Here is a 231,407-nt window from a genome sequence, read left to right as displayed (position 1 = left end):
TACCTTCGTGTTATAATGCCAGGTGAATCAGCACAGTGAGCAAGAGAAGTATTTGGGGAAGCCATTCCTATATCAGATGGTTGATAGTTTAACTTTACCCAACAGTGGCTGAAAACTATACAAACATGTGCCATTCAATGCAAGTTAAATACCCTGATTCCATTTTCTCTTAGATGAGTCTCATAAATTCTTGGAATCACTTCAAAACTACCTGATACAGAGGAGGGAAAGATAGGGTAGAGGAATACAGTCTTAACTTGTTGAGATTGAAATTGTCTACTTTTCCAAATTTTCACACACACACACACACACACACACACACACACACACACACACAAAACTGTTAACCAAATGAATGAACCATCCTGGGTCCACACACAAAAAGTTGTTAACCAAATGAATGAAACATCCTGGGTCCAGAGACAGAGCAAAAGAAGTCTTCATGCTGGCATCCATGCCCTGTGTTGCCAAGATTCTCTGTGGCATCTGTACTTGGCCATGGAGAAAACAGCCACTGAAGCCACCCAGTGGTACAACCAGGGGCTTCATTTCTGTCTATGACTCCCCCAAGCCTGTGAAGTTGCAAATACCCTTAGTGTATGCCTTTTCTGCACAAACGACACTAGCTAGAAAAGGATTTGTTATTTCTATTTTTTTTTTCGTAATTTTTTTCTTTAAAACCTGACTGCTAAAATCAGTGAGTCTGTTCCCTTCAACTTGTGGGTTGTCCCAGTGACCAGATGGAAGGGAAACCTTTCCCAAACCCCAAGTCCAGTCAGGTTCTTTTGTCATGTGCCCTCCTAGAACTTCAGTCAAGGCACTATTTTAGCTTTTACTGTACCTTTTATGTGATTAATTCACTGACTTCTCTGCCCACCCCACCCACCCACTCCCACCAAAGACTAAGAATACTGACATCAGGGACTGTGTCTATTTTAGTTCACTAGTACTTATCACTTGACATTGAGTAAGTTCCCGATAAATGTTCACTGAAGAAAAATAAAAGCGCTTATCCAGTGAGTCAATTCTTTCTCTTTTATGTTTCTCCTGTACTTGCCGTTATTACCGTATTTAATAATTACCACATTCTATTGATATTAGCTATGAACATGTCTGCACACCCTACTTGAGCGTAAACTCCTAGAAATTTGACATTATTTCTCAATTGTTTAAAAGTACCCAGTAAGTAATAAATGTTTATTGAACCAATCTGTGCCCTGAACTGGGAATTAGTATATCTGCCATATATCTCAGATGCATTATGTAGCTTCTTTGAGATTCAATTTTTTTTTTATCTGTAGACTGAAGAAGTTATTCTAGAAATGATCTCCTAGGATCCCTTCCAGTTAAAAAAGCTAAAAGTTACGTGATTCTAAATGCCAAATACATTCTCCTATCTCAAACCACTAACAAGATCTTAAGTAATTTAAATGAGGGGGAAAAGGCCTTCAGGGTGTATTTAAAGATGTGGGGAGAATTTTCATTAAAATATATGGGATGGAAATTTGTTGATTCATTTTTACCCGGCGGAATTTATAAACAATAAAATGTTTATTTACAAAAGCCAAACTGGATAACCATAAAGAGTTTATGCTCTTTGGGGGCATGCAGAAAAATCTCTAAAATGTGTGTATATTTTAAAAACTTACCATTTTAGGAAAAACGGTAGTTTATACTTCTTGGGAATTTGAGAAATGTTGTATGCTTGCTGGATAATATTACCGTATACAAAGATTTGAAAGTTTCCTTTAGGAATCTACTGTCATACTCAAGAAAAATATATTAGATGTTTGGGCCATCAGACCATTTAGGATGATTCTCTTTTAACAAATTTGATTTCTAGTAAAGAAAAAAACTTACGTATATTTGAATTCAGTTTTAGCTTCACCCTGCTCTTACAAATGTAAATTTTATATCAACTCTACAAAAAAGCTGCTATCAGAAAATCCATTCAATACTCTATTCAACATGAAATAATGTTTCTCCCATGAAGACAATTTTCCCCATTTAGCTTTATTAAAATCTTCAAAATATATAATTAAAGAACACTAATTTACTTTAAAAATGCACAGTATTTAGTGTCATTTGCTTTGGAGTATGAGAATAATTTTCATAAATCAAATAGTTTATTAAGAGCTTTCAAAGAAACAGAAGAGAAAAGGAAGATAATTTGGAGAAAATAGGTAAATGAGAATAGATGCTTTATTTCTCATAGTCTCATGCAAAATACATCCCTTAGTCAATCATATTATTACCTCCTTTTAGAAAAATAGAATAAAGCATATTACCTCCAACTCCTTCCAATCTTTCCTTTCAGATAATCATGAGAGTCTTAAATATATGTATGTAGATGGTTTGCTAAAAGGTCTACACTTGAAAAACACTAATAAGGACCACTGGCCTCTAAAGATCACAGAGACTGTCACAGTGCAGCTATTTCACTACTTAGGATCCCATCAGGGATTTTCACAGCGTAAGCAGGTCTCTTTTTGGTGTCTAATTTTGGGGGGAGCATTAAATATATCAAACTTCTACTATTTAATCATGTTGCATCTGGAATTTAGAACGTAGTCTTAGCTCAATCTTGACAGTAAGTCACAAGCCAGAAGGAACATCAGATAACGCGGGAAGAGAGGGGACCTGACATATACCTGAGGACGGCGGGTTGGGGAACCAGATTGAAGCACTCCTGGCACTCACACGGTGGCTTATTGCCACCACTGGGGGGTAGGGAGAGGGAAGGAAGGAATGGAGAAGAGTACCATGCCAAAAGAGACAGCAAGATGACAGTAAAAATTAAATGTACAGTTTTGCCAGGACAGTTTATATTTCTTATGGTTTACTTACCACAGAAAAATTGGTCCTGAGAATCAAAAAGTGGCTTTAACTGACAACCTGTACCTTTTTTTTTTTTTGAGAGAGAGAGAAACCTGTACCTTTTTTCAGAGAGAGAGAGAGAGAGAGAGAGAGGCTGCTCAGAATTTCCAACAATAATTATTCAACAATTACAATTAAAACCACATGCTATATACTTGGTAAGTAAAATGCCCGTTGGTATTTTATCTAGAATACCAAATTTCATCATCTATAGAAACATAAAAAAACATACTCTGAACGCTCAAACACTTACCCTAACTTTGATATCACTAATGCCTGGAACCTGGCCCTATACTATGATGTGTGTATCTCATAAACTCAGGCTGCTCCATTAGCCTTTCTCTTGTCTAAAACAGGATGGCATACAGGAATTCATTTTGAAGTTCAACCACAGAGGAAGGCAGGGGTGTGACTATGCTGACTGCAAACCCCAAAAAGGAATGTATGTGCCTCAGAGGAAGACCAACGTTGCTGTAATTCAAGAAAACTTACACTCAGAATGTTTTCAGGCAGGGAAAGACACATTGCTTACAATGCTGCTCTCCAGAGACAAGGGAGGGGTGGGGGCGGGGGGGGGGGGGTAGTTCTTGGCATCAAATTTTTATATTACGTTTTAACATTTAGGTCCATTACAATTAAAAAGATTAAAAATTAAAAGAAAAAACTCCATGGTCAAGAAAAAACATGGTCAAATGAGTAAGTTGTACACCTGAAACTAATGTAGCATTGTGTGGCAATTATACTTAAATTAAAAAAAACAAAAAGGAAGAAGAAACAAAAAAAATCTTTCAAAGTCAGAAGAAATGACTCAAAAAGTGATACATCAAAGAATGGCACATTTAACATGCATGGTTAGGGAGTAATTCGGGAAAAAAACAAAACAAAACAAAACAAAACAAAACAAAAACGCAGGAAACTCACTGCACTTCGGATGTATTGATAAAGAAGCCCTGTATAATCCTACCTGTTCATCCTACAGCTTTTTATCCTATTCCAGGATACTTCTCGAACCACATGACTAGCTGTGGAAATTTACTTCTGCCAACTGATCATCCCTTTACCAACAGGCTAGATTCTTATTTAATTTCACTTCCAACAAAAAGAAAAAGAAGAAAATGAAAACCAAATTCAGAAGTAATTCCAGGAAATTTTGACTCCGGCTGAAAAGAAACCAACTGTTTACGGTTCTTGCCTCCCTATTCAGTTATTTCAGTGCCCTGCATGAACAGCTGTATGCAGCACACACGTATCATTTAATCTGACATATCTTAACTGCATAATTTATTTAATTTCTTAGACATCGTCATTTTTTTTCCCCGCTTGTATTTTGTACATATAGACAAAATAACCTCAACACCCTGGTGTAGATAAAAAATGTATGCTCTTAAAAGCATGTATTTACATTTTATATTAATTTTTAATACTTAAATATTTATATATTGCATTAAAATTTCATGTGGAAAACATTTCTAAATTACTAACCAGAATCTATTTGAGCTCTGCCAAGACATAAGTATTTGCTTTGTAATTTTTTGCTCAATATTTTAAATAATATTTTTCTATTTTAAAAACCATGAATATAGCTTGGATTGCCTTTAATATAGATTGAAAAATAAATCAGCTGTAAGGCAACATGGCATAGCGGTGAAGAGCAGGGTTTATGGTATCAGACAGCCTGATTTCATCTGCCTCTAACACTTACAAGCTGTGTGACCTTACAAAAGGTAGTAACCTCTCTGTACTTCAGTTTCCTCATCAGTAAATAAGAGTAATCATAGCACCTACATCACAGAATTGTCAGAAAACCCGATTCATTTTAAACCGTCACTGCTACAATCATGTCTAATACCAAAAGGATATTTTGCTATTGCTTTTATCCTCATCCCAAAGAATCAATTATATACATGTAACACATGATATTTTGCTAGACCCTTATTTACATGAATCCATTGATTGACTCCTCTTAAAATTTGCAAACTCACATGTGCACAAACAGCCTGTAACAAAGTGGCCAATATATAGCTCTATGATATCCAATTAAGAACATCACCTATGGATGTGCTGTGCTGATTATAAAAAAAAAAAATGTGGTGATTGCTGAGAAATTCATTGATGTCGCTGGAGATCCCGTATTCTACAACACAAAATGCAGTTCCCCTCTGGTTAATCTAGAAAGATTTCATGGAAGAGAAATGATAGTGACAGTTTCATGACAACAGAGACACAACTGGGTGGGTTTAAAAGAAGCCACTGCTCTAGGCTCATGAGGCTGTTTTCTTCAAGGTTCGGCATTTGGACTGGAATGACTGTATCATGGGAATTTGGTACAGGTTTGTCTAACATGAGTCAAGACCCACGAACCAAAGAATAGAAACTAAGGAAATGAAGTTCAAGGCTTGTTCCTGGCATGCTGTGATGTACAGTCTGTAGATCTTAGAATTCTGGACAACATAATTAGTGACAACACACTACAAGTCTTTGAGGGAAGACTGGAAGGGGTGTTTCTGGAAGAACGTTAGGAGGCTAAGAGATGGGAGAAAACAACAACGCCAACTGCAAGGAGGACAATGATACATGCACAACAGGTGCAGGCAGGGAGTCCAGAAGAGATTGAAACTGATCAAGATACAACATTTAAAAGTACCTGGGCCAGGTAAAAAATAATAATAATAATAACAATTAAAAAATAAAAGGAAAAAGTACCTGGGACAGGTGTTAGCCATCGGGAGTGAAAAACAGGTGAAACAGATATAAAGGGGGAAAGCATGAGATGAAATGAAATTTAATTTAGCAATAACGTGCGTGAACAGAATGAGGAAGGCAGAGGAAGTGAACGTGACACCAGTTTGTGCTTGGAAAGGGCTGACACAGCTGCTCTGATTGACAGCGAGGCAGAACAGAGGAGGGAGAGACACAACACTGTCCTTTAATCTTCAACTGACATGTGATCTCCATCCCAACTTGTCCAGTGGTCAGGGTAATATAAATCAAGGGAAAGAACAGGTTAAAGGAAAACCACATACGCACTTCAAAGCTCTTGCTTTCTTATGAGGTCAGCACTTACCATCATAACTCTCTGCTGCTTCTCTCGTATCCTTGATGTCTGTCACTCCCAGTGGCTGGACACTTGGCCTGTTGGACACTTGGCAGACCGTACCCAGGATTCGGAAAGAGTTTTACGTACACACATAGTAAGGCATGCACGCGCGCACACACACACACACACACACACACACACACACACACCTTCCAAAGCTAGAACAAGTATTAGGATTAAACTGCTTCATTAATGCGCTTTTCATGTAGTTTTCTTTCGTAAAGTGACTTTACTTTCTGCACTTACTCCTGTGAAAACTCTCTTTGCTAACCCCTTGCATTTGTTTTATGCGTATCCCTCATAAGCAGTTCAAGATCTTGCTAAATTAGAGAGGAAATGTTCATTTTACCCCCTTAGCTGGTCATCTCTTTTTCTCCAGAGGTACAAGAGAATATAAGAGCATAATCAACACATTTTTAAACAACAGACAGTACAAAAGAAGTACTTCTTTGAGGACTCATTTAAGGTTTGATGTATTTTCAGAGAGTCGTACACAGCTGAAGAAATAGACGAGTGGGGCGCCTGGGTGGCTCAGTCGGTTAAGCGTCCGACTTCAGCTCAGGTCACGATCTCGTGTCCGTGAGTTCGAGCCCCGCGTCGGGCTCTGGGCTGATGGCTCAGAGCCTGGAGCCTGCTTCCGATTCTGTGTCTCCCTCTCTCTCTGACCCTCCCCCGTTCATGCTCTGTCTCTCTCTGTCTCAAAAATAAGTAAACATTAAAAAAAAAATTAGAAATAGATACGAGTGTGCCACAGAGCAAACAGCAAAATAAAGAGTTACTCTTAGAATAAGCATCTAAGAGCCAGCTCACCTCATAAGTTAAGCACATCCACTTTGGGATAGACAACAAGCATCCAATTAACACAAATATCTAATTGCTTTAACCAAACAGGCAGCAAATTATGTCAAAGGGAAGGAATTAAACAGCAGGGAAAACAGGGAGAAAACAACTCAGGGGATTATTTATTTGAGAATATGATCACATTCACAAGTATCCTTCTCTTTAATGTACTTGGCTGAGACATCATCACAGCAAACAGCTCTTGTTTCACAAAACAGTAAAAGCAGTCAAGTTCTTCCATTGGGAGGGCAGGGATGGTATTTACCCAAAAGACTTGGTAACCAGTAAAATCCTGCCATGTCTAAATATACTTGCCTCAAGTAGTGCTCTGACACAATTAAATCTTTTTTAATTTTTTTTAACATTTTATTTATTTTTTGATAGAGAGAGACAGAGCACAAGCAGGGGAGGGGCAGAGAGAGAGGGAGACACAGAATCCTAAGAAGGCTCCAGGCTCTGAGCTGTCAGCACAGAGCCTGATGCGGGGCTCGAACCCATGAACCATGAGATCATGACCTGAGCCAAAGTCAGTCGCTTAACCGACTGAGCCACCCAGGCGCCCCATCTGAGTCAATTAATTTTATCTGACTCCATACTTGGCTCAAAGTTAAAATAATACATGGATAGGCAGGCAGGATTTGACCAATCCATATATCGAACCCAACACAGCCCAAGAACTGTCAGCCAATAAGCTAGAACTGGGTCCAAGAATGATCAAATATAAAACTGTTTTACTGACACTGGACCGAATTTTTGTCAGACATGTTTTAAAGTGAAATCTTCATGAAGAATTCTGAATAAAAATCTTACACAGAGGTACATGGAAATGATGACTGACACCCAATCAAGCCAGCTACGTGAACTCTACATGATTTCAGAGGCTGACTCCTGTAGCAAAGATTCTCTCTTGCAGACTCTGACCCTTTGTCCTTTAAAGTTCTTCTTTAGAAGAAGCTACCCTCAGCTCACTCCATTTGGCCCCACACAAGTTATTCCAGTATTCCCTACACACATAATGTGAAACCCTCTGCAGAGCTACAGAATGTTCTCACTTATTTAGGCTGTACATTTTCTTTACCCTGTTTACTCCAACATCACTTGGAAGTGGCAAGAGCCAATGAGTACTGTTTGCTCTTTGAGCATCGTAGAACATTTGTACTTTGCTCCCATGTCCTTTGGTTGCCTTGGTAAATGTTAATTTATAATGTCTAATGTTCAGGGGAAAAAAGGAAATTGAAAGTTGACATAAATCAATAATTTGAAGCATAGATTGTTAACTATGAAAAGGACCTCAGAAGTCATATGATCAAATCTTCCATCCAGTAATCAATCCTCTTTAAAATATTTTTGGAGGGAAAGGTTTCAACTTCTGGTTTAAACTAACATAGTGATGAGAAGCTCTTTACCTCACAAAGCAATCTATTTCTCATCTTCCAATTCTGCTTAGAAAGTCCTTTGCTAAAGGAAGCGAAAAGCTACCTCCCTATAACTCCTGACCGTGGAGCTTACTTCTGCTCTCTGGGGCAGCAAGCACAAGGTAATTGCTTTATTTATATACCAATCCTTCAAACATTTAAAGAATGTTATTTCTTTCCATGGTCTTCTTTTCTCCAAGTGAGTCTTCCTAAGCTCTTTTCCTTCTATTTTGATACTTACGTCCACTGGACAAAGTCACTGTGACAGCTAAGTGAGTGAAGTCCCACACAACACTTAGAAGATAGGAAACATTTGCATGATTGTTCAAAAGGTGAAAGTACTAATGCAAAAAGATCTCGGGGGCTTCTTTTCTTCATCTGTACTTCCGAAGACATCAGAAGTCCCTTTCGGAAAACTGTCTACTCTGTAAATGTCAATATCCTACTTCAAATATGCTGACAGTACTGAACATAATCCTTTAATTGATTAGTGACCAGAGCAAAATTTTTGTGTTTTGTGTGGTCAGGACCTTGATTGTACATTTTTGTGTATAATAAATCAGCCCATCATTTTGTTAGCCTTTTTAGCAGCAAAAACAAATGGCTGGCTCATTTAAATAACCTCGATTGTGTTTACTTGAACTACTACTAACCCAGGCTTCTCCCTTTTGTCTTTTTGCAAAGTATCTTATTGATAATATTTCTACCATGAGTTGTGGGAAGATGGACTCCTGACTAAAATGTGGATTTCGTTTATGTATCCTTTATTTCTGTCATTAAAAATGACAATCAAAAACGAAATAGGTCACAAAGTCCTTCTTTTTGATCTGAAAGAAAAGAGACCACTAAGAGGTAAGATACACTCTGTACTAACTACAAATATCTTTGTGAAAGTAATGCTTGGAGAAAGAAAATTGGCAAATTCTTCAAACTAAACTAGGACATTTGCTTGGGACATTTTAAAATCACCTTGCAAAACAAACATGTTTCATATCACTTGTTATTCCTTATGCACATCCAGAACAATTTTCTAAATAATAAAATAAATTTTCTTTGCACGCAACTCCAATCTTTGCTTGCCAGTGACTATATACAGGGTTTCTTTCTCAGTCTGGTTTGTATATGTAATGATTCAGGATCATCCAAAGAGTGTCACCTCCATTTTCTAATCATCAGCTTAATATATTAAAAATATACAAAACTTTTCTGTGTACATAAATCTTTTTTAAGTAACGAGTTAACAAATTTTGATTACCCTTGGAGCAAATAATATACTATGAATAGGAAAAAAATTACAACTTGGTGCTAACTTTAAAAGTGACTACTGACAATGCAATAACACTGACTATAAAGTCTGCAGTTTTCTCTGGAAGAGAGAATTCCACTACTCAGACATCTGAAATGTAGCGGGTCACCAGGTCTGCCTAATCTTTTAGTCATGAGTTTTATTTATGACTTTCTGAGGCCTGCAGCTGTTTCTATGCTCAACAGAATATATGGAGGAAGAACAGGTGGTCACAACAGATTATTTACTCCACTGATTAGAAGAGTAATTATAGATACTAGGCAAATTGTTGGGTTAGAAAACGAAAAGGAAAATGGAAACTGATAACAATGACATAAATTCTAGTTCATTCTAGCTTAATCGTGACAATGCATCTATCAATCAAATTAACACATAAGCATGGAGACCTTCTGTAGGTTTTAGACAATCCTCTGATGTTTGTGTCCATAAGGTGAAGGGTAAAGGACTATACTATTTTGAGAGTACCTTCATTTCCAAAAGTTAGAATTTTACCCTGAAACATGTATGACATTTCACTTTTTTTTGACATATATACCAATAGTATTCACGATGTCAGTCTGTATGTGGTGCAACCACTTCAACATGGCACTATTTTTCTATAAAATATGACTTTATATGTATATTGCAAAATACACACATATCCACACCCACAGATGGAAACAAAGGGTTAGACAGAATATGACAAAATGTTAATAGTGTTTCTCTCTTTGTTATTTCCTTTTGTTTCTTTTATTTTTTTAATTTTTTTTAATGTTTATTTATTTTTGACAGAGAGAGAGAGACAGAGCATAAGCAGGGGAGGGGCAGAGAGAGAGAGGGAGACACAGAATCTGAGGCAGGCTCCAGGCTCTGAGCTGTCAGCACAGAGCCCGATGTGGGGTTCGAACTTACAGACCGGGAGATCATGACCTGAGCCGAAGTCGGACGCTCAACCGACTGAGCCACCCCTCTGTTTCTTTGATTTTTTTAAATATTTATTATTGAAATATAGTTGACATACCATGTTATATTAGTTTCAGGTACACAACCTAGTGATTTGACAATTCCAAACATCACAGAGTACTCACCACGGAAGTGTAATTACTGTCACCATACAACATTATCACATTATTGACTATCTTAACTATGCTGTACTTTCCATTTTCATGACTTATTTTATGACTGTAAATTTGTAATCTTAATCTCCTTTACCTATTCTACCCTTCCCTTGTCCTCCTCCCTTCTTTTTTTTAATGATTTGTATTTAAGTTCCAGTTAATTAACATACAGTATAATATTAGTTTCAGAGATTCCCCCTCCTTATTGGCAACCATCAGCTTGTTCTCTGTATTTATGAGTCTGTTTCTGTTTCTTTGTTCGTTTTGTTTTGTAGATTCCACTTATAAGTGAAATCATATAGTATTTGTCTTTCTCTGACTTATTTCACTTAACATAATACCCCCTAGGCCCATCCATGCTGTCATAAATAGCAAGATCTCATTCTTTTTTGTTGTTCAATAATATTCCATTCTGTACATATATTACATCTTCTTTATCCATACATGTATCAATGGACACTTAGGTCACTTTTATATCTTGGCTATTGTAAATAATGCTACAATAAACACAGGGATGCATATATTTTTTTTAATTAGTGTTTTGGGGTTTTGGGGTAAATACACAGTAGTAACATTACACGATCATATGGTACTTCTATTTTTAGTTTTTGAGGAACCACCATACTGTTTTCCACAGTGGCTGCACCAATTTACATTCCCACCAACAGGGCACAAGGATTTCCTTTTCTCTACATCCCTGCTAATGCTTGTTGTTTCTTGTCACTTTGATTTAGCCATTCTGATCAGTGTGAGGTAATATCTCATTGTGGTTTTGATTTGCATTTCCCTGATGATTAGTGATGTTGAGTATCTTCTCACGTGACTATTGGCCACCTGTATTTCTTCTTTGGAAGAATGTCTCTTTAGGTCATCTGCCCATTTTTAAAATTGGATTATTTTGGAAGAATCAATATTGTTAAAATGTCAATACTACCCAAAGCTATCTACACATTCAATGCAATCCCAATCAAAATTACACCAGCATTCTTCTCGAAGCTAGAACAAGCAATCCTAAAATTTGTGTGGAACCACAAAAGACCCCGAATAGCCAAAGTAATATTGAAGAAGAAAACCAAAGCGGGAGGCATCACAATCCCAGACTTTAGCCTCGACTACAAAGCTGTAATCATCAAGACAGCATGGTATTGGCACAAAAAACAGACACATAGACCAATGGAATAGAATAGAGACTCCATAATTGGACCCACAAAAGTATGGCCAACTAATCTTTGACAAAGCAGGAAAGAATATCCAATGGAAAGAAGACAGTCTCTTTAACAAATGGTGCTGGGAGAACTGGACAGCAACATGCAGAAGAATGAAACTAGACCACTTTCTCACACCAGTCACAAAAATAAACTCAAAATGGATGAAGGACCTGAATGTGAGACAGGAAACCATCAAAACCCTAGAGGAGAAAGCAGGAAAAAACCTCTCTGACTTCAGCTGCAGCAATTTCCTACTTGACACATCTCCAAATGTAAGGGAATTAAAAGCAAAAATGAACTATTGGGACCTCATGAAGATAAAAAGCTTCTGCACTGCAAAGGAAACAATCAACAAAACTAAAAGGCAACCAACAGAATTGGAAAAGATATTTGCAAATGACATATCAGACAAAATAAAGAGCTCACCAAACTCCACACCCGAAGAACAAATAATCTGGTGAAGAAATGGGCAGAAGACATGAATAGACACTTCTCTAAAGAAGACATCCAGATGGCCAACAGGCACATGAAAAGATGCTCAATGTCACTCCTCATCAGGGAAACACAAATCAAAACCACACTCAGATACCACCTCACACCAGTCAGAGTGGCTAAAATAAATCAGGAGACTATAGATGCTGGCGAGGATGTGGAGAAACGGGAAACCTCTTGCACTGTTGGTGGGAATGCAAAGTGGTGCAGCTGCTCTGGAAAACAGCATCGAGGTTCCTCAAAAAATTAAAAATAGATCTACCCTATGACCCAGAAATAGCACTGCTAGGAACTTACCCAAGGGATACAGGAGTGCTGATGCATAGGGGCACTTGTACCCCAATGTTTATAGCAGCACCTTCAACAATAGCCAAATTATGGAAAGAGCTTAAATGTCCATCAATTGGTGAATGGATAAAGAAGTTGTGGTTTACATACACAATGGAATACTAGGTAGCAATGAGAAAAAATGAAATATAGCCTTTTGTAGCAACGTAGATGGAACTGGAGAGTGTTATGCTAAGTGAAATAAGTCATACAGAGAAAGACAGATACCATACGTTTTCACTATTATGTGGGTCCTGAGAAACTTAACAGAAGACCATGGGGGAAGGGAAGGGAAAAAAAAGTTAGAGAGGGAGGGAGCCAAACCATAAGAGACTCTTAAAAACTGAGAACAATCTGAGGGTTGATGGGGGGTGGGAGGGAGGGGACGGTTGGTGATGGGTATTGAGGAGGGCACCTGTTGGGATGAGCACTGGGTGTTGTATGGAAACCAATGTGACAATAAATTTCATATTAAAAAAATAAATAAAATAAATAAAATTGGATTATTTGGGGTTTTGGTATTGAGTTGGGTAAGTTGTATAGGTTGTATTTGGGGTATTAACCCCTTCTCAGATACATCATTTGCAAATATCTTCTCCCATTCAATAGGTTGTCTTTTCATTTTGTTGGCGGTTTCCTTTGCTGTGAAAAGCTTTTCATTTTGTTGTAGTTCCAACAGTTTATTTTTGCTTTTGTTTCTCTTGCCTGAGGAGATATCTAGAAAGATGTTGCCACAGCCAATGTCAAAGAAATTACTGCCTGTGCTTTCTTTTAGGAGTTTTATGGTTCAGGTCTCACATTTAGGTCTTCAACCCATTTTAAGTTTATTATAGTGTTAGAAAGTGGTTTGGTTTCTTCCTTTAACATAGATACCCAGTTTTCCCAGCACTATTTATTTGGAAAGACTGTTTTCCACCCTTCTATATTCTTGCCTCCTTTGTCATAGATTAGTTGACCATAAAAACATGGATTCATTTCTGGGGTCTCTATACTGTTCCATTAATCTATATGCCTATTTTTGTGCCAGTACCATACCGTTTTGATTACTACAGCTTTGCATATAATTTAATATCTGGGATTGTGATGCCTCCAGTTTTGTTGTTCCTTCTCAAGATTACTTTGGCTATTTAGAGTCTTTTGTGGTTCCATGCAAACTTTAGGATTATTTGTTCTAGCTCTGTGAAAAATACTATTGGTATTTTTTAAGTGGGATCTAAGTCCATTTAGATGTTCTACTTAGAGCATCACGGGGCTCTAACTCACAACACTGAGATCAAGACCTGAGCTGAGATCAAGAGTCAGACACTTAACCAACTGAGGCACCCAGGTGCCCCACTGTTGGTATTTTGATAGAGATTACATTGAATGTATCAATTGCAGGGCAACTATTTTACGTGTGTATTTATAGGTACCTCTCTTCCTTCAAAAGGAATTATTTAAATATGACATTTATAATGGATAAGGCAATGTGGTAAAAATGGGTGGAAATACAAAGCAGGCCAAGGAGTAAAGTTAATTCAAAAAAATATCCTACATAATCCTAATTGTTACTGAGAAGAGGAAAACATAATTATTAGTAAGCTTCACAGTTGCATAAAGTATTATTTTTTTATTGCTCAGGGAAATAACAACTGTGCTTAACTCCCTGGCCAGAAGAAAATTTCTTCCATGAGATCACTTACTGGGAGAATACTGTGCCATGTAATACAATCAAAAATATTCTTAGTGCACATAGCAGTGTGCTTCATAAGGCTATTCTTTTGGGAAGGTCATCAGTGTTAGCCCACGATGACAAACCATAAAGGAATTGAATACATGCAATTCTCAGCAAGAGACTGGGTTGAAAATGCAAAATAAGATTTTATAGGATCATGGCTTTCTGATGTTGGTATATGATACTTGTTATGATCTAATATTGTTAAATACTAGTAGCATATATAGAAATAGTTGTTAAAATGCTTAAGACAAAAAAAGAACAAAAGCAAACCTTTGATAGTATTTTCATTAAGTAAGTTACCCCAATCATTAACTTACATTTTAAAAAAGCTTTCATGAAATATCTTCCTCACATGTCTCTTAGATAAAATATAAATTAGATCTGGGCACAGGATTCAAAGAAGTATTTGGCTAACATAACATGGGAGTGCGCAAGAGCCTATGTTGTTAAGTGCTATTTTTAAGTCCTAGAGATGTTATAGTGCAGGGTGCTAAGTGCTTCAAGAGTAACAAACATGGGGTCTCATGAAAATGTCTGATAGGAGTAACCTTGAAGACTCATGAGAGTCTTGAAGATATCTCAAAGAGGGTCACTTTGGAGACCCAAAGGATGAGTTGATGTTGGCCACACATAGATGGGAGGAAAGAGGACGCCAGGCAGAGGAAAGAGCATGTGCAAAAACCAGAAGGCACAGAGGTCTTAGAACATTTAAGTAACTCACTGTCACTGAAGAGTACTCTTGGGGGACTTAGGAATAACAAGAGAAACTAGAGGCAAAGGCGTGGTCTAGATCATAAAGTGCCTTATATGTCACAATTGGAACCCTTTACTTTTTCCCAAGAACAATGGGGAGGTATTGGGAAACATTGAACGAGAAAGAGACAGTATCAGAGTTGAGTTTGAGAATGGTTTCTCTGGTAGCAATGTAAAGAATGGACCAGAAAGGAGTAAGAATGGCAGAAGAAAGATAAGTCAGGATCCTTTATTAAATTATGTCAGAGCTGATAGTTGGGAGTGGACATTGCTAAGAGATACGTGGCAGGTATAATTGAAAGAACTTGTTGAGTGGTTATAAGAGGGCTAAGTGGAAAGGAGATGACAAAAATGACATTCAGTTTTCTGACTTGAGCAACTGGAGAGAAGGTGTTGCCACAGTCTGCCCAACAACAACAACAACAACAAAATGGGAGACTTGGCAAAAGAAAGAAAACTTTGGTTTGTGGCATATTTACTGGAAGATGTCCAAGTAAAAATGTTTAGGAAAAATTTTTGATATAGAGCCCTAGACCCCAAGAAAGGGCTTTAGAGCCGAGATTGAGATTTGGGTGTCACTGGTACCGATAATGATCGAGAAAACTCTGATTTAAAGTGGCAAACATACTCTACCTCCTGACATCTGAATGGAAATTACAATGTAAAATTTGAAGGCAGAATTCCACCTGCCACAATGAAGAGAAAGGTAGGAAGGATTACCCAGCAGATAAGCTACTTCAGCATGAAACAACGCTTTTGGAAATGTGCCAGTGGATGAAGCAAAGGAAAGAAAGCTGTGGCGATGAGGAGATGGAGAACCTCAGGGGAGGTGGATAATAATATGTTCATCTTCCAGTAACTTGAGAGTCACTGGGCTTCATGTTCTCGATTTTAATGGAAGTTGAGAGAACATAAGAAAGTAAAAATGGGATGGTGTGGTAATTTTAAGTCTAGCATGTGCCCTCACAAATATTTTCTTTGCCATACCTAACAGATTTTTTTAAGCTAAGATAGAAAAGAGAAAGTATATCAAATACATCTTATAATTATAATAATTTCAACATGAAGGAAGGCAAAGACCAGTGGATATAAGTCAATGTCAAAGTTCTTTCCTTGTAAGGGAGAAGAAATCATTAAAGTCAAAAATAAAAACAAGACAGGAGAAAATAAAACAAAAAAAAAAGCAAAAACAATTTTTAAATAAAAGCTAAGCAAATAGAAATAAGCTCAAATACATCAGTAATCACTATATACAGAAATGGCTTACATCCCTGAACTTGTGAGGTACTGGGCAGATATAAGCTTTGTTTGAACACCATTCTGTAAGAAATAGAGGATGGTTACCTTGTTTGTTCACAATACAAAATCTTCACTGAAATTGTCTGGAACATAAATCCACTTTGGGATTTGTCATTTAACTTTAGAGGGCAAGAAGAGGATCTCTACTGAATGAAAATATATTTCATTTTACTAAACAACCATATAAAGCCAATTAAATTGCATTCCATGAATTCTGAGTTTTCTCTAAGAATTAATGGAAGCTTTGATAGGTGTGACAATGACAGTTATGTATTCTGTGCTGTTCTAGGTCCAGCTCTCTATTCTATCACTGTCTAGTTTCTTCCGAATTTCTCCTTTATAATCCATACCATTCTGATGCTATGCCAGATCATTTAAGACTAATTGGTTACAGTTCAGGTTTTAAATGACAGCCATCCCATTCACTGAATGCTAAGTATTATTTCCTTTAGTAATACTGGTATAGTGCCTGATACAATTATGGGACAGGAATTCATCCTTTTATTTGAATGACCCAACATTTGCTGACTTTTGGCTGTCTGGAATTTATTCGTGAGTTTCTGTCCTTTGGTCTAATGATAACTTTCAGATTGCATTAAGCTTAAAGGTTTTTCCCCATGGACAGATTCTTGGAAATCCTATCACACCCTCTAGTTACAGGAGCCCAATGCTTAACTTTTTAACTATTCCACTCCTACTAGACTGTATGTTAACCACATATTTTATGTCCACACTAAATTGATGCTAAGAAATCAAAGATAAACAAAAATGATTATGAGAACATCTTTAAAAAGTGATCAAAGAGCTTCTTGGTACAAGACCAATGATATGAAACATACAAATACATTTTTACCATACTCTCGATGACCTTACCTGAGGGAAAAAACGGCTCATTATTCAACCAAAGAATGTTTTGAATGTGAGTTGTACTAGATTTTTGAATATGTTTTATTAGATAAGAACTTGTTCTAAGTTTATAATGTAAGTGTATACCTGGAAACACTAAACACTGTCATGTGAATCGTCTAAAGTTTCTCTCATTTAAATTTCTACTTGAGAGTTCTACTTCTAAATGAGAAAACCCAATTCATATGTTCAGGGGCTAATGATTCCATTTGTAAAAAATCTCTTGTTTTTACTGCTTCTTCCTCTGCTTGCTTCTCCTCCTTCTCTTCCTCCTCCCCCTCGCTTTCTTCTTCTTCTTTCTTAACCTTTATACTCAGTATAATTTATGTCTACAGGTAGGAAGAAGAAGTCATAAACCTCAAGCCAGCTCCATCCATTTCACTTTTTTCTAGCTACTTGGGTAGATATTATGATTACCTGTTTCATATAAGGCTTGGAGACTATCTGAAGGTATAATTCTATGGAGCATATTTGTCTACTGTCCAAAAAATGGAGAACTTTCAATATCTTCCATTTGGAGTTGGCTTCCAGCTAGCTACATAAGAACCATTGCTTAAAGGACAAGAATCACAAATCCCAAATATATACATGTCCTGAAGTCTAATAAATCCACCTCAAGTGGCTTTTCTCCATCACAAAATTTCAAATTGCAGGTCATAATTCAAGAGTTTCCATCTTCCTTTTAAGAACTATCCTCTGAAACCCACTTTTGGGCACTGCCCCCAGGAGAAGCAAAATGTAAAACATAAGCTGTTCAAATTATATCAGGATCAAAATGTGTTTTCATGCTACAAGTTATGACAAAAATAACTACTACTTTAAAACTAGAATGCATGTATTGGTAGCGTACCAATTACAATGTCTTCTGCCATAAACAACAGAAAATACAACTCTAACTAACTCAAACACAAAGAAGAACACCACCATACACAACAGGAAGCCAAGGAGGTGGGTAGATTTCAAGGGTAACTTAGCAGGTACCTCCAGCTTCATCAGCCTCTCTCCTCTGTCCTTTTATGACGGCTCATTCCCGGGCTGGTAGGAACATAATTCTATTAGCTGGGATCACATATCCACACACCAAAGGAAGAAAGAGCGTCTCTTCTTGTAGTTCGTTCTTTCTCCAGGATGAGAGAACTTTATCCAGAAGCCCTCAGAAATTCTTCCAGTATCTCAGGGGCCCGTGGTAAAGCACGTTTTTTTCCAGTACTAATCTCTGTCACCTGGGAAAGGCTTATTATTATTATTATTTTTTTTTTTTGCTCAAGTCTGGATCCCTGAACCAAAAATGAGAAGGTTTTCTGTCAGTGTTTAGCTGTCTTAGCAATACTATAAATGTGGCCTGACATCAGGTTAATACCTATAAAAAGGAAAACTTGGCCGTTCGAGTCCCTCCTTCCAAATTGCCACTCTCCTCGAAACTACTTGGGGTTTTTTCACTTTCCAGAGACTTCAGGTAGCTGTTTACTGTAGTTTTATGGTTTGACTTATGTCCCTCCCCAAAAAAATTCATATGCTGAAGTCCTAACCTCCAATAGCTCAGAATGTGACATTATTTGGATATAACTAGTTAAGACAAGGTCATACTGGAGTTGGGGATGGGGGGGGGGGGGGGGGGACCACTATTCCAAAGTGACTTGTACCCTTATAAAAAGGGGAAATTTGAACACAGGCATATGCCCAGGGACAAGACCATGTGAAGATGAAGGCAGAGGCCAGGATGATGCTTTTACCAACCAAGGAACTGACAGCAAACTCAGAGACAGTCTGGGAACAGATCCTCCCTTACATCCCGCAGAAGGAACCAGCCCTGCTGATACCTTGTTCTCAGACCTGTAGCCTCCAAAATGGTGAAACAGTAAATGTCTGCTGTTTAAGCCACCCAATTTGTGGTACTTTTTAAAGGCCGCCCTAGCAAAGCAACACACATACTATGCCCAGTGTTTATACAGGGAGGTCATCAGATTACTCCCCCAGACCAGGGATGAAACTGTCTTACTTAGAACAAGTTAATGTTTTCTCTACGCTTCTAGTTTTCTCATCTGCAAAATAGGGGCTATGACAATATGTACCTCATAGCAGTGGTGGGAAACTGAAATAAGCTGATATGCATAAAGCATAGAGAACAGTACATGAAACATGGATGCTCTCAACAGTTACTAGCTATTCTTGGCCTGCATCCATTGGACTATAATCCAGGCTCTGACAGAGGCACTCTAGGTGAGTCACCAAACAAAACAATCTAAACTGTGGCCCTTCTGAGGCTGACATTGCAGCGAAAGGATGCAGACAATAAAACAAATAAGCAAGTTATGTAATGTATGGGCCAGTACTAAGTTCCATATGCAGAAAGGAAGCAGAGAATGAGGAGAGAGAGGGCTGGGGTTGGACATGGCAGCTGTTGATAGGCTGGCCCAGAGAGGCATCCCTGGAGGAGGTAAGAGCCTGAGCCAGCACACCAGGCAGACAGAGAAGCAAGTGCAATTGTCCTGTGGTAGGAGCCAGCCTGGAGTACTCAAAGAGCAAGAAGGCCTGTGCGGCTACAGCAGGATGAGCTGGGAGGCCATGGGAGAGGAGGTCACAGATGTAACAGAGGACCGGCGTACATGTCCCAGGAGGGCTTTTGCTTGCACCCTGAATAACATGGCAAGTCATTGGAGGTTTTGAGCATAGGAATGACATGATCTGACATACATTTTATAGGATCACCCTGGCCACTAGGTGAGAGTAGATTTGAGGAAGAAGAGAACAGAGAGACTAGTAAGGATGCTGTTTCCAGAGTCCAGTCTAGAGGTCACACTGGCTCTGACCAGAGTTGGTCAGTGGAGGAGGTAAAACGTAGTTAGTCTCTAGATGCTTTGACAAGAGAAGTGCCAAGTTATCCTGATGGATTGAATGTGATATTTGAATGAAAGAGAGGAGTGAAGAATGGTCTGAGGTTCAGTCCTGAGCAACATTAACCAAATAAGGAACAGACTTTGAAGCAATGGGTTGGGGAAGGAGAGAGTGAAGTTGTTATTACCATTGTCTTACCTCTTACCTTTAGCAATTTTGCCATTATTATTGTTAGAACGACCAAAGTAGTTGCTACTATTGTCCTTCCTCTTCCTGTTACTATTATTGCTGTTGTTATTGTTAGAATTTGTTACTTTTTTGCTGTTATCCTTCCTCTTCCTGTTACTCTTATTGCCATTTTTATTGTTAGAATGAATGAAGTTGTTACTGTGGTCCTTCCTCGTCCCCTTACTATTATTTCAGTTATTGTTATTAAAGTGAGAGGTGGCTTAACCCACGCTGTCCTGTTTAGTCTCAGTCCCGTCTCCAATGGCACCTTCTTTTTTCCTTATAGGTAACAAGCCACTTTGGGGTCAGCACATCACATCCAGCTGCCCCTTTTTCCTGCTGAAATCTGGTCCCAAAGGGAAGTCAGTGGACACAGAGTGTGCCCCCCTCTCCTGGGAACATGACCTCATCTCACCCCTGTTCCTCCCATCACACCTTCCCTCTCAATCTCCCAGGACAGTCTTTGTGAAAGGAAATCCCTGCCTTTTCTTCCTTTGGAAATTCCATTGCCCTTTGCTTTTTCTCATTTTAGCCATTTTTCTTCCGCTTGCTCCATTTTCCATTAATCCTTCCCCACGCATGGTCCTGGCTGTTCTTGCTCATGAATTCTGCTGTAACCCTTCAGTAAATCTGAATAAATTCTGCGATTCGTCTTCCCAGCTTTTCCCTTCCCTCTGGCTGTCAATTCAAGCTCTTGCCCCAGGAATTGTTGCTTGGTGTCTCTGAGTGATAGTTTGCTCCTGTGTCAAATAAAGGAATTAACTAGGTCATCTGTAAAGAGCCTCTCAGTTGTAACTTCTGAACACCCCGACTCGGTGTTTTTCCTGTGTGGCAAGTTCTCCTTTCTAACTCATCTTCACAGCCTGCCTTTCATACTCTGTTTCCAGGGTCCTAACCACATTTTTTTTTCATCGTTATTTCACCCACACCTTAAGTTGGTCAAAAAAGGTTTATTTTTCTAGATATTTCCTAATATTGCACACAAAATATTTGAGGGACAATGATTCAAGCTTAAAGACGCAAACTTATTTGGACATTTCTTAACCATGAGTGAGATTTTGCTTTTCTTTAAGAAATCTGTGACTGGAAAGTTTGGTTAATGCCAGTGACAAGCAGTTAATGGCACGGTTTCTGCTTTGATTTTCTGTGACACACTTTTGAGGTTTTCATCCTCACTTCTTTGTGGTGTCCTCACCTTTGTCTTCCTTTTGTCCTGTAACTGCCGATTTTCATCAACGACCGAAAAAATAAGAGTGACAAGGAAAAAATAATTTAGCTCAGCTGACTGTTTCTTCTACAAATAGGGAAACACAGTGTGTTTTCCTGGATTTCAGATTAAATTAATAAAAAAATTTAATCCTATAAACAGAGGTCAAAGCTTATTATTTTGAGAGAGAGAGAGACAGAAAGAGAGAGGGAGAGAGAGAATCCCAAGCAGGCTCTGCACTCTCAGCATGGAACCTGATGTGAGGGTCAAACTCATGAACCATGAGATCATGACCTGATCTGAACTCACGAACTGTGATATCATGACCTGAGCTGAAATCAAGAATCTGACGCTTAACCGACTGAGCCACCCCTGTGCCCCAATCAGAGGTCATTTTTAATGCTTTTATTTAGCAAAATTCCAGGTGATTTTGAAATACATCAGACATCCATTTATTGAGGACAAGAGAGGTTATTCTAAAACATTCTTTAATAGCACTAAACTGATTTTGCCTATCAGGAGAAAAAGGAGAAAATCCATCCATAGGGGTCTTTCTATAGTGGTGGTTACATAGCTAAACTTCTTAGGCATTAAAGAAATTCTCACACACATGTACACACACACATAATTAGAAATATTCCATTTTTAAGACTGAATTTTACACAACACATTATGATCATAAATGGGTTACTTGGATACAATAGTTATCTGTAGTTATTTTTAGCAAGGGAGCTAGATTTCATAATACTCAATCCTGCCTTATAAATTTAACTTTGTAAACTTGCAGGAGAAATGTGAGCTGTCTGGCCTTCTCTGACAAATCAAAAGTCATCCCGCGAGTCCCACAGTGAGGACACCCCTCCCTCCTCTGAACTCCAGGGAACTCACCCATGTGTCCCCCATACGTCCTAATTCACAGTCTCTCATATCTATCAATAAATAATTATGGAAGAAAAAAAGGAGCAGAAAAATAAACAGGCATTGTAACTTAATAGAAAAAGCACAGGCATTGAATCGGACAAACCAAGCTTTGTATTTCATTTCCTCTATTTATTCACCGTGTGATGCTGGGCAGTTGATTTAACTATCTGAGCCTTCACTTCCTCATCTATGTATCAGAAGTAACGAACCGCCCTCATAGGGTACTGTGAAGGTTAAATTAAAATTGTAAAGCACCTGGCACGCACGAGGCACCCAATAAAAGTTACTTCTCCTTTCCCCTATTCTGGCCTATCATTCGTGGTTCGACCCTGCAGTGTGGTTGACTGAACACACGGCTGTTTCTGTGCTGCGACCTTTTCGAAGGCAAAGTCTTGTTAATCTTTGTATTTCCTACAGAACCTAGGGTAGTGAGCTAGATATCCTGGAGGCACAGTTAACTACGTATTGTTTTAAACTGAGGGCTGAAACAGGATGGCTCCTAAACTGTGCAACAATTATTCATGGATTGGGGCTCTTTTGGTAGGACAGCTCCCCTCTTGAGCGATGGCTCCGGCCACTTGGGTGTTGAGACAGCCCATCATATTTCAAATTAGGTTGCCCAAAACATAGCCACTTTCCTAAATTCTCTGGCAACTAACCAGAATGATGTTCCATTTCTCACTGTAGACACTGCTGCAGAAAAACTGACCCTACTCTGTGAGAAACAGAATCCACTATACTGTGCCGAAAAGACAAGTTGTGTTGAAAGCACTGAGTCACCTCAACGTGGGTTTTAAACACCGGCTGGCCCCCGACTAGCCCTCAGACCTCGGGCAAGCCGCCAATGCTCCTTGAGCCTCAACTAAAACAAGGAGACAGACAATAACTCTCCTCTGGTTGTCACACAGGGTTGTGGGTAGAGAAGAAAGGTGATTCCCTAGAACCAACTTGAACAACTGTGAAGCAGGATGCCAACACGAAGTCTAGAAAGCCATCACTTTTCAGTCAATGTGAGCTCTTCCTTCGTCACAGCCCAGGCCTCTCCCCCTATTCCCTTCTCTGGCAACTGACCAGCTCTCATTTTATCATTTCAATTCAGCTGAGCAGGAAAGCAATGCACCTGTGTGTGTGTGTGTGTGTGTGTGTGTGTGTATCAACACACAAGTGATCAAATCTACACTCCTGCCTGTCACATCACAATGCAGCAAGAAGATGTGGTCATTAATTCGCGCAACAAATCCAGCAACTGTAAAGCAAAGGGCTGGTGTGCAGGCAGGCAGCAGGAACTTGATGCATTACTTTTCCGTCTGATGCTAGAACACTGCACAGCGCAATTGCTTGTGGCTTTTTCTCATGTGTCAGTCACAATTTCCACTGTAAAACATTTCAAAGAAAATACAGTCCAACCAAAGCATAATAGAAAGTCAGCCCCAGACTAGAGGGGGTGGGTTGTGGGAAAAGCCAAGTGACCAGTCTTGTTAGTTCTGATGGAATCTTCGTTTCTAGGTCTTTCCACTGACGTCACCTAAGGAAACTGGGTTCCTAAGGACATCAGGAGGGTGGGGAGGCAGATGGGCCATCTACACACTACACACGGAAGAACGAACCTTCCCAAATTTCTGAAAAAAATCTTCTTCTGCCCGGGCCAATGCGTCTTCATCAATGTACACAGCCGGCCTTTTGGCCATGAGGAAATACTGCACCTTCCTCAGATTCCAGCCCAGCACGTACTGGAGCCAGCCGCACACGGCCGCGGTGGACCGGCCGACCCCGGCGTTGCAGTGAACGTACACGGTGTGTCCATTCTCGAGCAGTGCGTGGAGGAGACAGACAGCCTGAGGCAGCATCTGTACTCGGCCTGGGATTGAGAAAGCACAGCACACACACATGAATAACGAACCCCAATATCGCCACTAATAATAAGTCCTGCAGCTCCTGGTGAAATCAGTGCCATGCAGAGAGAGGCGGGGACGTTAGAGCTGGCTCCATTCCTTTGTTTTGACGGAGAAGGTGAGATGATATCAAAGCCCGCTAACGATAAAGCAGAAAGAGCCCTCCAGAGGCAATGGATCAGCTCTGAACCTTCACTTGCTTTTGCTTTGAGTGACTTCTGCATCGGCGCAACTTTCCTTTCAAAGAACAGTTAACCACTGTCTATAGTCAGAAGAATGGATTTTTACATCTATCAGATTGGCTTGTACAGATTGGGCAGAGATTTAGAGGATTTCACCTGGACTTTCTTTAATCCAAATGGATCTTCGGGATAAATGCAAAACACAGAATTAATCCATGTTCGTCAAAGGAGTCAATCTTCTTCACTCAATATATGCTAATTTTCATTTGGCCAATGAGATGCTAACATTAATTGACACACATGTGATAAACGATCATTCATTTGTTCCCTCATGAACCAGTGAGTATTGAAATGATTCCATTTCTCCTTTGCTGTGCAACTGTGATTATAGTTATTATCACCTCATGACTATTATTTTGATTATCAGGTGATCAAATGTCTTCTCTTTTACACACTGAAAGGATAGGCAATGGTCTGCTCAGGCCTGCTTGGACTCTCTTATCTCATGAGAGGCAGGAGCCCCCTAAAGTCATCAAACTCCTAGATGCCTGGAGTTTCTTTTGCACACAGGTTCTCAGAGCAAAAACAGTAAATTTGTGGCGGGGGGGTGGGGGGGGTGGGGGTGGATGACGGTCACTATAAATTATTTCAAAGGGGAATGAAAGAAGGAAACTATACGGATTACCTAACCTGGATTATGTGCCTGTGACTTGACACGCTCTAGCTACTCTGTGTTCTCGAATTCACAGGGGCACAATGGCGCTTCACGTTGCTACCCCCCTGGATAACTGGAAAGGTGGGGAAACTCCCCCCTCAAATGATTTCAATGCAGATCCTCACGGAGGCCTGGAATTCCATGGTGGAGTGGAGCCGCGAGGTCATGAGAACCACTGAAGTAAGTTTAGACTTCCCTCTTTAGATGTCCTCTTTTAAAATGCAAGTGCCCCTTAAGAGGCCAACACAACACATGGGAATCAGGGGTCAGCATCTCAGAAGAACAGATAGATGTTACAAGACCCCATCATGGTTTGAAGGCCCTCTCACTTGCCCCTCCGTCTGGGGTGGGTCCACCTTAGCCTCAGGCTCACCTTGCTCTGAGACAGGAGCAGAAACATCTACATGGAAGCCAGTACAATATTCTACGTTTGTTGCTGGCATTCTATTCATCGCTTTCCAAGGCATCTAAAGCTACAGGTCCCACACAGCAGTTTAGGGCCATTTCTGACTGGAATGTCTTTAGTCAGGGCACCCTTCGCAGTTCCTCAGGTTCCATCTCCTCCTACTGCCTGTTGCCATACGTTCGTGCTCCCTGCCTGATCACCGAGGGCATCTGAGGTGGGGACACACCAGCTCCTCTGTGCCACTTGAGTTTGCAGGTCCAAACCCAGCCATCAAGTGTAACCGATTTGCACTTCCTCACTAGGCTGTGGGGTACTCTGAGGTTAGAGCTGGGGGGGGCATCCCATACAGGCAGCTGCTCATGGCACTTCCCCAGAGGCAGTCACATATCACTGGAGATGGAAAGATGCAAAATGTCATATGCACCAGAGAGCTGTCTCATTGCGTGCCTCAGGGAGAGTACTGTGTACTTGACTTACCATGTGAGCTGGGAGATCAGAAGAGGCAAAACTTCCAAAATATGCTTGAGCAGCCCTGCCAACAAGGGTGAGGCCTGCCCACGTGCAAGCCTTTTGTTCTGCGGAAGGGGTGTTAGAGGTGTAGCCCAAGTAATACTGGCTGGGAAGGGAATGACCATACAGCAAACTGTGAAGCCGGGCTCTTCCTGCTCCTGCCACAGCTGGCATCACGTGCCAAGCTCCCTGTTACAGCTGCCTCTCCAGCTACCGTGTACTTTGCCAGGAGATGAGCTGAAAACAAATTTATTTTCTTGAAATACAGCTGACATACGATGTTAGTTTCAGGGGTACAACCCAGTAATTGGACAATTCTATACTACATGCTATGCTCAGCACAATAGGTGTAGTTACCATCTGTCACCACAAATATTATAAGATTACTGACTAGGGGAGCCTGGGGTGGCTCAGTCGGTTAAGCATCTGACTTTGGCTCAGGTTCTGAACTCACAGTTTGTGAGTTCGAGCCCTGCATCGGGCTCTGTGCTGACAGCTCGGAGCCTGGAGCCTGCTTCAGATTCTGTGTCTCCCTCTCTCTCTGCCCCTCCCCTGCTCACACTATCTCTCTCTCTTTCTCTCTTTCTTTGTCTTTCTCTCTTTCTTTCTCTCTCTCTTTCCCTCTCAAAAATAGATAGATTTAAAAAAAATTAATAAAAAAATATAGCCTTGAGAATCATTATTAACATGGATTTTCATTAAGTGTTTAGTGTCCAAATAGTGACCATGTGCTGTAGGAGCTTCTGGAGTCAGAGCCCAGCCCCTGTGTTCAGCTTACACAGCATCGGTGCCACCAACCTGCCCAAGCCCAGGTTCACATGGACCCATCAGGATCCCTTCCCCCAGCGCACTCTCTGGCCAGAGATTCCCGGAGGAAGGGTCTGCATCAAATGGCCCAAATGAGGCAATATCTCTCCCTTTCCTTTTTATCTGTAAAAGGTTCTTCAAGAGGCATGCATACAGCTTAGAAGTTGAAAAGGGAAATGTGTGAGTTTGGAATTTTGTGACCTCGGACATGTAGTCCTGGAAAGTAAGTGGCAGCTGCCATCGGGAAGCTCCAGAAGGCCCCCCGTTTAATTGCCGGTTTCACCCTGCAGTGGTCTTCTCCTAGAATCACTTAGCCACCTCACTTAAGAACTGCCACACAAATATTTCAATAACATAACAAAAAACTAAATGAGAAGAAAGGACAGCAGACAAGGACCTGGTCCAGGATGTCGACCTGTCTCGGCCTGGCCTCCACTGGAGCGCTCACTTATTTTGATGTCTAGGGACTACAAATCAGTCTACTTTGATTAATGACAGCTAACATCTACCTGCCCCTTCTACCTGCCAAGTGCTGTTCTAAGCACTGTGCATGCAATAGTTCATTTACAATCACCTTTTAACAACTATGAGGTTGGTGCTATTATTATCCTCCGTTTATACCTGAGGGAACTGAGACGAGGAGATTTGCCCAAGGTGACCATTCAAACCCAGTCAGCACAACTCCAGAGCCTCTGGTCTTAACCACTATACTACTGCCCTTCCCTAACCTGCCTGGTCTGTGGTACTTGCTGGCCCCCATGCTGTCAGTCTGAATTCTCAGCCTCTGACCCCGACCTACCTGGTTACACTGTTGCTCCTAACCCAGGTGAGAGCAACATCCTCGCTGGGGGTTAGGCCTTCTGCCCTACAGGAGCTTTCTGTGCCCAATGGGCCATATCCCTCTATTACAAAACCCATTCTAGGGAGCCTGAGCTAATGCAAAACCCACCAAGGAATAAAAAGAGGGTGTCCATAATCAGACCTTGCACAATAAACCGGTGTCAACAAGAGCCTCTAATTTTTCATGTTTCATATACTTCGGTTCCATATAGAAGTTAATTAGATAAGAAGTTTCCATGCATACAAATGATAATACCTAAAGGCAAGAGAGAAATACAGATTTTTTATAGCAAGTATTCCAAATTTTAACTGTTGGCAACTAAGTTGAAAATTTTAAACCCTGTGCAGGTCTAACAAAACATTTAACTGTCTGTGGTTCTTACTTTGGAATTTAAAACAGGCCTTGGCTCTCCGTGGATGCTCAAGAAGCATTCATTAAGTGCATGAATAAAAAATAAAATGAAACAAAATCCAATAATACTAATTAGATCTGAGACACTACCAGACCCCTCTAATCTAACTTGTGGTCCACACCTCCTCTAGGCTAATCCGACTCTGTAATGATTAAAAGCTTCTTGAAAGCATGCAGTGAGCAAACAAAGATTGGGAGAGAGGGGACAAGGGCTTGAAATCAGGGAGAGGAGTGGAAAAGGCCCTGAAGATGCCCTTTACCTAAGGTTGACCTTGAAAGAAATTACTTCTGGAACATCTCTCAGCCTTTCCAACACATACACACACACACACACACACACACACACACACACACACACACACTCCCTCCCTCCCTCCCTTCCTTTTTTACTCCAGGCAGATTTATGGCAGGATATATGATTGTTTTATTTGAGCATATCTCCTTTTTCACCTTTGCAGTGTAATATAGATAAGGTCCATACTGTCTAGTACATCCTCTGGTAGAAAACTAAGAACTTGGGACTAAAAAATATAGTCCCAACTTTGTGATTTTCAAAGCACTTTCATACCAATCATCTTATTCTATTGTTATAAACCTATGAGGCAGAAATAATTACCCCATTTTCCAAATGCAGGAGCTAGCCTGCTTGATATCACAAAGCTCCGTGGTGGCAACAAGGCCCAAGCCCAAGGTGTTGTGGCCCCAAGGTCAGTGACCGCCTCATGGCAGGGCTGCACGCACAGGGTAGCGTTGGACAGAACTGTCCAAACAAAGGGGCAGCTGGGGACTCTGGGAAGCACATTAAGTCGTTTGGGAGGCAAGGGCAGACCATTTGTTATCACCAGCACTGCACTGATAGAGGTCAAAACACAATCGGAGTACTTCCTATGTGAAAGAAAACTGAATTTTAATGAACAGACTTGGGTTTTTTTTCAGGTGACTGCTAGATTTGGGAGCTTTTCATGTCTCAGGTGAAAGACACAAACCAATTTTTTTTTAAGAAAAGAAAAGAAAAATCCTAACTAACTCCTCTACATATGACAAAATGTACAAGAGTAAGGATCGATAGTACAATTGATTGTAACAGGCCTGTGACAACCAGTGGTGACAGTCAGGCCTAACACACTGTCTTCTTTCTCAGACTTTATCTGACAGCATTATGCTACAGCTCAAAACACTTCCAGATGGATTTTTCTCTAGAGTTCTAAAAATATTCAGCTAAATTAAACTATATGTTCATTGTGCTAATATTGTGAGCCACACAGATTAATCTACTGGTCCAAACCTCCCCTGCGACTCTGGAATGGTCATTAACCCTTTGATTACTCCCCCAGTTATGCTGAGCCAAAGAAAGCCTTCATTTAGCCTTCAGAGTTTGCCACGTGGGAGCTTTCATTCACTGTCATTGGTGTTGCCAAACTGCCTCAGTGTAGAAGGTGTTCCCCTGTTGTGGTGGGGATGGGGACCTGGTGACCCTGTGACCCCCCAAAAGAATTTAACACAACTACCGTGGGCCTTTGGGGGTGGAGTTTTCCCTCAGGCTTCTGCATACCCCGAACTATTGAGCAAACACCTATTAGTCACCAGGGCCCTCGGGTAATCAATGCCTGGAATGGAACGGGACGCGGCTACAGTTAGCAGCTCAGCTACTCCAAGCTTGTCTCACGTTACACTCCCAACGGGTAACGATGCTATGAAATCAGAATCAAAGCAGCAAGAATCAGAACGCTCTCTGGAAGCTACAGGCACGTGGTTCTTACAATCTTCTCTGTTTTGAAACCAGAAACACAAAGCACTTTCGTATCAATCATCTGGTTCTATTGTTATCATCTTGTAAGGCAGAAACTATTACCCTATTTTCCAAATGCAGGAACTAGTTTGCTCGATATCACACAGCTACTCAGGGGCTTTCATTCTGCTGTCACCGGTGTTTGTCAAACTGCCCCGGGTGGAAGGCGCTCCACTGTTGTGGCGGGTATGGGGGCCTGGTGACTGCGTGACCCCCGCAAAAGATTTTAACACAACTATAGTGGGCCTAGATTCAACCGATGGTCTTATGTGCAAGCGAAGTTATTTTGTTTCCTTGAAAAACAGCACAGCTCTAATGGCTCAATCAAGTTTCTTTGGGCCAGCATTACCACCAAGAGTAACCAAACAATCTCCTCTTCAGGAAGAAAAATTACACCTCATCCCGAGTGATGGTTCAGTCCAGCCCAGCCATGAGAACCACCTGAGATTCATAAAGAGCCAAGGCAGGCGACAGCCAGGTTCCCAAGGATCCTCAAGGTCTTCTGTCCCCACCTACATCCTGGACTGTTGACTCTGGGGAGACAAGCCATCTCCCTGGCAAATGGTCTTTGTCTAACTCCAGGTCATCATGAGCACAGGGGACTGAAAGTCCACATGAGCACGCAGGGAGTAGCGTCATAGCGCTGTGTCTGCAGCCATGATCCAAGTCTGATTGCCTGTGTTGAAATCCAGGCTGTGTGTCTTTCCCTATGACCTTGGCCACACTACTTAACACTTTCGTACCTGTCTCTTCCTCTGCAAAATGGAGATAACTACATGTGCCTGGAGTCTTGTCGGAATTATAGGAGTTGGGCACGAAACTGCTTAGGAGAGTGTCTGATACGTTATGTACTTTGGGGGGAAGAGGACTGAGGGTGGAGACATTTCCTGGCTAGGCATCCCTGCCTTCCTTCTTTCCCCCAGAATAGCAGTTCACCAAAGTCCCTTGCCAATGCCATTCCCACAGCCCTCTGCTGCCCCCTGCTGACAGCCGGTTGAACTAGTAGTGTAACTTGGTTCTCTCAGCTTCACTTCCCCTCATTCCTTTCCCAGAGAGAACCTTACTCTACCGCCATGCTGAAATACAGAGCATTCCTGTAAAATGCCATGCCTTAGGCCTTGACTTACACTGTTTCATCCACCTGGCATGCCCTTCCTCCCTCTCCATCAACCTGTCAAAGCCACGCCCACCTCAAATGCCATGACATTGATATAGCCTCCCTGTGCTTTTCTCCCCACCTCATAACCCATAAGGAACACGTGACTCGTTACTCACATCACATTCTTCTCTGCATTGTAATTAGTTTTGAGCTTGTCTTATCACCTCTTGCCATTAGATCAAAACTATGCCTTCTGTCTCTCTCATTTTCCCAGCAGCACACATGTCCTGACCCCTCTTCACAAAGACATGCTCAGCCAGTACTTGTGCAGTAGCTACAGCCTCACCATTGCCACCCTGCCCCCAACTGTGTCATCCCTCATTATCTCTCACTTCAACTATCGCAGTAACCTCCTAACTGGTGTCCCCAGATCCACTGAGAGCCCACCTCCATCTTTTGTCCACGGGGCAAACCGCACTTCTGAAGGGGAAAAAAAAAAAAAAAAAAAAAAGGTGATCTTGGCACTAGCCCAGTCTCCCACCCTTTCAACTGCTTCTTACTGCTTTTAGGAGACAGTCTAAAATCCTTATTGTGGCCCAAATCTGCAAGATCCTCTTCCTTCATTCCCTGACCTGCAGCCATACTGGGCTTCTTTTAGAACATTCTATGTTCTCCTGCAGCAGAGACTTCCTAAGCTGCCCCCTCTTGCTGGAAGCCTCTTTCCCACCTCACCCCCAGCAACCCCATCCTTTGATCTAGCTCAAACATACCTAGGAAAACCTTCCTTGACCCTCTTCCTACATCTGATTTGCCTGTGCATATGCTCTCACAGCAGTATCTTTCTAACACAAGTTTCATCGTATTTGTAAATTTCTGTTCGTAGTTATTTGATTAATGTGTGTCTTCCCTTTAGGACTATAAGGTCTATGGGGACAGGAGCTATGCCTGCTTTTCCTCACCACTGTGTTCCCAGCTGCCGGCATAATGCCACACATACATCAGGCACACAATAGACATATAGTTAATGAATAAACAAATCAAAGGAGCCATGTTAAACAGACTCTTGGCCAAATTATCAAAATATGTCAAATCTATTAAACCTAAAACCTTATAGTTATTCCATTTCTATCACTCATATTTAAGTCACTCAATTATAGACATAAAGGTAGGTGGGTAGGTAGATAGGTAGGTAGATAGATAGATAGATAGATAGATAAAGACAGACAGACAGACAGACAGACAGCGATGGCTTCTCTGAAACACTTCAACAAGAAGCCAGAAAGATTTTTCTGATGCTTACCTTCAGTGCTCATATCTGGGGTCGGCATCCAGATGTAGACCAAGCCTTCTTCCTTATATAGCTTAATCATGGTGTCTGGAGTCATGGGTTCTGGGTAGCGGTTACAGCCTGAGGAATTCTGTACAATATCCCATTCGGTCTGGAAATTCATTACAGCTGTAATCCCCAATTCGTGCTTCAGTTTGATGGTTACATGCTCCACTTGACGAGGGCAGCTACCCAGCCAGATATTTGGGAGAATTCTAATGAGAATACATAGAGGCAACTATTATTATTGTTACTGTTATGGTTTGAGGTCTGAGGAGCTACAGAAAATATGTGGTAATAAAATGCAATTAACCTTGAAATCTGACACAGGAAAAGGTGCATTAACAATATTAGATGTTGTAACAATATTATTGATATAATAATATTATTATTGAAAGAAAAAATACCGTAATGTTGTTTTTAAGGAAACAAACAATTCAATTAACTAAAATGCTAGGAAATAGGCAATAGCAAGCCAAATCCAGCAACATATTAAAATAAGTCCACCAAGTTGTATTTATTCCTTGATTGTATATGTGGTTCAACATTTGGAAACTCATCCACATATTTCAAACACTAATAAGCTAAAGGCAAAACTCCCATGATTATGGGAGTAAATCCTGTAAAACATTTACAAAAATCAGTCATCATTCCTGTTTAAAACTCTGCGTAAAAATTTCAAATAGTAAGAGAACTTTTAAACACCAGAAACTAACAAACAATAGTCTTCTTTTAAACAAAATCAAAGTCAAGATTATATCTATTAGTACCCAACGTTGTCTTACATGTTTCACCTAATGCTACAAGTTAAGAAGAAATATAACTATCTGTAAAAAATCAAAAAAGAAAAAGAAAATGCTGTCATTATTTTTCAACTATGTTTCCATATCTAAATATCCCAAAGTCTAGATTCTACCCTCAAAGTTTCTGAGTCAGTAGATCTGGGTTGAGAGTCCAAGAATTTGGACTTCTCTAACAAGTTCCCAAGCAATCCTGATGCTTCTAGTTCAGGGCAAAACTTTGAGAATCACTCCTTAAAAGACTCAATTACAAAGCTATACAAAATATTACAGGTATTAAGATATATGGATTAAGGAAAATGTACCAAAATCAAGGAAAATGTACCAAAATCAAACAGCTTTTCTGTGTGCCAGCAGTAGCCAGGTAGAAATGGGGAGGTGGAGGGGCGCCTGGATGGCTTTGGCTCAGTCGTCTGACTTCAGCTCAGGTCATGATCACTCAGTTTGAGAGTCTGAGCCCCATTTTGGACTGGCTGCTATCAGCACAAAGCCCACTTGGGATCCTCTATCCCATACTCTCTCTGTGCCTCAAAAATAAATAGACATTAAAAAAAAAACAGAGGGGTGCCCAGGTGGCTCAGTCGGTTAAGTGGCCGACTTCAGCTCAGGACATGACCTCACGTTTTGTGGGTTTCAGTCCCATACTGGGCTCTGTGCTGACAGCTCAAAGCCTGGAGCCTGCTTCGGATTCTGTGTCTTCCTGTCTCTCTGCCCTTCCCCCCACTCGCACTCTCTCTCTCTCTCTCTCTCTCTCTCTCTCTCTCAAAAAACAATTTTACGTTCATTTGTTAATAAACAATAAAAAAAAGAAATGGGGAGGTAGAGGTGAATCTCATTCAAAAATAAAAGCAAAATTATAAAACAACTAGGAAGACATTTAACCAGAAAGATTTATGAAACTTTATTGGACATTAAGAAAAAAAGACAATGAATAAAATAGATATACTGTCATTTTATAATAATATATATTTGGTCTTCATCGCAGTTTCTGGCACAGTTTCCTGAGTGATGAGAGCCATTAGGTGTCTTTTGCTGTGTTAATGAAGTAACTTCTGGATAGCACCTAAGGATGGCCTGGTTGACCAGGGGAACCAACTTTGTGATTAGAGGGACTGAACCTGAAGTCCCACCCCTTGGCTTCCAGGAAGAGAGAGGGCTGGAGATTGAGCCAATCATCAGTGGCCAATGATTTAATCAATTATCCCTAGATAATGAAGCTTCCATAAAACCCAGGATTCCAAGGTCAGGATTCCAAGAACTTCCAGGTTGGTGACACAGAAAGAGTGGGGCTCCCAGAGAAGGTCTGGAAGCTCCAAGCCGTCTCCCACATTCCTTGCCCTGTGCGTCTATTCCATCCGTCTGTTCCTGAATTATATCCTCTTAAAGTAAGCCAGTAACCTAGTGAAACATTTCCTGAGTCTGTGAACTGCTCTAGAAAATTAATCAAACCCAAAAAAAGGAAGGGGTCATAGTACCTGTGATTTATAACCAGTCAGAAAGAAGCACAGGTAACAACCTGGGCTTGCAACTGACATCTGAAGTGGAGAGTGGGGGACAGTCTTCTAGGACTGAAATCTTAACTTGGGAATCTGATGATACTTCCAGGTAGATAGTATCAGAGTCAGGTCGAATTGTAGGACCCCAAGTTGGTGCCCAGAAAATTGATGACTGTATGGGGAAATCTCCTCACCTCACACACATTGAAATTGGGTCCCAGAACCCAAAAGAAATGCCATGCAAATATCATAAAAATGCAAATATTTTCCAAATCAATATATAACTTTAATGAACACTATTATAATTTATTGTGTGTGGTATATATTGTCTTCCACACTGATTATTTCACACGTGTACATTCTCTCCTGAAATAATGGGTAAATACTCTATTTCAACTTTATTTGAATCACGTCACCTAGAACTTTACTAGGTTCAATATGAAGCATTCAGACAACAGTTTATAAATGATGATGGTAGATATCACTTGATGCTCACCAGTGCTCCCAGTTATCCTCTTTCAAGCATGGAGGACTAAATTTCTTCTCTGCCTGAAAGTTAGAGCCATCTGACTTGCTTTTGTCAATAATAAGTGAGCTGAAGTAACATGTGTACCTTCCAGAAGGACATATGTAGGACCTCATGCACAGGTCTCCATGCTCTATCTTTCCCTGCAGCAATGGTCATGAAAACATGTGTGGGTAGTGAACTGCTAGAAGACAGAAGTGGTCTAGAATGCTAACTAAGCTCAGGAGGCCAGCTGCCCTGGAGAGCCAGTGGCTTGTTGATTTAAGCCAATTTTGCCATTGTTTGTTACCACAGCATAACCTGACTTGTTCTAACTCGATGCCTAAATAACTAATCCCTTAAAGCCCCTGATGTGCAGGAAAGAAACAGAGCAGAGGGACTACACTTTTATTTAGCTACTTTCAGACTGAGCTTAAAGCAATCCTTCTCTGTTGGGGAAAATTTTGTTTCCCAAGGGATATTTGGCCACAATTATGGAGACATTTTAGATTATGACACTGGGTGGTGTTAATGGTATCTATTAGATTGAAAGTGGGGATGTTGCCAAACATCCTATAATGCATAGGGTAGCCCGCACAACAAAGAATTAGCAAATCCAAAACATCAATAATGCTGTGATTAAGAAGCCTTGGGCTGGGGGAATAAAAATGGAATAGACCTCCTTACTATGGGAGGGAAGAAAGGGAACCTGGGACAGGGAATAAGACCAACATATTTGACACAGAGTTTGTGGCTCATCAGTTATGCCATTCTGATAATACGATATTCCACGTCATATTTTAAAAACATATTTTAAAATATGTATGTAGGGGCGCCTGGGTGGCTCAGCCGGTTAAGCATCCAACTTCGGCTCAGGTCATGATCTCACGGTCCATGAGTTCGAGCCCCGCGTCGGGCTCTGTGCTGATGGCTCAGAGCCTGGAGCCTGTTTTGGAATCTGTGTCTCCCTCTCTCTCTGACCCTCCCCTGTTCATGCTCTGTCTCTCTCTGTCTCAAAAATAAAATATTTAAAAATAAATAAATAAATAAATAAATAAATAAATAAATAAAATATGTATGTATGTGCATAAAGAAAGAGAGTTAGAGAATGAGCAAAAGTCTAATAGTACAGAGTCGAACAGCACTAAACATTTTAAGTGTGGTGTAATGGAAAGGGCATGAAACATAAGCCAGAAACAATGCCAATCATAGCATGATATTTTTTTAATGTTATTTATTTTTGAGAGAAAGAGAGCAAGCAGAGGAGAGGTAGAGAGAGTGGGGGTGGACAGAAGATCCGAAGCAGGCTCTGTGCTGAAAGCAGCGAGCCCAGTGTGGGGCTCGAACTCGTGAACCGCGAGATCATGACCTGAACCAAAGTTGGATACTTAACCAACTGAGCCACCCAGGTGACCCCATAGCAAGATAACTTTAAAAGCACTTGGTAATAACTGTGTGACATCAGGGAAATTTATTTCTCATCTCTAAGCCTTTGGCTGATCATCTTTAAAATGGGTCTAAAAATAACTAATTCATGGGAAGAAAATTCAATGTAATAAGGTATTTGAACAGGACTGATACTAGTGTATGTGCATAAATGCAAGTGGCATTAATGTCTAGTTGTTATAATTTACTTATTTTAGTAATTTACTTTGTATTGTAATGACTATTCAGATAATTTCCCATTGTTCTGTGTATCCTTCATTTGAATGCTGCAGAGTTTGGAATATTCACTCTATTCTCTTAGATGAAATCCAGCTTGTTTTTGTGGGGTTTTTTCCTTATGGCTGTTGTTATTGTAATTGTTAATGTTAATGTAGGAAGCCAATTGACTAATCCTCAAATATGGGTATTATCCACCCTCACTGAAAATATCTCACAATATCTAGCATCATCTAAAACTTGAATCCTACTTACAATCCAGAAGATAAACCAATTTTTTATTGCTACTTGGGCTCTAACAGGATCTATTCGAGAGACAGTCATAAAGTGGCTGTGGAGTGAGGCCTAGGAGTCTGTGGAATTTTTTTTTCAAGAAATTGACTAGGGTATATATATTACATATACAGCCAGATTCCAAAACCACTAGCCTGGCAGATACCAATAAACATGCAGAAGTTTAGTACAGAGATCTCAATACCTTTTAATAGCAGCAAAAAATATGGCAATGAGAGGGAATGAAGTGCTCAGCCCTACACATGCATATGAAAATTAAGTCTGTGCCTTTCTCCAAAAATACTTTCAAGACTATGGGACGCCTGGGTGACTCAATCGGTTAAGCATCTGACTGTTGCTTTGGGCTCAGGTCATGATCTCAAAGTTCATGAGTCCAAGCCCCACACTGGGCTTCAAGCTGACAGAGCAGAGCCTGTTTGGGATTCTCTCCCTCTCTCTCTGCCCCTCTCTTGCTCATTCTCTCTGTCTCTCTCTCAAAATAAATAAAAACTTGAAAAATTAAAAAAAAATACTTCCAAGACTAAAAATGATTCCTAGACAGATTGAGGAAGGGGAAACTGTTAGGAGAGTGTAGCTACAAGGATATGTATCTATGTTTAATGTGTAGTATCTTCTAAAAAGTCAAAACTAAATCTTCTTCTGAGTCATGACAAGTATTTAATATAGTTATATTTCTAAGAATAAACTTTTGCAGAAAAAAAAGTTTTATTAATGGGAGTCTTGACTATTGCCACCCTTATTCAACCAAATTGTATTTAAATAAAATCCATCCCATTAATATTGCAACTTAACTAAAGACCAGAGGTGGGGGAACAGGGGATGGATGGATGGATGGCTGACATTCTGGAACCTTACTTTGTTGGACTGCAAATCAAAATCAATTTCATTCATTTGGGTGAATGTGGACCTGTGGTTCTAGGTAATCACATCACAAAACTACACCGTTCGCTTCACCTGTCAGGCTGGGGCCTGTGTTACAACAGCAACTGAAGCGTATGAATGAACCAGTGCCCGCTTGCTGTACCTCAGCTGTCAGTGAATGGAGGACTTGCTGGCAATGATGAGTGCATCAGACAGAATGAGCATCCAAGCACTTTGCAAAATAAATACCGCCGGGCATTGACAGGAGGAGGGGGCATGGGATAAACAGAAGATATCAGCAAAAAAAAAAAAAAAAAAGCCAGTTATATGGACACCACATCACAACTTCAATCACTAATGGGCTTGAAAAATGGCAGAATAACCTTTTCCTGAAGGTGAAAATTAGCATTATATTTTGTCCATAAGAAAAAAAAAAAGTTAGGAAACACAGAAATCATGCAATCAATGAATGAACATAGGATTTGTTTATCTCTTATCACACTAAGAGACCACCACTGTTGAAAACAGTGCCCAGTTCCTAGCCGTACAAACACAACACCATTTTAAAGAGGAAGAAAATGGATTTTGCTGAGTTTCTTTATAAAGCCCAGCTAAGGATTTAAAAGCAAAAAAAAAAAAAAAAAAAAAAGATTAGCACATTTCCTAAGTTGGATAATTTTGCTGCATTTACCTTATTTAATATTTTATGGGCAATTCAATGTTAAATTAAAATGTGATCTGGCTTTTAAATAATACTTGAGAAAAAAAAAAGTCTATCAGTCCTATCATTTAGATCTCATTAGTGGGAAAGCAAGAGAAACGTTAAAATCAACCTCCAGTAAGCTCCAAGCTTCATTAGCACATGTAACTCCTGCTGAAAATCTGTCCTCTGTGTCAACTGCTATGTTATTAATACCAAACTTCTACCCAAAAAAGGGTGCTTCTAATACACTCTAGTTAAGGCTAAATGACTGTGCAAAGACAAGTTTCAACTTAGAGAGTGATACTAATTAATTTCTTAATTAAAATAGTTTTATTATAGTTTGCTTACAGGTTATAGACTACAGTATGTAGATAGCACATTCTAATTTCTACAGGTAGTTAGTTTCTTAGATTTTTGGGGGGCAGGGATGTGCTTGAGTTTAAAGCCACATGAAGCAAATATTTTTGACATATGTTCTTTTTATTTTCTATATTAAAAATGACATATAATTAATTCTTAAGGTCTGTTATGGGTTGAATTGTATTTCCTCTAAATTTCTAACCCCAGCACCTCTTCTTCCTTGGAGATAGGATCTCTACAGGGCAATCAAGTTAAAATGAAGCCCTCAGGGTGGGCTCTAATCCAACATGACTGTTGTTCGTATAAGAAGGGGAGATTTGGACACAGACACGTACAGAGGGAAGATGATGTTAACATAAAAGAAGACAGTCATCTACAAGGCAAGGAGAGAGGCCTGGAACACAGCCTTCCCTTGCAGCCCTCAGAATGAGTCAACCCTGTAGATACCTTGATCCTGAACTCCTGGCCTCCAGAACTGAGATAGTGATTTTCTGTTGTTTAAAAGCCACCCAGTTTGTGGCACTTTGTCAGACCAGCCCCAGGAAACTAATACAAAGCCTGAACATTCCAATGTAAAATATATACGTTCAATCATCCAGATTCTTCAAATATCCATATATCAAGTATGCTTAAAGTAGAACATTTTAATAGATTTTTTTCAGCTTTCATCCTGATCTCTGAAAGTCTAAATTAACTTTTGATTGTGGCATTCCAATCGTCCTCTCATACACAATACTACTCATCCACATTCCTTAACTCATGTCCTTCAGTCCATCACTTGAGCACCTGCAGCATGGCAGACAAGATCACCAGGCCCCTGGTTGGGCTATTTTGGCTTACTTCTTTCACGAATTCATTCTGTTTGTTTGCTTGTTCTCATTTTCTGAGAGAGAGAGAAAGAGAGAGAGAGAGAGAGAGAGAGAGAGAGAGAGAACACACATGTACATGCAAGTGGGAAAGGGGCAGAGGGAGGAGAGAGAAAATCTTAAACAGGCTCTGCGAACCCAACGCGGGGCTCAGTCTCACAACCATGAGATCATAACCTGAGCCAAAATCAAGAGTCAGATGCCTGACCAACTGAGTCACCCTGGCGCCCTTGGGTTTCCTTCTTGATCTAATAACTCAGTTCTGAAGTTCTGAGATATCCAGTTTTGGTAACTACAATATAGTCTTGGGCCCCTTTGCTTGGCTTTCAGAAACTGGACCTCAATGGAGACTCACCTGAAATATGTAAGAGCACAGTCTTCAGACTCACAAATTCTTTTTTTTTTTTTTTTTTAATTTTTTTTTTAATGTTTATTTATTTTGGAGACAGAGAGAGACAGAGCATGAACGGGGGAGGGTCAGAGAGAGAGGGAGACACAGAATCCGAAACAGGCTCCGGGCTCTGAGCTGTCAGCACAGAGCCCGACGCGGGGCTCGAACTCACGGACCGTGAGATCATGACCTGAGCCGAAGTCAGCCGCTTAACCGACTGAGCCACCCAGGCGCCCCCAGACTCACAAATTCTTAACCCTGAGTCCAAGAGACTTTGGCTTTCTGAGTTTTGAGAATTTGTCGCCCTGAAATTTGGTTTATAGACCATATCAATAGATTACAGTGGTAAATAAGACAACTGGCATACTTCATTTTCTTAAAGTCAGTCACAGGGTAACACAAAGATTGAGACAAATAACTAGGCTAAGCAGCCTCAGTTGGTTACTGTGATACAAATCTCAACAAAATGTTCTATTAAAATATCCTCTTGGCATGTTAATTTTGTTTCCAATATTGAGCACTCCTTGAAAGAGTAAAGTGTCACATTTAATACTTTTTCACATAATGAACTTGAAGGGATTTGTTTAAAATTAATCACTTGCATAATGAACGAGGAACCACTGAAGATCAAAGAAGTAATTAAAAATTAAACATAAGATTTTTTTTAAGATTGTTCTAAAGTCATTCTATCTATTCAACAAATATGTAATGATGCTTGCTTTTTGCTGGGAACTTAATAAATCGTGAGCAAGACAGTACACCCTCATTTGAGCCTACATTCTTTGAGAAAGATAGGCAATTAGCAAATAAATATACAAAATGTATACAATTAATCTGTAATGCGCTACTGAGGACATAAACAGGGAGTTAAAATAGAGGATCATGGGAAAGTTAGACAGTCAGGAAGGCCCTCTCTGAAAAGGTGGCATTAAAACCGAGACCTGATGTGGAAAAAGGAGTGAGACATTTAATGGTCTTATGGTGAGAAGGAGGTAATACCTTAGGAACTGACAAGAATCTGGAGACATGGAGTGAGGTGAACAAGAAGGGACTAGGGCATGAGATACACTGAGAAGACCATGCCAGGCCTGACTGCTGTGCTAGGGAATTTGTATAACAAAACAAAAGCAATAGAAAAGCAGTGAAGGATTTTTAAGTAGAGGAGTTACATGGACTTATGTCAGCATTTTTAAAGGATGACTCCACCTGTTATGGAAAAAATGGATTGGGCAGAAGACAGAGCAGAAACTATAGAGGAAGAGGGAGGACTTTTGGGATAGTGATGGCTTGGAACACAGCGGTGCAGATAGAGAAAAGTGGATTAACTCAAAATGTACTTTAGCAGTGGAACCAGCAGAACTTGCACATTAACCAGATGAAATAGTTGAGGGGAAGGAAAAATTCAAAAATGACTCCAAATTTACTAATGTGATACCCTAAGCTACAGTTGCTTAACCAGGTCTGCCTTCAGTGAAGCCTACCGCTCTCAGTTTGTGTATTATGTATTTTTACAAGTTTCAGATTAACCAACATTTCACCAGGCATCATGCTAATGGCATCCACATGCCTAAAAGCTTGATGATATCAAACTATTCAAACTTCCTTTCAGTGTTCCACTCAAATCTTTATTCCCATTATAAAAGTGTTAATAACATAGGGTTTTTATTGATGTGAGAACTTTGTACACAGAATAAGTTAAATCAACTAGATTTAACTCACATGAAAGAAATATCCATGTACACAATGTGGTACACAGGAAACTGATGTATCTACTCAATCAATTCACTAAAGATATTTTTTAAATTTATTTTTTATACCTGTGGGTCTTTATTTCAGCTCTAGAACAAATAAAAATGAATTTAGGAAACATGACAATCAAAAAATGAAAAAAATCATGATTTTTCTTTTTTTATGGTAATTCTTCTTCATTGCCAACCAGTCATTTGAGTGATTAAAATAGGAGTTTCTAGTGAGAAAAACAATTCTGTTCAGTACTGTCAGCACAACAGATGTTTCCATTGTAAATTTCTTTTTTCTTTAAGATTTTATTTTTAAATATCCTCTACACCCTGTATGGAAACCAATTTGACAATAAATTTCATATTTAAAAAAATAATAATAAAATAAAATATAAATAAGTAAATATCCTCTACACCCAACATGGGGCTCAAACTTATAACCCCAAGATCAAGAGTTGCACACTCTACTGACTGAGCCAGCCAGGCGCCTCTCGTTATAAATCTCTTGACAAAAAAATAAAAAAATAAAAAGATGGGATTATTCATCTAGACCAGTGATTTTCAAATATTAATGTGGAGACAAATCACCTAGGGATCACCTTAAGAGGCAGATAATGATTCAGTCAAATCTGGGCTAGAGCCTAATATTCTGCACTTTCACAGACTCCCCTGTAGTACCAAGGCTGTTGGCCCTTGGAACACACTTTGAGTAGCCAGGAGTACTCTAACAATGGTGTTGACTCTGAAAGTATTATTTGATTAAACATCACAACAGTTCACTACATTTCAGTACTCAGTACTTCAGTACTTAGGAACTCTGTTAAGCAAATGAAGTAAGATCCTTGTGCTAGAGCAAACAGAAAGACAAGCATTTTGTCTCTATTACTGATGCTAATATTAGAGGCCTGATATCAACCATGCAGGGAGGCTGCTACTTTTAAAAAATTTCTCCTAATTACAGAACATTTTAAAATCTCTTTAGCCCCTGATTTTCCAGTGAAGAACCTGCAGGAAGCCAAATGACTATCTTACATAACAATCTTGCTTGGCTCTAAGACATTCCTCCTTTCTACAGCACTCATTGGCTTCTGGAGAGTGACCTAAAATTCCCTTTTGTGTTATCTTTTAAAAATGCAGTTGGAGATTTTTTGCATATAGATGCTGAAAACTGGGGAAATTTCACATAAGGCTTGAATATTACGGGGGAACTAAGGGATTTAAATGGTGGAAAACTCTAACGCAATTAGCAGTGTTGCAGCCAAGGGTGTCAGAAACTAGGTAAGGTTCCAGAAAGACAAACAATGAACACCTCCCCTTCCCTACTTGATGTGAGTTCTTACGATGGTAAGAACAGAGGAGAGATGTCAAACTATTAATATTCCAATATTGAGACCTACAAAATCCCTGAGAAGCTTTGCTTCTTTCTTTCAGCCTGGAGTCAGGGCACATGGTATATTTCCCAGTGTATAGAGAGAAGACATGATAGGCAATAAACCCTCCTAAGGATGAGCAGATCAAAAAGCCCTCTGTTTTTAGTTATCTGCGGATCCTGAGGCTCCACAGATATGGGAAAAGAGGCCAGGTATCAGTGATACTTCATCTCCTTATGTTATTCCTAAGAAAGGTCTTAAAGAGTCAGACATGCAGTCTAATACAATTCTCAAGGAGGAGAAGTACCACTTATACCCAAACCAAAATTGTCATATTTAAATTGGTCATCTTTAATAACTCTACTCGTTATGAGAGTGCATTCAGTTACGTGGTGCTCTTACTTGCAGCTAATTTGTTCTGGCAAGACCTTCACAATACAGTTTTATTTAAGACCATCCATTCCACTGAGCATTTTATTAATTGAAGTGCTTAATGGGTAGAAATTGGCCTTAATTTTCCATGTTTCATAGCCCAGGACATTGTCGTCTCCACCTTGTGCTACGCAAGCACTAAGGTTTCTTTCAAGACTTTTGAAGATATTTATTCTGCATTCACAACTGGACTTAAGCGTGTGGAGAAATGTTTGGATCTCCAACTTTTGAAATATATCTGATATCTAAAGCATATGTCCCTTAAACAATATGAACCCACAGACTCCTATTAATGATATTCAGTCTGGTGTCAAAGAGCCAATTCCTATCAAGTCCCATCTAGCACAACTGATATCCACAGAGAGAGTTTAGTGTGTTTCTATCTCAGTTCTATCGCTGTTCAAGATTACATCCCCAGGTGGTCCCATGTATCCTATTAATCACTTCCATTACCACACATACTCTCAGTGTATTCTTACTATGCTTCTGTCTCCTTCACAAACTCTGTATCCTCTACAAGCCTTTCAAGTGTAAATGTTTCTCAGAGTTTCAGAACGTAACTCATCTCCCTAATATACATTGCCATCTATAACTGACATCTACATGCTGGTAAATTCCAAAACCATTGCCTCCAGCTCAGACCTCAGTGCTCTGCTGGAATTCTCCAGTCAATGTCCCATAACTATCAACTGAACTCGTCTTCACTATCTTCCACTCTTTGCTCCCTACCCACAAACCTAATTTTCCACTGTCATTCTTCATCTCTGTAAATTATCCCACAGCTTCCCAGTCATCTAAGCCAGGTAACTTTACTTAATTCTTCTCTCTTCCCCTTCTTATAGTCATTAATCCATATAAGTCAATCTCTTAAACAGCTGTAGAATCTGTCCCCTATTCTACATTATTATTGCTTCCCTTCAGATCTTAACACTTAAGAAGTGAATTATACAAACAGCCACCCACGTGACCTCCCAGTCTCTTTCCTTCCACAATGTAGCTAGAGTCATCTTTATAAAACACAAATCTGATCATGTGACTCCCCTGCCTAAAATAGGGAAGTGACTACCCATCACTTTCATGCAGTCTATAAGTCTTTGGCCTGATCTTTGGAATCTGATCCCCACACATATCTCTGATTCCACATCCCCATGTGAACCCCACCCTCCAACTTAGGAGAGACATTTGCAATTTTCCTGACTGCTCAGTACTCTTCCCTGCTGCTTAACCTGCTACTCTTCCTCTGGAAATGCATTTTCACGGCTCATCTTAAGCCTATCCAGTCTTCTCTGATCTCCCGTGGTCTCACTTAGGTCTTCCTTCTTTGTGTCCCCAAAACATAAACAATCACACACCTTCATTTTGAGCTCTGTCCTCTCTCACTCTGAGATGTTGGTTTTACTGAGCATTTCCTCCTCTGTACTGTGAGCTCCTTGAGAACAAGAATGATCTTATTGATATCATATTCCCATAACTGAACAGTGTATCCAGTACATTGTTAGCACTTAAAGCAAATAGGTGACTGAACAAATAAATGAATAAGTGAATGAACAACTATAGAAATGTCTACCTTTTCATGATATTTGGTTCACTCAACTACATGAGGATTCATTCAACTATCATAAACTGAACATCATTTCTATGACTTGCAAAACTGTGGTGAAGACATTTTCAGCTGTATTATCCCAAAGATATATGTATTAAATTATTGGTTGAAATTAGTCCAAAAATAACAATTTTCTCTGCGAGTGTGGAAGCTGTTTTTACCCAGAATATAAAATTATGTCCTTAGCATGTTTTACTTTTTTGCCTTAACTGCCAGAAAACTTAAAGATAAATTTAATGTTTCACAGTAGTAATTCGACCATCTCAAATCCTGGGAATTTCAACCCCATCACTTTCATACTGTCTGTAAGTCTGAATTTTGATCTCCAGATGGTCCACTGCTATGCTAAATTCCTCTAATATACATGCTTTCTTTTCTGAAGTCTTCTATCATAAACAATTATAATATATTTAAGTTGCTGAAGAAGAGTGGTAAAACGTAATCCTCCAAAATACATGATTCTTCTACAATAAGTCCCAGGCATTAAACAAACACATAAAAGGTAGAGATCAGCCTCTATTTGAGCCATACTGACTTACAGCAACCTATCAGAGTCAGTCTATCCTGCAGCTATGCATGTCAAACCAAAGGCTCCATTCACATAAAACTGATTGAATATTATAGCTGCCAGCACAATCTATCTGCAATAATAAAGTTCCACTCATGCTTGCAATGTGGTCACATTTTTATTAATTATAACCCATGGCCCACATAAGTTTTATTTCATTCCATGTAGTATTTTAAATGTTAGCTGTTAATGTAGGTGTACAATTTATCAGACAATAACAAATGTGACTCTAGACCAGTGATTTGCAACCCTGGATACAGACATCTTTAGAAATACTTAAGCCAGATCCACAATCAAAACAGAATTTCTAAAGCAGTGGAGTGGGGCTCAGCATCATTTTTTCCAAGCAGCCCAAGTGATTCTGATGTGCACTGAATCTTGGGAACACTGATTTAGACCCTGAGAGAGAGATGTGAGTTGGAGATAAAGATCTGTCATCTTCCCCTTGATAGAGGATTGCCTATCCCATTTTTTTTTAAAGTGACAATAATTCTATCTTTTAAAAATCAAACTGTAAATTCACCCCACTGAAATGGGACTAGTTATAAAAACCTGAATTAGAAAAAGGAAATTAGAGATGATTACTCATTTTTAAAAGGATTTTTTTTATCTTTATAAAGGATTAATTTAAACATTTCTTCCAGTGAAGGGCAGTGATTTAACTGATCTGTAGACTTATCTCAGTTACTAATTATGCTTGTGACCCTTGCAAAGTCACTGAATCTCTCCAGACCTCACTGAGAGAACTGGATTAAAGAAGCATCTTCCCAGCTCACACGGTACCTCACACAGGTGTCTACATGTTATGTAGAGGCACAGGGTGGCCCAGGCCACAGACCCTGGAGCCAGGCTGCCTAACTTTGAATCCCAGCTCCACTAATTATGGCACCTTTGGCAGATTATTAACCTTCCAGTGCCTCAGTTTCATCGACTATAACATGACATTAATAGTAACTCTACATCTCACAGGGAGATTAAATGAAATAATATATGTAAGAGCACTGGTAAAGTATTAGTTATCATTCCTGTTACTAATGTTACACTCCTGAAAAAAGTCAGGACCTTTAGTATACTAATGCACTGGAGTCCTTCTAAGAAGGGAAAATATCATATAGCATTTCAAAAATACATTTGACCACTTAACCTTTGATTGTGGGGCTACAGCTCTCCATGGAGCACCTTTTCAGGAAAGCCATACTATGTGGTGATGGTTGTGACCTTTTCAAGGTGTGATTCATCTCTATGTCTTGGAGACCCAGAAAACTAGGGCCCATGAACCAAAGCCAGCTCACTATCTGTTTTTGTAAATAAAGTTTTAATGGAACACTGTCGTGTTTGATTACATATTATCTACATCTACTTTCACGTTATAACAAAAGAGTTAAGTAGCTACAACAAAAACCATAGAACCTAGCAAGCCTAAAATAGATACTGCCCAACCCTTTACAGAAAAGCTTGCCAATCCCTGCCTTACATATGTAATATATGGGGAAGCCTATAGCTCTACCCAGGGTAACTTAATCACCAAACAAATTATATTTTATGAATGGGCATTTCTAGTCCATCAATGTGCTTGGCTGATGGAACGAAAGAAACACTCATCAATGTGGGATGAAAAGAGATGACGGGAGGCTCTCAATAATTGGCTGGACAGGATAAACAGCGAGGACCACAGAGGAAGAGCTGCTGATGGGGAACAAACAGAAGGCAACTGGAAAAACAGAAAGTGACCTGAAGCCCTTGACCCTGGTTGAAGGTGCTAATGTATGATGGGCACTTTGTCCTATCATCTCCCCAAAAGTCTACACACCCTCCCCAAAATATTACATTTCATTTATAATTACTACTATTAATCAATTACAATCATAACAAAATGTTTTTGTTATTCTACTTGATTCTTATGTATTATTATCCTAATTTTATAATGAATAAACCAAGCCATGCAAAGTTAAAGCAACTTCTGCATATCTAATCAATGGTTGAGCTTGTAGTCACACTGGGATTTTTTTTTTTTTTTTTGGTCTCAGATTTTCCATCATGCCTCAATTGAAGATTTTCAATTCTAGAACTGCTCTTAAGTGCAGAGAAATGCTATCTAAAATTCTGATGACCAGGATTTCTTAGGCACGGTGCTAGATAGTTGTTTATCATTGGGCAAAGTTTTACTAGGTCTACCCATACTAACTATCTGTTGCTCTCCACAAGTTTGGCTCTTGGGTGAGGGTGAGGAATAATGGGAGATGAAGGGGCAAGGTGATATAAGGCATCTGCCTACATCCTGCATAGAGAGCAACCCTGATGAAATTTATCTTACCAAGAAATATAAAGAAGGGGATTCATTCAATATGAGTAAAAACACAGGAAGTTATTAAAGAACAGACAAAAAATGCAGTGTTTGAAATGGCAGCTGCAAACCTTATCTTTTATATTCCATTGCTACAAAAACTAGCCAGCTTTTCCTAGCCAAATGTGAATTAGAAGAAACATAATTTAGTGTTTAGAAAATATGCCTAATTTTCCACCAAAGCTATACAATTTGTCTTGAAGTAAGGAATTCAACATCAGCTTTTTAAAATGATGGTGATTAAGTAGACAACAATATACTTCCAATGTTCTGTTCTTTTCATTATTTGTGGCACCCTGATGGAAAGTAATTATGCTTGAGCGAATTTTCCTCTTAGATGTAATTTGGACCACTTATCTGAGATTCTCAGAAGGGAGCTGAGTTGACAACTAAAAGAGAACACCTGTTTCCATCAACGTAAAGGAAGCTTTCCTGAGAGACCTTACCGCTGCCTACCAATGCATAGCATGGCTGCAATGAGAAATAGTGAGTGATGTATTAATGAATTGCCTTCTCTATCCAACAAACAGAATCAGGAATTAAGTTGTGTATTTTTTATGTTTGCGTAAGGAAAGGAAGAGGAATGGTCATGAATATAAAATAACCAAAAGAGAAAAGGGAGTGTGGTGCTGATTGAGAGCCCTGAGTGATATTGATGCCCATGCTAGTGACCAACACACCTGCCATCGTATGTCCCTCAGCTACTCAGAGCATTTTTTTTAATTTTCATAATTTAGGATTCTGTTACTTTATTAAATAAGTCAAAGGGATCTGCAGAAAATGTTGGTAAATGTTTTATTGTTTCCAACACAAATTATGGATGTGAAAATTCTATCTATCCTCTTCTCGTTGATATAAAAAGTAGGCAGCTGGATGATACTTACGGTGCATAAAAGGAGGATGGTCCCATGGCTTTACTGAAACACTAAATAATTCCATTTTCTGACTAGGACCCATGAAGCTTCCAATATACTTTTAAGAGGCGTTGTTTCTTTTATGATCTATAAAAAGCTATCGTGCTATTATGTTGGCTTTTCCAATGTGTTTTAGCAAACAGCAGAAAGCACTTTCACAAATACAACCATTTGGCCTATCACATTCGTGAGATAAACATCAACAAATAAAATTAGTACAGTACAAAAGATCTAAAACACAATTTAAGTGGATCTATTGAAAATCAGTTAATGGATTTCAAAAAAAATTTTATTTTCCTCTACCCTCTATTTTACCATCCTTACTTGTTTGTTTTTAATGGGAACCTAATTTTCTAATGGAAACTACTGAAGAGAAATGTTACAACCAGTCATTTTGGTTGTTTATCTTTGTAATACATTAGGATTTTTTCACTCTGTCAATTTTTTTTAAGTATTTGCAAGACTGGGTACCTGAGTTTTAAAAACTTTCTATTAAAAGAATATACATTAAAAATACACATAAGTAGACTGCTCAATACATCTTTTTACAAACTGAACATAACTGTACAGCCAACACCCAAATCCAGAAACAATTGCTACAAACCCTAGAAGTCTCTCCTCCTATTCCTTTCTAATCATGACAAGGATAGCCACTATCTTATCATTCAGAATAGAAGGAGAAATCTAAGAGTTTCGCAGACAAACAAAGCTAAAGGAGTTCACAACCACTGAACCAGCCCTACCAGAAATGTTAAGGGGGGGTGGAGGGGACTCTTTGAGTGGAAAGAAAAAACTATAATAAGAGTAGGAATCAAAAAAGCAGACAAAAGGAATTCCTACTCAAAAAGTAGGAATCAAAAAAGCAACCAAAATAAGTATACATGTAAAAACCAGTCAAAGAACTCACAAAATAAAAGGAGGTAAATTATAACACCATGTACCTAAAATGTGGAGGGGGGAGGGGTAAAGAGTAGGCTCAAACTTAAGTGACCATCAATTTAATATGGACTGCTATATGCAGATGCCTACTAGCAACCACAAATAAAAAACCAATAATAGACACACACAAAATACAAAAAAAGGAATACAAGTATATCACTAAAGAAAGCCAGCAAATGATGCAAGAAGAAGAGAAGAAAGGATGACAGAAGAACTACAAAAATTACCACAAAACAAGTAACAAAATAGCAATAAATAAATGCCTACCAATAATTGCTTTGAAAGTAAATGAACTAAATTCTCTAATAAAAAGACATAGGGTGATGGAATGGATACAAAAAAAGACCCATCTAGGGGCACCTGATTGGCTCAGTTGGTTAAGCATCTGACTTTGGCTCTGGTCGTGATCACATGGTTCATGAGTTCAAGCCCTGAATCAGCTAGGCACTGATGGTTCAGAGCTTGCTTGGGATTCTCTCTCCCTCTCTCTCTGCCTCTCCTCCACTTGCTCTCTTTCTCACGCTCTCTCAAAATAAAGAAATAAACTTTTTTAAAAAAACAAAGACTCGGGGCACCTGGGTGGCTCGGTTGGTTAAGCATCTGACTTCGTCTCAGGTCATGATCTCACGGTCCGTGAGTTCGAGCCCCGTGTCGGGCTCTGTGCTGACAGCTCGGAGCCTGGAGCCTGTTTCGGATTCTGTGTCTCCCTCTCTCTCTGCCCCTCCCCTGTTCATGCTCTGCGTCTCTCTGTCTCAAAAATAAATAAACGTTAAAAAAAATTAAAAAAAAAAACAAAAAAAACAAAACAAAGCCAGAGTAGCAATACTTATATCAGACAAAATAGACTTTAAAACAAGACTATAACAAAGAAGGACACTATAAAATAATAAAACAGACAATCCAACAAGAAGATATAGCAATTGTAAATCTTTATCCACACAATATGAGAGCACCCAAATACATAAAACAGTTAATAACAAACATAAAGGAACTAATTGATAGTAATACAATAATAGTAAGGAACTTCAACACACATTTACATCAATGGACAGACCATCCAAACAGAAAATCAACAAGGAACCAGTAGCTTTTTATTTTTTCAATTTTTTTTAATGTTTTTATTTATTTTTGCGACAGAGAGAGACAGAACATGAACGGGGGAGGGCCAGAGAGAGAGGGAGACACAGAATCAGAAGCAGGCTCCAGGCTCTGAGCTGTCAGTACAGAGCTCGATGCGGGGCTCGAACCCACAGACTGTGAGATCATGACCTGAGCCGAAGTCGGACGCTTAACCGACAAGCCACCCAGGCACACCAGAACCAGTAGCTTTTAATGACACACTGGATCAGATGGATTTAGCAGATATATTCAGAGCATTCTACCATAAAACCGCAGAATACAAATTCTTTTTAAGTACACATAGAACATCCTTGAAAATATATCACATATTAGGTCACAAAACAAGTCTTCAAAAAGATCAATGTCATACCATGCATCTTTTCTGACCACAATGCTATGAAACTCAAAATCAACCACAATAAAAAATCTAGAAAGAACACAAAATACTTGGGGGGTAAATAACATCCTACTAGACAGTGAACGAGTCAACCAATAAATCAAAGAGGAAGTCAAAAACACATGGAAATAAATGAAAATGAAAACACAATGATCCAAAATATTTGGGATGCAGCCAATGCAGTTCTAAGAGGGAATTTTATAGCAGTTCAGGCTTACCTCAAGAAGCCAGAAAAAATGTCAAACAATCTAACCTTACACGTAAAGGAGCAAGAAAAGGAAAAACACACAGAACCCCAAACCAGCAGAAGAAAGAAAAAAATAAAAATTAGAGCAGAAATAAATGATATAGAAACTGAAAAAAAACAATAGAACATATCAATGAAACCAGGAGCTGGTGTTTGAAAAAAAATCAACAAAATTAATAAACTTCTAGCCACATGCATCAAAAAACATAAAAAAAAGAGAGAGGACTCAAATAAACAAAATCATATATGAAAGAGAAGAAATAACAACCAACACCATAGACATACAAATAATTGTAAAACATTATGAAAAATTATATGCCAACAGGTTGGACAACCTAAAAAAAACAGATAAATTCCTATAAACATATAACTTATCAAAACTAAATCAGTAAGAAATAGAAAATGTGAACAGACCAATTACCAACAATGAAACTGAATTAGTGATCAAAACACTTCTAGGACCAGATGGCTACACAGGTAAATTCTACCAAATTCTTCCAAAGAGTAGAAGAGGAAGGAAAACTTCCAAATTCATTCCATGAGGCCAGCATTACCCTGTTTCCAAAGTCAAACAAAAACACAACAAAAAAGTCAATATCTCTGATGAAGATAGACGCAAAATCCTCAAGAATACATTAGCAAACCAAATCCAACAATAAATTCAAAAAATTGTTCACCATGATCAAGTGGGTTTATTTGTGGGATGCAAGCGTAGTTCAACATTCACAAATCAATCAATGTGATACATCACATAAATAAGATAAAGGATAAAAACCATAAGATCATTTCAATAGATGCAGAGAAAGCATTTGACAACGTCCAACATCCATTTGTGATAAAAACCCTCAACACAGTAGATTTACAGGGACCATACCTCAACATAATAAAGGCCATATATGAAAAACCCACAGCTAACATCATATGCAATAGTAAAACACACACACACACACACACACACACACACACACACACACACAAGAGCTTTTTCCCTAAGGTCAAGAACAAAACAAGGATATCTACCCTCACCATTTTTATTCAACATAAAATTGGAAGTCCTATAGCCACAGCAATCAGGCAAGATAAAGGAATAAAAGGCATCCAAACTGGTAAGAAAGAAGTAAAACTTTCACTATTTACAGATGACACGATACTATATATAGAAAACACTAAAGAGGGGTGCCTGGGTGGCTCAGGTGGTTAAGCATCTGACTTAAGCTCACATCATGATCTCACGGTTCATGGGTTCAAGCCCTGCATCGGGCTCTGTGCTGACAGCTCAAAGCCTGGAGCCTGCTTCAGATTCTGTGTTTCCATCTCTCTCTGCCCCTCCCCTGCTCATGCTCTCTCTGTCTCTGTCTCTCAACAATAAATAAAAGTTAAAAAAAAAAAAAGAAAACACTAAAGACTCCACCCCAAAACTGCTAGAACTGATAAACAAATTCAGTAAAGTCACAGGATACAAAATCAATATATAAAAATCCATTGTATCTCTATACACCAATAATTAAGCAGCAAAAAGAAAAATTAAGAAATCAATCCCATTTACAATTGCACCAAAAATAATAAAATTCCTAGGAATAAACTTAACCTAAGAGGTGAAAGACCTATGCTCTGAAAACTGTAAAACACTGATGAAAGAAATTGAAGATGATACAAAGAAACAAAAAGGAATTCCATGCTTAAGTGTTGGAAGTATGAACACTGTTAAAAATGTCTATGCCAGCCAAAGCAATCTACACATTTAATGCAATCCCTACCAAAATACCAACAGCATTTTCACAGAACGAGAACAAACAACGCTAAAATTTGCATGGAGACACAAAAGACCCTGCATAGCCAAAGCAATCCTGAAAAACAAAAACAAAGCTGGAGGTATCACAACTCCAAACTTCAAGTTATATTACAAAGCTACAGTAATCAGAACAGTATGGTACTGTCACAGAAACAGACACATAGATCAATAGAACAGAACAGAAAGCCCAGAAATAAATCCATAATTGTATGGTCAATTAATCTTTGACAAAGGAGGCAAGAACATGCAATGGGAAAAAGATAGTCTCTTCAACAAACAGCACTAGGAAAACTGGGCAGCTCCATGCAAAAGAATGAAACTGGACCACTTTCTTTTATCACACACACAAAAAAATAAACTCAAAATGGACTAAGGACCTAAAAGACCTGAAACCATAAAAATCCTAGAAGAGAGCACAGGAAGTAATTTCTCTGATATCAGCCATAACACCTTTCTAGATATGTTTCCTGAGGCAAAGGAAATGAAAGCAAAAATAAACTATTGAGGCTACATCAAAATAAAAAGTTATTACACAGCAAAGGAAACAATCAACAAAACTAAAAAGACAACCTACTGGATGGGAGAAGATATTTGTAAATGACATATCCAATAAAGGGTTAATATCCAAACTATTTAAGAACTTATACAGCTCACTCAACACCAAGAAACCCCAAATAATTCAATTTAAAAATGGAGACATGAACAGACATTTCTCCAAGGAAGACAGGACAGATGGGCCAATAGATACATGAAAAGAGGCTCAACATCAGTCATCATCAGGGAAATGCAAATCAAAACCACAGTAAGGTATTACCTCACAACTGTCAGAATAGATAAAGTCAAAAATGCAAGAAACAACAAGTGCTGGCAAGGATCTGGAGAAAAAGGAACCCTCGTGCACTGTTAGTGGAAATGTAGACTGATGTAGCCACTGTGGAAGACAGTACAGAGTTTCCTCAAAAAGTTAAAAATAGAACTACCTTATGATCCAGTAAGTGCACTACTGGACATTTATGCTAAGAATATGAAAACACTAATTCAAGGGGTGCCTGGGAGGCTCAGTCAGTTAAGTGCCCAACTCTTGGTTTGGGCTCAGGTCATGATCCTATGGTTTCGTGAGTTCAAGGCCTGCATCAGGCTCTGTGCTGACTGCAGGGAGCCTGGTTGGGATTCTCTCTCCCTCTCTCTCTCTGTCCCTCCCCCACTCATGCTCTCAGTCTCTCTCAAATATAAATAAACTTTAAAAAAAACATTAATTCAAAGGCATATGAACTTCTATGTTTACTGCAGCCAAATTATAGAAGCAGCCCAAGTGTCCATCAATAGAGAAATGGATAAAAAAAAATGTGGTGTGTATACACACACACACACACAGATATGTAAAATGGAATATTATTTGGCCATAAAAAAGAATGGAATTTTGCCATTTGTAACACACAGATGGATCTAGAGAATATAATGCTAAGCAAAATAAGCCAGGGAAAGGCAAATACCATATGATTTGACTCATATATAGAATTTAAGAAACAAAACAAATGGACAAAGGGAAAGAGACACAAACCAAAAACCAAACTCTTAAAAATAGAGAACAGATAGTTACCAGAGGGGAGGGTGGGGGGGAATGGGTGAAATAGTTGAAGGGTATTAAGACATTTATCTTGATGAGCACTGACTAGTGTATAGAATTGTGAAATCACTATATTGTACACCATAAATTAATATAATACTGTATGTTAACTACACTGGAATTAAAGTTTTTTAAACAAAAATTTTGAGGGGTGCCTGGCTGGCCCAGTCAGTAGAGTGTGCAACTCTTGATGTCAGGTTGTAAGTTTGAGCCCCATTCTGGGAGAAGAGACTTAAAAATAAAATACTTACAAAAAAATTTTTTTGAAGACTAACCACTATTTTGACTTTTAACACAAAGATTACTTTTGCCTTTCCGGTGAGTTCATGAACTTCTATTATCTTGCTTAATCTACAGGCAGAAACAGAGGCAAGAACACCTAGGGCAGTTTGTATAACGCCATGCAGATCTTGAAGAGTGAAGTCGAGACTTCTCATCTAATGGTTTCCACAGGACTGCCTGTTCTCTAAAAGCCTCCTAACAACCAATGGAGAGTGAAATCCATATGAGAAGTGTAGCCTTTTTGTACACTAATTTCTGACTGCTTTAAATACAGGAATTAAAGGTCACTTTCTCGGCGTAATTTATCCCTACTAGCCCTTTGATCTTGTTTGCACTGATCTCTAGGAGCTCATCATCTAGGAAGAAAGATTAAGTATGGGAAAAGGAAGTAAGATATATATGGCACTCAGTCTTTCAGCTCAAGTGACAGTGCTCACCTTCCACTGGTACTGTTATTAGTTGCCACTCTACAGAGAAAGAGAACTAACTATATACATGCAGAGAGAGAAACAGATTTATTCTATGGAATTGGCACAAGCGACTAGAGACTGGCAAGTCCAAAATCGGCAGGGTAGACCAGCAGGCTGGAGACCCAGAGACCAGCCAATATTGCAGCCAAACTCCAAAGTCACCTGCTGGCAGAATTCCCTCTTCGGGGAAGGTCAGTCTTTTTCTATTAAGACCTTCAACTGATTAGAATAGGCCCACCCACATTATGGAAAGTAATATACTTTACTAAAGTCTACTTATTTAAATGTTAATCCCATCTAAGAAATACCTTCACAGAAACCTCGAGAATAACATTTGACCAGATATCTGCATAGTGTGGCCCAACCAAGCTGACACCTAAGATTAGCAATCACATGCTGCCTCTAGAAGCAAGTCTACTGTTCTTTAAACTTGTTTAATGTATACATCATTACTAATACGTTCATGCATTTAATGCTGTACCATTCCAAACGGACAGTGAGTTCTAAAAAGTCAGGGAGCTGATCCTGCATTTCTTTGATCCTCCACTGTCCTGATCTCAGAATTCATTATATTTGTTGATCAAATGGTGTGTTTTTAAAGTGTCAGTTTTACCATTTTCTGCATAGGCCATGCAATTCTAATATTGCATAAAAGCATAGACAAGCAGAAAATTATTTCAGGACCAGGAAGCAGAAACCAAAAAATAATTAACTTTCTATGTTACTGAAAATTTTGATTGCGGGAAATACAGAAAAGGTTTTGATATGCCATACTCAGAGTTCAACAAAAATTCCCAGTTGCCTTAAGCACTTTACAAAGTCTATCAAGCTTATTACCATCTGACCTAGATTCCAACTCACTTCTTTATTTCCCTAGCATGGGAAGGTATGAGTAGTAATCTGTTCTCACTGATATCACTTCCTGGTTACTCAAAGTTTAAAGTGAAGCAGAGGATTTAGCTTACAGTTTGATAACTAGCTCCTGGGTGGCTAATATTGAACCCAGTTTCTGCTTAGTTTGAGTCTCCTGTGCCAACAGAATGATTTTCTAAAGTTCCTGAAGTTTTGGGCAATCTTCCTGTTTCCAGAATCCCTTGCTTTACTCGTATAATGTTACACCTTTGCCACTAGTAATTGGATCTGTTTATAAGCCTATTTCCTGCTCTACACTGTCAGCTCCGTGAGGATAACATTTGTACTTACCTTTGTGAGTTGCTTTGTCTCGGCCCAAGATTGTACGGCTGGTCTGGTTTATTTGGTTTGGTTGTGTGTGTCTGTGTGTATGTGTGTGTGCATGCACACAAGCAAACACATACATGCCATGTTGACACTAAAGCAAATCTGGACTTTTGGAAGTTCCAAGAACCTGGTATTCCAAACAGCAATATTTTACCGTGAAATGAAAACAGGACTGGTCTTCCTAATGGTTTATTACCATTATATTCTATCATATGGTATGTATTTAAGGGCCTAAACATCTGTTATTATACATCTTAGAAACCATCCAAAGTTGTTACAGAACTGAAAAACCGCTATCAAGTAAAAGCTACTCGTGTATGGTTACAATGATCAAGGAAAAAACGGTCCGAGGAACTGTGTAGTGACTTTGGACTATGTAGTCAGCACCCAGTCACTGAAATAAGTTACAAGAATATAGACATAAATAAGATAAATTCCTTAACAACAAAAAAAACACTTCCAAAACAGAGATCCAAGTCCTCTAAAATAATAGTTGAGAGGTAGAAGACATCATTTATTTTCAAGTTTGCAAGCATAATTACTTTAAAAATAATAACTTAAAATCTGAAGGACACAAATTTGCAAGAAATGTGTTACTTGATGAAGATGTTGCTTGTTAGGCTTTAGAGCTTCCTAAATCTTTTTAAAAGAGAATTTCTTCAGAGATTGGCATACGTAAAAATTTTTTGGTTGGTATGTCTGTTGAAATAGTTCTGATGAGGGGCGCCTGGGTGGCTCAGTTGGTTGGGCGGCCGACTTCGGCTCAGGTCATGATCTCGCGGTCTGTGAGTTCGAGCCCCCGCGTTGGGCTCTGTGCTGACCTGCTCAGAGCCTGGAGCCTGTTTCAGATTCTGTGTTTCCCTCTCTCTCTGACCCTCCCCCGTTCATGCTCTGTCTCTCTCTGTCTCAAAAATAAATAAACGTTAAAAAAAATTTTTTTAATAAAAAAAAAGAAATGGTTCTGATGAAACAAAAAACTACTTTAAAAAAAAGGAAAAGAAAGGAAAATTGGCATTTACTAATTCAAAAATTGATTTTTAAGTTGCAAATATAAAAATTTATCTCATTAAAATGTACTACATCATAACACAGGAAACAAGCTTAGTCCTTAGTGTTGGGAAGATGTTTTTAAGAGTTGCTACTGCTGGATATCTTTAAGGTTTTAACCCAAAAACGCAGTCTGAGGGCATAGCTAAGACCTATTTTTCCTGCAATAATTGAAAAGGAAATGCTCAGAGCAAATCTAGAAATCTACTAATATGCAAAAAGGTAGGGAAGTTATCAGCTAAGATGTCAGATTTCAAAAGTCTATGATGATGATAAAAATGAAGCCACAGAGGGGTGCCTAGGTGGCTCAGTGGGTTAAGCGTCTGACTTTGGCTCAGGCCATGACGTCGTGGTCCATGGGTTTGAGCCCTGCATTGGGCTCTGTGCTGACAGGTCAGAGCCTGGAGCCTGCTTCGGATTCTGTGTCTCCCTCTCTCTCTGCCCTTCCCCTGCTCTCTCTCTCTCTCTCTCTCTCTCTCTCTCTCTCAAAAATAAATAAACATTTAAAAACTTTTTTAAAAACAAATCCATAGAAAACACAACAAATTCTGCCACAAAAAAATCTCAAAAAGTATGACTAATTTGGCCATGTTCACGTAGCTAAATACACTTTTAAAGAAGCATATACATAGTAAACATAGGAGTCTTCTTCCTCATCCCCTAATTTTCATTTCTGATAATGAGTATTTATTTTCACTACATTTTTTTATAACAGGACAGGATAATTCTTGGACAGTAGTCCTTAAAACCAAGAGTCCTGTGTTTGAATCCCAGTTCTGCAACTTAATGGCTACATTAAGGTGGTTAACAGATTTAACTTCTCTATGGTTTAGGGTCCTCATCATTAAAATGTGGATATTAACACCCATATTATAAAGGGTTGAAAGAATAAACTGAATTAGTGCAGGTAGTTACCCAACATAATACTCAGTAGGTAGGAAATGGCTCAGGAAATTTTTAATTACTTTCTTACTCTCAATGTTGATTTTTTCTACTGTTTTCAAGTGTTCTCCTGTTACTTGTGATTTATAAAAAAAAATACACAAGGAATAGAAGACTAATTAAATCTCAGCAAAAGGCAGCATTTACATAGACTTCCAAAATCTGCCTCCCAGAACACACCTAACCTGAAGTCAACATAGTGAAGAAGAATATATCACCAGGTCTGCAACAAATAGAAGAGACCAACCCTATACTACCAACCTCAAGAAATGGTCAAAATGTAAAACCATGGAACCAAGTCCAAAGAATCAGCACATTACTTTATTTAAGCCTGGAAACAGTCTATTAAAGTAAGTTGTACTGCTATCATTATCTTAAGATGATGCACAATAGTAAAGTAATGTACCCACAGTCCTAATGTTAGGGAGTGGCAAAGCTGGAATTCAAACCTTGGCAGCCCAACTCAGAGAATATGTTTGTTTTTTTGTTTTTTTCTTTTAAAATTTTTTATTTTAAGTAGGCTCCACACCCAGTGTGGGACTTGAACTCATGACCCTGAGATCAGGAGTCACCTACTTTACGGACTGAGCCAGCCAAGGACCCCTCAGAGCATATATGTTTAATGACCACATTACATGAGCAGAAATTAACTTTAGAATAAAATGAAAAAACCTGCCCACACATTATAGGCACATATGTACCTTGGATTCATACCAGCTGAACAGACACTGGTCTAAGAGAAAAAGGCTTCCTTCACCCCTACTGATTGGTGATGATGAGCCTTCTGATGGTCTGCAGTCCTGGCTAGGACTGACTCAAGATATTAGCTGGACTGAGTCCTATAGAGTGGATGTGCCATGCAAGACCATCCCAGTTCTATGATTTGCTTGAAGACCTCTTAGGAATAAGCATATAGATGTACTCATGGCTGAGATTTCTTACAATGAAAGGATAGAAAGCAAAATCAGCAAAGGGAAAAAGTGCATCGGAGAAGTTGGGATTTTAAACCAGTTGCAAGATTCAGAGTCCCCTCCCAGGATGTGCTGAATTCTTCAAGCAGCAAGTTGTGACAATAAATAAGAAGTGTTATCTACCAGAGTGGCTCATTAGAGACACTGTCAATGCTTTTCACTTGGGGCTACCTGAGTAGCATGCACCAAAATTCTGGACTCCCAGAAGGAAGGCGGATTTCTGAAGCATAAATACATTCTTTGCATATTTTAAGCACCGTGAGCCACCATTACTAGTTAGGGAAAGTTTTCAATTGGTACAGAGTACCATTTACTAGCCAAATTCCCAGACAACACCAGAAGGGCCAATCTTGCAAGCAGGCTTTTCTAAGAAGAGGCAATCTCAGGCTGCTCTACTTTGTGCTGCACAGGAGACATGATCTGAGTTTCCCTCTATGACCCTGTAACACTTCCCTTTTAACATTCTACAATTCTTTATTCATAATTTTCTTATAATTTTGAATTCTTCACCTTTCTCTATGCCCACCTGCACACTTGTCCACTGAAATTTTTACTCATCATAATTAGTTACTTCTGAAAAACATCCCCTCTGAATTGCCAATGACACACGAGCAGACTCTCTGGCACTCTAGAGGATCAAAGAGGGGAGAATGCATTGTGTCTGATGGTGGCCAAGCTATGACTTCGTAGCAATCCAGTTGTTTTCCCCTCTACCCCACCCTGTGGCACCACACAAGGCCTACCCATGAGTTCCCAAAGTTTTGGTAAGTTCTAGATGGCAAATACTAATGATCCATGAAAGTTTATGAAGTTCATCATTCAATCCACACATATAACCATCATTTATCTGCAAGGAATTATGTTCAAAGCAACCAATAAATGTGAAGCTAAATTCAGACATATCCTGCACTGAAAGAATATACTGTCTTCTTGTTAGGATGCATTATTAAATAACTTTCCCATAAAATAAGAAGTGATCAATAAGCATACATAAGCAAAGGGTAGGGAATACAAGCAAGGCTGGGAATTCAACAGTGGATGAAGTAGATACACTATTACACCACACTAACACTACACTCATTACCAGAGAACGATCCACAGGAAGTGGCATCAGAGAAGAGAACTGGTCAAGACCAGGATATGTCAGTACGATTACGTAATGTCAGTATGATGGAAAAATTAACATGGTTACAGTGCTGTTATCAAAGGAGCCACATGAAGCTGGATGGGATAATTTCCTGACCCACCATGACTATTTATTTTCTTATTCACAAAATGCCATGCACAGTATTTGATGTCTCAAAAAAAAAAAAAAGCTCCTGCTCTACAGGGCTCTTTATCATTCCTTTGATAGCCCGGCAGCATGAAATTTTCCCAGTCTTGTAAATAAAAATGAACACAATTCAATATTGCATGGATAGGAGTAAAAGATCTTCTTGGGTCTTACATTCATTACCTTATTTATTAGGAAATGCTAGAAATTTTTTCCATGTCTACTAATAAAGGCAGAATTCATTTTAATGTGAGTAACAGGTTTAGAATCAAGAATAAAATGAAAGAGTGATAAATTACAATAAACAAAAGAATATGCTCCATTTTTTTTTTATTTGAGAAATTGAATCCTTCTGATTCTAATTTTCCAGACATGTATAGTAGTTTTGTTTCTTGGGTTTTTTTTGCTTGGTTTTGTTGGTTTTGTTTTGCTGTTTTTTGTTTGTTTGTTTGTTTGCTTGTATGGAAGCTGTACTTCCTATCTGACAAGATGTAGTCTCATCATTAGGATATATTTAGTTTTTCTTTCTGACCTTTGCTTTTTCTCATTTACATTCTTCTCTGTTCCCTTTCTTCTGTTTGCCCCTTCTCCCCCCATGCTAGCTTCTTTAAAACACTTGATCCATAATCAGGAATCTGTTTCAACATCAGTGGCATTTTTGTAAGAACTTGTTTGGTCAGCTGGGTTCTGAGGCTGCTACAGAGCGGGTTTTTATTAGAAGTTTAGGAACATAAGGCAGCCTTTGTTGAGTTTTTCAAATTCATTTTAAAGACTACTTTCATGTTCTAATCAAAAGACTGTCATTTCACTCTTAAAACATCTGAAGATTTACAGTCTCTGTGCCCAGAGTCTGCTGAACTCAAGACATATGGGCACACAGGTAACGCATCTCACTGAACTGCGCTTTAACTTTCTCCAAAACTGATAATACCAAATTCCCACCTGCTTCCTATATCCTAAAACTGTGATTGTTTCCTCAACTGTCTGTTTCATTTCCTTTACTTTTCTCAGTACCCTAGCTGCCTTTATGTACACTCTGTATTTACTATTTTGATTTTCCAAACAAACAAAAAAATCTATTTGCATTAGCAAGAAAGCAGCCCAAGACAAACATCTTTAAATAAGTTGAAGAAATTAGTCAAGTCACCAAGATGAAATACTTTAAGCCAAAGCTGGATAGTAAATACTGTCTGCATCTGTCCAAGCATGCAGCCATATTTTACTCTTCTCTTTATTTTGCATTTTATTTATAGATATGTTCCATGAAATGACTGACCTGTTCTGCACTCCACAGCATTTTAAAATTTTACTGCCTTCTTATTTTTCATGAAGATCTGTAGTTTGGAGTCACCATTTACAACACAAGAGATGACTTTTGCTCCTAAACTCATTATTTCTCCTTATTACAATTACTAGAACTCTGAGACAGTTTCAATCAGATTTCGTTGTTTCTTACTTTTATTTCTAAAAGCAGAAATCCCAGTAGATGCCGTTCCTATTCTTTTCATTTAAAATACAACTGAAAGATCTTATTTCAGTCTCATTCTGTGATGGCACAGTTCACTGAATTCCAGATGACAGTTATGTTGTTTCCATTAAAAGTCAATTCTTATTTAAGAATAAAAAATTTGCTCTGGGATGACACACACATTATAAGGCTATTTCAAAAACCTAAATAGGTAGAAAAATCTATTTTGCCTTTTATAAGTTAAAGTAGTGAAAAGCTATAACTGCTTTCTAAATTCAAAACCCAGAAGTGGTTTTCATTCTTTTATGAAATTAACGCTAACTGTTAATCTTGCCAATAGATTGGGGTATTAATTTAATTTTTAATCCCCATGGTCCTACTGTATTTAGAAATATTTTCTAAATATTTTCTAGATGTTTCTAGGCTTAGATACTTTTCCCTATACAAGCTCCAGAAAGATCTTTCAGACTGCTGTAGTGGAAGAAAAATTATTTTTCCTACTACCCTTCTAGGTTCTCTGGCTGAGGCTCTGTAAATTAGGCTGACAAAAGGCAGATGCATAAGAAAAAAGCATACAAATTTATTTATATTAATATATAACTTTATATATTTAATATTATATAACATTTAATATGTTTTTCATGACATAGAAGGCTTCAAAAGGAAATGAGGACCTAAAGAAGAGGTTAAACCTGAGAATGTTTATACTAGGTTTGATGAAGAGTGGGAAGTTATGGGAAAACGTCATGGGGCAAAAGGATATGAGCTATGGGCAGTAAACTGGGAGAAACTTAGCAAGGCCTGTCCACTTGGAGCCTTCTCAGTCTTCAGGGATAAGGATGCTCCTTTCCTCCAGGCATAAGGAAGGTGCCTCTCACACAAGGGTCTCAATATCTGCTTTGGAGGGAGGTCAGAAAGTCCTTTATATACATGCTATTTCTCAAATTCTTTCAGCCTACTACATTCAATATCCCAAGGTGCCATATTTTGGGATAGTGTGCTCTAAACCCCATCAATGTGAAGCTGGATATGCTTGAAGATTAAATAACAGAAGAGGCCTAACTCAATCAGAGTCCCAAAACAGATGTGATGCAGTATCAATCATTTGACTTACAAACTAAAAAAACGATCAATAGAGGTAATTTCTTAGAACTCATAACATCTTGGACCACAAGTCTACTATAAAACTTTAAAGTATATATCAACCCAAAAAATTACAATGCCAACAACCAGATTTCTATGTGGTATCTAAAATTATTACCCAACCAAGCCCTCTACATACAGCAAAGTAGTCTTTGTACTGCACAGAGCAAGTGGGGGTGGGGAAAGGATGTCATATAAAATGCTGTAAGAATCATATGTTCTGGAGTTGTGCAAAGCCATGGTCCTCTACCCAACCCTCTATGAAGTTTTATTTTTAAACAATGGTAAGAATCTAAGCACAATTTTAAGACAGTGTGCTTTACCCAAAAGGCATTTGCTGTAACTCAACAGTGCAATTATTGAAAAGATTTTATTATGATGAGAAAATAAGAATATAAGGTAAATAAAACTTGTACTAATTTCCTTAATTCATAAAATGTTAAATACCATGGACTCTCCCTTTATTAAAAAATTTAAGTTTTTGTAAGCCAAGTCACATTTTATTTTCCTTAAGTTTACTTATTTATTTATTTATTTGAGAAAAAGAGAGAGAGGGCATGAGGAGGGGAGGGGCAGAGAGAGAAGACAAGAGAGAATCCCAAGAGGGCTTGGAACCAAGAACCATGAGATCATGGCCTGACCCAAAACCAAGAGTCGGACACTTAACCAACCGAGCCACCAGGCTCCCCAAGTCACATTTTGAATGCAGAGAGATTTTAACAGGAATTCAAGACCTTACTTCAGTCAGGGACACCTAAAGGAAATAAGTTGAAAAATCACAGAGAAGTAAAAGTAATTTAACTGGATTAATATCTTCATAGTAATATATTTAATTTGTCTCTACCATGGAACTATTTATATTTGAACGACAGACACAAGATCATGTTTAACATTATTCCCCCAGTGTCTAGCTTCTGGCAAAAAAAAAGGGGGGGTGCTTAAAAAATAGTTGAATGCATGAATGGAACAAAAACAGACCAAAGTTACCTGATTACCCATATGAAGAACAGGATACAGAAAGTGATTTAAATATGTGTTTACATATGGACTTCAACCCCATGTTGTGTGTGGCCAGTTAATAAGGTATCAAGAAGAAAATGAAAAAAACAGGAAGGATGATAAATAGGAGAAGACAGAGGAAGGATAAGAGAAAAACAGGGAAACAGAGGCACAGCAGAAGAGACAGTGGAAGACAAAGTGAGTGGGCAGCAGGAGAGAAGCAGACTGGAAATACAGAAGATGGAAGAGAAATAGAAAACATGGCAAAAAACAAGGGCAAAATCTGATCAAAAAGGCGCATTCGTACATTAAGTTTTATAAATGCCATCCCACAATCCGTTCACCCAAGCATGAATTTCAGTTTAAACTTCTCATTACTCATCTTTGAAATGTGAAATAGCTGGTTAATTACTGTTTACAGTTTTAAGAATTTTTTTTCTTTCTTAATTTGTCCCAGTCATAGTGACAGTGACCAGGACATAAACATTCCTTGGGGTATTATTAATTCAGGCCAGGGACTGATCATGCCTCTCAGCTCTAGCCTCAAAATGCTGATTCCTCTAAATGTAAGGACATCTCTTCACGAAGCGAAGAACGCTCTGTGATATAAGTAAATGCCATAGAACTTCATTATTATTCAAGTACAAAATTTTTAACATCACACAACACAATACAGGGTACATGGTATAGAATCAAAATGACACTTCTAAATTAAGCTTTTTAGGTTGTATTTTTTTCATGTAGGGAATGATGGTAAGCTCATGGAAAAGGTTTTGAAACTTGGGTGTTCTGATGTTCAAATCTAGTTCTATAATCAACCACAGGAATTTCTAACTTCTGTGATACCATTTTTATTGCCCTTTTTATTCTGTCCTGACTTAACAATATCTGATTTGAATATCCCCAATTAAAGAATAGCTCTCAAAACCCCAGCAACTGCAAATAGTGATTATTCTGGCTGAGGACCATTGACCAAAGCATCGAGAATGCTCCTTGCTCTTTCACTGCATCCCTAGGCTTTGCTTTCTTTGAAAAGATCTGAAGTAGTAAAAAGTCGTCGTCATGGCTGTAAGCAATGAGACCCGTGAAGCCCTACTCCCAAATCCCTGGTAACACCAGAAACAACAGATAACTCAGAGTGAACTTTCAAGGGACAGAGCATGCTTCAGAAGGAAATGGGATCGAAAAAAATAATCCATGTGACCACCTGCTATCCCAGAAAAACTGAATGACAAGTAGCCCACCACCCAAAAAACTCTATATTCCTTCCTCCTTCCCACTGTCTTCTCTGTCCTTCCTTCTTTTTTCTTCTTTTCTAATCTTTCTAGGCTATAGTAAACAGACAAGTAGCTTTCCAAATATAGACAAACTCCACTTTGCACAACAAAATGCTCCTCATGATGTGTGTAAACCTTTTATAACAATTTAACAATGCTTCTCATCGATTTGTTGTTTTTGAGATGCTTAAGTTTCACTCCTGATTGATCATTAATTTTAGCTTTAGGTTTCTCTTCCCTCCTAAAACTAGGCCCTCCCCCCCCAAAAAATGTCTGGAAATAAACCCTTAAATCCTTGGGGAGGTCACCATTTAAACAAATTTTCCAGTGACTTCCTATTGAACGCAAATATGTCTCTTTGAGCTTTGGGACTTTACATACTCAGCAACCATAAAACTAAGCATGAGGAATCAGACCTCAATAATTAAGCTGGAGTAGCAGTAGAAAACCAATGTGACATAGTTTATACTAAGAAGATCCTCTCATAAAATGCCTTCCTCTGGGGCGCCTGGGTGGCGCAGTCGGTTAAGCGTCCGACTTCAGCCAGGTCACGATCTCGCGGTCTGTGAGTTCGAGCCCCGCGTCAGGCTCTGGGCTGATGGCTCGGAGCCTGGAGCCTGTTTCCGATTCTGTGTCTCCCTCTCTCTCTGCCCCTCTCCCGTTCATGCTCTGTCTCTCTCTGTCCCAAAAATAAATAAAAAAAAAACGTTGAAAAAAAAAAAAAAATTTTTTAAAAAAAATGCCTTCCTCTAAAACCAATATGCCTATTCATAATGGCAAGTGCAAGAAACATTGTGAGGAAAGGGTGTAGCAATGGAAATGAAGATTAAAAGTAATTGTTGGAGAAAAACAAAACAGGCCTAACAAAGGGATCTTATGGAAGAAAGCATTGTTGGGATAAGATCTACAATCTAGGAAATGAGGAAATGAGACAAGCAACTGGCACAATAGTTCAAATTTATAAGGTGGGAAAGGATAAGTGAGTTAACTACAAGGCAAATAACTGAATAAGTAATGCTTTTCAAAAAAAATGGCATGAAGGTCTGGGAGAAAGGAAAAGGTTTCAGGTTCTTATAATTAATTGAACTTATCGAGATTTATGCAGATTATATAAACTTTAAAATTTGATTAGAAAACATAAGTTGGCTCTTTTTGGTCATTTGTTTGTATTCAGAAATGCATTTGGATCAGAAGTTGGCAGTAAAATACTCTGCTACAAGAAACAGCTCTCCTTGTCTTACGAGGAGAAAACAGGCACATGGAGGAGAATCTGGCAATGATGTCAGCTGTTATGTAGCTCTGGTTTTCACTGTGCCCTCTAGAACAGGAGAGGATACTTTGTAAGATTCCTTTTCTCCCACACTCAGAAGTAGCAAAGGATTATGGAGCATTATGTTGGTTTTACTAGCCCAGTACAATCTTGTTCAACATCTAAAATTTGCTCTCATTACCCTGGGTCCTGGAGTAGTCCTGCCCCAGCACTCCGTCAAACACAAGTGGCCTGCGGGTAGAAAACAACCCTTTCATTATAAATGGAGAGCCTTTACAAGTACATGGTTGTGTGTGTGTGTGTGTGTGTGTGTGTGTGTGTGTGTGTGTGTATTGATACACCATGTATTTTTTCAGAGTAATGTTTACACATGCTAATCAATTAAGTTAATATGTTTATTGCTACTGATTCACTTATCAAGAACAATAAATCTACATGACATTCAAAGAAAAAACTTCAAAGAACTTAGGAAAAAAAGGATGAGGAAGGTGTTTTATAATTTATCCAAGCATGAAAATGAAGATCTCATTTTTCAAAAAAAAAAGTCTGTGAACAGAAAAGTCACAATATACTTATGATATAAAAATAACCAATAGCAAAACTGATCTTCATATACAGTAACATATGCATTTTAACTACTGTTTCTGAATTGATCCCTCCTCATGGGTTTAATACTTCTATACTGTTCAGCAAAGATGAGGCTATGATCTGAGAAACTCATCAGTTATGGTCATAATCAATGATTGGCAACATGATCTAAATATTCCAACCCTCTGAAAACAAAACAGAATTCCCTGATGTATTCACTGATTCTAATATAAATACATTCACTGGTCTTCCTGAAGTGGACCTTCCATAATGGCTAAGAATAAGAAATTTAATTCTAGCTCTGAAAAACTTGTTATATAATCCCCACCCTACCAAGACTCTATTTTAATGTGCTACGTAGACTCCTTTCTGATCAGGCTAGAGTCACACAGAAAAACATGGAAAAAGGCTATCTCAGATTGTCAAAAATATTCTGTCTGTCTCCTGTACTCATTTATTATGAGAGAATAACTCTTCTTTGGTTGTCATGGCCACTACATATTGGAATTGAGAAAGTCTTGTAAAAATTAAAATTCATGAGTCAGTACATTTACATTCCATTAGTTACCCAGTCTATATATCCCACTCAAAGTCAAAATTCCTCTCTTGTTACTGTCATCTGATGACCTTGCTTCCTATTTCTCTAAGAAAATAGAAGCAATGAAAAACTGAACTTCCACACTTCTCACTATCACACTGACCTACCTGTAACCATGCCCAAATATTCTGCCTTCCTCCCATGACCTTGGATGAACTGTTTGTTCCGGATTCAGTTCACTCCTGCTTACACAAAGATTTTGCTCCTACAACTCTCTTTTTTCTTAATCATTAATTTTTCTCAACTCTATGTGATGTTCTTCAACATCAAAACATTCTATAGTAGCATCCATCTTACAAACTACCCTCCACTACCCTATAGATCCTTATTTCTCTGCTCTCTTTGGTAGTAAAAATCCATATTTATAGAATAATATTTTCACATTTTACCCACATGACGACTTAGGGATCCAATTTGCTTAATTTATATGATAGAATACCCCCTCTTTTATACTAAGATTTGGACATAACCTGAGATCTGATCATCAATTTTCCTCCTTCAATCAAGCTTCTCTCTCAATCAGCAGTGACCAAGACATTTCAATCATAATTTGAATAACATGCTGTTGATATTCAAAGCAGCACAGAATCTAGCTACTTTTTTTATACTTGTATGATTCCACAACAGCACGCAAGCAAACACTTATTTCTCCATGAATTTTAGCAGATATTTTAAAGGACTCTTAAGAAACAAGAATTAAGGGGCATGTCTGCATTAGTCCATACTACCATTAGAACGCTGTTATTTATCATTAATATTTTTGGATATGATATTGAAAATAAATCATCCCAAAATAATTACGTATATAATACATAATCTACTTAACATATTTAAATATGTTTCATATGAAATATATTTTAATCATATGCAAAAGAGGATATCCATCAATTAATCTGCCTTATAAAATATGAACAACTTTATTTATAGAAGAAAAAGGAATTCTTTGAGGAATCTCACACATTCAGTTAAAACTCAATAAAAATCACTGCCTAACCAAAAGAATTCAACAAGAAGGAGGATTATGCTGTTTTCCGCTACTAGGATGAACAATTATAATCTTGGCTTCGATGTTTAAAAAAGTCTCAAATCATTCAATCAGATGTGAATGCCAACTGAAATTAGATTCTTCCTTTAACCAATGATATCTTGAATGTGAGTTACTGAAGTGGGACAATGTGATTGATTCCTACTGCACACAAAATTTTGTAGCTATTCTTTATTTACTCCAAAAGACATTTCTTGTCAAAATTTGATTATAAATATGAGCAGTGTAAAAATATTATTATATAAACATATACATACTTACTAAGGCTTATTTGTATACTGGCTATAAAATATATGTATTTCCAAATATAGCTTCTGGAATTGGACTGAATGTATGTCCTTGGCTACAAAAATGAGAGAAAGTACCATCTAGAGGCAGCACTATGTGGAAGGCATTTAGTCCCTGGATCTGAAACCAGAGAAGCATATATAGAATGTAGTCATTATTCGGCCAATGTAACATGCCGGCAAAATGTTGCATAAGCCTTTGTTGTTTAAATTAATTTTAATGCTTCATTATTTCCAGAACTGCCTTTAATAGTCATCAAATTCAACCAGCTCACTTTTGCTAATCAGGAAACTGAAATCCAGAATTGTTGTTCTAAGGCTACCCAGCAATAAATGAAAGAGTTGGTTGGTACCCAAAGTCCTTACTCTCTCTCCAAAGTAATTAATTTCATTCATGTTAGAAAGTGTGCTAGATACAACAGGATTTATTAATGTGAAAAATTATTGTTCTACAGTCTTTAAAACAATTTTGAGTTTTGAAAATTATTGTATATTGTATTGAAAATACTGTTAATCTTTATAAGCCAAAGGGGCTACAAAGTAAAAGAATGCTTTCATAATACTTTCTATGAACTATAACTTTTTAAAAAGCATATAAAGTGTGATTTTCATGAAGTCTAATTTATGTCTTTTGAAATGTGTTTAGTTAGCAATAGGCCTTCTCAAGATACAGAAATTACAGGGGCACCTGGGTGGCTCAGTCGGTTAAGCGTCCAACTTCGGCTCAGGTCATGATCTCGCAGTTCGTGGGTTCAAGCCCAGCGTTGGGCTCTGTGCTGACAGCTCAGAGCCTGGAGTCTGTTTCAGATTCTGTGTCTCCCTCTTTCTCTGACCCTCCCCTGTCCATGCTCTCTCTCTGTCTCAAAAATAAATAAATGTTAAAAAAAAAATTAAAAAAAAGATACAGTAATTACAATCCCTTTCCACTAAAGCCTCATTAAATTAGTTATCAGTTTTTAGCAAACATTTATTCTTTTGCATTAAAAAGCAATCTATTAGGGCACTTGGGTGGCTCAGTTGGTTGAGCGTCAGACCCTTGATTGTGGCTCAGGTCATGATCCTAGGGTCATGGTTGGAATTGAGCCCTGTGTCAGGCTCCATGCTGAGTGTGCAACCTGCTTAAGATTCTCTCTCTCTCTCTCTCTCTCTCTCTCTCTCTCTCTATCTCTCTCCCTCTCCCTCTCTCTCTCTCTCTGCCCTTCTAGCCTACTAGCACTCTCTCTCTCTTTTTCTCTCTCTCTCTCTCAAAAAAAAGGGAGAGAGAGAGAAAAGAGTCTGTTCAAAAAATATATATTGAAGAGGGAGATGTAGCTTGGTTCCAAGTGTAGCCTGAATGTGGCTGATTTTTAAAATCTTATTCTAGCATGGTAGAATCTGATCTGGGTCAGAAGAATAGAATACAAGCTAAATGTGAGAAATAAAGAATGAATTGAATATTTACTGAGCTACTATTTACCAAGTTTTATGTTAGACAAATTGATTCCACATATTTAATATGAGACTTTCACTAAATCCCTTTTAAAAAACAACCTCAAGAGATTTTGTGAAAAACTAAACACACAAAGCCACAAGAAAGAAGAGAACAGGAGGAAAAATGACAAGATCAAAATTCTGGGAGCTGCAAAGCAAATGACTGATTCCTGAACAATTTAGCAGACCTGAAAAACCAAATCCTAAGGCTAGGAGTGGAAAACACTACAAACAGATGGGAATTACATTACAGAATCCCCACCAGGCTCAGACATTGGGTTCACCAGGCAGTAAGTGAAAGGAATAAGGGGAACTGTTTTCAAGTTGTTTAAGAAGCAGCCAGACCCTCAGATTCATTTTCCCACTTTCCTCAGCTGGAAAACCCTTCCCTCCCCAGTCCTGAATAAGGCTGGGAGTTTATTCTATGGAGAAAGTTAAACAAGTTTCTCTACTGGGGAATACTCCAATAATTAAATGAAGGGCTCCTAAAAAAAAAAAAATAAAGGATGATAACAGAAATAAAAACTAAATAGCAACTGGGGTGCGTAGCTGGCTCAGCATGTTAAGCATGCAACTTCGGTTCAGGTCATCATCTCACGGTCCATGAATTCGAGCCCTGCATCAGGCTCTGTGCTGACAGCTCAGAGCCTAAAGCCTACTTCAGATTCTGTGTCTCCTTTCTCTGCCCATCTCCCACTCATGCTCTGCCTCTCTCTCTCTTTCTCTCTCAAAAATAAACATTAAAAAACCCAGTAAAACTAAATAGCAGATGATAAAATGGGTTAAAAAATATGTTAGAGGGAAAAAAGCAAAGATGTCCAAAACAGAAGAGACTGCTAGGAGTTCCAGAAAGAAAGGAGAAAAAAATCATCAAAGAAATAATTCAAGAAATTTACGTTCAAAGAAGTATCTGGGTTTATAGAATTTAAAATTCTACTCACTGAGAGCCCAGAAAAATAGACAAAAATACACCCACATCAAGACATACCATCATGAAATTTCATAATATTAGAAATGAAAAGATTCTCCAGGCTTCTCTATAGGGGGGAAAAAAGCAGTTCAAATATAAAGGATCAAGAACCATAATGACTTTGACTTCTCAATAGCAACCCTGGAAACTTTACATTCTTCAAAGGAGATTTAGACATTTGTGAAGAGTTAGGGGTATTAAATAGCATTTACATAGGCATACAAATAAACATGAAAAATACTGATCTCATCAAATTTACTGTATAACTATGTCAAGAAGACTGAACAACAGAAAGGATATCACAGAATTGAAAGGATATCAATGAATTGAATATTTATTGAGCTACCATTTACCAAGTTATGTTAGACAAGTTGATTCCACATATTTAATGTGAGACTCTCACCAAATCCCTTTTGAAAAACAATTTAGGGGGGCCTGGGTGGCTCAGTCAGTTGAGCGTCCAACTTCGGCTCAGGTCATGATCTCGCGGTCTGTGAATTTGAGCCCCGCGTGAGGCTCTGTGCTGACAGCTTGGAGCCCGGAGCCTGCTTTGGATTCTGTGTCTCCCTCTCTCTCTGCCCCTCCCCTGCTCATGCTCTGTCCCTCTCTCTGTCAAAAATAAACAAACGTTAAAAAAAATAAAATACTGTTTCCGATTCTGTGTCTCCCTCTCTCTCTGCCCCTCCCCCGTTCATGCTCTGTCTCTCTCTGTCCCAAAAATAAATTAAAAAAAAAAAACAAAAAAAAAAACGTTGAAAAAAAAAATTTAAAAGGGGCGCCTGGGTGGCGCAGTCGGTTAAGCGTCCGACTTCAGCCAGGTCACGATCTCGCGGTCCGTGAGTTCGAGCCCCGCGTCAGGCTCTGGGCTGATGGCTCGGAGCCTGGAGCCTGTTTCCGATTCTGTGTCTCCCTCTCTCTCTGCCCCTCCCCCGTTCATGCTCTGTCTCTCTCTGTCCCAAAAATAAATTAAAAAAAAAAAAAAAAAAAAAAAAACGTTGAAAAAAATAAATAAATAAAATAAAATAAACAATTTAAAGAGATTTTGTGAAATCTCTTTCAGAAAAAAAGACCCAAAAAAAGAGCTAAATCTTCATACTTTGCAGTATGAGATCAATAGGTAATACCTAAAACTAAAACAAAGAAGCGGGAATATATTCACATTATTTATCATTGAAGGTAATTAGCAAATAATCTGCTTAAGATGTGAAAATGGTTGCCCGTGGAAAGACCAAATGAGGGGAGATGTAGGGATGTAGGTAGTCGTCTTCTTTTCATTACAAGCCTTGTAGATAAACTAAATGTGTTAAATATGTGTATAACTTGACTAAATTTTAAGACTAAAATATACCACACAAACTCTCTAAACACAGTTATATTACCTAATGGGTCTGAATTTCTATAAAAGAATATCCATAAGCCCAGAGTGTTTATCAGCATCTCTCTCTGGATCTGAATCTTAAGAGGGCACCAGAAGGTTCTCTTCTGGACATGGTCTCTAAGTTGCCCTATGTACTGTTGTGTTATTGTAATGTGTTGTGCAGGCTAATTATTAAAAGTATCTCTTTTCACTCTCAAAATTATCCTGATTGAACAAAATTATTTGCTCAGCTAAATGTTACTTTCCTACCTCTGTACATTCGCACTTGCTATCTTCCTTACTTGACGTCCCTCTCCCAAATGTCCTCCCTCACATTTCCATTCAAGTTCTATCCATAAAGATTTCCTTGAACTAAACACTTCTCCTCCCAACCCTCATCGCACTGCATATACAACTTGAGCATAACAATTTTCACACTGTGTTGCAGCTGCATATGTTTTCATACGAACATGAGTTTCTGAGAGCAGGGATCATTGGTCTCCATCTTCAACCATCTAGCACTAAAGATGGGGGCTACACGCAGCAACCCACATGACTGTCACTGAGTGACTGAATTTGCCACATTATATAAAATTTAATTGTTGGACATTTGTAGTCTTGAAAGACGTGTCATCATGAAAGATACTGACAGCTCAATTCTGGTAAGATTTATCCTAACCATAAAAAAAAGTGCAGGCACAATTCCACTCCCATATTCAAAGTTAAAGATGATAGTTTGACATTACAAATTATTGGGTGAGTTTGAAGATCTCTATTTTTACATACGTGCAAACATATATATGTATGCATCTATTTCAACAGCTACAGTAAATTCACAACTTATTTTAGCATTATACATAGTCAGATGAATATAGCAAGCAGATAATTAGATGTTTTCAAGTTAATAATGAAATATATGAATGTCTTTACAATTCTTTTCTTAGAAACTTAACTCGCATTTTTATCTGGTCCAGTTCACATGAGGATGAATTGTTGCTGGAATTAATTCATAAGGGGGGTTAGACTAAAATGGCTGAAAGCACATAAGACCTTCCTCTTCCAAATTCTAAGTTACTGTCTTTATTGGATGGAGTAAGCACACATATTCTCAAACTTGTATGACCAAAAGAATCATATGGAGAGGTTGGAAAACAAGATTCCCAGGAGGCAGTTTCAGGATGGCAGTGTAGGAAGACACTGAGGTCACTTCTTCCTGCAGACACATCAAATCTACAGCTACATATACAAAAACTCTCTCTGAAAAGGACCTGAACACTAGCTGAGCAGCTCTTCTACCACAAAGGATAAAAAAGCCAAACTGAAATGGGTAGGAGGGGCAGAGACACAGTCTCATGGGAACCACACCCCTGCACAGCAACCCACAAGCAGATGGGGTCTCACAAATGCCAAGCACATCCCTGAGAACTGAGGGGTTCAAGCCCCACCTCAGCCACCCCAGCCCTTGGGATCTTCACTAACATCTTCACCCCCAAACATCTGACTTTGAAACTGAGAGTTACATCCAGGAGACCCAAAAGGCTGTTGTAAAAAGAGACTCTTAAAGGGGTCATGCACACACTCACTCTGAGCCCCTAGTGCAAAAGCATCAGGTTGAAACACATCTAGACATATGCGAAGGAGATTCATTGGCTAATCTTAAAAGCATCTGCCAGAGGGGTGAGGGTCTAGTAGAGCTGTCTCTGGGGACAGAGGTGCTAGCAGGCACAATTTTTACACTCTCTACCTCGCTGGCACCACTTGGCAGACCCCTACACTCTCCTGTGACCCTGTCCCTGTGACCCTGGTGGGTTTGCCTTGGCCCAATGCTCCCCTACAACTCTGCCCTGCTAAACCTGGCAGGCGGGCAACCCCAACCCAGTGCTCTCCCATTGCCCTGCCAAAGCCAGCAGGTGCATGCAGTCCACACAGAGGACTCCCCCTGAATGCCTGGCACTGGTGGCAAGGGGGCTTGTGTCTCTGGACCCCAGAGAACTGAAACATCAGGGAGATAGTGCTTGGCAGATTGCCACCTATAGGTCACTGCACAGACAGCAGACTGAAGCACATCACCAGTCTTCCTGTGACCAATCCTTCAAGACTGAAAAAGATATTCGTTTTACCTACTACATAAAAATGAAACAGCTAAGCAAAATGAAGAAACACAGGAATATGTTCCAAACAAAAGAACAAGATAAAAACCCCAGAAAAAAAAAACACCTTCATGAAACAAAGATAAGTAAACTAACTGATAAAGAGGTCACAAAAATGCTCATCAGTCTTGGAAGAAGAATGGATAAACACAGACCTAGAACATAAGAAAGTACCAAACAAAAGTCACAGAGCTGCAGAATATAGTAAGTAAAGTGAAAAGTACATGAGCATGGTTCAACAGCAAACTAGATGAAACAAAAGAAAGGATTACCAACATGGAAAACAGGGCAGTGGAACTCACACAAACAGAGCAGCAAAAAGAAAAAAAGAATTTTAAAAAAGTAAAGACAGCTGAAGGTACCTATAGGACAACATCAAGAGGAAACAACACTCTTCTTACAGTGCTCCCAAAAGGAGAAGGGAGAAAGGGTCAAAAATTTATCTGAAAAAATTGTGGCTGAAAACTGCCTTAACCTGGGGAAGGAAACAAACATCCAGATCCAGGAAGTCCAGAAATTTCCAATTAAGAAGAACCAAAGAGATCCATACCAAGACACATTATGATTAAAATGTCAACATTTAAAGATAAAAATAGAATCTTAAAAGCAACGAGAGAAAAATAACCTGTGACATACAAGGGTACTGTCCTGACAACACACACACACACACACACACACACACACACGACTATCAGCAGATTTTTCAGCAGAAACTGAAGGCCAGAAGAAAGTGGAGTAACATATTTAAAATGCTAAAAGAAAAATACTTCCAACTAAGAATACCCTAGGCAAGATTATCATTCAGAATTAAAGGAAAGAGAAGTTTTTCAGACAAGCAAAAACTAAACCAGCCTTACAGTAAATGTTAAAGGGACTTCTGTAAGCTAAAAATAAAGGACACTGATTAATAATAAGAAAACATATGAAAGTAAAAATTTCACAGTTAAAAATAAGTATAGTAGTAAAAGAAGTGGACTAATCACTTAAAAGGTAGCATAAAGTTAAAAAGACAAAGATAATAATAGCGATAAAAAATTAGTTAAGGGTTACACAAAATAAAAAGATGTCAAATGTGACATCAAAAACATAAAATATGGTGAGGGTAGTAAAAATGTAGAGTTTTAGAATGCATTCAAACTTAACTTGCTATCAACTTAAAACAGACTGGTACAGATATAGATATAGAAATAGAGAAATATAGATTTGGACATGGATACATATGTAGATAGATTGATATATACAAGCTTCATGGTAACCACAAAGCAAAAACCAATAGCAAATACGGGAAAGATAATAAGACAGGTATCTAAACATAACACTACAGAAAGTCATCACACCACAAGGGAGGAGAGCAAGAAAAGAAAAGGATAGGAAGAAAAAAACTATCAAACAGCCAGAAAACAATTAAGAAAAGACAACAAATACATACTTATCTATAATTACTTTAAAGGAAATTCTCTAATTAAAAGATATAGCGTGGCTGAAGGAAAAAAGAAAAACAAGACCCATATATTTGCTGCCCACAAGTGACCCACCTCAGACATAAGGACACACAAACACTGAAACTGAAAGGTGGAAAAAGATATTTCACGCAAATGGAAACCACATGAAACCTGTGATAGCTCTCCTGATAGCAGATAAAATAAACTTTAAAGTAAATAGTTTATGGGGCGCCTGGGTGGCGCAGTCGGTTAAGCGTCCGACTTCAGCCAGGTCACGATCTCACAGTCCGTGAGTTCGAGCCCCGCGTCGGGCTCTGGGCTGATGGCTCGGAGCCTGGAGCCTGTTTCTGATTCTGTGTCTCCCTCTCTCTCTGCCCCTCCCCCGTTCATGCTCTGTCTCTCTCTGTCCCAAAAATAAATTAAAATAAATAAATAAATAAATAAATAAATAGTTTATTTATTAAATAAATCAAATAAATTTTATTAAATAAAAATAAAAGAAATAAACAAAAATGGGCATTACATAACGATAAAGGAACAAATCTGGCAAGCATATATAACACTCATAAATATGTATGCACTCAACACAGAAGCACCTAAATATGTAAAGCAAATATTAACAGACCTATGGAGAAATTGAAAGCAATACAATAATAATGAGGGGATTTAATATCCTACTATATACAGAATATTCTCTTCAAAAGCAGCAAAATACATATTCTTCTCAAGTGCACATGAAACATTCTCCAGGATAGATCATAATTCAGCCACAAAACAAGTCTCAATAAATTTAAGAAGACTGAAATCATACAAAACATTTTTTCAGACTACAGTGATATGAAAGTAGAAATCATAAAAAGAAACATGAAATAAGTCACAAATATATGAAGAACCAAACTGCTACTGAACAAATGAGTCAACAAAGAAATCAAAGGAGAAATAAAAGAATACCTTGAGACAAATGAAAAATTATAATACAACATACCAAAATCTATTAGATGTAGAAAAAGTAATACTAACAGGAAAATTCACAGTGAGATAGGCCAACCTCAAGAAATGAGAATAACAATCTAGGGGTGTCTGGCTGACTGAGTTGAAGAAGCATGCAACTCCTGACCTCAGGGTCGTGAGTTCAAACCCCACATGTGGTGTAAAAGAAATACTTAAATAAATTAACTAAATTTTTAAAAAAGAAACAAGAAAAATCTCAAGTAAGCAAACATTACACCTAAATGACTAGAAAAGGGAGGAAAAAATGAAGCCCCAAGTTAATAGAAGGAAGGAAATAATAAAGCTCAGAACAAAGATAAAGTGAAATAAAAACTGAAATGACAATAGAAAAAATAAAGACACTAAGAGCTGATTCTTTGAAAAGATAAAAAAATGGTAAACCTTTAGCTAGACTCACTTTAAAAGAGAGAATATTAACAAATATATAACATCAGAAATGGAAAAGGAGAAGTTACAACTGATACCAAAGAAATATAAAAAATCATAAAATACTATTATGATAAATTATATGCCAAGCACAACCTAGGAAAAATGGGTAATTTCCTAGAAACATAGAATCTTTTAAGACTTAATCATGAAGAAACAGAAAATCTGAATAGACTGATTATTGGCAAGGAGAGTGAATCAGTAATCAAAAACCTCCTAACAAATAAAATCCAGGACAAGAGACTTCACTGGTGAATTCTACCAAACATTCAAATAAAACTTGATATCTATCATTTTCAAACTCCTCTAAAATTTTGAATATGAATGAATGCCACCAAAAGCAATTTACAAGGCCAGTATGATTCTAATACCAAAACAAAATAAGAACAACAAAAAAGGAGAATTACGGGCCAATATTTCTGATGAACACACATGCAAAAATCCTCAACAAGGGGCGCCTGGGTAGCTCAGTTGGTTGAGCTTCCGACTCCAGCTGCTCAGGTCATGATCTCACAGTCTATGAGTTCAAGTCCCGCGTCGGGCTCTGTGCTGACAGCTCAGAGCCTGGAGCCTGCTTCAGATTCTGTGTCTCCCTCTCTGACCCTCCCCCATTCATGCTCTGTCTCTCTCTGTCTCAGAAATAAATAAACATTAAAAAAAATTTTTTAAAAATCCTCAACAAAATATTAACACACCAAACTCAACAATACATTAAAAAAGTCATATACCATGATCAATTGATATTTGTTCTAGGCATGAAAGGATGGTTCAATATCTGCAAATCAATCAATCTGATATTAACAAAATATTAACAAAAACCTGTTATTAACAAAAAATAAATACCATATGATCATCTCAATAGACGTATGAAAAGAATTTGACTAAGTTCAACATCTGTTTATGATAATAACTCTCACCAAAGTAGATAATAAAGGGAATGTACCTCAACCTTATAAAGTCCATATATTACAAGCTTGTAGCTAACATCATACTCAACAGTGAAAAGCTGAAAGCTTTTCCTCTAAGATCAAGAACAAGACAAGGGTTTCCAACTCTTGCCACCTTTATTAAACATCGTATTGAAAATCCTAACCAGGAAATTAGGCAAGAAAAAGAAATAAAAAGTATCCAAATTAGAAAGGACAAAGTAAAACTGTCACTAAAACTCTAAAGACTCTACTAAAAAAAAAGTTAGAACTAATAAACAAATTCAGTAAAGCTGCAGGATGCAAAATGAGCACACAAATATCCATTGTTTTTATACACTAACAACAAACTATCAGAAAGAAAAGTTAAGAAAACAATCTCATTTACAGTTGTGTCAAAAAGAATAAAATACCCAGGAATAAGTTTAACTAAGGAGGTGAAAGACCTGTACACTAAAAACTACATGACACTGATAAAAGAAATTGAAGAAGACACAAATAAATGGAAAAATATTCTGTGCTCATGGATTAAAAACTTAATATTATGAAAATCTCCATATTATCCAAAGCAATTCATGGATCCAATGTGATCTCTTAAAAATCCCAATAGCAATACAACAATCCTAAAATTTTTATGGAACCACAAAACATCCCAAATAGCCAAAGCAATCTTGAGAAAGAAGAACAAAGCAAAATCACACTCCTTGATTTCAAACTACATCACAAAGCTCTAGTAATCAAAACAGTAGGGTATTGGCATAAAGACAGACACATAGATCAATAGAAGAAAACACAGAGTTCAGAAATAAACTTTTGCATATATAGCCAATTAATTTATGATAAAGAAGTCAAGCATACACAACGGGGATAGCAGAGTCTTTTCAATAAATGATATTGGGAGAACTGGACAGTCTCATGCAAAATAATGAAACTGGAACACTATCTTACACCATACACAAAAATTAACACGAAATGGATTTAAGACTTGAATGTAAGACCTGGTACCATAAAACTCCTACAGGGAAATATAGGCAGTAAGCTCCTTGACCCTGCTCTTGGCAATATTTTTTTGGATCTGACTCCAAAGATAATGTTAACAAAAGCAAAAGTAAACAAATGTGATTACATCAAACTAAAAACCTCTGCACAACAAAGGAAATTATCAACAAAATAAAAAGGCAACTTACTGAATGGGAGAAGATGTTTGCAAATCATATTTTTGACAAGGAGTTAATATCCAAAATATATAAAGAACTCATACAATAAAATTCAAAAATGGGCAGAAGATCTGAATAGACATTTTTCCAAATAAGACATATAGATGACCAAAGGTACATGAAAAGATGCTCAGCATCACTAATCATTGGGGAAATGCAAATCAAAACCACAATGAGATATCATGCTAACGTGTGTCAGAACGGTTGCTATCAAAATGACAAGAAGTAACAAGTGTTGGTGAGAATGTGGAGAAAAGGGAATCCTCATTCACTGTTGGTGGGAATCCAAATTTATGTCACCACTCTGGAAAACAGTGGAAATTACTCAAAAAACTAAAAATAGGGGCACCTGGGTAGCTCAGTTGGTTGAGCATCTGACTCTCCATTTCAGCTTAGGTCATGATCCCAGGGTGGTAAGACTGAGCCCCACAGCAGGCTCCATGCTGAGTAAATTAAATTTTAAATATAAAATTAAAAAAAAAACTAAAAATAGAACCACCATGTGGTCCAGAAATTCCACTTCTGGTTATTTATCTGAAGAAAAATTAAAACATGAATTCAAAAACACAGATGTATCCCTATGTTCATTGCAGTATTATTCACAACAGCCAAGATATGGAAACAACCAGTGTCTGTTAATGGATGAATGGATAAAGATGTGATATCACACACACACAAATACACACACAATGGAATACCACTCAGCCATAAAAAAATAATCAAATATTCATTTGCAACAAGGACGGAACATAACAGTATGCTGAGTGAAATAAGTAAGACAGAGGAAAGGACAAACACCATACGATTTTACTTAGATGTGGAATCTAAAAAACAAAACAAACAAATAAAATATAACATAACACACAGATGAAGAGAATAGATTGATAGTTGCCAGATATGAGAGGGCTGGGAGGTGGGGTGAAATGGGAGAAAATTGTTAAAAGTGCAAACTTACAGTCATAAAATAAATAAGCCATAGGGACATCATGAACAGCATGGTGACTACAGTCAATAATATTGTATGTATGCTATGTAACTTTATATAGTGACAGGGGAAGCAAGATTTATTGTGGTGATCATTTCCCAGTGTATATAAATATTAAATCATTATGTTGTACACATGAAAGTCATGTAATGTCATATGTCAAATATGCCTCAATTTAAAATTTTTTTTTTAAATCATACCACTCAACTGATTTTCAAGTAGATGACTCTGGAACTGAAATGTGAGAAATCTTGGAAATTAAGAGGATGCTTGAAAAGTAAAGATATGGCTCCAGGTCCATTATAAACAATTGTTATTTATTCCCAAGTTTCCAGTTATCTATGTTATAGAGATAAATAAATAGAGGAACAAAGAATACCATTATTTAGTTCTAAACTATGATAATTCTGAAATTTTATCCCATTTATATATGTATCTAGCTATGTGTTTCTGTGTGTATTATATATTACATATATACCTCATGTATAAATATGCTCTATATTGTATGTGTTACTTATATATGTTTTATATTTTCGTATATATATATTATATGTTTTTCAACCTATTATTATCCTTCTCAGATGTAAATATATACAGTAAAATGCAGGAAAAGCATGATTAAATTCAATATCAATTTATGATAAACAACTCTCAACAGATGGGTATTATATATATATATATACACACACACACACATATATACACATACAAATATATATGTATATATCTGAACATATACATATATACACAAATATGTATATATATTATATACATATAAATTCTATGTAATATATATACATACATATATATATATATATACACACACACCTAAGAAGAATAATAACAAGTGGAATTATCTGAGAATTCAGTAGAATAGAGACTTCGATGTAAAACTAAGTTGCTTTAAAGAAATATTTTGGGGGGCAACTGGGTGGCTTGGTCAGTTAAGTGTCAGATTTCAGCTCAGGTCATGATCTCACAGTTCGTGGGTTCACGCTCCATACTGGGCTCTGTGCTAACAGCTCAGAGCCTGGAGCTTGTTTCGGATTCTGTGTCTCCCTCTCTCTCTGCCCCTCGCTCACCTTCTGTCTCTCTCACTCTCTAAAATAAATAAACATAAATAAAATTTAATAAAGAAAAATTTTTAGATGTTTACTTATTTTTGAGAAAGAGAAGCGCAGTGGGGCAGAGAGAAAGAGAGAGAGAGAGAGAGAGGATATGAAGCAAGCTTGTGCTGAGAGTGAGAGCCCAATGTGGAGCTCAAATCCACGAACCTGAGAACATGACCTGAGCCAAAGTCAAACAACTGAATGAACCAACCAGGCGCCCCTAAAGAAAATTTTTTAATTTACCCTTTTTTGTATGAACTGTGAATGAACTGTGAGAATATGATTCATACGCATCCCCCATACAGCTATGATACTATATGTGAAGAAATACCTTTTTTAAATGCTGAAACATCTGGGACTCCTGGGTGGCTCAGCTGGTTAAGCATCTGACTCTTGATTTCTGCTCAGGTCATGATCTCACAATTCATGAGATCACCCCTGCATCAGGCTCTGTGCTGACAGCAGTGAGACTCCTTGGGATTCTCTCTCTCCCTTTCTCTCTTCCTCTCTCCCACTCTCCCTCTTCCCCTCTCTCTCTCTCTCAAAAAAAAAAAAACCTGAAACATCTATATGGGGAGCAAAGACTCTCAGAGTGAGAGGTGTGTCCCACACAGGTCCTCCTCACCTTTTCATGCAGAGTAGGGTAGCCATAGTGCCCAAGCTGATTGTCTGCTTCTGTTCTACTCAGGGAGACATGATCTACCCACATGCACACAGCTTGTGCCAACACTGTTATAGGATTAGAAGCTAGTAATAGCAGAGGAAACTCATACCCATCAAATTGAATAATCAACCTACTCTTTCCATTAATAAATGTGAACAACTACAAATTTCCAGTTATATTTAAAACCAACAACAAAAGGGGCACCTGGGTGACTTAGGCAGTTAAGGGTCTGACTTCAGTTCAGGTCACGATCTTGTGGTTTGTGACTTCAAGCCCCACGTCAGGCTCTGTGCTGACATCTCAGAGCCTGGAGCGTGTTTCAGATTCTGTGCCTCCCTCTCTCTCTGTCTCTCTGAGGTTTGGGCTCTGTCTCTCTCTCAGGAAAAAAAACAACAACAAACAACCAAACAAACAAACAAAAAACAATGTTTTAAAACTAATGACAAAAAAGAGAAAGGTCAAACGAGAAGAGAACAACTGATTCTGAAGGAAACAAGATAATTCCAGTAAGATAGGAGGACTTCAAATCATTCTTAATAGTATTATAAGAAAAACTCAAGAAGATATCCATTCACAAACTAGAATAAACGAATATGCAATAAGGGAATAACAAAATAAGAGTCCATGAAAATTAAGAATACAATTATCAAAATTAAGGAAAAAAGTTAGTTGAGTTGGAAGAAATAAAATAAAGTCTCCAAAATTTAAATCAATAAAACCAAGAGGTGAAAATATATTTAAAAAGTCCAGATAAGATACAAATCCAAGATGCAGCAAAGGCAGTCCTAAGGGGAAAATACATTGCAATCCAGGCCTAGCTCAAGAAACAAGAAAAATCCCAAATACAAAACTTAACCGCACACCTAAAGGAACTAGAAGCAGAACAGCAAAGAAACCACAAAGCCAGTGAAGAAGAGAAATAATAAAGATTAGAGCAGAATAAACAATATAGAATCCAATAAAACAGTAGAACAGATCTATGAAACTAAGAGCTGGTTTTTTGAAAAAATAAACAAAATTGATAAACTCCTAGCCAGATGTCTCGAAAAGAAAAGAAAGAGAACCCAAATAGATAAAATCACAAATGAAAGAGGAGACATCACAACCAAAACCACAGATACACAAACAATAATTAGAGAATACTATGAAAAATTATACACCAACAAACTGGACAACCTGCAAGAAATGGACAAATTCCAAGATACTCACATACAACCAAAACTCAAACAGGAGGGGCGCCTGGGTGGCTCAGTCGGTTAAGCGTCCGACTTCGGCTCAGGTCACGATCTCGTGGTCCGTGAGTTCGAGCCGCGCGTCAGGCTCTGGGCTGATGGCTCAGAGCCTGGAGCCTGTTTCCGATTCTGTGTCTCCCTCTCTCTCTGCCCCTCCCCCACTCATACTCTGTCTCTCTCTGTCTCAAAAATAAATAAACGTTAAAAAAAAAAATTTTTTGGGGCGCCTGGGTGGCGCAGTCGGTTAAGCGTCCGACTTCAGCCAGGTCACGATCTCGCGGCCCGTGAGTTCGAGCCCCGCGTCGGGCTCTGGGCTGATGGCTCGGAGCCTGGAGCCTGTTTCCGATTCTGTGTCTCCCTCTCTCTCTGCCCCTCCCCCGTTCATGCTCTGTCTCTCTCTGTCCCAAAAATAAATAAAAAACGTTGAAAAAAAAAAAAAATTAAAAAAAAAAAAAAAAAAATTTTTTTAAATAAAAAAAATAAACTCAAACAGGAAGAAATAGAAAATTTGAACAGACCCATCACCAGCAAAGAAATTGAATCAGTTATCAAAAATCTCTGAATTAATAAGAGTCCTGGGCCAGATGGCTTCCCAGAGGAATTCTACCAGACATTTAAAACAGAGTTAATACCTATCCTTCTCAAGCTGTTCCAAAAAATAGAAATGGAAGGAAAGCTTCCAGACTCATTCTATGAAGCCAGCATTACCTTGATTCCCAAACCAGACAGAGACCCCACATAAAAAGAGAATTAGAGGCCAATATCCCTGATGAACACAGATGTAAAATTCTCAACAAGATACTAGCAAACTGAATTCAACAGTATATTAAAAGAATTACTCACCATGATCAAGTGGGATTCATTCCTGGAATGCAGGGCTGGTTCAATATTTGCAAATCAATCAACGTGATACATCACATTAATAGAAACATATGATCCTCTCAATAGATGCAGAAAAAAGCATTCGACAAAATACAGCATCCTTTCTTAATAAAAACCCTCAAGAAAGTCAGGATAGAAGGAATATACCTTAACATCATAAAAAACATACATGAAAACCCCACAGTTAATATCATGCTCAACTAAGAGCTTTCCTCCTAAGATCAGGAACACGACAGGGGTGTCTACTCTCACCACTGTTGTTTAACATAGTATTGGAAGTCCTAGCTTCAGCAAAGCAATCAGACAATGAAATGAAATAAAAGAAATCTGAATTGGCAAAGAAGAAATCAAACTTTCACTTTTTGCAGATGACATGATACTCTACATGGAAAACCCAAAAGACTCCCATGAGCTGCTAGAACTGATACATGGATTCAGCAGAGTTGCAGGATACAAAATCATGTACAGAAATCAGTTGCATTTCTTAACACCAATAATGAAGCAACAGAAAGAGAAATCAATAAATGGACTCCATTTACAATTGCACTGAGACCATAAAATACCTAGAAATAAACCTAACCAAAGATGTAAAAGATCTGAATGCTGAAAACTTATGAAAAAAAATTGAAGAAGACACAAAGAAATGGAAAAACATTCCATGCTCATGGATTGGAAAAACAAATATTGTTAAAATGTCAATACTAGGGGCGCCTAGGTGGCTCAGTCGGTTAGGCGTCCGACTTCGGCTCAGGTCACGATCTTGCGGTCCGTGAGTTCGAGCCCCGCGTCAGGCTCTGGGCTGATGGCTCAGAGCCTGGAGCCTGCTTCGATTCTGTATCTCCCTCTCTCTCTGCCCCTCCCCCGCTCATGCTCTGTCTCTCTCTGTCTCAAAAATAAATAAACGTTAAAAAAAAAAATTTTAAAAAAAAAAATGTCAATACTACCCAAAGCAATCTATACATTCAATGCAATCCCAATCAAAATTGCATGAGCATTCTTCTCAAAGCTAGAACAAACAATCCTAAAATTTATATGGAACCATCAAAGACTCCAAATAGCCAAAGTAATGTTGAAAAAGAAAAACAAATCAGGAGACATCACAATCCCGGACTTTAGCCTCTACTACAAAGCTGTAATCATCAAGACAGTGTGGTATCGGCACAAAAACAGACACATAGACGAATGGAATAGAATAGAGAACCCAGAATTGGACCCACAAATTGCATGGCTAACTAACTACTCTTTGGCAAAGCAGGAAAGAGCATCCAAGGGAAAAAGTCTCTTTAGTAAATGGTGCTGGGAGAACTGGACAGCAACATGCAGATGAATGAAACTGGACCACTTTCTTACACCATACACAAAAATAAACTCAAAACGGATGAGAGACCTAAACGTGAGACAGGAAACCATCAAAACCCTAGAGGAGAAAACAGACAACAACCGTTTGACCTCAGCCACAGCAACCTCTTACTCAAGGTGTCCCCAAAGGCAAGGGAAATAAAAGCAAAAATGAACTATTGGGACCTCATCAAGATAAAAAGCTTCTGCACTGCAAAGGAAACAATCAACAGAACTAAAAGGCAACTGACAGAATGGGAGAAGATATTTGCAAATGACATATCGGATACAGAGTTAGCATCCAAAACCTATAAAGAACTTACAAACTCAACACCCGAAAAACATATAATCCACTGAAGAAATGGGCAGAAGACATGAACAGACACTTTTCCAAAGATGACATCCAGACGGCCAACAGACATATGAAAAGATGCTCAACATCACTCATCATCAGGGAAATACAAATAAAAACCACCCTGAGACACTACCTTACACTGGTCAGAGTGGCTAAAATTAACAACTCAGGAAACAACAGATGTTGGCGAGGATGTAGAGAAACAGGAACCCTCTTGCACTGCTGGTAGGAATGCAAACTGGTGCAGCCACTCTGGAAAACAGTGTGGTGGTTCTTCAAAAAATTAAAAATAGAACTACCCTATGACCCAGCAATAGCACTACTAGGAATTTATCCAAAGGATACAGGAGTGCTGATTCATAGAGCCACATGTACCCCAATGTTTATAGCAGCACTTTCAACAATAGCCAAATTATGGAAAGAGCCTAAATGTCCATCAAATGATGAATGGATAAAGAAGATGTGGTTTAAATATACAATGGAATACTACTTGGCAATGAGAAAGAATGAAACCGTGCCATTTGCAGCAACATGGATGTAACTGGAGGGTATAATGCTAAGTGAAATAAGTCAATCAGAGAAAGACAGATGTGATACATTTTTACTCATATGTGGAACTTGAGAAACTTAACAGAAGATCATGGGGGAAGGGAAGGGAAAAATAGTTACAAACAGAAAGAAAGGGAGGCAAACCATAAGAGACTCTTAAACACAGAGAACAAACTGAGGGTTGATGGGGAGGGGGAAGGGGAAAATGGATGATGGGCATTGAGGGTTGCATGTAAGCAATGAATCACGGGAATCGGCTCCTGAAACCAAGAGCACAGTGTATACACTGTATGTTAGCTAACTTGACAATAATTGAAAAAAAATTTCCTATCTAGTTCTGAGATGTTAAATTTAAACAGAAAATGTGATATTCAACAAAAACAACAAAAGATATAAATCCAAGAGGTCCAAAATCCATCTAGGGAAGGTTTTTAATGATACAACAAAAACAATGAAGGAAGAGGAATAATCAAATAGTAGAAGAAAATCCCTAGAGCCTAAGACACGACTCTTCAGCAATTGTGGTCCAGGAAAAATGAAAAATAACTCATAAACACATCCTCATTAAAGGTCAGAACTTCTCAACAGATGCTTCTTTTCAGTTCTCTTCTCTGGATCCTCTTCTCTTTGATCTCCAAATTGTATGGATCCACGGGCTTATTATTTTCCCTTATTTTCTTTTTCTCTGCTATATTTCACTCATCCACTAAATGATTCCATCTAAACTCATTACTTAGACGTCACCCAGATAATGATAACCCCAATTTTATCTGTCTACTCCCAACCTCTCCATAAACATCCAGATATCAAATTGATTTCCTTTCTGCAATCTAACCTACATTTCAAATGTAATATGCCAACAACAGAATTGTTATCTCAATCCATACTCTAGTCTTCTCATCTCGTCTTCCTCATCTCAATACACAGCAATACCATTAATCCAGTTCTTCAGACCATAACGCCATAAGTCATGCTTAACTCCTCTCTTCCTCATGCTCTGCCTACAATCCATCAGCAAGGCCAACATCTAGCATGGATTTACAAGAATGGTGTGTCCAAGAAGAACATGAATTCCCTAATACCATGATGAAATGTTATACTCATATTACCACTCACAACCCTGTTTGTATTAATTATATCTCTCATTCAAAGCAATACAGTTTTTTTATGTTTTTTTATTAATTTTTCAGAGAGAGAGAAAGAGAGAAGAGAGTGAGCAGGGGAGGGGCACAGAGAGAGGAAGACACAGAATCTGAAGCAGGGTCCAGGCTCTCAGCTGTCAGCACAGAGCCCAATGTGGGGCTCAAACTCATGAACTGTGAGATCATGACCCAGCTGAAGTTGGACGCTTAACCCACTGAGCCACCCAGGAGCCCCAAAGCAATAGTTTTTAAGAAGATGAGAATGTCTCTCTTTGTCTATGATACAAACACTGCATGATCCACAATAAATAGTATTTACATGATATTTTAAATGTTGAATATTGGTTTCCATTTTTAAATCATCAAACTATAAAAGACTTACTTATATTTAGTAAATGAAGTGTAAATTCTATAAACCCCGAGAAGGTGAAAGTAATGCACAGTAGGAGTTAACAGGCGGAAGTAGATGTGGAGGAAAATATGGGGACAATAAATCCCTGACTTACCCAGTAGGAAATCAAGAGGCACTGTCAAAAATTTATGGGTCGAGAAACAGAATTTTTATGAAGTCAAATAACAAAGGAATTTTTTAATGAGCTGGTAGGGATTGGCAGTGGGGAAGAGAACAAATAGAAGTGAGCTAAATCTCTCTCATGCCACAGATAGGAAATAATAGCTATTTTTAAATTGATACATTATATGAATTGATAACACGATAGGAATATTATTTAAGACTTGGATTTAACCTCCAGAAAAACTAACCATAAAATCATTGGAAATAAGTACTTCTGATGAGTGGAAATGAAGGAAAGTGTACTGAACCTTACTTTTTAGTTAGCAGCCTCATTAGTGTTTCAATTTTTATTATGGCAAATATTGCTGACCTAACAATTACATACACAAAAAATAAATATATTATTAAATAGTATAGCAAATGATCACATCTGATCTAGTTTTATGTCTGTATTTACACATGTTTATCTGAATAAAACTTTATAAAGAGACACCAGTTTTTGTTTCACTGTTGGTCAGTAGCATAAAAGATATACATGCTGGTCTAGGATCCACTACGTAAGTACAAAGATTGGCCAACTACAGTCTGGTCCAAATACGTTGATGGCAGTTTATGTAATTAATAAAAGAATTCTATAAAAAGGATCCTTCACATCTAGAACCAGAAAAGCTCACACAATGATTCACTATAATTTATCTCCTTAAGGTACTGCAGGCCCACATGCCTCCCCAAAGGGAGACACTGCTGTTTTGAACACAGTAAACACTTCCATTGTCCTAATACTACCTCTCGTCCTACTTCTATGCTTATAAACATGGCACTATTTTTACCTTGAATAATGCATGGCTTGGTGGCCTGCAATATTAAAATAGAAGTCTGTTGTGTGCTTCATCTCATTGGTGTGCCCAGTGGCCTCAATCCAGTGTCCTATTGGGAGACAATAAACACCATCCACCAAGTTGTTTTCATTATAAGTACAGCAACGGTCGTGGTGAGGTCCATTGCCTGGAACAAGAAGAAATGACAAACAGAGAAATTAAATCAATGTTTTGCTTAAACAGCCACAAAGTAGCTGATGCAAAATTAATAGGAAGAAGAAAATAAATATAAAGCTGCTTAATCTACACATTTCAGTATCAACAAAAATAGGCTACAGTGAGGGGAGAAACAGAAAAAAAATTTGTAGAGTTACATATGAATTTCACAGAGTTCTGTGTTCCCTTTGAATAAATGCAGATTTCCAGAAGCATATTAACTCTCAGACTTTTATGGTTACCTCTCACTGCCCTAACTGCCCGTTGTGAGTCATTTTGCAGCCTTTTTATCTTTTGGTATGCAAATTCATAACTAAAATCAGCAATAAAGCATTTTAGTATCATCTCAAACAAATGAATTTTTTAATAAATACATTAATAAATAATAAAACAAATGATCTCATCCAATCTACTTTGCATGTAAATCAGTGGTTAGTACTATTTTCAGATGGGACACATAGTATCATAGAGATTAGCTACCTTGCCCAAGGTCATAAAACTAGTAAATGCAGCACCAGTAGCAAACTGATACTCCTAGTCCCCCATCTTTTAGGCCCCTGTTCAGGACCTTCATCCTGTTTTCTACCTACTTCACAAGCACCAGCACCGCCACCTTCCTTCCATTGAGTAAACCAAAAGAGACAGAGGTGGAAGAACATGTCTCTGAAAACATTATTTGTCTACATCACATTCTGCCCAGTATCTATTACACTAGTAAACAGATCCTTTATTTCTATGAAAATTACAATTCATACATTACTTCTATTCACCCTTCTTATGTGACCACCCTATTTCAAATCATGCCTTTCCTTAAACAACCTAGTTTCCATATATTGTCTTTAATAAGAAAAACATGTAAGCAAAATAAAAATAGGAATAAGTCACATTTGTTACAAATATGAAAATCTGACTCATTTGTTCTTTTCTCTCTCTTACAAAACATTTTACCTAAAGTTATTTGGCATAAAATGTCAAAAACAAAAAGTCCTTAAGTCATTGGGCAATTCTTTGGGATATAATTCCCCCCCCAATCCAATAGAAGGTACAAGACAGCTCCTTTAATAAATCATCACTGATCTTCTTAGATCAGACTTCTCTTTTTCTCTTGATGACTACAAGGCACTACACCAATTTCTCCTTTACCCCTGATATTTAATAGATGAGAAACAAACCATACTAGCAGCCCCATTTCTAAAAATATATCAAATAGAAATATAACAAGAGTAAAAAATGATATATAGAGATACATGTATTAACAATACTATTTTAATAGCAAACACTCTGAACTATGTAAGTTCATCTATTCATTTTTCCACAAATACTTACTGATTGTCAAGTACACAATCCACACTATGCTAAGTCATGTTAAGGATTTGGGTATTTACTGTAAAAGCAATAAAAAAATGAAACATTTTAAGTAGGCTGGTAACATGACCAAATTTTTATTTTGAAAGTATCTCTGTTGTTACAGAGTAAAAAATTAATTCAAACGCAATGAGATTAAAGCAGAAAAAGTCCATTTAGGAAAGGACTTCATTAGCCCAGGCAGGAGATGATGAAAGCCTGGAGGTAGAAAAGAGAAGGAGTGGGCAGATTCAGGAAGGAAAGGCCACAGGAATGGTGGATTAACTGGGTATGGGAGGTGAAGGAAAAAGGGAAGCAACAATGACTCTAGGCTTCTGGCAAATATAACTCAATATAGAGTTGTACCACTCATTAAGATGTGAAATCTGTAAGAGGTTGGAAGGGAAGATCACTAGTCTGGTTTTTGTATGGGGCTTGAAGTGCCATTTAGATACAAAAGGAGCTGTCACATGCAGAGTTGGCATAATTGGTTTGACAGACCAGAGATCTGAACTAGAAAAATAAGCTTATGAGTCATCGAAGTGGCAACTGAGGCAAGGAGATAGATGAGTGACAAAGAAAAAACAATATTGATGTAGAAGAAAAGGTTTCTAGAACAAAGTCTGAAAGCATCCCAACATTTAATAGCTAGATAGAGAAGGATAAGCTTACAAAGGATGTACTGAAATAAGTTGGAGAGGAAAGACCAGGAGTGAGTAAATGAGGTGGAAAAACAGAATAAAACTGTAAATAGAGACTAAAAACTGGGTGAAACAGGGTCTGACTGTTAAAGGTAGTTACATCTGGAGAATGGAGTTGGGATGGGGCGGACCATTTTACTCTAAATTATTGTGAATTCACTCGATTTGTCACAGAGCACAAGTATTACTTTTTGGTTTAATAAAGGAATAATACCTATGGCTCCCACTGTTCAGTACAATAGACTTACAACAATTTAAATATTACAAATTAAATAAATACAATTATTCAGGAGCTCAAATATACATAAATTAAAATATTCAAGAAAAATTATTTACATAACATCAACCACCTCATCCCTATAATTAATTTTTGGAAATACTCATTTTTACACACACATGTTTCAGGAGAAGTAACAAAACATTTCTATTTCTTTCACCAAGAAGGTATCAGTGGAGGCCACTAGAAAGCTGGGACTCCCTTGGGGCGCCTGGGTGGCTCAGTCGGTTAAGCGTCCGACTTCAGCTCAGGTCACGATCTCGCGGCCCGTGGGTTCGAGCCCCGCGTTAGGCTCTGGACTGATGGCTCAGAGCCTGGAGCCTGCTTCCCATTCTGTGTCTCCCTCTCTCTCTGCCCCTCCCCCGTTCATGCTCTGTCTCTCTCTGTCCCAAAAATAAATAAACGTTAAAAAAAAAAATTTAAGAAAGCTGGGACTCCCACCATACTCAGTAATAATAAGGTCAATCCCTTCAGTTGTCAATGGATGGGGAATCTGGGTAACAAGGCAGCACTCCCACCCTCCTAACGGAGAGTGTTAGAGGAATCCAGTTAAACCCAAAGATTTTAATAAAATCCAGAGTCACATTACATAATCCTCAAAATGGCCACATTTCAACAGAAAGTCATTCCTTACATCAAATATCACAAAGATCTCAAGCTAAATAAAAATTTTAAATGTTTTGAAAGATGCCAACATCAAAATGACAGAGATGTTAGAATTATCTGAAAAGGATTTTAAATTTCAACAACCCATTAGATCACATTTGAAACAAATGAAAATATTAGAAAGTCTCTGCGCGCACGCGCGCGCGCGCACACACACACACACACAAACACACACAAAATAGATGATGTAAAGAAGAACCAAATGGAAATTTTAGAACTGAAAAATATAACAATTGAAATAATAACCTCAGTGGATAAGCTCAAGAACACAGTGGAGCAGACAAAAGAAAGAATCAGCAAGCTGCAAGACAACAGAAATTAATCAATCAAAGCAACAGAGAGAAAATAGACCGAAAAAAAGAACAGATTTAGAGACCTGTGGGACAGCTGGGTTGTTTCTAGGTTTTGACTATAATACATAAAACTACTGTAAAATAAACAAAACTGCTGTATACATCTAACATTCATGCAGTTGAATCCTGAAAAGAGAAGAAAGTGTGTGGCTGAAAAATTCTTGAGAAAATAAGGTCTAAAATCTTTCCAAACTTGCCAATAAACATAAACTACAGATTCAAGAAGCTAAGCAAATTCCAAACAGGAAAAATAAAGAAATTCATGCCACTACATATCATAATTAAATTTCTGAAAACTAAAAACAAAGAAAAAATCTTGAAAGTAGCCAGAGAAACATAACAATTTAGGAGAACAATTCAAATGTGAGTAGGCTTCTCAAAAGAAGCCTATAAAGAAGATCTATAAACAGAAAGGAAATCACTGAACATCAGGAAGGATGAACAGAATAAGCAAATATAGGAGTAAAAACAATAGACTTCTCTTCTCCTCTTGAGTTTCTAACAAAAATTATAATGCTACCTGATATGTTTCTACATGTATAGAGAGGAAATATTTAAGACAATTCTATGAAGAAGGGGAAAAGGATAAAAAGGAAGGTAAGATTTCTCCACTTTATTCAAACTTGCAAAATAATGACACCATCAACTATAATAATAAGTTATGTATGTATGATGTATGTAAATAAAAATAAAATTCTAAAAAATGTTCAAATATGTACTATACATGGCATATAAAGGTAGGAAAAACACATGAGGAGAAAAAAAACAGAGAAAACTAAAATGAAAAAAATAAAATGACAAACTTAAGTCCTAACATAACCAATAATTACATTAAAGTTAAATAGGCTAAATACACCAATTAAAATAGAGTGGCAGAGTGAACTTTTAAAAAAAAGAACCAATTGTATGATATCTAGAAGAAACTCACTTCAAATTATATACAAGATGGAAAGTAAAAGTGTTGCAAAAGACATACCATGTAAACATTTATCAAAAGAAGGCAGAAGTGATTATGTTAATATCATATAAAGTAGAACCTTCACAGCAAAGAAAATTACTAGAGATAGAGAAGGAAATTATCTGATGTTAAAAAAAAAAACAATACTACACTGTTTAACTAACTTGAATTTAAATGGATAAAAACAAATCTTAAGTATCAACCTATCAAGAAGCTATAAGAATTCTAATGTGTATGTACCAAAAAATAGAGTTGCAAAATATGTGAAACAAAAACTAAGACCATTAAATGGAGAATAGACAAGTTGGGAATTATATTGGAAATTTCAACACTCTCTCTCAACAATTGATAGAAAAACTAGGAAGAACATCAGCAAGGAATAAAATAACTCAACGACACCATCAACCAATGGAATTTAATTGACATTTATAGAACACACCACACAATAATAGCAGAATGCACATTTTCAAGTGTGCACAGAACATATACCAGGCTAAATCATATCCTGGACCATAAGATAATCTCAAAACTTTAGAATTAAATCACACAAAGTGTTTTCTCTGACCTCAATAGAATCAAACTGGAAATCAATAATAGATGATGGGAAAAATATTCAAATACTTGAAAACTAATCAACATATTTCTAAATAATCTATGGGTCAAAAGGAAATCTCAAAGGAATTAAAAACACATTGCAATGAATGAAAATTAAAATAGTAATGTATCAAAATACTATGTGTGACATAGCTAAAGCAGTGCTGTGAGGAAAATTTATAGTCCGAAAATGCATACAGTAAAAATAGGAACAGTTTCAAATCAATTATCTAAGCTCCCCCTCAAGAAATTATGAAAAAAAGAGCAAAATAAATCCAAAGCAAATGGAAGTAAAGAAATAATAAAGATAAGAATGGAAATCAATGAAATTAAAAACAGAAAAAACATTAGAGAAAATCAATGAAACAAAGAGCTGGTTTGTTGAAAAGATCATTAAGACTGGCAAACCTCTAACAAGACTGGCAAAGAAAAGTGAGAAAAGGCACAAATTACAAAAGAAAGAAAAGGGAGAAAAAGAAAGAAAGAAAGAGAAAGAAAGAAAGAAAGAAAGAGAAGAAAGAAAGAAAGAAAGAAAGGAAAAGGGGACAGGAAGGAAAGGGAAGGGAAGGAAAGGGAAAGGAAAAGGGAGAGATGTCACTACAGACTTTGCAGGTGTCAAAAGTGTAAGAGAGTACTATAAAAAATAAAACACACATAAATTTGACAACTTAGATGAATTGGACCATCCTCAAAACACAAATTAACACAAATTACCACAACTCACTGAATATTAAATAGGTAATTTGAATATTCCTATAACTCTTAAGGATATTGGATGCATAATTTAAACCCCCCAAAAAGAAGTTTCAAAGCCCAAGTAAGTGGTTTCAATGAATAATTCTACCAAATGTTTAAAGAAGAATCAATACCAATTCTATGCAATCTCAACACAGGCATAGAAAGAAAGAAAGAAAGAAAAGAAAAGAAAGAAAGAAAGAAAGAAAGAAAGAAAGAAAGAAAGAAAGAAATAAAGAAACTGTCCTTATTTGCAGATGACATAACTGTCTAGAAGAAAACCCCAAGGAAACAATAATACTAATTAAAAAAAAAAAAAAACCTCCTAGAATAAGAGAGTTTAGCAAGGTCACATGATATAAGGTAATTATGCAAAATAAATTTTATTTCTATATAATAGCAATGAACATTTGACAATTAAAATTAAATACAATACCATGCACTTAGGTGTAAATCTAAGAAAAACATGTACACAATTTATATGCTTAAAACCACAAAATGTTAGAAAAGAAATCAAAGCAGATCTAATAAGTGGAGAAGCATACCATGTCCATGGATTGGATAACTCAACCTCTACCTCTGATACAAAAATTAATTCAAAATGGATCATGGACTTAAATGTAAACTTTCAGAAAAAATTAGGGGAAAATGCAATATTTAGGGCTGGACAGAGTTCTAAGAATTCACACTAAACACAATCCAAAAGGAAAAATTTATAAATTTGATTTCATCAAAATTATAAACTTTTGTTCTGCAAAAGACCTTGTTGAGAGAAAAATAAGACAAGTCCAGATTAGAATAAAATACTTGCAAACCATATACCCAACAAAGGACTAATCTAATTTTATTAGACTATATAATTTTATTAGAATCTAAATAGACTAATTAGACTAATATCTAATTAGAATATGAGGAAAAGACAAGAAATGGCAGTTCACCAAAAAAGATATACAGATGGCAAATAAGTACTTGAAAAGATGTTCAACATCACTAGCCTTAAGGAAAATTCAAATTAAAGCCACAATGAGATATCACTACACACCTATAAGAATTTTTTTTATTTTTATAAAAGAAAAAATAGGACATCAACTTCTATATACAAAGCTTGGAGAAATTGGATAACTCATACACTGCTAATGAGAATGTAAAATGGTACAATCACTCTGAGAAAATGTTGGCAATTTCTTTTAAAAATTAAACTTGCAAGTACTATACTACCCACCTGTACTCCTGGCATTTATCTCAGAGAAACTAAACTTTCCTTCACACAAAAACCTGTAGAAGAATTTTTACAGTAGTTTTATTTATTATGGTCAAAACCTAGAAATAACCCAGATGTTCTTTAGTGTGTGAATGCTTTAACAAATTTGTGATACATCTATACCATGATTAGCCATAAAAAGGAATGATCTATTGATATGTGCAACAACCTAGGCGAATTTCCAAAGAATTATGTTAAGTGGAAAAAATGCCAATCTCAAAAAGGTATACATACTCTAGGATTTCATGTATTTAACATTCCTGAAATGAAAACATTTATAGAGACAGAGAACAGATTAGTGGTTGCCAAGGATTGGGGAGGGTTGGAAGGTTGGGGGGGGAGGGGGAATGTTGTGGTAATGAAAATATTACCACTGAGGGAAACAATAAAAGTTACACGGGATCTTTCCCTATTACTTCTAACCATCGCATGTGAATATACAATTACCTCACAATAAAAGTGAATTATCTTTCCAGATTGGAGCTGGTCATTGCCAGTTATTCATTAGCATTAATTTAGTGTAAGTAAACATACAAATAGCTCACTAAAGTAAGATAAACTAATATGTTATGGGCAGAAAAGTGGGAAAGGATTGATTTAATGAACAATAAACACCTATTTCCTGGGACCAAATTTGGCTATCATGTTATTTGTTCATCAAGGCAAATTTGGTAAGTTAATATAAAGTGAATAAATGTGAAGGAGTAAGACGCCTGCTTTCTGACACTCCAGTAAAAACCAAAGAAGAAACCTCAGAATTTAAAATCATAACACATTACTTCAAATAGTTCTACCAGTTTGAAAGTTCAGGTTAAAAGAAGTTTGTTCTTTACAAAGTCAAAAGTTTTGAAGTTATATTAGATAAGCAAAAACTATTTGGACAGTGTAGTCTACTTAAAATTAAAATTATAATTATTATGCACATGTTATTTTATTTGAATCTATCCTCTTTGGAATTTGACTACTTTGAAGTTTTTATTTCTAGCACATGAAAATAAATTCTGAACCTAACACATTAATCTCTAATTTTAGCTAGTAATTCACCCAAATCAAATCTCTCTCATGCCCCATCTGTTACTACCTCAAAAGTTATTGGTGCATAAAGTTGTACAAACATGTTATAACCATTACCAACTCTTCAGCATTTTGATATTCTGTTCTTATGGCACAAGTAAAGCAAAATAAAACATAAAAAGTTTTTTTGTTCAGCGAATTGCCTCTTTAAGAGTGGATCCTGTTCCAGTTGAGCCCTTTGATAAATTGCAATATGCAATGGTAGAAAATAGCTGAGTTGGGGGCCAGTGGTGGGAGACAGCTGAACTGCCTCATAGACTAGAGGACTCAGAGGCAATTAAAGGAGAGTATGGGGGGGGGGGGGTGTAAAGGTTAAGAAGGAAAGGTAAAATGGAGAAAGAGGAAAGAGAAGAGACAGTTCAGGGGAAAGCTACGTAAGGTAAAGTGGATAGTCAAAACAAGCTGGTCATGAGAACACCAAAGGGCAGTTAAAGACAAGCATTTTAATATTATTTTGAAGTTGTTTGCCCTCCTGTAACATCCCTCTCTTCTCTTCTTCCTCAACCCTCAAAATTATCTACTACATTCACACATGAATTTCTTATGTGGACAGAAAGAAGACAGTCCACTAAGAAAAATTTACTTAAAAACTGGATTCCTTGCCTACATTGAGTTGATGTAAAACAGGGCAACATAAGCAAGGCCACAAGAAGGTGCATCTGCTAAGCAGAGCAGAAGCAGGAAAGCAAACTCAAGGATGACCACGAGGATATAAACCTTCCCTGCTTCCACAGGCATCTTAGAGAGGTTCCCAAATTCTCACAACAGGGACTGGATAGAATCTGTAGTGTATATGGGGGTGCCTGGGTGGCTCAGTCAGTTGAGTGCCCAACTCTTGATTTCAGCTCAGGTCATGATCCCAGGTCATGGGATCGAGCCCCATGTTGGGCTCCATGCTGAGCATAGAGCCTGCTTAAGATTCTCTCTCTCTCTCCCTCTGCCCCTCTCCCCGGCTCACGCTCTCTCTCTCTCTCTCTCAAATAGATTAAATAATTAAATAAATATCAGCACCCATACACACACACAACAGAATAAAGTGTTAAGATACAAAACAATAAGATCTAATAAGAAAATGATACATAATACAACACATAGAACATGTTTACTTACAAGATTTTTGTCTTAGTTCATTAAAGAAATGCACAAATCTTAAGTGAAAAATATAAGTAAACAACATTTCATGCTACTGGCAAAAATAATGTTATTTGGCTAATGAAAGCTAGGAAATCAATGACTACCTGAGGATATGAAGAAATTTCTATACTAACTCAGGCACACAGACAAAACCTCATTCCTGTAGAACAATATTGCATTAAAATAATAGGAAGTTCATACAGTTAAGAGTCCATACCTATAGTTAGAGCTGAAATAACATCTAAGAAAAATCCAGTAAAAAGCAATCCAACAAATTCGGGAAAGAGCTCCAAGGTTTTGATTAAAAATGATAGTAACTCCAAACACAAAAATGTGGCCCACTTAGCCATGATAAAAAACAGGAGTTAGACTTAGAGATATGAAAATGCTATTTGTTAAGGAGGCTAGAGTTTGGAGAACCAAGAAAGAAAATATCAAATGCGACAGGATGATTATGGTAATGAGTCAAACATCTGGCTCAGGTATGTGTGTGTGTGTGTGGTGTGTGTGTGTGTGTGTGTGTGTGTGTGCGCGCGCGCGCACGTGGGCACATGTGCATGTATGCACTTGTGTGTGTGACTGTCTTTCAAAGTAGAAAACAGGATTAATTATGATTCCTATTTTTATGGCAAATAGTAAGTTGAAATGTGGGGTACATCAATATCATCCTTTCTGTATATCTGGACATACAAACCTGCCCATTCCTTTTAGTCAAAAATGAGCCACTCACACTAAGACATTTACTTGATGGAACTACAAGTCAGCAGGCTCATCCCTAACCTCTGCACATAACAGATCTGCCTCACTAATAATCAGACTAAAGACCATTCATATATGCCTCCAATCCTATGAGGTCATCAACAAAAGTCCTTGAGACAGTTGTTTAGTAGGTGGGTATGATGTGTTGGTCCCTTCAAGGTGACCTTGAGGTATACAGAAAAGAGGAGCAGCAGGAGTGATTAATAAAGCTCAGCCTTGGGCCACTCTCTGCCAAGCCTCCGGGGGTGGGGGGGGGGGGGGGGTGGGGGGGGGGAGGGCCTTTTAGGTAAAACTCCCAGAACAGTCTTGACCAGTCCCAGCTAAGACTTTAAGGAAAAAAGTTAACACCTGCCAAGCCATAGAAAGCAGAAAACATTACAAGGGAAAACTTCCATGATTATAGAAAAATATAGGTGAAATGGAGGCTTACATCAAGCTAGGTTGAAGAAATATAACAGAAAAAAAAAAAAAAGAACTTACAGAAAAAGAAAAATTCAATAGTTATTTTCTTAAAATATTTACTAATAATTTAAGAGCTCCTTGTTATGAACTAAATTATGTTTCCCCCAAATTTATATGTGGAAGTTCTAAAACCCCAATGCGGGCTGTATCTAGATATAGAGCCTTTAAGGAGGTAATTAAGGTTAAATGAGATCATAAGGGTGAGATCCTAAACCAAAAGGACTCGTGTCTTTACAAAAAGGGGAAGAGACACCCGAGATCTCTCTCCATGCACATATAGAGGAAAGGCAGTGTGAGGATACAGTGAGAAGGCAGCCAACTGCAAGCCGGAAAAAGAGTTCTCACCAGAAATCGAATTTGATGGTTCTCTGATCTGGGACTTTCAGCTTCCAGAACCGTGAGAAAATAAACCTCTGTTGTTTAAGCCACCAATCTAGAATATTTTGCAATAGCGGCATGAGCAGACTAATGCATTCATACCCAAGAAATATCCTAAAGTTTAATACATATCCAAGTATTATTGAGAGCTTGTGTATCCAGCTCTGTGGTAAACTGAGGTTGAAAAATGAAATTTAAAACATGATTCCCAATGAACGGACCCTTGTTAGTTACACAAAAGTTACACAAAGCAATTAGTGAATGAAACAAAGCTACCTTAAATTATGAAAATAATTGTAAAACCATATGACAAAATACTAACACATAAACGAAATATTCAAGAATGGCAAATAGGCTTCCTTTCCAATGCGATTTTCAGTGTATGGTGACTGAAATGCAATGTTAAGATATATTTTAATGGGCAACTGGCCCACCGGAAAAGAAAACTATGATAGATTTATGATGTGTACATGGATGTGGAAGACTGAAAAGTGGAGACGGCTGTATCCGTGTGGGCCAGAATTACCAAGAAAGGATTTGCAATGGAGGGGATGGCTCTCAAGTTGTGACTGACAACAGGGTATGTTCTGGATACATAACAGAGAGGACAGCAATGTATGAATGAGTATGATTCAAAGCAGGAAGCAGATAACAGCAACAAATCTGTTTATTCCAGTGGGTAGAGTGACAACACAATATAGACTCAGGGGGTTGATCCTACTTACCAAATTCTAAAGTAAGCACAGTAAAACAACTGACTTGAAAAAGCAGAGAACAGAACTACCACTTGACTAGCCATTAGTTAAGAACTCAGATTTTTTTCTAATGCAGAAGATTTACACTAATTAGGGATTCATGATGATACACACATCTCAAAATGGGAAGCATCTCGAGGATTGAAGCCTCTCTTGAAAAGTATGCCAAACAATGGCATAACCAGGCAATTATACTTCCATTTAAATTTAAATATAATAACAGAGCTCTCCTTCTTATAAAATTTTTAGGGAAAATCTGAAACTAAGATTGTTATTAATAGGCTTGACTCAAAGCACCAAGACTGAATTATTAATAATTCATTCAATGTGATGATAGTCTAGAGCAAAGCCAAAAGATTTGACCATCTGATTTGAAGTGATCAAATCTTTTGGTAGCTAATTATGCCTTGACTCAAGGGATTAAACAAGCAGATCAGCATATTAAAATGCTCCATCTCTGCATAATTGGATATATTTTCTGGATATTGCATTTACTTTCTGTGTCACATGCAGAGATGCTTATTCATGTGTTTAATAAATTTTTTCTTAATTGCTCTAATAATTTTTAATGTTGATTTTCCCACTGTCATTTAAACAATTTTTATGGTAGTGTCTAGACTTTTGCTGTTTGTAAATTGGCAGGTCAATTTTTCTCACCATAGCACTCCCAGAATTGAGTAGAAATTTTATCGTGTTTCATCATCTGAACACAAATCCAAGTCACTCTAAAACAGAGGAAGCATCTATATTAGTGTTAGACTCCCTATATAGAAGAATATGCTTCCGACCAGATTTCACCCCTTTGTTTTTCATAGCTTCATGCCCACTACAAAAGCTCCTGGGTCACCTCGTGTACTTTCAGACAAATAATGTTGAGGCAGAAGGTGATAACCTTCCCTACAAGGCACATCTCAAGAGTGTGAACATTTAGATGCAAAGAACACAAAATAATCATATTCACCCCAGGACTCTGAAGAACACTGAGGATTATTTTACATTTAACCTCCTCCTAACCAAGCAGACATGCATTTTAGCGGTTCCATAGTAAGTAAATGTTTGGCATAAAAATCTCTCTTCAATTAAGATTTTCTAGAGTGTCAAGCAAATGGTTTAACAAAGTATTCCCTGATCTAGTTCTGAAGTGAGAACCATCTGTAGTGGCTTTGTGTTTTGCTTTCCTCCACAGAAAAAGTATTTTTTGATATTATAGAGTTGATGCAAACATCATGACTCTAGTTACTGGAAAGAAACTAGACATGTACAGCTAACTCAAATAGCAAATAGAATGGCCAAATGTAATTTTTAAAGACCAAATTGTTTCTGAAATTGATAAGCCACAGTGTATTCAATGTGATATTAGTGAGATATTACAGGCTGTAAAAAATAAAAGAGGGCCAATCAGAGACATTATCTTAGAAGTTACCATAGCTATAAACATAAACTACGTCTGTATAAGAAATAGTTGAAGAAGGGTTTTGCTGGTCTCCGGACTTTGTCTGATTCCAAGCAACAGAAAATCTGACCAACAGGGACTTCAACAAATACAGGTCTATCTCTCTCATAATAAGAGGCATAAAGCCAGGCAGCCCAGAACTGATGTAATACCAAGTGCTTTTTGACTGTCCGCTTTGCCACCCTTCACACATTGACCTTGTTGTCACACTTGTCACCTCATGTTCAAAGGCTGACCCCTAGGCATCACCGGATGGACACTCGACACTCCAGTCATAAAAAGGGGGAGGGACCTAGGTTCCTTTTCATGGGAAACGTGAGAGCTCTCCTGGGAACCACACCTAAAAAACTTCTTGCATCTCATTCACCAGAGCTAGATGACACAGCTCTCCTGAGACCAACTGCTAGCCCTGGGGGGATAAGAGAACCACACAGATTAAAGCACTAATGATTCATCCCAGTGCGGTCAAGACAAATCAGACAAAGCATGGGGGGACAAATGCTAATTAGGCCACTGATAGTGGCTGTGATGGGCTTGAGCATGTATGTCATCTTTTCCCAGCAAACCATTTTGGAAAAGGAACCACGTGTCTCTACCTGATTTTATTCAAACGTGCCCAATGCATTACATTTGAATTGCAAAGTATTTTTAAATAAATCAACGGTAAAACTGAAAGCATTTTAATGCACTTTACAAACTTGAAAATTGCCCAAAAGACAGAGAGAGAGAGGAACAGACTGTTTGTCCAGTTCTTGAGATGTTTGGTTCGTAGAACCTCTTTGCTGTAACACAAAATCTCCTCCTGCTTCTAGCCATACACCTTCCCCATCCCTCCTCTTCCAGCTTTCCTGTGGGCTGCCCTGCCATCATCTCTTATAACCTTCTCTTTCCCCTAACTAGCCCTGTCCTCACCAAATATACCCTTCTTCAATATTCAATCTCCAGGGCACAATTTGACATCTGCCCTCAACACTCCACTAAAAAGACTTGAAATGAAGTCATCTCCTGTCAGATTCATTTTTTATCTTTCTTTACCTGCCTATAGCACTTAAAGATAGTGACCACTCTCTGTTTAATCTTTCCCCTGTTGGCTCCATAATACTCCTCTTCTGGAAGGCAGTATATTAGAACAGTTAAATGCATGGGCTCATGATCCAGACGGGGACTCCATTCCAAGTTATATGAATTTACCATCTGTAAACAGAAATGGGAAATCCCTTTAAGCAATCTGTGCCTCCATTGTCTCATTTGTGAAAAAGGAATCCTGGTACCAGCTCCTTCACAGGGTTGTTATGAGAGAATTCCATTAGATAACCCATTCAAAGGATTTAACATAGGACCTACCACAGCTGGTGTTCAGTAAGAATTCTTAACTACTATTCCTCTCATATCCCTTCCAGTCCTTCTTGTCAGTTTGCAAACTGTAGGCTGACTTACAAAACAGATGTACCCCGAAAAGAAGCTCATATCGTTTTAACAACAGCTTTGTCCAGACCTATATGTTTCAAGACAAAACTATAGTAACAGTGACTCCACATGGGCTCATGTGTTCCAAAGACAGGACCACTGAGTTTTTCAACAACCCACCTAGTTTATAAATGCTGACCAATTTCTGCCCAAATCATGCCAGCTTCTCCCTAAAACTAAAACTAATCGAAACATCCAAATCTTTTCACTTTGAATTGTTCTCAAGGCAAATTTCTCTTAGTTCTCTCTGTTTAAAAATAGCTCATTGGTGCAAATATAAGACTTGACTTTTATTTTCTTCTTGTTGGTTTATTCCTACTTTGGGGACTTCAAATTTTGAATATTGCTTCTCTCAAACAAAATAGCTACTATCTCGTCCAGTTCATCTCTTACCAGGAAACTTGATAAGCATGCGTCCTAAATTACTGATAAAAAGATTTAGCAGGAAAGGATCTAGAATAAAGTGACTTGTAAAAAGCCACTTGCACTCACCCTCATGTTCTACTGGTTCATCAGTCAGCTGTTCAACTAGCGTGAATCCACCTAACTTGTCTATTAGCCAGCCAGTCATTTTCCAATTTGCGGACAAAAAATTGGGAAATTTTTCTAAAATTCTTTACTGAAACTAAGATGTAACGTTCCTCCATTTTTCCCCTTGTATAAATGAGGATTATTATTTGATGAGGTAAGACTTCTAAAGCAATTTTAAAGCTCCTTAAAAATATGTAATGATGGGGGCGCCTGGGTGGCGCAGTCGGTTGAGCGGCCGACTTCAGCCAGGTCACGATCTCGCGGTCCGTGAGTTCGAGCCCCGCGTCGGGCTCTGGGCTGATGGCTCGGAGCCTGGAGCCTGTTTCCGATTCTGTGTCTCCCTCTCTCACTGCCCCTCCCCCGTTCATGCTCTGTCTCTCTCTGTCCCAAAAATAAATAAAAAACGTTGAAAAAAAAAATTTAAAAAAAAAAATAAAAAAAAAAAATATGTAATGATGGCGAAATATCAAGGTGGGGTTTTTTTTATCTTTTTGTGAGTCATAAGTCCCTTTGAGAATCAGTGAAAAGCTATGAATAATCTTCCTCAAAATTAAAAAAAATTAATGTTTATTTATTTTTGAGAGAGAGACAGAGAGACAGAGAGAGACAGAGCATGAGCAGGGGAGAGGCACAGAATCGGAAGCAGGCTCCAGGCTCTGAGTTGTCAGCACAGATCCTGACGCGGGGCTCGAACTCATGAGCTGTGAGATCTGACCTAAGCCGAAGTCAGAGGCCTGACTGAGCTACCAGGTGCCTTCAAAAAATGTTTTTAAATGCTCATGCACACAGTGCATACAGCTTATCATTATTATGTATAGTGGAAAAAGGAATTGTGCTTTATAATTATGGCCATCAGAGAAAGAGATGAAATTTTCATTAACATATCAATTCAACTTTAGACATAAATATTTTTTTAACTTATTCTTTTTTTTTTTTTTTTCGTCCCTGAAAACAGCAAAGATCTATTTGGCACAAAATTTAAATTAAACATCAAGAATCACCATTTAAAAATGAAGATTTCTCTATCTACATCAAGTTTTATAAACAGCTTTTCAACAGCCTAATTTTTCCAAAGCACCTAGCTGCTTTCTCTTGTACATACAGAATGTAGTCTTTGCGGACGTATAAAAATCATATTGACGGTCTCTTTACAGGTGAAAACTAGCATTCCACCATGTTGCTAAAGAATTTTTACTTTTTCCATGCTACAGAACAAGACTACTCCAGGAGACCTAGCCTGCCACTTACATTGAAGCCTCAATATTAACAGAAGTCAGCAAGGAATCACTTACCAAGATTTATAAGGGTACTTGTCTTATTTAACTTATCTTGTAGAATTGATTCTCTAAGAAATTCTGACACAAAGTTAACTGATATGAAACCATGATAAAGTGTTTCTCAAACACGTCATAGACATCAAAGGAATCTGCACAACTTTATGATCTTATGATACACAGGATAAAATAAGCAAGCATCCATGATAATATCAGTCAAAAATGTCCAAATGAGTTTATTTTTCAAAAAAGTCATTGTTAAAGCATTCACAAAAAAGCCAGTGGCAAGATTTTTATAGGTGATTTTCAACTGGTTTTAATTACCTACATCAAAGTAATTTGCTTACATCTGAACAAAATTAAGCTATCTAACACTTCCTCCCAAATAAAGCAGAAGTTCTGGACAAACCTCTCTCTTACGGTGACTGTCCTCACATTTATGTCATTAAATCTTTTTTAAATGAATGGTGACTGTTTCTCAGAATTCTTTTGGGAGATAGGGAGTACACAGGAGAAGAAAGTGGAAAGATAAGTTGGGGAGATAATGAGATTGTGATTAAATTCTTTTCTTTTTTTTCTGAGATTATATACAAACTATAGAATTATAGTAGAGTACAAGTGAAATACTGCCACCCAGTGGAATTATAACATAAATAAAATCTTGAAATTTGAAAAGACTACAAAAATTCCCTATCAATTTTTAATTGGAATGATAAAGCTTAGTGATTTTCAAAGTACTTTCAAATATATTATTCCTCAAAAATAAAAGTCCAGTGGGACAGACAGCAACTGTGTAAGCACATCTTTTCCTGAGTCTGAGGTTCTAGTGGATTAAGCGACTTGACAGAGCCCTATGTTCACTGGAGCCCAAGGATGCGGCTCCCAGGTCAAGGCTGCTTACACCACGGAGCCCTCCTGAAAGACCCTCTGCCTACTCTTGTCCAAACAAGAGTTTTGTTTTCTTTTGTTTTGTTTTTTCTCTGTGTCCCAGTTTTTATGGTTTTGTAGGAGAATGCTGGACATGAAACATAATTGCAAACATTCAGCTGTGCAAAAGAGAACAGTGCTTAAGTACAAACGGAGACATGATTCTTAAATTAAGTGCTTAAACACAACTAAGGTCCCACAACCACCTGGACTCTAGGGTCAGTGTGGCGGAACTGCCTGTGGACTCACGAAGAGGTCCTAAATCCCCTTCCCACCCCCAGCCTCCACAACCAATACATGGAATCTGGTGCCAATGGTCCATCGCAAAGAGCTCCTTTTAGAACCTTCCCCAGTCCTCTATACGTGATCTGGCCGGGACAAGGACACTGGAATTTCTGGAATATCAGTGGTCCCTAACATAAGTATTCTACGTGATGGCCTTGGTCCCCGTGTCTGGGAAGCACACCGCTATGACTTTCTTCAGCTCGCGTACAGAACCAGCACAAAGGCGCACCCTGGCCCCCAGGACATTGGACCATGTGCCCTTGAATAAGGTTTTGCCCCCTTCGTCATGGAAGGTTTCCACCAGCAGTCGAGGGTCCCCTCGTATGTAACGTCAGCTCCTTTGTGCCCCCACCGCATCATCACCCGCAACTGCACGGTGTCGAAGGGGCAGGAGAGCCCGCCTGCCGCGGCTGTCACGGTCTGGGGGTGTTCCTGGGGCCCGGGAGCATGCCTTCGGCTGGGTCATACACGCCGAAGTAGGCCGCCGGGTGGACAATGGTGATGCCCTGCCCCAGACACTGAAGCCGTGGTCCAGGCCCCGGTGCCTGGTCATCTTTACCAGACAGTCCCCCAGGCCTTTGAACTCCTGCTCGGACTTCCCCATGTCGGCTGCCACTTGGGTTCTGGCGAAATCCCGCGGGGGGGGGGCATGAAGCAGAGGGAGGTGGCTCCAGGTGCCCCACCTGAGGCCAGATCACCGGCAAAATAACTCCAGAACTGCGTGCGCTTGTCCACGCCCCTCCCCCCTCCAGGAAGATCTGGTTGTACTTATCCTGGAAGGCCAGGTTGAGGGCGTGTGTGGGGAAGTAGCGGATGACGTTGGCCAGGTCAGGGCAGCACGCCCTGCTCCTGGGGGATGCGCACGATGCAGTCTGCGATGCCCTTGCTCCGCTGGTTGGCGGCAATCTGCTCGCACCTGCAGCAGCCACTGTGCCCGCTGATCAGGGTCACGGCCGTCTTAGAGATGGTGGCAGTGAGGTCTCCAGCCAGGAAGTATTTCAGAGAAGAGAAAACAGAGACTTGGCGATTATCAAAGCTTCTCAAACATCTCCAAGGGGTCTTGGGAACATAGCTTGAAGCAGTACCCCATACTGTCATGAAAATTCTTGGAAGACTTGTATTTTTCCCTTAAAAATTCCTGTGAGATTTGTGCTCTATTCTAGATCATATGCATGTCTCCTTCAACTTGAAATAATGTTTTTGTCCCCCTGAAATGTCTTTTAGACACTGTTGCTTTAAGACAATAGTGGATTTCTATTATTCACTAGTCCAGGACCACACTGAAGATGAGAAGACAGTTTTAGTATACCAGTTTGAGACACCTGGAAAGTACCTTGCTCAAGTTCATTCATTCATCAAGTATTTAATGAACACCCGCCAAATGCTAGGCATTGTTTTAGATCGTAGGACATGCTATGATAATAAACACCTAAGTTATCAGGTCTCCTAGAAGAGCAAAGGTTTATTTCTTGCCTGGGCTGGAGTTCACTGTGGATTGGCTAAGCAAGGGCCATTCTTCACATTTCATCATCTTCAGGCTGGGATCATCAGACAGAGCAGTCACTATTTGGAACATCAATAGTAATCTCTTGGCAGAGAGAAAGGAGTACGGCAAAGCAATAGGAAGTGACACACATCATTTCCTCTTATATTTTATTAACCAAAGCAAGCCATATGACAAAGATATTCTTCTTCAACAGAGCAAAGAAGAATAATTCACCCAGAGGGGGAGGATGTGAACACTGGCAAACAATTAACAGTATGCCTTACCCCACCTTTTCCAAGTATGCTGAGGAAAGGTGGTTCTGGGTAACATAAAGGACAGAGGTCAGATCTCTCAGTCTGCTAGATGGGAATTCAAGCAGTTAAAAGAAAGGGTTATCATAGAAGGCCAGAGGACTTGGAGTATGTAGATGTCAGACACATGAGATCTACACGAGTATGTATTAGACAAGTAGAAACGTATTTCGAATGTTTATAACTCTGATTTATGGTCCCAAGTCCCAGTACTGACACAGTACTTTATCAGCACAAAGTCCTACAAGCTGCCTGTTTCTACTGCAGGATACCACATCTGATCAGAAGCAATATGGCAGGGTTGCTCAATGTACCCATAAATAAAACCATAGCCATGGAGGTGGGAGTGGTACACAAATTATATCCCTGATCAACATGTCAGGGTTGCCTAACTCAAATGTATGCCAAACCCACAACCAGTTGAGTGGGGCAACAGAGCCAGTACAGGCACTAATCGTATACAGTAAAACCTTGGTTTTCGAGCATAATTCATTCCAGAAACATGCTTGTAATCCAAAACACTTCTACATCAAGGCAAATTTCCCCATAAGAAATAATGGAAACTCAGATGATTCATTCCACAACCCAAAAATATTCATATAAAAATGGTTACAATAGGGATACCTGGGTGGCTCAGTCAGTTGATCGTCCAATTTTGACTCAGGTCATGATCTCATAGTTCATGAGTTCAAGCCCCACATTGGGCTTGCTACTGTCAGCTTGTCAGCACCAGGTCTGCTTTGGATCTTCCGTCCCCCTCTCTCCCTGACACTCCCCACTCATGCTCTCTCAAAAAAGTAAGAAAAAAAACACTTAAAAATGATTACAATACTGTAATATAATACAAAATAATAAAAAATACAAAATATAAAGAAAAATAAACAAATTAACCTGCACTTAACTTTGAAAACCTTCGTGGCTGCTGTGAGGGAGACAAGAGAGAGGAAGGTTACTGTGTAGGACAACTTTCTCTATCACTCACAGAAATCACTGCTGTCTATTGGCCCAATGGAATCTTTTTCTTTTCTTGCAACGTTAACAAGGAATCTATCCAACGACATTTGTTTTTGCCTCCTTTCGAGGATTTTGTGAAAATGTGACATTGCGTTGTTGTTGAACAGATTCATTGCTCACACTACTACGGCCTTATTCAGGTGGTGCTTTCCTACAAAATTTGGCACTGTTTCCCACATTTTACATATCTCCCTAATCTCATTTGAAGTAAGGGATTTGTCCGCTTTTTTCTCCTCCTCCTCTGCAGACAAGATGCAGATGTGGATTTCTTATAATATCTTGCAATTTCAGCCACTCGCATACCTCATTCGTACTTCTCGATTTCTTTCTTTCTTAACTTCCACTGTAATCATCTCCTTCTTCTTACTGCCTTTCTTTTCAACCTTTTTCTGCATGAGGGCCATTGTACACGCTCTCATGGATGCTGACTACAGTACAGTATTAATAAACTCTTGTCATACTGTATTTAATGTAACTGGCAATAAGGCAGCAAAGGGTCTGTATCTGCAGGCAGCCTGACATAGAAGGAAGCAAAGCACTTCTAGCTGACTCTGGTATGGAAAAGCAAAGGACGGTCCATGGGCGCTTTTAAGTGACAGAAAATACACTAGTGCCAGTTGTGGGCACCTTCCAATGTTCTGAAAAATCACTTATTTCTGCCTAACACCACGGCCTGAGACCAAACATCTGAGCATGGGAGATGATCACTCACAATCCCAGAGAGAGAGAGAGAGAGAGAGAGAGAAGGAGAGAGGAAGAGAGAGAGAATGAGAACCAGTGGCTCAGTTGTGATCATGTGACATTCAGCATCACATACTACTCATATTGCAAGACATCGCTCATTTATCAAGTTAAAATTTATTAGAAATGTTTGCTTGTCTTGCAGAATACTCACAGGACAAATTACTTGCAATCCAAAGTTTTACTGTATATGACTAAAACTATATGAGTTCACTAAACTGTGTGCCATTTTCATAGCTCCATAAGATCTCCAGTTGGAAGAGTGCATAGTATTCCTTCCCGTTGCTAATGCTGGAAGGTTGAGCCTCTGACCAGAAGCTCTAATGAAAGCCTTCATACTGAATCCAACCAACACGGATAGCCTCGGCAGCTGCCAGAGAAAGAGAAAGCAATCTGTCCTACAATGCCACCAATGGACCATGGCAGACACCCCATAGAGATTAAGATACTAATCCCCTGTATCCCTAATTCAAGGAAATAAGTATATGCCTGTATGGGTGTTGTACCTTAACCAGAAGGTTTGGTTTAGATAGATTCAATAATTTTACATCATATAATCATTTGTATTTAAGAACTGTATCATAAGTATAAGTTATTTGAAGAAGCCGCCTCTGATTTTCATATTATTCCACCAAAGCCAATGGAATAACATAGCATGGTTCATTGCAGATCTAAGACTGCCACAACTGTGACAGAAATCCAAGAAAAGCAATAGCATTATCAAAGAGTTGCATGAAATGTTGGGGGGAAATAAAGAGTCTGGGTGGCTGGAACTCTTGATTGTTTTCAGCAAGCGGCAGGAGTGCAGACAAAAGTAGATAACTGACAGATTGTGAGGAGCCTCAAAGGTCATAGTAAGAAGTTTGGATTCATTTTGTAGGAAATAAGAAATCATCAAAGAATTTTTAATCATAGATGTGACACTATCCAATTTGTATTTTAGGAAGATAATCCTGGTAGCAGCGTGGAGGAAGGACTGAATAGAGAAGGGACACAAAGGAGTTAGATCTTGTAAAAGGCCACTGAAATGCCAAGATACCAAACCATAACAGAAGCAGTAGGATGAAAATAAAAAGAGGTGGCTGGGGGTGGGGTATGGGTTGAATGGAACTATTGCAACTTGCAGAATCCCTTACAGTGGTCTCCCAAACCACCTGGTTTTCAAAAGTACCTTGGGAAAGTGTAAAATTCTTAGTCCCTGGCCAGTCTCAGAACTATTAAATCAAAATCTCTTAAGGATGTAGACTAGGAAATGCTTGTCACACCCCAGGGGTTCATGATGTAATCAGCCCAGCCTTAGAAGTTATGCTCCTACAAACTTACTTAAGTGACTGAGCTAGTGTCTTTAAATCATGAAAGTACGAATGAAGAATGTATAATCAGTTACAAAGAGCCCCATATTGCATGGTTCCATTTATATGAAATATTCAGAATAGGCAAATGAACAGAGACAGAAAATATATTACTGCATTTGCCAGAGGATGGAGGAAGGAGAAATGGGGATTGATTTGTTGTGAAAATGTTGGAGAATTAATGTTGATTACACAACGTTGTAAATATACTAAAAACCACTGAATTTTACGCTTAAAGGGGTGAATTTTATGACATGTAACTTAGATCTCAATAAAACTCCTTTTAAATAAATGAATTTCTAGATCCCACCTTTGGAGATTCCATAAATCTGCAACTGACCCAAGAATCTGTATGTTTAAAAAGCTCACCAGGTTGGGGCACCTGGGTGGCTCAGGTCATGATCTCATGGTTCGTGGGTTCAAGCCCTGCATTGGGCTCGCTGCTATCAGCACAAAGCCCACTTCAGATCCTCTGTTCCCCTCTCTGTCTGCCCCTCCCCCGCTCACTCTCTTGCGCTCTCTCTCTCTCTCTCTCAAAAATAAATAAATAAATAAAAACATTTTTAAAATGTTTTTAACATTTTAAAAGCTCACTAGGTCAATGAAAACAATCAACAAAACTAAAAGGCAACCAACAAAATGGGAAAAGAAATTTGCATTAACATATATGATTTTAGTATCTAAAATCTATAATGAACTTATCAAACTCAACACCCAAAAAATGAACAACCCAGTTAAGAAATGGGCAGAAGATATGAAAGACATTTTTCCGAAGAAGGCATCCAGATGGCTAACAGACACATGAAAAGATGCTCAACACTACTCATCATCAGGGAAATACAAATCAAAACCATGATGAGATACCACCTCGCACCTGTCAGAATGGCTAAAATTAACAACACAAGAAAAATAGGTGTTGGCAAGGATGCAAAGAAAGGGAAACCCTCTTGCACTGTTGGTGGGAATGCAAACTGGTACAGCCACTCTGGAAAACGGAATGGAGGTTCCTCAAAAAACTAAAAGTAGGGGTGCCTGGGTGGCTCAGTTGGTTAAGCATCTGTCTTCTGCTCAAGTCATGATCTCCTGGTTCATGGGTTCGAGCCCTGTGTTGGCCCCTGTGCTGACAGCTCAAAGCCTGGAGCCTGCTTCGGATTCTGTGTTTCTCTCACTCTCTGCTCCTCTCCTGCTCATGCTCTGTCTCTGTGGCTCAAAAATGAATAAATGTTAAAAAAAAAAAAAATAGAACAATGCTACGATCCAGCAGTTGCACTATTAGGTATTCACCCAAAGGATACAAAAATACAGATTTGAAGGCATACATGCAGCCCAATGTTTATAGCAGCATTATCAACAATAGCCATACTATGGAGAGAGTACAGATGTCCATCGACTGCTGAATGGATAAAGAAGATGCATGTGTGTGTGTGTGTGTGTGTTTATATATATATGTACATATATATATACATATACATACTGGAAATTAGCCATCAAAAGGAATGAAATCTTGCCATTTGCAATGACATGGATGGAGCTAGAATGTATTAAGCTAAGTGAAATAAGTCAATCAGATAAAGACAAATATCATATGATTTCACTCATATGTGGAATTTATTTTTTAATGTTTATATTTGAGAGAGAGAGAGAGAGAGAGAAAATGTGAGCAGGGAGGGGTAAAGAGAGAGGGGGACAGAAGATCTGAAGTGGACTTTGTGCTGACAGCAGAGAGCCCAATGCAGGGCTCAAACTCAGGAACCATGAGATCATGACCTGAGCTGAAGTCAGACACTGACTGAGCCACCCAGGTATCCCTCCTCATATGGGGAATTTAAAAAACAAAACAGATGAACAGATGGGAAGCGTGGGGGCGGGGGAGGGGGGGAGAAGAGAGGGAAACAAACCACAAGAGACTCAATGATAGAAAACAAACTGAGGGTTGATGGAGGGAAGCAGGTGAGGAATGGGTTAGATGGGTGATGGGTATTAAAAAGGGCACCTGTTGTGATGAGCACTGGGTGTTGTATATAAATGAGGAATCACTGAATTCTACTTCTGAAATCAATATTGCTCTGTATATTAACTAATTAATGCACCAGGTGATCCTAATGCTCAGTCAGGTTAGGGAATCACTGATGCATCTAGAAAATTCACTACAGAGTTCCCTGAGTTACACTTGCAGAAAAAGAAAAGATGCCAACAGCAGTGGCTCAAAATGAACAAAGCAGAGAGAAAGGCTGTCCCTGCCTCAGTCCTCCAGGCCTCAGGAAAGAAGGCCCTACTCACCCCCGCACAGAGGATGCCCCCCTCCCTCCTGCAGTCCTCATTCCCACCTCCCTCACCAGCTGCCCCCAAAGCACTCTCCCCTGTACAGCTCAGCCACCCATCACAGGCCTTCCAGGGAGTCCTATCACAAAAGGCCTAAAAACTTAAATGCCTTTGAACCCCAGACTTCGGCTTTTCCCTTGTCACTCTAATAAAACCATGATTCTCACATCTGGCTGATTTCTAAAAATAATTCTGATGCTTTTACTTTCACAATTACAGAAAAAAATAATGAGGGAAGATCCCATCTTTCTTTAAATACCAGGTTTGTTTAAAACACTATCCCTTCTATAAAGACTTCCCTAACCCCTCTCCCATTCCTGAATTCTTACTGGGATGAACTTCCTCCGCATCACTGCATATAGATTTTCAGATTTCTGTCACGGTCCCTCCTTGATTATAAATCTTTGTCTTCTCAGCTAGAATATAAATCTCTTAAGTTCAAGAGCTGTGAATTTTTCACTGTTGTTTCCAAGCACCTATTACAATTCCAAGTGGATAACTGAGCCTCAAAATTGTGTTGAGTTGAATATGTGAATCAAACACCTATTCTGATTTGTTAGGATTTTTTTCTAATTGAGGAAGGGAAAGTTATATACATCCTTTCTCAATGGCTAATACCAAAGTAAGGTTTTAAACAAGACTAAAATGTGAAGTTTAGTGAAATTAATACATTTTTATTTTCATAGTATTTTTTTCATCTTTGTAATAGCAGAGTACCTAAAAGAGTTCCCTGTTTTAAGCCTGATTTGGATGATGTCTCTCTACATTCCTCACACCTAATTAGATCGATTCACTAATGAATTCTAAGTGCATCTCTCTGAAAAATAATAAAACCTCTTCAACTACAATCAAAAGACATCATCAAGTAAAAATTGCAGATTCAAATTTCCAAGCAGAGTAAGTAAAGACTGAAGCTTTTGCAAAAATGTATACACAGTTCGGGGGTAAAGTGCTTTTCTAAGAAAATTTTTATAGGATACTCCCTCATTGCAAACAAATGCGAAATATCACTAAAAAACGATAAATATAAATAAGCCAGTGATAAAATCCTGTCAATATTTTAATATAAAATAATTATTACTTCCATTTACAAAGCATATTCGTATGTATTAGCTCAAAACTTCTTCATAATTATTCTGAACTAGTGTTAAAGCGATGCTTTAAGCCAACATGTTTCTGTATTCAACATTCAGAATCTGCACCACCTCAGAACTTAATACACTATATTGAGATTAGCTCTGAATAGAAGATCATGGAAATAACAGTGTAACCTCCAAATACAATCTTCGGTGAATGGGAGTCCAAAATTTCTCCAGCTCTGGAATTGTTCTGGGTAACGGTCGTCACGCTCCTCAAATAGATTTTTTAGTGATTTCAGTCAATGATGAAGGTAATAAATTGGTACTTTATAGCAGAAGACATGAATCTAAATGCTATAGTAACTTTTTCCAAAGGCACAAATAGTTCATAAAATCTACAAATATAGCATCCAGAAATTTTGGCAATCATAAGTGAAATGTTGATAAAAATCTTCTTTGCTCATGGACATAATATAGAATTATGACAATACAATATAATATAATATATTACATCATTATAATATAATTATAACATAATAATATAATATAATAACTATAATATAAAATTATAGTTTACTAAACTGAAAAGAAAATGATTTCACAGTAACCGTTTATCTAATTCTCTATGGTTTAATTAGCTAAAATTCAGGATAAAGCTCTATGTTATGTTAACGTGACATTATGATTTAACAGTTAAAAACATGAAGGTCATAGAACTGAAAATGTTAAGCTTCTCACTCGGTGCATACTGGCTGTACTACAGACCTACGCTGGCTGGACGCAGCCCAGGATCCCACCATCGGAGCAAAAAACAGAGAACTGTCCAGATAACAATATTCAAGTTGAGGATCTCGGAATAACAGAACATTTTAATGAGCCTTCCTGTACAGAAGCCGATAGCGAGATCTAAGAGACGCCCAGCGAGGGGGACCTGACCTGCCAGCAGAGCTTGAGTCTTTTGCAGAAAGTTGAAATCTCCTCTGACGTTTCTCATCTCATTAAGTCCAACTGTAAATCTTTTCCTCATTCCCTCTCGCATCCCAAATACTCATGAGCATTATTTTTACACAAAGAAACACAGTGAAATATAAAATCTCCACTATATGCATTTTATTTTCCCAAATTAAACAACATAAAGTATGTTATACTTGTTTAAAATTTTTAAATTATTTTCTTAGTATTTTTTATTTTGAGACAGAGAGCAAGCAAGGGAAGGGCAGAGAGATAGGGAGAGAGAGAAAATCCCAAGCAGACTCCACACTGCCCACGCAGATCCCAACACGGGGCTCAAACTCACAAACCATGAGATGATGACCTGAGCCAAAATCGAGTCGGATGCTTAACCCTATACTTGTGCCCCTACACTTGTTTAAATTAATGCTTTATCCAACTAATTATTTTGTTTCTTTAGGAGCAGCAAAGAACATTTTTAAGATTGTAGTCGATGTACCACCTTTAAAAAGAAAAAGTTCATAACTTTTCTCCCTCCACACTGTGTGAGCATGCGACAATATTTTTTCTTTAACCTACCCTAAAACTAGAACCTCATTCTGCTTCTAGGGGACATGAACAAATCGTATAAAAGCAGCAAGAATTTTCATTTCAGCTCTCATTAACTCTCTGGCAAATGATAGAGGATCAGGTACTAGAGGAGACTGAATAAGAAACTGCAATAATATCTACTCCTGGATTATTTTCCTCCTGTCTAGTACAACTGGTTTGGATCCACAAGGCAAGGAAATGCTTGCCATTTTGGTTTGAAGATCCTTCTTGATGTTATTAAAAATTCGGGTCATTTTGGCTGATACAACACAAAAAAGAATGCTCTCAAGAAAAAGGAGTTGGGGAGCCACCAAGAGAATGTCAAGAGAAGGATCATTTGGAGTAAGTAGAGTATCAACTCACTTCCCCATTCTTTCTCATTCTCTGTCAATTCCCTTCTCGCCGATAATACAGAGATATCCCAGATCTTACACAGCCAGCACGAACTCTTTCTCATCTGTGAAGTCCCACAGTTAAGAGTTTGTAGATGGGATATTAAAATTCATTCACCAAATTCCCATGCCCTGCTTAGTGCTGAATCATGCCTAAAAGAAGCTGTTTCCCACAGCCAGCGTTTCCCATAGGTTAGCACCGTGTGAGCTTAGATTATCCACTAAACCTCTTTGGACCCCACTTTCTCCATCATAAAATGAAATCATCGTACAATAATTTCAGGTGACCAAGAAACAGTAAAGTTTCATTATAATTTTTAGGTGGAATTTTTCATTCAACAGTAATAAACTATTACCAAAATAAATCTTTCTTGACCATGTCATATGTCACTCTTCAAAGGTTTCCTTATCCTTGTCATTCCTATCTCATTACACTATTCTCCTGTAATGCTCTACCAGGCCCCTCTGTGTGTACTGCCTTTTTAATGATTCCTTAACTTTGATTCCTTCCTTTTTGATGGTTCCTTTGAGTGTAGTAAGCAAAACTATGTTCTTGAAAGACTCTCACCTCATAATGGATGAAACAAAGGACCAAGGTCATACTTCGGAGATTGTTCTTCTACTCAAAGTTTATCCAATTAAAATTGAGTGCACTGTATCCACAAAACTCAGCTGCAATGTGGATGATATCTCTTATTCAGTACATGTCCATCTATCCTCCACTCAAACCAAGTCTTCCCCAAGGTATAGCATAGCTGGAGTAGAAGCAGAAGTAGAAATGGGAAAGGCAAGTAATATTGGGAGATGTAGCATAATCTAGAATATAATCCATTGTATGGATTAGTCAAATATTACACAAAACTGCTGCTTCTATGAACATAAACTTTCTTCAAGATCAATGAATTTTGTATTGAAAATGAAAAGACCAAGGTAATTCAGCTGCTATAAATTGTTGGCTATTTCAAAGTGATAGCTACTACTTTCTTCTAGGCACTTTATGAACTAGTCCTCGTAACAACCCTAGTACAGTTTTTAATCATCCCTTTTTAGAAAGGAAGCAAACAAAGTTATGGGGTTAAGTAATTTATATAAGGTTATACAAGTCTGTGGCAGAATCTGATGTCTGATCAGAGTTTATCCTATTCCAAACACTTGTTCTTTCCACTGTGCTATGGTATCCCTTCATATTACCTTCTAAATACATGTCTTTTATCTAGAGTATAGAAAACAGTGAAGTAGGCATAGGGCAAGTTTTCCCACCCAAAGACAACTGATAACCTTCTTTAATAATTTAGAATGTTAATAATAACGAATTAGATATTAGAAAAAATTTACTACACATTGTGGGTTGAATTGTGTCCCCAAAAATTCATATGTTGAGATCCTACCCTTCAGTTCTTCTGAATATTATCTTATTTCGAAACAGTACCTTTACAGTAGTAGTCAACTTTAAAATGAAGTCACTGGGATAGGCATTAATGCAATGTGACTGGTGTCCTCATAAAGAGAGAAAATTTGGACAGAGAGATGCATAGAGAGAAGATCAAGTAAGGATTAGGGAAAAGGTGACCATCTACAAGCCACGGAGAAAGGCCTTGGACAGATCTTTCCCTCACACACCTCAGAAGAAACCAATCCTGCTGAAACTCTGATTTGGGACTTCTAGCCTCCAGAACTATGAGAAAATAAATCTGTTGTTTAAGTCATCCAGTCTGTGGTAATTTGTTATGGTACCCCTAGAAAACTAATACATTATCTTAAAATATAAAGTTATGCATGGTGATTTGTTTAATCTCCTTAAATTATAATAGATTATTTAAAAATTAGAAATGTTCATGTCATTTCTACTTTAACATAATCATTGTTGTGGCACAAAAAGTAATATGAAATGAAGATAAATTAATTTTTGAAAAGAAAAAAAGAGTGGAGTAAAAATAGTGATAATTTGAATGTTGAACTTACGGCCATTAACATCTAAAACCATAAACCGAGACAGAGTGTTACTGAGTAGGGACAAAATTTAATGCCAGGTTCTAAGTAAAGAGTTAAGGATCTTCAGCATTAAAGAAAACAAGGAGGGGTGCCTGGGTGGCTCAGTCGGTTGGGCGGCTGACTTCAGCTCAGGTCATGATCTTGCAGTCTGTGAGTTTGAGCCCCGCATTGGGCTCCATGCTGACAGCTTGCAGCCCGGAGCCTGCTTCGGATTCTGTGTCTCCCTCTCTCTCTGCCCCTTCCCCATTCGCACTCTGTCTCTCTCTGTCTTTCAAAGGTGAAGAAATGTTAAAAAAAAATTTTTTTTTGATTAAAAAAAAAAAGAAAACCAGGAAAACAACCTAATTTTAACAAGAAAAATACATATATTAGACTCTATGTGTGTGAATCCATGTACATATAAATACACACACACATAAATATATTAGAAATAAACCACAAAATCAAGAATTATTTTGTGGGGCATCTGGGTGGCTCAGTTGGTTAAGCATCTAATTCTTGATCTCAGCTCAGGTCATGATCTCACAGTTCGTGAGTTTGAGCCCCAAGCCGGGCTCTGTGCTGGCTCTTTCTCTCTCTTTCTCAAAAATAAATAAACATATTTTAAAAAAGAATTGTTCTGCAAAATTTTTAAAAATATGCTAGAAAAATATCTACCTGCAAACTTTTAAAAATCAGTCCAAGACTTCTTCTCTTTCCTGTTAACGTAACAACTAAAACAATGGCACAATATATGAAACAACTGCTTTCAAATGCTGAACAAAAGGCAGCACAGGACTATAATTTCTGAGAGAAGAGAAAGAAACAAGGCGAACAATATGAATGCCATGGATTTCTACTTATAGAGAATTTCTGAACCATGACACAGGGACAGGATTCCAAATAGAACTTAATGGTACCTATAATTGAGAAAACAGAAATACAAATATGGGGAGAACAGGGTGAGTAGAATTTGTAAGAACAAATTCCAGAAATGAGAAAGCAATGAAGAGAAAGAGTTTGATAAATCTTCACAAAAGTCTCCTAGATTCTTCAGCTTTGTGCCAATCTGTGGATGCATAAAATGAAATTTGATAGAGCCATACAAAGGACAAATGGCAAGCCATACAAAAAACAGAGTAAATTTCTGAATATTGTATGCTAAAGACTTGGCAGAGCTAATACAGAACGGAGAAACATGTGCATTTCCATCAGGGTGAGGAGATCTTATTTAATACATGGGGCATTCAAAAGAGAACATTAGAAGGGTCATTGTTTAGTAGTGGGGCTAATTTAGCCCTACACTAAAAACTACTATATACCTATATAAACCTTATAAAACTTCAAGATAAACTTCAAAGGTAACTAATTCACAAATAACTGCCAGAAAAAAAAATTTGAAATTCTAAAACAATGTAAAACCACAATGTCCAGCATCCAAACAAATATCAATAGATATGGAAGTCAATTTCCTTCTATGTATCAGCAATGAACAATTGAAATTTAAAATTGAAAAGTGTTTTGGGGCGCCTGGGTGGCTCAGTCGGTTGAGCGACCAACTTCAGCTCAGGTCATGATCTCATGGTTCATGGGTTCAAGCCCCACTTTGGGCTCTATGCTGACAGCTCAGAGCCTGGAGCTTGCTTCTGATTCTGTATCTCCCTCTCTCTCTGCCCCTCCTCCACTCATGCTCTGTCTCTCTCTGTCTCAGAAATAAATGAACATTAAAAAAATTTTTTTAATAAAAAAATAAAATAAAATGGAAAAGTTTTTTTTTTTTTTTTTTTTTTTCAATGTTTTTTATTTATTTTTTGGGACAGAGAGAGACAGAGCATGAACGGGGGAGGGGCAGAGAGAGAGGGAGACACAGAATCGGAAACAGGCTCCAGGCTCCGAGCCATCAGCCCAGAGCCTGACGCGGGGCTCGAACTCACGGACCGCAAGATCGTGACCTGGCTGAAGTCGGACGCTCAACCGACTGCGCCACCCAGGCGCCCCAAAATGGAAAAGTTTTTAAATACACCCTTTAAAATAACACCCCTCCCAAAAACAATGTATAAATCTAACAAAACACGTACAGGATCTGTATGTGAACAACTACAAAACACTAATGAAAGAAATCAAAGAAGACCTAATTAAATGGAGACATATTCCAGGTTCATAGATTAAAAGACTCAGTACTGTTAAGATGTCAATTTTTGTAAACTTGATATATAGTCAATGCAATCCCAACCAAATCACAGCAAGCTATTTTGTAATAACAACAAATTGATTCTAAAATGTAAGTGAAAAGGCAAAACATCAAAAAGACTCAACACAATACTGAAGAAAACAAAGATGGAGGGTCCATACTATTAATATTTCAAGATTAGCCTAAAACTACCGTAACCAACCCAGTGTGATGTGGGTGAAAGAATGGGCACATAGAGCAGTGCAAATACAGTCAACTGAGTTTTAAAAGGCACATCAAAAAAGGAAAGACAAAGTTTTCAACAAATAGGGCTGGAACAATTGGATGCCCACATGAAAACCAAAAAAGAACCTAGACACAGGCTTTGTATCATAAATAAAAATTAACACAAAATGGATTATACACCTACATGTAACATGCCAAACTATAGAAAGCTTCTAGAAGATAACACTGAAGGAAATCTAGGTAACCTGGACTTAGAAATGAGTTTTTTATTCAAAACCAAAAGCACAATCCATAAAAGAAAAAAAAAAAAGTTGGACTGCATTAAAGTTTAAAGGTTTACATTGTATATAATACTGTTAAGAAAATGAAAAGACAGGTGACAGGGAGGAAATATTTGCAAATCACCTATCACTTTAGAATTGTATCCAAATATTCAAAGAACTGTTAAAAGTCAGCAATAAGAAAACAAACAACCTACCTAAAAAGTGGAGAAGAGATCTGAGCAGACACCCAATTAAAGACATTACAGATGACAAATAAGCATATAAAAAGATGCTTCACATCATTTATTATTAGGGAATTGCTAATTTAAAAAATCAGAGGGGTGCCTGGGTGGCTCAATTGGTTAAGTGTCCGACTTCGGCTCAGGTCATGATCTCATGGTTCGTGAGTTTGAGCCCTGCATCAGACAGCACAGAGCCTGGAGCCTGCTTCAGATTCTATGTCTCCCTCTCTCTCTCTGCCCCTCTCCTGCTCATGCTCTGTCTCTCTCAAAAATAATAAATAAACATTTTTTAAAAATTTAAAAATCAGGGGAGCCTGGGTGGCTCAGTCGGTTAAGCCTCTGACTTCAGCTCAGGTCATATTCTCGCAATTTGTGAGTTCGAGCCCCGCATGGGGCTCTGTGCCGACGGCTCAGAGCCTGGAGCCTGCTTCAGACTCTGTGTCTCCCTCTTTCTCTCTATGCCCCTCCCCCACTCACACTCTCTCCCTTTCAAAAATAAACATTAAAAATTTAAAACTCAGAGACTACTGCATACCTGTAAGAATAGTTAAAATCCAAAAAATTAACAAAATCAATTGCCGATGAGGATGTGTAGCAATAGGAAGTCTCGTTCATTGCTGGTAGAAATGAAAAATGCTAGAATCACTCTGGAAGATGGTTTGGCAGTTTCTCCTGAAGCTCATTCTAGCTTTATATGATTGGCAAACCCATTCTTAAATATTTTTCAAAATCTTTATTATGTGTATATAAAAACTTGCACATCACCATTTACGGAGGCTTTACTCACAATCACCAAGTGAAAAGAAGTGTGTGTTTTGGACAGGAGAGGACTGAGCTGAAGTTACAGCTTTCTAGATAAAAGGGATATCATGGCTGACACTTCCACTCTTCTCTCTCCTCCCTTATTCCACTGGATGCAGAGGTGGTGATAAGAGCGGCAGCTGGTGTCCTGAGGAAAAAGCCAAGGAAATATGATGACCCCTCTCCTGACATCCATGAGCTGTGGACCATCACCACCTCCATCTATCTATGTACTTTCTGTAGTGGAAAATTTAACTCTTATTTGTTTAAGCAACTGTTGTGTTTTCCTGATAACCTCCCGTTAATCACCGTATATTCTAAACTGTCCCTGAAACACTACACACTTTTGGGGGGACGTGTTCCTCCTCAACTCCAAGAAGGGTTTGCTGTTGACAGTGCTCATTGTACTCCCACCTCCTTGGCAAGAAGGATTGGTTCAAGAAAGGTGAATTCCGGTTTTTTCCCCCCACAGTTTTCTTTTTTTTCTTTTTAACATTTATTCGTTTTTTGAGAGAGAGAGCTTGAGCCGGGGAGGGGCAGAGAAAGAAGGAGACCCAGAATCCAAAGCAGCTTCAGGCTCTGAGCTGTCAGCACAGAGCCCGACACCAGGCTCAAACTCACGAACTGTGAGATCTTGACCTGAGCCGAAGTCCGACATTTAACCCACTGAGCCACCCGGGCGCCCCTCCCACACATTTTACTAACTAGAGCTGTCAGGGAAGAACATTTTTTTCTTCTCTGGCTTTGAGTATGTAAGCCTGGAGCTCCCTGTGGGGAAGTCCAGCTTGGTAGAGTTTGCTTGAGAGAATGAAGTCCAAACCGGAGTAAAGCAAACCCAAGGGGGAAGAGAGAGAGCTGGAGAGCAAGTGAGGAGACCTCTGTCTGGTTAAATTCCATGCTTCTTTTAGTTTGGTTATATGTGTTAATAATGATTTCTTTTTTTTTTTTTTTTAGGCTCATTTACACTCAGTTTTCTATTACTTGCAATCAAAGAGTCTAGGCCAATATAACTAATGTGATTTTAAATTATAAGATGAAGTATGACGAAAGGAAGAGGTACTATGAGAAAGATTAAGAGAGGAGTTAGGGAAGATTTCTAAAATAAAGCAACAGGTAAGAAGAGATCTAACAAATAAACAGATGCAAACCTGGAGAAGACTGGAAGGAAAGAAGGTTTCCCACATGGCTCCTCCCAGCCCACCCTATCAGCAACATGAATTCAGTATGCCCTAAACATAGAAAGGAGAGGTTTTTCTGGAAAGATCTTGAGACATCTATGGATCCACCCAGTAGAGGTAAAGGTAAAAACAAAACAAAAACAAAAACAAAAAGCAATTCCATTTAGGAATAAATAAGCTAAAATATCTTTCCACATAGTAAAGTTTTGTTTGCTTGTTTGTCTGTTTTTACTCGCTAATTGTAAGGACCTGGAGCTGGCTGGCTCCCCAGCCTCACACCCTAAGGAAGGAAACCTCTCTGTGCAAAATCTGTCAAATTACACAGTATCTCATGCATGACCTCCCATGTAGAGGGGATCTGGGGTAAGCATAAGCAACTTCAAAACAAAACCAGCCCAACTACCTATACTAATCCACATAGCCTTTATTCATAAAAATGAATGGTCATCCAAGGATTACCAGATATTTGAGGAAAATCTGTAGTATAAAAAAACAATTGCCTATCGAGAAAAAGAAATAAATGCAAGACAGAAACAACTTTCAATCAATTCTATCTAATGTCATCATCGGAAAGATTCGGTTATTAATTGTATCCATATAGGAAGAAAAGCAGTTCCTAAAAAAGAAATCAGAGAATAACAGGGAAAATGTGGAAGATTAAAAATATGATTACCAAAAAAAAAAAAAAATTCCAGTGTAAGGACTAAATCATGGAATGGCTACTATTAAAAACCAAACACTGAGGGGCACCTGGGAGGCTCAGTGGGTTAAGCGTCTGACTTCAGCTCAGGTCATGATCTTGCAGTCCGTGAGTTCAAGCCCCACGTCGGGCTCTGTGCTGACTGCTCAGAGCCTGGAGCCTGTTTTGAATTCTGTGTCCCTCTCTCTGCCCCTCCCTCCCCTCTCAAAAATAAATAAACATTAAAAAAAAATTAAAAACCAGGGGCGCCTGGGTGGCTCAGTCAGTTAAGCGTCCGACTTCGGCTCAGGTCATGATCTCACAGTCCGTGAGTTCAAGCCCCACGTCGGGCTCTGTGCTGACTGCTCAGAGCCTGGAGCCTGTTTCAGATTCTGTGTCTCCCTCTCTCTCTGACCCTCCCCTGTTCATGCTCTGTCTCTCTCTGTCTCAAAAATAAATAAACGTTAAAAAAAAATTTTTTTTTTTAATTAAAAACCAAACAGTGATCTGAGAAACACTGTCAGGAAAATCCATCCAAACACAAAACATAGAAAATACAAGACAAAATTTAAGAGATACTTACATATATGCAGAAGGTACAATATATGGGTAACAGATATTTCAGAGGGAAGAACAAAGAAAACAGGGGAGGAAATGAAAAAATAAAAAATTTCCCTGAGTTCAAAGAAAGAATTCCTGAAATTGAAACAGCCAACCAATTAACTGTCAAGGAATATAAACAAAAGAGACTCCGATAAATCCTGGTAAAATAACTTAAGGAAAGCTTGTAAAGCTTCAAAAGGGGAGGAAAAAAATAAACAGACTGCCTACAAAGGAATGGGCTTAGTCTAGCATCACAATTGTCAATTACAATGGGTGCTAGAAGGCGCTGAGGCAACGGCTTCTAAGGCAAAATTAATTTGAGACTAGAAAACTCTACCAAATGATCAAATGTGAGGGCAAAATAAAGATATCCTCAGGCATTTAAGTATTCAGGTATGTAACCTCTCAGATAGGTTACCTCTCATTTACTGTTTCTTCAAAATTATTTTAGGATACAATCCAACAAAATGAGTAAGATATTTAAGAAAGAGGAAGACACGGAATCCCAAACAATGTAACTAACACAGGGGTTCAATTAAGAAAAAAAAAGAAAAAAGTCCCAGATAGCTGTGCTCAGAAAGCTATGTATCAGTGAAAATTAGAATAACCCCAATTTTTCAAGGAAAAATATTTTCAAAGAGTGAGATATCTGTATCCATCAAATACTTAATCAAGCTGGGAAATTCTGATGATCAGTGTGGGTCTTCTGCTAAAAAAATTTAACTAGAAATTTTAAAACAAGTTGTAGAAGAACATTACCACCCAAATACAAAGTTTAAGTAAACTCTAATCGTAATTTATAGCAGAAGAGCAGAGAATTTTTCCTTCCGGTGGCACAGGTTCCGTGTCACAAAATTATATTTCCTTTTTAATGAGACTAATTGCACTACTTGGTTCTGCAGTAATTATTTCCCAATCATAACAGTAAAGGTAATAATCACTAACACTTACTTAACACTTAATGTAAGTCCTATTCTAATTCCTTTAGATTTTAGTCAGTTTGGTTCTTTCAACAACAGAACAGTAAGGTTTAGTAACTTGCCCAAGGTCACACACAGGTCAGTGAACCCAGGCATTCTGGCTCCACAATCCTACAACACCTCTCACAATGCTGTTTGTTAATTTACCATTCTTAGAATCAAGTTACCAAATCTAAAACAAGAAGGAATAGTAACAATTATAAAACAAAATATAAATTATTACAAAACTTACCAATGTAGAGAAAATAATTAACCAAAGTAAGGAGAGAGAGAAGCATGTGTAAGTCAGTTATTTTTCTTATCCTCTTACACAGGAGTAACTTTCCATATAATAGAATTCTAACACAGAAATTTCTATGTAATAGAAAGACAACAATGATATAAATATATAATTTTTATATCAAAGAATAATATAAAAATCAGCAAAGATGAGAAAGATAACGAACTTAAATTCTTCATATTTCACAGTATGATGGCTAAATTTATGGGTATACAGTGGCTGTCGATTTCTAATTTTAAAATATTACATATGATTTACCTAGTAACTCAGAAAATCTAAGCTCGGAAAAGTTAAACTTAATACATTAAGAAATAGCAATAATAAGCAAATTATTTCGAACTCTGAAAGGAATATCAGAAAAGCTAAAAACAGAAAAGGAGAGGGACTAGGGAAGGGTAAGTCTTTAATTTTTAATAAAATGACCAGATATTTTACTGTGAAAAATTATTATATAATATCATTAATAAAAGTAGTATCCTACTAAAGTAGTATCCTACTGAAGTATCCTATAAAGAAGGGCATATAAACTGGTGAGGCTACCTTCCAATTCTGGCATGGTAATACAAAGTAACAATAAATACCACCGGGCCATAAAACCCAGTGGGACAAGGATAATATATAAACGTATTACAGAATACTCAAGCTCTTTACTGATTCTTTGTTTCCACACCATTATGACTAAATGGCCCATTTTTGTCATATAAACTTCTACAGAGACATTCATTTCATCATCGTTAGACAACTACTGAATCGCACATACTCCAATCCTGTACTTTGCACACCACACTTAAGAGAAATTGCCATCTGAATTCACACATCGCCGGCGGGAGTCTACATTGGTAGAACCTTTTCAGGTTATAATTTGGCAGTCCTTTTTGAAACGTAAAATATGGCCACACTTTGACCCAACAATTTCCCTTGGCAGAATCCACCCCACCGCAACACTCCCAAATACTCAAAGACAGCTGCACACATTAAGCTATTACTGTTTATAGCAAAGGAGAAAGAGACAACGTAAATGCACCCAAGTTAGATGCAGACTATCTTGTTGCCGTTTAAAAAACGAAATACATCTCTATGGAGTGACACTAAAAAGCATCCGCAACATATCGTTAGGCAAGAAAAGGCAAGGCGTAGAATCCTCTATTGCACGATCTGCGCGTGAGACAGATACATGATAGGTTGACAGACACATATACTGGCAGTTGGCAGTGGGCTTAAGGTGTGCCGAGGAAACAGTAAGTTTTTACCTTGAAAGTTGGCTGTTTTTACAACTACGTATACTGTGTGTATAGCCTAAGAAACCAGAGTCTGGCCGAAAAGAGAAACACTCAACGTGTTTGCAACTCGCTCACTCTCAGATCTAAGAGGGAAAGGAGGCGCGAGGATGAGCGAGCAGGCCAGCTCCACCGGTTGGGTGATTTCTCGGCGAACGAGGCGGGAAGACACAGAAACCACTAAGGCGGAGCTGACGAGCGAACCCGGCAGCGGCCGGGGCGCGGGGGGCGCGGAGGACACACACTGGGCACCGGGTGCAGGGTGTGCGGGGAAGAGGGCGGAGGGTCGGGGAGCAAAGGCGAAAGGGGCGCGCCGGGCCCCGCTCCGCCCGGCGGCCGCGAAGGGTCAGCCCGGGGCACCCGGGGAGATCGGGGCGGCTTTCGAAGGCCGGGAGGGGGCGCGCAGCGGGCCCCGGCCGAACGCCCCAGGCCGAGGCGGAGCCCCGAGCCCCCGGTCCGCGCCCGGGGACGGCCGCCGGCTTCCAGTACCTTCCCAGGAGAGCTCTCCTCCCGGCTCCCGCTTCAGGAACTTGTACCAGAACGTGTCCACGCGGCCCGGCTCCGCCCCGTCCTGCGCCGCCTCCTCGGGCGCCAGCTCCACCTCCCCGAGCCACAGGCCCGGCTCCTGCAGCGCCAGCGCCCCGGCGCCCGCAGCCGTGCCCGCCGGCCTCAGGCGCACGGCCCCGCGCGGCTCCCAGCCCCCCAGCTCGGGCCGCGAGCCCACGACCAGCAGCTCCGGCCCCCGCCCGGCCACCGCGGGCGGCACCACCACCCCGAACCGGAACCGCATGGCGGCGGGCGGCGCGGCTGCGGTCCCCGTGTCCCCGCGGCCGGCGGACGTGGCCCGAGCGCGAGGCGGCCGCGGCGATTGGGCGGCGGCGCGGGGGGCCTGGTCGCCAGGGGCCGGGGCGCCGGCGGGGACACGTGCGAGGATGCACCTTTTTTGGGCTGCATCACGCGGCCCAGGAGCCGGGGCCTGCTCCAGCCCGGCCTGTGGCGGCGGGAGAAGTGGGCCCCGCCGGGGAAGGACGCTTGCCCTGGCCGGCCGCCTGGTCCTGCAGCGCGGCTCCGCGGGGCGGCTGGGGACGCGGCGGAGGGAAGGAAGGGGAGGCCAACCCGGGTTAGGAAACGTATCAGAAGCCCCGCGAGTTTCCAGTCGTCTTTCCCCAGGCCACAAAATTATCTTTGTGCGGGTCGTAAAGAACAAAGGAGTGGCCGGTAGTGAAGTTAGAGGAAGATCCCGGACCAGGTATCTGGAGAGCTCTGGCCCTTAAACTCGCCCTGCGCCTCTGGTTATTTGTAAATCGAAGGTATAAAATAACTGATGTTGAAAGACGCTGCTACCTCTTGAAGGTTGATCTGATTGCTGGAAGAGGCGCCATTCGACCCATATAATAATACCCTCTAGTTCACTTTTTTACCAGCTTTTTATTTGAAAGCTTGTGAATGGGGGGGGGGGGGCAAAATTTCACGTGTTCATAATATCCTTAGTAAAACAAAAAAGTACAAAAATGTTAATCATACAAACTCGGTGTCTTAGTGGAACATCTAGTAAACGAATATGCTTTACTCTTCAATATTGATGTATTCCACTGAGTGGTTGGTTGGTTGCTAAGCTTCACGGTAAACACAAAGAAAAACGTGAAGACAGCCAGGCTGGCCAAACATGGCTGACTCGGTAGCAAAACAGACACTAAATCACAGTGGCATGTGAGTCAGTTTATTCAACTTGCTGTTACAAAATATTCTTACGCTCATTTTAGGAAATTGAGAGTCATTGGGCCATGCAAGGACCCTGGGAGCTGACAGTTGAGGACTTTCTTGTGTTCTCCTGGGCAGCTTGTGTTGTGCACTGTCCAAATGGCATTATTCCTACCAGCTCTTCCAAAGTACTGCCCATTCCGGTATATAAAACAAGGAGAGGAAGAAAAGGAAGGGAGGAAAGAAGGAGAAAGAAAGGAACGAAGGAAGGAAGACGAAACAACATATTTAAGAAGCATTATTTCCTTTTCTCTTATGGTAAAGAAGTTGAGTAATTTTAACAGTTGAAAGTACTCCTTTAATCCCCTGAACAAAATCTATTCTAGCCTATTTTATGGCATGGATTGAAATACAATACAAATATTATGGCTACACTGTGCACTGAGTAAAATGCAATTGGAAATAACAAGATCAAAAGGACATACACCAAAGCCTCAGTCGTACTTTGTCAATCATTTGAATTTATTAACCATGAAAATTATAACGGCCATTGCACCATTATGATGAACCAGGCACGTGGTTTTCAAACTCTTATTATCTCATTTAATTCTCTCACCAATCCTGTGAGGTAACTAACCTTGTTATCTCCATTTTTATATGTGAGTAAAAAGGCACAGAAAGTTTCAGTAAGCAGCCCACAGCAAGGAAGGGACAGAGACATTGCTAAAATTCATCCATTTACAGTTAAAGATGTATACACACACACACACACACACACACACACACACACACATATAATTTGATTTCTAGGAGAATCATTTACAGAATGCCTTCAAATCCCAGCGTATTTAAAGGAGTTATTCACCACTAGCTCTGAATGAAAAATGAACTTCCTATAATTATAGGAAGAAACTGAAAATAACCAGTTTCATCCTTAGGAATGATGAAACAGATGAAGCTAAACTAATCAATGAGTCTATAAAGGCATAAATGTCTTGGTACTTAGAGTGGATTTGACCTCAGGCCCCAGAAAATGGTCACTGTTACGCCTTTATACACCTATCTTGTTGACACTGAAATACAAATTTAAAAAGTCAAGGTGAAGAATTTTACCAGGCATTAAGCTGTGTTATTCCCAGCTTTTTCTTCCTGGTTGAGTTCTCCATGTGAGATTTCTTTTTACATTTCAAAGAATCATGGTATTTATTGGAAGGGATTATTTATGGGATCCATTTGAGGTCAGATTCTTGAAGGTATTAAGACCAGCTGAATTTAGAGCAAGAATCAGCTCAGTAAAGAAACATAATTCTGATAATAATTTTTGAAAGACCTAACTAATTTGTTGTCATTGAATTTCATTTGTATAGTGCTATCTCATATATAACCGCAATATTTCTTGAAGAATGGGTGATAAATTCACATTTAGAGTTGCAGGATCCAATTCAAATGTAAATTCTTTGAAAGCTCCCTCAGGGAAAGCTATTATTTGGAACTATGGTAATTTATGTTTTCTGAAACAATCTTTCACTAGTCAGTGAGTTATCATAAATCTTCCCTCATAATATTGTATATGTACAGACACACTCGCTGCTGCAAATCATATTTCATTGAAATAGTTCAGGGACCGTTATGAGCATTAGTTTATTGCTTGTCAGAACACACTAAGAATTACACGTGCCACATATACTATTCCCAATTTTGTGGCTTCAAAAACAAAATAAAAACAAACCCTTCCAGAGAGAATTTGATGATCGCTTAGAAATTTTGCATATTGCAACTTACTTTTCTCTGGGTTGGAAAATCGTACGTTAAGCTACTTGAAATCCCTTGGAGGCTCTGGAACAACAGACTGATTTGATCCACACCAGAGCTTCGTCCCAAAATTCCACATTTCTCAACTATTTTAAAAACGCATGTCCCTCTAGGATACATGTAAAAATCTCCTATCTGCAGAAGATTCCAGTAATTCCTCTTCCCACCCCATCCCACCGCAGACAAGTACTGCACTGGCAGTGCATCACCAACAGTCAGTTTAGTCAAGCATTTTTTCCTGTAATTTATGCCATAGAAAGATTGATTTTTTTTAATTTTTTTTTAACATTTATTTGTTTTTGAGACAGAGAGAGACAGAGCATGAGCGGGGGAGGGTCAGAGAGACAGGGAGACACAGAATCCCAAGCAGGCTCCAGGCTCTGAGCTGTCAGCACAGAGCCCGACGCGGGGCTTGAACCCACGGACTGCGAGATCACGACCTGAGGCGAAGTCGGCTGCTTAACCGACTGAGCCACCCAGGCGCCCCAAAAGATTGATTTTTTTAAATGGTCCGAGTATAATATTAAAAGGAAGCATACGCCTTTTCAAAAGAAATTGCCCTACCCCTTCCCTGACACAGCCCATTCCCACCTGCCGTCAACATTACAAAACCCACACCCTCTCTCCATACCTCTCAAAGGAGAGACTCTTCCTGACAGGTCAGCCAAGCCTGGGTTCTGTCAGGCAATGACCTCAGCTCACTTTTCCTAGGGACAGTAGAGAGCCAAACCGGGTGACTGGACCTTGAGGGTAGAGACACCAGCTCAGAGCTTCCTTCAGATGTAAGAAGATCCTCCGAGGTCTGGGGGAATTCGAATGGCAGGCCAGTTGACACCTTTCTCAAAAGGGGTAGAGGGCTTGGTAACTCAACCCCTAGGAATAAAAGAGTGGTGGCTGGAAGGGATGATTTGAAACTCCCAAGGGAACTTGCAAAGCGTTTGAGAAAGGGGAAAGAGGTTAGCTGAAAGCCGAGCTGGTTCATTTAGACTTAAATGGGGAATGGAGACTGAGGTGGGGGAGAAGGGGGACAGTGGGGGTGGGGCAGGGGGCTGGCAAACGTCACAAGTACTTTTTAAGAATTTGAACAATCTTGGGGTGCCTGGGTGGCTCAGTCAGTTAAGCATCTGACTTTGGCTCAGGTCATGATCTTACCAGTTCATGGGGTCGAACCCCGCGTTGGGCTCTGTGCTGACAGCTCAGAGCCTGGATCCTGCTTGGGATTCTGTCTCCCTCTCTCTCTGCCCTTCCCCAGCTTGCTCGCTGTCTCTGTCTGTCTGTCTCTCTCTGTCTCTCTCCCTTAAAAATAAACATTAAATACTATGTGGCGATGAGAAAGAATGAAATATGGCCTTTTGTAGCAACGTGGATGGAACTGGAGAGTGTTCTGCCAAGTGAAATAAGTCATACACAGAAAGACAGATACCATATGTTTTCACTCTTATGTGGATCCTGAGAAACTTAACAGAAGACCATGAGGGAGGGGAAGGAAAAAAAAAAAAAAAGGTTAGAGAGGGAGGGAGCCAAAACATAAGAGACTCTTAAAAACTGAGAACAAACTGAGGGATGATGGGCGGTAGGAGGGAGGAGAGGATGGGTGATGGGTATTGAGGAGGGCACCTGTTGGGATGGGCACGGGGTGTTGTATGGAAACCAATTTGACAATAAATTTCATATTAAAAAAATAATAAAATAAACATTAAAAAAAATTTTTTAGGGGCGCCTGGGTGGCTCAGTCGGTTAAGCGGCCGACTTCGGCTCAGGTCACGATCTCACGTTCCGTGAGTTCGAGCCCCGCGTCCGGCTCTGTGCTGACAGCTCAGAGCCTGGAGCCCGTTTCAGATTCCGTGTCTCCCTCTCTCTCTGCCCCTCCCCTGTTCATGCTCTGTTTCTCTCTGTCTCAAAAATAAATAAATGTTAAAAAAAAAATTTTTTTTTTTAATTTTTTTAAAGAATTTGAACAATCTGTAATTCACTCTTTGCTTATTTTTCCTAACCCTTGTATGTGTTTATATCAAGAATAAAGTATTTTAGGGGTGCCTGGGTGGCTCTGTGGATTGAGCATCCGACTCTTGGGATCAGCTCAGGTCATGGGGTTTGTGGGTATCAGCTCACAGTTTGTGGGATCAGGCCCATGTGGGTCTCTGTGCTGACCCCATGGAACCTGCTTGGGATTCTCTCTCTCCCTCTCTTTCTCCCTCTCTGCCCCTCCTCTGCTCATGTGAGCTCTCCCTCTCCCTCTATCTCTCTCTTTCAAAATAAATAAACTTTTGGGGTGCCTTGGTGGCTCAGTTGGTTAAGTGGCTGACTTCAGCTCAGGTCATGATCTCACAGTTGGTGGGTTCAGGCCTCACGTCAGGCTCTGTGCTGACGGCTCGGAGCCTGGAGCCTGCTTCGGATTCTGTGTCTCCCTCTCTCTCTGCCCCTCCCCCACTCAAGCTCTGTCTCTATCTCTCTCAAAACTAAATAAACATTTAAAAAAATTGTTTTAATTAGTGGAACTAGCCACTTATACAAAAATATATACTTGTCCAGGCATGCACTATGGACATTGTCAAAGTCTAATTCTCCAAAATGACTGTCATATAAATTAATGAGGGAACCAGCAGGATGGTAAAGATGGTTCAAAAAGAACTCAAGATCTAATGTATACAGACTCTGAAAGACTCCGAGAAGATCACTAGGTTAGATACAAAATGGATTCATTAAAAAAAAAAAAAAAAATTAATCTATTAAAAAATAAATAAATAAATAAATAAATAAATAAATAAAAATAAAAATTAAAAAAAAATCTTAAACAGAATAAAAACAGGAAAATCTCCAAAAAAAAAACAAACAAAAAATGGATTCATTTACTACTGGGCAACGAAAGACTTGGGTTTGTCTATCCTACCACACAGAAATCACTTGCATCCTAAATGGATAAAATCTACAATATCGAATTTATAACTTTAGTAGGAGGGTCTGAACCAATAGGAAATAGTAACATCAACTGGGCACGAATATCCTGTAGAGAATGAAATAACTCTGGAATGAACCTGGAGCGCACTGCTCCAGCCTGCGGGACAGGCGGTCACCCTTTCAACCCCAGTTCTAGGTTTGGGATACTTTTTCTTAACAGTGTATGACAATAATTAATAATAATAATATCCCATTATTGAGCTCCTGTCTATCACGGGCTGGGCACTGTGCTGAGTGTCAAACACACCTTATTTAATCCTGTCCACATTTCCATGAGGTAGTCATGATCTCCATTATCCAGAAGGACACAAATTGTCTGAACATTAACTGATTTGCCTAAAGCCATACAGAGCTAATAAATGACAGAGCCAAGAATTGCACCCGGAAATGCCAGACCTAGTAACGTCTCCGGGCAGGGATTCAGCACATGGTTGTGCAGCTCAATACTACACAGAAGCACCAGGCTGAAGGGATGAACGGAGGGGGCTGCTGAAACTCCATCCATGCTCCACTTGCAAAGCCTTTTGTTCTGGGTGCCTTTTTCCTCCCATAAAATATCTGCTCCTTGGTAAGCTTCGTGCTGCATGGCAAACCTACGTACAAAGCCATAAGGGCTGTGATTGCTCAAGGGTAACACATTTCACTATTTCCTTCTCCCAGCAGAAAATTTTGCCAGTTCTCACAAAGGCATATATAAGATAAGCCCTGATTCCAATAGTGTAAGAAAAAAAAATTGATAGCTGTTTAGATACAGTTGGCAAACTTCAATATTTTTACTCATTGGGACAGATCCTTAGTAAAATTACAGCTGTAAACAGATTATATGCATCAGCCTGGACAAATACAGATGCATCTGACTAGACTTAAAACAGTAACTTAGATTTTATATACAGTCACTGTGTGGATATTGTCTGTCTTTGGCGTCAGCCATGTGGGAGATTCTGCACTAAGACTTTGTTCTGCAGGAACTTCACCAGAAACTCCACAGCCTTTCTTTAGCTCAAGGATCTCCAAGAGATGAATGAAACAGGAAACAAAAATATATACTTCCTTAGAAGGAGGCCAGAGACTGCTACTATGAAACAGTTTTTGTAACCTGACTTAGCACATTTCCCTTCAATTTCAGCCAGAAATGTGACCAAATGGATTGCAGTGTCCTTGTCTCTATGCCTCTACACAGAAAAGGGCTTGCAGAATTTCCAGTCACCCTGGGGTGGGGAGAAAAGGATAAGGGTGGGAGGAGCTCCTTCCGACAAAGACATTGTAACAATAGCACCTGTTGTTCCCTCTGAGGGAAGTAACATGGTTGTTGCAATCTCGTTGGTCTGTGACCTTAGAAGCCTCTGGTACTGTCTATAGCAAAGGACGCAAAACAGCAGACCATACCTGACAGACAGACAGACAGACATGAACTTTTATTTAATTTGCCAAAATATAAATATTGGAAATTTCACAGGAATATCCAAATTTTTGTCTTCTCTTGGAAAAACAAGATTTGGCAAGAAGGTGCCCCAGGCTCCAAGGCATAAAGGGCTGGAACCGAGTAGGGTCTGCCGGCCCCTTTGATGGGCTTGAACTCCTGACACTAGGTCTCCACCACACCCACAAAGTCTCCCTGAAACTGGGGCCAAGTTGCTTTTTACCCAAGCACTCCAAGAGTTTCTGTTTGTTAGTCTTTATGATAGCATTATAAACAAAGTAGCAAGTATGTGGAGATGCTGGAAACTTCATTTATTGTTGATGCAAAGGTAAAATAGTGCAGCCACTTTGGAGAACGATTTGGCAGCTCCTACAAAGGTTAAACATCATGCTACCATATGACCTAGCAATGCCACTCCTTGAAACATATGAAAACATACGTCCATTTAAAAATCTGTAAACGAATGTGCATGGCAACATTATTCCTAGTAGCCCAAAATTGAAAACAACCCAAATGTCTATTAAGTGATGGCCAGATCAACAAAATGCAATGGAATATAATTTGGCCATTAAAAGGAATGAAGTACTGAGGTATGTTGTAACTTGGCCTGACTTTGAAAATATTATGCTAAGTCAAAGGGCCGGTCACAAAAGACCACATATTGTATGATTCCATTTATATGAAATGTCCAGAACACAGGCAAGTCTACAAGATGGAAAGGAGTGGTTGTCTCAGGTTGAAAGAAATCGGGAAAATGAGGACAAATGAAGAGTGATGGTAAAAGGTATGGAGTTTGGGAGAGGGAGTGTTAAAAATATTCTAAAACTGGGGTGGCTGGTTGACTCAGACTGTGGGCATGTGACTCTTGATCTTGGGGCTGTGAGTTCAAGCCCCATGTTAGCTGTAGAGATTGCTTAAAAAAACAATCTTTAAAAAATATATTCTAGGGGCGCCTGGGTGGCTCAGTCAGTTGAGTGTCAGACTTTGGCTCAGGTCATGATCTCACGGTTCCCAAGTTCGAGCCCTACCTTGGGTTCTGTGCTGACAGCTCAGAGCCTGAAGCCTGTTTTGGATTCTGTGTCTCCCTCTCTCTCTGTGTCTCCCTCTCTCTGTGCCTCCCCCACTTGTGCTCTGTCTCTCAAAAATAAATAAACATTAAAAAAAAAATTAAAGGGACATCTGGGTGGCTCAGTCGGTTAAGCGTCTGACTTCGGCTCAGGTCATGATGTTGCAGTCTGGGAGTTTGAGCCCCTCGTTGGGCTCTGTGCTGACAGCTCAGAGCCTGGAGCCTATTTCGGATTCTGTGTCTGCCTCTCTCTCTGCCCCTCCCCTGCTCACACTCTGTCTCTGTCTCTCTTTCAAAATAATAAATAAACATAATTTTTTTTCAATTTAAAAATAAATAATATATTCTAAAAGTGATTGTGGGGGCGCCTGGGTGGCTCAGTCAGTTGGGCGGCTGACTCCGGCTCAGGTCATGATCTCGCAGTCCGTGAGTTCAAGCCCCGCATCGGGCTCTGTGCTGACACATCGGAGCCTGGGGCCTGTTTCAGATTCTGTGTCTCCCTCTCTCTCTGACCCTCCCCGGTTCATGCTCTGTCTCTCTCTGTCTCAAAAATAAATAAACGTTAAAAAACTTTTTTTTAAATAAATAAATAAAAATAAATAAAAGTGATTGTGGTCATGGTTGCCTGAATCTGTGAATATACTAAAAACCATTGAATTGTACACTTTAAATGATTACTTTTATGAATAATATCTCAATAAAACTGCTACCAAACAGAGCAAGTCAACTATTACACCAGCCGTGGGCCTCTTTAAGTCATTTGAATTTTCAGATTCACAGAGGATAAGGACCCCAGGAATTGTGTTTCTAAGATAACTATATGACAAACATGTTATATATTAATAAATTACATGTTAGACTAGTAATATGCTCTCATGTATATGTTTCACAGTTTTTAATAAAAACAATAAATAAAGTAACAAGCGTAGTATGGTAGTTCTATAATTAAAAAATGGAAAATAGAGAAAAGAAAATATCTTGGGTGTTTATTCTCCAAAGAGAGAATATCAAATTTATTTAAAATCAAAAGGTGAACTATTTCATACACTTTAGTTCAGTATGAAGGAAGGAACGAGTGCAATTATGCCATTTCATAACAGCAAAACTTAGTATATTATAAATTGTTACAATCTGTTTGTTTTACCTTTGGCAGTGAGTATGTGAGTGCACCACCCACAAGCTTACCAGGCAAAGAGTATTAATCATGGCAAGGCTAATATATATTTAATAATCTCATTTAGTTATCAAACTCTTTGAAGTATTAGGTACGTGAGATTGCTTTTTTTAAGTAAATATCTTTGGGATGCAGTAACATTCTTTTGAGAAAGTGTGATTTATTATCACTGGGAGGAAAGAATTGATTTTCCAGAATCTTTAATTTTCACTAAATGTCCAGGCCCAGCACAGTCACTGCAGGACCAGTAAATTCACCTGGAAAACATACTGTGGTTTCATTAAGTGTGTATGTCCCAGGTGGGGTAGCCATTGATTCAATGATCAATTTAGAAATTCCTCCATAGAATAAATGAAAACATAATTTATATCACCAGATTAATGCCTTCAATAGTCTTTATTAATAGTTTAATATAGTCTGCTCACCATATTGTCCTGAGTTAGAAAATCCAAAGAAAGAATAATTGCATTTGAAACATCAGAGTTTCAACCGCCAGAAGGAACTCTCTATTTCAGCCTCTTTGTTTGATGTATGAGGAAACTGAGACTCTTACAAAAACAGTTTTAAGTTTCTCGTTTATTTGTTTTCATCTACAAATCTAAACTTCTAAAACATAAAGGATTATGAAAGAGACACACTTCCCCTTGTTTCCATGCTCTTCCTCCTCCCTCCACGTGGTAACCTCTAGTGTCAATGATACATCCACCAGAACATACACAATCCAAGATTGGTAAAAGTGATTTTCCTTAAGAAAATAGCTATATTAGTGCTATTTTGGTTTTGTGGTCAATATAATTGTAGAATTTTTTAGGAGCATCTTCTACTACCCTTCCAAGAGAACAGTTCCCTATATCATCCGCATTTTAAACCCACGCCATGCCTTGAGATATTCCAAGAAGTTGTGCCATTCTGGGTTATGTTCAAGAGCCATCTTAAATTTTTTTAGAGTAGAGATATTTATTACACTGCTTTCTTTCCAAGTTAACCCATCCAAAAAAAGGAAAAGTATCTTTGACACTTCGCAATAAAATACAATGTTCTCTGTACTCAGGAGTTGAAGGTGTATCATTCTCAATATATGTTCCTTTACCTCCCAGGCGGACAACCCCCTCACCCCCAAACACCTCATGGTAAATGGGGATTGATCTTATCTCCTCAGCCAGGAGACAACTAACACACACCCTTAACTTGAGAGCAATTTATTGCTCTCCTAACTTCTAACCTATGAAATATTCCCTATTGTTTTCTCTTTGTCTACATTCCCTTCAAATGTCCTTTTGGGAAAGGCTGAGGCAGTAGGTGTTCAGTCGGGATTAGGTAACGCTTTGGTAACAAATGTCTTCAAAGTATCCATGACCAGAGTTTATGTGTCCATCTCACATGTCCTTCTTGGGTTGGCTGTGTATCTGCCCTACATCATGTTCACTGCAAGACCTCCCACAAAAATTAACAGAAAATGATGTATAAATATCTTAACTTGTTTGCCCCCCCCAAATAAGTTAATTCTGGTGTGTCCGGAATTCTGGCTCCTTTGAGTTTCCTTAATGGCAGCAAGCTCTAGTCATCCACACTGGTAATTGGCTGGAAAATATACCCTGTTTTGTCTGCTTTTGTTCCTTGTCTATTTCCCCATCTCTACTGCTATTTTTCTTTCCTTCCCAGATAAACGATTCCACCGAACCATATTTGCCATTTGTGTAGGTCACAAACTATGGACTATCAGTAGTTTCATATGTTTCAACTTAATACTTGAACTTGAATCCTCGATTTAGGGTTTGCTTCTGGGACACTTGTACAAAGAAACTTGGTTTCGCCTATTTTTTGAATTTTGTATAAATAAAACCACACTGCATGTTTTCTTTTGTAACTTAAGTCTTTTGCTCAAGACTATGTTTTTGAAACACATACATGTGGCATGTAAGTATAGCTCAATTATTTTTGTTGATGTGCAGCATTTTGCATTGTTTGAATATCCCATACTTTATAAATCTTACTGTTAATAGTTGGATGAATTATTTTCAGTATGGCCCTATTACAAACATAAAGCTATGAAGAGCCTGGTTTGTACAACCTGAGGTACACTTGCACAAGTTTCTCTGGGATCTGTAACTAATAGAATTGTGAAACCATAGAGTATGTTCATATTCTATTTGGTTTTTAAATAATATTCAAGATAGGAAACAATAACCTTTACTGGGTTGCAATCCAGTATGTACATCTTCCCAGTCTCTACTTTCTGCACAGTATACCTTCAGTGTAAGAGTTTTAATTCTATGCAGACCTGAGTTGGAAAGAAGGCAGAGGCTTTTGATTCCTCCTACATTTTCTTCTTGAAGACTGTAATCTCCCTAATCTTTCCCTTTTCTTCAACAGATAAATAAATCCAATTCCTTTAGTCATTGCTTCATAGAAGCTTTCCCTATGCCTTCAGTTATTTCCATTACCTTCAACTGAACTGCCTCCAAATATTTCAGATGCAGGATGACCATGTAATTTATTGTCCAAAGCAGATCAATTTTGGGAATGAAAAGGGGTGTTAAAATAATTAACAATGTTAATTGATTTACAACAGATGTAAACTAGATTCATCCCAGGCAAGCCAGAATGTACTGTTACCTTACTCATATTAGACTTTATTAATGTGTTCTCAAAGCAAATAAGGAAGGCTTCTGGAGGACTGACACATAGTACGTATTAAAGAGGCATGGCTGACTACATGACACAGTCCCAATTACAGTCCCAGTCTCAGAGACGTTATTATTAATTTATTATGCATAAGTAACAACACACATGATATTTCTAAACAGGAAGGGTAAAACATTGATCTCTTCGTGGCAGTAAGGTAATATTAGCTATGTTTTCAACCGTGTCCTTCAGGGAAATTGTGATTGCATATTTGATCTTCAGTCTGGCAATAGACACAAATCTCAATGGCAATTTAGTACAAAAAGGAGATTTTTCAAAAGCATTAACTGTTTGCTAAGCAGCATTGGAAAAAAGGTAAAATTGGGAAAATTTTACTAATTTCCCGGATATTTACTGGCTTCAGAAAAGAGCTCTCTTTTAGATAGAAACTGTTTGACAATTTGTTCTTGGAAAAATGTAGTGTGACATTTTTCTACAAGCAGAAATAGGCAAAACACAGCTATTTTAGCTATTCTTTATTGTGAAATAAAGAAATCTCACAGGGTTAGTATATTTGTTTATATAGAACAGTCTATAACGCACCTCATTGTTCAGATAAGCAAAACGTTTGAATAAAAATGCAAAATATTTAGGAAAAAGCTTAATTGCCTCAAAAACACTTGGATGTTCTCCAATAGTTTGGTAATAATAATAGAAATCACTGTTTAATGGGAGCTATGTTGTGGCAGTCACTGAGCTTTAGGCTTTGGTCAGATTATCTAATAAAATCCCCTGAACTAAAAATTATGATTCCATTTTGCCGGTTAAAATACTGAAACTTAACTTGTTACTTAAATGTTTTCTCCATCGCAAGTTAGCAAGTGGCTGAGTTGACTTTTGAACCCAAAGCTTTTTTACTCCAAAGTCCTTATGCTTTTCATAAAATATTTAGAGCCTTTGATTTTGTTACCACCTCATTAAAAAATGTTATAGTTCAAATTACATTAAATTAATTGAGACAGCAAATACAGTACTGAGACGTGAGGATATTAGGTTTTCAAAGCAATTCAAAATGATATATGAGTAGAGATCTGGGGGCCCACTTTAAAAAGTAGAAGCTAGGGGCGCCTGGGTGGCTCAGTCGGTTAAGCGTCCGACTTCGGCTCAGGTCATGATCTCGCGGTCCGTGAGTTCAAGCCCCACGTCGGGCTCTGTGCTGACAGCTCAGAGCCTGGAGCCTGTTTCGGATTCTGTGTCTCCCTCTCTCTCTGACCCTCCCCCGTTCATGCTCTGTCTCTCTCTGTCTCAAAAATAAATAAACGTTAAAAAAAATTAAAAAAAAAAAGTAGAAGCTATACCTTCCTTAAAAGTGTATTTCTTTTTTTTTAATTTTTAAAAATGTTTTATTTATTTTTGAAGAGAGAGACAGACAAGTGGGGAAAGGGCAGAGGGAGAAGGAGACACAGAATCCGAAGCAGGTTCCAGAGCTGCTGTCAGCACAGAGCCCGATGTGGGGCTCGAACTGGTGAACCATGAGATCATGACCTGGGCCAAAGTCGGACACTTAACAACTGAGTCACTTAGGTGCCCCAAAAATGTATTTCTGAATAAAAACAAAGTAATTATTAATATTTAAACACTAAAAAGAGTTTGACTTAATCTAAAAAAATAGAAAAAAAATAGATACTGTTTTTTAAAAACGTTGAATTTCACATTCTCGGAAAGCCAATTTAAACATTGTACATTTAGGAAAAAATATGTATTAATTAGTATGATAGTGTAGGTAATCTAGTAGGAGGAATTTAACCCCCAAATTCACAGAGATAAGATATTTTCTGGTTGCCTCTCAACTCTATCCAACTTTTGCTATGATAAAAGTTCACTGTAGTGGAGAAATTTTTAACCCATTTTGTATGAGTATGATATTATTCTGAAGCAGAAAACTTGAAATCTTTGGAGTAGTGTTCCTGTGCAACCTGACCTTTTCAAGGTGCACAGAGAGTAGAAGCTTTAAAAGTATTCTTGCTGATTGTTTTCATTGCCCATCACACACAGGAATTCTTTTGTTTTCTATTTCACTCTTCCATCTAATTTCCATAAAGAAATCACTATTTTCCTCCAATCTTCTTGCCCTCTGGCCTACCTTCTTTTATTTATCTTAGTTTTTAACTTCTAGCAAATTCTTTTGAAATTCCTGAGCCATGTTAGCTATGTTTCTCCTTTCACAGTACATTAACAGTGATCCTTTATTAGAAAAAAAGTCATACTCTATGGGTCGCACAGGTGGCTCAGTCGGTTAGCGGCTGATTTTGGCTCAGGTCATGATCTCGTGGTTCATGAGTTCAAGCCCCTCATCGGGCTCTTGTGCTGACAGCTCAGAGCCTGAAACTTGCTTCTGATTCCGTGTCTCCCTCTCTCTCTTCCCCTCCCCCCACTCACATTCTGTGTCTCTTTCTCAAAAATAAACTTAAAAAAAAGAAAAGTCATACTTTAAAGATCTCTATGTATTGTGAACTTTAGCCTTGCTGAGAATAAATATAAAATTAATTAGTATGGTATGAGGAAAAAAGTTTTCATTTGTCAAATTACATATAAGTTCCTAAACAGGTATGAGCCACATCTTCAGTGGAAAATATTAAAAATGTCAAGATAACTTTTCTACTCACTATCTAGATATGGTTATTTTGTTGTTAGCTAAGCTAAAGATAACATATGAATAAAACTTTGGACAATATTACTAACTTAGTGTCTCAAAATCAAGAAAGGTATATTTCTAAGAAACTTAATGACTTTAAGAAGAGATGAATGGTGGCATTTTTCCTGATTTCTGAAAACTGTAAAGTAATAAAGTAAATTTAATTGTATAGTTCTGTAAGAAATATCATTCCAATGCCTGATCAGTGAACATTTGATTTTGAATGACTTAAAGATGTGGTTAAACTATAATATCATGAAGTTTGGGATTGACAAATCCTAAAGAGAATTAGTGAGTCTTTTTCAATAAAATGAAAAACTGTATCTATTTAGTAGGTGTGAGTAGAAGAAAAAGAAACCATGAGATGAGTAATGAAGTCAGTAATAATTACCTTTCAATGTAGTTTGGCTGTGTGTGTGTGCGCGTGTGTGTGTGCATGTGTGTGCGTGTGTGTGTGCGTGTGTGTGCGTGTGTGTGTGTGATCACGAGGAGTGGGTAAGAGCAGTGGCTACTAGATCATCTCAGGGAAATGATGATAGGAAGATATTTAAAGTCTGAAATAAAAAAAATAGGTGACTCACTGACTTACAGTTATTTATCTGGATTTAAAATATTTGCTAAGCACCAACTAAGTACATAGCCAACGTATCAAAGCACCAATATTCATCAGGATTGCGGAGTCTTTAATCACGGTTGCCAACTACGATTAGTTCAAACTCTGCTTCTATGTTTTAGGTGTTTGCAGACAATGGAAAGGTTTCTGCGAGATCATGGGTCAGGAAACTGGTCAATGGGCTGCTCACTTGTTGTAAATGATGTTTATTGGAACGCGGGAAGGCTCACTCATTTGCATATTGTCTTTGGCTACTTTCACATACCAATGGCAGAGTTGAGTAGATGCAACAGAAAACGAAGTGTCTCTGAGCCTAAAATGTTTACTATCTTACCCTTGACAAAAAAGCTGGCTTACCAGGGCTCTCCACCAGGGTCTGTCAGCCATGGCACTACTGACATTTGGGTCACATAATTCTTTATTTTGTGGGGCTTTTCTGTGCATTGGAGAATACGTAACAGCATCTGTGCCCTCCACCCACTAGATGCCAGTAGCACTTCTGCAGTTATGCCAACCAAAACGTCTCCAGATGTCACCAAATATTCCCTAGGGGGTAATAGCACCCCTGATTGAGAACCACTGCTCTAGACAAGTTTTTCCAAACTCCCTACAGATTTCTGACACAAATTGCTCTTTCACGTTGACTTATATGGCAACATAAGAAAAAGCAAATTTGAAGAATTTTTTCTTGAAAATACAGAAATAATCAAAAAGGAATTACAAGCTCTTGCCTCTACCTCTTCTACCCAATAAAACATACGTGGACCCATACACTCTGCCTTCCCTCTCTCAGAGGACATGCCAGTCATCCTGTCCAAGGCTAACTCCACCACTGCATGATCCCAGCCCCTCTCATCTACTCAAGGGCATGAGACAATGGCCCCTCCCCACGGTGTCACCAGTTTTTTTCTTTCTTTACTAGATCAGTTACATCAGTAACATTTATGTTACTATTTCTCTCATCGTGAAACAAACCAGCTCAACCTCTCTCTTTCTCTCATCTCCTTCTGTTTACTGTTCACATGTCTTTGATAACCATTTACAGTACATCTTCTGGAGAGATACAAATCTTCAGATTCAAGAATTATGATGAAGCCCAAATAGGATACGTAAATAATCTGTACCCAGATCTATCATAATGAAAACAAAGGACACTGGGGATAAAGAGTTCATCTAAAAGCAGGCAGGAAAATAAAAGGTAATGTACAGAGGAAAGATAACTAGACTGACAGCTGCTTTCCCATAGCTAAAGTGAAAGCCAGAAGATGGTTGAATATCTTTAAAGTACTTTGTGGGGTACTGCCTACTCATGAGACTTCCTACTAAAGAATTCGCACCTTCTGTCACGTTGATTCAGTTGTATCATCTTTAAAATAAGGACAATGACAGTGTACCGTACCTCCCCTGCCTACCTCACAGCATAATGAGTAGATACTGATTCCCAGCACTCATTGTCATTCTTTGCTGATCTTGACTTCCTAATTACATAACCACTTTCTGCATCATTATAGATATATTTCACATTAAATAAATGTGTTTGTATAATTACTAATCTTTTAATTTTTAACACTTTGATAGTTTAGTATCAAAGCAAAAAAAACCACTGAATAAACAAAAATGTTGTAACTAGTAAAATATTCTAGAACCAATGATATATTAAACTGTTCCTTGTACAAATCTATAACTGCAAACAAATTTACTTTTTACTTAAAGAAGTAAATGGTAAAACTTCGGATATATTAGTATTAAACCAGTGGTTATTTATAATCAATATCTAAGGTGGGGCACCTGGGTGGCTCAGTGGGTTAAGCATCCAACTTCAGCTCAGGTCTTGATCTCACGGCTCGTGACTTCAAGCCCCACATCGGGCTCTGTGCTGACAGCTCATAACCTGGAGTCTGTTTCAGATTCTGTGTCTCCTTTCTCTCTCTGCCCCTCCCCTGCTCACACTCTGTCTCTCTTTCTCTCAAAACTAGAGAAACATTAAAAAAATTATAATCAATATTTAAGGCGATTCTAGACAAGCAGATAGGTCAATGACACGAAGCTGAATATGTTGCAGAAAGTGAAATTATTAGCAACTGCCAATTATTAGGAGCTAGCAATGTGATTGTAACATAAACTTATTACATTTGTGCTTGATAAATTTAAACATTTTTTGATGCTCAATATCTGTGTCTTTCGATAAATAAAAAGATTTTTTAATATTTATTTTATGTTATATATGTGGCAAAATAGAATGTTTTCTCTCTTTTGTCTTATCAAATTTGCTCACGTAATGGGACTCATACACACACGTGCAATGCACACACACACACCCTTTTCCCACTGATTCCTTCAAGCTCTAGTTCATCCCAACTAGAATAATCAAAGAGAGAATCTCAGGCTTTGGCAAAGGAAAGATTCAGAGACTCCATGTAGGTTATGCTATAAAAAAGGCAGTCTATTGGTAAGAAAAAGATTTGTCTGTCTCCTGAATGTTTTTCTTTGAGAACTAAAGTAACTAAAGCACCCCCACCTAGGGAGCAAGTAAATGAAACAGAAGTAGTCTGACCCAGCATCTATGTTGCTAACAACTGATCAAAACTCATAGACATAAAGGAGTGCTTTGGACAGAAGAGACGAAGAAGGCTTTGTCCGTGTTGAACTGTGGTACTCACAGGCCACCCAGGAGACGTTAACTGGAAGACACTTGGGTCAATCACCGTGGAATTTAGTAGAAGAGGTTTAGATCTGGAGGTCACCAAATATGGTGTGCCTGAAGGTGAGAAGTAAATGGGATTATCTGGTTAAATGGTCAGAATGAGTGAAGAAGAGGAACAAGGATGAAGCTCTGGTGTCCTCTGGTATTAAGAGAAGAGCCTTGAGACTGAGAAGAAGCATTTTTCATTCATTTGACAAATATCTGTGTGTCTGCTCTGTCTGATGCACAGAGCTTAGTAATGGGAAAACAAATAAGATGTGGTCCATGCCCTTAAGAAGTCCAGCTAAGAGCAGCTAAAATCAACACAAGGAAAAGTAGGAGGATGTAGTCTGAGGGAAGAGACAGGAGCAAGAGTTTCAAGTGTCACAGAGAGTTTGAGTAAGATAAGAACAGAAAAATACCCTAATGGAACTGGAAATTCAAAAGGTCTTTGCTGAGAATGATTTCTTTGCCATTGTTGCAGGGAAATCAAATGGCTTAAGATGGCTAATGAACAGACATGAGCTAATACAGAGTGAGAGCAAACTCCTCGTTCAAGAGGCTTGACCTGAAGAGCAGAGAGATAGGATGGGCTGGAGGGAAGTGAGGACGGCAGTGAAGCACATACGAAGTTTCTGCTTTAAAATAAAATGGAGGAGATGATCATATTCACGCGCTGAGGGGAAGTTAGGATGGGGAAAGAATCTGAATGTACAGAGTAACAAATGCTGATGGATGGAGCACCTTTCCACCAAGGGGTAGGGGAGAAAGACGGAAGCCCAGTCACAAGCTACAAGGGATTAGCTCTGTGATCAAGTAGGAGTAAGTATTTTAAGGAGAAAATAAAAAGGGAGGAGGAGTAAAGATGAGTAGACACGCAGAAAAAGTTGCAGTAAATATGGGTAGGAAAACGCTGGGTAGTCTTATCGAGTCTTCTGTTTTCTGTGACGTGAGAACCAAGTGTCCCCGCTGAGAAGGAAGAGCTGGAGAGACGCTCCAGACAGCTCAGGAATGCAGAGTGGCTGGGTGGCTCCACACTCCTGCAGTGTTTTGTCTAGAAAATATGTTTTTGGCATTCAGTCTTATCAGCACCCTGGCAGCGTTGGCGGAGAACCGTGAGCTGCACGCTCAGACCTTCCTAGAGCCTGCCTTTACCTCCCCAAGGTGGTGACTGCAACTCCAAAACACTGATTAAAGGTAAAGCAGCGCTGAATAATGGTAGAGTGGCGATATGAATACAACAATCCAATAAAGAGATACTATTTGGGGGAGGTTATTTTAGGAGGTATATATTTCACTAACCTAAGACTTGCATTGTTCCCAAGTTCCCAGCTCCAGCATGTCCGACCACTAATTTGCTATTAGTGTCAAAGACCCGAATTTTGACAGGAACACACTGTTTAAAGTTCATCCCTGTACAAACATCATTTCCACTCACTGGCTTTCCAGAAATGTTTGCTTGAGTGGGCAAGAAAGGAGAGGAAGTTGCAGTCAACATGAAAAGAATAGTAAATAACCCAAGTCTATTTCTATGCTGTACTCATTAATGGATGGCTATTGGCTGCTGAAACATTTACATCGCAGGATTAACAAATTATTGAAAGTGCTTATGAGTTGTGATGTTGTAATCAGTTTTATTTTTAATTTTACACATGGATAAATTTTTAATGCAGACAAAAGTAAAGATAAATGAGGAAATTATGAGTGGTAGATCTACCCTACAGCACACAAATGAGTGAGATTAATGCCCCGAACATTTCTGTTTGTAACAGCAGCGTTGATGATCAAATTAAAAGCAGACAAAACAAGGTACAGGTGAAATTTTTGAAAATTCTCTTTAGGTTAATGATATTAAACCCTGTGAATTTTGCATATTGGATATTATAAATTGAGAGGTATATGTTAACGTATGCCATAGAGTTCATTCTTTTTCAATGTAAAATTCACTGCTTTATAGTAGATTCACAAAGGGGACACCTGGGTGGCTTAGTCGGGCAAAATATTTTCGCCATCCCTAAAACCCTATGCCCGTAATAAATAGTAATTCCTCACACCCATTTTTAACTTCAGCCCTCGGAAACCACTAACAAACTTTCCTTCTCTATGGATAGGCCTCTTCTGGATACTTCATATAAATGGAATAATGCAACACAGTGAAACCTTGGATTGCAAGTAACTTGTTCTATGAGTGTTCCTCAAGACAAGCAAACATTTCTAATAAATTTTAACTTGATAACCAAGCGATGTCTTGCAACGTGAGTAGTACGTGACACTGAATGTCACATGATCACAACTGAGCCATTGGTTCTTCCCTCTCTCTCTCTCTCTCTCCCTGAGGATTGTGGGTGATCATCTCCCATGCTCAGATGCTCGGTCTCAGGCTGTGGTGTTTGGCAGAAAGCAGTAATTTTTCAGAACATTGGAAAGTGCCCACAACTGGAACTAGTATATTTTTTGTCACTTCAAAGCACCTGTGGACAGTCCTTTGCTTTCCCATACAAGAGTAAGCTTAGGAATGCTTTGCTTCATTCTAGGTCAGGCTGCCTGCAGACATAGACCCTCTCCTCTGCCACCTTACTGCCAGTTAAATTAAATGCAGTATATGACAAGAGTTTATTAATACTGTACTGTAGTCAACATCCGTTAGTGATAGTGAAAGTCGTCCTACACAATAACCTTCTCTCTCGTCTCCTTCACACCAGCCACGAAGGTTTTCAAAGGTAAGTGTAGGTTAATTTTTCTTTCTATCTTGTATTTTTTTATTATTTTGCATTATAATAATTTTGTGATAAGTTTTATATGCATATTTTTGGGTTGTGGAACAAATCATCAGAGTTTACATTATGTCTTATGGGGAAATTCGCTTTGATATACAAGTGCTTTGGATTACAAGCATGTTTCCAGAACAAATTATGCTTGTAAACCAAGGTTTTACTGTATGTATATTTTTAAGACTTCTCTTTTACTGATGACATTGATGACACAGTATTCCCTCTGGGATTTGCTTCCAGATAATTTGCAATGAAGTTGGGGGTAGAGGTGAAACAGAATTGGCCATGATTTGATAATTACTGAAGTGGATAATGGATACATACTGGCTTACTCATGTTCTTACTACCATTGTATATGTTTGAAAATTCTTAATAAAATGTTTTTTAAAATAATAATAAAAATAAATGGAATAATGCAGTGTGTGGCCTTTTGTGTGTGGCTTCTTTCACATAACACAATGTTTCAAGGTTCAGCCAAGTTATAGAATGTATTAGTAATTCATCCCTTTTTATTGCCAAATAACATTTCGTTGTATGGATATACCATATTTTTTATATAATTTATTGTCAAATTGATTTCCATACAACACCCAGTGTTCACCCCAACAGGTGCCCTCTTCAGTGCCCATCGCCCACTTTCCCCTCTCCCAATCCCCTCAATCAACCCTCAGTTTGTTCTCAGTATTTAAGAGTCTCTCATGGTTTGCCTCCTTCCCTCTCTGTAAGTTTTTTTCCACCCTTCCCCTCCCCCCTGGTCTTCTGTTAAATTTCTCAGGATCCACATATGAATGAAAACATATGATATCTGTCTTTCTCTGCCTGACTTATTTCACTTAGCATAACACTCTCCAGTTCCATCCCCATTGCTACAAATTGGCCAGATTTCATTCTTTCTCATTGCCAAGTAGTATTCCATTGTATATATAAACCACATCTTCTTTTTTTTTTTATTTTTTTAAGGTTTTATTATCCATATTTGAGACAGAGGGAGACAGAGTGTGATCAGGGGAGGGGCAGAGAGAGAGAGAGGGAGACACAGAATCTGAAGCAGGCTCCAGGCTCCAAGCTGTCAGCACAGAGCCTGTCAGCACAATACGGGGTTCGAACCCATGAACTGTGGGATCATGACCTGAGCCAAAGTTGGACACTTAACCGACTGAGCCACCCAGGCACCCTAATAAACCACATCTTCTTTATCCATTCATCAGTTGATGGACATTTAAGGTCTTTCCATAATTTGGCTATTGTTGAAAATGCTGCTATAAACATTGGGGTACAAGTGCCCCTATGCATCAGTACTCCTGTATCCCTTGGGTAAATTCCTAGCAGTGCTATTGCTGTGTCATGGGGTAGATCTATTTTTAATTATTTGAGGAACCTCCACACTGTTTTCCAGAGTGGCTGCACCAGTTTGCATTCCCACCAACAGTGCAAGAGGGCTCCCGTTTCTCCACATCCTCTCCAGCATCTATAGTCTCCTGATTTGTTCATTTTAGCCACTCTGACCAGCGTGAGGTGTATCTCAGTGTGGTTTTGATTTGTGTTTCCCTGATGAGGAGTGATGTTGAGCATCTTTTCATGTGCCTGTTGGCCATCTGGATGTCTTCTTTAGAGAAGTGTCTATTCATGTCTTCTGCCCATTTCTTCACTGGATTATTTGTTTTTTTGGGTGTGGAGTTTAGTGAGTTCTTTTTTTTTTTTTAATATTTTATTTATTTTTGAGAGAGAGAGACAGAGACAGAGCATGAGCAGGGGAGGGTCAGAGAGAGGGAGACACAGAATCCGAAGTGGGCTCCGGGCTCTGAGCTGTCAGCACAGAGCCCGACGCGGGGCTCGAACCCACAAGCCGTGAGATCATGACCTGAGCCGAAGTCAGATGCTTAACCAACCGAGCCACCCAGGCACCCCTGGTGAGTTCTTTATAGATTTTTGGACAAACCATATTTTGTGTATCCATCTATCACTGACAGACATTTGTGTTGATCCCTTTTTGGCAAATATAAATAAAGCTCCCACTAACATCTGTGTACAAGTTTTTGTGTAACCATATGTTGGCAAGTCTCTCAAGTGTGTGCTAGGAGTGGAATTATTGGGCCATAGAGTGGTTCGATTTTTCAACCTTTTAAATTAAAAACTTTAAAAAATTAAAACTAAAACAATTTTCTTATTTGTGAGGTGGCTGCAGCATTTTCCATTCTCATCAGCAGTGTATGAGGCTTCCAATTTCTCCACATCCTTGCCAACACTTGTTATTTTTCTACTTTTTTTTTTTTTAAATGTTAGAGGGAGGGGCGCCTGGGTGGCTCAGTCCGTTAAGTGTCCGACTTCAGCTCAGGTCATGGTCTTGCGGTCCATGAGTTTGAGCCCCGCGTCAGGCTCTGGGCTGATGGCCCAGAGCCTGGAGCCTGCTTCCGATTCTGTGTCTCCCTCTCTCTCTGCCCCTCCCCTGTTCATGCTCTGTCTCTGTCTCAAAAATAAACGTTTAAAAAAAAAAAATTAAAAAAAAAAAATAAATGTTAGAGGGAGAGAGAGTGTGAGCAGGAGACAGGGGCAGAGGGAGAGAGAGAGAGAGAGAGAGAGAGAGAGAGAATCGTAAGCAGGCTCTGTGCTCAGCACAGAGCCCAACATAGGGCTCGATCCCATGACCCTGGGACTATGACCTGAGCTGAAATCAAGAGTTGTATGCTCAACCGACTGAGCCCCCCCAGACCCCCGCTCTACTTTTTAATTATAGCCGGCATTTGTTATTTTTCTACTTTTAAGTATAATTTTTAATTAATTATATATTAACTTTTCATTAATTATAGGTGTGAAGTGCCATCTCATTGTGGTTTTGATTTGCATTTCCCTAATGGCTAATGACATTAAACAGCTTTTCGTATGCTACTGGCTATTTGTATATGATCTTTGCAGAAGTGTCTATTCAAACCCATTGCCCAGTTTTTCATTTGAGTTGTCTTTTTATAGTTGAGTTTTGAGTTTTTAATATATTTTTTTAAATTTTTTTAACGTTTATTTATTTTTGAGAGAGCACTAGTGGGGGAGGGACATAGCAAGAGACACACAGAATCTGAGACAGGCTCCAGGCCCTGAGCTGTCAGGACACAGCCTGATGCTGGGCTCAAACCCATGAACCACGAGATCATGACCTAAGCTGAAGTCGGAAGCTTAACTGACTGAGCCACCCAGGTGCCCCAAGTTTTTTAACATTCTTGATAGTGCAGATATCAGATATATAATATGCAAATATTTTCTCCCATTCTGTAGATTGTCTTTTCTCCCTCATGATAGTATACTTTCACACGACTCTTTAATTTTGGTGAAATTCAATTTTTCTGTTTCTAATGGTATTGCTTGAGTTTTTAATGTCATATGCAAGAAACATTGCCTAATCCAAAATCACAAATATTTGTGCCTGTGTTATTTTTTTCTTCTCAAAGCTTGATAGTTTAGCTCTTTCATTTAGATTGTTGGTCCATTTTGAGTGAATTTTTGGGTGTAGTAAGAGGAAGGTGTTTAACTTCCTTCTATACTATGTGAATATCCAGTTGTCCCAAAACCCTTTATTGAAATAAACTATCTTTATTCCCATTGAATTGTCTTACCATGCTTGTTGAAAATGTATAAATGTAAGAGTTGGTTTCTGGACTCTCAGTTGTACTCTGTTGGTCTATATGTCCATCCTTATGACAGCACCATAGTGTCTTGGTTAATGTAAGACTGGTTAATAGTAAGCTTCAAAATTGAAAAAGGTGAGGAAAAAGCTATTCTTTTTCAAGACTGTCTTGGCTATTCTATTTTGGCATTTCCATGTGAATTTTAGGATCCTAGCTTGTCCATTTCTATACAAAAAAAGACATTTTGGAGATTTGATAAGGTTGAATTGAATATATATTGAATACATAGATCAATTTGGGGACTACTGCCATCTGAACAATATTAAGTCTTTTGAGATATCTTCTCTTTATTTAGATCTTCTTTCATTTCTTTTTACAATATTTTGTAGCTTTTAGCATACAGGCCAAACTTCTTTGGTTAAATTTATTCTTAAGTATTTTATTGTTTTGATGCCAGTATAAATTAAACTGATTTCATATTTTATTTTCAGATTGGTCATTTTTACTCATAGAAATACAACTGATTTTTTAAAAATGTTTATTTATTTTGAGAGAGAGAGGGACAGAGAGAGAGAGAGAGCACACACAAGTGAGGAAGGGGCAGAGACAGGGAGAGAATCCCAGGCATTGACATTGCTGGGCCCAGTGTGGGCTCCAAACCATGAGATCATGACTTGAGCCAAAATGAAGAGTCTTGGATGTTTAATTGACTGAGCCACTCAGGCACCCCTAGAAACACAATGGACTTTTAAAGTTTTTATTCAATTTATTTAAACTTGATCATGTATTCTGCACACTTGGTGAACACAGGTCATTAGTCCTAATAGTTCTGCAGTGTACTTATTAGAATTTTTTATATACTAGATCATATCAGTCTATAAATGGAGAGTTTCACTTTTTCCTTTCAAATTTGGATTTTTTTAACATGTGTTGTTTTGTTTTGTTTGCCTAAATGCTCTGGTTAGAACCTTTAATATGATGTTGAAGAGAAATGGTGAGAAGAGTCATCCTCGTCTTGTTGCTGAACTTAGGAGGAAAAGTTTCAGTCTTTGCCATTATAATTGTAGATGTGGATTTTCTGTATATACCCTTTGTCAGGTTGAGAGACCTCCCTTCAATTCTTTGTTTGATGAGTGGTTTTATCATGAAAGAGTGCTGGACTTTGTCAAATGCTTTTTCTGTGGCTATTGAGTTAATTATGTGGGTTTTGTTCTTTATTCTACTAATATGGTGTATCACATAAAATAGTTTTTTTATGTTCAAAGAACCTTGTATTCCTGGGATAAATTTCACATGATGTGCTGCGTGTTTTTTATATATTGCTGGAGTTGATTTGCTGGTACTTTCCTGAGGATTTTTGCATTTATATTCATAAAGGATATTGGGCTATAGTTTTCTTATGATGTCTTTATTTGGTTTTGGTGTCAGAGTAATGGTAGCCTCATGATGTTCTCCCCTCTTCTATTTTTTTTTTTTTAATTTTTTTTTTTAACGTTTATTTATTTTTGAGACAGAGAGAGACAGAGCATGAATGGGGGAGGGGCAGAGAGAGAGGGAGACACAGAACTGGAAGCAGCCTCCAGGCTCTGAGCCATCAGCCCAGAGCCTGACGCGGGGCTCGAACTCACGGTCCGTGAGATCGTGACCTGAGCTGAAGTCGGACGCTCAACCGACTGAGCCACCCAGGCGCCCCCCCCCCCTTCTATTTTTTGGAAGAGTTTGTGAAGGATTATTGTCACTTCTTCTCTATACACTTTATAGAATTCAACAGCATGGCCATATAGTACTGGGTTTTTCCTTGTGGCAAGTTTGAAAATAACTGAGTCAATCCCTTATACTTGTTATAGGTCTGCTCAGATATCTGATTTGTTCTTGAGTCATTTTTAACTTGTGTCTCTCTAGGAGTTTATCCATATCATTTAGGCTATCTAACTTGTTGCCATAAAATTGTTCACAGTGTTCCCAATATAATTGTTTTTATTTCTGTAAGGTGGGTAGCAATGTCCTTTCTTCCACCCCTTGTTCTGGGAATTTGACTCATCTTTTTTTTTTTTTTCTTCACTTGGTCACTCTAGCTACAGGTTTGTCAATTTTGTTGATCCTTTTAAAGAACTAATTTTTGGGTTGGTTGATATTTCCTACTTTCTTCTATTTGACATTTCACTTATTTCCCCTCTAGTCTTTATTATTTCCTCATTTTGTTTGCTTTTAGTTTGCTCTTTTTTTGAGTGTGGTTCTTAAGGTAGATTACATTACTAATTTGAGATATTTCTTCTTTTTTAATGTAGACATTTACAGCTATGCATTTCTTTGTAGCACTGCTTTAGCTGCATCCCATATGGTTTAGTATTTTGTGTTTTCATTTTTATTCATCTCAAATATTTTCTAATTTCTTTGTGACTTCTTTCATCCATTGGTTATTCAGTAGTCTGATGTTTGGGGTACCTGGGTGGCTCAGTCAGTTGAGCGTCTGACTTCAGCTCAGGTCATGATCTCACCGTTTGTGAATTCGAGCCCCACATCAGGCTTATGCTGTCAGCACAGAGCATGCTTCGAATTCTCTGTCCCCTTTTCTTTCTGCCCCTCCCCCCACTCATGCTTTCTCTCACTCTCTCAAACATAGACATTAAAAAAAAGAAGGGTGATGCTTGATTTCCACATATTTGTGAATTTTCCAAATCTCCTTCTATTATTGATTTCTAAGTCTATTCCATTGTGGTTAGAGAATATATTATGTATGCTCAGTGACTTAAAATGTATTGCTTGATGTCTAAGATATCATCTATATTGGAGCATGCTCCTGTGCACTTGAGAAAAGGGGGTATTCTGCTATTTCCGGGGGAATGGTCTATAAATATCTGTTAGGTCTAATTGATTAATAGCGTTAATCAAGTTTTCTATATCCTTGATTTTCTGATACTTGTTCTGTCCATTATTGTAAAATGATTATTGAAGGTTTAACTATTATTGTTGAATTGTAAATTTCTCCCTTCAATTCTTACAGTTTTTGCTTCATGTATTTTTTCCATCCCTTGTTAAATGCATGTATATTTATAGCTATTACATCTTCTTGATGCACTGCCAATTTTATCATTACAAAATTTCCTTCTTTGTATCTCTTAATAATTTTTTAAATTTAAGTCTATTTTGTCCGATATTAGTATAGCAACTCAGCTCTCTTTTGGTTACTGTTTCCATGGTATATCTTTTTTTGTACTCTTACCTTTAATCTACGTATTCCTTTAACCTAATAAGTGTTTCTTGTAAAGAGCATATCACTGGATTATATTGATTTTGTCAATTTCTTTCTTCTATTTATGTCTGCCATTTCACTATTTGTTTTGTAAATGTCTTACATCTTTTATGTTTCTCTATTCCTCCATTATTGCCTTTGTTTATAGTGAATATTTTCAGTGTACCATTTCTATTCCATTTTGATCTCTTTTATCATTTTTTTTCCAACAAAAAGGTTACCTTGCAGATTACAATTAGCATTAGGTTGAATGTCTACCCTGACATTCATGTCTACCCAGAATCTCAGAAAATAGCATCTTTGCAGATGCAATTAGTTTAGTTAAGATGATGTCAGACTAGGATGGGATGGGCCCTAAATTGAATGATGCCTTTGTAGGAAGAGAAGACCCAAGAGATAGACACAGCGAAGAAGATCATGCGATGGCAGAGGCAGGTCTTGAAGTGATGCAGCCATAAGGCAAGGAATTCCAAGGACTCTCAAAAATCACTAGAAGCTATGATGATGCAAGGAAGCGTTGTTCTCTATAGCCTTCAAGGGAGCATGGCCCTCCTGACACCTTCTAGACTACAGAACTATGAGAGAATAAATTTCTACTGTCTTAAGCCACTCAGTTTGTGGTGATTTGATAAGAAAGCCCTAGGAAACTAATACAACATCATAACTTATAATAGTCTAGTTCAGATTAATACCAATATAATGTCAAGAGTATTAAAAACTGTGTTCCCATATATCTCCTTTCTTTCCCCTTCCGTTGTGCTGTTATTTTATATAAATCACATTTTTATACATTGTATGCCCATAAACACAGATTTCTAATTATTAATTCATATGGTTATCTTTTAGTATAAAAAAAGTTACAAGCAAGAACTGCATTTATACTGTTTTTGTTTTTGTTTTTGTTTTTGTTTTTGTATTTACCTAGATAGTTACTTTTACTAGTGCTTTTTATTTCCTCATGTGAATTTGATTTACTATCTAGGTTCTTCCTCAGAAGTTCACTCTTTCTCAAAGGTCCCCATATGGGTGATGGGACATGAGTTCAATATTCAGCCTTCCGTGTAAAGCCTCAAAGGCAAAGGTAAGGGTTTATGGCCTTCTTGGGTCTTTATGGAGCATGCACACAGCCCTACATGTGCACATAGACTTACAAATTCCCAACAATATATCAGAGCTCTGCAACACCCTCTATGAACATAGCATTTCTCAGCCTTTCCTTTTAAATTTTTTCATTAGACTACAGTTTGCACCAGCTATTATCACTGCCTCACATAGCTACAAAGTTAAGCTACCACTGGTTATTTCCAATAAATGCCCCTGGATGAAATTTGTTCACCTGGTTGATCTCTCAATCAGATCAAATAAAGATATGCATTGCTAGTGGAGTTTGCCAGGGAACAGCCAGATAGGTTAAATAATTACATTTCTCTGCAAATGGGACTTTGAAGTACCTCCAAACCGATTCTGACCCCTCCCGGTGCTGCTAGGCTGTCAGTTTTTCACCAGGATTAAAAGCTGTTGGTTTCCAAGATTTCCATGGCGCTTAGGAGAGGAAGATGGGATTGGGGTAGGCCAAAATGCTACAAAGCTTGTTGTTCTTAGTGAGATTCAGCCATTCTTCTTGAATAAATATTCCCTGGATTGTTGCAACTCTTTGGTTAATCTCCTGAGTTCTGAAAAAAGTTTATTTTGATAATATTTGCCAGTATTTTCATTATTCTTATGGAAAAGAGGATATTTGAGGTCCTTATTCTGTCATTCTCAATAATGTCACTCTCATATTTTGAAATTTTAAATAATGAAATAAATTCATGTGTGCTTACTGTAATGGTACCTATTACCTAATTTGTAAATGACAAGACCTCTTACTTTTCCTCTCTCTTTCCTAATGCTCTTCAATTTTACCATTTCATTGCTCATGTGCACCTCCACTAGAAACAGAGAAAATAAAAGCAAAGGATATAAAACTTAACTTGACCTTTGACTTTTCCTGGCTGGCTGTGGTAAAGAATTTCATAATGATGGAATTGAGTCTGATGACTAAATGAAAGAGTTGAATTTTCTTGATGTATATTTTTTTATGTTAATGGTATCCTCTGTCATCATATGTTTTTTAAAAAGGATCAGAGGTATCATAAGTACAATATCTACTATGATAGAGTCTAGTAAAAAATGGTTAATTCAATTTAACTTTTGGTTTCCAGGTAAAACAAGGGATACAGGAAAAGGCAAAATGAGGAAGCAGAGGCAGGAGATGACTCTCACAGAAATCTGGTCTGGATTTTTCAATAAGTCAATGTCACAAAAAAGGATTGTTAGTTTAAAAAGACACTCATAATATATAACAACCAAATGTAATATGCAGGCTTAGATAAGATACTGCACTGGACAAACCAACTATAAAGAACACTTTGCAGAATTGGATAAAATTGAATATGGCTTGGGTGGTAGGCAGAACAAAAATTTACTGAACTAGAAAATAGAAATCTTTAATTGGAAAAAGTAAATCACAAAATAATATTTATAGTATAGTATCATTTGGGTAAAAAAAATACATGTAGGAAAAATCTAGAAATATAAAAACTAAAATGTTAAGTGCAGTCATTGTTGGGTGATAGAAATTTGATGGTAATATTTCTCATGTTTATCTGTATTATATATTTTCCTATATTTCACATGTACTATTATAGTCCATTATCCTTTGGATAGTATAATCTGTATGGATTTTAAGGCAATATTACAAATGATAGCATGCATCTTTGTTACTGATGAAAGAATTCACTTAATTTGTAAGCAATTTTGTTCACATTATGAAATGTTTCCTTTTAAGCATGCCTCTCAGTGCTTCTATCACATTTGACCAAAGACACCCAGGGCCCTTTCCTGGCTGAGAGCCCCAGACACAGCCACCACAACAGCTATTCAAGTTTTTATTTAAATTCCAGTTAGGCAACAACGAATGGATAAAGAAATTGTGGTTCATATACACAATGGAATACTACTTGACAATGAGAAAGAATGAAATACGGCCCTTTGTAGCAACGTGGATGGAACTGGAGAGTGTTCTGCCAAGTGAAATAAGTCATACACAGAAAGACAGATACGATATGTTTTCACTCTTATGTGGATCTTGAGAAACTTAACAGAAGACCACGGGGGAGGGGAAGGAAAAAAAATGGTTAGGGAGGGAGGGAGCCAAAATATAAGAGACTCCTAAAAACTGAGAACAAACTGAGAGTTTATGGGGGGTGGGAGGGAGGGGTGGGTGAGTGATGGGCATTGAGGAGGGCACCTGTTGGGATGAGCACTGGGTATTGTATGGAAACCAATTTGACAATAAATTTCATAATAGAAAGAAAGAAAGAAAGAAAGAAAGAAAGAAAGAAAGAAAGAAAAATTCCAGTTAAGCAACAGTGCAACATGAATTTCAGGAGTAAAATCTAACAATTCATCACTTACATACAACACCCAGTGCTCATTCTAACAAGTGCCCTCACCCATCTAGCCTCCCCCCACCCCCCGCTTCCCCTCCAGGAACTCTGAGTTTGTTCTCTACAGTTAATAGTCTGTTTTCTGGTTTGCCTCTCTCTCTCTCCCCTCCCCCATGTTCATCTGTTTTATTTCTTAAATTCCGCAGATGAGTGAGATCATATGGTATTTGTCTTTCTCTTACTGACTTACTTTGCTTAGCAGTATTCTCTCTAGCCCCATCCATACAACAGCTATTCTAACAGAAGCCTCACTAAATGTTAACTGCCCCATTACCCATTTTCTGGAGAGTTACTAATGAATCGAGGTAGAGCTTAGTTTCCAACTTGTACAATGGGGATGATAGTTTTATTTATTCAGTCCCAAGACTTGAACTTAACCTTGATCCCTCCTTTTCTCTTACACTTCATCGTCCCCACTGCTGACAGCCTGGCCCACATCATCTCCTTCCTTTGCCTGCATTACAATATGCTGCAAACAGGTTGCCTTGCTTCTCTTCTTTGCTCCACTACAACCTAGACTCAGCACAGTAGCCAGAATGATCTGTACATCTGCACACCAGTAAGAGTACATCGGAGCATGGAGTAAGTCAGACTCAAAGCCATGTAATGACTTTCCATTTCACAAAAAGCCAAAGTCTCACAAAAACCTTCAAGGTTCTTGATCTGGTCTCCCATTACCTCTCTCATTGTCTGTCCTGCTATCCTCCCCCACCCCCCACCACTCCCCACTACTCATTCCTCCCAAGTCACACTGGCTTTCTGCTGTCTCTTGAAAATACTCAGCACATTGGTCTCAGGTCCTTTGTACTTGCCACGACCGCCTGGCTGGAACACTCTTCCCCTGGATAACCTCTCTGCTAACTTATTCAAGTCTTTGCTTAAATATTGTCTTCTTAAGGAAGCTTACTCTGATTTTTTTTTTTAACCACAGGCTGCCTCTCATCCCCTCCTTCCTGATTTCTCTTTCTCCTATTTTTATTTATTTTTCACAGTGTTTCCTTTCTATAGCCTATCTTTTATCAGGGATCAAGCATAATATCTCATAAAGACAAAAGGGTCAATTCATCAGGAAGACCTAATAATAAAAAGTATACACCTTTTACAAGCTTCAAAATACCTGAAACAAAGACAGAACCGAAAACAGAAGTAAATCCATTCTCACAGTTGGAAATTTAAACATCCTTCTCCCAATCATTGTTAGAGCAATGCAAAAGAATCAGTTAAGAAAATATAACATCTGCATGGTATTTACAAATGCTATAGTCCAAACTGGAGAATACACATTCTGCCCAAGTGCACATGGATTTTCATCAACATTGGCCACATGCCAGGCCATCAAATCAAAGTCATGAAAAATTTCAAAAGTTTGAAGTCTGAACACAATGGAATTAGAAATCAGTACCAACAATATCAATAAAATTCCCCCATTTGGAAATGTAATATAGCATAGTTCTAAATAAATAAAATAAGGAATCATAGGAGAAACCAGAAAGTGTTTTGAACTAAGTGATCATGGAATGACCAAAATGTATGGGATGCAACAGGAGCAGTGATTAGAGGGAATCTGACGTCTTTCAGTGCCTGAATTAAAAAAAGAAAAAGGCTTACATCAATGATCTAAGTTTCCACGATGAGAAGCTGGTAGAGAGCAAATTAAACACAGGTAAAAATAAAGGAAATAACAAAGAGAAGAAGCAAAAGTCAGTGGCATGTAACAGACAAACAAGGGAGAAAGATTTAAAAGGCAAAATTGGTTCTTTGAAAAAATTAATAAATTCTTAATCTCCTATCAAAAGCGGTAAAGTAAAACGAGAAAAGGATACACAAATTACTAATATCAGCCATGAAAGATGGGCCATGACTGCAGATCCTGGAAACCCAAACATAAGGAGTCCCCTTCCGGCTCGGTGCTTCCCCCCCACCCCCCAACCACCCCCGCCTCTGCCCCTCGGTCCGGGCAGCTGCGGTCGAGAATGAAGTCCCCTTGAGCCCCACACTACATTGCTATTCAGAATTAGCCCCACACATGAATTTTGGTCATAAAATTCTCCAACCCATAACATCCCTCTGAAGCCTACTAATCTATCAACGTTATATCCTCAGGACTATTATTCTAATTTTGTAAACCGAAAGTAATTGGTGTTCTATGTGGCTCAGTCATTACACTGAGTTACATTCAAGGAAGCATGATTCATAAGTCAAAGTGGTTTTAGAGTAAGAATTCCAAGCGGTTTTTGTCTCTGCCAAAGAACATAAAAACATGCCACAACATAAGCTACATTAATATTTCTCAAAACAACCTGGGGCTCTCCTGCCATTCCGATACCCTGGACCCTAAACTTTCCCAAACTTTTCTCCACTCTAACTCTTTTCTCCATGCCTTGCATGTTTACCCCATACTACTCCAGCCTTCCTGATAGAAAATCTCCCCACTGTTTCTGCATCACACTGGACCAGTATGGGGAAAATACAGGATGTGATAACTTCCCGGTCCTCCCTTGAGCCCAGAGGAGTGAAACATAGAGGCCTTTCAAAATGTGATTCTTCTATTCTGACTCTCTCTCAAGAAAGTCTTCTGAAATTTTTTTTAAGAACAGAATTCAATACTTTCTTACTCTTTCCAGTTTTCAAGAAAGAAAAAAGCAGAAGATAATTCTGGTTTTTAATTGTCTCTGGTTTTAAATATTCAGGGTTTTTTTTTATAAGAAAAATCTAATGCGGGAAGGAGGGACTACCAAATTGGGAAATTTGCATTTGTGGTAGGCTTCAGTGGACACGATTCTCCCCATTCCCACATACACGCTCATTTGCAACATGACTTTGCTGCTCTTCCCATTGAGGTAGAGTCTATTCCTTCATCCCTTGAATGTGGGCTTGGACGTGTAATTGCTTTGGAAAATGGGACTTTAACAAATATGGCAAGCAGTGACTTGGAGAGGGTTTGCACAATGGGACGTACTCTCTTGCTGTTCTTGCCACTGTCATGGAAATATGCCTGGGCTAGCCTGATGTATGATGAGAGACATACGGCCTCATCATCCCCATGACCCCAGCCAACAGCCTGCCAACTGCCAGACATGTCAGTAAGGCTGTCTTAGATCATCTAACCTCCAGCTGACCCATCAGCTGACCATGGATGTGTGAGCCAACCGGACAGAGATCAGCCAAGTGAAGCCAGTCTAGAATAGCCCAGCCAAGTAATCATGAGCTAATTAAACATGTTTCAAGTCATGAAGTTTTGGGGTGGCATGTTATGCAGCAAAAGCTAACTGAAACAGCATTAAAAAGTATTCAATCATTTTTCATGATTAGTTCAACAGGCATCTAGGTGTGTAAGCCCCTCTGCTAAGCACAGGGATCCAAAGCCAAGTAAGACGTGGTTTCTAGCCAGAGGGATCCTCAAGCTGTAAGTGTACAGATACCAACAAATAGATAATGGCAGTGCGGTGTGATAAATACTGAAAAGAGGTATGAACAACAACAACAAAAAAGTGGGGTGGGGGGTCATAGAGAGACTCAGTGGCTTGGGATAGTTCAGGAATTAACAGGTGACATCAGAATTGGATCCTCACCAATGAACCAAAGTTTTACCAGACAAAGAAGTTGGGGAGAGGGCATTCTAGACAAAAGAAAAGCATAAGGCTGAGAGACATGAAAGTATATAAGGTGTTTGGGAAATACAGAAATGTAACCTGCAAGGAGATGGAATAAGAAGTGAGGATTAAGGAAATACAGGTCAAATAATGTATTTGGTAATAAGCCCCCAACTATTATAGAAATATCAAATTAAGTAAACAAGAAATCATTAAGTGAAAAATCACAACAAAGTTATGAACGTACAACAGAGAGTATGAATTATCACAATTATTTTCCTTCCTCCCATTCTCTTCGACTTCAGACTCTGTTGCAGTGAGAAAAGCTATTACAGCGCAAGTCTCCCTGCGTCATTCGGTTAATTCAATTATACTTGTTCAGCTTGGAGCATATACACACTTTAAGGCATATGTATCCCCAGTTATGTCAGAGGCACAGTTATCTGCAAAGCAATTTTTTTTTATTTCTTTTATGTTTATTTTTGAGAGAGAGAGAGAGAGAGAGAGAGTGCGAGTGGGGAAGGGGCAAAGAAAGAGGGAGACACAGAATCGGAAGCAGGCTCCAGCAGGCTTGAGTGGTCAGAACAGAGCCCGACACGGGGCTTAAACCCACCAACAGCGAGATCACGACCTGAGCTGAAGTCAGATGCTCAACCGACTGAACCACCCGGGCACACCACAATTTAATTTTTTTTTAACATAGAATATAATCAGTTATTTTCTAAAGTCAGCTCCTTAGAAAACAGTGGAAAATAATTGTAATAATTTAAAGGAATATGAAAATAACTTCTTCCCAAAGTCATGAAAGTAAATTTGTTAATAAGGGTGTTCCTAAATACATAAATAAATGTATTGTGACTATATGTATTTTACTGCACTAAAGAATATCTCTTTAAATTATTTGGGGAAGATTTATGTAAAGAACCATCTAAAGTGAATCTCTGCCTAAACCCTTTCCTTCTTTGGAACTTGTCCATGCGCCCATGTGTCTGGCATAATTACTAGGTATTGGGAGGAGAAGGAAGGGGAGGAGGAGAAAGAGGAGATGAAGGGGAGGAAGTAGCAATTCCCTGTGTAACCTTAAGCACATCACAACCTTCCCAAATCTAGCCTCCACTGTGCATGGCATGAGTGTTCAATAAATGTGTGTTGAATGAACAAATACGTTGACAATCTCAGCTTTGATTTCTCCGAATAGAAAAGGAGACACTACCTGATCATTCAAGTACCTACCAATCCCAAGACTCAAATGTTTTCCCCATGAGATAATACGAAAGAATACAAAATATATACAAGGGTTCAATTTATTAATTTAGTCTTATGTAATACATCAATGTATTTGCTCTTTAAAAGGAACACAAAGTATAAAACTATAAAAAAAATGATCCTGAAAATTATACAAATTGTTTTCAAAGCATGATTTTAAAAACAGACCTTTAAAAAATGTGATTGAGATGTTCCCCAAGGAATCATAAGAAAAGGTAAAAGATGAAAGATGAACATTGACATGGAAGCCAATTTTTCATTGTCCAAATTGTATGCAAATAACGAAATCGTGGTGAATTACAACTTCACTTCTGGTGCTGTTACCAGGACTTCTGTGATGGGATTCATGAATTTCATTAGAACTTTAAGCTGAATAAATCTGTCAGATTACTAATGCTGTAAATTAATTCTAAACCATAACTGGAGCATTTTATAAACCTTGAGAACAAGGTACTTTTTGGCTTTGGTAAAAATTACTCCTACCCTTCATAATTGTGGTTAAATACATATAAAATTTACCATTTTAAAGTGTACATTTCAGTGTCGTTTAGTACATTCACAATGTTGTACAATCAACACTATCTTCTAGAATATTTTCATCACTAAAACAAAACCAGTACCCATTAAGTAGTCACTTCCCACTACTCCCACCCCTCCCTGCCCGCCCCTCACAAACTGATTCCTGTCTCAATGGATTTACCTATTCTGGATATTTCATGTAAATGGAATCACATAATTTGTGGCCTTTTGTATCTAGCTTCTTTCATTTAGCATATTTTTCAAGAAATACCATATCCTTTAGCACTTAAGGAGAAACTATTAATGTAAACCATGGGGGAAAAAGATATACTGGAAAACTAAATGACACCTGAGGTAAGTGAATGAGTCAGTGCAATTATCTTTCAGAATGCGTTCAAGTTTCCAGGACTGACTGGTGTTTGAACACTGATCAAATGAACAATACAATTTTAACATTTTATATGCAGCATTAAAATCTTAAGAATTCATTTCCACTGAATTATTAACCATTGAAAGCAATTTATTTCTTGTCAGTTTTTCTCACAAGGCTATTGGAATGTTGTAGGGAATTAATACCATTCTCTGTTTCAAATCCCTTTCTAATATAAGTCCTAGTTTTTTAAAGTTATCAATTGATATAAAAGACACCCACCTGACATCATTAAATATTCACCGGGTAATTCTATTCTTGAATAGATGTTATACTTGTGATCACTTCTATTTCTATGGTTTGATTTCTTTTAATCAAATAACGTAGTTAAAACTGAATGCTGATACTTCAGTTTTTCGATACTACAAACTTGTCAACTGAGACTTTAAAAGAAGCTAAATATGTTACTTAATCAAATCTAAACTTACTGGCCCAAACTACTAAACACGTGCTGATTAGAAGAAGTTTTTAAAAACTCTGTATACTTAATCTAGGTTATTTTGATCTCCTGGTCAGAAAATTGAAGCATTAATGACAATTAACATGGAAAAGGGGATTTCAATGAAAAAAAAAAAACAAACTGCAGGACAGCAAAGGGCAGTATCTCTGATCTTCAACTTCAATCTTTTGAGCAATAACACATTATTGCTACTGTTTTTATATCATTACATCACTGAATATTAATGCAACAATTAATTTTACTCTTTGACCGAAAGGGGTATGGAAAGCTACCTCTAACCTTTGCCAAAGAATGAACCAACATGGACACCAACCTATGTGCCTCTTTAAGGATCTTGTCTGAGAAAAAGATACTTCCGGCAATTTATAATAGAAAATGGTAAAAAGTAATGAATTTGCTTTTACTGGGAAAAGATAATTCGATGAGCTGGTCGGTCTTAAGAGTTCAACGGAAATGCAGTTTTAGGGCTTTCAAACACATGCACTATTAGCAGCACTAGAACTAGCTACGTACTGAAGAACCACCTCCTATCACAATACTTGCATGCAAATAGATTCATAAAGTGATTTGGAGGATGCCCAAAATTTTATCGGTGAAAAGAAACACTTATGTTGTCGGTTTGCTTCAAAAATACTTTTCTTCACAGTAAACAATACTCAGACCAGAAAATGTCAAAAAGAGAAAAAATTATAGGAGATTCATATCAATGACTTTTTACTGTATTTCCATAGAGTACATTCATGAGACATCCTGGTAGCCCATTTCTTTGCAGTTATTAATGAAAAGTCACTCCCCAAATAACATATTTGAATGTCAAACAATCTGAATACAAAATGTCAGTTTTGAAATGTTCTAAGGTAAAAAAAAGGACCTCAAGGTGTATCTCCATTAATATACGTCAAGATGTATTAAAATCTACTTGGCCAATTCGTGAAGATTACACATGCAAATAAATATACATATATATATAAACAATAAGCCTATATAGAATTTTACCAATCACAGATGCAAAAAAATACTTGGCAAAAACTCAGCAAAAAACCTAGTTTTTGCAAGGGACTTTCCGAACAACACACTTAGTTTCTTTCTAGTTTTTTTCCTCTTGGTATTGCCCAATATTTCTTTCTAAAACACTTATTAGGAATCAAATATGCCAGGCAACAACATTTTCCAAAGTAATTTCCTTATATCTAAATGTCCCTTCTTTCTGAGTTAGTAAAGTAGAAAAGTAAACCCGGTGGTGAGGACACATTTCTCTGAAATATCCCCATACAATCATCAGTACCTGAACTTTGAGTACCTCAATTTTGTCATCATTAGAACAGAAACTTGAAAGGACTTATCTTTTGAACTTACTTTGACCTTTTAAATCAAAGAAAATAATTACATAAAAAGTGACATTAAAACAAAACCATCCTTCCTCTCCCTTGGTTTATTTAGAAAGAAGTTTACAAGAATTGGTCTTTACTTACACAGCTCAAAACTTGTTTGGAAATCAGATTTAGGTCAAATCCTAACAAAACCCATCACTGAATTAAATTAAATACAATGGATGAGTCACTCATGAGTTGATTTTCTTTAAAGGGATAACTAACATTCCCTTACTTTCTAGGCCTCATGAACCTGTTAGGTAAGACTACTTAGAGGAGTATTTAGGTAATCAAACACATATGAGAGAAATCCTTCCCATGGGAGACTTTGTCCTTTGGCCAGTCTACTAAGAGACTGAGGGCTAGCTGCTTTCTTCTACTGCAATCCTAAACCTCCACCTGCAGGGGACCCAATCCTGTCACCTTCTGACATGGTGTGTCATGCATGAAACAATTTTTAAATGTTTGCATAACTAGTCCTTAGAAAATTTTTACAATTAATAAGTCCTAGATCTTTTTAGGTTGGGATGCAAAATATGAAGAAATCTATTTTGCTTCTAAATGCCAAAAACTGCAAGTTGCTAGAGGTTAACAATATGCTATCAATATAGTAATGGAAACTACCATATCGTCAAGGGATATGGAAGTTTTGTTGAAAACCTCATTATCTGTGAAGTTACTAAGATCCTAATATCCACTGTCAATAACAGCAACTACACTGATGGGATATGTAGCACAGGCTCAAAGACTAAAAAAAGATTACCAGACTATCAACCTTTAATATCTCTAAATGATAGGGTTGAAAGGATTCCTACAAATATTTTTGTAGGATTTAATCCAGTATGTCTACGTCTACTCTTTTTGTTTATCCTAGAAATCGAGTATGTTCACATGACTCTGCAACCACTAAACAAGAACGGATGATGACAAGGCTAAAGGTTAATGCTAATGAACTGTAAGTTGCACTGCAATTTACTTTGAACAGAAGAAACACAAGTGAAATACTAGTAATAACACTAGTAAAACTTAAACACTAGTAAGTCCTAGTTTTTTTAAAAAAATGTCCAACAACCACGGCACCCAATGTATTTTGTCATATAGCTATATGATTGACATAACATACATCACTTAATTTAACCATTAATAACAAATTACCATTACTCTTAATTTTGGATTACACGTGTGTATATACTCAAACATACCGACTCCAATAGTACATCATTCAGGAGAATAGCTGGCATGTCCCAGGCTCTTCTCTAAGTTCTCAGACTTACAGTGCATCAGAATCACCTGAAGGCTTCTGTTAAAGCAGACTGCTGTTTCCTTCATAGAGTTTCTGATTAAGTCTACAGAGAGACCCAAGAATCTGCATTTCTAACAAATTCCCAGATGATTCTAGGAACCCCTACTGTTAAGTGATCTGTGAGTCTCAAAAGGCAATTACAGAGACAGAAAGATAGAGAATGAGAAAAACAGAGACATGCAGTTCTAGGGAAGGAGGCAGCAGATAAAATTTAATACAGGTATTTCCTTCCATCCTGACACCTGCCCTTTATCTTGGTCAGAAAAAACTAAGAAATCAACAAAGACTCTCAAATGACAACTGACACACAAACCTTTTCACGCTTAAACACCCAGATAGATTGTTCCCATTACAAGTTTTAGAAAAACAATATAGCCAGAAACTCTTCAGCCTTTCAAAACGCCTAGATGAGACTAATTTCAAGAAGACACTGAAAAGGCACAGAAAGTCAATGAGTTTTCCATATCAAAAAAAAAAAAAAAAAAAAAAAAAAAAAAAGCCCACCAGTACAACAAGGGTGAGCAATGATAATCAACAAACTTTTACAACATGCAGAAAATGTACACTTATTAGAAACACTGTGTTTGGAATTTCTCAAACAAGTATTAAAAGTTTATTTCAAATAAAGTTTTTCTTTTTAAGTTACTGAGCCACATAAAGGGAAAATATTAATTTTATTAGAATTTGAACAAATGCTGCACAAAGAAAACATTTTAACAAAATCATATGGTGGCATAACAAACAAAAAAGAAAACAGCCAAAGATGTGTAAAAGAAATATAAGGTGGAAAACTGTTAAATATCTCATGATCCAGTGTGGAAACAAAAAGTCTAAACTTAAAAACCAAACAAGCACAACCATAAAACAAAAAGTTAATGTTTGTGCTATCCTAACCAGACACATTCTTCAGCAAAACTTTAAAAGGCAGAGTTATATTTGACAGTATTTGGTATCTTATTTCTGACTTTTTCACAGAAATAGTATAGAATTCAATCTCACAGTTGAAGTTTCAACATGGAGAAATAATTATTCTATTAATTAAAATGACAGCTGAGGCAAAACAACTGATTAGCCTTCAATGCTATATTTCCAACTGTAATAAGGATGTGACCCAACCAAAAGAAGTCTTAAGTAGTTGAGAGTTTTTTTGCTACTGCCCAAGGAACACCTCTGCCCAGTCTGATTGCCATATATGGTAATCAAGACCCTAATAACAATAGAGCATTCTCAGGGACAAATGTAAGAAAACATAAGAGAAGTTTGATGTTTTATAGCAAAGTAACTTGTCACCATTTCAGACTACTAAATGCCAGGAGTTACTTAAAACAAATTATTTAAGTATATGTCCCCATCTTTGCAATTTATTTCTAAATACTGACACCATATATTCATTTTTTTAAACTGATTAATTAACATCAGGTTAATTATGGTGTATGTCAATTTGAAAACTATAATAAAGTACCTCAACAATAAGACTTTGAGTATTTTTCTGTTATACCTTGATCTTTACACAAAGATGCAATTCTTACTATTTTGGTAGAGAAGTCTATGGGAAATAAACTTGGAAATGTTTTAAAGAGATTGTCAACCAAGACAGGTTTCTCCATTTCATGATTGTCATCTTACAAAGACACCGAATTTCACATTGTTAAACGTCTTAAAACAATATAATTGTGATTTATAAAAAGGCAAAATTTTAAATGCTTAGGAAAGAAAGTTAAGCCCTTTGCATTCTGAAGATTTGAAATTTATTCACACAATGTGCCCAACCCAAACTTTAAATGAGGTATATTTTCTTCTCTCCAAATATCAGAAACCTAGCAAATGCAGAATATGATGAACAGTTTCAAATTAAAATAAATTCACAGGCTTTTTGTTTTCACTTTAACCTGTGATAAAACACACTGCCATGAGTCTTCGGATGCGGTGTCTAACAAAAACGCAAAGTTGCATATGGTCATTCTCTGTATGAGAGCTGCAAATATATAAGGTGAAAATATTTTTGTGAGTCTTTTTAAAACATGATAAATGCATTACCAAACATCTGTCATGATTTTAAATATTACCTAAATATATATTAAAGATCATCTGTGTATCAACAATTGTATAAGGGGAGCACTAGAAAATAAAAATCTTATAATGATCTTATGGCAGTCCTTAAGCAATTGAATGTTTTTATCTGAAAAACAAATGCTGAAAAAATTTGATTCAAAGTTTTGCTTTTCGAATGCATGGGTTATAACCCACAGAAAACATGAGGAATAAATTGTTTGGTCAGGATCTTGTTAGTTTAAGAAGCAAAAAATTTAAAAACCAAAATATGCACACCATTAAAAATACTAGTTCTGAAAATTATGTAGCTAAAAATTAAATCACCCTGTCCAGCAAGTTCCAAAAATTTCACACATTTCAAACATTAAGGCAACTTTTTTCCAACTAAACAGGACTTTATAAAAATATATGTCACTTCAAAACATTATATACATAGTGGCAATAAATTTAGCTAGCTGTAATCTTTAATACAAGAAAGTGTCACATATGACAAACAAATTATACTAGGTGCTTGCATGTATGTGCAAGTGGAGTTACAGTCTCTAAAGTACAGGTTTTAAAACTGAGCGAAGTGAACGTCCTTCTTTAGTGAGTTCTCGTGTCACACACATACACGGCAGTGGGATTGCTTCCTCCCGTTTCTCTACAACATTGTAACTGCATTTCTTCAAGTGGTCAGCCATGCTTAGGATGTCAGCAAATTTCCATTCATTTACAGAACAAAATGCAGTACTGAATCGCCATACCTAAAAGAAAATTCTACTTCAGATTTAAACAAGTCAATTTACAAGAATCAAAATACACTTCTTGGTCCAACTGCAGACATTTGTACTGTTAGAGAAACAGCCAATATAATGTTTCAAGCAGGTAGCTACAAAACTGTAAATGAGTAAATCCATTTGGAGGCAAATCTGTTTATCAAATACCTGTAAATCACTTCTATGACATCATGATCTCAATAAACGCAGTAACCAAAAATAATAAAAAACTCAACATTAAAAACTACATCCAACTAGATTTATTAAGCAATTTTTAAAAAATCATAACCTTGTTAATTCAGAGCTACTTCCTAAAATAATATATTGTACATTCTTTCATCCTATCCAATTGGCCACAGAGAACTATTCAGAGTCTGGAGATGCTGACAACACACATTATTATTTTTTTCCCCAAGTTTTTCTCCCATTCCTATTACACTATATGAAGTATGCCAAAAAATACACTATTTAGAAGTACCCAAGGTACTTCGTAATATTCATGAATACAGGTACTTCAATTTATTCAAAATGTTTCTAAAAAATTTATATAAAAAAGCTTTTGTAAAATGAGTCAAATTTTATTCCAGATCATTGTAAAATGCGTTTCTAGGCAAAATATCCACTTGCTATCCCTATTCATGTGTCGATTGGCAAAAATATGGGCTACTTCCCCTTTTGCTCACTCAACAGCTCCAAGCCCTGAACAATGTTACCTTATTGGTCCAGCAATGACAGTTGTAACCCCTTCTCATCTTTACAGTTCTAAATATAAAGCTACCTGAACATAGGTGACAAGCAAGAATGGAGGACAGACTCAGGTAACAAGCATGAATGGGACAGATCAGGCCTAGGCATTCTAGCTAAGCTCATCAACAGGCACATGTGAAAGAACACTGAATACAATATAAACAGCAGATAACTCTAGAAAGTAGCAGATTTCAGAAAAGACCTCAGCACTCACTCATTAGAGCTTCTCAGGTAAGGAGGGCAATGTCTTCCAGGGTGGCCAGATGCCTTCAAATTCTGTGGGAACACTTAGTTGTCAGCTGGCAATAGAGGTCACCGCTGTTCAGCACAGAGGGTACTTACTCCCTGTATCCCTTGGGGTTATACCAACCATTCCTCCTGCATGGAGTTATTTCCTACGAGTCTGAGAGAGCAGCTACCAACAGACATTACAAATGTCATCAGCATCCCTTACAATCCCCTGTAGCTATGAAACTAGAGGAAGAATTAGGAGTTTTGTTAAACTTCAGCAGAACAAATTCGTTTAAGATTCAATGGTGGCACACAGCCTCCCTACTTCCACACAATTAATTAAGAGTCTGGTGAAACAAACTCAGGAAAAACTGGATGATTCCCACCTCCTGATGACAAGGTTTCTTAGTCATGGGCCAATTGTTCTTTCAAAAGTATTCCTCGAGTACATTAGTGCCTGCTATATGGCGGTGCTGTGCTAGGCAGTAGATATTTTAGTTCCCAGAGTCTCACTTCTCAAGGAACTTACAGTCTAATGAAAAAAACCTGGCAATTCATCAGTGAATTACAAAAGAGCAGAGTGCTCTAGTAGGGGAACATAACCAGGCGCCACGCGAACACAGAGCAGCGCACCTCCCTGAAGGCTTCAGTGTGGGGTGGGGATTCCAGAAGGCTTTCCTGAGGAAGTAAGATCTGTAGAGTAAGCAGGAAATATAGTGAGAAGATGAAGAACGCAAGCTCCAGAGACAGGTTCCCTAGGTCTGAATCCATCAATTCGTTGGACAAGTTACTTAACTTCTCTAAACTTCAGTTTCTTCATCCATAAAATAGGGACAGTGGATTAAATAAATTAACAGAAGTAAAATGCTTATTAGCATACTGTCAGGCATATTGCAAATGTTCAAATGTAGGTATTGTGTTAGGGACAACATACTCGAAGGCTGTAAGTCAAGGCAAGAAAGAAAACATCAGGAAACTGTTAAGTAAATCAACATAGGTGGAATATAAGAACAAGAGGAAACTGAAGACGTAAGATTTATGATATGAATCTTACAATTTGAGATTATAAAAAAGTCTTAAATGTTTCATTAAGGAATCTTTCTCTATCCTGGAACAATAAACAAACATGGAAGTTTTTTGTTTTTTAAATTTTTTCTCAATGTTGATTTATTTTTGAGAGACACAGAAAGACAGAACATGAGCAGGGGAGGGGCAGAGAGAGAGGGGGACACAGAATCCGAAGCAGGCTCCGGGCTCTGGACATTCAGCACAGAGCCTGACGCAGGGCTTGACTCACGAATGGTGAGATCATGACCTGAGCCAAAGTCAGACACTCAACTGACTGAGCCACCCAGGTGCCCCAAATATCTTGTTTTTTAAGGAAAAATTTTTTTAAAATGTTTATTCATTTTTGAGAGACAGACTGTGAGCGGGGGAGGGGCAGAGAGACAGATCAAGTCATGATCTCACTGTGAGTTGGAGCCCCACGTCGGGCTCTGTGCTGACAGCTCAGAGCCTGGAGCCTGCTTCGGGTCCTGTGTCTCCCTCTCAACCTGCCCTCCCGCCCTGCTCATGCTGTCTCTCTTTCTCTCTCAAAAATTAATAAACATTTGAAAAAAAATATATATATATTTTTTTTTTATAAAAATTTTTTTTTAATGTTTATTTATTTTTGAGACAGAGAGAGACAGAGCATGAACAGGGGAGGGGCAGAGAGAGAGGGAGACACAGAATCCGAAGCAGGCTCCAGGCTCCGAGCTGTCAGCACAGAGCCCGACGCGGGGCTCGAACTCACGGACCGTGAGATCATGACCTGAGCCGAAGTCGGACGCTTCACCGACCGAGCCACCCAGGCGCCCCAAAAATATATATATTTCTAAGGTGCCTGGGTGACTCAGCCGACTGAGCGTCTGACTTCAGCTCAGGTCATGATCTCACCATTTGTGAGTATGATCCCCACACTGAACTTGCTCCTGTCAACCTGTCAGCTCAGAGCCCAATTTGGATCTTCTGTCCACCCCCCTCTGCCCTTCCCCCCCACCTCTCTCTCTCTCTCTCTCAAACAATGAAACATTAAAAAATATACTTAAAACAAGAAAATATTTCTCACTCTAGTCCTTATGGAGAGAATATGCTGGAGAAGGACCCAATTAGGAACAGAAACCCAGTTAGGCTACTGCGGTAAGCAAGAGAGAGCCGAAGGGGACAGAGCTAAGGAAATGGCAGTGGAAACAATAAAACAAACCGGAGTGGTATGAAGAAGGGAGACTCAGGAAGACTTTGTGATTACATACACATGGAAATAAAGGGGGGAAAAAGAAGTCAACCCTACCTCCCAAACTCCTAGTTTAGGCAATCTGATAGATGATAAGGCCACCTGCTGAGATTAGGGGGGATAGAGATGTAGATGTAGAGTAGGTTGGACATGCTGAGTTTGATGGCCCTGTGAGACAGTCAAGTGGAAATGTCCAGGAGATGCTTGTACAGTCTAGAGTTCAGGAGAAAGCAGCCAGGATACAGATGTGTGAGTACTTTGCGTAAATGATGGCAATTTAAACTCCTAGATGAGATTTTCTGCAGGAACAGAATTCCCAGAAAGTATGTTACCTCATAGGTCAATACTAATGAGCAAGGACAAAAAGAGACCACACTCAGAGTATCCCATCCCGAATGGGAGGAAGACACCACGTCACCTGTATGTGTATGCAGGTACACAGCAAGTATGAAACCTTCTGCCACTAGAATTCCCATTTGGGAAAAAAATGATAAAATAGTGTATTCATTTGTTGGTCAAAGCTTCACGAGAGCACACAAGATGTAGAATTCTATTCTGAAAAACTGGAGCAAATGAATAAAAGTCAGAGAAAACCTAAGGGTGATAAGAACAAAGTAGCTAGAGATTTGAAACCTGTGCAACCAAGGTGAAGATTCTTCCACTTTATAAAATGCAAAATGTCACATTATAAATGTTCTAAAATGAAAATCTGCAATAAAAGATACTTGTAATGCCTTCTAGTTTCTCTTAGATGGTACCTCAGAAAGCGGGCAAAAGTAGGGGCCCCAGGGTGGCTCAGTCGGTACAGCATGCGACTCTTGATCTCAACATTGTGAGTTTGAGCCCCATGATGGGCATAAAAATTACTCTGAAAAAATAATTAAAAAATTATAAAGATAAAAAGAAGGTGGACAAAAGTAGACTTTTCACAAGAGAAAATGGTGGAGCCAGGATTCGTTCCCAGGTCGGCCTCAATCCCCAGCACAAGTCTCCAATATGCAACACTCTCTTGTACAGTCCTACATCCAGAGCCCCCACCCCTAGTATCAAGTCCAACTTCAACCTACCACATTTCCACATCTATCCATTTATGCTCTCTATCCCCCCAAATACTCCGCTGATCACTTACTAATAGAAGCACTTGTAACTTTTTTCATCTCTCCCTATTTAAGTTCTACCTGAAATAACCAAATTCTAAGAAAGAAATTGCTAGGAATGGAGAGAAACTGCCAATTGTAAGCAGTGAGAAACCTTGTCCTCGCTTCCTTCATCGTCCTATAGTGAAAATGTTTCAGATGGAACTCAAAATAGAAGGTGGTTAACATGGATTCAAAAGGAGTTGTTACAGAAGAATTGAATAAGGACAGAACTGCTCAACTAAAAAACCACAAGTGGCCTCTTACACATCAGAATGCCAAATTAGAACCCAATACTAGGATGTCTGCAGTAAATGTGTGATTATGACAAACAATTCTAGCCTAGTTTTCTATTAACTATCATTATGTTTAAAAAGTCTGTCAGATTGAAGAATGGTCAATTTTTCAACAAGATCTTAATTTTATTAATTCTGCAACATTAAGTGTCTACCATATGTCAATTAACGAGATGATACAGTTGAGATTAAACTAACCTTTTCTTTTATTTGCCATGATGAATTTCCTTCTGGATACTTCTTTTTCCCCCACTGCAGTATGACCATTCCACGCGACTGAAGCAGGCTGCCACATACATCCCTCATTAACTTGGATACACATGACAGCTGGCATAAACTGAAGCCATCAAGAAAGCCTGCAATATGTTGTAGGACCTCAAAAGGAAGACTACTTAGATGGTCACTATGTAATCCCAACACACAGTTTCTAGCAGGCTCCACTAATACGGTAGATACACAAGGCTGAACTCCAAATGACCTCAAATGGCGGTCATGTATAATCTTTGCTCCTTGGGTTGATGGACAAAATCTACGCTGAGAGTAGGTACAACCATAATATGCTAAAGGACACCTCTGTTCCATCCAGCCATTGAGTCCAGCATGAATGTCACCATGCACATTCTTAAAATGGGAAGAAAATTCTTTTCTTCTAAATAACTGTCCACAAACAAATGTAAACATTGAACGCTGCTTGGGTTGATACCTAGCAACACATTCCAATACTAAATCCAGCCCAAGTGTCTGAAAAGGACTTGGATTTGAAAGCTGTGGATTGGCATGATCACAAGCAGAAGCTGAAGCTATCTCCCCAACCATTGTATTTGTAGCTAATATTGCAGATGGAAGTGAAAAAGTCTGAGTCCCAAAATCAATGTGATATACATCAACCATGCGACTATCAGATATACCCCTCCCACCTGGAGAATCTCCTAGACAAAACAGTAATGCTGCTGTGATTAGATCTATTCCTTGGAGGCCCATTGGATCTTCTGCAACTTCCAAATCTGATGTATCTACTGCTTTATCTTCTTTTGGTTTGGACCAACATGAATTAGAAAGAAATTTGAATGAAGGAGGATGACTGAAAGATAAGACATCCACATTCCTCAAGTCCCCTAAGTCTACTTTTCTCCAACACAATTCTCCTTCATCCTCACCATCTGGCATGAGGATGTGCTGAACTGTGCCATTAGGCAAAGCATTAAGTTGTGCTGCTACTGAAAGTGAACTGGAAGGATCTGAAGTGCCATCTGATGCTATACATTCTCCATTTGTTAAGTTACTTTGTTTTGAATCACCATGTAATTTCTGACTTTGGTCTATGGCCTGTGTACATATATTTTCCAAAGAGAAGCCATTACAAAGAGCAGAAGTGCCATAAGAACTGGTGTTCGAGTCATACAATAAATCACTTGAGCCATTTTGTTCAGACTGGAAATTCAGACTTGTGTCATTATGATCAATTCCACCTACTGCTCCTATCTCCTCCTCATAAAGATGGTCCTGGTCTTTCAAGTGTCTATTCTGCAAGCTTTCTCTGGCATTTTGCTCTTCATTCACTTCATTTGCGGAAGCACAAAGACTTGTACTTAACATGCCAATGTCTCTTGTGGCGGTATTCAGGATATCTAAGGCAGCAGCCAAACTTCTGGTTGTTTCTACAGTAGCTTGATAAAGTGCACCATAAGATTCTTCATCAACAGATACCAAACCATTAGTATGTGGTATTTCCGGGACACTTGATTTAACTGAGATTTGTTCTCTAGGTTCTGCCACTTTATCAGTTGCTTTTGACATCATGGTGGCTACTTTGAGAGACTCTAAGAGCATCCTTTGGTCTTGAAGGGCCAAGGCCATATCTAATTGTGCCACTTCATCGACATCTCTGCTTAGATTTTCATACGATTTCCGATCTGCGTAACTAACTGGCCATCGGTTCCACTCCATAGTACAGCACACCACACTTGCAGGACACATTTCCAGATGTTCAGCAACTTTATTTCGAGCCATTGTAAACGGACATCCGAAATCACTATTTAAGCAAGGCACTCGTTCAAATGGACATAAAAGTCGATGCTCATCAGCTTTACAAGAATGGAAAACTGCTCCACAAACCAGTGGACAACCAATCAAGTCACAGGAGATCCCAGGCTCCGGTCTGATCATACACCGTCTACTGACACAAGTCACACAGTGTGAATGCTGCAGCTCCTCCTCCATAATGGCCAGTCCAGCTCTACTTGTTGAGATGGAAAAAAGATAATTAGTTAGGCAAAAAGTGGTCGATTTTTAAAAATTGTTGAATAATATAAATCAAGTCATAAAGGTGTACTGACTTACTGCAGGATGAAATACATAAAATAAACATATTTAACAAGTTTACTTTACATACAATCAGTCCGTCTTGAAACAACTTAAGCACTTCAAAGAACCGCAGTTCATTTTCATATATCATGTAACAATATACCTAAAGAGGTCAAGTGGTCCAAAATATAATACTTGAATTCTAGTATACTGTGTAGTATATAAATTGATGCCAAAAACAAATTAATGCATATCTAACTTATAAATTCCAAGAATGTTGTAGCTTTTATTTTTTTAAGACTGATTCTGAAGCACCCAGACTGCAGAAATCTCATCATTTCTTAAAAGGGAATGATCTAAATTTCATGAATATACTTAACTAAAAGTATTAGAAGCTTTTGTTTGATTCCCTCTAAATATATGAATTCATTTAGGATTTCGTCTATTGATCACTCCTTCTACACAGTGATCACCATAGTGAGCCTTAAATAGAACACAGAGGGAATTTACCCACAAACCTAAGTTCCAGTTCAGTTGGTGGTTATGGGCAAATCACTTACTTCTGAGGGTCACAGTTTCCATTCATTCATCAAACATCTATTTATTGTTTAACTAGTATGCACCAGGCACTGTGTTTGGTGTGGCAATATAAAGATTATTAGTAAGACATGGTGCCTCCTCTCAATGAACTACAGCAGGTCAGAGACACAACAGTAAAAATCATGTCACATATTATGTGATCGATTTGACAGAAGTAGAATGGTAACACGGAGAACGTAATTATCAGCATGGTAGGGGCTAGAGAATTCACAGTAGTCTTGAAAGACGGGAAATCTTAAGCATAAGAAGGGAGACTTGGAAAGGTAGGGAAGTATTCAATGTTGAAGTAATGACATATGTAAATACAGAAAAGTAAGAATTGGCAAAACATATTCAGGGAACTTCAAGTTTCCCAGTGTTGCTGGATCATAAGGTGAAACACTACATAGCTGTGGGAGATGAGGCAGGATACTAGAAATAAAGCAAATCATTAAGACTGCGCTATATGCTACTCTCAGGAGGTCAGACTTTAAGTAATAGGAAGTCACTGAGGATTTGAGCAAAGAAATAGTATCTATAAAATATTAGGAAGGGTTTACAGATACCTAATGGTCTTTCCTGCCTTTATCATGAAAAATTTTATACAAAAATAAGAGAAAACATCAGCAAAATATACTGATATAATTACTGACACTATGCACTGTATTTTTTTTCTCTTATCTTCAACATCTTTACTGACTTGTTCCTATGAGCAGTAAAAACCTAAAAAACTATTTCATCTTTAAAAACCTAAATAATAAAATATCCTCCTTCTACTACTATTCTTTTTTCCTAGTCAAGCTTTCAGAAGGGAAGAAAACAAAAACAAACCTTCAACTCTCCCATGTACTCTTCTGCCCTCTAATCAGTCTTTATTTTTACCACCAGTCATTAAAATGGCTCTGAGATCCTCAATGCTAAATCCAAAGGGCATTTTTTCCAGACCTCACCTTCCTTGGCCATTTCCTTTATTATGCTGACTATTCCCTCCCTTTTGACATATTTATCTTTCCTTTAGTTTTCAAGATGTCACATTTCCCTGATTTCGCACGCCCCCCCCCCCCGCCCCCATCTCTTTGATTATTCTTTAATCTTTTCTTCTACAATATTTCTCTTCTTCAGGGAGCATGTCATTTCTTGCTCATTCTATACATTCCCCTCGGGTGCTCTCAACTTCTCAAAAGCTTCAATTACCACCCATATGCTGAAAACTGATCTATACCACTTGCCCGGACCCCTCTTCCAAACTTTAGATCTGTACAGCCGATTGCTTATTATACATCTCTACTTCTACATGCACAAGCAACTCATCTCAACGTTTCCCAAATTAAATTACATTGTAATAGATAATAATTTTCTGGGTAAGAAGTCGATTCTTAGCCTATTTTCTTCACTTCAGGGCGTAAAAGATTACTAGCTCTCTGACATATTTTTCCATAAATTCTACCTGGGTTCCAGGTGGCTAATGTAAACTAACTACTCCCAAATTTGCTTTTTATTTTTCTCCAGTCCAGGGTTGATTTTTGCCAAACAATAACAAAAGTCTACCTAATACTACTGACAGAGCTCTTGATTAAGTGGAAAAATTTCTGAGTTGGTATTGTGGCACTTACTGATGCCTGGAGGGTAAAAACCAAAACACACATTTAACAAGAAAACTGTATCTTTAAATTGTGTTTAAAAATTACAAATTATGAGTTAAATACTTCTGAATGTTTATCCCCATAAATTTTACAGGTTAAGACAGAACCTGTATGTTAAACACACACATGCTCACAGAGTCATAATAGAAGAAATGACAAGACTAATGATGACAAACATTTGTAAATTGAGCAGAGGTTCAAAGAGAAATGTTAGTAAGAATTAAGACAAATTTTACTGAGTGATTAGATTGTGAAAACAGCTCTAGCTTTCTTATTTTGCAATAAGACTGAGTTCTTCTCACGTGCTGAGGGGTTATAAACTTGACTGTTACTAAGAGAGAACCTAAAAATACACGCAGTTCTAAAGAAGTGACCACTGCTCTCACAACTTGTAGAAACACTTTATGTTATGTGCACATCACATGACCACACAGGCAGAACACATCTCAAAAACATCACTTAATTCTAAAATAGCAACTGCTACAAACAACTAAGTTAAATGCAAAACAGCGACAACTTTGAAAGGAAGATGTAGAAGGGCTCTCAAGCTTCACAATAGTTTGTTCCACACTACTCCCTTCGGAATAAGAAAAATGTTTTTTAAAAAAATAAAAAGAAATAAAAGCATCCACAGCAATGAGTCTACAATATTTATTTACTGAAGTAGACTTCGAAGGAAAAAAAAATACAAATTATGTACCAATTTTATCCCTGATGTATATCATTTCATGTAATGTCCCTTAATACTCACAACAACCCAGAGGAAACTGAGGCTCAAAAAGGTTTAAGTGACTTGCCCAAGGTCATCCACCTAGTAAGTGGCAGAGCTAGGATTTACGTCTGTATCTGATCAATGCACACGGACAACAACAGATATGTTTACTCATAAAAGCTTAAGAAAATAGGCAGTACACTTCAGTAACTGGTGATCCAATTTTAAGATGTTATTTGAGGAATGGAGATTACACAACTTTGCTTGTAGTTTATTCCAACACTTAGTCACCCCTGTGGTCAAGAAAGTCTTTTTGGTCCTTTGTAATTACAATAGCACATAACTTCACTTTGAAAGTGTTTAAAACTACTTTTAAAATAACCTACATTTGTAATACTCAGTATAAACTTATGGAACAAGAATACAAATTTAACAATTCTCAAAACAGCCATATAAAGTAGGAATCAAGTTTAATTCCATTTTACAAGTGAATATATTCAAAAATAAGTTAAGAAAATGCACTAGATAATACCCAAAGTGTATTCTGGGGATAGAATCCTCAGCTTAAAAATTTTAAACTTCCAGATCCATTCTTTTTCTAATCAAGATCATCACCAAATTAAATATACCTCCATAAAGTATTTTATAATTGGTCATAATTCCTGTGAAATGGGTTTAAAGCATCCGTCCCTGACTTATCAGTTGAACAGTGACACAGCAGACTCAGTAGAAAACAAGTTGCTAAAACTGAGCCTTCAAATTAAAGATAAGCTTAATTGAAAACTCAGTATTAAGTTTTCTTAAACTCTCTTTAAAAAGAATCTTAACATTCCATATAACATCTCTTTTAATTTACACTTAAAATTGAATGACTGGGAAAAGTCTCATTAGACTACAAAATATTTGTAAATGATTAAATGCTTTACAATAGTGTCAATTTTCTCCAACAGAAATTCTTGGCCAACTCATACTCTCTGACTGACAAGCAATCCATAAAAATAGTTTTTAACATGCCATTTTCTCGTACAGTGAAATGAGGCCTTGTCATTTAAGGCTATTTCTAGACATAAAAATAACTGCCCTCAAAAACCCATTTCTTTATTTTTCCAAATTCATCAAAGTAAGCAAGGAGATAAATAAATACAACATTGCAAGTTGGCATGACGTTACAACACTAAGTCAAGTCGCCCAAAGCACTCAACGCAGCTTGTTGCTACCTATGTCTCTGCTGGCAAGACCCATGCACACACGCACACCTCCCCTCCAACTCCTGCCTCGAATCTTAAGTTGCAGCTTAAATGTTATTTTCCACACACCAAAGACAAGGTATGGATCTCACATTATGCTGTGGGCTCAGTACACTCTGCATTCTTCCTTGGTAATACCAGTCGCAATTCTTTAAGTAAATCGTTATCCTTTAATAACTACCTGCACAGGAAAACTTCAAGCTTCATGAAGGAGACAGAACCATCTCTGTCTCATCCATTCTTGTGTTCCCTTATTCCAGACTGCCTAATTGGAGCTTCACTTATTTTAGAAACATGAATAAATGAAAGAATTATACTACAAGAAAGAGCCAAATGGATTCCAAAACAAAATGAGATTCCTGATGTCATGGGAGTCTACATACTTAACAAAAAAATACAACCTTACAGACCTAGTATTAGACAATCAGACTGAGCCAAAATTACCTCACTGTACCAGCTATAAAAAGTCAGTAATGCTCAAACATTTACTGAGGACCTAAGTTATACGTTCCAAGCATTATATACAGAGTAAACTGACTACGAAAAAAGCAAATCAAAGGGAAAAGGAAGTCAAAGTTGATTTCAACCTCTCATTATTTTAAAATCTTAAAAAATAATAGTCATAAAAGGTACAGGCGTAAATGTTTGCCTGTATATTGTCCCACTATTTTAACTCCCTAGTCAACTCTGTGCCGTTTCAAAAAGAAAAGCAGAGAGAGGTGGAGGTGTGTGCACATGTGCAGGTGCCTGAGTAGGTATATGGTTAAGAAGCTCCAAAAAGGAAGTGGCATCAGCCTACTGCTTAATGTTACAGCTACTACAGTACTAGATGAAACAGAATTCCACTTAAACAATAAAATGTTGTTTCAATGTAAGGCTGAAAAGGAACAATAGACAGACATGTTCAATTAGTTAACACAAGCAAGTCTACAACTGAAATCTGACATTTAGCAATCAGTTATAAGCGGCTCCAAGCAAGTCTCATGCTACAGTTGGAGGCACTGGTCACAGTAATACAATTAACTGTACAATATTAAATAGAAACACCTGCTGGGTGATTTGCAGATCAAGCGCAATCAGTATTAAAGACCATAATAAATCTATAACCTCAGTTGGACATCTTATTTCACTGGTTTAAAAAGGAGCGGGAGAGGGGGGTGGCAGTGACTAGGCAAGATTGAAAATCCACTATCCTTAAACTTCCAACTCAAAGCACATGCCCTCCTGATGAGTCCAAAATGGCTAAATGGGTTACACTGTATACATTCTTTGTATTCGATTTTGGTTCTGCTTTTTTATTTATAGAATCATGACCTAATTATACGGAATTTCTTTTCAAATTTTTAACTATTCCCCTTTTGATATAATCAAAACATATATCTTCTAGTCTAAATATGGTCATGAGTAGTTTATTCCAAAGTGAAGTTCTAACTGCTTGCAATGTTCTCCACTAAATAAACAAATGAAACTATTACAGACTTAAATTAAAATAATATTAACAAATACTTAATACTCAGACCAGACCTATTTGAGCATATATTCAGATAAAAATAATCCACCCAAATGGTGGTACTCAGCTTACTGAAATGAGCATCATGGCAGAGGGGAATGGGCTTCCAAGGAATCTCAGCTTTGTGACCTTGAGGCTATTACTCTATTGTTAAAACAACCTGGAACTCTATAAAGGTTAGTTATAATTATATGCGCCCAACAGGATACAATGTATTCCTCAGAAAAAGATGTACTTCACTTTACACAACAGCCACATTTACATACACAAAGCTTAATGTAAAATAATGTTTTATATCAAGTCATTTATAATTATAAAGCTTACCAAAAGCAACCGTATGAGGAAACAACCTATATTAACATTATCCACACACACACACAAGACCTATCCTTTTTATAAAAGATTTCTGGACTGGGTTTTAATTGGGGTATGTCTGTAATTATCTAACTGCCTACAGCATAAAAACCATTAGTCTAATGGTTCACATAGTTCTCACAAAGTTCAATCAAACTGAACATAGTTCATAGTTCATCTCGCATAGTTCATCAAACTGAAATTGAAGTTAAATATTTTATATAGCTTTTTCATTGAAGACTTTGTCAAAGAATTCTACAAATACAATGTCCTTTTAATGAAACAGGCATAGGAACTCGGTTAAAAGATGTATCCAAAATCATACAAAATAGCACAGGGCTTACCCCACTGAAAGTCACATTTCTGTAATATACTAGATCAAAGAGTAAACACGAATATGTGGTGACCTTAAAATACCCCTCTACATACATTATCTCAAAGTATTACCACTCTTTCATAGGTATTGTATTAGGATACTTTGTATTTTTTAAAAGTCTCCAATGGTAGATAGGGAGAAATACTGGGTTGAAATTAAACACCTAGCACACTTGGAATGCATAAAAGTTTGCCTATACCAGAAACTTCAGTTCTCTGGTAACACTCACAGAACTCCACCCGCTAACAAGTCCAGAGCCACAAAAAAAGCTTATGTCACTGCATTAAAGTACTAGGTGAAAACAAGTTGGCAAAGTAAAAGTTGCCAAAACACCATGTTATCCTCAATTAGGCTTCTGGAGTAAGAAACAGTGACTAAGCATAAAGAACAGTGATTCAGCGAAAACTGCATACTGAAAAATTAAACCCTTAGAAAAATCCTAAACATACATTTTAAGCTATTCTTTTCCCTTTGCTGCGTCGAAAACTGGAGTGCTACTTTGTAAAACCTTAGCAAATATGAGCAAAGGCAAAAATCTGCTCATGTAACTTACTAGGTCTCTAAAGGATACAACACAGTATTGAAATGCAGAAAAACAAAATAAAATTAAGTTTAAAAAGTTTGGGAGGTTTGTATTTAAAGAGTTTTAAGTTAATCTACACGGATATCAGAATGCCCATAAATAGCTTCCTCTTGGATCAGAGTCAACAAAGTAATTACGGAATAAAAGGTCAATTCCTTCCCAACCATCTTTTATCTGGGACTTACGACAGAGCTCAGAAAGAAAAACAAGAGAGGGGAACGGAGTGCAAGAACTATGGTAAACAACATACTGTTCTGCCCGTCTGTCTCTATCCTCCCAAATACACACGTTAAAAACATACTCAAAGGAGGTTACTTTGAATTCAACGTGCACTCCGTGGCCCCCTTCCAAGCACTGTTCCACGGACAGGACACAAATAACTTGGAAACGGTCATACCCCCCAGATCCAGAAAATCAGGAAGTTTCTCTTTAATAAGGGCTCTCAGAGGCTAAGGCTAAGATCCGCTCACTACCATGAATGGAAAAGTTACCAACTTCACTCATCCCGTGAAGACAGTAAATAATGCCTCCCAATCTTCCTTTAACCCGTCTGTCCCCAAACAACCCAAGTTTCCCAACGGCAAAAGGAAAGAGAAGCCGGGTTTTCAAGGTTCGGAGGGCTTCCCAAGTTCACCCCCCGCTCCACCCCTCCCTCCCTCCCCAGCACACGGACGGACACGCCAGCCAGGTGACACGGGGGTCGCGGCTCGCGCGTGGGTCGCCATTGCTGACCGCCTGCCACCCCCGCGGGCCGGGCAGGACGACCTGCGCGGACGCCCACGCCGCGGACGCCCTGTGGGCGCGCCAGGCCAGGCCGGCCGGGGACCCGCGGGGCCGGCGCGGGCCGTGTTTACTCCGCCCAGGCCCGGCCCGCCGCCCCCCGAGGCCGCCGCCGCCCCGGCCGCGGGCCTCGCACTGCCCGGCCGCCGCCTCCGTCCTCGGCGCAGCCCGCGACGCGCCGGCCTCCCCCGCCGGCCTCCCGACACTCACCGCCCCGCGCGGCCGAACCGCGGCCCAGGCCCTGGCTGCCGAGGCCGCCGTGCCCGGCTGCTCCGCGCGGTCCCGGCCGCTCGGCGCCCCACACCCCCCGTGCAGTCCTCCTTCTCCGGGCCTCTCAGCCCCGCCGGGCCGCCGCCTTTTCTCCTCTCCTCCAGCTCCTCCGCCTCCTCCCCTGGCGGCAGCCCTCCTCGCGCGCCCCGCCCCGCTCCGCTCGGCCCCGCCCACCCGACCGGGCCCGGCCTCGGCGGCGGCTGCAGTCCCGGCGGAGACGCGCACGCTGAGCCCGGCGGGGACGCGCACGCTGAGTCCGACGGGGACGCGCACACCGCCCACTGATGCTCCGAGCGTAGCGGGGGAGTAGAGTCTCTGCAGTCCTGGGCTCCGAGCGCCCAGCCAGGGGATTCCCACTGGGCCCCACGTGGCCCCGCCGTGACGGTGCTAGTTCAAATCCTGTTGGACTTTGGAATCTTGTATTCCTGCAGGGAATCGTAGACCTGCACTGTTGGAATTGAGGAAGCAGGCACAAGTACGGTGTCTTGTTTCCCTCCCTAAATTGTAGGATAAGCTGCCAGATCCCTTAATTTCGGTGCGGTGCTCTTCCCCTTTACGTCATATTCAGGAAGAAGCGAGCCGCTCTCGCTGCATCTTTGAAGATGCTGCCGCAAACCTTTGTGCCTGCTAACTCAGTGCACCTGAGTCCTGTAGCTTAGTGACCCTTGTAGTGTTCCACCTACCCCGGGACTGAGCTCAGCCCAGGATTCAGGCGTTGCGAAGCTTCACTGGAGCCCAGGCAGGTCTATTTCTGTAAGGGACAGAGGCATTCTACACACACAGACCACAGCAGCAAGGTTGTCTGCATGGAAAAGTGACAATCTAGCTGGAAGGATGCCTTGAAGCCACTTCTGCTGGAGACTTTACAAATGATTGAGGATTAAAGAAATATCAGATGGCCATATCAAAGAAATGGGGTTCATTATCCCGGTACTACCACTAAGCCTTGGTCTAGGCCAGGAAACGGATTCAGAATCCTGGGTTGGGGGTGGGGGTACCTCTCATTCCCTCACCCTTACACCTGTGTCCATTCCGTGGGCTCCTGCCCACTCCCAGCGCAAGAGAACTGTGATAAAGAGAAAATGGCTCTAATCCTGGCCTCCTGGGTGGGGGCAGGGACCTGAAAACACTGTTTTGTAATGCTTTTTGTGGCTACATTTTTACCCCCAACTGGGTATGTCTTGGAAAATATAGATCACTCCCAATTTGCCCTCCTGCGGAGAAGTGACTCTCAGACTTAGATTTTAAAGGGCACTATAAAAAAAAAATGAAGAAAGAACTTAGATTGCTAGCTTTTTTTTTTTTTTTTTTTTTATTTTTGAGACAGAGAAAGACAGAGCATGAACGGGGGAGGGGCAGAGAGAGAGGGAGACACAGAATCGGAAGCAGGCTCCAGGTTCTGAGCCATCAGCCCAGAACCCGATGCGGGGCTCGAACTCGTGGACCTCGAACTTGCGGACCGTGAGATCGTGACCTGAGCTGAAGTCAGATGCTTAACCGACTGAGCCACCCAGGCGCCCCTAGATTACTAGCTTTTAAAAAAATATTTATTTGTTCTTGAGAGAGAGAGCAGAGGCAGAGAATCCCAAGCAAGCTCTGTGCTGTCAGCACAGAGTCCAAAGTGAGGCTGCACCCAGAACTGTGAGATTATGACCTGAGCAAAAGCAAGAGTCAGACCCTTAACACACTGGGCCACCCGGGCACCCTGATTAGTAGCTTTTTACTATGCTAAGACAGTAAAAATTGCACCGCTTGTATCAATTCCTCATTTCATAAATGACCATTAGCCCGGACACAGTCGCAGAGTAAAGGTCAGTTCTTTAAATGAATAAATTTAGCGTTTTGAAAAATTCAGTCTGTTTTTTTCTTATTTGGTCATATTTGGCTGCAGATGGACTCTGGTCCTCAGTCCAGAGTTTAAGAGACAGAGAACTGGGCAGAAAGGATAGTGGAACAGACAGGATGACCTGGTAAGAGAAGGTACAGATGTGGCTACATTCTTACGCTGCCCTGTTTGCTATCCTGGATTGAGTCAAGTCAATGCCCTTTGCCTCAGTTGCTTTCTTGCAAAATGAAGGGGCTAGAATAGATGCCCTTTCTAGCTTTAAAGCCTCATGATTCTGTGGCACGTAGGTAGCCCAGTCAGTTGAGTGTCTGACTCTTGATTTCAGCCCAACTCATGACCCTAGGGTTGTGGAATCAAGCCCCGTGTTGGACTCTGTGTTGAGTGTGGAACCTGCTTAAGATTCTCTCTCTTTCTCTCTCTCTCTCCCTTTGCCCCTCTCCAGCTCACATTTTCTCTCTCTAAAAATAAAAAAATCTTAAAAAAAAAAACAAAAACAAAACCACCTCATGACTCCATGATTGTACTTGTTAAAATCTGGGGCTTTCCCCTTTACTAAATCATCTAAGTGATACTGACTGGGTCACCCCCACAAGCTGAGTCATTCAGGCTGTAAACTTCAGTCTTCTTTGCCCCTTCCATCTCAGTAATTTTCCATGTCCAGGCAACAAAAAAAAAAAAAAAAAAAAAAAAAAAAAAGAAAAGAAAAAGAAAAAGAAAAATCCTTTCTTCCTGTCTTTCCCATTCATTCCTAGTTATCATCCTAGGCAAATTTGGCTTTCTGCTGTTCCCTAACTCGTCTTGCCTCCTCCAGTGTTTCTATGTTATGTCTCTATTCAGATATCTATAAAGACTAGTGTCCTTGGCTAAAGTCTCAACTCCTGCCTTCAGTTGCTCAGAGAAAATCATTCTAGCCTGATTGGTTTCTTCTTTTCTCCACCAAATACCATACATAGCCCAATTCTAAGTCACCTGTGCCCATGTAAGGATAGTGCCTGAACTTCTTTGCTCTTAGGCTCTCACCCCATGTCCTCTATGAGAGACTTCTATAGCACATACCATTTATTTTCAGCACTTTGACTTGTGCCTCATGCCGTTGTTAACTGTTTCACAAATAAATGTCAGCTTGCAGATCATCTCGAGCCCCTGGAAACATGTTCTGCATTGTTTTTATATCTCCCCTCAGTGTCCAATATCCTACCGTGCATATTGTAGACACTTAATGAATATTTGCTACTTCAAAAACCAAATATGTACTTCTGTCATTTCATCCTATCCCCACTTTCATTTTCTGCCCTATGTTCTAACCCCTCAGATAGCTTTCTCTAAGTTTTCTTTCAAGGAAATTTATCTAAAACTTCAGTGGCCAGCAGAGAGAAATGCCAGGAATCACAGGTTTCCTCAACTATGCTCTCCTCTCTAGTATACATGTAGTTGACATAGACTTCTACAGCAAAGCTATTATCTATATGGCTTAATCACCCAGGGGAGTGAAAGGGACCCTGGAAATTTAAAGTAAAAAAAAGAGGTCTTGCTATAGGACATTGTTGAAATTATCTATCACATGTATTTTAATGTTTATTTATCTATTTAAAATGTTTATTTATTTTTGAGAGAGAGAGAGAGAAGGAGAGAGAGAGCAGGAGAGGGACAGAGAGAGAGGGATAGAGGGTCTGAAGTGGGCTTTAGGCTGACAGCAGTGACCCCGATGCGGAGCTCGCACCGACAAACCGTGAGATCATGACCTGAGCCAAAGTTGAACACTCAACCAACTGAGCCACCCACCCCCTATCATGTGCATTTTAATGTTTTACAATTGAGTAGGCTTGCCCTACATACTGCCTCAAAAAAAGGAGGGCCCTACAGCTCCTTAAACCACACTCTGCAGGCTGCTTCACACTGGCTTAGATGAAGCACAGCGCCTGGTGGTTTTTTCTTTTCTTTTTTTTTTTTACATATGAAATTTAATGTCAAATTGGTTTCCATACAACACCCAATGATCATCTCACGCCAGTCAGAGTGGCTAAAATGAACGAAGAGACTATAGATGAGACTGTGGATGCTGGAGAGGATGTGGAGAAACGGGAACCCTCTTGCACTGTTGGTGGGAATGCAAACTGGTGCAGCCTCGTGATTTTTTCTAGAGGCCATTCTCAGGATGGGGGAGACAAAAGAACTATAAGAATGTAATAACACCACAAATAGAAGTACAAAGCCTGGACACCAGACTAGATTATAAGAGAGAGAAGTTGCCAGAGGATGCAAATTCAGTTGATAAAGCAAATTCAACAGCCAGACGAATCGTTCTTCCCTTTGTTCAATGTCGGGCAAATAACATCAATGTACAAGAAGGTATTATTTCCCAGTTAGACCAGCCCACACTCAGGTAGCCCAGGGACCAAGGCAACAGATAAGTCAGGACTGGAGTTAAGTCATGTACTAATTAAAGAAAGCATCATTGGCCAGAGACAAGTGTAAGAGGGTGGGGACTGATTTGCAGCTGTGAAATCATGGGACAATCAGAATTCCCAGCTGGGACTGCGGTGGGAAATACCATTCCTCTTTTGTGATATGCTCCTAAGGAATTGTAAGAGGGAAAGAGCCAGTTTGAATCACCTAATTGCCAGAGTTTAGAATCTAATAGCTGTAATTATAATTCTATATAAGTTTCTTTCAAGGATAAAGAATATGACAATTAACATGCAATTATATGGTAATTTAGAAAGAGCCTGCCAAGGATAGTATTCATAACCCCAAATCAACCTTGCAGTTTTATGTAAATAATCAAGGGAATTTGAACCAAGGAAGCATGGAATGTTGGAAAATGTAGAAGACCCAGGTAGTGTTCCTGTATGCCACAGGACTCACTCTAGGACGTTATTGAAATTATTTATCATGTGCATTTCAATGGTTCTTAATTTCAGTTATTATAATTAGGTTTATTAATATAATTCCTAGCATACAGAATATATGCCCATTGTCCAAATAAAGGAACACATAAATAATTCTATTTCCAGGAAGGCTGTTGAGTGCCTCCAAGGTGTTCCATTTATATTTCAGGCAGCTACCACTAGATGGAACTAGATGGTACGCGAGCAGATAAGCAGGTAGCCTTCTCTCAAGTGGGGGTAGCGAAGAAGTAATCTTAATCAATTGTCTACAAATATAAATGTAATTTTGTGAAGCTAACCTCGCATTTTGGAGGTGATCTTTAATGTCTATGTATAAATTTCACATTATTCAAAGCAATTTCAGATGTGTTAGATATCTGTGAGAAACCACTTTAAATTTGCCCACAAATGAGTTCACGATCCAGTGCTCATACAGCATTCTCTGTTCAATTGCACTAGTAGCAAAGTTGAATGCCTACAGCTAAATGGCATGCTAGTAACAACAATTGGGCTCAAAGGGAGTTGTTGGAATCAGAGAAGAACAGCGTTACTAAGTTTTTACTTAGTTCTAGCCCGTCGTTGTTGCTGCCTGAAAATGGAGGAAGTCGTGGTACCGTATCTTCTGATTATTTTTGTAAAAGCTCCTGGAAATTTAGATAGTTGTGTCAAAGCCACCTAATGTTTCTTTCACATTTTTTGGAAAACCTGTGTGGGGTCAAATATCAACTACAAAAAAGCCTACATCTTCAGCAACCCCTGTTTTAGTGACTCATCCAAAAGATGACAAACTAGAAGTACAAACTTATTTCTACGGGTAGCCAATTCCCAAACCACTTGAGTCTCACTTTCCTCTGGAACTGCACTTCCTGTGCTCAAATGCTGGCTTGTCTATTAGTAGCGAATGTGGTCAAGTGCTATGGATTGAATGTTTGTGTTCCCCCTAAAAGTCATATGTTGCAACCTAATCTCCAAGGTTATAGTATTAGGAGGCAGGGCCTTTGGGAGGTGACTAGGTAGTGAGGGCAGAGCCCCCGTGAATGGGATTAGTGTTTTTATAAAGAGACCCCACAGAGCTTCTTGGCCCCTTCTGCCACGTGAGATTATAGCGAAGTGGGTTCTTACCAGACGCTAAATCTGCCAGTGTCATGATCTTCCACTTCCCAGCCTCTAGAATTGTGAGGGGGGGAAGAAATGTCTGTGGTTTATAAGCCACTCGGTCAGTGGTGCTTTGTTACATTAGCCCGAAAGGGTTAAGACTAAGTTACTTACCCTCTCCTTACTGCCACACAGACTCTGAGATGGCCCCAAATGACCCATGTCTCCTAGTACGTATACATCTGTATAATCTCCACCTTGAGTGGGGGCAGGAGATGTGACTTGCTTCTAAGCAGTAGACAATGTCAAAGGCATTGGGCTATCACTTCCATAATTAGGTTACAAAAGATTGTGACGTTTGCCTCACTGGAAGACTCTCCCCTTGCAGGCTTTGATGAAACTAGTCATCATGCTGGGGAGGCCCATGTGACGTGGAACTGAGGGTGTCCCCTGGACAACAGCCGGCTAGGAATCAAGGCCCTCGATTCAACATACCAAAGGAACTGAATCTTGCCAACAACCGTGTACATGAGATTGGAAACAGATCTTTCCCAGCCAGCCCTTCAGTTGAGACCTGAGCCCTAGCCAACACCTTGACTGCAGTCTTGTGAGAGACCTTGAACAGAGGCGCCATTAAGCCATGCCCGGACACATAGAAAATGTGATATAGTAAGCGTTTGTTGTTTTAAGCCACTAACTTTGTGGTTGTTTGTTGTGTAGTGATAGACAACCAATAGAGTTCACCTTACTTTTCTCACCTCTAAAACGGGAAACATAATAGCACTCCCTGCCCACGCTCAACATAGGCTATTGAGAAACTTCAATGAGCTTCATCTATTCTAAGTGCTTAGGACAGTGCCCAGTACATATGGGCACTCAGTAGTGCTGGGTGTCTTTTCCTCAGGCAGATTCTAGAAGTCCAGTCAGGCATCTTAGCAAGGGAGGCAGAAACTGAGAGAGCTGTTTCGGTGCTGCTTCAAACCCAAGTGACAAATTATAACATTGTGCAGGACAGAGGGAAGTTTGTTCCCATCTGTGTACTACCACCAGGGCAACTTTGCTACAGAACTGGGAGGAGCTGCAGGGGAGCCTGTGGAAGCCAGGGGGGCCATGCCCACACAGAAAGCAGACACTCAGTCTCTCCCGTAAGCCAATGGGCAATGAAGAGGCACCCAGGCAGAGGCTTGTCAGTGGGTTTATTTTTTATTTCTATTTTTAAAAATTTTTTAATGTTTATTTTTGAGAGAGAGAGACAGAGACAGAGAGACAGAGGATGAACAGAGGAGAGGCAGAGACAGAGGGAGACACAGAATCTGAAGCAGGCTCCAGGCTCTGACCTGCTAGCACAGAGCCCGACGCGGGGCTCAAACCCATGAACTGCGAGATTATGACCTGAGCAGAAGTCAGATGCTTAACGACTGAGCTACCCAGATGCCCCACATCAGTGTATTTATTTTTGAGCATATGTGATGAACTCCTGGGAAAACCGGAAACAGCTAAGCCAGCCTGTGAGATGAGCCTCTGAAGGGGCAGTAAGTCCTACCATTAAGAATTGTACCTCCTTCCTTTAAGCCTTTTAGTGTCAATCAGGCAACCCCCAATGGCCTAGGAGAGGGATCTGTTGTCTATCTTGTGTATTCTTCTATCCCCAGAATCCAGGGAAGGATGATATAGTTGATGTTAAATTAGCGTTTGTTAAATGACATTTGTGTTACCCCAATACATATAAATTCTTATTTCTTCCTACTTGGAGATGACAGTACAGTTTTCACAGACCTTTCTCTTGCCTGACCTTATACTTGACAGTAATGGAAAAAGGATGCATAATAATATTGGGCCAGAAACTTCCCTGCCCACAGCTACTATAGCACATTTCCAGGAGCAAAGGCAAGCTGGTCCTCAGGGTGTGTGATTTTCTACTTCCAGGGAGATAAATATCTGAATGGCAAGCTAAGTTGATTTATCTTGCTAAGACAGAAAATATCCTACATAAGTAAATTAACCAACATTACTCTTTAGCTATGTAAATAATTCAGGATGTGTTCAGAGTATGGAAGATGGGGCTGAAGAAAAAAAATGTGTGTAAGCAAATCAATAATTATGAGTTGATACTAATGATCACTCAAGGTAGGTCAAGTCATTTTAGTAGGAAAAGCTCTATCAGATAAGTCTCGAAAGTAAAAATGCAAACTTAGGGGAGTTGTCTCATTCGAAGAAGAATTACATGTCTTTTAGAGAATAGATGAGAGAACAGAAAGACCTAGAAAGGAGTGGGCCTTTCTAATCATCTTTCCAGTATTCAAACGATTAAAGGGTAAGAGTATTCTTCATTTCTATCAGTTTACAAAGCTGAAGCTTGTATCTGGCAAATGGCCTGCTGGTTTCTCTCTGGACTGTCTCCCTTGAGGAAAACTGAGGCAAGAGATGTGTCTTGTCCTCTCCCGCAAGAGTGGAAAGTCTGAGGTCCATGTAGCTGTGTGAAAGTCAAGTAGGACACAAAATTACCAATGTGTTCCTTTGAAGATTATGAGGTCTTCTAGAATCACCTATTAAAAGACAGATAACCCTGGAATCGGAGTACTTTATTAAGGATTATGGACATTGGCAGCAATAGAAGATCGGAGGTGTGAGAGTGGGAGATTCTCAGCACCCTCAGGATGGTGAACAGGACTGGATGGAGTGGCAGAGGTCTCCAAATTTAGCTGTGAAAGTTCACCTCCTCTTTGTTCCACCTGTGGCCTTGGGTGAAAAGCTAAATTTTCCACCCAACCACCCTAAGTCTAAGTCTGTATGTGTGTGTGTTTTATGCAGATTGCACATTAATTCTGGCATAATCAGAACTGCATAGCATACAATGCTGACATCACCATGCCCAATTTGCTTGGAGTTTCCTGGGAAAATTTTGTTTCACGCACACGTTTTATTGAGTTTCTTGGACACAAAGGAAGAACCAAAGTTAACTGCCCTTGATATCCTTCTCACAGAATTTCTGGAGCTAGCTTCACGGGCATTATATGTTCCCCAAGGCATTATGACTGTTCATATCACCCGTATTTTATAAGTAGGAAGGACAGTAAAATCAATTTCTGAACCAAGGCCTGCATCTAGGACCTGGCTCCCACATACTGTGATTTAATTAAGAAGACATTGAAAACAAACACACTGACACAAAAACTAAATTAACCCTAAACTGACTTACAGATCGCTTATCAGATGCTTAATTTCATTTCCAATGTGATTTGGAAAGACCGAATGCAAGCCTGTGTGGGTCATTCATTAAAACCTATGTCACTACAATGTAAATGCCTCATCATCTTCTTAGGGTATTTAATCTGCACCCACGTCTCCCTCAGACATTCCAGAATTGAATAAGCTGGCCACACCCTGATTCTGCCCCTCCAGAATCTCTCTGCTTATCATGTGCAGAGAAACATTATAAACAACATACGCTTCTATTTCTTCCTTTCCTTAGTGAAATCACGTAACAATGTTCTTTGGAAAAATAGAACTGACTGATGCCTCAGCACTAGAATAACTCTCAGCTGCTTCCCACATTTGGCTAAAAGCTTTTAATGTTTATTAAAGAATATAAACATTTGTGAAATTTGAGAAAGTAGGCTTCAGAAAGAGACAGAAGGCAAATAGTACTATTCAGGGATGGCCTTAATGCCAAGTGCATCAAAGTAAGTGCACCTGATTTAATGGTTGCAGAAACTCATGGCTAAGAGGGTCCTGACTTGGCATAACATGAACAGCAAGTTCAAAGCATCCTTAAAACAAACAAACAAAAAGCATCCTTGAGTTGAGTTGACCTAAGATGTCTGAGAAGATATAGATCTCAGGATCAGGGATGAGGGGGAGGTGGTAAAATAATTCCCTAAGATGGGGAGCTACTCCAGAAAGTCCTCTTTATTCCCTAAGAGCCTCCGAGGCACATGTGAACCTAGGAATATCCACAACAGCTTCTGGCCTCAGCCAGACTTTGCTTTTGTAAAGGCAGGTGCCCTGGGCCAGAAGGGATGAGACTGGACCTCACACCAAGTCAGGAAATCTATTCTTCCCTTTGATCCCCTGCTCTTGCCTCAGTTGTTGAAGTCCTGGCATGGACACTATTGTCCTACTTTCACTAGCAAAGTGAAATTCTTTGCCCCAAAAGTCAGATGAATCCATCTTGATAAGTACAATTCAGCTAGGCTAATTTTAGGTAAAGAGCCCCTTACAACTGTAAAAGATATTTTAAATTACTTTAGGGGCGCCTGGGTGGCTCAGTTGGTTAAGCGTCTGAGTCTTGATTTCTGCTCAGGTCATGATCTCACAGTTCAAGAGATGGAGCCCTGTGGTGGGTTCTGTGCTGACAGAGCCTGTCTCCCTGTCTCTCTTCTCCCCCTCCTTTACTCCCCCACTTATGCTCTCTCTGTGTCTCTCTCAAAAATAAATAAACTTAAAAAAAATAAATATCTTAAACCATTATAATCTAATTATTGTAAATCCACTGTCACTTTCGTGACTTACTCAAGGGTCCCTACTTAGCATTTGGGGAAATAGGGACAGAGCATTGAAGCAACTCGACCTCCAGGTCTTGCCACACAGAACTGGAGGTAGAGCTGGGATCCCCTGATTCTGTATTTGCACAGGAACAAGATGTGCAAATAAGTTGGACCTTAGAGATGATTAACCCATCATCTTGTAAAAGACACCAAAAGCAGACACTAACTGCTGCCCAAGGTCAATGTTAGTCATTACAGTGAGAACAACTGGGGTTTAGTAAACCTACCATCTGGCACCCGGGCCACTCTGAGCAGCACCTTACATTGAAAAGAGCAACAATGCTGTGGGGAACTGAGAACCTCTTTTCTCAGTGTTTCCAGTGGTTTCTTTCTGGAGCCGTGGCGCTCACAACCACCAACTCTGAATGAGGTCACCCAGGAAGCCCTATTTCTGTATAGCTGCTATACCTCATAAACAGGCTAATAAAGGATCAAGTTTCCTCGCTTGTAAGTGAAATCATAACTTCTCAGGGTGGCAAGGAAACTGTTTAAAACTTTGAGTGCCTGTGGAGAGACGAGGAAAGGAGGAAAGGGGGATAGATAATCGAGGAGGCTTTGGGGGATGGAAGATCGGGAACAAGATCCTGAACCCACCCTATAGGAAGTGGGGATTCATGGGTCAGGGACAAGGGTGTGTGGTGGTGGAAGAGGAGAGGGACGTCTGGGGATAAGTAGGTCCCAGGAGGGGAAACAAAGAAAACACTTAGTTCGCAGTTGGACAGACCTGCTCAGATTGAGGTGCATTAAAAAGATCATTTTGTTTTTAAGATTAGATTGAAAGGCATTTCAAAAACTCATCTACATTGTATTAAAATTTTGCTGTATTTGAGACTTAGAAAATCATGGTTTTGTGTCCCATTTCATTCGCAAACCATTTGAATAATAAAGCATGCCATAAAAGGGTTCTACTATGAACTACACATGAAGGAAACATTACTCTCTGCAGCACCTGGATGGCTCAGTCGGTTAACCATCTGACTCTTGATCTGAGCTCAGGTTATGATCTCACAGTTAGTGAGTTCGAGCCCCACATCGGGCTCTGCACTGACAGTGTGGAGCCCGCTTGGGATTCTCTCTCTGCCTGTCCTTCACTCGCTTGCTCTCTCTCTCTCTCTCAAAATAAAGTAAACTAAAAAAAAAAAAAAAAAAAAAGAAACATTACTACTTTTTAATACAAGAAAAAAGTCTTTGAGATTATGTTTGGAAATAAGCCACTTGATTAAAAAAAAAATCCCATGACCCTCATAAAAATCAGTCAGTCCAAACTGTTTATTGATAATGTTTCTGCAATTTGCCCGCATTAACACCGGTTAACTATTTGATTAATATCGACTTTAGACTCAGATTGAGCTGCTGAAGGGGCAAACACCAAGGAATCCACTGCCATTCAGAAGCCCTGGAGGTGGGGAGGGAAAGCAATGCAGTTGGAATCAGCACCTGAAATACTAGCACTTGAAGAATGCCTGGTCACAGAGAAAGGCAGGGCCAGGGCCGAGCCTTCCGTCCTGAGAACTCTGATAGGCTACACTCTGCTGTCACCTCCCCTGACCTGCGGCCTCTGGCTGCGTGACCCCAGCTCCCTTGCCAGCTCTTTCTGTTTCTGGCGGGACTGTTGCCGGCGGCCTCCTACTCTGGCTTGAGCCAGGCTGGTCCTGGTCCACTAGTGTGGTGTCCCTCTGCCTGTGGCCCTGGCCGTCCCATTCAGCCTCTTGTCCTCCCTGACTCTCTTGGGAATGAAAAACAGAGGCATACTAAAAGCCTGCCGACTATATACCCTGGGAGGTTTTTTTTTTTTTTTTTTTTTTTTTTTTAATTAATAAACATATCTCCATCACAAAGGACCCGGTAGCATAAAATCATTAACTACTCTGTAATAAGATCCAATATATGTGTCTACTATCTTCCTTTATGAATCCATTTGCATATTCAAGAGTTTGAAGCAAGATGACCTCAAATAAAATCCAATAGGTATAGCCACACTAAATAGAAGAGAAAGAGATCTAAACACGCAAGGCAATGAACATTTCTAGTAACAGATCACAAATGGCAGAAACTTACAGAAGGCTACAGCTTGTGCCAAACATTAATTTTTCTTAGGCTAATGTAAGACTATGTGGTGATTCTGTGTTAATAATAGCTCAGAAGCTCAGGACTTCTTATCTTACTATCAAGCTGGAACTAGCTTAGTGGTGGACCAAATGTGTGGAAGCACCGACTGATGCCAGACACGATGGATTTCCAATTAAGATGTGAGCGGGTGTGTGCAAAACCATCTGGGGATTTGAAGAACAGCTCATGCTGAGTTTTCATATATGCCCTAGTTTTCTGACAAAGATTTATTTTTCTGCCTTTTTTTTTTCATTTTCTCATAGAATGAGCAAGTTCCATTAAAAAAAAAAAACACTGTACATTTTTTTTAAAAGTTTCACTGTGTTAAATATCTCATGTAAGTAGAATCATGCAATATTTAACCCACAACTCATTTATTACTTAGCACAGTGTCCTCCAGGTTCATCCGTGTCATTGCAAATGGCAAGGTTTCCTTCTTTTTTAAGGCTGAATGATATTCTATTGTATCTATCTACCACATTTCCTTTGCCCATTAATTATCCATCACTGGAAATTTGAATTGTTTCCATATCTTGGCATTATTATTATGAATAATTGGCATCCATTATTATGAGTAATTCTGTAATGAACATGAAAAGGTGGATATCTCTTTAAGATCCTGATTTCGATTTTTGGATATATACCCAAAAGTGGTTGCCAGGGGCTGGGGGAGGGGGAAAGAGGGAGCTGCGATGTAACCAGTATATGCTTATAGTTACACAAGATGAATAAATTCAAAAGATCTGCTGTGCAACACGGTGCCTACAGTTGATAGTACTTTTCAGACAGAAAACAGCAACAACAAAAAATCTATCTTGCAACTACACACTTCATTCCGTCCTGAGGACAATGTTACAACTGAGAGTTATAATAACATTCTGTGGCATATAAGAAACAGTGGACATGTTCAGACGATTCTGTTTAAGAACACAAAAGCATGTGAATGTATCAACATTTCGATTTTAAATGGTTAAAACAAAACAAAAACTACAACCAAATCATTTTCAAGCTGAGAAGGGTAACAGTTGGTGACTTTTATTGCTTGAATTTTTAGAATATTTAATTCCCAGAGGTTCCTGGATAGTCAAGTTTTTAGTGGAAATTTATAATAGACTTTTCTCTAAACAGAACTAATAATACTGCTTACAACATTTGGTTAATCAACTTAGATTGACACAGATCCCTGGGGACACTCTCAATTTAAAGTCAAAATCACCTGGGGACACTGGGTGGCTCAGTCAGTTAAGCATCTGACTTCGGCTCAGATCATAATCTCATGGTCCATGAGTTGGAGCCCACGTCAGGCTCTATGCTGACAGCTCAGAGCCTGGAGCCTGCTTCGGATTCTGTGTCTCCCTCTCTCTCTACCCCTCCCCCATGTACACCCTCTCTCTCAGAATAAATAAACATTAAAAAAATTTTAAGTGAATATCACCTGAATTAATTCACCTCAATTTCTGCACAAAGAGCTAAACAAACAAACAAAAACAAAAAAACCAGTCTACTTATTTACAATAAGGAACCCATCTGTCTTCCTAAATTATAGAGTCATCTATTCATTGGAGTTCACTTAACAGTCCTCATATATGAGTGCATCAAAAATGCCAGACTATGACTGTTCCTTTACGAGGACAAGCATCAGGCAAAATTTATCTTCTGTTGGATCATTCCTATATTCTTTTTCATATACCTAACAAAAAAATAAAGCTTAGAAACAAGTTCAGAATTTTTGCATCACTTCTGATTTATTGTCATCTTTTGATTTAATAGGGAGCTACAGGCTAGGCTTTGTCATTTTAATATAAGTAGCAGATTTTCAATGTGGATGCAAAGTTTATCAGAAAACTACCTGCAAAAATAAGAGCGGATAGTAACCGATTGGTTAATTTCACTCCTAAATGGAATCAGTAATTTGGCACAGTTAATAAACTGGTATATTAATAAGATGCATACTCTCTTGACAAAGCAAATAAGGAATACATCCTTATAGAAATCACAGTAATGGTTTCATAGACCAGCTTAACTTATTGACTAGTGACAGTAAAATTAATAATGATAATTATTATTAATTGTACAATGTATAATATAATTATATATAATATATAATATATATCATTATAATATGATAAAATTATATAATTACATAATAATAATAATTATATATCTGCTGATCAATCTCAATGATACCCAAACCCAAACTGTCATTTTGGTGTGCAGTCAATGCTATCTAACCTCATTTTGATGAGTGAATTTAACATTAACAACACACTGAGTTCTCTGGGGTATTTCTTTTGTGACTGCCTGTTCCAGGCAGGCCCATCGGGATATAGTGTGCCCAAAAAAGAACTACTCCACAGGCCTGCGTATGGATCTTTGGAAACTACATTGATAGATATGCATGATACACCTTTGTCAATCGTAATGTAGGATCTTTAACAGACCATTTGTTTTTTAACTGTTGCCTCCCGCCCACCCCCCAAAAGGATAACTACTTCAAAGTCATTTTTGGCCGATAACTCTGTCTTTAAACTATCATTAAGAATCAATATAGCATGACATCTTGTCCACTGACGTCAATGTACATTTGACAAGTAGTCTGTTTTGGAGGCTAGGTCAGAGAGCAGTTCAAAATTTGGTAATATAAGAATTGAGTGTATTTTAAGAATCTTATAGTGTTGGGACTGGCGTTCAGGTACGTTGATTTATAATTTTGTCAACTAAGGTAACTGTCAAATTACCTGGAAGAGAAATTTGGGGCTTTTGAACTCCTTGTTATTATTATTTCTAAGGATAATCTTGGTTTGGCCTATGGAAATATCCTCTTCACCTCCAACACGAAGTGGAATGGCTTCAAGAAAATGTCTTTAAGTTCTTTATTTTTGACCAAGTTATCCATTCTTACCCTAGCTCTTCCCTGCAGGAGCCATATGAATGTGTCCTTAATTGGCAACATAGAAGAGTTGCCAACTACTTGCCAGAGATACATTCTTGAATTCTTTGTTACTCAAGTGTCTATTAAAAGCTCAACTAGGAGAAACAATGTCTGTCCGTGGATGATTTTGCAAAGATACACATTTCATTCATTCCTTTATATTTTGTTCTCACTGTAATCCCAACATCTATGTCAGGCAAGTAGTAAGTACTTCACAATATTTGTTAATCGAATGAATGCATGAGATCTATCACTGGATTAAATCGCTTAAGAGCTAAGAGATGAAAAAAATAAAATAAAAAGAGCTTAGAGATGTATTTCCAGAGTATATTGTTTTATCCCCTGCAAAATTGTTCCTGAGTTGTATTTGGTATGATGCCCTGGGATTGTACTGAGAATTTCTCTCTCAACCCTCCTGTGGAACTCATGTTACTAGAATACACACTCTGTTTCATGAAACACCTCAGGAATATTTATTTATTTTCTCATCCTCATATAACAAACAGTCTTGCTCATCTTGAGAAATGAATTTGTTTTTATTTTATGGATATCATAAATTGTGTTTCCAATCAGTTTCCCTTTTCCCATTCCCTGCCAAAAAGAAAAATCTGTAGTTCAAAATGCCAATATGATTGCATTTTTCAGTTAATTCATTTCTACTTTTATTTTTTGTCTCCATGTTTGTGTTTCATTTCTTACCTTCATATTATTTATAACTTATGATTTATTAGCATTGGATTGATAGTTGATTATGTATTTTATATATCCCTTTAAGTGATTTCAAATCTTTTTTGTAATAAAGTAAGTTATTAGCAAATGAAATATTTAATCCATCAATTAAATTAAAGATTAAGTTTACTGTACAGAAGAATTTGACAGTTCATTATCTCTGGTTTTAGAAGTCATTGAGACAAGACAATCTTGTGGAGTATATTTGCTGTTTGTTCTACCAACAACCTACCGCCTTCTTCTGGAAAAAGCAACTCAATCTTCTGGAAATAGCTTTTCTTTCCACTGCATTCATACTGTTGTCTAACCAACTCTGCCTCTGAGGAAGTGTTGGGTGCTCCAGGGATGGGCAACTAAACCAAACTGCCCAGCTCAGGCCTTTCTTGGGTTGTTTCTTGGGGCCAGGAGTGTAGTACGAGTGAGACAGTCCTATCCTATGATGGAATTGAGATGTCAAACTTGGGGACTGCGAGTGATCACATTTCCTGCCTCACGGAGAAAGCCTAGCTTCCTGTGAAAAGAAGCTGGCACAGAGCAAATAGCAAGCAAGACAGAGAGAATAAGTAAGACAGAGGAGAGATCTGGAAACAGAAATTCCTGGTTCTGTCCTTTCCTGAGACCCAACTGATTCCTGGTTCTATCCCTTCCTGAGAACCAATGGAATCTTTGCTTTTCATGTGGTTTGGATGTTCATGCCTTCTTTACATTTGTAAGATAACTAATTCTTTTTCTTTTTTCTATGTTGGTTCAAAGTGGGTTTCTGTCACTTTCAAGCAAGAGTCCTTGCTGATGTGTATTGCTTCCAAGCTTTGTTGTGTGGAATCTTGTGCATCAACTTGCTTACGAAGGAAAGCTTTTGTTCTAGTCCTAGTCAGCCCCACAGCCTTCCTTTGCACAAGGATGTGACTCACTCTTCATTTTGCAAGGTGTATATCTGGCTCTAATTTTCATTTAGAAGAAATTCAGCTATGTCTCTTATAGATCTGGTTTGGAAAACATCTGAATTTTCTTCTGCAAGATACCGGTATCACAGGTATTTTCCAGCAAACTCAAACTCAAACTGTTTGCACTCCTGATTGTGTCAAAAGTTGGACTCAGGGGCGCCTGGGTGGCTCAGTCGGTTAAGCGTCCGACTTCGGCTCAGGTCACGATCTCGAGGTATGTGAGTTCGAGCCCCGCATTGGGCTCTGTGCTGACTGCTCAGAGCCTGGAGCCCGTTTCAGATTCTGTGTCTCCCTCTCTCTCTGACCCTCCCCCGTTCATGCTCTGTCTCTCTCTGTCTCAAAAATAAATAAATGTTAAAAAAAAAAAATTAAAAAAAAAAAAGTTGGACTCAGACAGTGGTGAATAGAGATGTAGGGACACAATAGCATTTTTCAGAGTGTTCTACTTCTATCTCTATATCAAGTCAACAGAATTGTACATGCTGGGGTGGGTACAGTGGAAAGAACATGGACTTTTTAGATCGGGCAGGCCTGGATCCATGTCTTAGCTATACAACTTGGCCAAGTTCCCCAGTCTTTCTCAAGTCCCTCTTAGGCAACTTGTGGAAGATCTATAGCATCTACCCATAATGCTGTTGGAGAAAACGTATGCAAGGCCCTAGTGCAGTGTCAACATGTAACAAGTGGGACCTATTATCACTCTGTTGCCTGCCCATAGAAGGACCTTTTGAGAGCTTTAACAATTTACCTTCAGCTTTCATAACACACGCTGTATGTATGTATCTGCATCTTCTGCATAATTATTACTTATGTCCCTTTGTGGAAATATCCTTAAAGTATATCCCTCTTGGGATTTTGCCCTACAGGAACAAGACATTTCTGAATTGCTGATTTCTTTTGTATCTAGTGGTAGAAACTGTGGATTCTTCTTGTTCAGCTTCCCCCATCTTTTTTTTTTTTCTTTCCTTTCCCCCTCCTTGTCTAGTGACAATAGAGCTAAACTGAATGCTCAATTGCATAAAACTAGGTTAAACTATCTACTTATTATCTCCTTAACTTCTTAACATTTATTAACTGATTCTTTCAGCGATCATATTTTATGGTTATCTTTCATATAAATAAGCTTTCTCAATTTCTTTCCCGGAGTAGGCAGCAGAGTATGAACAATAAATGCAACAAGGCTCACACTAGCTTAGTTCCTCAGATGGAGAATGGCCGGGTCAGGCATTCAAGGGTAGTAGCCTTGTGTCTGACACTTGTTGGACGATGTGCTCTAGCCTCGCTACAGATGAGGCTTTAGGCAGTAACTCCATGCTGAGGCTTCTGTTCTCACTTCTGGTAGGGTTTTGTGAGAGACACCCCTGTCTTTCAGACCCCATATTCCGCACAGCCCATTGCCGGTTATCTGTGAAAAAGAACCATGAGGTCCATACTTCCTCAACTGGAGGGGCACCTGGGTGGCTCGGTCAGTTAAGAGTCCGACTTTGTCTCAGGTCGTGATCTTGCAGTTTGTGAGTTCGAGCTCCTCGACCGGCTCTGCGCTGACAGCTCAGAGCCTGGATCCTGCCTCAGATTTGGTGTCTCCCTCTCTCTCTGTCCTCCCCCACGTCTGTTCTCTCTCTCTCTCTCAAAACTAAACCAACATTAAATATATATATATATATATATATATATATATATATATATATATATATTTCCTTAACTTGATACAGAGTGTTCACTGCTGAAGGCAACACCAGACAAAAGGCCGTTTCTAGAGCTGAAAACATTGCAGAGGGACAGCTTCCTTTCTTGGTTTCTGGTCTCTTTCACAACCTTGACAGTTAGGGGATTGTTTAACTTGTGAAATGCCTTTTATACAATCTGTTCTGGAAGGCATTTTGTTTATGGGTCTGATACTGTGCCAGCTTTCACAATTCCCTTCTTTTTCTTTTCTTTCTTTGTTTCTTTTTTGTTTCCTCGCTTTCTCACATCTAACATGAAATACAGGCTGTTCTCTGTCTTTGCAGCCTTTTCTCCCCCTTCCCACCATGACTGTGTCTCAAAGTAATCTATAAGAACAGTAAGAGGGCAGAGAACAGGGGGGCACCTGAGTGGCTCAGTGGGTTAAGCCTCCGACTTTTGATTTCAGCTCAGGTCATGATCTCATGGTTCGTGAGTTCGAGCCCCACGTTGAACTCTGTTCAATGGCTCAGAACCCGTTTGGGATTCTCTCTCTGCCCCTCCCCTGCTCATGCACCCTCTTTCTGTCTCTCAAAATAAATAAATAAACTTAAATTTAAAAACTTTCAAGAAAAAGAATAGATTAGGTAAACATTCATTTAACAGTTATGAAATAAGGCGTTTTCCTTCTAAATTATGTATCAGGACATGTTTGTCAATATTCTATTGAAAGTTCCTCATGTAAAGAAAGTTATGAATGATCCTAAGAATTTTCAGCAGTAAGCTAGTGGGTTTTGGTTGTATAGCACAATGTATAAGTCTCAGAAACAGACACTAGCCTGTTAATTTAGGCAGTTCCCAAAATGTCAGGATGACAGGTATTTCAGGCTGGGTCACTGATTGTAATTCTAATTGTCAAGCAGAGAGATACTCCCTTTGCCTGGGATCTGAAGCCATCAGGATAATGGAGCCTTGAGTGGCCAGGTGCCATCTTTGCCAACCCTTAGAAAGAGCCTAAAAACAAGGACAACAGAGGAAGGAGCATTGAGAGACGGAAACACGTGGTCTCCTGTAGCTGCTCACAGTGGACTGTCCAGTTATTTAAGACGATAAATCAGGGGCGCCTGGGTGGCTCAGTCGGTTAAGTGTCCGACTTCAGCTCAGGTCACGATCTCACAGTCCGTGAGTTCGAGCCCCGCGTTGGGCTCTGGGCTGATGGCTCGGAGCCTGGAGCCCGCTTCCGATTCTGTGTCTCCCTCTCTCTCTGCCCCTCCCCCGTTCATGCTCTGTCTCTCTCTGTCTCAAAAATAAATAAACATTAAAAAAAAATTAAAAAGACGATAAATCAATTCCCTTTTTTTTTTTTTTTTTTTTTACTTAACATGGTTGAAGATTGATTTCTAGCTTAACTTTGAGAAAGTTCCAACATGCCCATTACTTTTTAATTGAAGTGCAGTATCCCACACTCACATTTGTTTTAAAACAGACCTTGATTTTTATTTCTTTTTGCATTTTCAACTCCAAGCCTTTCCTAGATGGGAAGCTTACCAGTTAGCTACTAGGAGAGCTGTGATACATTTGGACTATAATACGGAGTACAGATCACTATAAAAAAAGATCTCAGGGGCACCTGGGTGGCTCAGTCGGTTGAGTGTAGGACTTTGACTCAGGTCACGATCTTGAAGTTCATGAATTCAAGCCCCACATCCGGCTTGCTGCTATCAGCAAAGAGCCCACCCACTTCGGATCCTCTGCCCCCCTCTCATTGTCCCTCCCCAGCTTGTGCTCCCTCAAAAAGAAATAAAACATTAAAACTAAATCTCAATGAATCTAGATATCTGGATTTATTTTCTAGATTTTTTTCATTCATTATTTCCAATAGTGTTTTTTCCTTCCAAAAATTAAGTCTGTCATTCTTTCTCAGTTAAACTTACCCATGTAGTTTTGCCATTATAACTTGAATTTTCCAGACCTAATGCCTTTAAAAATAGATGCAAGAATCCCAGGATCCTAATTCTGTCGAATGAGTCACTTTTTATTTCTGCCAACGACCCCTAGGGAATCAGTTTAAGATTTAAAAGTCCTGCAAGAGTCACGGACGGATTTTCTAATGGGTTATGCAGAAGGGTGTGGAATCTGCCGTTTAGGAATGAAAAGCAAAAGAGCACCTGCTATTAACATTCCTCTCCCAACCACTTAACCTTTTAGCATCAAGGGAACAGTTTCATGAATGAATATAGAGCAACTTTATTAATTAAATGCCACCAAATCACTTTACTCTGAACCTTAACTTCTTATAGAAATGACAATTCACTTCCTTTTAAAAAAAAAAAAAAATTCTGTCCCCCCCCCCAAAAAAAAAAAAAAAAAAGTTGAAAAAAAAAATTAAAAAAAAAAAAAAAAAAAAAAAGGGGCGCCTGAGTGGCGCAGTCGGTTAAGCGTCCGACTTCAGCCAGGTCACGATCTCGCGGTCCGTGAGTTCGAGCCCCGCGTCGGGCTCTGGGCTGATGGCTCGGAGCCTGGAGCCTGTTTCCGATTCTGTGTCTCCCTCTCTCTCTGCCCCTCCCCCATTCATGCTCTGTCTCTCTCTGTCCCAAAAATAAAAAACAAAACAAAACAAAAAAAAAACGTTGAAAAAAAAATTAAAAAAAAAAATTTATTTTTTTAAAGTTTGTGTATTTATTTTTTGGGAGAGAGAGACAGAGACAGCACCAACTGGGGAGGGGCAGAGAGAAAGGAGAGAGAGAATCCCAAGCAGGCTCCGTACTGTCAGTGCAGAGCCCAGCCATAACCATAACTGTGACCTGAGCTGAGATCAAGAGTCGGGCGCTTAACCAACTGAACTACACAGGTGCCCCAAGATTTTATTTTTCAAGTAATCTCCATACCCACTGTAGAGCTCAAACTCACAACCCTGAAATCAAGTCGCATGCTTCACCGACTGAGCCAACCAGCTACCCCAGAAATGACTGTCCATTTTCTAAGCATGCTTGTTGTGGAGAGTAAATGAAGATTCAATATACATGTGAGAAGTGTTTAGAAATTAAGGCTGAACAAGCATGTCCTTTCATGATCTGGTCCTACTTGCCTGTCCAGTCTTACCTTTCACTATTATCTGCCCTCAATCCTCTAAACCCTACACTTATACCTAAATACTGTCTGATCTCTCTTGCTTCTGCAACCTTTGCAAATACTATTCTTTCCATCCCAGCATTTTCCCCTTTCCCCCAAACCCTCTCAAAACCTGGCTAATCCTCATTCGTTTTTCAGGTTCCAGTTCAGACTCTGCTTTCTAAATGTCCCCAAACTGGATTTAGGGATTTTTTTCTATTACAGAGCTTCATATATCATGGGGAGACTCGTCTGTGTTTGTATTTGTCACCTTCACTAGCAGGGTTTTGCAAACATCAAACCTGGTATTAGGTGAAGAATACCTCAACGATTTTCAGATTGGATAATTGTAAGTCTAGAATTTGACTAAAAGAAATGAATGAATATGGCCTGAAGAGGTTCATGTTGAATTTTCCATAAATGGTGTCCCATACCCTCAACTCTTTCTTGTGTAATGATTTGAACCCAGATGAAGAATTTAACTTGAAAATAAGGAATGTAACTGAATAGATGTCATACCTACTATGTTAGTAATATGTCTTTCTAGCTTAGAAAGGGAACACTATTGTATATGGTCTGCAAAACTGAAAATGTCTATCTTATCCATTAAAAACAATGTCTCAGAAGATAGTAATTATATTTAGTCAAATGGGCTAAATTTATATGATCAACATGTGCTTAAGTGTGTTTGGGGAGGGATGGGGGAACCTAGAAGGTTTCTATTGTAATGCAGAAGGTTTTAATGACCTCTGTGGGGAAAGCCTTGCACTTGATGTTTAAAGGGGAGATCTAAGATTGAAAAGGGCCCAAAGAATTCCATGTTTTTGTTTGTCCTCTTTCTCCAGGGACTCCAACCATACCTGCATGTCTTAAGCACATTTTTGGTTGCACCTGGCTGTTAAAATAAAATACTGATTAGGTTTTTCTTTATGTTCCAACTTTATACCTTGGAAATACTTATTTTTATTTCTTCTTCTACAATGGAAGAGGAAAGTAAGTGGCTTTGTTAAAACAAGAGTAGATCCGGGAGCCTGGGTGGCTCAGTCGGTTAGGCGGCCGACTTCGGCTCAGGTCATGATCTTGCGGTCCGTGAGTTCGAGCCCCGCGTCGGGCTCTGGGCTGATGGCTCAGAGCCTGGAGCCTGCTTCCGATTCTGTGTCTCCCTCTCTCTCTGACCCTCCCCTGTTCATGCTCTGTCTCTCCCTGTCTCAAAAATAAATAAACGTTAAAAAAAAAATTAAAAAAAACCCCAAAAAACAACAAGAGTAGATCTTGAACATCCTTGAGACCTGCTTTTTCACAATACAGGTGAGGAAATTGAGGCCCAGAGAGGTCAAGGGCCTCCTCCAAGATGGTCTGAGACCTTTCCCTAGCCCCCTACTTTGGCTTTTGATCAGCTCATGGGACGTTATGTCATCTGGGTCTGTCTTTGAGCTATTTGTGTCTAGCTCATCGTTCCCAAGACTATGTGACCTGACAGTATTTACAGCTTCTCAGGGGCAGTAAGAAGAAGTATGATTTATATTTGTTCTTTGAAAAAGGATTTTACTTTAAAGAAATAAACAGAGTAACTTGCGGTTAATATATGATCAATATGAGTAACTTTGCTTTTGTTTTTTTTTGCCATAAAATGCTAAGAAATGGCTAAAAAGCAATGAAGTCTGTGTGGGTGGTGGCTTAAAAACAGCCTTTAAAGGTATTTTCAAAAGAGGAGTTCAAACAAGTTTAGATCAATATCTGATTTTTTTACATAATGAAGCAATATCGGATTTTTTAAATAAGTAAAGGGAATCTCATTTAGCTTTATAAGTTTTATGATGTGTTTAAAGCATTATGGTTTATCATCAAATATAATCCAACTTTTCACAAGATGGACTGATTCAATTGAGGTTGAGTTATGCTACAAAGTCACATTTTGAATAGTGGAATGTTCCAGTTGTCTACAATAAGTAAGGAATTAAGAGCATTCTGCATTGACAAATGAATTTAAGATTATTCTTATGATCGGTCTAAGCATAAACTAGGGGTCATAAATCCTTCCACTAAAGGACGAATTCCGGAATACATTTTTTCCTCCAAATTTTTGTTTGGGTAAATGGAAAGCATATATTCTAAGTGACAGTCTAAAGACTCAAAACACTAGTGCTGGATGATAGTGTGTGACCTGGCCTATCTCCAACCATCACAGAGACCTGTGGTGCTGTGGCAGTTTCCATCTCCTGGTCCTTCGAGAGGGGCTGACAGAAATGGACTTACTTGTGTTGGCCCTGACTTTGCTCTCCTCATTTGCCTGTATTTCTACACAATTCATAGCATAACAACAAGCAAATCCGATACTAACCAAGGTGCTTGTGATTATCATGGACCATGTGTTCTTGGTAGCATGAGAAATATAATGTGAGCATCTTCAGAAGGATGAAAAGCAACACAGAACTTTTGCTTAGGTGGTTTTCGTGTGCATATGTACTTGTAGAATATCCGACATCACCGAAGTACAGGTCCAACCATTTTTGAAGAAAAGAATCCCAACTTTGAGTTCAGCAAAAGACTAACAATCTGACCTCATCTAATTAGCCTGTCATATTAAATACGATTTTCTTTTGATGGTTAGTTATTGCATTTTCTTAATTGATCGATGTATAAGTTAGAAAGTATTACACTGTTCAAATGATATATATACGACTCTTTTTTGTTTAATATGGTGTGTTGTATCATTTATAGATTTGGGGCACGGGCCTTGGTTAGGGACTCTCTGATAAAATTGTGTCTATGGGAAAATCAGAATAAATTTTCAACATTTCAAAGTAATATGCTTTTTTTCTGGAATATTCTTTGCTATGAGTGTAGGGTCTACTTATATTTTAAACTGCATATCATTATTATGTTCAGAATAACTGATCCATCTAGTCAAATCAGTGACTGGAAATAGTTAACATCAATCGAGAAACAAAATTATCCCTGTTACAAAGGCAAGGTTGGAGGACTGCCATTGGTTTCACTAAATGAAAGGCATTTGCAATACAAAAGAAGAAACAAAGAAACTAATGGTCAACTATGGTAAAGGTCACAGACTAGGAAGCAGCAGGATTCTAGTCAAAATGAGAATATGATAATGTACATTTACAGAATTTGCTTCCAACCGATGCTTCTCCTTCCAAACCAGTACAAAACGTGGAAGTTTTGGAGACGATGGCCAAGCAGTTTTTCTGGCTGTGAATACCATGCTGGGAGAGAACAGCAGCAGGTATTGGAATGACCAGAGAGGGAGAAACTGGTTTTGAATCTTAAGTTGAATTCTCTGTTCTTTCCCAGGGGCAGAAACAAGTATACTTTGCAGTCATGTTAGTGGTCTCGAAGGTAGATTTTTGTGTAATGATTGTTAATCTTTAACATTTAGACTTTTTATAACCGAAATTTATATTGTATATTAATGTAACCTCCTGCACTGTTAACATTATTTCTGGAACAGGTATTTGTTGTTGATGAATGAAAAGTGCACTTGAGGACAGGTATCTGTATTCCTGGCACATAGCACAGACTTTACCAGTCACATAGAGGGCATGGAACAATTCCTTTTGTGTTTCAGGGCTCAAACTCTTTGTTTGGAATGCATGAGGCGTGGCATTTCTGTCTGAAACAGTATTTTAATGTCTGAGTAAGAGTAATGAAGAAGCAAAGAACATTTTGCTTTTAGTTTCCTGTTTTTTTCCCCATCAAACCATTTCTGTGAATGTCTTAGGAAACCCCCTCTTTTATGCAACCAAAGTGTAGGATTATTCTTTTTTTCTGTAGGATAATCCAAGGCAGAAAACATGTTTTATTAATCTCTGCATTCCCAGTGTCTGTCACATAGTAAGTGTTCAGTTAATTTTGGTTGGATGAATGAATAAGTGAATAAGCCCTAGCTCCGTGTCGTGTTAAATCTCACTAAACTGGCCTTTGGCCCTTTGTTGAGTGACAAGTATGTGCCTGACTCTGTATTAGTGCCAAGGATACAGAGGTGCATACAGCAGGCACACCCCGCCCGAAGTAGGCAGATGTGTGTATGAACACAGTCAAAGCACCATAACTACAGTGTGAAAGAAGATCTATGGAAGCCCAGGGAAAGGGGGGGAGGTTTTCTCAGATGAAGTGCTACTTGTGTTGGGACTTGAAAATAAGGGGGAAAAGGCAGTTTTGATTAAAGTTAACCAGGAATTCTTCAGAATATGTTTAACATAACCAAGACTAGCCATAAAAAGTAGACATAGGTAAGACCAAGCTCCCAAAGAAATGCACAGGTAAATGCAAATATATTGCAATGTAACTCCCCAGGTTAGGTTATATAACTCCTTTCATAAGAAATAAATAGTTTAAGAAACAAAGTATTTTGGGGCGCCTGGGTGGCTCAGTCGGTTGAGCTTCCGACTTCGTCTCAGGTCCATGATCTCGCGGTCTGTGGGTTCGAGCCCCACATCGGGCTCTGTGCTGGCAGCTCGGGGCCTGGAGCCTGCTTTGGATTCTGTGTCTCCCTCTCTCTATGCTCTTCCCCTGCTCACATCCTGTCTCTCTGTCAAGAATAAATAACGAAAAAAAAATTTAAAAAGAAAAGAAACAAAATATTTTGAGGATGAAGCAGACAGTAGCCGGCTGTTGTTTTGCAACAGCCCCCCGTTGTTAATAACACAAGGAAGAGGAAGGAGAGCGTTGTGGGTAAAGAAACGGTAAATGCAAAGGCACTCAGATGTTGAGGGGATGGGAGTTTAGTGTGGCTAGAAGTTTGTTGGAAAAAGTGGCTATTTTAGTCTGCTTCAGCTACCTTGACAAAGTACCATAGACTGGAGGTTTAAATAATTTAAATAATAGAAATTTATTTCTCACAGTTCTGGAGGCTGGGACGTCCAAGGTCAAGATGCCGCTGGTTCATTTTCTGGTGGAAGGCTGTTTCTCGCTTACAGACAGCAGCCTTGTCACTGTCCTCACATGGCCTTTCCTAGGTGCATGCTTAGGGCTGCAGGGAGAGCAAGGTCTCTGGTGTCTTGTCTTATAAGGGTATTGATCCTATCACGAGGGCCCCAACATCATGACCTCATGTAATTCTAATTACATCTCAAAGGCTCCGTCTCCGAATACCATTACTCTAGGGAATAGGGCCCAATGTATGACTCTGGGGGGACACAATTCAGTTCATAGAAGTGGCTGAGATGGTGCTGGGCATGCAAAGCTGGGCCAGCTAAGAGAGTACAAACTGTGTCTTGTTCCAGAGTTTGGGCCATTTCCAATGTCAACAAGGAGCCAGTAACAGCTTTGAAGAAGGGAAGGGACATGATCTAAGTATTTTTCGAAAGGGAGTATCTTCTGATTACTGCATCTTGCTGCCTTCCCTGACTCCTTAAATGGGTGGTTGTCAGGAAAAAGGACCTTTACTCAGTAGGATACGAGGCATGGAAGAATTACAATCATTCATGATGTATCATGGGGAAATTATTGCTAAAGAGGTTGTGTTAATATCTTTTGTGATAATCTTTTTTACTCGTGTAATTTGAATTGTAAGAATATCTGGCAGTGATTCCATGAAGCTTCAGAGCATTTCTTCATATTAAGTGGGTTATTTTCTCATCGTGTTGACAGATTAGATCACCTCTTCTCTCCTCGTTGTGTGACTATAACTTCAGACAAATCCCCTGGGGCTACCAGTGATAGTCTCATCTCCTTGTTTCATTATTCTCTTCATTTTTCACCTTTCCTTGCTTTGGACTTGAACTTGGGGGTCGTTACATTATGCCCTTCAGATATTTATTACTGAATAACCCCTACTATGTTGCTCATCTTTAAGCTGAAAAAGATCCTTGAAAAAAATAATTTAAAAATATTTTAAGTGAAAACAACAATAACAGGAAAAGTAAAACCAAAACAGAACAAATGACAATGCCTCTTGTAAAGAAGCAGTGTTTTGCTATCTCGTGTTAAGGTGTGTTTTTGTTTTTGTTTTTGTTTTTTTCCTAAGTCATTTAGCTTATGAACAAGATTTTAAAAGTTTTCGAGCATAAAGGCAAGAAAAAAAAAAAAAAAGGTGTAGCAGTCTTTCCAAGTTAAAAGCCCAAAGGGACCACAAGGTTTGTGGTGTCCTAGATTTCTGGGTCAGTCTACACTGAAATGATTATTTCTTTCTTTTTGAGCTGCCACATTTTTTAGGTCATTGGTGGTAGGCAAAATTGTTAATGCTACTAGTTTTTTTTGCTTTTTTTTTTAGCTCAGTAAGTCTAAAGCCTGAAATAAAATTTAAAATACAAACACATAATTTGAGACTGTGGCACTTTTCTACTTATTTCTAGTATGAAACGTTCAGAACCATAAGCTGTCACATTTTCATACCCTGCTAGAGTTTTATTATTCTTGGCTGAAGATTTTCTTCCCTACAGTTATGACCAAGTCAGGTCCCTGACTTAAGCCTCTGTTTGACTTCACATATTGGCACTTTTGACCACTCTGAGACCGTTCCCACCTGAATTTGGAAGCGAGCAGTTAACTTTTCATTCCAATTCAGGCTGCTACTTCAACTGCACTGAGAAATAGAACGCACTTGAGCACATTCCAACGTTGGCCCTGGTTCAGGAGTCGTGCCCGAAAATGAGAAGACATCTGGGGGGTCCTCCCAGAGCTGGGTTCATCTACATCTTGGTCTATTGGCTGCTTCAGTGAGCGTCTGGAGTCAAAGCAGGGCTGACTGTGGACAGCAGGAAGCTCTTACCCAGTTTACCTTTGATTCTCTCATTTGCAAATTTTGGAGGTATCTTTCTTTCACCTAATGGAGGAGACAATTCAGAAGCTGGGACCATTCAATGGGGTGGAGCAAACTCTACATTTGGTTCTAGAGGTCCACATCCAGGTCCTCACTGGGAAACCCTATGTATTGTCCATACCTCCTTCCTCATGTCACCTGATTTTGATTCTATGGGAATTATTTTAGAACTCTGTACATGGTAAGTCACAGGCATGCAAATTCCATCCTGTCTGGTATGAGTTTTATTGACCTCTGTCTCCCTCTGCCTCCAGTGGAGTGGACAGCGGTTTTGCTTCCATTCACAATTCACTTCAAGCTTCCCTTATTCCATACAAATATGTCCTTCTTGACTTCTTTTTTGAACCGGCTATAGCATATGCCTTATTTTCTCATCAGATGGAGTTTAACAAAATCTTTCATACATGTCCATTTTTAAAATCTGTATTAAAGTCAGGATTTTTCTTTTTTTCCTTTTTTCTTTTTTTTAAAATTAACACTCAAGCTCCTTCTAACACTCAAGCTCCTTATGTGGAGAAGGAGCATAATAATACCTCCTTCACTTTCTTCCCTGAATTTTAGGGATTCAGTGAATTATAATAACCTGGGTTGAAATGATACCTAAGAGCTGAACATGTATCTTATCTCCTTTTGTGTTCCTAGTATCTGGGAAAGAGAATCTGTACCAAAGTGCTCTTTATTGTAAAATACTAGACTAATCAGAGGCATTGTTGCTATTAATAATCAGACATTATTGACAGTCAGGAGCCAGCAACCTCTGACCTCATTTTGAAAGTGGCCAGAGGGTTCATCTCAGGTAACATTCAAAGAGTCAAAGGTACAGAGCTCACGTGCTGGGCAAATGGGGACATAGTGGTTTCCGATTCCAGGGAAGAGGTGTTAAAGGCGACTCTAAGAGTCAGCTCTTCCTTTCTGGGCCTTTTGCCACTAGGGGTTCAGAGGTCAAAAGTGCTTTCTCCACAGAAACACCAGCTGGTCTAACACACGATTACTTGCCACTGCTCCTGGCCTTTGCCTGAGCTGGCTGAAGGGGGAACAGACAGGAGGCAGATGGAGAGCAGGGTTTCCCAAATACAAAATCTCACAGTGAATGTAAAGATTTGTCCAAACGCTTAAACATTGGCAACACATATTGGCTAGCTGTGTGTCCTACTTTTTACATTCAAATTACTTATTTCAGTTCCAAAATACAAAATCTAAAACTTTAGAATAGGATGCTAAACTCAAAATGGAGGTCAGTACAGAAATATTCTGTGCTGTTTATTTTTTTGTTTCTTTAATGTTTATTTTTGGAAGAGAGAGAGAGAGAGACAGAGCAAGAGGGAGACATAGAATCTGAAGCAGGCTCCAGGCTGAGTTGTCAGTACAGAACCCAACGTGGGGCTTGATCATGACCTGAACCGAAGTCGGACGCTTGACCGACTGAGGTACCCTGTGCTCGTTATTAACATTTTTTTTTTTTAATGTTTACTTATTTATTTTTTGAGAGAGAGAGCACGCTAGAAGGGGAGGGGCAGAGAGAGAAGGAGAGAGAATCTGTGCTGTCAGCACAGAGCCTGACGTGGCCTTGAACCCACAAACCATGAGATCACGACCTCAGCTGAGATCAAGAGTTGGGTACTTCACCAACTGAACCCCCCCAGGCGCCCCAACAGTCTCCACCTTCTTAGCTTTGGTGTTCCACTCTTTCTCCCTGATCTCAAAAACTAAACATCTTGTTCATTAAACATACTAACTCGATGTGTTGCAGGAAGGCAACTTGGGTTCACCCAGAGAGACTCTGAAGGCTTCCCTCTTTCGCACACAGTAGTAAGCTGCAGGAAGCCTCCCAAGATGGCAGGTCCTAACTCTGGGATTTGTAACTGTTACCTTATAGAGGAATAGGTCTTTATAAAAGTGGTGGAGTGAAAGACCATGAGAAAGGGAGATTGTCTGGACTAACCTGGTGGACCCCGGATACAATCACAAATATCATTATGGAAGAGAGGCAGAGGGAGGAAAGGAAAGGATGTCAGGACCACGGAGGCAGAGATTGGAGTGATGCTACCATAAACCAAGGAATGCCTACAGCCCCTACAGACGGAAGGGACAGGAAGGGATTTTCCCCTAGAGCTTCCAGAGGGAAGGATAGCCCTGCCAACATCTTGATTTTACCCCAGTGAAACTGATTTCAAACTTTTTTTTTTTAATTTTTTTTTTTTAACGTTTATTTATTTTTGAGACAGAGAGAGAGACAGAGCATGAACGGGGGAGGGTCAGAGAGAGAGGGAGACACAGAATCTGAATCGGGCTCCAGGCTCTGAGCCATCAGCCCAGAGCCCGACGCGGGGCTCGAACTCACGGACCGTGAGATCGTGACCTGAGCTGAAGTCGGACGCTTAACCGACTGAGCCACCCAGGCGCCCCTGATTTCAAACTGCTATCCTCCAGCCTGGGAGAAAACCAGTTTCTATGGTTTTAAGCCACTGAGTTTGTGGTAATTTGTTACAGGAGTCCCAGGAAACTGTGCTTGCACAGACACTGTCTTGTAGAACCTAAAAAACAAAACTAAACTAAACAAAAAGCAAGAAAACTTTGCCAAGTGTATCTGTTTGCTCAGGCTGCCATAACAAAATACCACAGACTGGGTGACCGAAACAACACACATTTATTTTTCCCACAGTATTGTAGGCTAGGAGCTCAAGATTGAGACGTCAGCAGGATTGTCTCTCTCCCCCTCCCCTGCTTGCTCTCTAGCTCTCTCTCTCAGAATAAATAAAAAAAAAATTTTTTTTTTAAAAAAGAGCAATAATAATAGCCAAAATAAAAGCATTTCATGAAAAAAAAAAAAAAAAACAGAGTCAGGGTCCCAAAGCAGCCAAAATAAAAGCATTTCATGAAAAAAAAAAAAAAAAAAAGAGCAATAATAAACTATTGAGGGTAGAATTGACTTTTGTTAAACATTATTTCTTATTAGAAAGTTTTGATAAGGTCACCAGTTTTCAGTCAGGCTGACATAAGGTTATCAAAGTTAAGTCAGGACACAAAAGGACAGTCAGTGGAAATGAGAGAACCCCCTAGAGTACATTATGAAATTAAAGCAGAATGACATATATGAACTTCCAGTATTTGTACTTTCAGAATATAAAGAGTCAATAGGAAGTTAAGAATCAAAGAGAGATAATGTAGTTGCCTTAGAAGAGTCTTGTTTTTTATACCTTGCCCCTCCGGTTTCTTGTTCAATAAGTTCAGTCTGAAACTGAAGAGAGAAGAACAGCCTAGGCAGTCAGGATCGTTACAATAAAAAAAAAAAAAAAGTTTAGGGGCACCTGGGTGGCTCAGTTGGTTGAGCTCCTGATTCTTGGTTTTGGCTCAGGTCGTGATTTCATGGTTTGGTGAGTTTGAGCCCTGAATAGGGCTCTGCACTGACAGCACAGAGCCTGTTTGGGATTCTCTGTCTCCCTCTCTCTCTGCCCTCCCCTTCTTCTATCATCTCTGTCTCTCTCAAAATAAAAATAAATAAATAAACTTTTAAAACAATTTAAAAAATCTACTATAAAACAATCTTATAGCTGATTTATTTTTAAATTTATTTACTTATTTTGAGAGAGACAGAGACAACACGAGTGGGGGAGGGGCAGACAGAGAGGGAGAGGGAGGGAGAATCTCCGTCCAGGTGCTGGCCAGTGCAGGGCTTGAACCCAAGAAGTAGCAAGATCATGACCGGAGTTGAAACCAAGAGTTGTATGCGTAACCCACTGAGCCACCCATGCGCCCCCTAGCTGATTTCTTGATATATCATTTTTGGGACAAACCTCTATGATGAATTAGACTTATTTTTAGGAGAAAGTTAGAAATCTTACATAAGAGTTTATTTTTATTCTTCTTAAATATAATGCTTCTCATGCATATTTCATAGTCCTTCATAGTAAAAAGTTTGATCAAATTCTAAAATGTTTTTTTTTAATTTTTCAAACTTTTATTTAAATTCTAGTTAGCTAACATACGGTGCAATATTGGTTTCAGGAGTAGAATTCAGTGATTCATCATTTACATACAACACCCAGTGCTCATCATAAGTGCCCTCCTTAATACCCATCACCCATCTAGCCCTCCTAAAATTTTTATTTTTATTTATTTTGAGGGAGAGAGAGAGAGAAAGAGAGGGGCAGGGGGAGAGAGAGAGATATTGAGAATCCCAAGCAGGCTCCACACTCTCAGTACAGAGCTCTGTGCGGAGCTCAAACACATGAATGGTGAGATCATGACCTGAGCTGAAATCAAGAGTCAGACGCATAACCAATTGAGCCACCAGGCACCCCTTTCTTAAAATGATTTTTAACGGCAGAGGGGATTTCCAAACATAACATAATTCATTGCACAAATATTTTAAAGACTTTTAAAGACTATATGCCAGATATTATTCTAAATATTGGGAATAAAGAACAAAAACCCTGCAGAAAAATCCTGAATGAAGCCTACATTTTAGGGGATAAGGCAGATGGTAAACAATTACACGTCAAAAATTAAATCCAAAGTGCATACCAGTCGTGCCTTAAAGTGCCTGCACCCACGGTTAACAGAAGACCACAACCTCATGAGAGGAGTTTCCAAATTCCTGATCCCCACAATCATGAGAGAGATAAATAATTATTGTTTTTTAAAGTCATTAAATCTTGAAGTGATTTGTTATTCAGCACTAGATAACCAATATGTTGTTTATAACTTGAATATGTTCTTACTACCTATATTGCAATAGCTTTGTGTTTTCAACCGATCGCATGATTATTTTATGTTAAATGTTAGGGATCTTTTCCTCCAACAGTGTTTCAAAAGCAATTGTTGGCATATGGTGTCATTCTTAGACCAGTGTGATATTTCCAAAGAGCTACAGAGGTGATTATATGATCAGTCTCTTTCAACAGAATGTAAACTCCTAGCCAAAGAACTGAATTTTCTGTGTTGCTTAATTATTTGAAAAGAGGGCTTATAGGTAATTAGAATACCTGAAAGGTGCTTGTTACAGTAGATACTCAAAAAGAAGATAAACCTATTCCTCTCGATTTCATTTTCTATAGGTTAGTTCTAACTTCCAAACAGTAAGACTAATGATTACTTTAATAGATTTACGTATAGACAATAAATTATCTGCTTTCCAAGCCATTAACTGCTTTGAAAGGAGTTATAAAAGATGCCTGGTGTGTATAATTGGTTGACTAGAGATTGCCTTGTTTCCACCTATTAAAATAGTAGCCTCAGGGTGCCTGGGTGGCTCGGTTGAGTGACCAAACCGACCTAGGCTCAGGTCTCGATCTCACTGTTTGTGAGTTTGAGCCCCGCCTCGGGCTCTGTGCTGATAGTTCAGATCCTGGAGCCTGCTTCCGATTCTGTGTCTCCCTCTTTCTGCCCCTCCCTCACTCATGCTCTGTCTCTCCCTCTCAAAGGATGAATAAACATTAAAAAAATAAAAATAAAAAAAGTGGTAGCCTCTACCACCTGAGGAGAGAATGAAGCACAGTGCCCTTTCAGTCCAGAATATCTATACAAGGAGGCACGCCCACATTTAGGTATTTGAACTAAACCCACATTAGTAAGGCTGAGAATTCTCTGTAAAAACAACAACAACAACAACAACAACAACAACAACAACAACAGTTTCTTGGTATTTCCACATAATTCAAAAAAAAATTTTTTTAACGTTTTATTTTTTACTTTTGAGACAGAGAGAGACAGAGCATGAATGTGGGACGGTCAGAGAGAGAGGGAAACACAGAATCTGAATCGGGCTCCAGGCTCTGAGCTGTCAGCACAGAGCCCGTTGCGGGGCTCGAACCCACATACCACGAGATCGTGACCTGAGCCGAAGTCGGACGCTCAACCGACTGAGCCAGCCAGGCGCCCCTCCACATAATTCAAATCTTTGGAACAAATGCTGATCTCACTGATACCTGTGTAAGATTCAGTGTTGCAGATCGACGCAGGACCCGCTGTAGTGCGCGCTATTTAGGTGCTAACCTTTAGAGAAATGTTTATACAAAATTATTAGGGCACAGCTTTTTTCTTAACTTTCCACCAGGTCTAGAGATTCAATGTCATCCATTTCTTTACTGGGCTGTGAAGGAATTTATGGGAGGGTTCTGTGATATGAGGAAACTAACACACTTAGTGTTTCTCCGGGGATACCCTCACTTCGATTGCAAATGTATTTGCCCTGAAGGTTTATGACAGTTGTCTTACTCTTCTTTTTATGCCCTGTTTAAAGTTGGTTCTTTGGATCCATTAAGTTGTGCTTATTTCATTTGGTGGAGATCAAAGAGCAATGCAGTGATCCTTTTAAGTGGGTGGTCGACAAATGCAGCTTGTCTATTTCAATATCATATAACATCATGGAGTACTAGAACATTGAAACTTCACATTTCTGATCAACCAATGCTTCTCACAGTTAAAAAGGAGATACACCATTAGAGAGTGTCTTAGGGTTCTGAGAGTGTGGTCTCTGGACCAGCATGATCAGCATCATCTGGGAACTTGTTAGAAATAGTCCCCACCCAGACCGCCTGCATGAGAAACTCTGAGGGCAGGACCCAGCAATCTGTGTTTAAACAAGCTCTCCAAAGGATTCTGAAGCAGGTTATCTTGCTGTAGTTTGGGGAACCAGTGACACAGTACATTCCTGTCCAAAGGATAAGAGTCATCGGAATATGAAGCCTCCACTGAGCCAGATGTAAATATGGGTTTAAAAAAAAAAAAAAAAAAAGATATGCCTGACATTCACACTCTTCTTGATTACCTTCTTGATTTCCTTTTAGAGTCAGAATCTGTGATAAAATTAAGTTGCTTTATAGCTGAAACAAATTTAAATAAAGAACTTGAAATGAGAAGATTGTCTGGTAGGGGGAGTATTTTTAGAGAACTTCTTTAATAGGGATCTGGGAAAGATGTACTACAGAAAGTCTTCCTGAGTCTCCAGATTTTGCCACTGGGAGAAACTGACAGAGACCATAGCACCTGCCTTTGAGAACAGATGTCAGTTAAGGGACATAACCAAACATCTGAAGATTAAAAAAATCCTGGAATTAAATTAGTAAATAGTTAAGTGCTGCAGTAAGGCCCATAATAAGTATTTATTGAATTGTGCTAAGTTTTTTACTATGTAAAAAGTCAGCGCCTTTGCCTAGAGGATTAAAAATAATGATCTCTTGGGAGAAGCTATGTAGCTAAAGAGTTTTAACATATAGTACCATATAAAATGTTAAAGGTAAAACCAAAGTACATGTAAAAACACAAAGGGTAGCTATAATTTTTGCCTGGGTTGGGGAAGGAGTGGCTTGGGGAGGGGTATAAAAAATGGGAAGGCATTTGAGCTGGGCTCTGAAATATGTAGGAATATCTATCTATCTATCTATCTATCTATCATCCATCTATTATCTATATGTTTAGTTTATTTTTAATATTTAAAAAGTGTATTTATTTATCTTGAGAGAGAGGGGCGGGTAGGGGCAGAGAGAGAGGTAGAAAGAATCCCATGCAGGCTCCATGCTGTCAGTGCAGAGCCCAACTCCGGGCTCAATCTCATGAACTGTGAGATCATGACCTGAGCTGAAATCAAGAGTCGGATGTTTAACTGACTGAGCCACCCAGGTGCCCCGTCTATATTTATATTTCTACATATATTTAATATTTTTATTTATTTTCTAATATGCTTTATTTTTAGTTCAATTTAGGACACAGCACAATTGAGTGGAAGGTCCAGAGATTTCCCATATACACCCTGCCCCCACACATGTATAGCCTTCCCCATTTCCACACCCCCCATTAGAGTGATACACTTGTTACAACCCATGAACCTGTACTGACACATCATTGTCATCCAGAGTCCATCCTTTATGTGGTACTACACATTCTATGAGTTTGGACAAACTTGTAATGATATGGATCCACCATTGTGGCATCATACAGAATAGTTTCACTGCCATAAAATTCCCCTGTGCTCCATTGAGTCATCCCTTCTTCCCCCCGATCCTGGTAACCACTGATCTTCTTGCTGTCTCTATAATTTTACCTTTTTCAAAATACCATATATTGGAGTCATACAGTCTGCAGCGTTTCAGACTCATTTCTTCCACTTACTAAGTTTGAAAAGTTCTATATAGCTCATTCGTTTTAGCCTGGAAGAGTATTTTCCTGTCTGGATATACCCCAGTTTTATTTACCCATTCACATGCTGAAGAACATCTTTGGTTGCTTCCAAGTTCTGCCAGTTATGAATAAAGCTGCTATAAATATCATATGAGGGTTTTTGTGGGGACATAAGCTTTGAACTCCTTCAGGTAAATGCCATTAGAGCATGACCGGTAGATGAGATGATAAGAGCATGTTTAGTTTTGTAAGAAATCGACAAACTCTTCCAAAGTGGATGTGCTAATCTGCATCCCCTCCAGCAATGAATCAGAGTTCCTTTTCCTCCACATCCTCAACAACATTTCATGTCAGTGTTCTGGATTTTGGCCATTCTAATGGTCATACCTAATAGGTATGTAGTGGGCATCTCGTTGTGGTTTTTCATTTGCATCTCCCTGATGACACAGGTTGTGGAGCATCTTTTCATATGCTTATTTACCATCTGGAGATCTTCAGTGAGGTGTCTCTTAAGGTCTTTGGCCTATTTTTTTAACCAGTTGTTTAGTTACTGTTGAGTTTTACGAGTTCTTTGCATATTTTGGATATCAGATGTTTCTTTTACAAATATTTCCACCTGGTCTGTGGCTTGTCTTTTCATTCTCTGGACAATGTCTTTCACCAGGCAAAAATTTTTAATTTTAATGAAGTACGTCTATTCTTGCTTTTGTGGATTGTGCCTTCGGTGTGTGTCAAAAAACTCATCAACACGTGTACCCAAGTTCATCTGTATTTCTCCTATGTTATATTCTGGGAGTTGTAGAATTCTGAGTTTTACGTTTATGCCTGATCCATTTTGAGCAACTTTTTGTTAAGTATATGAGATCTAGGACCAGATTCTTTCTTTTCCTTCTCTCTCTCTCTTTTTTTTTTTTTGCATGGGGATGTTCAATTGTTCCAACACTACTTGTGGGATTTCCGACTACCAGAGTATGGAAAATAAAGGTTTCATTTAGGCATAATTCTCATCTCATCCCAATTGTCTCTAGTGATTGAAATTCATTATGTTGTTGACAGCAGCTGAGCTAACCCCTCTCTATTTTACACATGAGGAAGCTGTTTTGTTCAAGGAGACCTTGCTTGTTGATGATAATGTCAGATCAAGTCAAGAGTCAAATAGCTTTACTCCAAACTGATGTGCTGCTGGATATACTCGAAGGCAAGTTAGAAACAAGGGTTTGGGGCTAGAAGGAGAGTTAAAGAGTGGAAATAAAAATTAGGGCATCACTGATAAATGTTTTGGCTGAAGCTGAAGCTGCAGCCATGATTATAAGGCAAAACCTCGATTAGCAGGAACTAGTCAAAAAACTAGAATCTATAATACTAAAATGTATCCCATATTCTACTTATGGGATAAGTTTTTTTTTTAAACCCACCCATTTCTATAGGAAGCCTTTAGAAGAGTACTAACTCCATCTATAATATGGTAAGATGAGACCTTATTCATTCATTTTTTCAACAAGTCTCTATTGAGCTCCTGCTGTTTACCAGGTGCTGGGCTATAGCAATGAACAAAATAAAATTTCAGCTCTTAGGGAGTTTATTTTCTATTGAGGAAGACAGAAGAAATATATAAAATGAATATGTCAGATGGTGATAAGAGCTTGGGGAAAACAAGTAAGGGGATAGAATGACAGTGGTGGACAGGAAGGGGGCAAATATGTGTAAAATGCTCAAGGCCTCACTGATGAGCTGGCACTGGAGCAGAGGCTGAAAAGAAGTGAGGCAGTGGGCCATAGGAACATCTGGAGCAAGATTCTTATAGGCAGATGGAACAGCCATTGCAAAGGTCCTGAGGGAGCAGCCTTGACATGTTCTAAACACAAGAAGCTTCCTGAGGATGGAATGGAGGGATGGGGGGGGGGGGGGGTGAGGGATGAAGACAGAGGCCACAGAGGCTCAGATGAGCAGGGGCCTCCAGCCTTTATGAAGATTTAGGTTTCTCTCTGAGTGAGTTGAAAAACCATGAGAAGATTTTAAACAGAGCTGGGACATTATCCGCCATATGTCTTAAAAAGATTGCACTGGTGGCTGTGTTGGGAAAAGGCTCTAGGAGGCCCTCACAATAACCCAGTTAAGATGATCATGGTATGGATGAAGTGGTAGCAATGGAAGTGATGGAAGTGGTTGGAGTCCAGGTGCATTTTGAGGGTGAACTGATGAATTAGAGGTGAGGGGTGAGGATGACTGCAAGGTCTTCGGCCTGAGCAAGGGAAAGATGGAGTGCCATTAGTTGAGATACAGAAAACAGCCAGTAGGTTTATTCCTACACTATTAGTTAACAAAACTCCCAATATAGAAGTATATTTTAGGGGCATCTGGGTGGCTCAGTTGGTTAGCATCTGACTCTTGATTTTGGCTCAGGTCATGATCTCGTGGTTTGTGAGCTCGAGTCCCACATTGGTCTCTGTGCTGACAGTGTGGAGCCTGCTTGCGGTCCTCTCTCTCCCTCTCTCTCTCTTTCTGTCTCTTGCCTGCTCGCACGTGCGTGCTCTCTCTCTTTCTCAAAATAAACATTAAAAAATTTTTAAAAAAGAAGTGTATTCTGTTTTTTGAAAGTTCTGGGAGAGGACTTTACTGCTTGTGATGTTAACATTCCTTCAGTGGGCATCTGTAACCAACACCATGGACGTGAATTCTGGGGTGCATTCTTGGTAACGCCTCCCATCCTATTAGGAGATGCTAGTACATCCATACTTGCCTGCAGTGTGATTACAAAGGGTGGGTAGGATCTTAGCTTTAGTGTCTCAGTGACATTTGTTGAAGGAGGAAGGAGGGAAGGAAGGAGAGGGGGAGGTGGGGAGGGAGGAAGGAAGGGAGGGAAGGGGAAAGGAGGGAAAGTTAGGAACCATTTCACCCCATCTTCTAAAAGACTATCCAGTTCTGTTTATGGTCCTCTTGAAGCAGGTGAAGGCTTTTCAGTGGGAAAATTTATGTCACAAAATGGTATTATATTAATGTTACGACATATCAAAATGTGTGAGCAGATATCCATCCATACCATAGTTTCAGAATGCAGTAAGTTCGTCTTTAAAACCCTTGAAGAACAATGTATCAGAACTTGAATGACAATATCCTTCATTGTTAGGTGATTTAATTGATAGGCTAAAAGGACAATGAAAGTGAGTTCTGCCATAATGAGTTGGTGTCCTTAGTGATAAAGACTTCTAGTATATTTGCAAACCCTGTCAATAGATAGCAAATCTTTTACTGTGTGGTAAAACTGGTTAAAAAATTACATTTCTGTTTTTTTTTTTTTTAAATGTTTCCATTTATAAGTATCCAAGGACAGTCTTTTACTACAATACAAACGTTCCTTCTGTGGCTCCAAGCTGGCATTTCAGCATTGGATTCAAATTTTAGATCAAAATATGATAATCTTCCAAATAAAATTGGCAAAGAATATGGTCACCTAAATTTAGTACGATCAACGGAACTGCTTTTTATACAATATTCTGGATATTTCAAATCAACAGAGCTTATAGAAGTGAAGTAGAAGTCAAACATGATTTTTTTTTTTGGTACATGATCTGTGTCATTACCATGAAAACTCACTAAGTCTTCCTTGACTTCTTGCAGTGGTTCTCAGTTTTGCCCCTTAAGAAATATTTGCTAATGTCTGGAAACATTTTGGGGTGTCATACCTTGGGGGGGCGGGGTGGGATGTGCTACTGGCATCTAGTGGGCAGAGGTGAGGGATGCTATTGAAGATCTTATAATGCACAAGACAGCCCCCACAAGAGTTATCTGGCCCCAAATGTCAGTAGCGCTGATGTTAAAAATCCCTGATTTATGCCATTGTTCACAGTTCATTCTATAGCTCATATCACCATCGCATTCCTTTATCAGAGCCTCATAGTTTAACTGTTCAAGTCAATATTGGAGTGTGAATGGTAGGTTTGTGCTATGATGTATTCCTGGGAAGAGACAAACAGTCCAATAATGTTACCAAAAATCAGGTAATCCCAGTTGTAAGGCACCCAGTTACCTGATTATTGGGTAGTCATTACTTGAGTTGAAAGACCACATGATTCTTTAATTAAAAACTGGCAAGTGTTCCAGATTAAGGCTTTTCATAAGCGTATCCTAAAGGTTAACAAATTTTTGAAAGGTAATAGTCATGTTGTTTCATGTCTAAGAACTTAATCAATACGTTGTTTAGTCATTACATTTCCATGGCTATTTCTCCAGATGAGTGGCAACTATAGCCAGTAATTCCAGGTGTTACAACATTTAAAATATTTATTTATTTTTGGAAGAGCACAAGTGGGGGAGGGGCACAGAGAAGAGGACAGAGGATCCAAAGTGAGCTCTGCACTGACAGTCTGACAGCAGTGAGTATGATGTGGGGCCTGAACTCACAAACCGCAAGATATGACCTGAGCCTAAGTCAGATGCTCAACTGACTGATCTACCCAGGTGCCCCTTAAACTGTGGCTTCCAGGTGTCAGTGAGATTCACAGGCCCACAGCACAATATTCTCTAGAATGTGTGCCTTATAATTTGAAGACCATCTGTCTCCTTTTATTCTAGAATAGTCTCTGCCAAAGATCTGCATCCCACATGACTTAAAAAATGCTTTGTACTGTGTTAAGAAGTGTTTTAAAATATTTTTATGGAGATAGAATTCACATACCACAAAAGCTATAATTTAAAGGGGAGACTGGTAAAGTCAGTTAAGGGTCTATTAACTTCGGTTCAGGTCATGGTCTCATGGTTGTTGGGCTCTGCACTGACAGCATGGAGCCTGCTTGGGATTCTCTTTCTCTCCCTCTCTGCCCCTTCCATGCTCGTGCTTTCTCTTTCAAAATAAATAAATAAGTAAACTTGAAAAAATAAAGTGTACAATTGGGTGTTTTTTAGTATATTCACAGAGTTGTGCAACCATTACTATGACCTAAGTTTAGAACATTTTCATCATCCTATAAAGAAACCTCATACCCATTAACAGTCACTCCGTGTACCCCAGCTCCTCTGGGGTTGAGCACAAATGCACTTTTTGAGTCCACAGATTGGACTACTCTTGATATTTCCTGTAAATAGAAGTATACCCTATTATATTACTGGGTCTTTCCCTTAGCATAGTGTTGCCAAGATTCACCCTTTTGTAGTGTGTATCTTTTTATATCTACATAATATTCCATTGTAAGTACATACTACATTTTGTTTGTCCATTTACCAGTTGATGGACATTTGCCTACTGTAAATAATGCTGGTAACAACAAATTTTTGGGTGAAGCTATACTCTAAAATGACTAGTGTCCTTAGAAGAGAGACATCAGGGGTGCAGGCACTCAGAAGAGAAACCGTGTAGACAGAAGCCAGCTGTCTACAAGCCAAAGGGAGGCCTCAGAAGAAACCAGACCTACCAACATCTTGGTCTTTCAAATTCCAACCTGTAGAACTGTGAGAAATAAATTTCTCATGTGTAAGCCAGTCAGTCTGGGGTATTTTGTTATGGCAGCCATAGCAAACTAACACCTATGAGGGAACTGCTGGGTCATATGGTAACTCTGTGTTTAACAATTTGTAAAACTGCCAGACTGTTCATATGCAAGTCTTTGTATGGATATATATATATATATATATATATATATATATATATATATATATGTTTTCTTTTTAGTAGATACATGAGAGTGGTATAGCTGGTAAGTGCATATTTAACTTTTTATTTTTATTTTTTAATTTTTTTAAAATTTATTTTGAGAGAGAGTGCAAGGTGGGGAAGAGGGGCAGAAGGGGAGAGAGAGAGAGAGAGAGACGGAGAGAGAGACACAGAGAGAGAGACACACAGAGAGAGAGAGAGAGAGAATCCTAAGTAGGCTCCATACTCAGCACAGAGCTCGATGTCGGGCTCAGCCCCACAACCATGGGATCATGACCTGAGCCAAAACTGAGAATCAGATGCTCAACCCGTTCAGACACCCAGGTGCCCCACATGATTAACCTTTTAAATAAACAAACAAAGAATTTTCTAAAGTGGCTTTACCATTTTTCATTCCTACCAGCAATGTAGGAAGGCTCCGGTTACACACACACACACACACACACACACACACACACACGTATATATATGTTATGTGTATTACATTTTATTTCCGTGTCTTGCAGTAGCACTGGAGGGCTAAGATGTATTATTGAGATTTTCTTTGATTTACCAATTGTTTTTGAATCAAGTTGCACTTTTGCTAATTACTTTAGTCCCGATACATTTTTAAAGAAAACTGTTGACAACTTGCTATTCTCCTAAGAATTGTTTGTATCATTTTTCTTTCTTTCTTTCTTTCTTTCTTTTTTTTTTTTTTTTTTTAAGTTTGTGTTCAAGTTAGTTAACATAAAGTGTAGTCTTGGCTTTAGGAGAACTCAGTGGTTCATCTCTTACATACAACACCCAGTGCTCATTCCAAC

General features: G+C 38.8%; 3 protein-coding genes and 1 pseudogene across 5 annotated transcripts; 1 reads left to right on the top strand and 3 right to left on the bottom strand.

Moving 5' to 3' along the window:
- Positions 1–21,994: 21,994 nt before the first annotated feature.
- On the bottom strand, positions 21,995–188,232 carry EPM2A (EPM2A glucan phosphatase, laforin). Of its 3 annotated transcripts, none has more exons than XM_053904404.1 (4): positions 188,136–188,232; positions 91,002–91,176; positions 32,478–32,719; positions 21,995–24,383 (listed from the first exon to the last, which is right to left on the bottom strand). In XM_053904404.1, the coding sequence occupies exons 2-4, from the start codon at positions 91,061–91,063 to the stop codon at positions 24,106–24,108; spliced, it is 582 nt and encodes a 193-aa protein (XP_053760379.1). In that variant the 5' UTR covers positions 91,064–91,176; positions 188,136–188,232; the 3' UTR covers positions 21,995–24,105. The 3 variants fall into 3 exon arrangements, with proteins under 3 accessions (XP_053760379.1, XP_019280588.1, XP_053760380.1); XM_019425043.2 differs by lacking the exon at positions 188,136–188,232 and adding an exon at positions 130,012–130,402; XM_053904405.1 differs by lacking the exons at positions 32,478–32,719; positions 188,136–188,232 and adding an exon at positions 130,012–130,533 and having other exon boundaries at positions 24,185–24,383.
- Positions 108,312–110,516, bottom strand: LOC109252517 (ADP/ATP translocase 3-like; annotated as a pseudogene).
- FBXO30 (F-box protein 30) lies at positions 170,998–187,078 on the bottom strand. Its single transcript, XM_019425042.2, has 2 exons — positions 178,036–187,078; positions 170,998–173,140 (listed from the first exon to the last, which is right to left on the bottom strand). The coding sequence occupies exons 1-2, from the start codon at positions 180,055–180,057 to the stop codon at positions 172,937–172,939; spliced, it is 2,226 nt and encodes a 741-aa protein (XP_019280587.1). The 5' UTR covers positions 180,058–187,078; the 3' UTR covers positions 170,998–172,936.
- Positions 187,620–188,480, top strand: LOC109252470 (collagen alpha-1(I) chain-like). The gene has a single exon (XM_019424996.2). The coding sequence runs from the start codon at positions 187,620–187,622 to the stop codon at positions 188,478–188,480; it is 861 nt and encodes a 286-aa protein (XP_019280541.2).
- Positions 188,481–231,407: the final 42,927 nt, after the last annotated feature.

This window comes from Panthera pardus, unplaced genomic scaffold (genome assembly GCF_024362965.1).
Source record: "Panthera pardus isolate Hobbes unplaced genomic scaffold, ASM2436296v1 HiC_scaffold_17, whole genome shotgun sequence".
Lineage (NCBI taxonomy): Eukaryota > Metazoa > Chordata > Mammalia > Carnivora > Felidae > Panthera > Panthera pardus.
The sequence above is the reverse complement of the archived record's forward strand: the minus strand, read 5'-3'. Positions and strand labels throughout refer to the sequence as shown.

Bases quoted from the DNA above. Each gene is read 5' to 3' on its own strand.
- LOC109252470 (XM_019424996.2), top strand. From the start codon at position 187,620: ATGAATGGAAAAGTTACCAACTTCACTCATCCCGTGAAGACAGTAAAT.
- FBXO30 (XM_019425042.2), bottom strand. From the start codon at position 180,057: ATGGAGGAGGAGCTGCAGCATTCACACTGTGTGACTTGTGTCAGTAGA. The intron at 173,141-178,035 runs GTTAGTTTAATC...ATTTTCTTTTAG, and splicing joins CATGGCAAATAAAAGAAAAG to GTATGGCGATTCAGTACTGC.
- EPM2A (XM_019425043.2), bottom strand. From the start codon at position 130,312: ATGCGGTTCCGGTTCGGGGTGGTGGTGCCGCCCGCGGTGGCCGGGCGG. The intron at 91,177-130,011 runs GTACTGGAAGCC...TTCTTGTTCCAG, and splicing joins AGGAGAGCTCTCCTGGGAAG to GCAATGGACCTCACCACGAC. The intron at 24,384-32,477 runs GTAAGCATCAGA...TCTCAATCCCAG, and splicing joins CCCAGATATGAGCACTGAAG to GCCGAGTACAGATGCTGCCT.